At 36.4% G+C, this 245908-nt stretch overlaps 6 protein-coding genes, 1 non-coding gene and 1 pseudogene across 7 annotated transcripts; 3 read left to right on the top strand and 5 right to left on the bottom strand.

Annotated features, from left to right (window-relative positions):
* Window positions 1-14912: 14912 nt before the first annotated feature.
* On the bottom strand, window positions 14913-22609 carry LOC137407842 (uncharacterized; annotated as a pseudogene).
* Window positions 22610-51146: 28537 nt separating this feature from the next.
* On the top strand, window positions 51147-96132 carry LOC137407841 (involucrin-like). The gene is made up of 19 exons (XM_068094222.1): window positions 51147-51278; window positions 62980-63187; window positions 64956-65003; window positions 65126-65179; window positions 70527-70580; window positions 71526-71585; window positions 75815-75856; window positions 79601-79654; window positions 79937-79990; window positions 80616-80669; window positions 80946-80999; window positions 82229-82282; window positions 82367-82408; window positions 82729-82782; window positions 83041-83094; window positions 85203-85256; window positions 85492-85533; window positions 91117-91194; window positions 94821-96132. Exons 1-19 carry the CDS (start codon window positions 51147-51149, stop codon window positions 94916-94918), a joined length of 1290 nt encoding a protein of 429 aa, XP_067950323.1. The 3' UTR covers window positions 94919-96132.
* A 6576-nt stretch (window positions 96133-102708) lies between these two features.
* LOC137407840 (uncharacterized) lies at window positions 102709-121884 on the bottom strand. Its single transcript, XM_068094221.1, has 9 exons — window positions 121726-121884; window positions 113607-113784; window positions 112627-112827; window positions 112360-112514; window positions 106808-107009; window positions 106317-106568; window positions 105908-106055; window positions 103364-103571; window positions 102709-103036 (listed from the first exon to the last, which is right to left on the bottom strand). The coding sequence occupies exons 1-9, from the start codon at window positions 121882-121884 to the stop codon at window positions 102821-102823; spliced, it is 1719 nt and encodes a 572-aa protein (XP_067950322.1). The 3' UTR covers window positions 102709-102820.
* A 14976-nt stretch (window positions 121885-136860) lies between these two features.
* Window positions 136861-176497, bottom strand: LOC137408843 (ubiquitin carboxyl-terminal hydrolase 5-like). Its single transcript, XM_068095423.1, has 18 exons — window positions 176399-176497; window positions 171501-171623; window positions 169443-169497; window positions 169003-169121; window positions 168126-168232; window positions 166669-166800; window positions 160323-160426; window positions 158089-158228; window positions 157209-157357; window positions 156802-156946; window positions 156339-156461; window positions 152637-152725; window positions 148589-148840; window positions 146317-146405; window positions 143629-143813; window positions 142150-142356; window positions 138195-138315; window positions 136861-137424 (listed from the first exon to the last, which is right to left on the bottom strand). The coding sequence occupies exons 1-18, from the start codon at window positions 176495-176497 to the stop codon at window positions 137249-137251; spliced, it is 2415 nt and encodes an 804-aa protein (XP_067951524.1). The 3' UTR covers window positions 136861-137248.
* Window positions 176498-176596: 99 nt separating this feature from the next.
* On the top strand, window positions 176597-194338 carry LOC137408563 (cell division cycle-associated protein 3-like). The gene is made up of 5 exons (XM_068095140.1): window positions 176597-176754; window positions 180952-181080; window positions 184506-184658; window positions 192173-192331; window positions 193274-194338. Exons 1-5 carry the CDS (start codon window positions 176667-176669, stop codon window positions 193633-193635), a joined length of 891 nt encoding a protein of 296 aa, XP_067951241.1. The 5' UTR covers window positions 176597-176666; the 3' UTR covers window positions 193636-194338.
* Window positions 194339-198777: 4439 nt separating this feature from the next.
* Window positions 198778-198896, bottom strand: LOC137409212 (5S ribosomal RNA). The gene has a single exon (XR_010980448.1). It is a non-coding gene; the product is annotated as a 5S ribosomal RNA (ribosomal RNA).
* A 5101-nt stretch (window positions 198897-203997) lies between these two features.
* LOC137407839 (uncharacterized) lies at window positions 203998-219874 on the top strand. The gene is made up of 4 exons (XM_068094220.1): window positions 203998-204017; window positions 206343-206445; window positions 208688-209657; window positions 219786-219874. Exons 1-4 carry the CDS (start codon window positions 203998-204000, stop codon window positions 219872-219874), a joined length of 1182 nt encoding a protein of 393 aa, XP_067950321.1.
* Window positions 219875-235570: 15696 nt separating this feature from the next.
* Window positions 235571-236011, bottom strand: LOC137407838 (uncharacterized). Its single transcript, XM_068094218.1, has one exon. It carries the CDS (start codon window positions 236009-236011, stop codon window positions 235571-235573), a length of 441 nt encoding a protein of 146 aa, XP_067950319.1.
* Between the last annotated feature and the right edge of the window lie 9897 nt (window positions 236012-245908).

Genomic DNA, 245908 nt, shown 5'->3' with positions numbered 1-245908 from the left:
CTTTCCACTATAGTGGCGTTTAATTAGAGGTGGCCTTCAAATAGAGGCTGGCATAGTCTTTTCAATTGGCTTGTCAGAATTTTGGGAAGATAACTATGACCTTTATACATGTACGGGCGTAGCAAATGTCAAATATACTTTGCACTCTCCTTTGGGCGTAGCAACATCAACCCTTCTGGATTGCAAGAATTCTGCTAACTTATCTCCAACTTATCGTAGATCTCGAAACAAATATGCATTGGGAAGCCGAGAAACATCTTTACCAGTTGATAGCTATTGCTTGTAAATAACTTGCAGTGATATTATAGCCTGTGCATTCTATTGCAATTTGTTGCAGCTATCAATTTTTTTTGTCATTCTAAATTTGAAAGCATATTTTTATTTTATAACTATATTTATCGATGTTGCATAAAAGCTTATTGCACTCATTAATATGTTTGCTACAGTTTGCAGCCAAAACTGGCTTTTTCTGTGCTAAGTTAATTTATAAGTTATATAATAATCTATCAAACGCTACAAATATATATTCAAGAACCTGTCACAAACAAACTATAATTATAATATGTGGTAAAAAAATTTACTTTTTTGAAAAAAATATTTGCATTGGTTGCTTGGCCAGTTGCGTTCAAATTGTTGCTTTTGTTTGGAACGGTTTCATTTTCTTCGGGCTGTTCAACACCTTCCACAATGTCTTCTGACCTCAACTTATTTTCTGCACTGCTTTAGTCAATATTAGCATCCAAACACTTCTACACGTCGCATTTTGCACAAATAATGATAAACTTTCGCCGCATGGGCGCTAAGCACAACTTTTGGCCTAAAACTAGTTGTTCATATACCATCATAAATGTGAACCGTTTTTCACAAACGTCAAAGTATTAAAAACACATTAAACAAGGAACTACTATTAGCCTGATGCTGTTATTAATTATGTTTATGATGTGCTTTCAAAGTTTTAACGAAAAAACTGAAGAGCTTTGGAATTGAAAAATGAACAGAAACAGCGAAAGCATTCATCGTTATAGATGTAACCGATTCATTACTAGTACGATTTTTTGGACACTTTTCTACTGCTATTGTGGGTTTTTAAAGATCAAAGAATGTCAATGTGACAGTCAAGTGGAGGCAGGGTTCGATTCCTATAGTGGGGGTCAAATAGAGGCATTCAAGTAAAGGTGGCATTCAATTAGACATTTCAATCATGGCGATTAATTAGACGATCTATCATTGCAAAATAGAATGTCATGGAAGTTTTAGATTATGGAGATAACGTTATGCGTGCATCATATTTTTCTCACAAATGTGACGAAAGAGAAAGCGACATTTTCAGTTTAACTACAAGATTATCATTCAAATAATATTTAAGAACTTGCACCAACTTTACTCTTTACCTTGTGTGGAATTTTTTACGTAGTACAAAGCAAAAGTTTTATGTAAATTTGTTACATTATGTGGAGTTTATGCTATAGGAAGTATACATTATAGCAATGTCTACCGTACTGATGTGAGTCACAGGTGAAATTTGGAAATTGTTGTCACCTTCTGAGAGCTTTACATCAGCATAGGTAAAACATGTGTCACTACTAAAGGTGTTCCATATGTATTGTCCTTGTCAATTCGGAAAAAACACAAATACAATTAAAATAACAAAGCAACAATAGTATAAAAGAAGAAAAAAATTCATTTCGTTCGTTTTTGACTGGAATTCTGCCTTTTCATCAGTCACGCTATCTATTTTATTAGGGAATATAGAAAACTTCCCAGCAGTTGGCTTGGGATGCTAGAAGATCACAACAATAGAAATGATGTCGTTCGAAAATCAGACAAAAAAACCGGCAATGCGTGTTGAATATTAATCTCTGAGAGCAACAATATCCTTCTCTAGCAAAGCTTTTTCTGTTTTACCCGCAATACTAGTAACGACATTCCATGTTAACTTTGTCGAAGTCCTGTGAAGTTCTCAGATGTGAATATCTCATGCATATAGATTATTTAGGTTTGAATGAATGCGTTCAGAAAGCTAAACAGTGGGCTTCTAATCACCAACAAACATCAAATTCTGTGGATTCACCATTCTCTCTCAGCAGCCTTGATTGTCTCCATTCGCATAGACAAAATATGCTGACTGCTACCAAAGACAGTTAGTTACCCATTCGCCAACTAGCATTGTAGGATTTGATTCCTTTGGCAATATGGTCAGACTGAGCAGTATAGATAGCATCACTGAGACAGATGAAACTTGGTTTGTGATATTGACAAAAATATACCCCAGAACAAAATTGTAGTAGATACGGAGCGTGTGGTTATGAATCGTAGAGAAAATAATTATAATTATATCAATCCGCGGAAAATCAGGTGCTGAAGGTAGGCGGAACTACAAAGCTGAAGTAAGGTGGCTGAGGAGTGTGTTTATTTTAATGAAGATTCAGTTATGTCACTTCTTCGTGAGCCGGCTTTAGCTAGGCTTCATCTAATAGATTTTGCAGATAAACTAGACATGGAAGTATCTACAACTTTTTAGGGGTTGAGAGAGAGAGACAAATACAGTAACTAACTTACTCTTGAAACTTTATACAACTCCGTTTGTAGAATCTGTGCCGAAAAGGGCGACAACAGCGAAATTTGCTCCACTCCCAAAGAAACTGGAGATGATACAGGCATTTGGGATAATAGAAAAGATAATCTCCCATAAAATGGTTCACACCATGTATTAGGGTTCCGCAGAAAAGTGGAAAAATTTCTGTGAACATGATTTGACAAAATCGGTTGATTTTCTCATGTGAAAATTCTATCTTCTACCTATTACTGGAAAAACTCTGAGTTAGGGGATGCAAATGATTTTAGCAAGATGCACACTAATTCTGGATATTTCCAGATCTCACCAGATCATCCCTTTCAAAAGCTCATGACATTCATGTTACGCCGGATAGTACAGCTTGTATGTATGTAAATAGGATGGATGCTCGGTTGATAAAAAAGATTTCACACTGAAAAAGATTTTATTTAACATATACGATATTAACCGTTCTAACTTTTAACTTTCATATTGGGAGAAAATACCCAGCAGTGCACAAACAATAAAGGGTTTTTGCACAGAAAAACTATTTTTATTTAACAAATCAACATTTATCATTCTAAAATTGGAACTGTTCGTTTATTTCTGTGTGTCTGACCAATTCATAATTCACATATTTGAAAGCTCGAGGCATAGCTAAAACAGATCGTTGAAAAACATTTCTTACTTTTGTGCTACACATTCATTCAAGATATAAAACAGTTTATTAGCCGTAGCAGGGAATGTAGTTGCCATTGGTTAAGTTTCTTTACCAAATGAATTTGAGTAACTTGGTTAGTCTAAATCTATTCCATCTATATATATACATCTCAGTGTGTTTGCGGTTTTGTTTGTATGTCTGTCTGTCATATGTCCAGTTATAGCAACAAAACCAAATCGTTTTGCAATAGAATTGAACTCTGAAACACCGGTTTTTTCACATAGGCGAGCTAATCACTACTCCATAAATTACTCCATTATATACTCCATCAATTTGCCATACTATTGAATAATTATGTGCATAGCTTATACGCGTATAACACCTCAAATAATACCTTTGCGCATATTATGCGTTAAGCTTTTATTTGAATGTCATGTCGCTCTAATTTTTAAAACTTCCCCCTATTATACATGTAGTTGTGCTTTATTAGTGGTGAAATTAAAATAAAAGAAGGCGTTGCATTTTTCAAGTAGCTCATCAGAATTTCGAGAAGATAAGTTTATCCCCATCACCGGCAAAGTGAATGTTGCCTATATTTTGAACTCTCTTTTGGGTAATTGGGTGGAGCCGCATTAACCCTTTTAGATGCAAGAAATCTGCTAACTTACCTCCGACTTATCAAAGATCTCTTAAATAAATATGCATTTGAAAGCGAGAATTATCTCTACCAGTGGATATCTATTGCTTGCAATTAACATATGATGATTTTATAGCCCGAGCTGCAACTTGTTGTAGCCTTCAATTGTTATTTCTTTCTAAATTTGAATGCATATTATGTTTTACAACTATATTTACCAATTTTGCATAATAACTCATTGCACTCAATGATATGTTTGCTACAGTTTGCAGAAAAAACTAGCTTTTTATGAGCAATAGAAGAATAATGACCATTGATCGATTGCAAGCCAAGTTTAGATAACCTAATGATGCTATCAAATAATATGCTATTAATCAGCAAATTTATAAGTTTTATAATAATAACCTATTGAATGCTACAAATATATAATCAAGAAACGAGTGACATAAACTGACCATATTTATAATACATGCAGAAATCAAAAATAACATTTTTGAACGAAAATATTTGCATCGTTTGCTCGGCCATTTGCGTGAGAATTATAAACTGTATTTGGAGTTATTTCATTTTATTTCAGCTGTTTATTATCTTCCACAATGTTTTCTGACCTCAACTTTTTTCTGCACTGCTGACCTTTGCGGTATTAGCACGAAAACATTTTTTTAGTAGAGCAAAACTTTTATGCGTTGCTATTTAAGTACTTTCGCAGAAATGGTGAGAACTTTTAGCCGTATGCGCTCAGCATTTTAGCCTCCACATAGTTGTGCAGATTCCATCCTAATTGTATAATTGTACACAGTTTTCCACATACGTCAAAGTATTAAGATGGTGTTAAACAAGGAACTACTATTAGCCTGATACATTTATTAATTATTTCTATGGTGTTGCATTTCAAGTTTTAACGAATAACCGTAAAGCTTTGGATTGTGGAAACAAACTTACATACGAACAGGCACAACAAAATAATTATTTGTTAATGATGTAACAGAGCCATTATTAGAACAACTTTATGGACATTTTTCTAGTGATCACTGGCTATTATGGGTTCGCAAAGAACAAAGAATATCAAAATGGTAGTCAAGTAGAAGTAGCGTTCAGTAAAAGGGTTGCGCTTCATTTTCAACCCTTCTACAGCGGCGGTCAAATAGAGGTTTTATGGTACTTGATAGATTAATGCTCGGCGTTGCCCGCTTAATAAAAGTCTGCTCAAAAAATTTATTTTTATTTAATATATAGCAACATTTACCATTTTAACTTTCAAACTTCATATCATGAGAAAAGTGTTCAACGCTAAATCAAGTCTGTTACGCTGCGATTACAATAAAATATGATTTGGTAATGATACAATCAATACGAATTGAAAAAACAACATGAAAATCCTGAATATTTAGAATTAATAATAACAAATCATGCATAAAAGCGTGTGAGTATAACAATGTGTGTGTATAAAAAAGGATACTGTTCCACCAGCGGCTATCCATCAAAACTTTGAATACAACGATACTGGTGCCTCTCGGTACTGGTACAAATGTAAAAACGATGTATCAGAGACTGTCTTTGTCTGGTACTTTGTCTGACCAAGCGGAGAGAGAATGTAGAGGCTATTCCTAATCGAGATAATATAATAGCCCGTGCAAAAAGTATTAGCCTTTACCGGTTTAGCAATCAAACTTGACGAAAAACCGGAAATAGAAGTGTAACAGCACATTTGAAATTACAATGGCACAAAAATTAAAAATTAGGTAGTGATAGTAAAAAAATATTGTTTAAACAATTTCAAAAAATAACAAATGCAAAAAGGTACTATTATCTAACAATCAAAAGTGCACATTTAGCGTTTGCATGTGGTATACGGTATATGGTAAGAGCGATAGAATGCCATGGATTGTATAGCTCAGTGGTTGAAAGCGGGGTTTGACACTTGCGGTTGCAATCTCTGTGAGTGCAAAACGAGCATGTAGCCAGCTTTTCATTCTATAATTTTAATAGTTAAAACTGGACAAACCGAACTAGACACAGACACAAAAACTGTGAGATTTATATATATGGACATACATATGTATATACTAGCGGAATTCCTGGTGTTGCATGGGTATCAAAAAGAGATTATAAAACAGCTGCAGGTAGTGTATTTGGATTCGATGGTGAGCCGATAGACAGACTCGCAGCCGAGCCGATAAACAGACCCGATGGCGAGCCAATAGACAGGCTCAAGAGCGAGCCGATTAACAGACTCGATGGTAAACCAACAAACAAACTCGACGGTGAGCCGATAAACTGACTCGTAGGTGCCTTCTCCCAACTTTTACATTCTGGTAAGCAGATTGCAGTAATTCTTGACGTTTGCTCAAAAGCACTCATAGTGATAGTGAATGCAGCAATGATACGCTGGCTAATATCACAAGGCTAAAGTCAGAAAGAGTGACAAAACTTTATACACTATTTTCCCTTTGAAAATCAAGCAGATTTGTCATTGAAGAATGCAGTATCTTTATTGATACTATTATACTCACAGCGCAAAACAGCAACACACCCGCAATGACAAAACTGAAATGTTATATAGCAAACCAAGGGAAGAATCCAAAGTTGATTGGCTGCACAATAATTAGGTCAACTGTTGCCGCAATAAAATATTTTGAATACCAAAAACAATAATATTTGTCACTAACTAATCGGGCAATACGAGTATTAATAATTTTCTGAGTATGTATATAGTAGCCTGCAAGTCTTAGAACAATGTGGTAATAAATGGTTAACATAAAAATTTGCTAGTACAAAGCATACATATACACTACATCGGACAGGTGTTAAGCGAGCGCCTTGTAAATGACTATTCAAATTTGACCAAACAGTGATAAATCACATAAAACATAATATATAATCAAATTTGAGTAAAAGTTACTAAAATAGATAAAGCATTTTACTACTAAATAGTTTCACGCATAGTAGGTGCACTCTTCAGGTGAATTTTACCGTATTTTTCAGCGATTTGAAGCTGCCGAGCTATAGACTTAGAGAACATGCCACCAATTTTATTACACATGTTGGCAGACTATAAATACAGGTACAAACTGATTGTCATTTCATTCGCTCTACAATCATGAAATGCGCTTGCACTTTCTGCGACTTTTCTTCTAACAAGGAACGTGACCCGCAGAGGCATGCTCATGTCTACAGACATCGATGCTTCTCCTGTGACGAAGTCTTCACTACCCAGTTTCTCCTGCAAGCACACACGCAGTCAACTCAAACCGAATCTCGAGACCACGAAAATGTTCACCCCGTCGCCCATACCATTACCGAAGACAACGTTATGCAAGGCCATGACGAGATTGACGGCCGTACTAGAGGCCAGCCCCTGACGCTTTCCCTACTCCACGGCATGAAGTGAAATCCAAAATAGTTCGTCCGCCAATGTACTCTATCAGATATGACCACGACCCTCTCGGGCTACTGGACTCACCAGTAAAAATTGACTTCTGAGTGCCAGTAGTCCCATCACCTGCCTCGTTACTTTTCAAGGCCACCCTTTCCGTTTCAAGGGTTTTGCTCTGCGACGATAATGGTGGAAATTCGGTGTCATACTTATTGCCCATTTTTGTTTATTACACCGTTAGAGCAAGCTTTGATCACGTTGCGTAAGGCAAAGCGGTATTTTCACCCAGATATATTCATTCATATTACCCTGTTATATAGAAATTTCAGTAAAACAAGATATCGACAAGGAATGGAGTCAGACCACTGGATATACATACAACATGCTGTTGCTTGGAGATATCAAGACATCGACAAAAAATGGAGTGAGACTAGGAGATATATATATACAATACACACAACGGGACGTATAGATAGCGAGCCACACCAGCAACAAGACACTAGAAGGCATCTAGAGTCTAATAATTAAAAAGCAGCAACAAGCTAATTAGTAACTCCAAACTGAAAATAATCAACCACAGGAGATGAACTAATCACATATCAGAGAAACAACCATGAGAAGTTAAAACTCATTCCTCTGTCAGCTAACACCGGATATAGGCAAATTAACTTGAATATACCATTTCATTAATCTGGTGAATTACTGATGACATACCCAAATACAGTGCTCCCTCGATGACCAATTTCAGTAACGTAAAGAAAAAACCTTGAATACTTATACATCTACTCTCAGGCTAATCAAATGATTATAAAAAAGGACAATTGTAGTAGTTCATCCTCTTTGACCTTGAAGCCTTGTAGACGTGCAAGGCTGAGCTTAAGAGCAGATGGCATAAGATATATTTTATATTACTTAGCTTTTACTACTTGGGATTATCTTTGCTCTATTCTAGAATTTGCTACTCATATACTAGGTTTTGGTTTATGAGAATAAAAAATATTTCTATTACTACATTAAACATGAGAAATAGCAGTTAGACTTGCACTAAATATCTGGGTCAAGTTCTATAAATTGAACTCTCATTTCTTGACAGCCATAAGAAAACAAGGTGGCTTTCCTTTGAGTAACCAACCATAAATACTCTGCAGAGTCTGAATAAAACCAGAACACACTAGTTAAAATTGATGATGTTAGTGCGGTGTACAAGTGAGTAAATTCCTTAAATACCACACATTGAATCTATCTGAACGCCTATTGAACTATCAATCTCGGGTAGCTCAACGGTTTAGCGTGTCGTTCTGGTGAACGGAAGGATCCGAGATCAGATCCTTTGCAATTCTTGACAGACTCTTCATTCCAATACTTCAATAGCTAAAGCTGGACAAACTGAAGGACATACACACACACACACACAAACTTTGAGATTTATATATATACTAGCTGCATTACCTGTCTAAGGGAACAGATTTATGTACAGCAAGAGGTTTATTGAGAGTTGTCTTTCACATTGTAAAACAACTCCAAAAATGCAGTCTACTGAAATTGTTGCCCTGATCATACATGTAGTATGCATACACATATGCAGTCATAATGTCATGTCAATAATGTTGGGGCGAACGATAAAAATCTGCAACGTTTTACAGCTAGTCTACAATGCATCAATCTCAAACCACTCAAATTGGAGTTGTCCTATTTTTGTACAGAGAACCGATAATTAAACTGACATTGCTAGGCAAACTGAAGTTCTTCAAACTGGCTGTATGGAAAAATGTTGTATCTTCTAAGAAATTCTACAAATTATTTTGCTATCGCCAGCATTTATTGAATGGAGACTTCTACATGCTTAAAACACTAATCATGGCTCACCAGTTCTTTGCCTATAGCCTGTGTTTTGACATGCTATATACAAACAGTGCCACAGTAATGTGGTTGTGTTGATAAAATTTATATGTATCACAGCACAGACAGTATGATATCAAGGCAGATACAGCATTAGCACCTTACAATAACGCCAACATGATAGCCTTTTCATGAGATACAATGAGGAAAATGAATGCATGAAAATATATATATACTGAAAAATATGTTAGAAAATGTTGCATGTGGATAATATGTAGGTATAGCAGAACATGAAGAACATAGCATGACAAAACAATAACATAATGTTTTCACAATGTTGAATTTGTGTTTATTGTTACACTGTTCTCAGAATCTGTTTTTTTAAATCCGTTTTTTTCAACTTAAAGTAAAAGGGATGTTGATAAAATAGATGCATGTGAGTACATCTAAGTTTCATTTATTAGTTAACACTTCTGTATACTTTCTGCTAGTAATACTTTCTTTTTGTTATTATTGTAGTTCCCTATGAGCGGACCTTTGATAGAATAGAACATAAAAATGCTAACAGCTACTGAACTGTCACAATCTAATTTTCATCCAAACCAAACCTTAACCAGAAAGCATATCACAAACAATATTATTATCATTACCACCAGTATTAGTATTATCATTACCACCGCTCACCCCTTTGCATCATTTTGTTTTATTATTTTAGGTGTGTTAGGTGTGAGACTTCATCCTCGTACAGCCTGAATAGCATCTTACTGAGTATTTCCAAAAAAGGTTTTTATATATTAAAACTTATTAAAAAAATACAGTGAACATTCTGGATATAAGTGTTTTCAAACTTCATCTCACTTTTTATCCCCTAATCCACCACATCATAAAGCGGACATGATTCCTGGATGAGGCACAAACATGAGACATTTCAATGATTAACACCAGGCATTGTTAGTCAAACTCTACTAATTTATGCTGTAGCAATAGTAAGGATTACGACGCTTTTGGGATTTGTAAAAAGATATACAAACACAGCCTGGCCAGATGTCCTACTTATATCTATTGATACAGCTTGATGATAAAACTGAGCCTCTTGATGGTTTGATGCCTGCATTTGTGCCAAGAATTGTCTATATAGGTCACAGCTGATTTGATCAGGAATTATTGATTTGATATTGTTACTTACTATTACAACTGATCTGTTTCAAAAGTCACATGATGAAATGCAGAGGTGTAAGTGAGTGGTGGCATGTAAATATTCTGCACCAGTTGTATAGCAGCAGTGCTATTCATCACTGCAAATAAATCTTTATTAGATCAGCCAAGCCAAAGGTGTCTTTATAGCTTACCACCCAGAGTGAGAGTATAAGTTCACTCCATTCAATGGTACACACAAAAACTGAGTTAATTTTTGTTTTTGGCGTTGAGAAAAAAGATGATCAGATTCCAAAATTTACATAATCTGCAGCGACATTGCATTTTTCTATAAACGACTGCTCAATCATGAACTGAAGCTTGGAAGACAGAGTACCAAATATCAACAAAGCTACTTCCTTGTTTTGATCAGTTTTGATAGTTTCACAGAGTCCCGTGACTAAACAATTAACAGATGCTCCAGCTTCAGATTAAAAAAAGGTAAAAAACTAATTAGACAAGACTATAATTACATGTACTTTCTAAATATCCATATCTGTCATGAATTGACGGAAGGCAACAACAAACCTCTTTTTAAATTCATATCTTCAAAAAGAGGATCCAGTAACAGTCAAAACCTTGCACGACAACACTGGCAAACCATCTGATAATATAGCCAACACTTTTGCTGACACATTTTCCTTCATTTTTACAGTTGATAATAGTGCTTATTCCATTCTCCAAACAAATGAAACTGTAGCAAACTCCACCAAACAAAAGACCAAGGCAATAACTGTTTCTAACGATGGTGTCTTAAAACGCTTAAAAAAACTTAACCCTTCTAAGACTGCTGGCCCAGATGAACCGAGCACCTCATTGCTGAAACACCTAGCCCCTATATTGTACCCACTTTTACCAAGATAATACAATACTCTTTATACAACCATACTGTCCCAAAGGATTGGAAAACGGCTACTGTCATACCCATTTTTACAAATAAAGGTGGCAGGCTGCTGCCAACTAACTATCGTTCAATCTCTCTGACATGTGTACTGTCAAAAACCACAGAACGCATAGTCGCACACTCCATCCACAACTTTTTAGACTCCATTGATTTTTTCGATGACTGACAACATAGTTTTTGCTCGAGGAGAAGCTGTGAAAGTCAGCTAATCCTCACAACTCATGAACCCATTGAATCATTTGATACTGGAATCCAAACTGATGCAATTATCCTTGATTTTTCTCAGGCCTTTGACAAAGTGTCCCACAGCAAACTTTTATTCAAACTTACCCAAACTAATCTAGAGAGAACAATTATTGCCTGGGTCAAGGATTGGTTGAAGGATCGCACACAGATCATTTTTATAAATGAAACTTACTCTAAACAATGTCCAGTTTTTTCTGGTGTGCCCCAAGGATCTGTTTTAAGCCCCCTCATCTTTTTGAATTTTATAAATGATATGCCAGCGGCTATCAAGACCTCTAGACTCAGACTTTTTGCTGATGGTGCTCTCTTGTATTCCCAGATTGAGTCAGCCAGCAACTGTGCAAATCTTCAAGCAGATCTTGAATTGCTGATAGACTGGGCTGACAAATGGCAGATACAATTTAAAATCACAATCTGTGAGACAACTTCTTTTTTAAGTCTCATGCGAGCCCCTTTTTCACAAATATCTTATGAAAGGCCAACAACTAACTTATGTCAATCACTTTAAAGACCTCGGAGTCATTATAGACAATAAAATTAACTTTAGCCTTCACATAGAAAAGACTATAACCAAATCCTTATCAACACTATATATGATCATGAGGTCCCTCAAAAGTCGCTCACCCAAAACAAAAACCCTTTCTTTTAAAACCATCTGCCGCCCAGTTCTTGAATATTCATCAACTGTCTGGTCTCCATTTTTATCCAAGCACATAGACTCCCTCGAGTCTGTGAACAGAAAAGCTTTTAGGTGGGTGTTTAAACATAAAAAAACGAGAGGATTTCTGACCTCATGTTTGAACAGTCATGGGCCACTCTTGCAGAGCGTCGGAGTATGGCCGACCAAAATCTAAAAAAAACAAAATATAAAATGAAGAAATTGCAATACCAAGCCATTTTTTCTCAAATGCCCAACTACACGATACACGCCACAAAAGCACTAAAGGTGCAATCAACACCAATGTTTAAAAACACTCCTTTTTTGTGCGGACCCTTAACAGCTAACCCATTTTTTTCTTTTCCACGCACCCCCACCAAAAATTTCATACATTCATTGAAAGTTCTTGCCCCCATCTAATCCCTACCCTCAACCTTAATAAGAACATTGCCCCAACCAAATTTAATAATCACAATAAAAAAAGAAAGAAGGGAAAACCCAAATTAAGAGTAATATACTCATGTTACTTAATAAAGATATCGCTGTAATGCCCGTTATGGGGCGAACGCAATTAATTGATTTGACCAACGGAAGCGTATTATATGGGAGCTTGCTCATTTCTAAACAAACAGGTCGCGCCTACTATTTTTATATAAGTTATAATAGAGAGGCCGCAACATTAACCAACAAAAATTACTCCCATTGGCAGGTGCTTTAAAGTAGATTGTTGTATTGTAATGGATTTCCGGAGTTAGCGAGTCAGTGAGATTCGATTTTGTGGCTTGCTGGCTGTGAACCCACAACTACTGGTTAGCTGCCCTGTCGCCGCAGTAGTCTGCTTTTGCCCTAAGGCTAGCTTTCTGAAGAAGTCTCGCAAAAGCTAGGACGGATTTGTTGTGTTAGGATTTAGAGAGACACTCTTGAATTGGCAGAGCTAGGAAACGTTTCTGTTTTGTTTGCGTCAAGACGTATATTTATTCACTCTTTTATTATATACTGTGTTTCGGAGATTTAATTGCTTTACGATATTTTGCTTGACTTTCCTTTACGATATTTTGTAGTAACGGTAACCCTGGTAAGCTAACGTTTATATGATATCTCTATATGGTGCTTAATAATAATTTAACTTGTATTGATCTTGATCGTGGTGTTGTTCTTTGGTTATTGCTACTGAACCTTTAACGTAGGCTCGTAAGACAACCAGATTAAATAATCACTGGGAAAAGGACCCCAATTACCGAAGTGAGAATTGTCTGCTCCTAACCAGGGTGAATTCCATTTCAGTATCATACACCAGTTGTAAGAGGAGAACATTTCCTACAAGAAACTACAAATTTTTTTTGTAAAAAAATAAAGTAAATGCAAAAAAGTGAGATGTTGAGAGCGATGTAAGAATATTCCATTAGAGATCAGTACGTCGACCGGGTTTGTTGGGAAACAAGCGTTTTTGTTTCTGGTTTTTGATGCGGGGAGGGGGGCCTGTGAAGCACTGACCTCAATGAACTAAAAACCCCGGGGTTTTAAGTTCAATGACTGACCTCTTTTACCTATATAGAGGTTGTATAGGTCAGCGCTGTGAAGCTATACGGCTCGCGAGAGGAAATCAGCGCCCCAAAAACTCTCGTGAGAGAAGTCAAGAAAGCGCGATTGTGCCGCGATATATGACATTATCACAACCAAAGCCGTATAGCTTCAGAGTCCTTGCATCAAGAACCGTAAACAACAATGCTGTTTCCAAACAAACCCGATCGACATACTGATCTCTAATGGAATATTCTTACCTCGCTCTCAACATCTCACTTTTTTGCATTTACTTTATTTTTTTACAAAAAAAATTTGTAGTTTCTTGTAGGAAATGTTGTCCTCTTACAACTGGTGTATGATACAACAATCAACTTTAAAGCACCTGCCAATGGGATTAATTTTTGTTGGTTAATGTTGCTGCCTCTCCATTATAACTTATATAAAAATAGAGCTCCCATAAACGCTTCCGCTGGCCACGAAACTCTGTGAAATCATACGGCTCTGATCAAAACAAGAAGTAGCTTTGTTGATATTTGGTACTCTGTCTTCCAAGCTTCAGTTCATGATTGAGCAGTTGTTTATAGAAAAATGCATTGTCGCTGCAGATTATGTAAATTTTGGAATCTGATCATCTTTTTTCTCAACGCCAAGAACAAAAGTTAACTCAGTTTTTGTGTGTACCATTGAATGGAGTGAACTTATACTCTCACTTAGGGTGGTAAGCTATAAAAATGCCTTTGGCTTGGCTGATCTAATAAGGATTTATTTACAGTGATGAATAGCACTGCTGCTATACAACTGGTGCAGAATTTTTACATGCCACAACTCACTTACACATCCGCATTTCATCATGTGACCTTTGAAACAGATCAGTTGTAATAGTAACAATATCAAACCAATAAATCTTGATCAAACCAAGTCAGCTGTGACCTATATAGGCAATTCTTGGCGCAAATGCAGGCATCAACTCATCAAGAGGCTCAGTTTTATCATCAAGCTGTATCAATAAATATAGTAAGTAGGACAATTGGCCAGGCTGTGTCTTTATATCTTTTTACAAATCCCAAAAGCGTCGTAATCCTCACTATTGCTAAAGCATAAATTAGTAGAGTTTGACTAACAATGTCTGGTGTTAACCATTAAAAAGACTCATGTTTGTGCCTTAACCAGGAATCATGTCCGCTTTATGATGTGGCGGATTAGGGGATAAAATGTGAGATTAAGTTTGAAAACACTTACAATGTATATCCAGAATGTTCATTGTATTCTTTCAATAAGTTTTAATGTATAAAAACCTTATTTGGAAATACTCAGTAAGATGCTATTCAGACTGTACGAGGATGAAGTCTCACATCTAACACACCTAAAATAATAAAACAAAATAATGCAAAGGGGTGAGCTTCCATGTCATATATGGGAGATGCTGGAACATTTTCTGATGTAGTAATGGTATCTTCTTGAGCCACTGGGAACTGATCATCATTCAGTGTGTCATAAGATTTACTACAATAATAACAAAAGAAAGTGTTACTAACAGAAAGTATCTAAAAGTGTTAACTAACAAATGAGACTTGAGATGTACTCACATGCATCTTATCAACAATAATGAAAAGTAATTCCTAAAACTGATCAATAAAATTGATTGAATGATAAAAGATTTAAGGAGATCGGTTTTTAGATTTATAATATTTTACACCTATGTTCCATTCAAACATGTGGATCGGACAGCTGTGAATAAAAATGTATGGCCTGCTGACATTCTCACAGAGCTTTGGACGTGTAAACAAGAAACCAATATCATTCATAAGACATCATCATTTATAAATTCTGGTGAGTACAGTTAATTAAAAGCGCAAGTCACAGCCATAGACTATTCTATACCTATAAACATACCGGTATCATTTCTTGGAGTGAGTTTTGCCTAAAGAAATGGTACTTTCCACACAGAATGATAAACTATGTGGGGCAGGGTGGTTCTTTTTGGTTTCCTTCCCATAGGCATGTTCAGCAGCCTTCCTACGAGAACCTCCATGTTGGCTCGTTGTTGTGCCGAGTGGCCTTTTTCTTCTGGCCACTGCTGAAGGCTGCACTCCAATTTTAGTCCTGTAATTATTATGATACTTGTTCTTTTTCATGTGAAATATATTTTGCGTTATGTCTTACATGGTATAAATCTGATGATACCTCGATTAATCACAAAACTCTATCCAGAATATCTGATGAGTGTCTGACACCAGCCAAACTATTAGTCCCAAAACCGCTGGGGGGGGGGGGGGGGGGGTGGGCCTAATAGTTAGGCATGTATCAAACAGCTATCAATATTGAATACCATGTGAGGCATGCTTGTACATTAATGTATAACTGACTGACTTGTTACCTAAACTATGGTAATACTACACCCTGCCAATTCACCTCTTTTGCGTAAAACTGTATCCTTCTCCTAAAGACAATGGTGTGTTCAGGAGAGTGATTTTCTGACTCGCTGTACGGGCCTTCCACCGTTCGATGAAGGTCTCAAAGGCCGGACCATACATAGCCGCCTCATAGTAGTTTTCGAGTTTATCCGACATGTCCTTGTGGAATGCATCAATAGCTGCTTGCCTTAAAAAAAACTCAATAATATGTACATGATGTGCATATTATAAACAGTAATATCTCCCAGTGTTATGTAATCTTGTCTTTCAACTATTGAATCATCATTGTTCACACAGAGTATGTACTTCGGCATGAATCATAAAATGTACAATCATTGGAGAAGCAGAAATCATTACTGAATAAACTGAGCAGGAGAGTAAACACACCACTGGAGTAATGAAGCAAGAAGCAGAAGGTGGTAAGTTTGTGGAACAGAGAACATAGGGCTTCTGACGTGATTTTATCAAATCAATCACCACAGTGGCAAATAATATACATCAGGTATGTTATGCCATGATGATTGCTGACATGTCATAACAGGCATGTGTGACAAAATAGCTTATAAATGAAAAACATGTATAAATATGATGATCATATGCCTTGACTCGTGGCCTACCATTTCTGGCACTGTAGTTCAGAAACCTTTGGTATCACATCCACTTCTGAATAACTGTTCTCGCTAGAATGATAAAAACAAAACAATTGTACACAAAATGTAACATATCAAGCCACCTAATGAATTTTAGTGTTTGAGTAATCATACCCACATATGACCAAACTTTATATTGTATAACACAAGTAGGTTCTAGTTGAAAAAGATTATTTATACATCGTGCTGCAAGTGGTTCGAATGAATTCTTGGTCTCAAAAAATTCCAATCTTTAGTAATAGTAAGCTTTATGGCTGACTTTTGTTAGTCATACATGACCACTCCATTTTACAAAGGAAGCGTTGATGGTTAATACTAGGCCAGTACCTTTTAACAATCTCTTCATATTCAATATGTTCTTCTACTTCTCCTTCTGTATTAATCGTTTTGTTATCTATAAAAGTATTGTGGTGGAGCGGCTCCAACCAGCCTTTCTGTGCTTTCTGACCTGTAAAATAGTTTAGGATGTTTTATGAGAGTTCACTGTGAATATTCAAACTTTACATCTAACAAGGCTAAGCAAACTAGTTGACCTCTTATCATTTTAAACAGTAATTAGTCCTATGGTATTACCTGTTGAAAGCCAAAACAAAACCTCCCTTTAGTGCTGGAGTGGCTTATAGTGGTGTTCATTTGTTCCGCGTTCAAATGCACTCTCCATCACAGCCCACAGGTGCTTACAGAGGTTTCCTGTGTTGCCATAGGTGCAGCTACACAAACCTAGGTCAGCTTGGACGAGTCTCTTGGTCTTACCTATGACAACCTCATACTGGTCACCCACCTTCTGCAAAGACCAAGTTATATATACATAAAAACCGTAAAGTCATTATTGCAGCAGAACTTACTATACTTGAGGAACGCTTAATAGGAATATCAAGAAATCCGACACAAGACATCTCCCATGTAACTCAACTTACCCTACTCTAAAATTACGTCCAATAACAGAAATTGAACTAATCCACCTCATGTACCACTTGCTACTCACATGCTTTATTATTGCTGATGAAGTTGCAGGTCGTTTCCTTCTGTGTCTCAGCTCTGTCCTGCCATGGGCAATATCAAGAAGTCCGTTTTGTGATCAGATACTCAGTCAAATGGACACAGTTAAACGCTCTAGCTCGATGAAGAACTGTGTCCTTGAGAAGTCTGAATGCTGCCTCCACAAAATTGTTGGTGTTGTTACCTTAAAGATCGAACATAGATGTTAAGTATAAAAGAAATAATTTGGCAGCACAAGCCCACATAAAATCATACAAGAGGCAATATATAATAAAGCTATAAAGCCATACAAATGGGGCTTAAATGAGTATAAACTAGACAAATGAAAGGACAATAACATTTCATGCAATTTCTTCTCATACATAATATCAATTGCAGACTCATGCCAAGCATTGAACTTTGTGGTATACACTATATGTATGACATGCAATGCAACACCACATTCAATTGACCATAGCCCATGTATACACCTAAAAAGCTAAGAAGGTGAAGAGCAGAAGCAAGGAACAGTGAACAGTGAATTGCATGCAACAAGCTTATTTTAATAGCCACCTCTTGTGAGACCGCTCTGGCGGAAGCACAAAGCCCAAAGACTTCGCCTGCCCTGTAACACGCCAAGATAATTGGCATAATTTGGATATTTTGCCAGACACGAATGGTCACTCTCATAGCTATAAATCATTAAGGAAGTTGTTAATGGCTTCAAATCATCAAATACACATTTAAAGTATGCCAGATAAATTACAAAGAATTACACCTAGCCTAACTATTAGTCATCAACCACCCCCCTGGGGTTTGGGGAATAATAGTTAGGCTAAAATTACACCAAATAAAAACTGTAACCTCTACATAACAACACCAAGGATTGGTGTTGATATTCTGCTTTTGTTATTTTCATTATCCATTACACAGGGTAATCATTGCTGCTCCATTTAGTACTTTCGCTCCAAAACATCAGTAAGTATATGAAAATTGCTTTCTGAATAATAAAAATATCAAATACATAGCATTATAAATTATACTTACATTTCCATGTATTCAGATTCACTATCGCTGTAGAGAAGCCTACGAAACAGTTCCATGCATGTGTTACGATCTCTGAAGTAGATCTTGTTGTGGCTGTTCCACAGCCATCTCCACACCGCTTGCTGTATGTGGAATGTGCAAAGCAGCACTCGAATTTCTGGAAACAGTGTTAATGGCCGCATGTTCTGCCTTTGAGTCATCAACCGTAAACAACGTTGGTCCAACTAGGCCTAAAATTGTTGAACGATGGGTGTTGATCATACCAAACAAGAAGAAGGGCAGAGATGGGTTCCTTGTCACCAAAACACTGATTGCCAAGAGAAGTTTTTATGTGATTTGTGAAATGCATTGTTCTGGGTACTACCAAGTTCACTCATTAACCACTAAGCAGAGTGGGGACTTTTTTCACCTGTCTCTCAGCCTACATTGTTTTCTCGAGTACCAACATTCAATGAATTATAGTTTCAGATGAATTATCTTTAAAAAAATAATAATGACAAACCTCTGTTATAGAAGCCAGAACTGTCAGCAAGCTGTTCGATCTGGTCTAATCCCATGGTGATGGCATCTTCACTTTCACTTGTGGTCAGAAATGCACCTGCAATAAAATTACAATATGTTTAGTTTGGGTTTTTCGATGTTCTAGCATTTCAAAACCTTCATGGCTTTTTGCAACTATAGCATGCATTGTCTTGAACAACAACATCAAATCAGGTTGTTATTAGGGAATGAAGAATTACATTGTATTTAAACTTTATTCATACCTAAAGGGACACCTCCTCCATGGCAATGGGTTAGAAGTAGAAAGAGGCGGGTCTGGTGACCATCCATTCCACCACTGGCATCTAAAAACACTATCTCTGCAGACTCTCTGCAACAGATTATGTGCCATGCATGTTATTTTCACTGCCAGTTTGAACATAAAGGCGCATTTAAATGATAAATAACAGTAAATGACACTGAATGACAATTAATAGAGGAATATAATCAGTGGTTGGGGTCACTAAATCCTATATCCTATCTAGTAAGTGCAGGCTGTACATAGACTATACCTATGTAGAGTCACAGTAATGTTTAGAAGCTGACCTTAAATTGTGTGAGCGCGCCATCAGTGGAGTTATCAGAGAAACAACCATTTGGCCGCTCTCTGTTAGACCTGTCAAAAACTTGAGATCCTCATTCTCCAATTTTGTTTGTAGAACCTCTCTCATCTCTGCGGTTGTCTTTTGAAATTCACCATATTTGATTTTTTTCAGTTTGTTATAAAGTCTAAAAAGCCAAAACATGAGAATTGCTAGCATTTTGAATGGTTATCAAATAATTTGTGGGTCAGACAATGTACGCAGAGCGTATAAACAATGTTCAACTGGCCTTTCCTTCACACAAATTATATACCTTGAGCAGAACTTGGATGATGGGATGATTGACCTGTCCGCAAGTTTGACAACATCCTCTTCAACAGTCATTTTCATTGAATGTCCATCAACAAAAAGCTGTTCTAGTGCTCTAGTGGTTTCTTCAGAGACACGATTCTTTCCATATGAAGCAGCAGGAGCTGTTTGGTGGTTGTGGGCCAAATTGAGCTTAACCACTGCTTCACTAGATCCCCTTGAAACAAAAAATATTTATTTCTATCAATTAATCTGATGAATTCAGTCCATCAGTCGCTTAACAAGTTACAAAATTCTTTTAGAGGCATAGAATCAGGGGTAACAATGTTTTATTTAATTGTTATGTTACCGATTGATTTTGATAACCGATTTTGGTTTGAAATACAGGCATTACCTCCAAATGTATAAATCCTAAAGCAATTGATAAGAGAGACTCGCTATATTCTAACTTACATGTTTCCCTTTGGCTTTAAATTTATTGTGAGCGTGGCTGGACATCCAGTGTTTTTTATGTTGGAATATTTTCTCTTCCTCTTCTGCTTATTTTTGCAGCTATGCTTGTTTTGATACTGTGTTTGATGCTGACAAACAGCTCTAAGCTGAAAAAGGTAAGTAATATATTAGATCCACAGAGTACAAACATGACAGTGTATATTATACTTGCACCAATCTAATGCCCTTGAGGTTCTTCTTTCACAACTGTATAGTCTGTCGGACTCGGGTCTTGTGCCCGTCTTGTGTCTTTCGAGTGTGGTGAGGTTAGAAAACGATTGAATCTGTTCTTGAGTCACGACCAGCGCTTCTGGTTATACATTGTAGGCTGGTGATAAACCTGGTTTAACAACACTAGAGTATTTTCATTCCTATTATACTTGTGCTAACTTACACGAAACAGGAGTCTTTCTGTAGGCTTCCTGATTTCCTTTGTGCGCCATCTGTTGTTTGCCTGAAACGAGGCCTTCCAAGCCAAGATATCGGATTTTGATTTTAGTTCCGTCACAGAGAAGACAAAGGTCGTCTTGGAGGTTATTCGGACCATCTCGTGCTTTAGAAGGTGGTAGGCAAAACCTTCAGGTAGGATATTCTAAGAACAAAAAGTATCATCAAGTACCTTCATTGGTGAACACATCACAATCATACTCAGACCATGATTGATAGCAAAGATACACTATATAGTTACTTCATCATTACTAGTTTGACCAATGTAGTGAGTAGCTGGCGGCAAATGCCCACCAGCCTCCCCCAAAACAATGTAATGGGGCAAATGAAATGCATGAATTTTGGGGGATTTTGACAAACCAGGTGTCATATTAAAGCGAAGTACGTTCTAAAAGATGAGCTCATTTATGCAGCGCCGCATGTAATTTGGACAGAGTAGGCTTGACTTAAAAGACTGATTCATAATAGAATATGCTTGGCAGGCATATGATAATTATTCTGTGAAGCAATTGTATGAGAAAAGGTTTTCTTTGACTTGTCTTTGGTGTTGTGTCCATAGAGTTATGCTGCTCTTTATGCTTAACGACTATGCTATTCTTTTAACGGAAGTTACGTGATATCAATGATATACAGCCCCAAAGGATAGCCGACGGCGCTCATATGGGCGGGGTTTAATGATGAAGCTCTTTTGGGATTAACCCGAACACGGCACCCGAACAAACAAATATGCTGAATAAAGCACCTCGTAAATTTACGAATATTATGAACTATAGCGGTTGTTTTACTTATCTGTTGAATTCATTTTTTTGTCAAATAAATATAGTATCCCAATATTGTCACCGTTATGATCAGTCAGTTGCCATTCACAAGCATTCGTGATATTAATAGTCACAATCGTAAAATAGCTCAAATTCGGTTTTGCATTAGATTTTGAGTATGAAAACTACACTGCACAGCTTTGCCTGCTGTCCCATCTTATTGGCAAGGTAAAACAATGTGAAACCGATGAAAGACTTTGTCATTTTATATTAGGAGTGGCAAAATATTAATCAAAAACTAGAAAAAAAATGCCATTGTTCGGGTAATTATATTCAACTTTAGGCATATACTACGATCTTTACTAATTTTAAAATTACTAAAAGTAGGTAATTTGAAATGTTTTATTTTGATTAGATACATTATTTTGGTTAGGTATTACCCCTACATTGCAGAAATTCAATGTTTGCTATTGTGACCCGCGGGGTCTACTGGCTGAATAAGCTAATGAAACGATAACAGCGATTCGTGTTTTCTAAAACCTAACAAGGCAACGCGACCGCCCCGCGAGAGTTGTGTTTGCTTTGAAACCCAGGCTAGCACAATCCTAATAGAGCTCCATAATTAAACCCCGCCCATATGATAGCCGTCGGCTATCCTTTTGGGCTGTATATCATTGGTGATATATATCACTATATGTGCGAGGTTTAAGCGTCATTACTATTATCTGTTTCTTCTGTCAATAAATGCAATCGTAACCATCTGCACTTCGTGTACAGTTTAAATGCGTACCAAAACATAATATTGGCGACAAGGATGATTTAGCTTACCTTTGATTCATTTTCTGGTTATTTAACTCGTTATTATTAACCCTTTGACAGGGGAAACGACCAGAATGTCGTTTACCGGTTGCGTGGGGAAATGACATTTATGTCTATTTCGGTAGACGTTTATAAAGCTGTCGTCTAGTAACGTTAAACAAAGGATATGAACACTAGTAAGTTTTAAATATCATCAACAAGATATCAGTCGATGATTTACAATATGAAACGATTATCTGAGAGGCGTTGCTTTGTGCTAAAAGCTAAACAAATCGCGATTCCTTGGAAAAGATTAAAAGTTGGAAAAACCAGTCAACATCGGCTCGACTTTCAAAACGGTAAAATAAAAGATTATTTTATCCTGCGATCGTTAGTGATTTTTTGTCTGATCAGAATAAAATTAATTCAAATGATAAAAGTGATGTAAACTTTTTTGGACTTTTAATATACTTGGATTATGCAGAGAAAACAATCGTTATGGTGGCTCGCACGGCTACGTTATAGCGTTTGACTCTACCGAAAAAGATGCTTCCAAGCATTTCATACAGGGACAATTGCACATGGTTGTAATTTTTTTTGAATAGTAGATATGTGAATGAATGTATATGTACAAAAAATTTTGTTCATTGAACTAAATTTAAGATTTGAGCTATGCATGTTCAAAAAATATCGATTTTTTTGAATTTTCGAAAATAAATTACACGAGTCTCGGTTGTTTTTGGGGGGCTTATACCTTGTCAAAGGGTTAACTGTGATGGCTGGACTACCTATTCCCACGTTTGATGACGGCACCGAGGTTGACTCGTTTTTAGAAAGATTGGAATGCTACTTTGCTGTGTCTAGTACCGAGAATGCAAAGAAGGTACCTATCTTGTTAATGGGACTTAGTGCTGGTCAGTATCAGACTTTGAGAGACTTGGTTTTGCCTGCAGTGCCACAATCTGTTGGTTATGACGATTTAAAGCTTGGCTTACAATCACACTTTGGTGAGCCTAGAAACATGAGGCTGGAGCATACGCGGTTTCGCTCAATTACACGTCAGAGTGGTGAGTCATTTACAGATTTCCAGATTCGAGTCAGAAAAGGAGCTAGATACTGTAACTTCGGAGATAGACTTGATGAAAATTTGCTAGAGCAATTTATCTCTGGAGTTAATCATTCAGGATTATCGAAAAAACTCATTGAAGATATTAGAATCACGACGTTAGCTGGAGCTATGGAAGTTGCTGGTACAGTTCAGTTACTTGATGGCGATTCTCAAGCTATAGCTGCCACTACTCCTAATGTCGTCGCTCGTGTTGCTCATAAAGGAGGTGCAATATCTAACTATAACACTTTTTCGGCTAGTAACACTAGAAAAGGACAGAAGACTTCAAAGACCGTTACATGTTTCCGATGTTAAAGCCTCGCCATGTAGCTAGTGAGAATTCCTGTCCTGCAAGGAGTAAAATTTGTAACCAATGGAAGAAGGAGGGACATTTTGCAGGCTCGAGGTTCTGTCGTAAAGCGAAGAACAAGAAATCTACAACGGTGAACGCTATTGCTGACGATAACGCTGCTACACCTGATGGCATTACGACTATGACTGGTTCACCTTCAGCTGTAGACAATTTTAGTCATGAGTTTACGGTAGGCCATGGGCTTACGCTTGGTAAGGGTACACCTACTTGTACTGCATCAATGGCGGGTATTTCAGTAACATTTCTTGTAAATTTGGGTGCTGTAGATAATGTACTTGATAGACAGACCTATGACATTTTACGCAATAGTGTTGTATTACAACCAACTACCAAGAAATTATTTGCTTATGGACAATGTGCACCCTTGCGTATGTTAGGGCAGTTCAATTAAAATGTCTCAGTAGATAGTAAGACTGTTAATGCTACATTTTATGTCTTTGATGGTATTGCATGCAATTTGTTGAGTGCTGCCACTGCTAGTAGTCTAGGGCTATTCTGTTTGACTAATGTTAGTAGCTTGAGTACTGAAGCCAGTTTGAAAAGTGTTGTGAAAGACAAGTACCCTGGGTGTTTTGCTGGTGTGGGCAAATTGAAAAATGTACAGGTTAAGTTGCACATTAATCCAGACTGTGAGCCAGTTGCTCAGCCAGTCAGATGTCTACCTTTCAGTTATCGAGCCAAAGTTGAAAAGGCTTTACAAAAATTACTTGAAGAGGATATTATTGAGCAGGTTCATGGTATAGGTTCTACTTGGGTAAGTCCTTTGGTTGTTGTGCCTAAAGAAAGGGATGAGGTTCGTCTGTGTGTTGACATGAGACGAGCCAACACGGCAATTGTTAGGGAACGCAATCCTGTGCCAACAACGCAGGAAATGCTAGTTGAGCTCAATGGGTCTAAAGTGTTTTCCAAGTTGAATTTGAAACAGGGTTTTTTCCAGTGTGAATTGCATCCTGCATCTCGGAATATTACTACTTTTGTAACACATATCGGTCTGTTTAGAATGAAGCGGTTAGGAATGGGAGTATCTGCTGCTCCTGAGATTTTTCAGTACACCATTCAGACAGTTTTGAATGGGCTTGAGGGAGTTTTAAATTTAACTGATGATATTGTCGTTTTTGGTCAAACTAGTGCTGAGCACAAAGTCAGATTGTTAAAAGTAATGAGTCGCTTGTCCGAGTGTGGTCTTACTTTGAACCCTGCTAAATGTGCATTTGGTGTTTCTTCGATCAAGTTTTTAGGTCATGTTATTTCGAGTGATGGTGTCTCACCTGACCCTGGTAAGATTAATTCCATTTTGTCAGCTAGACCTCCCCAAAATGTAGCTGAATTAAAAGGTTTTTTGGGACTTGTGCAATTTGTTGGTCGATATGTTCCCAATCTTGCTGTTGTTGCTTCACCTTTGTGGTCACTGACCAAGAGCTGTGTTCGTTTTGAATGGTTGCAGGTACACCAGGATTCCTTTGTAGCTATCAAAGATTTGATGACTTCGTGTGAAACCTTGGCATACTATGACAGGAATGCACCCACCACTGTGGTCGCAGATGCAAGTCCTACTGGTCTCGGTGGAGTGTTATGCCAATTTCAACAGGGAGTTTCTCGCGTTGTGGCATATGGGCATCGACGTTTGACAGATGTTGAGTCACGTTATTCTCAGATTGAGCGCGAGGCGCTTGCCTTGATTTGGTGTTGTGAGCATTTTAAAATGTACTTGTTAGGGAACAGTTTCCAGTTGGTGACTGACCATAAACCTTTAGTTGCAATTTTTAATAACCCAAGTTCCAGGCCAACCCCCCGATTGGAAAGATGGAGTCTTAGGCTTCAGGCATTTGATTTCAATCTTGTCTACCGACGAGGCTCCGAGAATATTGCTGATGCCATGTCTTGTTTGAGTGTATCAAGGGATGTCTCTGGGCCTGTCACTGATGATTCATACATCAGGGCAGTTGTAGAGACTGCTATGCCTTGTGCTCTGTCTTGGAAGGAGATGTGCGAGGCGGCTTTGACTTGTGAGGAGTCTAAGACTATTAATTCAGCACTTCAAACTGGTAATTGGCAGCAGTTTTCTTCTCCGATAAAGGCTGTTCGAAATGAGCTGAGTAGTTGTGAAGGCATGATTCTCTGCGGCGACCGTATTTTTGTTCCAGTGTCATTGCGACACAGAGTTCTTTCTTTGGCTCATGAAGGGCACCAAGGGATTGTGAAGACAAAACGGCGATTGCGTCTGAAAGTCTGGTGGGCCGGTGTTGACAAGGAGGCCGAATTGTTCTGCAGACAGTGCGTTTCTTGTCAGTTAGTTAGTAATGATGGTCCTCCTGTACCAATCACTCCCACCCAAATGCCCATTGGTCTGTAAGATATCATAATATCTCAAAGAAGAAGACCGCCGGAGTTGACCTAAATATGTCAGCTGTATAGGATAACCATTATCTCGTTATCATACCATCACAGTAACATTCCAAGAATAACACTCATTTACGCAAGCTATGCAATGCTTACGGTTTTATTTATATTGACAGTCATTGCTGACACTAACTACTATGAACAATGTCTAAAGACAAATATCTCATCCTGTCTCTGCCTTCAATATTTATTCTTGATACATTTCATCATACTTAATGATATATTTTGCGGTGAACTTTGGTGGTGCCATCGGTGTCTAAAACATACAATGTATATTTTGTCTAATGTTGTGCGCCACATATACCAAGTTGTGTTTGGCAATGTTTATACTTTGATGTCAATCATGCTGTCACAGTTTTTGTATATAAGAACGGTTTTTAGCTTTATATCAGCAGTTATTTTACAAGTGATTGCTATGTACACACTGCATCTGACTCAAATATATTATCTCGCTTAATGCTTAGAGTGAACGTCTTGTTTCACGCCGAACCCATAAGTGTGAGGATAGCACCCCTTCACAGGTCCCTGGAAGTTTTGTGCCATTGATTTATTGGGTCCTTTGCCGGATGGTCGTTCTGTGCTGGTTTTAGTCGATTATTTTAGTAGAATCTTTGAATGTTCTTTTTTAAAGAATACCAAGGGGGAGAAAGTTGTCCTTTTTTTAGAGAATGTCTTTTTACTGTATGGGTACCCGGAGTTGCTTCGCTCAGATAATGGTCCTCAATTTGTGTCAGGCAAATTTCAAGGATACTTGAAGCAGTGTGGGGTGCGATGGGTATCGACCACACCTTTGTGGCCCCAAGCCAATGGGAAAGTTGAACGTATGAACCGGACTCTTTTGAAGGTTCTCAAAGTTGCAAAGGAAGAGGGCAGAGATATTGAAAGAGCTGTACAGGAATTTTCTATGGCTTACAAGTCGACACCTCATTCAGCAACAGGAATGACACCTTTTTCTTTGATGTTTGGAAGAGAGATGAGAACAAAGTTACCTATGTACAGCGATGTTGTTCGTGGTATAGACAGTGAGGCTAGGGATTGTGATGGTCAATACAAGGAGAAAATGAAAACCTATGCCGATAGGGGCACTAGAGAGACTGAGTTTGGAGTAGGAGATAAGGTGGTTATGAGACAGGAGAGCAAGGGGAAGCTAGACACTAACTATAGACGAGAAGAGCATACAGTTGTTGGGCTTCAAGGTTCCGATATGGTTTGTGCGAGGTCGGATGGTTCTTTGGTTCGGAGAAACGCATCTTTTGCAAAGCAGCTTGCATCTCCCAGTTTTTTTGACAATAGCCCACAAGTAAATGAAAGTGTCACACAGGTGCCAACTGAGCAATCTAAGTCTAGCGTTGTTATAGAGGATGGCCTTTCCAGCCGTAGGTGTAGTTCTCGGGCTCATAAACGACCTTCAAAGTTTGCCGATTTTCAAATGTATTAGACACTCACACAGCTGGGGTACTTGTCTTGTTTTTATATTTTCTTTTACTTGGCGCATTTTATGTATTTTGCTAACATTAACTTTAGACTGCTATCAAGTAGTTGTCTTGTTTTATTGTGTGTACTCGACTAACTGATTACCTTTTGTTTTGTAATGTATTTTACTATCTAAAGTCTTGGAGGGATGTTGTGTCCATAGAGTTATGCTGCTCTTTATGCTTAACGACTATGCTATTCTTTTAACGGAAGTTACGTGATATATATCACTATATGTGCGAGGTTTAAGCGCCATGTTATAGCTTCTTTTACTGCTTTTAATTACTGAGACAATGCTATAACAACACTATATCAAACCCAGCGTAGCTATTTCAATCAATCAAGATTATTGATAAATACAATCAATGTAATAATTCCAAATACCTGTTGTAGCGTTCTTGAGTTGATCTCGATCCCAGTGCGTCCACCAGGTTGGAAATCCGGACTCCAAAAGAATACCTTTCTGTCCTCCAGATCTCCCACCTCAGGTTGGTTAGTGACGCTCTGCCTGCGTGTACCAATCCTATTGGATCTTTCTTGAAACCTGGAAGTTCTAGCCTGAGACGAAACAGTAGATAAGATGATCAATAACACTGATGAAGTCGTTTGTAGAATATTGAGATTCTAGGCTGCCCTCCGCTTTCTAACTTTAGCTAGATTACACAGTTAAGATTGACGTTGTTGCTGACATAAATCACTGTTCGTGTCTGACTGCAATTGATACCGTTAAGGCACCATTGAGTACCAATATATCACTTATTCTGACGGTTCCTTTTCCTACGAATAGTGTGAGTCAGTATCAGCAACTACCCATTGTTCAATACATATATAGAATCCGTCTTACATTCAATTCCAGCTATAACAGTTCACCCGGAGTTAAGATTGTCAGTCCCTGACATTTAACTTAATCCAAGCCGGATATCATGTATTAGTACAACCGAATGTGTTCGAGGAAATCGTCGTAGGCCACCGTAGGGGAGGAGTTTTGCGATATCTTTTCGCGGCTTTACGATATCATTTGCTAATACCTGTCCGTATAATACCGTAATATTATTTCAACATGTCTAACGTCGTATTCTTCTTCGTTGTACTTCTCGCTGGTGTAGTCGCGGTTCATGAGTATGTAAGTACTTAATTTTCCAAATCCATATACCGATGATATACATATATAAATAGTCTGCACTAGAAACCCATAAACCAAAAGTAAAATGAAATGGAAAAAAGAAATATAACAGATAGATGAGTCATACGGGTTACTCTATAAAAGTATAAAACGTCTTATTCGAGTTTTAGCTCGTAAGACTTCTTATCCATTAAAATACATTATAAAGTTATGAATATGTTAAGAACGCGTGGTTGGAGCCCCATTAAGTAATTCTAATTCTATGGTTTACAATGAATATAGTCGAGATATAATAATTAGGAAACATTGCGTTAGAACAACACGTGCTAATCTCAGAAATGGGCATATATACATGTACCAGTGTATATCAGCCTATATGTATATATATATATATATATTTTTTTTTTCCATTAGTACGGTTTGGAACTTGTATATTTTTTTTTTATATATATGCATGTAATCTGGTAATAAAATGGAGTTTAATAGTTAATGAACTCAGCTAGAACGTGAGGTTAAATCATAATAAAAAGACAAAAAGTTCTCAACTGCACCATAGAATCAGAATATTATGGGCTCGGACTAGAAATAAGATTGGAGAAAGAATTTCCACGTTTTGAACTTCTCCAATCTAATTAATCTGCCGTTTTTCTATCGTGAAATTTCATTAAAATTCATATATACTACTAAAAATTTACTAACACGATTCCAAACAGGGTTGCCCCCACAACTGCAAGTGCTTCCACGAGGTGTGGGACTGTCGAACGTCGCCCCCCCACCACCTCAACTTCTCCACCTACCTCTATTTTGAATACTCACCATACCACTGCGGCATCCGAGTATCACTCCACTACAACCGACCTACCTGTCACCATTGGTGAGCCAAACCTGACCACCACTTCCATTCCTTCCCTTAATGTTACGGGTGCTGTGGAAACACTGCAATACTTTACCAAAGAAAGAGTAAATATTGGTATGTCATAGATATTATGAAAGAAGTATCTTCTTTCAGTCTCGTACTATTCTCAAACACTTTTTATTTGTAGATTGGAATATACTAGGCCCCGTCATTGCGGTGGCTGGAGTTTTGTTGGCCGTCGTATGTTGGTGCTTTTTTAGAAAGTACTCCAATCGACGGCAATCATCAATAACTTTGAATCTGCACAGACAAAGCCCTGAAGAGGCTTAACTTGAATCTTGGGCTTATTAAGTGCCTTTTGTATTTGTTATATATATATATATATTTGAATAAATAATCTATGGTTTGGGTACCCTTCTGTGATACTTGATTTCCTCAAGTGTTGATAGCAATGATTTTATTTTAGACCCGATCATTCTGGACATCCTCCTTATATGTGGGATGCTATTAAGTATTCCCGTGATATTCCTACTGATAACCTGCTACCACCGCGCAAGAGAGCAGTAGTATTGCAAAGCTTCAAATGCTATGCCAAAATGCTTAATTGCCTGAATATATCTGGTTTTTTTTAAAACAAAATAGTTGCATGTTGCTTAACTATGATAATACTACTAGCGAATTCAAAGTATAATGCAAAATATGTCCTATGAGCACATCGTAAACTAATTATGATCATGCCCCTGTGAAAAATGAATTTACTCCGTAAATTGCATAATAAGATTAAATAAAACAACTACTTAAACCCAATCTTGACTTTATTATGTCCGTATATGTTTACATATATATGGGTATATCTTGACAGCTAAATATGATACATTGAACCTGATTCTTCTGATTAGCGAGGTGAGAGTCTATGAGCTCGTATACAGAAAATCTGCATCCCGCTTCCGCTTAACTCTCCGCCGTAGAGCGTATCTACCATCTGCATCTTTCCGCGTTCGTTGTTCTGGCTCGGGTGGTGGTTGTTTTCTGTTTATCTGACTGTTGTCATCCACAGGTACTTCAGAATCATTGCCTTGGGGAGATACTGAGTCTCCGGAAACGGTTAAATGTTCCGCACTGTTTCTCTTGTTGCCGTCTGAGACTACTGAAGTGTTACCTGCTGATTTGTCATTTTCAGGTCTTCTAGTGCCATCTGACGGGTAGCTAACCTCTGGTTTCCCACCACTACGAGAAGAATTACCTTCCCTATCACTGGTATCCGACTCAGCGCCGGCGTCATCACTGGTATCTGATTCGTCATCAGGTGAGTACCCTAAATCTATATCTAGCTCATGGCTACTGCCCCTCACTGCAGGCCCATGATACTGTTTTAGTGTATTTAGGTTCACTCTGAATGGTTTCTGGTCCGGTTCGTCAAATAATTGAATGTCCGCATAGTTTTCTGTCATCTTCTTGACGATGTAGATCCCCTGCCATCTCTTTATGAGTTTAGATGTTCGATTTCGGTAACCTCGGCGGTTATAGTAGAGGACCGCATCTCCCACTTGCAATGTCGATGGGGTTGCCTTTTAGTCCAGTGCATGTGATGCTGAATTGTAAAATATCAGAAAACGGTCGGCAGAAGTTTTTTTGATTATTTTAAAATAATTAATGTAACATAAATTAACTAAAATAAAGTTCTTGGAATTTGAAAACTTGCCATTTCTAGTAAAAATGTTACAAAATACAGTTGCACTATTTCACAACGCGCAGTCATGATTTTATAATTACTACGCCATGTTAAACAATGCGCTTTACTATGAGTAATCCGGTTTGTTATTATTAAAGAAAGTAGTGCGTAAGCCGCATGCATGTTTGCAAGTTGAAATGGAGAAAAAGGCTGCTACCTCATGTGCTTTTCACTGTCTGAAATCAGAAAATGACAACTGTAACGTGATTGTTTTATCATCAAAGCGGCTCGGCACTGCTGACTCATATGCTCAGCAATATATTAACTATTATCTTGAGCCACAAAGGAGTTTATCCAGACTCTATTTGAAACGATCTTCTAAGGGACTAGGAGCATCATCATCTTCTACCACTACCAACACCTCTCAAGATATCACTATCAGCTGCCATGAGAAATGCTAAAGCCATTTCACTCACAAGAAAACATTACAATCAGCTCAAAGGAGAACTGAAGTGAGTTGAGTAATACTATCTCAAACAACAATCTCCTTTGCTTATAGCCTTTGGAAGACGTCATGAGAGTAAATAAAGTAGTGTCACTCTGGGAAAACATTCAGAAAGCAGAAGCAAAAGCACAAACAAGCTACAAACAGAATTCCCAATTTTATTTAAATACATTTTTATTTCGGATTTTTCGTTCTTTCACTATTACAAAAACGATCGTTTTTGTTTCTCAAAACGGCTTATTTTTGTTGCTAGCAGAAACCAATCTATCGTAGTTTACTATTGGTAAAAAAAATAAATAAAAAAATGACAATACGCTAACCAGAAATCAGTTTATAAAAAACGTTCGCGTGGTGACATAATAGTCGCTCTGCCAACCAGCGTCAGTATCGCAAAAGGGTTAAGGCTTATGTAGATATGATATGCAACTATTTTACGCAGAGTACACAAAAGTCTAGTGTGTATGTGTAAAATGGTCTGACTGAGTGTTATTAAGTTACCTGGTTGAGAACCCGCCACCCCAGATTAGCCTTTCATTCCATCATAATATAAACATATTCTTTGCAAAAATGAAAGTAAGCTTGCACATTTTGCGTAATATCACCACAGCCAGAGACAGGCCCAGCTGTCAATATTAATGAATCTCAATTGGAAAATGAGAGTATAGGGGAGACACCTAGGCCTGCTAAGAGAAAACGAGTGGCAAACCACCGACCAATCTTACCTCCAATATGTATTCTGTGTCAGAAGGAACGCAAGAGCAAGACTGGATGTATAACCACTACTATTGATAAACTCCGAAAAAAACCCAGTCCAAAACTGCAGGTAAGTCAGTGAAGAATGTTTAAATAACCTGTGATTGCTGATTTGATCTAGTTGGTTTGATAGCATAGTATTATTATGGCGATATCATCCGATTTTGACCTTGTAAAGGTAACCTGTGATTTATGGTATATGTTTGAGTTGTGCTATTGGTTGTGCTATTTTTCAAAAGTAAACTCCAGGACTGTGCAGAGATTCTTGGAGATGAACGTATTTTGCGGGAGTTTAGCTGGAGTGGTGCTGTCGCTCGAGAGCTGAAATACCATAAATCCTGCTATGATAAATAATATGTATATGACGCCGAGAGGTAAATTTCCTATTCTATTTCTTTTTAAGAATATTATTGTTGTTAGTGCTTTATAGTCTCTGTGTGAACAGGTATTCTATCTTTGATCTTTGTTTGTCATGTGAAACACTCAACACTGCAAAGCATGATTTTATTTAACAGATTACGCAGGAAAGATGATGTGGCATGTATAGAGTGTGTAGAATAATAGGTATAAAAGGTGTATGGTATATGTTGTGATTTGTGTGGCCTTCCGCTATAGAGATTGACAATCTATTTCAGTTGTAGTTTGAGGCAAAACAACAACCCCAAACATAGTGGCGCTGAACTAGATTATTAATAAATCTCAACTTGAGACTCTTTAATATGGTTAAGGATCATAATTTTTCGGCAGGGGGAAATAACTCAACTCAAACATAAACCTATACGTGCAATGTAATCTTAGTAGAAAAAACAGTTGATTTGTGTTATATAATTCTTCTTCAACATGGCTTCATTATTATCCTGCTAACATCTACACACCCTATGACTGCTAATAAAGAGCTTTCACAAGCTTGACTAACAATTTGATATAATGCCATTGCTGTTTATGGTATGAATTAACATCGCACATATATAGACTTTATTTCTTTTAAGCCCAACATTCCTCCACCTCAAGGTAATGGCTGGCACAGGACTAAAGAAGACACACTAGAAATAACTTGGTATCAGAAACCTGTCATACCACCACAAGTTCTGAAGACGGTACATTGCAAGTGCGACAAAAATGGCTGCCGTCAAAGATGCTCATGTAAGATGGCCAACTTACCATGCTGCGACCTTTGTGGCTGCACCAATACAGAATGCACTAACTGAGGTGTGGAAGAGGATGATGATGAGGAAGATGAAAGCTAAATTCTGTTATTAAGTTATCAATATGTATGTATTGTTATTTATCAAATCTCAATAAAAACCACAATTATTTGTTGAAGTTGTCTCCCTTGTGTCTGTAGAAAATACATTTAATAGCATAATGCATCTATTCACTTGTGTAATAGTTCAGCGACTAGGTATGAAATACATTGATATAATCACCTTATATATAAAACAAAGTTAAATAGTTGTTTAAAAGCTTTTAGGTCACCTTAGACTGCCACGCACACAGTACATGTGTAAATGGCAAATGTCGCTGCCAATAAATTTGACGCTGATTGAGTATTGGCAATGTTGGCCATTCCGACAAAATGAATTTCTAAAGACATACATTACAGCTATCTTTTGGAACAGTCAAATCCTGCTCTGCTTTTGGTTTCCTAAACTAAAAAAAATTTAACAATTCAGCATCACATGCACTGGACTATTTTTGTCATAATACTTCTTCTGATTAATTTTTCCTTTTTCCATGGCTTGTCTAGCATGTTCCCAAACCGTGGCCATACGCTCATGCAGTTCTGCTGCATATGTACCTGGGCTTACTCGTTCAGGTAACTTTGGTTGTGTCATGTCATACGGCATCCTCATCTCCCTGCAGAACAACAGCATGCTTGGTGATGCGTTGATGACTGTATGACGAGCAGAGTTGTGAGCCATTTGCACGAAGGGCAGATACGTGTCCCAATCTTTGTGATTTTCAGCCACCAAGTGTGACAGCATCTGTCCAATAGTGCGGTTTGTAACTTCTGTGAGGCCATTGGTTTGAGGGCGGTAGGGAGTAGTTTTACGATGATCCACCCGTAGCAGAGAATTAATCTCAGTGACCACCTCGCTGAGGAAGTTTTTTGCTCTGTCACTGAGTAAAACTCTACTGCAACCGAACCTGCAGAAAATTCTTTCGATGTATGACCTGGCCACTGTCATGGCTGCCTGGTCTCTACATGCTTCCAACTCTGTACTTGGTAAAGTGATCTGTCCACACCAGAATGTGCTTCATGCCAGAGTCACTCTCCACGAAGGGTCCCTGAAAGTCCACTGACAACACATCGAATGGGCTGTCTGCCATTTGATATTTCATGGGTACTCTTATAGGGGTTTTAGGGTCCTTCTTCCTTTGGCATGACTCACACTGGCTAATGTGTCTTCTTACTTCTTTGTTCATATTGGGGAACCAGTATTTGCTCCTTAACTTGAGCAAAGTTTTACTCACTCCTGGGTGAATTGACATAAGGGACTCGTGGGCTGCGAAGAGCAAGTCTTTTCTCTGGTTGGCTGGTATGGCCAGCAGACGTTGACCATCTCTTGCCTTGTATAGCACCCCATTCACCAGCTCAAATCCAGAGCTTTTTTCCATAATCACTGTACGCTCTCTTTTAGAAGCGTCTGGTGGAAATTTTCTCTTGCTCAGGTAGAGCATAATAGGAGAAAGGTAGTAGTCTCTGGACTGTGCTAATGACATGCCCTTGTCATTCTCATCTAAATCTTCATCGATCACATTCACCTCATCAGCTCGGGACAGTGCGTCAGCGACTAGATTCTCTTTGCCCGCTTTGTGCTCTATATCGAAAGAGTAATCAGCCAGTTGTACCGCCCATCTTGCCAACCTGGGTGTGAGATCGCTCTTCTTTACAATATAGGTGCATGCTACATTGTCTGTTTGTACCTTGAAACGGGTGTTCATTAGAAACGCCCTATAATGCTTCACCGCACATAAGATAGCAAACAGCTCTTGCTCGCAAGCATCCCACTTTCGCTCGGGTGCTTTTAGTGCTCGGGAGTAAAACGACACAGGATGAGATTTGCCATCTTCTCCTACTTGTGAGAGTACTGCACCTACGGCTGTGGCACTCACATCCGTCGTGAGAACGAAAGGCCTCGGAAAGTCTGGAAAAGATAATATTGGTGCTGAGGTGATTCTTTGAGCACTTCCATCGCGTGCTGGCACTCCTCGGTCCATACAAATGGTACATCTTTTGTTAGATGTATAAGAGGGGCCGCAGTGGAAGAGAATCCTTTTATATATGTTCTGTAGAAGGAGAATAGGCCTAGTAACCTTTTCACTCCCGTCTTATCCGTTGGTGCTTTGAATTTCGATATCTTTTCAGTGTTATGTGGGGCTACCGCTATTCCCTTAGCAGATATAACATGCCCCAAGTACGTGAGCTCTCTCTGACAAAAAGTACTCTTTGACAACCGGTATTTGAGTCCAGCGAACCGGAGTCTAGAAAATACTGTTCTGAGCAACTCCAAATGTTTGTCAAATGTCCTAGAGGTCATGAGCCAATCATCCAAGTAGACACAGCTACTGCCCTCAGTAATGAGATCTGCCATTATAGCCAGTGCCAACCTTTGGAAGGTACTAGGGGACCCAGATGCCCCCTGAGGCATCACATTCCAACGGTAGGTACCGAATGGTGTTATAAAGGAAGATTTTTCTTTCGAATCCTCATGAAGGGACACCTGATGGAATCCCGAACACAGGTCGATGCTACTGAAATACCTTTTACCATGCATGATCTCCATAGCATTGTCTATGTTCGTAAGGGCCATTGAATGCTTAACTGTAACTGCGTTCAATTTCCTGTAATCCACACAAAATCTCCACGTACCATCCTTCTTTTTCACCAAGACTATCGGTGAACTCCACGCTCCTGTGCTCATCGATATTAGTCCTTGTTCCATCATCTTGTCAATCTGATCTTTTACTTCGGCACGGAGGTGTACAGGTATATTGTATGGTCTACTACGTACCGGCGTAGCTCCCGGAACAGTTTCTATTACGTGTTCCACTATGGAAGTCCGACCAAGCTCTGTAATCCCTTCCGCTATCGTGTCCTGGAATTCGTTGATCAGGGCTCTCAGTTGTCGTATTTGGTTCTGGTTTAAATCCGTGTTCTCCATTTTCAACGAATCTCCTGGTCTACTATCAGATTGTACCACAGGTTTATCCCTAAGTAGATGTAGGTCCTCTTCAAGACTTTCTACACTTCCTACTATCGCGTTGACTGGCATGATCTGAAATGAGGAGCTTGTGTTCAGTATGGGGAAACGGATCATCCCTGTATTTACTCGATCTACTGATCTTCCAATCAACAGACTCCTTGAAGTCGCTAACTGATTGCCTTCAAAAAGGCACAGTCGACCTTCCTTGAAGTCGTGCTCTACACGAATGTCTATCAAAGTCTGGGAGAAAGGAGGTAGTCGCATATGGTCTACCATCCTCACAGCATGTTTATTTCCCTTGTGCATGCAAATTTTGGCATCTCGTTGGATGACTGCTCTATCTCCCATCGGTACATCCGTGTTTCCAATTTTCAGCAAACATTTGTCAAAGTTATATGCAACCTCACCTAACTTGGCCAAGAAATCTGTGCCTAAAATCACTTCATGGGAAATCTGATCCGCTATATGGAGGCAATGAGTATAAACCTCTCCTCCTAATGTGATTTTAGCTGCTGTCCTGCCTATAATTTTCAGAGTGTCATTGGTCACTCCTGTAGCAGATATCTTGTGTTGGTGAATAGGTAATTTCAGTCGGGCGGCGATATCAGCTCTAATCAAGGTGATAGTGGCTCCTGCATCAGCTAAAGCCAAACAAAGTTTTCCCGAAATTAGAACTCGTACCACTGCATGTCGACATTTTTTCCCTTTTGATGTGATTCCATTCACTCTATCCTGGCTAGTTGGTGGGTTGCTTGATTGTCAATGTTGGGTTGCATATTGCTCTTGCGGGAAGTAAGTGGGGAATGGCAAGTTGGTGTCATTGACATTAGACACTATACCTATTCTCTGGGGCGTACAATGGAGGCGCATGAAGGGCCCCTGCGAAGGCGCTTCAGATGGTGCTGAGGGCTCCATATGCATTCTCCTGCAATCGCACTGAGTCGTGGCGTCTCCTCTGGTTGCGAGGATCTCATCATTTCCGTCTTTAAACATAGGGGTGTCTTCTGCAATGGCTTCGATATCTTCATCTGTGACTCCACCTTCAACATTTGCTACTAGGGCGCTCCTGTAGCGTTGAATTCGATCTGCAAGGCATTTCGTGTATAACTTATATGCCACTGCAAATGAGGCAAGTAATGTCACCCCCAAGTTGCACAGAAATGACCACATCTCAAATCCATTAGCAACATGTCCTCCCGTTAGAAACCGGAAATAAGCGTTCCCAAGCACGCCCTCATTGGACTCCCTTATATTGTCTTCCAACGTCCGGTGTCTGGTAGCCGATACACCCATGGCATTCAGTACTTGCTTCTGACGACTTAGCGTGGCCAGTAGATTGTTGAGACTGCTATGGTCGCTAAATTGCTGCCAGTTTAGTCTGTGAGCTCGACTGTAAATGGTCTCGTGAATCTTTGGTGGGTTAGCTCCCAAATGGATATTCGGAATAGATATATTGTGTAGTAATTCGGCTTTAGTGAGTGTTCCATCTCGATGGTAAGTGTAGACGGTTCCATTTAGTTTAATAAGCGACTCGTCCCTTAAACGGCAGTCGACCTGAATGGAATCCGTATGAACCACATTAGTTGTTGAGTCTACGAACCCAACATAGGTATCACCACCGAAAGTAATGTTGATGGGCAAATACTCTGTGCAGTTGTTCTCCTCCATGCCCAGGAACTTGTAAGAGTTCGGATTAAGTTCAGTGCAGGGGAACACTTGCACAAAGTCGGGTCCTTGTCTGGCTATAATGTCGGAATTATTCAACAGGAAGCGGGCACTAGTAGTGGGATGTTGAGTTAGGAGCAGGGCTATTATTTTCAAGGTCTCTGCAATATTGTTGCAGGTATACGCATAATTGCTCCAAAATTGGGTTTTTTCTGTTTGTGCAATCTGGTAGGCTAATGGTTGTATCATTGCGTTCAGCATTGCGGTATCCTCTCCCACAGCTGTATTTTCCTTCTTTGTGTAATTGGCCAAGTCGACCATGGTGACATTATTGAGTAGGCGAACTACCAACCCTTGGTCCGTAACTGTCACGGGCCGATCGGAACAATCCTTCATGGTGTTTAAGCCATGTTTGTGGAATGTTAGCGCTAGGTTAAGGTCGGTGCTTACAAAATGACCATCAAAATATGTACCATTCACCTTGTAATCTTCCGTAAATTCGCACGTAGTATTAGCATTCTCATTCCAAATTAACACCGTGCCATCCGCTAGCAAACAACTCTTATCTTCATACTTGCAGCTCGACACATCTCCAGCTGTCGATTCAAAAATGTCTTGGCCATGTCTCTTGTAAACACTGGCTTCAATGACCGAACACTGTTCAGCCGTGAAGTCATGTTTTTTGCAGCAGTACCTGTACTCTGCATTGATGGTGTTTTTTGTAATGTAGACACCATTACCACCTTCTAGAGGTCCCGCTGAGCATCGTCTCGTGTTTACCATCGAGACACATTCTTCCCTTGTAACGGTTGTGCTCTTACTTGACGGAGTTTTCTGTTTGATATCCGATAACCAACTTATTTCGGTTGTTATTGTCTGCATAAATTTACTGCACTGGTAGGCGATGCTGGACCATTGCACTAGGTTTTTTTGATATACCATAAGTTGCATGGCCTGTGGTTTCATGGTAGAGTTGTCAACAGACTGTTTATCACACACGTAGTTGGTATTTATCCCGTAGATGTGCGGCTTATCCGCAGGTGAAGATCCGCAAATCAGTGGTCCTGTGGGGTGTACAGCGGAAGAAGGGGTAGTAAGGACGGCTAGAACAGTGCACACCAGCATTGGTGCATATGCCATCGTTTTTGTGCCCTTTACCTTGGTACCTTTTCGATGGGTTCCTGGTTTTTCTCCCTCATCTTTCGGTTGAGTGAGCAAAGCATGTGCAAACTGTTCGTCGTCCAATTTTTCAAAGTTCCTTTCGGCATTCCCCACCTGATTCACTTTGTTGCCGGATCTATCACCGTAGTTGCCGTTGCGTCTGTTGCTGTAACAATTTTCTGTCCAATGGTTTTTCTTTTTGCAAATTTTACAAAACTTCATTGGCGGGATATTTCTTGTCGAGCTGTTGGGTGTCATGTCGTGGTTAAATTGCTTCTTCCCTTGTCCATAATTATCTCCTTGAGATGTCTGAACGCGACTTTGACGAAATGGTTGTCTGTCTTTATTAATAATTGGGTTTTGCGCTGTCTGGCCTTTAGAAGTTTGAGATTTCACCAGTTCGGTCAAGGCCTTGACCTGCTTGGCTAACCCCTCTACCCTTGACCCTTCTGGTCTTTCCTTCGGTTTTTGAGATCGAATTTCATTCACGTTGTGGGAGTTAGCTGCCACAAGTCTCTGTCCTTTTCCAACAGCGTCGTTATATTCTGTAGTCTTGGCTATTTCTAATGCTCGAGCCAACGTGCAATCCCCTGCAGCTATTATCTTATCTTGGTATTTTTCCTTCAGACCATTTATGAAGGCATCCCTGATGAATTGCTCCTTGTAGTATTCGGGGATTCCCGAATACGCGGCCTTGCTCGAGGTCACCAGTTCATCATAAAAATGCCCTACAGACTTCTTCCCTTGGGTCAAAGTGAACATGGCTCTTCCTTTCATTGTCTTATGTCGTAGAAAGGTTTTGTCCAATTCGCCTTTGAGGGCTAGGTAGCTTCTAACACAAGGGTTACCACCTTTTACCAGACTTATGTAGGCCTGATACGTCGATCCCTTAAGGGACTTCGGCAGGCATTGCGCAAGTTGCTCGTCGCTTTGACCGAAGGGGAGCATGTCTACTTCCCACCTCTCCGTAAATCCTTGCCAGCTTTCCTGTGGCTCATCAGCAAAGCTGATCATAGTTTCGAAGTTTGGAAGTACTACGGGAGCGGCAGCAGACCTCAGGGCCGTGCCTGATATGGGTGTTGCCGCATATACAGGCTCTTGGAAGCGGGCAACATTACCCGCTTGGGCCTGCATTTGATACCCCGGCGGGGGGGGGCAAATCCTCCCGGTGGGGGGACGACTCCTCCCGGTGGGGGGACGACTCCTCCCGGCGGAATTTCATAGCCTGTCTGCAGCATTGGCTTTGGAACCTGTGCTATCGGTTGCCCTGAAAATGGTTGTTGTGGAGATGGTATAACGGGTTGTGGTTGTAGATTGGTTCGCTCGGCTGGTTGGCCACTAGCGAAGGGCTGTTGACCAAATGCTTGTGGTGGGCCAGTCACAGTTCGGGGTGTGCTAACTGCTGACGGCTTCCCAATTATGATTGGTTGTTGCAGAGGGGCCTGATTTGGTTGAGATGTGTTTGCATGCAATAACATCATCTGCAAATCAGTCGGTATTGATCTCCACACGGCTTCCGCTTGTCGTTCTCTACTTATGGCAGGTAATGTCCGCTGTGACTGAACCATTGGGGCAGCAAAACGCATCATGCCCGGTTGAGTCGCTGTTTGGGGAGGCTGCAGTGACCTGAATGGTGGCTGATATGCGGTGGTAGGTTGAGGATTAGGTACTGGTGGGTAACCTATTGGTTGCTGCTCCCGTGTATCAATACCTACTCGCCTATCCGTGTTGGCCTGGTAATAACTCAGCGGTAGATGGTTACCTAGCGAGGGTGGTTGCTTGAGGCTGGGTGGGTCCTCTAGACTCACTGACGCATCAGAGGCTGAACTCGCGAAAGATGTTCCGCCACTTGTGTTATTATCATCAGTTAAGGGTATCGTATTGATATCAGGGTATAGCCCTGCTTCAGCAGCTTGGGGCTGCCCATTGGAAGCAGTGCCTACCGATTGAGTAAAAGGTGTCATCTCCTCAGTGGAGACTGGTTGGTAGGGTCTATTGCTTCTCGTCCTGCCTCCAACCATGCCACGCAGCCATGATCCTGCTTGTTCCATGCTTCAACGCAAATATTTTCCTTTGTATTTGTCACTCTGTGTTGTAACAACAACAGTTTCTCCTGCGCTATGTATAAATTACTTTGTTTCAGAATTAATGCAGCTTACAGAGAATACTTAGATTGGCTATTGTTGCTATGGTTACTGTTTTATTGCTCTAGTTATAATTACACAAGTTTGACAATAACTCGGTTCAATCAACAATGAATTAAATGAACACTCAGTAAGGTATAATTGATTAAAGTATAAGCGTCTGTAATTCTTTTTAAAATTCAATTGGGTTAATTATCTGCTAATTAATTTCCAAAATTAATTAAACAAAAGGTTTTCCCTGTCGCTTATATTGCAGAATTGTCACTATTGTAGTGTATTTTCAATTGCTTGAAAGCTATGTAAGCTTACAATCAGTTTTCCTAAGGTAGCTACTCTACTAGTTATATGCAGGTGCTTGAAAACTGTAAAAATGAATCAAAATATTTTAGTTTCCCTATCTTTGGCTGCCTTACACTATTCTTACCCTGTTCTTCGGTAAATTTGTAAGCACCTGAAAACTAAGACGGTTAGTATATCAGTTTCCCTATTGTTAGCTGCACTACACTAATTCTTTACCCTATGCTTTGGTAAATCTGTAGGCGCTTGAAAACTGTGATTTATCTGCTTGCTCTGACAGAGGGGTGATTTCAATTTGTTTCTTGTGAAATTCAAGTTCCCTAAGCAGTGACGCTAATTTGTTATGGATAGTGCACTTATCCGTTTAACAGTAGCAGATTGGAATGTGTCTCAAATATGTGTGCGACGGCTAAAACTATTAATCACTTATGCAGTTACTTAAGCTCACCCGTCGTAAAAACACACTGTCCACAGTGGATTAACAACTGCAGATATACACAACACAAAATTGCAAGCAAAACTAAGAGGGGGCGATCCACCAGGACGTCCAATTGCTTGGCAGCGGGGCCGGAAAAAACCTAGCCTCCACCACAATGTTATAGCTTCTTTTACTGCTTTTAATTACTGAGACAATGCTATAACAACACTATATCAAACCCAGCGTAGCTATTTCAATCAATCAAGATTATTGATAAATGCAATCAATGTAATAATTCCAAATACCTGTTGTAGCGTTCTTGAGTTGATCTCGATCCCAGTGCGTCCACCAGGTTGGAAATCCGGACTCCAAAAGAATACCTTTCTGTCCTCCAGATCTCCCACCTCAGGTTGGTTAGTGACGCTCTGCCTGCGTGTACCAATCCTATTGGATCTTTCTTGAAACCTGGAAGTTCTAGCCTGAGACGAAACAGTAGATAAGATGATCAATAACACTGATGAAGTCGTTTGTAGAATATTGAGATTCTAGGCTGCCCTCCGCTTTCTAACTTTAGCTAGATTACACAGTTAAGATTGACGTTGTTGCTGACATAAATCACTGTTCGTGTCTGACTGCAATTGATACCGTTAAGGCACCATTGAGTACCAATATATCACTTATTCTGACGGTTCCTTTTCCTACGAATAGTGTGAGTCAGTATCAGCAACTACCCATTGTTCAATACATATATAGAATCCGTCTTACATTCAATTCCAGCTATAACAGCCATTACTATTATCTGTTTCTTCTGTCAATAAATGCAATCGTAACCATCTGCACTTCGTGTACACTTTAAATGCGTACCAAAACATAATATTTGGTATGAGCAAGCAAACTCGAGTTCAGTATTCAGTTAGATAACAAAGTGTAAGTAGAGTGAAACTATGAATCTATGAAACTCGGAGATATATATGTCATACAATAAGCTTTTTTATTTTTTGTTTTTGAGGTTGTAATTTTAGTCTATACTTTTGATTGTACAAACTTGAGGCCTGCACAATATATTCATATGAATATCTGCAGGATCTATTTATACCGATACCGATACCGTAAGTAGAGTAAGTAGTTTGTGATTGATTTTGTTACAATGTAGTTATATACAAAATTAAAAATCAAATTATTATATCTCTGCTCTACTCTTCCCCTGACTTAACTGAAGATCAAAGAACTGACAGACAGACCACACAGGACAGTTTCTTGAGTCTTGTTTTCAGTTCATGTCATGCCTTACTTTACAAATGCTGTCCCATTCTGATACTCCCACTTCTTGGTGACTGGCTGCTGGTTTTTCACAATGATATATGTGGTCAGTGCTCATGGTATGATAGGTGTCTGATTCAAGCTTGCTGAAAGAATCTTTTCTCCAAGATAGGGAAGATGCAAGTTTAGTGTACGAGTTTAGAACAGGTAGTTTAGAACACGATAACGAGCGTACTTGGCGGGTAAACCCAACAACCCATTATTCCTACCTCCCGCGCGCGTTCTCATTTGGGGTGCAAATTTCCTCTCGCATACGGCTCTGGTTTTGATGTCATATAACGCGGCACAATCGCGCTTTCTTGACTTCTCTCACAAGAGTTTTTGGGGTGCTAATTTTCCTCTCGGGAATTTGAGTTCAATGGTGAATGGTGAGCGTATAGTGTCACAACTGTGAGCGGCAGGAGCCAACTTATGTGCGCCGGAAATAGGAAGGGCCAGTTTCCTAACGAACTTGGTCCCATCTCTCGCAACGATGTCCAGTAGATAGACATGTCAGCTTACTGCTGACCTCGGTAAACACTCAGAATAAACACATCCATTAGACCGTCTGCGTAAACCCAGAAAGGTGATACAAACTCAGCCGTACGCTATCTCAAACGAACTGATACTTGTGATTCTTGATTGATTTTAGCAATGATATACAGCCCCCCATGTGGGGGCTGTATATCATTGATTTTGGTTAAGTTTTGTAACAATTTTAAAAGTGTAGTTATTGCTAGGTAGCGTTTTGTTTGTTGTATTATAATTACTCATATAATAAGAGTTCATCATCATCAATTACTATTAAGAATTGCCTTGTAAGTGGATTAATGAACAAGTAAAGTTATTGGTGCAGACGAGTGCTATTAATAATGAGTGTTCTATAGATTAGTATGGCCAAGTCTTCTATCGCTACTCCCTTTTGTTGCGTATGCAGACCTGCCAACCCAAGAGTGGGGCAATGCGTGAGATTTTGTTTTGGGGCAATTGATGTATCAATGAAAGTATATATAAAACTGTGGAAATTGGGGCAAAAATTTCACGCATTTCTCACGCATTTTCATTTTTTCTTTGGGGTGATTGCGTGAGTCTCACGCCCAATGCGTGAGAGTTGGCAGGTATGTGCGTATGTTAATACGCCCACATATTGATATAGCACTAAAAAATAAGATTTCTTGCCTGAAATACTTGAGCAGCACTAGGGTATGCAATTTACTGTCAGGCTTGGCATGAATTATTTAAAAATTTAATTAATTCCGCAGGATTCATGGTTAAACACTGAGTCACAAACTGTAAAACTATCAACGACGTCCTTTCTTTTATTTATGTTCACAAATCAGCTACAGTGTACCCAGACCTGCCAACCCAAGAGTGGGGCAATGCTTGAGATTTGGTTTTGGGGCAATTGATGTATCAATGATAGTATATATAAAATTGTGGAAATTGGGGCAAAAATCTCACGCATTTCTCACGCATTTTCATTTTTTCTTTGGGGTGATTGCGTGAGTCTCACGCCCAATGCGTGAGAGTTAGCAGGTATGAGTGTACCCTCTTAAAATCTTTGACATTTCATACTTTTATGATTCATTGCATGAACAATTTCTTTCATTCATATATCGCATTTAAGATTTCACTAACTTTTTGATTGCAAAATATATGAAATTTTGGCACCCTTTAAGCATATGTTAATACACGTTTTAACACACCATGTTAAAATGGTTGAAATCTAATCTATGTTAAAATGATGCTTGCTGTGTCAGGCCTTATTCTTGTACACTATCCTTTGAGTGTATTCTGTAAGCTTAATGGCTGCCAATCTTTATATAAAGTACAACAATTACAAAAAAGAAAGTTACAAAACAATTCTAGCAATGTATATATTGTTTAAAAACAAGGCGATTGCCACTATTTCATGAGTAGTTGCAATCGCGATTGCAACTACTCCAAAGGGTTAAAACTTTTCATACTATTATAAAATCAACAGACCAATCTTTGAAGGAATTAAACGATTTTATTGACACTTGTTTTAAGGATGATCGTCCACAAACACGGGCCAAATCCAAGGGACAACCTTTGGCTATTTCCAGTAACCGTGATAATTTTTTAAATAGTTTTATACCGAGAACCACTCGCGAACTTAGAATTTAATCAATTTTTACCAATTGATCCTGATGGTCTCCCCTTCCGCCTCGGAGTGGTCTAGAGGCTCTACTTTAACATGAACATGAGTGACATTAAGGTAGACAAACTGTTAGGCCAAGTGAGCATTATTTTAATGCTATAATTGTGTCTATTTTGTCAGCCATTTGCCTACAGTCTCTGCAATGGGTGATAAACCTTCCAAGTAAGTTAGCACTGTGTATAGCAATCTTTTCTTACAGTTAATTCTTTCAGTAAAAATAAGTTATGTTGATTTTTTGGCTTATCTATGATAAGCATAACATAAAATTTATATCTGTTCCTACTTTTCAAAAGTTTGTGGACATTTATTTTCAAATTTGTGTTTGATTATTGAAATGCTTTGTAAATTCATAATCATGGTTTTTCCTTGTTTTCTTTGTCTTTTGTCCTTATTGCAGTTTCTCTTTTCAATCCTCTCCATCACATACGCTGGCTATGTTTCTGGCCTTATTGCAGTCTCTCCTTTCAATTCTCTCCATCACATACACCACATACACTGGCTATGTTTTTGGCCTTATTGCAGTTTCTCCTTTCAATCCTCTCCATCACATACACTGGCTATGTTTCTGGCCAAGTCTGTGAGTGATTTTACTAGCCTAATTTTCCAAGTTTAATGCTTACTCAAGTATACTACTTCCACACTTTTAAATCGAGCTTGTAGTCTTTTTTAACATCTCCTAGTATAAAGCTCTCTAAGTTTTTAGACATTATGTGAGATGCGACTATGATTACGACTATGATGCGACTATGATACGGCTTATGATATTATGCGACTACCTACCTTAATTTGTTGAGTGTTGGTGGACTGCCAAATGTAGGAAAAATATATATTTTAAATAATAAAAAATGTGGAACATTAATTTGAATTTACATTTAGTAAACAATAAATTATAACCCTGCTTACAGGTGCTGTTAAAGTTCACATAGATCACACAAATGCTGCAGACCATTTGTGGCCATCGAGAACCGGCTCATATGCTTGTTTCTCAAAGGTTCTTGTATGTCAAGGCCAAACTTGCTCAAAATTTTGCTGCTCGTATCTCAATTTTTTCTTATGTTGTGGCACTCGTGTGTCCAGGCATGACTATATATATTTATATATACTGTAAAACCTCTAAATGAATGCCATGACGCTCTATTTTTCAATCTTTCATCTATAGTGGCGGTCAATTGAAGGCGGTGTTCAAATAGAGGCTGGCGGTCTATTTTTCAACTGGCTCATCAAGATTTTCGGAAGATAAATTTAGACCGATTACGGGCGAAGCAAAAGCCACCTATATTCTGCCCTCTGTTTTGCTGTCTTTTTCCGGTAGACCGATATTAAACATTTTGAATGCAATAAGTCTGCTAGCTTACCTCTAACTTGTCAAACATCTCTTAATAAATGTCCATCAAGAAACTGAGAAAAATCTCTACCAGTTGATATCTATTGCTTGCAATGGACTTGCGATGATATTATAGCCTGTGCCCTTCTTTGCAATTTGTTGACATTTTCAATTTTATTTCATTTTAAATTTGAAGACATAATTTTATAGTATATCTATATTTAACATTGTTGAATGAAAGCTCATTGCACTCACTAATATGTTTGCTACAGTTTACAGCCAAAACTATCTTTTTATGTGCAATAGAAGTGGAGTTATGAGCAGCGATCCATTGTAAGCCATGTTAAGATAGCCGCGAAGGTGCTATTAAATAACACGCTAAAAATCTGCATATTTATAAGGTATACAACCAGAATCTATTAAATGATACAAATATATATTCATGAACAAGTGACATAAACGAACCATACTTATAATACATGCAGAAACAAAAATTAATGTTTTTAAAACAAAAATATTTCCATCATTTGCTCGAATAGCTGCGTTCTGATTGTTGTTTTCGATGGAACAAACATCTTCTAGTCGTCCAATCTCTTTCGCAATATCTTCTGGCCTCAACTCTTCTTCTGCACCGCTGAACTAGTCGATATTAGCGTCCTAACATTTTTTTGGCCAAGCAAAACTTTTACATTGATCACTAGTGCAATGCGTAAAAGTGTTGCTCGCAATAAATGTAACCTTTGGTCCAAAACTTGTGAACTAGTTTTTATATGCATGGCATTCGAAGGTATTAGGACCGTGTTAAACAAAAACTACTATTAGCCTGAGACAAGTAGTTATTTCTATGGCGTTGCTTTCAAAGTTCCATCCAACATCGTAAATTTAAACCGTTTTTATACCGTTACTTCAAAGTATCAGGACCGAATTAAACAAGGAACCACTACTAGCCTGAGACAGCAATTATTTCTATAGCGTTGCTCTGAAAGTTTATCTATCATCGTAAATTTAAGCCGTTTTTTATATATGTAGGCTACTTCAGAGTAAAAAGACCACGTTAGACAGACAGCTACCACTAGCCTGAGACCGTTATTGATCATTGCTATGGCGTTGCTTTTAACGAAAAAAAGGCAAAATGCTTCGGAATTGGACGAGAGCATTAATTATTATTGATATAAACAATTCATTATCAATACGATTTTGTGGGCACTTCTATTGATCTGTTGATATTATGGGCTAGTAAAGATCAAATAATATCAAAGTGGCAGTCAAATGGAGGTGGCGTTCAACCGGAGAGTGTCGGTCTATTTTTCAATTCTTCTCTCAGGTTGGCAGTCAATCGGAGGTGGCGTTCAAATAAAGGTGGCATTCAATTAGAGGTTTTACAGTATATATATTTTTACATGAACATGTGTATAAGCTCATAAGATACAATGCTACCTGCCAGTGAACCTTATGGTTTTCCATCAGTTGTCAGGGTATTAAATCAAGACTAGTTTGCTGTCGTTTTAATAACATCAAATACAATTTTTTTCTAAGCTCACTTGTTCGATTATAGAATCGTAGCTGCACAAAAATCTACAGAAAGCCAAGTTAGCTGCTCTGCCACTTATTCTTTACCAAGTTAACTATCTGCTAGTTGCTTTTCAGCTGCATTGTTCGCTGCATGTATATGCTCTAAATAGTGTTTCATCATAGAATCCTTCTCTTCATTTAAACAGACAATGATTACAGCAACAAAACAAATCAGTATGCTCCAATTGCTGTTATTATTATCATATATATGTTATATATACACTCATGCTACAGACAGTACTGTTTCGGCTATTGAAGCCTCATCAGTGCAGCTCAGAGCAGGCAAGGGTCACAAATCCCATTACCAATGAGAGTTGACTTCCTGCCATGAAACAGCTATGTTATATGTTTATATATACCGTAAGTCCTTATGCTCAAGCCGCGCGGGCTGTCGCTGGGCGCGGCTTCTGGTTCAAGGTCATAGGCCGCGGCTAAAGCCAAGTTTTTAAAACTTATGTGGGGCTCAGGGCGGCTTCTCGATAAATGCGGTCTCTACTCAGCTCCGCACTATAACCATAGAATCGCAGTCATGATACACTTTTATGTACGGGGTTTTGGCGACCTACTCGTTTATTTTCAAGGTCATGTTTATGGAATACTTTAGTCTAAAAAAGAATTTATCGCTCATGTTTAACTCACCACATTCATAGGTAATTAACACCTTTTCATTCTTTCCGTTTCATCTTTCCATAAACGTGAAGCCCTCTAACAGTGCAATAAAAATCTAGATGAGACAAGGCAAGTAAGTCATTGATGCAAGGGTTTAGGAATTTTAATTCGAATTTGGAAGTAAAAAAAAATTCTTTTCACGTGTACTGATGTAGCCTGGTTTCTTATTCAAGAGGACGGGGGTATAGCGAAACCCGTCTTAACACTCTCGCTCCCCAAAGGGGTCAAGGACGACAAAACCTCAGTCATTAGCCGCGGTCTGTGGGCATACGCGGCTTGTTGGAGGATTATTTTTTCTTTCGTGGGTCATCTGTTTTTGAGCACAAGCCGCGTGGCTTGAGCATGAGGACTTACGGTATATATATATACCGTAAGGTTTCATGGTGTATATATATATATATATATATACCATGAAACCACTATTCGAAAAACCTCTATTTGAACTTCACCAGTATTTGAGGGCCAGCTCTTATAAAACACCACTATTGGAGGTTTGAAAAGTAGAGCACCAAATTGAACGTCACCTCCGTTTGACTGCCACTTTAACATTCTTTGATTCTTACAAACCCATAATAGAAAGTGATCAGTAGAAGTGTCCACAAATTGGTACTAATCATAACTTGGTTACATAATAGCAGTTAATTTTGTTGTTGTTGCTAGAGTTGTTGCCAGGGTTTTAGTGACGCTGTATCTGAAAAATCGATCGTCACAATCATCAGGACTACACTCTGATTTGAAGTCACTAAAGTCTAAATCCGATCTATTGCCGTCAGAATCATTCATAATGTGGTTTACAATCTGACATGGAGACTCTATAGCTTTGTGATGAACGGTGAGAATTCCCTCGAGAACACCGTACGGCATCATAGCATCCATTATTATGGCATATCACAGTTCATTTTCTAATTCCAAAGTTTTACGGTTTTCTTTAAAACTTTGAAAGCGACACCATCGAAATAATTAATAACAGTACCACGCTAATATTTTCTAATCAAAGCTGTTGGTTCCTTGTTTAACTCGGTCTGATACTTTAATGTATATGAAAAACTGTTTAGCAAAAATGCTGAGGCTGACAGTATTAATGTCAATCCGCCTGAGGGAGAGCGTAAAATATAGGCGACATTAGCATCATTTAACCCGCAAGAGAGTTAAATTTACCTCCCAGGCATTTTGACGAGCGAAGCAAAAATAGTCTCACCGTTTATTTGAACATCACCTCTAACAAACCGCCACTATATGGGAAGAGTTGAAAACTACAGCGCCATCCGTCAAAATAGAGGCTTCACGGTATATGCGTGTGCTTGCGTGAAAACATGTCTTTGACATAATGAAAACACTATGAAAACACTATGTCTGTGACATAATGAAAACACATTATGGCTGTCATTTATTGCAGTTCAATAGATTGGCAAGGTTGCCCAGGCTTCATTCCTAACCAGTTTAAAAAGGACTGGTGTTCAGAATGTAGAAGGCCAAGGGAGGAACATGATTCACCACAACAGCCTCTGGTAAAAAGTTTTTGGTTGTTTTTGTGTAGAAAGCTATTTGAAGCTAGCAACATCAGCAAAATTGTTTTGTATCGTTTTAGACCGCATAAGATGTCATTACTTTATAAAAAAAAACTTTAAATCATTGATTTATTCTAAGTTTAAATTTAGTTTAAGTTTAAAACATCTCAAAGATGAGCATTTATCTATATATATATATTTCTCAAAGTATGTCTGTAGATCTATGTGTCATTCGGGCTATAGCCATAGCGCGTGCTGATTATTTTATCAATGCGGCCATGCATTACGATGCCCATGTTAAGAAATATTTTTCATAAGGTTCCATTACTATATCTGGGGTCAAGGCCAATTCTTTTCACGTGGACAATTATACCGTCTCCGTGGGAAGAATCTCGACATTATCTCTCCATTCGGACAGACAAAGACAGTTTGATATCTCATTTTTACATTTGTACCAGTGTCGAGAGGTACCTTCTGGTGGAACAGTACTTAACCTTTTTTATACACACACTTCTATGCACGATTTGTTATTATTAATTCTACATATTCAGGATTTTAATTTGGCTTTCTCAGTTTGTATTAATTGTATCATTTCCAAATCATTTTTTATTGTAATCGTAGCAAAACCGACTCAATTTAGCTATTACTTGCTAATTATTTCACATTTACATCTAAACCTTTTTATAGTCATCTTATTATTTTAAATTTATTTGACATACACGAAACATTTTCCTCATGATATGAAGTTTAAAAGTTGTTTGACAACGTTTGAAACTTTTACAGTTGTTTTTATTTTCTTTCCTAATTTATTTCAATTGCACAGATCACTTTTCTCATTATATGGAGATTGGAAGTTAGAATGGCAAATGTTGTCATATGTTAAATACAAATCCATTTTCTTACCAAAGACTTTTTATTACCTAGGCAACGCCGGGTAGCACAGCTAATCTCGCAATAAAGGCACAAAATTACCTCACACTGGTTTAAAGCATCCTGCTGAAACCATTTTTTGTTGGTTTTTTAATATCTCATAAAAATATCCATTTTTAGATCAGATATTTAATAAACAACTAGATTTTTGTATATTACAGCCTTTTATTTTTCAGCCAAAAATGGACTACGGTAGACTTAACTACAACATAAATAATCCATTCTGAGAATGTTCACGTTCTTACTTCAATTGAACGTCACCTCTAATAGACAACCACTTTGACATTCATCATGTTCAATCTTTATGAACCCATAATAGAAAGTGATCAGTAGTTAATTTTCGACAAAAAGTTACTGAAGGGCCGAGGTACATTAATAGCAATCATATCTTTCACTGTTGTTGTTGAGATTGCCATCGTTTTATCTTTAAGTGACCGTGTTCCAGAGAAGATTGATCGTCACAATCATCATAACTACGTACATTCTGATTTGAGGTCACTATGATCTAAATTTGACCCATTGTCTTCATATTTGTTTTTAGCGTGCTTTACAACCTGATCTGAAGAACTAATATTGTTTAGATGAATGATAAGAATACTTTTCAGGAACAGTGTAAGGCATAGTGGCAGTCATTGCTACGGCATATCGAAGTCCGTCTTTTAACTCCAAAGTTATTCGGTTTTTTTAAAGCTTTGAAAGCAGCTCAATTGAAGTAAGTAGTCATTCTATCAGTCTCTGAGACATTTTACTTTAAGTAGTCTCTTGTTCGACTTTATCTTATACCAGGGTTGGCTCGGTTTGAACCAGACATGTCCAAAGTTCGGCCCGCGGGCCAAATGCGGCTAAGGGTCAATTTTTATCCAGCCTGCAACCTCTGTCATAAAATCAGTAATGTCTGGCCAGCCTGTAGAACTAACCCTTTGAACCCTAGTACCCGATTTTCCAGCATTGCGTAAGATGTGTTAAAATCCCTAACGGTTGGAATTCTGGCATTCACATGGCTTTGTTTACAAGAGCAGTTTCTAAGTAACATCATAAACCAATCAAATTAAATCTTGCATAGAATGTTTGACCAGAAATGTCTCATCCATTTGTAACAGTTTTCAAATACAGTCAAACATGGATAACTCGAACTTCACGGGACCGAGCGAAAATGTTCAAATTATCAGAGCGTTCAAGTTATCAGAGCACTGTCACAAGTCCATGTATTTACTTATTTATTAGTAGATGCATGTACATATACAAACTATAATATAAATCAAAAGCACAAATGGCTTGTTTCAAATTAAATGCTTCTAATGTAAAGTTTAAAACGTTTTTATCAAAAAGTATAGAGATTTTTCTATCACTTGAGATTGGTTTGTTGTTTGAGGTGATGTTATTGCCAGGACGTTTTTAGATTGACATTGGCAAAACTTGATCGTTGTTGAAATGCTCAAAAGAAAAGACATCTTTTCTTTTGAGCGTTTTACCCACGATCAATTTTGCCGATTTTTCTTGAAGTTTATGCAAAGATTACCTCACTTTACCTTGCTTCCGAAGGGCGATCGCTAAGCGGATGTTTGGTATAAATCAAATTTCACCAAACCTTTGGAAAAGTCGTTGACAAAAATATTTTGCCGATGGTGGTAATAACGAAGCTTATGAATTACGAAAAGTTGAGGTTTACCTCTATGGCTTGGAATAAAGTGATTTTCTAAAGCGATAACAACCATTTCGGTAGCCGTTGGGCAAAACACTGTTCGAGTTAACAGAGTTGAGTTCGAGTTATCTATAGCAATTTATCATTACGTAGGAACGGACCAAAGAAACCGTTCGAGTTAACCATGTGTTCGAGCTATCCGTGGGCGAGTTATCCATGTTTGACTGTATCTGCACTTCATTCGATTTAATAACAGATTTTATTAGAACGGCATCGCGAAAACATTGATATGACTCGTTTGTTGGTAGGACATAAAAGATTGTGATGCAAATAAAGAATTTTTATCGTACTAACTATAATTTTTTACTATATTTTGAGTCATGAAATGATGAAAAACATGTGCTTAATGAACATGATGCTACTGTAAATGTTTTTACCAGTTTTTTAAAATCATACGAACTTTTATAGTTATGGCCCCAATAATGGTGACGCACTGTTTTTTCTGTTTGATGACATTTTTTGTGGGTTGCTCGACTATTTAATGATGTTTTACCAAATATTGTATTATGAGCATGTTTAGTTATGCTTAATAAAAGTTTAAAAACTTAGGATCGTTGGACAGATTGCTTAGGGTTACTGACACCACTGACAACAACGACTAGGGTTCAAAGGGTAAATAAATTGGGCAGAAGCGCTGTTACCTGCGTGTTAAATATTTAAAAATTCAATCAACATTTATAGTTACTGTCATATCTTAAATGAGCCCTGCACTTGTTGATATGCCTATTACTTGTTCATTTTTCTGTAAATGTGTTTAAAAATTCTACTAATAATAAACTGCCATAGTGAGATATTGTTTCACGTTTCAAATATAAATTGTACCAAAGAGTACAATTACTTCTGTTCAACTGTTCCAAAAAAGTTAGTGTTAAAAAAGTGAAGTTAAGTGATTATTAAATTTCAATTATAATGTCAATGCAATTTTGATATGCATGTTTCAAACAAGCCAAGACACATGCTTAAAATAGCTGAAATTAAAATAAAAAAGCAACTATGAAACACAGAATGGCTTGGTAAAATTTACTTAAATTAATCGCGGTTGTATGTAAAAAATGTCCGCCAAGGTTGGCCCCCTAAATTTTTAACAAGCCAAATCTGGCCCCTTTTGCAAAAAAGTTTGGACACCCCTGGTTTAAATCGAGCGGCTCAAACCAGCCAAAAAACTGGTTTGTATAGGTTTTTCATTATTTTTTGTGCAAAACATGATATTTTAAGCTCCTAGTGGTTTCTGTGTGATAGAAATGCAATTCTATGTAGTTATCAGCTGTGGAAATTCATTTAGGACACAGTAGTATAATGATTGAAGAGCTCAAGTTGAAACTACATGAAATCCTAGTACAACACTGAATTAGTGAATTTCATTTTCAATCGGTTTTCATCAAGTGATATGATGATCCCTTTACTGATTAAATATAAAAACCATGTGAAATATGCTAATCCCATCATCGTCACTAATAATTAATGAAAACTTTCTCAAGTCTGTCCAGTGAAAAAGGATTATTTCTAATTAGAAATTGAAACAATAAAATCTTTTTGGGCAAAAGCTTTAGGCTTGCAAACTAATACTTTATTTATTGGGCACAAGCCAAAGTAGATTGTTAAAATTCAGTTTATCAAGTTTTTCGTGTTTTGAAAAGTTAAAGTTGTGCCTTGAATTTCCAACATGCCTCACAAACAGGATCCCGTTTGCCAGTTTTTCACTTGAACTGCAAAAGGCAAAGGTTTAAGGCAAAATGTAATAGGTTTGCTGTCAGAATACAAGTTCACGCAGATGTGCTTAAAGCTCATGTAGCAAAATGTCAAGCTGACAATACCAATTCAGACAGTGATGCTAGTATTCAGGTGATAGAAGTTGAGTCATCTGCCACTGCTCCAAACACTAGCAATGCATCTGCATTATGCTCTGCTCTTCACTACCACATGGCTAATCACCTGGATCAAAATTCCTACTTATACATCGAGCAGTATGTAATATATTCACTCTATGTGATAAGATTTCTGCTCTGTATTTCTTCAATCATGTTTGACAAAAGGTTCATGCTGAAATTTCCAAATGTTTTCTCTCTTTTTTCCCATAACAACTCTCACAGTACCATTTTTAACATATGATTCCACATATGCATGTTCAATACTCAATCATGCAGCTATAGCAAATGATGCTAATTTGACTTAAAATTGCACAAGCTTTGGTCAAATTATAAAAACCATGAAAACCAGTTTAAACCATAAAAACCAGTTTAAACCATAAAAACCGGTTTGAACCATAAAAACTGGTTTAAACAAAAAGTGGTTTATTTTTTCTCATATAAACCATGTTATTTCCAACCCTGTATAAGCAATTATTAATTTTCTAAAAAATGCATACCGGGTCACATACATTGTAATAACAACTAATATATGGCGGTAGATCGCCAGGCCCAGGAGGAGAACCAAATAGAGTACGACAGCATAACAGCCCAAGACCGACAATACCAGGGTCGAGCCTTGACTCGGCTGAAGGCTTGGCTCAGGTAGAGCCACCAAGTCGGCCATCAGGTTGACTGCAGAGTCAGTCCCTGTGATCGAGGGCTTATCACTTAGCGAAAGGTGTAAAAGAGCAGCAGAAGCGACAAAGAAGGAATGATTGACTGGCAGTCTTTTGCATACGATTTCTTCTAAGCGCACATTTATGTATATATCTTAAATATATATACTAGAAATTCCCCTGTCATACAGCCCACAACTAAAGTGATAATGGAAAAAGAAAGGGTTGGTTGAGAAATGCAATATTGGCAGTCAAATGGCACTGCAGTGCAATAGGAGAACTGCAATGGTAGCTGTAATGGTAGCTGTAAGGTACTGGGTGTTATTGTGCAACAAACAGAAATAATGAAAGGAAAAGATTATATGTTTATATATCTCCCCTGCAGTAGGAGAAATGCAATATTAGAAGTAGAATGGCAAGCTGCTGTGTAATATACACAGTTTGAAAGTTGGTTGTGTTGAATGTAAAATGGTTTTGACAGTATCTGTAACAGAAATCAAGCATTGGCATTCACTGTGTCTGGAGGTTTTTGCAAACTGGAGCAAAATAAACAAATGGGTCATGATCACAGAAACCATGGTTAAGTCGGGTGTGTGAAATTTAGAGTTATTTACACTAGCAGAAGGAGAAAATTCTCAGTTATTTTGAAAAAAATTGATTTCAGCTTAATAACAGCAGATTTTATGGTCAATAAACTGAATGCATGTTTCCCATTAGTGCGAAAACATAGTTCTGAGAAAACTGGTGTTAAAGTTTGAGAAACAAAAACCAATGCACAATTTTGTTTACATTTCAAAACCTCACAGCAACCAATATCAAGAAGTTGTGATATTTATCTAGATTTCTGTATTTATATCTAAAAAATTATGCTGAATTTGAAAATCTAAACAGATTTTAGCTGGTTGTCATAGAAATAGATGAATTTCTTAGAGGTCTATAAGAAAATGTAGGCCTATTACTTAATTTTGCAGATATTAAAAACAATGCCATAGACTGGTGAAATGTGCACGTTTTTCTCGTGAAATGCGCACGGCTTTATGGTTCGACCATCTGTCGCACGGCTTTTTGGGCGTTTTGATGGCTGGTCTTAATTTTGATTTAAAAAGGCTTGTCAAGTTTTCATGGCGATTTTAGGCTAAAGTAACCTTACTATTTATGTATAATCTGATCAGATGGGTAAGTTTTAGGATATTGTCTACAATTTTCAAATACTTATTAACATATTTAAATAGGTTTATATGTGTTTTGTATCATTATTATACTTGAACGACTCCTCACAAAAATGGTTAAATTTTTTGATGGGATTTTGGTAGTAGGGTTTGGGTACGGCTGATGATGAATAATTTTCGTGAGTTGTGGGCACATATGCATCTATCATAAATTTCCCAAACACTCGCTTCGCTCGTGTTTGATCATGGGACAATGAAACATGGATAGCTCAAACTTCACGGGACCGAGTGAAAGTGTTCGAGTTATCAGAGCCTTCAAGTTATCAGAGCAATGTTACAAGTCCATGTATTTATCAGTATAAACATGTGCATATACAAACTATATATAAATCAAAAGCATAGATGGCTTGTTGCAAATTAAAAGGCTTCTAATGTAAAGTTTTAAACAAGTTTATCAGAATGTATAGAGATTTTTCTATCATTTGAGATTGGTTTGTTGTTTTAGATGATGTGACTGCCAGGACACTTTCAGATTAAAATTGGCTAAACTTGATCGCTGTTGAAATTCTCAGAAGAAATGACATCTTTTTCTTTTGAGCGTTTTAACCAAGATAAATTTTGCTAAGTCATCACTAAGCGGATGTGTGGTAAAATTGGATTTTTGCAAACCTTTAGAAAAGTCGTTAACATAAATATTTTGCCGATGATTGTAATAACGATGCCTGATAACTACCAAAAGTTGAGGTTTTTCTCTATGGCTTGGAATAAAGTGATATTCTAAAGCGATAACAACCGTCTCGGTAGCCATTGGGCAAAAAACTGTTCGAATCAACGGAGTTAAGGTCGAGTTATCTAAAGCAATTTATCATTGCGTGAGAACGAACCAAACAAATCCGTTCGAGCTAACCATTTGTTCAAGCTATCCGAGGGCGAGTCATCCGAGTTTGACTGTATATTGCCATTGCACTAAAGTGGTTTGATTCCTGTGTAGCAGTTAAGGAACTTGGCAGTTTTCTTTACACTTGTGGGAGCTGTGGCATCACAGATCTCGACTCTACAAAAATTAGCAGACCTCTGGATGCACTAACGGAGGCTACCCTAGTGGTGATAAGGGTACAGCTTTAAGGCGTGCAGGTACCCTCGGATTAGGGAGAGGCTGTCTTGGAGGCAGTTTTACTAACAAGATTCGAGGGATCCTTTTGTGAGTGTTGGTACCGGGATTGCCACCAGCCATGCTTGCAACGGGGATAGAGGTACTGGTCGCCTGGACAAGATACTGAAAAGGATGATGGTGGCACCCCGGCTCACCCGTTACCCCAGTACTCTGGCTCGGGAGATGTAGAGTATTTTATCAGCCGGTTTCAACGAGTAACTAAGGCCAATGAATGGAATGAGGTGGCTAGCTTTCGCCACCTTTGAAAGGCCCTCAGAGAGGAGGCAGAAAATTGTGGACAAGCCAACCAGGTGGAAGCCGTCTTTGACACACCACGAGCCCGGTTTGGCCTGTCTCCTCAGCAGGTTCGGTGAGCTGAGTACCCTGAGGAGAGCCACAATGACCACCGTCTAGGAACACGCGGTCTAGGTGGAGTGATTGTCCCAGTGGTTTATGGAGACGTGTCGGCACCCTATCGAGTCAACATGGCTAAGGAACTGTTCTGCAGTACCCTGGTCTACAATAGCCTCCATCGTCATCTTTTGTCAGTGCCCATATCTACATTGATCGACGGGCCTGAGCTGGCACAGAATTCTTCCGGGTCATATCTAAAGATCGGCTGTCCAGTTCGTGGAAAAGGAACCAGCCAAATAAACTGCAGTGGTACAGGACCAAACAGTCAGTAGGCTTGTACTACTCACTCAGCAGCTGACAAAACAGGTCCAACAGCTGCAGGAAGAAAAACAAAGGCCTAAAGAGGCCCACCAAAACAAAACCATTTCAGTGCTGGCAGTATGGATGCCAACACTAGAACACAGTATGCTGGAACACTCCTTAAGGAATGCTCCAGCAGAAAGTCACCAAACCAGGAAAACGGCAAGGGCCGCAACAGTAGTGTGGACTACTATTTGCACTAAGGCTCCAAACCGTTCCAGTCTAGGCAAAAAGCACCTTGATCAGCCGGTCAGAGGCATCGAGCCAGGGTGGTTCCTGCCCGCAAGATCTCAAGTGTTGACAAAGAGGGGACATGAAGAGCTTCTATCCTGTCAACCCCGGATGAGGTGATGACAAGAGAGTCTCCAGCCAAAGCTGGAGCTTAAGTGCTTAGAAACTGACGAGTCACACTAGGCTGTGCTGCCAGGAGTGCACTCGGAACCGATTCCGCAAGACTCCGACCTGTAAAAGGTTTGAAGCCTACTTTTAAAACGACAGTGCCGGCTTACACAACACTCCCTTCCGGACTGAACCGATCCTCCATAAGATTGCCTTAGCGAATTCATGAGTATCTGATGCCAAGGATCTTGCCTCTTGAGGTACCGTACTGATTTGGATACAGGCTCTGAGTTGGACCCACTCCACGAGCTACTTCCTTGATGGAAAGCTAGAGAGGCGATTCATACAGTTCCTGATTAATATCGGGTGTGCCCCAATTTTGTTGAGTAAGCAAGTGTTCAATAAGCTCTCTCAAAGGACCTACTTGAGAAAAGCGACAGTCACGGTGGCACAGCTGGCGGGACCTGACTGCCATTTTACGAGGTGATACCATTGACAATACGACTCTGGAATGTAAAGACTGAGGCGATCTTTTTTGTGAGCCACATCAGCAAAGACGCCACCTTAGTGATGCCCTTTTTGGTGACTCACCAAGAAGGGCATCGCTACCGTCGGGATAGTTAGTTATGTAGTGACTGGCAGCTTCTTGCATACAATTCATTGTAAGCACACACACACACTAAAGTGTTTATATTTATGTATATATTTCAAATATATCTTTTTGCCATTGTACTCAATGGTTTGATTTTTGTGGAGCAGTTAAGGGACACAGCAATTTCTTTTACATGTATAAATGTCAAGGACAAAGGTTTTTTCTGGTGCTTTGTAGAGCATTTGCTGCAAGACTAGCGCTAGCGGTAGTATTTTGCTATGTCCTTTTTTTATTTTCGGTCGCATCCTTTACCTTTTAACGTTTACCCTACAAATAAAACATCCACAATTAGTAATGCCGTCTTGTCTATCAACAATCATCTATCTTTGATTGGACACTTTGTCTGTTTGTACTGAGTGTCATCGGATATGTGGTCTGTTGATTGTGCTAGTATAAGATAGGATAAGTTACAAAATAATCTCACTGCAAGGATATTTCAAGATTAAAATCGATCTCTTTGCAACTATAGGCTTCATAATCACACACTCTCTGAATCTGAAAGTTTTAATCACAATCAAGTTTTGTCAGTTTTAATCTTGAAACATCCCGGCAATCAGATCACCCCCAACATCAAAAAACTCCAACACGATATAAAAATGCCGATACATTCGGTTAACTACTTAACTACATTCAGTACTATGGTTTTGTGTAAGTTCTTCTTTAAGAAGCAAAGTAGCATAGTATTAGTTTTGCTCTGGCTTATTTTAGCAAGTGTAAAAAAGGAAAAGCAAAGCTCTACTATGAACCTTTGTAGAGAGCACTCACGAAGCATGGCGAAAACGTTACACTTCCAGTTACGGGCTGTTCCATTTTAATCAGGGCCTGTAGTTTTGGCTACCTCATGCCTGTTTGTTCCATGTGTAAACTGCAGTGCATTTTTCAGTTCTCTCCTTAAGTACTTGTTTTCTGTACACAGTTCAAGAAGTTTAAAACTTAGTGGTAATGCAGAACTCATTTATTGAATAGAAGTATGCCTTATCTTCTAGTTTTTGCAATGGTTTTCTCATTTTATTGTCCCAGAAATGGAGACTGTCAAACTGAAACTAACAACTGTCAAACTGAAAGTTATTCTAATCAGAGGCCTGTCAAAAAGCTTTAAAAAGCTGGCGTTCAAAATCCCATCCACATTTATTTTTTATTTTATGTCTGGCTTCCACTTCAAACTACTCCAACCTCTTTTCTAGGAACCACAAACAGATGGAAGGCAAAAAATTAGGCACAATAAAGGCACAAAAATACCTCACACTGGTTTAAAGCATCCTACTGAAACCATTTTTTTGTTGATTTTTTACTATCTCATAAAACTAACCATTTTTGAATCAGATATTTGATAAACAACTAGATTTTCGTATATTGCAGCTTTTTATTTTTCATCAAAAATGGACTACGGTAGACTACGGCATCGCTGAGTGCTCCCAAACGTTTCCCCGCTAGTTACTGAGGTGTTGAAGCAGGACGCTAGGCTAGCAGCTACCATTTAGAAAACTGTAATCGGACAGTCTCAAATTAACACAGACTTGGAGAAGACAAGTTTTGAGAAATCATAAGGTTGAGTTGTACAAGACATGACTTGAAACTTGGAATATTTTGACATGATGGGTGGTGCTGTCAATTGGTTTAGTTTTTGTGTGTGCTGCTCATCGGATTGGTGAGATATTTTGATGGATACTTTTGTTTTTGCTCATAACTACGTGGACCTTTTTCTTTTTTGTGTGTGTGTATACTATGGCCCGGCTTCGGCAATATCTCACTAAAGGACACCTGTGATTTATCGCTCGTGGACTCTTTTCATATGCATCACTATATACGTCACGAATTAGGCACCTGCTCGAATCTGAGCGTTTCAAAAATGATCTCATTCAAACGCTTATGAATATCTCTTGACAGAGTTAGTCTACAAAAACATAAATGACATCAAGTTCTAGCTGATGTGTCAGCCTTTCATTGGTCTTAATTTCATTTGATCGACCTTTTTGACGCAATCACATCTTTATAAAGCAACGTAACATAGTGACTATTGGTTTTGCTCTGGCTTATTTTAGCAAGTGGAAAAAGGAGAAGCAAAGCTCTACTATGAATCTTTGTAAAGAGCACTCACGGAGCATGGCGAAAATGTTACACATGCAGTTATGGGCCGTCACATTTTAATCAGGGCCTGTAGTTTTGGCTACCTCATGCCGATTTATTCCATGTGTAAACTGTAGTGCATTTTTCAGTTCTCTCCTTAAGTACTTGTTTTCTGTACACAGTTCAAGAAGTTTAAAACTTAGTTGTAATGCTGAACTCATTTATTGAATAGAAGTATGCCTTATCTTCTAGTTTTTGCAATGGTTTTCTCATTTTATTCTTCTAGAAATGGAGACTGTCAAACTGAAACTAACAACTGTCAAACTGAAAGTTAATCTAATCAGAGGCCTGTCAAAAAGCTTTAAAAATACTGGCGTTCAAAATCCCATCAACATTTAGTTTTTATTTTATGTCTGGCTTCCACTTCAAACTACTCCAACCTCTTTTCTAGGAACCACAAACAGATGGAAGAGTTCAAACAGATGGAAGAGCTCAAACAGATGGAAGAGCTCAAACAAATGAAAGAATTCAAACAGATGGAAAAGCTCAAACAGATGAAAGAGCTCAAACAGATGAAAAAACTGAAACATATCAACATCGTGGTCGGAATGCGCAAAACAGTGTTGAGAAAGAAGCAGCAAATAACAAGCCAGCCAAAGGTACGTCATCCTTACCTGAGCTTCATGGTACAAATTTCTCTCACAAAGTAATGTCTGTTATTTAAAAACATGTCTGTAATAATTCATAGTCAAATCAACTTGCAGTTGAAGAGGCCTGTGCATTCAAGCTTTCTTAATGAACATTGACACAAATATCCTGTTAAGGCTTTATAAGTCAAACCTCTACGTACAAGTACAGTCACACCTTTACTTACAAGTACAGTCAAACCTCTACTCACAAGTACACTCAAACCTCTATTTACAAGCACAGTCAAACCTCTACTTACAAGTACGGTCAAACCTCTACTCACAAGTACAGTCAAATCTCAACTTACAAGTACAGTCAAACCTCTACTCACAAGTACAGTCAAACCTCTACTCACAAGTACAGTCAAACCTCTACTCACAACTACAGTCAAACCTCTACTCACAAGTACAGTCAAACTTCTACTCACAAGTACAGTCAAACCTTTACTTACAACTACAGTCAAACCTCTACTTACAAGTACAGTCAAACCTCTACTTACAAGTACAGTCAAACCTCTACTTACAAGTACAGTCAAACATCTACTTTCAAGTACAGTCAAACCTCTACTTACAAGTACAGTCAAACCTCTACTTACAAGTACAGTCAAACCTCTACTTACAAGTACAGTCAAACCTCTGCTTACAAGTACAGTCAAACCTCTACTCACAACTACAGTCAAACCTCTACTCGCAAGTACAGTCAAACTTCTACTCACAACTACAGTCAAACTTCTACTCACAACTACAGTCAAACCTTTACTTATGAAGTACAATCAAACCTTTACTTAGGAAGTACAGTCAAATACCTATTTATGATTTACAGTCCAACTTTTACTTATGATTTACTGTCAAACTTTTACTTGATGAAGTACAGTCAAACCTTATGAAGTAGTCAAATTTTTACTTGATGAAGTACAGTCATACCTCTACTCATGAATTCTTTTCATGAAGAGGCTGTGGGGGTTTGGCAGTAGTATTATGGTAAACGGTAGACTATGTCCATCAAGGGACATAAATTCCTGACAACTAGACAAACAGCTGGTAAAAGTAGTTAAAAGGTTTTGCGAATTAGTCATATAAAGCAGATTGTAAGACGAATTAGCTAAATAGGTAGAGGTTTGAATAAACAGTGCACCATCAGAATACGATTTTGATCCATTCCAGGGTTGGCATTGTATGGTGAAAAAATCGTATGTAGGCGTATAGAAACCATAGTAATTATAAAATACAAACATCCTCTGGTAAAATGCATCAAAAATTTATACAAGTACTGTACATATTAAAAATTAGTAATAAAAATAGTATGCCTACCTTAGCACTTAACTATAGTTACCTACAGTACCTCTAGTATATTTAGTGTATTTATTGGTTATGAGACATTAGAATGTAACGTTACAATATAATATGTGCAGTACGGTTCCGGTTGGTAGTTCTTACTTTCGAGGCAGACGTATAAACCATTGAATTTAATTTTAATGAATTCTGCTTACAAAAAAAATACATAAAGCTAAGTTCTGGTATGTGTTTCTAACTATTTTAGGTGAAACAAATCATATATTAAGGTAATTTTATTTTGAGGGTGCACTGTATTTCATTGCATGCACTCTTCTAGTGTATTAAGGACGCTTTCGCATTCCAAATGCGTACAAAAAATGAAAGAAAAGTCGATGGCACCATTGTGTTCCGCTTGTATACTTGCTGGAATATGTTACCTTATGTACACCTTGACAATCTTTTACAGAGTCGACAGCAAAATTACCGGAAAGAAAGAAAGCTCCACAAGCTCATGGTAAATTGGTTTTCATTTTTATTTTTGAATTGCCTTATCAGAAGTTTTAATATCATGTAAAGTTCTGGTTCCGCCACGATATGTTGAATTTTACCTTGACAAATTTTGAAAATTATTTACAGAGCATGCATCAGAACCACAAACAAGGCTAGGGACAGCTCAACAACAACCTCAAAGTAGGCTTTTCTCCCATCTGATTCTCACCCTTTCATGTTAAATTGTTTTACTAAAAACCTCAACATCATGCAAATTTCTGGTTCCACTACTTCATACTGAATTTATGTGATCACACACGAGTCTTAGTTACAAAATCATTTCTAGCTGCAAAACTGAGTGGTATAGAGTGGCAGGGCACTAGACACATGTTGTCATCAATGCTAATTTTGGTTTGTGCCACTCGAAGTAGGTTCTTTCCAACTGCATTTTCATTAGCAAAAGCATTGTTTGTTTTAATAATAGAATAATCCAGATCAATGTTTATACATTTGTTAATTGTGTCAGCTGCTCATGGGTCAAGCATATGGCGACTAAACTGTCAACCCCCATAAAATGGGGAGGGTTATTGGGACACTCTTAAAGATCTAAAATCAACATCTGTAAAAGCACTGCGCTATTCCAAAGATACACTTTGGCAGCATCTAGAGGGGGAAGATAAACAAACCTATCCATCAGTCAGCCACTGTAACAGGATCATAGACCTATTAACTATACTTATATAGTTATAGTATAGTTAATAGGTCTATGAACAAGATGGAAATGCTAGAATGTCTCGACCTGTTCATGATTGCTAGATACCATTTTCATCCTGTCAAGTAAGTGATTCTAGTCACTCACTTGACAAGATCACCCACAGATTCACAAAGCCAGAAATCACTGGAAAATTCGCATGCACAGCTCTATGGAATAAATATCAAATGTAACATCTCTTATTCCGGCTCAAATGTTGCCCAGGTAACGAGGTTTGTGCTGGGTTGCTCCCTTCAGTACCCCATTAAAAGTATGCTAGGAAGAAATGTAAACATTCAGAAATTAATGAATCTAGATTACTGAAATGTCAGGACATTAATATATAAAGATTATTCATAAAATTTTATGCGCCAGACAGCACTCATTGTAAAGGAGCTTATTGGATACAACATAGAAATGGCCGCTCTACGTGAAACTTGCCTGTCTGAGTATGACTGTATGATAAGCAATGGATACGCTCGCTTTTAGAGTGGAAGGCAGAAGAGAATAAGAGCTGTGTCCTTATTTGTTGTTTAGAAAAGGAATGAGAGAAACGAGTTTGATGATAGGTTTGCTATCAAAGACTTCATCGCCTAATGCCTAGAACAAGGCACGGTGCCCATATCTGGTTAGATCATGACAACACGACTATCGCTCCATGGAAAATAGTACACTACCATTGTAAGCGCTAAATGTTCCCACTATCACAAACCCTGGCGAGAAAAAAGAGAAATGCTGCAGTGGCTTAAAGGATACCATTAAAGCAAGAGCTGTTACCAAAAGTTAATTACTGCTGGAGACATGAATGCTATAGTTGGAAGATTGGCCTTGTGTCTTGGGAGCACTAGATACAAGTGATCCAAAAGAGACTTAAAATCATTGTTTTGAGTCTCTTTTGGACTCTTACTGTATTCTCACTAACCAGAAAAAACTCAGTTGGTGGGAGCAATTCTCAAACTTGTCCAGCACGAGGTTCTATGGCAGAACCAGGTCAAAGTCCGGCAAGAGGACAGGGAAAACGCTCCTCTGTAAGCACCAGGCGACTGGGTCTGGCTCACGGACAATCACAGACAAAGAAGAGACCAACTCCAACTGCAGTCAAAATTTGAGTAGCATTAGTAAATTTCTAAAGCCTGGGCCAACCATACATACTTTTTAGAGAGGCAGGAACAGTCTTCCATACAGAGTGAGGAGCCTACCGCACTTGCCCAAAAAAACTGGATAAACTCTAGCTACTTTGAAACCCTAGTGTCTTCCACTAAATATCGAAAAAAAAGAACTTCCGTTAAAAGACTTGCGACAAAGTTCACATTACAGTTATTTGGTATCAAAAAATTCACCATGTCTTACTCTGCTGTGTCGTAGGTGCAAAATATGTGGAAATGTGATTACAAGCTCTTAAAAGCTCAAATACGAAAAGCTGCCATAGATTGGAATCAGTTTATTTTTCTGACGTAGTCATTACATTTGGTTATTGTTTTGTCACGTGATGTTCTCATGTAAATTGAAAGGCCAATAAAAGGCTTAATATAAAACTTCTCGTAGCACTAGTTTATGACAAACACTTCGGGTTTTACCGAAGACCTCGTATCAAATATAGATGCTCGCTACTTTACAGTTTTGCTTCGGCTTGGTCTAATCATCTAGTCGTAAACTGATCATGTGACCCATACTTCGCAAATAATTTCTGCAGTATTTTTCGATAATCACAGGTGACCAACAGGCTCGTCATGTTTATCAGACAATGATATGTACTCCTTCGAGCTAAGGTTAAAAAATTAAACGAATTTTTACGGTAAGTTATAAGATATCAGTGCTGAAAGTAACAGCATTACAATGACGATAAAACAGACGCCTAAGAACAATAGACATGGTTTTATTGAATGCGTGAAGTATATTTGTGAAAATATTTCGACGAATGAGATTGCCTGAAAGTGTAAACAGAAGCCATCTTGTACAACTACGTCCCATTTCAGCCGTTTTGGAAAGAGATTCTAATCTGAGGCGGTTAGGTGATGGCAGCGATTAACTGTTTGTTTTTGAGCTTTTAGGAGCTTGTAATTACATTTCCACATACTTTGCACCTACAACACAGCAGAGTAAGACATAGTGAATATTTTGATACCAAATAACTGCAATGTGAATTTTGTTGCAAGTCAACCTTCAACGCAGTTAGTACCCCAGTTATTCGTGCTTCCATCAGATCTGGAGAATCAGCGAGGAAAAGGCAAAGAAATAGATCAAAGGGTGACTTCTCTGGAGGAGCTGATTGAACAGGAAAAACCTCGCCTTGGACGCCCTCGTGTCAACCGATCTGGCACAATCTCATGCCAGTTCGGATCACTAGAATGTCGTATCCATATAGAAACTGGACGTGCCATACAGTCGAGGGAAATACACAGGTAGATTGGAGACAGGAGTCGGCTATGGAGTGTGAAAGACTGTACTTCGACTCAGTTCACACCAACTCTACTCAACTCAGGACAACCTGGCTCAGACCAACTCGGCACAACTCAGAACAGCTTAAGCCAGCTCAGCCCGAGTCATACACAAGGATGCAGGGCTTTCTAGCGAAGATTTGTATAAAAGGCACAGGCAAGACGAGAAGGATCGAAGCCCATTTGGGTTTGTTTGTGAACTATTGATGGTCTTATTCTATGATCCGAAGTGTAGCAAATACATGTATTAAATTCAAAGCGGTAAATGTGACAGCACAAATATTTTACACTGCAACAAAAGACCCATGTCAACGCCATCCTTCTAATAAAAAGAAAAACCAATTGCCGATTTACATCCATGAAATGAAATCTCATTGATAAACGAAAGTGTGGAAGCATTCCAACAAATTGTGAATACAATTAGCCAGAAGGCCTTTTACAGTAGACTTTACAGACCTCAGAGAAAAGGAACAGTTCAACCTCTTGTCCAGGATGAGGGCTACAGTGGTTGAAAGACAGATGAGACATTGCCGTGCTATGCCCGACACTTTGACCAGCTATTAAATGAGCCTGAAACCGTAAAGAAATGTGTGCTTGAATCACTCCCAGCGATCACTGCAGACAAAGAAAAGGATAGTATCCCAAGTATTTGAAAAACTTTGAATGGCAAAACAGTCTACGGGAGACGGCAAAGCACATGGTAGCTATGACATTTCTGCAAACATTTGAAAACATGGTGGACTATGACTGTAAGAAAAGCTACATGATATGATTATACACCTAAAAATCTGAGCTAGTACCCATAACCTGGAAAGATGCAAACATTGTTCCCTTATTCATAAAAGGCAAAAGGAAGGAATGTGGCAATTATCGAGAGATTTCTTTTTCTATAATAGAAAAAGATCTTAGTACGTACCATTTTCAATCAATTAAATAAAATATGTCATCAAGTCCTACTAGAGACTCGGAGTGGATTTCAAAGAGTCCAAAGCACCATAGATGTGGTTTTCAGTTTTCATCAAATCACGGGAAATGCACTGAACAAAACATGGAGCTCTACACAGTATTCATAGACTTTACTAAAGCCTTTGGTACTGTTTCATGCGTTGGAGAGCGCTATGAAAATTTTGGTCGCACAGTAAAAGCAACTAATCTGATCAGAGCATTACATGATGGGATGCAGTCAAGGGTGGCTCAAAGTGAATACTCTTAAATATGAATTTGCGGTGACCAATGGAGTCAGCTTTCACATTGTTTTCCATATACTTGGCTTTTATGCTTCATGTAGCCTTCAAGGTTGTACATCCGGGGGTGTACATACAGACACATTTTTTAGTGTTTCTCCCATTTCAAATCAAGATTCCATACCACCAAAAACCTGGTTCGAGAGATTCCATTTGCTGATGACAATGCATCATTGCCTCCGACATGTAGCTATTCTTGGACAACTTCCCTCTAGCTGCATCTCTGTTTAGCTTGAAGATTAATATAAAAAGACAGTATTGTACCAACCAATCAAACTCTTTCATCCTCAAAAAGCCAAAGGCATCTTCATCAACCAAGAATCAATGGTTAAAGTCACACACTTCACCTACCTTGAAAGCACTGTATCTAACTCTGCTGGGATCGAAAAAGCTTTAAGCAAGGATCGACAAAGCCAGTGCTGCCTTTGGCAAACTCCAGCAGAGAATCTAGCAAAACAAGCATGTCTTAGTCTGGCCGAAGTGTAAAGTAGATTGAGCGGTATGTTTTTCAACTTCCTTATGTGGTGCAGACACCTGGATGATTTATCAAGTTCAAGTGAAGAAACTACATTACATGCTAAAATGCTGAGACAATTGTGAGGCATCATGAGCATTAACTAACAGGACAAGACCACAAACATAGACTTTTTAAAATGGGCAGGCCTATCATCAATGGCTGGCATCCTTCTAGGAAAATAATAGTTTGAGATGATTGGTCATGTACACAGAATGGAACAAGATCGGCTTATATGTCATATATTGTACAGTACTCGCAACTATGTGATAGTAAGCGAAATCAAGGAAGGCCTAGACTCTGCTATAAAAATGTAGCTAAGAGAAATTTAACATGAAGCAAATCAACACAAACTCGTAGCAGACGACTGCTTGGAATTAAGCCTATTGAAGATTTGCTATCATTTATGAGTCACAACTATAGACAATAGTCACCTCGACCGACTGAAAGAAAGAGAGAGTTGTTTCAGCTATTTTAATGTTGGATCAGAATAAAAAGCTTAATAATGTTTGTTTACGTCTTATGATCTGGTCTGTTTTGTTGTTGAAAAGCTGAGAATTTTTAAGTTTCTTTTACTCACATGATGACAGTTTTTTTACAGAGGCACCAACAGAATTACCGAAAGCTCAAGAGAAAGTGAAACAGCTAACTCAAGGTACAATCAGATTTTTACGTATTTAGTAATTGACAGATGACCAAACAAAAATATTCACTATTATAGACTATTTAGTGTAACTCTCGATTAACTGTCATCTTGCAATCACTATTTCATTTTTGACTGGGCTTTATTTAATAGTAATCAAACAAGTTATTATTTGCTTTTGTTCTAGTGCTTTGTTAGTAGTAATAGTTTCATTTCAAACAAAAATATTTTTCAATTTATGCCATGGTATCGTAGAAAAAGCCCCTGTACACACATCGTCCCATTTAAACACCCCGACCTCTATACACATCCTGGCCTCTGCATAAGCTTTGGTTTCTGTACACACACCTTGCTTTCTGTACTCACCATGGCTTCTTTACACACCTTGACCCTTGTACACATCTTGGCCTCTGTACACACTTTGATTTTTGTACACACCTTGGCTTCTGTACACATCTTGGCCCCTGTAGGCAGAGTTACATAACATTAATTGACACAAAATGAATTTTGAACATACTAAAGTTTTTAGAATATTTCTATAACCTTATTGATGTTTTATGAAATTGTCATTCATTTTATAGCTTTCGAAAACTGACTGATTATGTAAATATTTTGGTATTTCGATGGATCGATATTCTTTATGCACCTTTCTGTTTCTCCCCTAAAGTGGCAGCTATGTATGTTATGATTGAGAACAGCAATCGTCAAAAAGATGAAGCATTGTGATGACCTTGACACACATCTGTTGCGGAAGCTAGATTAATGCTAGGACTAACCAGTAGCAGCAAAACCAATTTGGAATTTTCGCATGGGAACATAACTTCTTCGTAGTATGGAATCATGACAACATCGAATATCAACCGTGGGTTATGCTGAGAAAGTGAATTGACAATTTCTCTGCGTCTCTTTGATGAATATGTATGTTTCCTAGTCAGTAATTGTTTGGTTATATTGTAGACATGCAAACAGTCTTACGCAATCTCGCACATAAAGTTGGCCTCTCCGTTTTTGAAACTGGTGAGAGCAGAATGCGCTTCTTATAAAATCGTCTGGGGTTTGCTGATTCGCTAGATGATTCAATTTCAATTTGCTAACCTTGGTGGTCAATGGGGCAGAATGCACTCTTAACCACTATGTGATTAAATAGCTATTCAATGTACCTTGATATCTAAAAAGACATTGTATGCTCGTACTTATATTCAATGTACCTTGATATCTAAAAAGACATTGTATGCTCGTAATTGTATCCGATGTACCTTGATATCTAAAAAGACATTGTATGCTCGTACTTGTATTCAATGTACCTTGATATCTAAAAAGACATTGTATGCTCGTACTTACATTCAATGTACCTTGATATCTAAAAAGACATTGTATGCTCGTACTTATATGTAATGAGTTTGAAGAAATGTAAGTTCATAGCTTCCAGCTACTGTCTGTTTTGAGGAGGTAATCTATCCTCTCATCAGACTATATATAAAAGAATTGTTGCCTCACGCGGGGTTAATCCATTTGGGTGGTAATTTTTGCTCTAACTCGGGTCTCCTACCAGAGACCCAAGTTAGAGCTCTTACCATCTAGTAGGAGCACCTACCATTTGAGGTAGGTGCTCCTCCTTGTCCTAGTTCAACTACAGGCAGTGCAGACCTTGTTAAACCGGGCGAAGTCTGGTCAAACAAGGTCCGCACTGACACCGGCACAAAGCCAGCACTGCTTTGGTTATTGCACTCATCATAGAGGTTGTAGACAATATACAGGCAAGGGTCTTGTCTAAGGACCTGCCAGAAGGGTGCAGTTGTTGGGGTTTGAACCTAGTACCTAGTGATCACTGTCCCGATACCGTACCAACTGCACCATCTGTCCCGTGTATATATATATATATATATATATATATATATATATATATATATATATATATATATATATATATATATAGAGTGAAGTGAGAGTTGACTAAAAAAGCTTTATTACTATTAGTTTCATATACATAGTAAAATGTACAATCCTCAGATAAGAATCATTTACTAGTGACAAGCAGGTAAGATGTACCTTGAACAACCCTACTATAGGATTAAAACATGATTATATGACAGCCATGTTGTTAAGTGTATAGCTAGGTTATATTACTAGATAATAAAAATTTTCTACCGCGGCGGCATGTAGAAATGAGTTCTTGGTACAACCCCCCATATAATGCAGCTGCCAGTACCAACATAGGACAAGCTTGTTAGGACAGGACAAGAGCTATTACTTTTTTAGTGAAATAGCTCTTGCCCTGTCAATGTGTCCATAGCAGAAATCTTTTACGACTGATTCTGTATCTATTTCAACATCTTTATATATGTGTACTATTTGAAGATTATTTGGACGAGCCTGCTCCGTAGTGCTCCTCATCAATGTTTTGGTTCAGTTATGTTATGATAAGGAAAATGCAAGTTTGGGGGTCTTCTTCACACCCCCACTATAAGCAATAAAGTTCAGTTTCCAAGTCTTAACAAAGTCTCACACGATCACTCATTTGGCGAGACCATTTCGAAGACAATATAGAACCCAGTTGCTAGTAAATTAGTTGTTGGAAATTTCAAGCGAATGAGCTTAGACTACAATTCTTAGTGCTTAGCTGCCGAAAATCACCAAAAAGTTGGGGTAGCTCAGACGACCAGTCGTCCCAGGGAATACGGGCCTGCTTGTTATACTAGATATTAAGTCATAAACGTAACAATAAGATTCTTGGTGAAATGTCATCAGAGGAGACTACAACACCCCGGGTATATCCTGATTTGCCATGACCAATATGGCAAGGATGATAAAGAGCGCATAACAAGACAGAGCTTGAACTCAAAACAAGAAATTCTCAATAATATCATAAGCTATCTATGCCAATTAAAGACACCAAGCGGAAAGCTGCTAGTGGAAAATAATAGGAAAACCTTCATCATTGGTTTTGAGTCAGCAGCAAAATCTGTACATGGCATTGCTCAATATCTTTTCAGCAACTACCCTTACATCAACTACTTCCTAACCTTTAAGATCAACAGGATCACATTGAGACTCTGTTTTCCACGATACAATCTAAGGATGGCTATAACAATAACTCGGATGTGCAGTGCTTTAGATCTGCACTTCGAGCACTGCTCATAAAACCAGATATCACACCAAGTCCCAATGCTAACTGTATTGATCTGGATGTGAGCAGGGCTGAAAAAACTGGCCAACTCCTACTACATCCTCTGGCTAGAAAGAAGAAGGAAGAGGCAAAAGTCGAGGAAGGTGAAGATGAGGAGTTCACTGATGAGGAATTTTTTCTAACTCAAATGCGATGACTGTATCAAGTTCTTGACCAATGTAAAAGTAGTGGGAAATAGAAGAAGCGATGACATAACCCTAATCTCAGTTAAAAACAGAGGAGGATTGGTGACGCCAAACCCATGGAATATGTATTGCTGCATGAAAGTGCTTACGTTCACACATGGAAAGCTATGGTATCACACAGAGTGATTAAACAAGTCACAGACACTAACATATGTCTTATTACATAACCTAAATACTGGATTTACATGCACAGTGCATGCCACCAATCTGCTCAAAACTATAACAAATCGCTATATATATATTAAAATCAAAATACATTATGTCGCTTCAAAGCAGGAATCTAGTTCAACCATCCTTAGGCAAAAGCTATCTCGTCTAGTTATTTTCAGTCATGTCTAATGGGTGTTTAATACAGTGGTCCAGCTTAACAGCTAAATCTCATTTGATTTATTAGTTCGTTATTAGTTTAACTTCTAATTGGTCACTCTTTGTATTACATGTATCAATGATATAGAAGCTTCTAAATCATTAGTATTATTCATTACCATGTGTGTCATTGTCGCATCAACAGACTGCTATGATGATGATGACTGTAAAGAAAATATGGGCGAAGTTCACATGCATAAAGAGTATTAAATAAATTATGATGTTTATAAAGTGTTTAAAAATATTCATCAAACCTGTGGCTTTTATTTTGATTTTCAAAACTACACACATTTTTTTATTCAGTTTTCTTATTTGGAATAGAAATCCTGTTATGAGTATTATAAACAGGGCCTAAAATGAGTCCTCAGTGACAGTGAGAAAAGCGTCAAACTTAGAGATGTCCCCTTTGCCAGCACACCAAAGTTTGAAAAGATTTAATGCGTTTCAGTTTATCACTGGTTTCTGTGAGATGGCCCAAGGCCTAGTGCCTTTTTTCAGTTGCATCAGCACTGCCTTTTTTAATGTTCGAGTGAGAGATGTTCTTGACAAAAATGTTCTTGTTTTGACCAAGTGTTAAATTTATATTTTTTACTTTGGACAGAAACCTGTCTAAAAGAAGTTTTAAACTAGCGTGTTTTAAAGGTCATCTCCATTAGTACATCACTTAATAATGGCCTTTTGTTTACATGTTTTACACTTGTGTACATGTTGAGACATTTTAGCTTGTGTACTCATGCTCTAATATCAATTACAGTAGAATCCCGGAATGCGGTATTAATCTGTTGCCAGTTTGCGACTGTAAGTGACATCGCTGTACGGCGAGTCGCTTAACACGTACGTTTTCTGGCGCTCCTATTTTGGAGAAACAACTATGTAATGAAGCCTGTTTTGGCGACTGCTCATAATTTTCTGAAATTACCGGATATTAACACTGTCAGGAAGACCAGTTGTGAGAATGTTTTCTTGGTGTTTTTGTGCAATGAATCCAACAGTTTTTAAATCAATATATAGCTTTCCTTGTTTTTGCCGATTGCATTTGTTTACTTAATATTTCAAGCTTCGCTTAGATAGTAACTATCTTTTTGCTTCTCCTTTCACCATTACTAGCAACTTTGGGAACCATGGCTAACGAATTAAATTTGCATATAGCGCTAAAAAGCACAACGTAAGTACGATATCATAAGCACTTACATGAAACAAACAATGTAACTCTTCGCTTATTTTTTACTTAGCTACCTGTAAGCAACAGATAGCGTCTCGTATCTCTTTTAGACATTATGCTAGCATTTCGACCAACAGTGTGTTGGCATCTTAGTCATTTTCTGGCCACACCGTAAGGTGGGGAAACTACCATAACCAGAGCCGGATAAAAAACATCGCGCTCCACATCGTAACTTGTAAAAATGGTATCCTAGCGCCACTGTATCCGGTGAGCTACTGTATGCCCCTACCACCAATGAAATATTGGAACTGGTGTTTTTACTAACATGTTTTTTGACAATTTTTAGCAGAATCACAGACGAGTGAAAACACAGCTCAACAACCTCAAGGTAGGTTTTTGTCATATTTGATTTTCACCCTTTCATGTTGAATTATTTTACCAAAAGTTTTAATGTCATATAAAGTTCTGATTCCACTTTTATACATGTATGTTGAATTGATATGATCAGAAAGCCTACAAACTTATTGAAGTATGAACTCCATAATTCAATCCTTCCTACTCCATTAATTTGAATTGAACATAGACAAGCACTGGGCACATGTATGTCAAATTTTGGTTTGTGCCACTTGAATATGTTCTTTCCATCTATTTTTTTATTATCAATTATTAATTATTTTAATAATAGGTTCAATGTTTAATTTCCAGTTCCAGTTCAATATTTCTGCACTTATTAGTTGTGTCAGCTATTTTAATGTTGGATCTAGATATTAAGTATTTATTACTATACATTCATATTTTACATTGTGATCTGTTCTGTCATTCGAAAATTGATATTAAACTTTCTTTGTCAGCAACAATATGGCTTCCGGAACAAATTAATTTAGTAAGTTGAGGTTCCGTGTTATTAGTTTAATGTAGTTCCATATTAGCTCCTCAGCATCTAATCCGTGGAGATAATGCTGTTTGAAGTTTTCATATATCGTCAAATTTGGTTCAATCTATCTTGACATGGTAGACTTGGGTGAACCATTTTTTCATATAACATTCCATAGATCTATCTAGAAGATTCTCATTATCATCCTTGTAATGTCTGCGATATTACTCAAGTACGAACTACATAACCCAATCGTTCCTACACTGTTAATCCGAATTGATCACAGATGCAAAATTGCTAAAGTGAACACACTTGCTAACTTTATTTTTTGTATGTCAATATTCAACGATTAATATAAAATGTAGAGGTCAAGCAGAGGTAGAGGGTTTTTACACTTGCATACACGTACTTATACACCAAGTTGCGCGCACATAGAGGTATGTTAATGCGCTAACCTAAAGACATATTAAAGTATATTCACATAGGAAAATGTTAGGTTGTATACATCTACATATGTATTTTTTGAAGCACAGGCTTTGTGCAGTTTCCTAGGTAGGATATATGAGTAAACTTATCATTTGTGTTTGGTTGGTAAACATGTCTATATGTCTCGGAATCCACCGTCTAGTTATCTGAGTATGACATTTCAGATGTAAATTTGACAAGGACAATAATATTCAATGGTATACTTAACCCCTTCACTGCCATTTATATACAGATTTACTTTTTGGCCTACTACCAGCCATTTTACTGAAAATTGCTGATTTTGCTGTATGATATGTATACACTTGACCTCTTTTATGGCATAGTTAATGGCAGACCTTAAAATCTTTCTATACCGTACTGGTGTAATATGTGTATTGAACTCTATTTAAACCTTAATTTTCAGTAAATAAATATTTGTGTCGCGTAGTTGCTCTAATAGCAATTAAACTCCCCATGGGGTTCACTCTCTTTTATTCACCCCGAGGGCTCAACGAAAAAAACACTCTTTAATGGTGTTTTTGGTGGCCAGACACTCTAGAGTGTTTGCATAAAAAAGAGTATGCTTTTTAGCTTGGTGCAGTTGATAAGGGCTAAGCCTGTCTCATTGAGTTCGTTGCAGTGGAAGTGGGTATTCATGAGCTGTGGCAGGGCTGTATTGTCCAAAGAAAAAGTGGTCAGGAGACTGTCAATTAGTAGTTGCCGGAGGCCCGTCTCAGTTGTGTGGGGAGGGTCTGGAAGCGGAGCTGAAGCGCCCTCTCAAAGAAGGGAGGTTCGGGGGCCCTCCCCCGAGAGAATTTTGAGAATTAGGAGCAAAATTTGAGCATTTTAAAGTGTATCTCGAATTATTTAAGGTGGATATCCAGGTCCTGCCAAGATGAGTCATTTCAAGTCTTGCAAAGAGAGCTAGCTACAGAGTTACATGGTTTTGAGTTGTAACCATATATGTATATTTACATTTATGTTCGTAAATATACATACATGTACATGTGTACATAAAAGATTGATTGTTATAGCTTGACACTTGTTTTTTAAAAACAAAATTTAAGAGCACTTGTTTCAGTTACAACAATAAGTTTAAATAATATATTACATGCACCAGGGAAAGACAACAAATATATTACTTGACCTGCTTAAAACTTACTGTTTAAATTATGGCCACCTAGGAATACAATGAGCAACAAACTTGGCCTGCAAACACAAACATACATGTACATGTGTGCATAAAAGATTGATTGTTATGGCTTGACACTTGTTTTTTAAAAAGCTCTCCTTCCATCAATGTGTCCATGGCAGAAATCTTTCACAACTGATTCTGTATCTATATCAACATCTTTATATATGTGTAATATTAGAAGATTATTTAGACAGCCTGCCCTAAGGTGTTCATCATCGATGTTTGGATTCACTTCAATGCAGAAAAGTGTCTCTCGCCCACTGCATTGGTGGCAGGCAAAATCAATACTAGAATTACCCGTATTCCCTGAGGCAGCCTCTCTACTTCATCCCTAGTAGCGCTAGAGCGCAGCGTTGCGCTACAGCGCTAGGTAATTAGTTGTTGGAAATTCCAAGTGAATGAGCTTAGACGGAAATTCTTACTCATTAGCCGCTGAAGATCACTAAAAAGTTGGGGCGACTCAGCTGCCCAGCTGCCTCAGGGAATACGGGCCTGAGAATTTTAGTGTCACGTAATGACTTCCACCCTGTACACTATGCCGATTTCGCAATTTCCGGGATTTTGACAGAAGAAAAGTGCTCCGGATGGTTCCGGAGTCTCTTAATAGGACAATGCAGTACTGAGCTGGGGTGTAGTGTTTAGGGGCTGTTGAAGATAATCTTGGGGCCATACTGCCCTGAGCATTGTTAACCCTTTAGCTGGGGAACTGACCAAAATGTCGTTTATCGGTTGCGTGGGGAAACAACTTTTCGGTCGCTTTCAGTAGACGTTTATAAAGCTGTCGCTTAGTAACAATAGACGAAGGATATAAACGCTAGTAAATTTTACATATTATCAACGAGATATTAGTCGATGAATTACAATATGAAACGATTATCTGAGAGGCGCTACCTTGTGGTAAAAGCTAAAGAAATCGCGACTCTTTTAAAAAAATGTAAGTTGTAAAAACCAGTCAACATCCGGCGCGACATTCAAAACGATAAAATAAAAATTTATTTGATCCTGCGATCGTTAATGATTTTTTGTCTGATCAGTATGAAAATATTTCAGATGATAGAAGTGATGTAAACTCTGTAGGCTTTGAATATACAGAGAAAAATGATGGTTATGGTAGCTCGGCCCATGACGATGCTACTGGTGTTGGCTATGCGACAAGTATGCTCCAAGCATTTCATAAATAGACAACTGTACATATCGGTTGAATTTACTCATCAATGTTAATAAATTGGATGTGCATCTGAACTTGGAAGTGTCGATCTCATGCCAGCACTTTGACATGTATATTGTTATCCACCGGAGGCAGTAGTAAAATGGCACTTAATTAGTACTAAATTAGTACTTAGTACTTAATTAGTAAAAATCGCTGTTTTAAGTAGGAGAAATGGTTGAGTAAAAAAGGGGGCAATTAGTCTGTGGTGATGAATTGATCTGGGGTAGTTTTTATTAATGTGTAAGTCAGTGGAAAGGGTGCATTTTATAACATCTCAGACTAGCCCTTGGTTATGAATAGAAGAGATTGAACCCTTTGGGTTATACCCATACCACTATTGAAATATTGAAACTAGTGCTTTTACTAACACCTTGAGAGTTGCTTACAGAGCTTAGAACAGAGTTCCAGACAAGTCAAAGGACAGCTCAACAACAAAATCAAGGTAGGCTTTTATCTCATCTGGTATTCACTCTTTCATGTTTAATTGTTTTACCATAAACTTGACATCATGTAAAGTTCTAGTTCCACTACTGCATGTTGATATTAAATGATCACACACATCAAAGGAAAGCTCTCTGTCTTGCTGTCTGCTATTTTAATGTTGGATCAGAATGAAAGGCTTCCATTATTATGTGCTCGCGTATTTTGATTAGGGTTTGTTCTTTTATTAAAAAATTGAGACTGAAATTCCCTCATCAGCACCTCTAAAGTTTTTTTTTGACAGTGTTACAAGCAAAATTACTGGCCAGTGAAGAGAAAATGAAACAACAAGTTCAAGGTACACTTTTATGTTCATATATTTAGTAATTGATTTATGTGTCAAACAGAAGTATTCACTGTTATAGACTGATTTTGCTTACAGAGTTACAGACTGCTAAAGAGGAAATGAAACAACAAGCTCAAGGTACACTTTTATATTCATATATCTAGTAATTGATAAATGTGTCAAACAGAATTATTCACTGTTATAGATTGATTTTGCTTACAGAGTTACAGACGGCTAAAGAGGAAATTTTCATTTCCTATTGAGTAGCCTATTGAGTAGTCTGTAGAAGATGATGATCAAGAAGAATGATCTGTATGAAGAATAATGATCAATCTTAATGTATTACTTTTTCTTGTTTTTGGTATTTGCATAATGACCTTATGTCTGTTAATAATTTGTGAAGGGTTTTACACTCACGTGTACATACGCGCTGGGATATTTTACCTTGTGTACGCGTGTAGCTGTGTGAACATGCTTGTATGTAAATATATATTAACTTAATGTATTGGTCGATCTTAAATAAAATTGGACTATATGCCTGTAAGTGCTCTCAGATAAATTCTACCCATATTAGTCCGCACTTCTACTTAAATATTGAAACTAATGCTATTACTAACACCTTGAGAGTTTCTTACAGAGCTTAGAGCAGAGTTACAGACAAGTCAAAGGACGGCTCAACAACAAAATCAAGGTGGGCTTTTATCCCATCCGATATTTACTCTTTCATGTTTAATTGCTGTTACCAAATACTTGACATCGTGTGAAGTTCAGGTTCTTCTACAATATACAGAATTTACATGTAGCTGATCACAAGCAATTCATAGTTGTAAAATTATTCTTTGTTGCAGAATTGAATAATATGGAAGGCAGGACACTGGGCACCTGTTGTCATTGCTGCTAATTTTGTTATTTCTATTATCATTAGCATTGAGTCTGTCTCTTTTACCAACACATTGACTCCTTACAGAGCTACAAGCAGAGTTACAGACTACTAAAGAGAAAATGGAACAACAAGCTCAAGGTACACTCTTATATTCATGTATTTAGTAATTGATAAATGTGTCAAACAAAAATAGTCACTGTTATATACTGATTTTCCTTGCAGAGTTACAGACTACTCAAGAGAACATGAAACAACAAGCTCAAGGTACACTTTTACATTCATGTATTTACTAATTAATACATGTGCCAAACATAAATATTCACTATTATAGATTGATTTTCTTAAAGAAAACCTACATTCTTACCCTCCCATGAACTACATACGTACATGTAATTCAATCGTTCCTACGATATAAATCTGAGTTGTACATAGGCAAGCACTGGGCACATGTTATTATGATGACAAATTATGATTTGTTCCACTAAACCAAGTTCTTTCAAAATGTTTCTATTAATAATAGTATTAATCTTTACTATAATAAGAGCAGTGTCCATCTGTCTGTTTGTCTGTCCGAAGCCACCTCAAGAGCATTAAGAATAAAATTGACTCGCACGAGAATTGAATTCATGTACTTCGATTTACAGTCCAGCTAGCTGTCGATTACACCACTGAAATACCCTATTGTAACAGGACTTAAACAAAAGAAAACAATTATCTGCATGCGTTGAGCCAATAAAATACATTAACACTCCACTCTGAGCATAGTTTCGCTTTGCAAATTTTTTTATTTTTATGGCATTTTATTGTTAGCAATGAACGGTCATGCTTGCTCGAAGAATCACAGCTACAAATCTTGGCTAATTTTTTAGTCAAGAGTCTGACACGCTCACGGTCTTTTCAAAAATGGCCGAAAAAGTGTTTGTTCTGATTCTGCAACGCATTTGTGTAATTTTTATGGCATCAGCTGATGTAGCATTTTGATATGAATAATTTTGTATCAAAATCTTCTTTATAGACCATGTGGTTCAAAAGTTATGGCGATTTATATGCACCAAATATTTTGTTTTTCCGTAATTATGTCCCGGTAGAGAAGTTAATTTGAAAATGAAAGAGGTACATGTAATTATGCACATACCGTTTGCTCATGACAATCTCTCATGGTTCATCGGACTGCCAAGTGTACTAGTGATGTTAATAATAGAATAGTTCAGATCAATATTTCTACACTTGTTAGCTGTGTCAGTTATTTTAGTGTTGGATCAGAATAAAAGGTCTTCATTACCATATTTATACATTGTCATTAGGATCTGTTTTAGTGGAAAATTGAGATTAAATTTCCTTCATCACCACCTTAAATCTTTTTACAGAGTTACATGAACATTTACAGACTGGTGAAGAGAAAATGAAACAACAAGCTCAAGGTACACTCTTATATCCATGTATTTAGTAGTTGATACATATGTCAAACAGAAATATTCACTGTTATAGATTGATTTTGCTTACAGATTTACAGACTACTCAAGAGGAAATGAGACAACAAGTTCAAGGTACACTCTTGTATTCATGTATTTGGTAGTTGATACATATGTCAAACAGAAATATTCATTGTTATAGATTATCTTAGTTTAGTCTTCCATTACCTTTCATCTCAAAATCTCACTTCTGTTTGTGCTTTATCGAATGATAATCAATCATAATTTTTGTTTCTGGTTTTACACTTGTTGGTGATTGTGTAATAATTACTTGTTTTCTATTGGTAACTTGTGGCGTGTGTTTTACACTTGTATACATGTGGGGATGTTAACTTGTGTACATCATGAAATGGCCGGGGCCAATATCATTACTCACACCTTGAGGGTTTTTACAGAACTTACAGCAGAGTTTCAGACGAGTGAAATTGCAGCTCAACAACGAAATCAAGGTATGCTTTTATCCCATCTGGTTTTTTTGAATTGCTTTATTAAGAACTTGACATCGTGTGAAATTCTGATTCCACTACTATAGGCTGAATTTATATGATCACACACATTTCTTAGTTACAAAATTATTGCTAGCTACAAACTCAAATGATTTGGAAGGCAGGACACTGGGCACCTGTTGTCATTGCTGCTAATTTTGTTATTTCTATTATCATTAGCATTGAGTCTGTCTCTTTTGCCAACACATTGACTCCTTACAGAGCTACAAGCAGAGTTACAGACTACTCAAGAGGAAATGAAACAACAAGCTCAAGGTACACTCTTATACTCATATAGTTAGTAATTGGTAAATGTGTCAAACAGAAATATTCACTGTTATGGACTAATTTTACTTAAAGCAAATAAGTTACATAATTTTTTTCCATGCATTTCAATACATCAGAGTCTTGGCTTTCGAATGAGCCATTGTTTGACATGGTGAGACAGACATTGGTTCGTGTTTATAGGATTTCTTCAGAGCTCTACCCCAGAACTGTTTAAGGCTCAAAAATTGGGACATCAAAATTTTCATATTCGGTGTTGTGTGCTCTTACCGCTTATTTTATTAATTACCGCTTATATTTATCAACTACGATAATGACGCTAGGGGCAGGCGAGGGTAGGACAATTCCAGAGAACCAATGCAAATGACAAAGGAATCAGTGTCATTAGCTCTCCATGTACAGATTATTTCTATGATAAATAACTCGGATTCCAAGCACCATACTATGTTTTCCCGATGATATTATGCACTAGCCCTCTCTTTTTATTGTGATGTTGACGGGCACAACTGAGACTAATTAATTTTAAACATTGTGTGATCTCGCGAAAGTGTGATTGACATATAGTCCTAGGGCCATGCCACTGCAGGTCATAATTTAATCGATGTGATTTCATTACCTTATCAATGACAGTATATTTCTAGAAGCATAATTAATTAACCCAGAATATGTGTTTGTATTGGTTGGGTGTTAGCACATCCCCGGGCATTGTTGATTATTTAGAATGCTAGTTTATTATTAGCGCTCTCTGGGTTTAACGGCACCGATTGTCACAGAAAAGCGCAGCCTCAATGGCAGTGAAAGAGATCGACGACTTAAGGCTAAATGCTAACTATGACATCACATTGTGGAAACCGCAACCAAGTGTTTTCTTATTGCAGGACAAACTTTTGACACCCTGTTTTTCATAGTTCTATCATTCTTTGTGTATTGAATATAGGCTCATTCCAAAGCCAAGACTCTAATGTATTGAACTGTATAATAAAAAAATTATATAATTTATGTGCATTATCCACCTGATGCTCAGAAAACTCAGAGTCACCTTCGCTGGAACTGGAAGCATTGTTACGATTCTGTTATTGGCCAACAAAACGTGTCGATGCAGTTACTCAGTAAATTAAATAACGATGTCGATACGCGATCTAGTAATTGAGTAAAATCCCTAACTCCAAGATCACAGACAACGAGTTTTACATCCTTAAAGGGCCTCTATCTGCAGGCATTATGTAAGAGGCTGAAAATATTAAATATTTATGTGTGTTGATATACGATATGTACAGAGTATGTGATATGTTTAATAAAATAGAATGATTGAGTGCCCCTCATTTGTGAGATGAGTATTTGGCAGATTTCTCTTCCATAAATTGTATTTCATCAACAGTGACAAAATTCTCCATATTTTTACTAGATAAAACAAATACAACAAACACATGAAAATGAAGTCTTTGACTCGTCTCTTTTATGGTAGAGGGACAAAACCACATAATGAGCCTGAAATTATGAGGCGCGCTCAATTCACATTAATCTTAGCCCGGTGTAGCAAACCCACGACTGCGCACAACCGCGCAAGACAATGCTCATGTGGATTGCGCACGCGATTTAGTTGCGCCATCCTGCGATTTCATAGCTATTAGGTTCACATCAATTGCACCCCTGCATATGTTTGCATAGCGGGTCGCAGTACCTCTTGCCCCATCACACACTATACATATGACATTGGTCTGAACCAGGCCTGGTTCTATATTAGCTTTACATCTCACAATCATCATCTAATTTCTAGTTGTGCTTTACTTAATAATTGTATCAATTTTCATTTATTACCTTTTCTTGTTTCAGTACTTTTTTGGAATTTGTATAACGACTTTTTGCCTATTAATAATTTGTGAAAGTTGTAACACTTACATACACGCTAAGATATGTTATCTTGTGTACACATGTAACTGTGTGAACATGCTCGTATGTAAATATATATTAACTTGATGTACCAGTGTTTCCCTGTTGATCTGTAGGTGCTCTAAGATAAATTCTACCCATATTAGCCCATACTTGTAATGAAATATTGGAACTAATGCTATTACTAACACCTTGAAAGTTCTTTACAGAGCTTAGAGCAGAGTTCCAAACAAGTCAAAGGTCAGCTCAACAACAAAATCAAGGTAGGCTTTTATCCCATCCAGTATTTACTCTTTCATGTTTAATTGTTTTACCAAGAACTTGACATCGTGTGAAGTTCAGATTCCATTTTTACATGTCGACTTTATATGATCACATACATTGCAGTGTTAATTACATGTAGCATGTAACATGTGACTGTGTACGGCCTCAAAATGGCGTGTTCTAGATTGAGGCATGTGAATTGATTTTTCCTCTAATGCTTTAAGTTTGTTATAGGGCTAGCTGCAACTCAGGAAAGATTGGAGCAGCAAGTTCAAGGTAAGCTTCTGCATTATTGATAGTAAAAAGTACTAATAATTTGTGAGAACAGGGAACACTTATTCAGTTTAGCCAAAGCTTTGTTGATTGGGTATGGGAGGACAGTTGAAGTCAGAGGCAAAAATCTACTGCCACTAGCTGAAATGCCCTAGATCACCAGGCCATCCACATAGTCGATTTGACAGCAAGCAAAATTAAAACTGGCGGCCCTTCCTGCTACCACCAGTGGATTTTTTAGGCATCAGACCTGTTGTTCTTAGGTCATGCTCCCCGAGCCACGAGGAGGACCATGAGGCTATTGTTGATCTGGTAGAGGGATCTATACCAGTTCAGATGTCTTTCTTTTCACTACCAGTCTACACTTCTGGGAATCAAACTTTTACTTGTTGTTTTTGGGTCAACCGCTCATGCCCACTTATAACAAATTCCTGATCATTATTTGTTAGTGCCATAAAATACATGCTTTTTCTTTCTTGAGCTGCTTATAAGCTCATTTAACCTTTTTCTAGTTTATTTATATTGGTACAAACAAAGCATTGTCAACTAATGTAATGGCATCGAAGAAGAAAATTTTGTGTTTACTAGTATGCTTCCAAGATCCGTGACTGCGAGAGATCGTCAGGAGTAATCAGTATAGAGTGGACCCTCGCTATATAACATTAATTCGTTCCGGTGTTCTACATCGTAAGGCAAAAATGTCGCAGAGAAGTGTATAAAAACCTATAGTAATTATTTAATGCAAACACCCCTGGTGAAGACAACAATTTTATATACGTACTGTACGTAATAGTAACAAAATAGTTTATTATGCTTCGTAACTATAGTTACCGTAACTTTAGTGTATTTACTGGTTATGACCTGCTTATGATTATGATTCTTACTTCCTCCTTTAATGTCATCATCAATTTTAGCACCCATGGTTAACAAATTAATATTGTATATGGAGTTATACCAGATGAATGCCTGGCATTGCTCCAGTAATAAAAAACTCTTTGGACAGAAAATTTATTCGTATTTAACATATAATAATATTTGCCATTCTAATTTTCAAACTTCTTATCATGAGAAAGTCTATTGTGTAGTTAATAATATCTTCGAGCAATATGCATTGTATAGCCCAGTGGTAGAACGCCTAGCTTTAAAACCTGTGGTTGCATTTTTCATGAGTTCAAATCCATCAGAATGCATCATTTTAATTCCAAGACTTTTATAGCTATAGCTGGACATACACATACACACAAACTTTGAGAAATATATATATACTAGCTGTGCTACCTGGCGTTGTCCGGGTAATAAAAAATTATTTAGACAGAAAATGGATTTTTATTTAACTTATAACAACAGTTGCCATTCTAACTTTCGAACTACATATCATGAGAGAAGTATTTTGTGTAGTTGAAATAAATTAAAAGAGAAAATAAAAACAACTGTAGAGCTTTTCAAACTTTGTCAAACGACTTTAACTAAAGGTTTTGTGCAGGAGAACTAAAATATAAATAAATAAAACAACTGTAAAGGTTTTCAAACCCCTGTAAATATAAAATTTCATAACTTTCAGTGATGTATATCTTTTAATAACGTACAGTGGAACCTCAGTTCTTGAACATAATCCATTCCAGAAGGTTGTTCGAGATCCGAAACAATTTTAACCATTAGAATGACTGTAAGTAAGTTTTAATCCATTCCAACTCGAGAAAACAACTTCGGTAAAGTATTTTACGTTTCACACCATAAGCTACTGTATACTATAAATAAAAATGGGCAGATATAGATCGTGTTTAATTTTAATAAAAGATTTCCTATTTATGAGGATGGAAAAAGAAAACAAAAGTAAACAATTTGCATGTTTTGCTCTTAAAACATCAAAAGCATTAAAGGTTGACTTGCAACAAATTTCACATTACAGTTATTTGGTATCAAAATATTCACAATGTCTTACTCTGCTGTGTTGTAGGTGAAAAATATGTGGAAATGTGATTATAAGCTTTTAAAAGCTCAAAAAAGAACAGTTAATCGCAACCATCACGAAATCGTCATACACTGTAGATTAGAATCAATTTATTTCTCTGGCGTAATCAATCCATTTGGTTATCGTTTTGACACGTGATGTTCTCATGTGAATTGAAAGGCCAATAAAAGGCTCAATATAAAACTTCTCGTAGCACTAGTTTATGATAAACACTTCGGATTTTACTAAAGACTCCGTATCAAATATAGATGCTCGCTACTTTACAGTTTTGTTTCGGCTTGGTCTAATTATCAAGTCGTAATCTGATCATGTGACCCATACTTCCTGTCAAACAACGCGAACAGTTTTTGCAGCATTTTTCGACTATCTCAGGTGACCAACAGTCTTGTCATGTGTATCAGAGAATGATATGCAATCCTTTAAGCTAAGGTTACAGAATTGAATGAATTTTTACGGTAGGTTTTGAGATATCAGTGCTCAAAGTGACAGCATTACAATGATGATGAAGTAGACGCGTACGGACAATAGACATGATTTTATTGAATGCTGAAGTATATTTGTGAAAATATTTCGACGAATGAGGTTGTATGAAAGTGTAAAAAGAAGCCATCTTGTGCAGCTACGTCTCATTTGAGCCGATTTGGAAAGGGATTCTAATCTACGGCGGTTTCGTGATGGCGACGATTAACTGTTTGTTTTTTACCTTTTAAGAGCTTTTAATCACATTTCCACATATTTTGCACCTACAACACAGCAGAGTAAGACATTGTGAATCTTTTAATACCAAATAACTGTAATTCAAGTCATGTATTGGAAGTCAGAACTTGATAATGAAACAGCAAAAAAATGCAACAGATCAGTTGCATCAAAAGTTGTAGGAAAAAGAAAATATAAACAGCCATGGCACGTTTACTTCTCATTTTTAAAGAAGAATCCTCCTTCAAAACAATTTAGGGTAACTCGACTGGAGGGATTATCTCTTTAGCAAATCTCTTCGTTAAAAGGAGACATCGTCCCAGATAGTTCCTCCCTTTTTGTAAAGAATTTATGAAGCGTAAATTGCTTCTCCGTTTGTTAAAGCACATCAATTATAAAAGCACTTTTATCATATATTTCAGTACATCAGAGTTTTGGCTTTTGAATGAGTCTATAGTCAATACACTAAGAATAATAGAACTGTGAAAAATAGGGTGTCAAAAGTATGTCCTGCAATAAAAAAACACTTGGTTGCGGTGCCCACGATGTGATGTCATAATTAGCATTTAGCCTTAGGTCGTCGGTCCCTTTCGCTGCCATTGAGGCTGCGCTTTTCTGTGACAATCGGTGCTCTTAAACCCAGAGAGCACTAATAATAAACTAGTATTCTAGATAACAATGCTCGGGATCGTGCTAACGCCGACCAATACAAACACATGTTCTGGGTTAATTAATTATGCTTCAATAAATATACTGTCGTTGATAAAGGTAATGAAATCACATCGATTAAATTGTGACCTGCAGTTGCGTGGCCCTAGGGCTATACGTCAATCGCACTTTCGCGAGATCACGCAATGCTTGAAATTAGTTAGTCTCAGTCCGTGCCCCTCAACATCACAATAAAAAGAGAGAACTAGTGCATAATATCATCGGAAAAATATAGTATGGTGCTTGGAATCTGAGTTATTTATCATAGAAATAATCTGTATATGGAGAGCTAATAAAACTGATTCCTTTGTCATCTTTATTGGTTCTCTGGAGTTGTCCTACCTTCGCCTGCCACTAGCGTCATTATCGTAGTTGATAAATATAAGCGATCAGCGATAAAAATACGCGGTAAGAGCACGCAACACCAAATATGAAAATTGTGACATCACAATTTCCGAGCCTATACCATTGAACATTTTTGCGGTAGAGCTCTGAGGAAATCCTATAAACACCAACCAATGTCTGTCTCACCATGTCAAACAATGGCTCTATTGAAAGCCAAGATATTGAAGAACCTGAATAAGCTGAAACAGTGCTTATGTAATTGATGTGCTTTAACGAATGTTTCCATGCTGTTTCCGGAGCTGTCCAATTTCTATGCGCATGCTCCGGTTTGCTCCGAAGTCATGTTTGAGATCTGAGATGAACCAATCTCAAATTTTTTTTGAGAACCGAAGCGTTCAAGAGCCGAGGAGGTTCCACTGTATATAATCAGTACACAAATCGCCAAATTTTAAGTTTGAGATAAATTATTGTCGATATCGTGGAGCCGAATAAATTAGCCCTAAAGAAAAAAAAACGAAGAAGCATCGCATTGCATAAACTTAGGTCCCAAAATATTTCTGAGCAGAGGCATCGTAATTCGTGGACGCAAGGCTAAAATAATTAGCACGTGCATGGTGTATGCGGTATATGAAAACGTCTTTGATCTCTATGCCGTTCTAGTTCAGTGGTAGAGCGTCCGGATAAGTAACTTGTCGATGTGTTCGTGGTAATTGTCGCGAGTTCAAATCCATCAGAATGTGAAATTTCATAGTCAAGATTTTAATAACTATAGCTGGAGGGACACACATACACACATATCCACATACTTGGAGAAATATATAGATGTGACAGGTCGTATCATTTTCAATACAAATGAGGCATTTCATATAGCGCATACCTGGCTCATAAAGTGAAAATTGTCAATGTGGCTTCGATTTTTGTGAAGCCAAGTCATTCCCAACATTCATGAAAATGTAATTTTTGTAGCTTGCGGTTTATAGTCTGTAGTTGCTATGACATTCCTAAACGTCACCAAATAATACTGTTTAAAATCGAATCCATCATCTTTGAAGACAAATTTCTCAGTTTTTTCTGTTGACCATATTGACCACCTTCGACAAAAGCTGTAGCTCAGGTTAAGTTGCTTCAATTTCAATTCCAAAAATAGTCTTAAAAAACTGAGAACTTTTTTATTACAAGGGCTAAAAATCTATTTGTAATTTACCTCATTTGTATTGAAAATGATATGACCTGTCGCATATAGATAGCTGTTTATAGTAAATATTGTATGAAATGCTAAAATTCTCAATATATTTTGCACCTTCGCTTTTCACTCATTTTCGTTTCACTCAAGCATTTATGAACCACGAAGAATGCTGAACCTAAAGAGGGATAGAGAGAGCATCGCATTTCTTTCAGGCGTTGTTGGAGAGATTTCGGCGAATAGTATATCAGCATCTTCGATATACCGGCATATGTAGCACACTTACCGCCAAATTTGAATTTTGAGAGACATTTTCGTTGATATCGTATGGCGAAAAACTCCATAACGAGAGGATGACAAAACACGGTGTTCCGCATCATAAGGTGAAAAAAACTGTAAAACAGAAACGTCATAACCCAGTGTGTACTGTATGAAGAATGATCCCATGCAGCTGTAAGGTGCTGGAGTTGTGTATTGGTAGCACACTTGCCTTTCAATCTGATGCCCTAGATTCAGTTCTTGTGTGAGGCAATCTTTTTCCCTAACACTCTTAGCATGGCTTCAGACTGTTGGACACGGCTCTGATTATAGTAAGGATAGTATAGTCAGTGTCAGTGTGGTTTGTTTCAACAAGTGTATATATATATATATTGCTCGCTGTCCAGTGTGAAATACTTTGCAGGGCTTCAAGGTGCGCTACATACACAGCTGACAGGACTTCAAGACAATTTTGGACAACACCAAAGAAGACAGGATGCAGGTATACGCCATGTTATTAGCTATTAACCGTTCACCGTTAAATGCTATTAACTGTTGTATGTGACGGTTAACACACTTCATTTAACCAATTTTCATCAGTCCATTCATTATACCTTAAAGGTTTACTTGCAACAAAATTCGCATTACAGTTATTTGGTATCAAAAGATTCACCATGTCTTACTCTGCTGTGTTGTGGGTGCAAAATATGTGGAAATGTAATTACAAGCTCTTAAAAGCTCAAAAATGAGCAGTTAATCGCCGCCATCTCAAAACTGCCGTAGATTAGAATCCCAAAACGGCTCAAATGGGACATAATTGAACAAGATGGCTTCTGTTTACACTTCCATGCAACCTCATTCGTCAAAATATTTTCACAAATATACCTCACACATTCAATAAAACCATGTTTATTGTCCTTACGCGTCTGTTTCGTCACCATTTTAATGCTGTCATTTTGAGCATCGATATCTCAGAACCCACTAAAAATTCTTATAATTTTTTTACCTTAGCTCGAAGGAGTGCATATCATCCTCTGATAAACATGATGAGCCTGTTGGTCTCCTGTGATGGTCAAAAAATACTGCAGAAATTTTTCGCGATGTTTTGCAGGAAGTATTGGGTCACATGATCAGATTACCGCGAGACGATTAGACCAAGCCGAAACAAAATTGTAAAGTAACGAGCATCTATATATTTGATACGGGCTTTTCGGTACAACCCCGAAGTGTTTATCGTAAACTAGCGCTACGAGAAGTTTTATATGGAGCCTTTTATTGGCCTTTCAACTCACGTGAGAACATCACGTGTCAAAACAATAACCAAATGGATTGATTACGTCAGAGAAGTAAACTGATTCCGGTCTACAGCGGTTTCGTAATGGCTGCGATTAGCTGTGCGTTTTTGAGCTTTTAAGAGCTTGTAATCACATTTCCACATACTTCGCACCTGCAACACAGCAGTGTAAGACATGGTGAACCTTTTAACACCAAATAACTGTAATGTGAAATTTGTTGCAAACCAACCTTTAAAGGTTGACTAGCAGCAAAATTCACATTACAGTTATTTGGTATCAAAAGGCTCATCATTTTTATTAGAGGATGATATGCAATCGTTCAAGCTAAGTTTAAAAAATTAAACATATTTTTATGCTAAGTTTTGAGATATCAGTGCTCAAAGTTGCAGCATTACGATGCCGACAAAATAGACGCTTAAGAACAATAGACATGGTTTTTATTGCAAGCGTGAAGTATATTTGTGAAAATATTTCGACAAATAAGGATGCATGAAAGTGTAAACAGAAACCATCTCCCACACATATGTCACATTTTAGCTGTTTTGGAAAACGAATCCAAACTACGGCGGTCTCGTGTGGCTGCGATTTTCTGTTCGTTTTTGAGCTTTTAAGAGCTTGTAATCACATTTCCACATATTTGGCACCTACAACACAGCAGAGTAAGACATGGTGAATCTTTTCATATCAAATAACTGTAATGTGAATTTTGTTGCAAGTCAACCTTTAAACACTTGAAATATCAAAAATTGCAGTTTTTCACAAAATGCTTTGAACTTTGGTTTTACCGTTAGCGGTAGAGAGCTACTATTTATTCATCAACCAATCAGAAGCTTGCTACATTTTTCTATCACAAAAAGTAATCATTGGAGTTTAACACTAACCAGGGCTGTTTACTATTAATTTTATTTTGCAATCTCCTCGTTGACTTGAGTAATATTGCGGGTAGAAACTTGTGTAGGCCTTACGATAATAGCCACCGTGAAACCTCTATTTGAACGCTATGGCGCTGTATTTTTCAACCTTTGTCCTATAATAGTGGCAATCAAATTGAGACGGCACTCAAATAGAGGGTGGCGTTGTATTTTTTAAATTGCTTGTCAGAATTTCGGAAGATAAATTTAGCCCATTTACGGGTTAGCGAATGTTGCCTATATTTTGCATTAAACCTTTTGGGTTCAATAAATCTGCTAACTTACCTGAACTTGTCAAAGAAATCTTAATAAATATGCATTGAGAAACCGAGAAATATCCCTACCAGTTGATATCTATTGCTTGTAATTAACTTGTGATAATAATATAGCCTCTGTCCTGCTTTGCATTTTGTTGAAGCTTCAATTGTTTTATTCCATTCTACATTTAAAGGCATATTTTCATTTTATAACTACGTTTAGCATAGAAGCTCATTGTACTCATTAATATGCTGATGTTTGCTACAGTTTGCAGCCAAAACTGGCTTTTTTATGTGCAATAGATAGAAGATGAGTTATGAGCGTCGATCTATCATTAGCCGACTTGAGATAAATGCAATAATTCTTGAAATTTATAAGTTATATAATAACAATCATCTATAAAATGCTGCAAATATATATTCAAGAACAAATGACATGAAGAAACCATACTGATAACACATGTAGAAACAAAAATTAACAGTTTGGAAACAAAAATATTTGCATTGTTTGCTCGGCCAGTTGCGTTCTGATTGTTGTTTTCGATGGAACGACCATCTTTTGGCTGTTCAATACCTTCCACAATGTTTTTTTCTCTCATTCCTCTTCTGCATTGCTGAACTAGTCAAGATTATCATTCAAACAGTTTTTTCAGCAAAGCAAAACTTTAACGCGTTGCGTTTCGCACAAATAATGATAAACCTTAAACCAACTGGGCGCTAAGCACAACCTTTAGCCTAACACTAGTCATCCGTCTACCATCACAAATGTAATATGTTTTTACATACGCTGAAATATCAAGACCGCATTGAAACAAGAAACTACTATTAGCCTGATACAGTTATTAATTATTTCTATGGTGTTGCTTTCAAAGTTTTAATGAAAAAGCGAAAAGTTTTGGAGTTGGAAAACAGACTGTGATACGAACAGAAACAACTAAAGAATTAATTGTTATTGATGTAAACGAGTCATTATCAGGTCGAGGTTGAATAAAACTGTTATTCCATCTAACACATTATGATTACTAGCTTGTATTACTATTGCAAAGCATATGTTGATTAAGAATTCTCAAATGATTGACTGTTTTTGTTTCAGTCAACATCTCTAAAATGATGGCGTATTTCATTTTTGTGGAATAAAAAATTAATGAATATATTTTTATTGAGGCAAAAATTTTCACATTTGTAGCAAAGCACAACATTCCCTTTGAAAATATAACTATTTATATGGTACTATTTATATGATTTCAAAGTTTTAACGAAAAAAACAAAAAGCTTTGAAGTTGAAAAATTGACTTCAACATGAAAAGAAACAACAAAAGAATTAATTGTTACTCATGCAATCAAGTTATTATTAGTACCATTTTGTGAACACTTCCACTGATCTTCTTGCTGTTATGGGTTTGTAAAGATCAAAGAATCGCCTTAAAGACTTCAACTCAGGTATCGCAGAACTGAGTTTACCCAAGTTGAATATTCCTGTGCGAAGCATTTCTTTGCCAACAATTCAAGCGTGGTTCCGAACAGACAGACGGAGATGGCTTTTATCATAGCAAAGATTAATATGCTTATTACATTTAAGTTCTCAAATATGATCAATAAATATTTCGTTTTACAAAACTCTTTTAAAATTTTTGTGATTGATAGTTGGTTTTTTGTCATTCTTAGAAATGAGGCGGCTGGCTGCGAGGCAAAACGATTTCATCAAAGTCTTGCGAAAAACTACTGACACATATGAAACAGGAGATCAACCACATGAAGATTAAAGACTTACACAGAGACCTACACAGAGACCTACACAGAGACCTACACAGAGACATGGCGATTTGAGGTTTTACGCAAGCCGAATGCACGCAGTCAAATATGAGCTTTATTAAATTGTCTGTAGGTCAGAAAAAAATTGAGCTTGTCATTATGCAGATTGCATTTTGATATGTTTCTGACTATATTTAATACAAGAATATTGAAATTCTAATTGAAAATTAAATTAAAAATTGAATTTTGAGTTAGTTGTAAAAAGTTTTAACCATCTTTTTTATGCACGGAAATTGTTTGTTGTGACAAACTATTACTATTATTACTATTATTACTGTTGCTGCAAAGATGTACTACTAAGATGCCAATATGCTGGCCAAAACCTCAGTTATACTTCATCAATTTTACGAACATTCAAACACCTACAGAATTATCTGTTTATGCCATGTCACATTGTTTTAATCAAAGATTTGCTTTTGTGCTCAATTCTTCGTGGCAATAGACGGTTTTATAAGTACAACAAAATTCTCTTGCTATTCATTGATAGATAGAGTTTATTGTATTAACTGAATTTTCATATATAGTGTAATAAGATAATTTTTCCGCTTATTGGCAGTATTAGTTTTAACTTTTTTTATTTCAAACGGTTCTGTATAATAAATAGTGGCTGCTCTAGGTCACATCTGGTAAAATTGTATTATATTTCCTCTGATTTGCACAGATATTTAGCAGCAGCGTGTACGGTATAAAACTGTTAAACTTTAATATTTAATTGTTATAAAAACCTTTCGCATATTACTAAGTCTAGCTACTTGTTCAGGTGTATTTAAACTACTAAATGGGAAAACAGACAGGAAGACATAATGTCTATATGGAAAGGGATTATAGAACTAAACCAAGTGTCAATATGTAGGACAGTTAGTTGCAAGGTCTTCTGGCATCAGCTAATTATAACCATTACGTATTTCAACAAAAGCTGCAATAAAACCTTTTTGGAAATTATGTTCAGGTTGGGTTGGTATAGAAGGTGCTTACTAAAGCAATATTATTGTTTTTATTTGTTTTTACATTTTGATTTTATCATTATCTGACTTATATTTTAGTTTTTTACATTCATTTTTAATTAATGTAATTGATGCTCTACATATGTAATCCAATACTTGAACTTTTTTTTCAGTTTTTTTAGATGTTGAGTGATTTAAACGAAATACAATGAATGCATGTTTATAAAAACATAAATTTCAATGTAGGCCTACAATAGTTTTAACCTACAAAACAGCTATCATAGAAAATTAACTTCACACGTTTAGGTTTTACTGGATATACTTTAAAAAAATCTTTGGGAAAAATTCAAGTTATTTGCTGGCCACATCAAATCATTAAAACAATCAGCCAATGGCAAATCACTTATACCGGTAGAGGTAGACCCATTATTAAAATTCTTACCACTTGTCTTCATTAACAAAATACATGTACTACTGAATGCCCGGCATTGTAAGGGTAATAGAAAATGCTTTTACACAGAAAATTTATTTTTAATTAGCATACAAAATTTTCCATTCTATAACTTCTGAATAAGTTGTTGGTTTATTTCTGTGTACCTCACACTATACGGACTGCAGTGCCTCTATACTGATTGCAATAGTCTTGTTGGCCGTGTGAGTTTAGGCATTTTTCATGTATGGCACTCATTTCTCTTCTGGTATTTCGTCACCCATAATGCTAGGTGAAGTATTAAGCAAATGAAAGATTGACAGGTGTAATAAGTTTGTGCACAATTCATTCTATAGTATATCCAGTTGGACAGTTGAGTGTATTCCCACGACCAAACACGAGCGAAGCGATTGTTTGGGAGCTTTATGATAAATGCATATGCGCACACAACTCCCGAAAAATGATCCGTCAACGGCCTTTACCAAACCCTTATACCGAAATCTCATCAAAAAACTTAACCATTTTTGTGTAGGGTCATTAAAGTATAATAATAATGATACAAAACAAATATAAACCTATTTAAGTATGTTACCAAGCCTTTGAAAAGTTGACACAATCTCCTAAAACTTACCCATCTGATCGGATTATGCATAAATGGAAAGGTTAATACATAAATAAACAAATTATTTTGGCCTAAAATCGCCATTAAAACTTGACAAGCCTTTTTTAATCAAAATAATTACGACCATCCAACGAAACGCCGATAAGCCCGTGAGACAAAGAGTAGAACCATTAAGTCCTGCGCATTTCACAAGAAAATCGTGCACATTTCACCAGTCTATGGCATTGCCCAATTGCTGAAGGTTTCTGTAATTAACGTAGAAGTACTAAAAAGTAATCGTTTCTTTTTTGCCGATTCTACCGGACTCTGACATTTTGAACTCTTATGAGTACTTTCATATTCCAACTGATGTCCAAAGTAGTGAAAGTCAAGGAAATGACGATGATATTTTTCTAACAATTCTTATAAGATTATTACAATATTTAATTGTAAGAATAATTATTCGATTTTATTAGATTTTAAGATTTAGTTATAAGAATAATCATTTGAATTTACAAGATCGAAGTATATAGTGACCGATGGTGTGCAATATGTTACTGTTATTATTTTTCTGAAGATTATTTTGATGATACTGCAGCTGTGTCCAATATCGCGGTACTGCCAAGCCGTTTTTCATATCTGCAAAATTAAGTAATAGGCCTACATTTTCTTATAGATATACATCTATTTCTATGACAATTGACAACCAGCTAAAATCTGTTTAGATTTTTAAGTTCAGCATAATTTTTTAGATATAAATACAGAAATCTAGATAAATATCACAACTTCTTAATATTGGTTGCTATGACCAATGATATACAGCCCCCCAGCCTGTGTATATTACGCAGCAGCTTGCCAGTTTGCTTCTAATATTGCATTTCACCTATTGTAGGGGAGAGATATAAACATAATCTTTTCCTTTCATTATTGCTGTTTGTTGTACATAATAACACCCAGTACATTACAGCTACCATTGCAGTTCTCCTATTGCAGTTCTCCTATTGCACTGCAGTGCCATTTCACTGCTAATATTGCATTTCTCAACCGGCACTACCCTTTCTTTTTCCATTATTACTTTGGTCGTGGGCTGTATGACAGGGGAATTTCTAGTGACTAGCATACCTGTCTGCAGAACTGGATGTTCTGAGTTCAAATCCAGTTTGCAGCGAAGTTTTATTGCGAAAGATTTATCGCTGTAACTAGGGGAACACCGAAACTTATAGATTTACTGCTGAATAATGTAAAGCAGTAGCCTCCAGATGAAAGGCCTCTTAATGCAAAAGCCAAGTCTGACTCGTACCTCAAACATCCAAATAACTTCGTTTCTCAATATTGATGACGAAAACAGAACTCCTGTAACAGATGGAAGTACATGTATATTTTTTACAGACCTTGTGAAGCAAATGTATTACATTAAACTATATTATATATTATATCAAGTGTTTCAAATACAATTATATTAATTTACTAGAAATTCCACTGTCATACGGCCACGACCAAAGTGATAATGGAAAAAGAAAGGGTACTGCTGGTTGAGAAATGCAATATTAGCAGTCAAATGGCACTGCAGTGCAATAGGATAACTGCAACGGTAGCTGTAATGTACTGGGTGTGGGTGTTATTATATACAACAAACAGCAATAATGAAAGGAAAAGATTATATGTTTATACCTCTCCCCTGCAATAGGAGAAATGCAATATTGGCCAATATTAGAAGTAAAATGCACTGATATTATTAGAATAACCAATATTATTAATATAGTAATAATAGAAAACCAATGCATAATTTCATTTACATTTCAAAATGTCATAGCTAACAATATCAAGAAGTGATATTCATATAGATTTTTAGAAAATCTAAAAAAATGTTTGGTCATGACAAACAGCAATTATGAAAGGAAAAGATTATGTGTTTATATCTCTCCCCCTGCAATAGGAGAAATGCAATATTAGAAGTAAAATGCACTGATATTATTAAAATAACCAATATTATTAATATAGTAATACAGTAATAATAGAAAACCAATGCGCAATTTTGTTTACATTTAAAAACGTCAGAGCTAACAATATCAAGAAGTATCAAGAAGAATATCCAAACTTATAATTAAATATCGTAATAATCTTATAAGAATCGTTAGAAAAAAATATCATCGTCATTTCCTTTACTTACACTGCGTTGGACATCAGTTAGAATACCAAAGTACTCAAAATTGTCTAAAATGTCAGTTACTTTGAAATCGGCAAAAAATGAAACGATTTCAGTACTCCTACGTTAATTACAGAAACCTCCGGCAATTCGACAATGCTATGGACTGGTGAAAAGTGCACGTTATTTTTTCGTGAAATGCGCACGACTTAATCGTTCTATTCTCTGTCGCTCGGCGTTTCAATTCCCGGTCTTAACTTTTTTAAAAGTGAGGCTTAGCAAGTTTTAATAACGATTTTCGTCCAAATAAATCTGTCTATTTGTGTATAATCCGATCAGATGGGTAAGTTTTAAGATAATAACGACGGTTTACAAAGACTTGGTAACATTTAAATAGGCTTATGTGTGTTTTGTATCGTTATTATACTTTAACGACTCTACAAAACGATGGTGAAATTTGTTGAGGAAACTTCGAGACAAGGGTTCGTCTCATTGTTGATGAATAATTTTCGGAAGTTGTGTGCACATGTGCATTTATCATAAATCTCCCAACCAATTGCTTTGCTCGTGTTTGGTCTTGGGATTACTATTTGACATTGAAAGCCTATCCATTCTATGGTCAGTGAACTACAGGAAAGCCAGCTTGGGAAATTCCTGCAGATAGTCTGTTTCATCGTTGCCACAAAAAGGTGGCCATAAGCTATCAGACATGGTTATCGTTGCTGTTTTAATCAGCATGCCCTATTAGAGAAGGGCAATGCACTAAAGACCTCAGTGCATTCGAGCTTGATAACTAACTCAAGTCATACATTGTCCTTATTTATAGTCTAGTATTCAGCCTATCAGTGTCTAAATGTCTTTAGTGCTGAGAAGCTAAATGTGTTTTTATAGATCTGCTGTTTAATCAAATGGTATCTCCAATCTGCCTGACTACTTACCGTATTACCTTCCTGGATCTGGAACTACGAGTCTGGTTCAAAAGTTGATTTTCAAATAAATGTCAGTCGATGTTTCGATGGTGTGAATTGGTCTTCAAAATTCACACTGCATGAAAATTATTTTTGGCTGGAGAGTGTACACAGGTTTTTTGTTGCTAATCGGCTTAGTCTATTCAATGATAATTAACGCTGAAAGACACTGAATAAACATTAGGAAAAATTATAAAAAGACATTAATTTCGTCCTCTTCATAAGCTTCAAATATTCACTTAATCCTTTGAAAATCAATTTGGCTGTTTTTTTTGTAAAATAAATTGGTGAATTTATTTGTACTTTTCATGAGTTTTGCAGTTCTAATCCAACAATTTTTTTTTAATCTATAGCGATTTCTAATTTTGACAGTTTATAATTCAACAAAAAAATTGATACAGGATATGTAGTGGACATGTCTGCAAGTTATATTATATTATTGGAGCAGAGCTCGATATAAACTTGTTTCATTATTTCCCACAATCCAATTGTTGGCTTGTTCTAATACTAGAGTTCTACAAATCCAGTGACATGAAAATCCATACACGTAACAATTCTCTAAAACCATTGCACTTTTATCCTGTATAAATAAATGAGCAACTATTCATGTTTGGAAAACTAAAGTTTTGTTAGGTGAAACACAAATTAAACTTCATTATGTGTTACCACTGAAGTCAAAAACACCTTTACCCATATCATGCCCATCCAGAAAGCTTGATGAAATTAAGGGACATACTTTGATGACATCATCAACTCATTCACTAGCTGAAAATAAAATATTTTTGTATAATTAATAAATTGTAACACAAGCTTTTTTCAAATTATATGCATCTATACTCGCGCGTGTCTGTATCCATGCACATCCACATGTACATATAGTTGCAGTAAAGTTTTGCTTTGATATCTATGTAGTTGCGTTTTTAGTGCAGTAGCAAGCGTGTCACATGCATGCAGTACGATTGCTTTGTAGATTTTTACTACTGCACTGTATGCAGTATACATGCAGTACAACTATTTATGACTGTATGGTAAGCAATATTTGTGCAGTGGCGGTATTGCCTACCGCACTGTGTGCAGTGATGGATGCAGTGGGAGTGTTGTTAGTGCACGTTTCACAGTGCTAGATGCAGTAGGAACTAGTGCATTATATTGTACATTCATGCACAGCACATTTTCGTAAAGAGACTCATCACTCACGTATCGAGCTGACTTAGACCAATCCCGCAACACAATCATAAGATGTGAATGCTGCTCAAACTTGAGTACGAGTCGCTGAGTACGATAGTTGAAATGGAAATCTAATATGCATGCAATACCTAATATTAATGAGTAGTGAGAATACATCATAAAGACCTCAAGTTCATTGAACAGAGTGGTGATAACGCCCGATTCCCTTTTCCAAATAGATATGGGAGTTGAAGTGAGTTTATGAGCTTGCTAAACAGCTTCTGACAACTTTGTACAGTGCAGTACAGATGCTTGAATGCGGCAGCAGTGTCAGACCCACAGTATCATCTACATACTAAATCAGTCGCAGTGCACACACAGTTTCAAGTTTTGAAGAGTGATCAATTGCTGTATGCATAACTATTTGGGTTTCAACTAATGGTTATGGAAGCAAATTTGCAGTAGATCAGTGTGAGCAATAGGCAGTAGGAGTGCAGTTGCAGTAAATGTCTACTACGCATTAAAAAGTTGCAACGCACTATTTACTACAAAATTACTTTGCACTGAACTACAATGCCACAGTGTAGTTCTATTGCGTTTTAAGCCTGATATATAGTATATACATATACTGGATAACTGGTCAGGTCTACTGCTAACAGCACTCTACGCTCTGAAAAGTGCGGAATATTATATAACTAGTGGGTTGGAATAAATTAATTGTGCTCACCTTTCTCAGTTTGATGTTTTTCTCTTCAGAGTCACTAAATTTATTTGGTACTTCTGCCTTCTTTGGTGGCTGGTTGAAAATCACCAGTAACCCAAAGAGATGCATGTATAAACCCATTTAACATACAAAATCTATAGTTGCTTGACCATGACTTGTAATAGCTTGCACAGATAGTAATGCAGAGGCCATGCGTCTAGTTGAGAACTGATTACGTACTCTTCTACTGACAACAAACAGTAAAAGTCGAAACAGCACTTAGTTACTAGACTTGATAGTTAAAATGAATTCATAATATAGAAGTGACTCAAAATGTACAAAGCTCAGTGACTCACCAATTTTCCAGAATGATTATTTACAGTTCTAGAGAAAATAAGATTAACTAACTTTCAGCTGTCATCTTACTGGCATTGTTCACAAGCCACCGAGCTCTGTGCACAACAATACCTTCCCAAGAAAGCTAAATCTCAGATAAATAGCTAAATTTGTTGGCATTGTGCCAAGTTTTTTCCATATTGAAACTGGACTGTGCTTCGTTATGTCCTTCATATTTAGTTTTCAACTGTGGATTCATTGTTGGCCTTTGGTGTTGGGAAAATGTACAGCAGATAATGACTGGTCTCTTCCAGGCCTTTATTTCATATTGATATTTCATTATACATACTTACATTATCGCAGCAATAATTTAAACAAAATAGAATAAAACTCAATCTTTGCACCAAATCTGTTAAAAAAACAATGGTGAGAAAATTCATATTTAAAACCCTATTAACCATGACAAAAAGTTGAGCTTCAATAAATAACAACAGCCTTATCAAAGAGAACTACTGAGTGACCAACTCAAAAGCTAGTCCTAGCCAGGTTCACAGGCTATTATTCCTGAATCAATTTAAACCCTTCCTTCTCGGTCTCCCCGAGCGACGTTAGACCTTCACTGCAAACTTGACTAGTCGTTAGCTTAAGATCCTTAAGACTGCAGCTAACATTGATAGCACTAGCTAGTGCACTGCATACAGGAGTAGACAACTCTATCTGTGTCAGATCCAAATGCTTCAGTGCTCTCGTGAACTTGAGGGCCTCACACAAGACCTATTAGCAACAGAAGGAACACAGTTCTTTGATAGATTTTAAAGAAACAAAAAACTAAAATCAAGAAGATGACCATAAAAACTTGTTTTCAACAAAATGACAGTTGCCAGAGATTAAAAAGTGTTTCTTATGCAAGTTTTGTTCAAAATTACAAGTAATTATTTTATCTTGCACACCATTCTGAAAATTGGAAAACAAATTTAATTAGAAAATGCTTTAACCTGTTACAGCAAAATCATTTTGTGACATTGCTGCTAAACTCTCATAGCCTTGAACATTCACTTTGTATATATGAAATACTTTCTGGCTAATTACAAAGAGATATACCTTGAGAGCTTGAACGTTTAAGGAGGATCCTCGTAGCCTGAGGTTCACCAACGACTTGTTGCTTCTCAAGCCTTTGAACAGGTTCATTTCAGTTGCCCCATCTGCCAGCTCACACTTCTCCAAGCTAAGTACGAACAGGCCTGAGGCTCTCTCTAAATATGACGAGATATCCAGCGCTGATACAGAGTCAAACAGGCACTCTTTGATTCTGTAACAAAATTGACTTTTGCCATAAATTTTAGTATTTGAAAATAATACTAATAATATTAATAATCTTTTAATTTCATAATTAAGTTATTATTTTCTGGTTTAATCTTTTAATTAAGTTATAATTTTCTGGTTCAACAATCCACTCAACTAGATACATTTTTAACCTTGGTATGATTTTTACTCGACAAAATACAGTGAAACACGGATAACTCAAACTTCAAGGGACCGAGCAAAAGTGTTCGAGTTATTAGAGCGTTCAAGTTATCAGGACAGTCATAAGTGCATGTATTTATCAGTAGATACATGTACATATACAAACTATATATCAATCAAAAGCATAGATTGCTTGTTACAAGTTAAAGGGTCTCTCGTGTGAAGTTTTAAATATTTTTAATCAGAAAGTATAGATATTTTTCTATTACTTGAGATTTGTTTGTTGCTTTAGGTGATGTGACGGCCAGGACGTTCTCAGGTTAAAATTGGCAAAACTTGATCGCGGTTAAAACGCTCAGAAAAAATACATACGTATTTTTCTACCGAGCGTTTTAACCAACACCAATTTTGCAGTAAGTCAGTTATTACAAAACTGCTTTACTATTAAAAACCCATTATCAATTTTGCCGATATTACTTTAAAGTTATCCAAATTTTACCTCGCTTTTCTTGCTTTCGGAGGGCTTATCGCTAAGCGGATGTTTGGTAAAATTCGATTTTTGCAAACCTTTAGAAAAGTCGTTAATGAAAATATTTGCCGATGTTCGTAATAACGAGGCCTAAGAACTACTAAAAGTCGATGTTTATCTCTATGGCTTGGAATAAAGTGATATTTTAAAGCGATAGTAACAACCGTCTCGGTAGCCGTTTGGCAAAAAACTGTTCGAGTTAACGGAGTTTCGGTCGAGTTATCTAAAGCCATTTATCATTGCGTGGGAACGGACCAAGCAAATCCATTCGAGTTAACCATGTGTTCGATATATCCAAGGGCGAGTTATCCGAGTTTCACTGTATTGTCTTTCAACTTTGTCTTCAAGGTAACGCAAAGTTCTCCTCTAACTCACCACCATTTTCTTAACAACACAACTATGAGTCAGTTAAATCAGTGAATTAAATAAAAGTTTAACATAGCCTTAGATCCTGACTATAGCAGCAAGAAATCATTCCTATTTCCATTTGATAAAAAAACAACAGTTAACTTGAGTTGATTTTATTCTTTTATCAAAACTAAAATCTATTCATGTCATTAATGTTACTGAAAATAGCAAATGCACACTTGTTAAAGGATTGTATCTTAGAGTATGGCATCAGCAAAACCACACCTAAAAGTCAATGTGTCAAAAATTGGAATTGTCTGTACCATGTTGCCAGGTTGGCACATTTTCATCATTAAAATTAGCTATTGCACAGCTTCAGCATTGTATTACGTTTGTTGAATCACAGACTAGAGACTCTAATCTTCCACCTTCATTTTGCATTAACACATTTATCTGCTCATTTCTACTGAAAATTCTAAGGAAGACTTTATTGAAAAAATTATAAAAGTTAACGGTGGGTAGTAGCCAAACTGTGATTTTGAGGTGAGACCCGAAACAGCTTTTTGCCATTGTCAAACAATTTTGACTCAGAACTGACTACATCAGCTGATTTATTTAGTTTACAAATGAAAATAGCCTTGATAATGATGACTCCGCTGATTCAGTTGCAATGACAAGAGCACTCCTCAGGGTATGGTAAGACCTGACGCAATAGATACAGCAATAAGGAACTCAGGCCTATATGCTCACATAGGTAGGCTATTACTAGTTACTAGCACATAAGAGGCTTAAACCCAATTTAAAATGATACATTTTGAGAACACCTTTTTCATTAAAAAATAAATTCGGCGATTCACCAAATTTAAAAATTCGAAACCTTATAGTGAACAAGTTTAAAGAAATCTAACTAAGATGCTTACGATCTTTGCTATAATAAGAGCTGTGTCCGGAGCCATGCTTTAGGCCTTAGGTAATGCTTTAAGAAACGCATGCATCACACGATTGAGCTCAAATATTTGTCTGGGTGAACCGACACGATAACCACTGCGCCACTTACCCACTTTCCCATGTGTCGGAATAATTATGCGCACAGTTATTACATAAGATGATCTCTCATGGTACACAGGACTGCCAGCTTACTAGTCATAATAACAGAGCATAACTAGTTTTAAATGAACAGTTAGTCTATTTAACTCAGCGCATTACCCCCCCCCCGGCGCTTGCTGGATTACCCCAGCAAGCGCATTACCCCAGCAAGCGCATTACCCCAGCAAGCGCATTACCCCAGCAAGTTGGTCACTTACTCGAGTGTTGCAAGTATCGGGGGCAGGTGCCTGATAATATTACGTAGCGTAAGGGAGTTCCTGCAGCCGACAAGCGTGAACGTTGTGATGCCGGAAAGACTAGAGATGCATGACTTGAGTTGGGTGTAGGTGCTGGCTGTCAGCTTTTCTGTGACTGAAACACAAAGATATCCAATGACAAAAAAGTTGTACATTAAGGGTTTCTCTTTTCTGAATCTTAAAGCAACTAAATTTGCCAGCCAAAACTGTAGGTTGGCAAAAGTTTACATGTATAAATAGGCTATGAGATCAGAAAACTGGTCGTTTAGAGGCAAATCTGTGAACGTATTCTAACAAATTTACGCTAATACGTCTATAGAAAAACAAGGACATTCATATATCCATTACTATGGTTAATCAATCGCATTACCTGACAATGTCGCTTTGCTCTCACACACTATCGTAAGCAGGTTGGCTCGATAATCAGATGTGATGTGGGAAAGGAAGAAAGTGAGAAGTTCTGTAGATGTGTAAGAGACATAGAGGTCAGTGACGGAGGTCGAGCGGCGAATCGAGTACGCCAGCTCTTGAACAATATCCATATTAAAATGTGTTGATGAGTTGAGAGTAACGGATACGTGAGACACTCGTGAGAAGTTCTTTTCGAGTATCATATTCAGACCTGAAAAAAAAAGTTTACAGTGAACAAAATTGACTTTGAGCCTAACAGGTCTAGATAACTGGGGGGGGGGGGTGGGGGGGGTGACAGTTCACAAATCTTAATAGAATCTTTTATCATAACTACCTTGCAATAATTAAGAAAGGTCATGGCTAGACATACAGATTCCATATATTAGTATCACACGGCGTTAAGCCATAAAAATGCAGACTTTCCATAATCATAAAAGGAGAGATTTCTACCTCTGATGGTGGTAGTAGAGTGGATCTGGTCTGGCAAGACGAGCAGACGAGGCGGAAGACTTTGGGAGATAGCTCTGACAACTTCCTTCTTGTTGTCACATTCGTTGACACACTCGAGGCTGAGTGCAAAGTCACCTGCAAACCAATGATTAGCTTGAACTACTATAGTTATGATCGAATCAAACTTGGAGTGCAGAGGTGCCTGGCCAAGAGCAAGTTGCAAAGATATATTCTTCATATAATATGTTTGACATTTTCGCTTGTTGCATGAATTTCATGACTATGGAATTCGTTTTGATTTAGCAGATTACCTTCTTCCTTTGTACCCTAGGACACTTATGTATTCGCGTCATCTAACGTTCGCATTTTCGCGGAGTCATCTTCTCGCGACAATTTCTCCTGAGCGAAACTAAGCCATCATAACGAACGAAAGAAAACGCGAAATTTACTAGCTTTGTTCATTGATATCCACAATAAAATTGTCATATATAGAGAGACTTAGACGTCATTGATAGTCCAATAAACTAATGGCAGCAAGCGATCAAATTGGATTATCGATCTCGCCCATATATTTCTACCTGCGGTTTACAAATAGAAAATAGTCCCAAATTGAAAAAATTTTTCTTACTAGCAAACTGGACCCGAGGAATCTAATCTGTTTGTTACACTACATTTATTTTCACATCACTATATTTTCGGACTCATCAGAGCTGTGGAATTAAGTTGCAGCGAAACTTTACTCTGTGTGCTACTCACGAAACTAAATACTAGCGAAATAAAAGTGTCCTAGGGTAATGCTTTCTTTTGCACATACTAAACTACATCTAGTAATCAGTAAACTACAGTTGACTGTCAGTTGTGTTTCCTTACATATAGTAAGCACAACTCCAAAAATATAGAAATTGCTCGTGGATCCTATAGGAAAAGTGTAAATGTCAAATTTCAAAAGCATCAATATGCATTATAATACAATATTTACATTTAACGTTTCGGTATGATTAATATCATCACAATTTTAAATTTTTGTAATACTTAGTCTATTTTAATCTTACCTAAAGGCACAAATTCATCCTTGTTAGCCTTGTGTTTGGTCATGTTTATCTTTCCTAATTGGTTGAAAATGGCCATAAGTACAGCATTGGATGAAGGTTGAGAGGCGTGGTGTATGCAGCCAACACAGTATACAAGGGTACTTCGCAACATCGGCTCAGCTATGATTTTCTAAAACAGGATTGATAATTGGCTGAGCGCAGTGAATCAAGGGTAAACAACGAATAGCATTCCAGCATTTAGTAGCACAGCCTATCACAGACATACCACTGATAATCAACTCATGTTGAAATATAATACATAATGTTTAATATTATAATTATCTTATGTTAGCATACATTTTGATATAAGATGTACAGCTAAATATAGCAAAACTGAAACATGACTGTACAACTGTACAGGCACAGACCTACACTATTTGATACAATTACAGAGGTACAGAGTTAAATATTTGATACAATTACACAGGTAACTTCACAGCATTATAACCGTATACCCTTTCAGATTCAAAGCTTTCATACCTGCAAGTGCTTTTTGATCTGATCACCAGGTAGCTGGGAGAGTCTTAGAGCGGCCATGAACTCCTGTAAGGCCCGGCTTCTAAATGTCAGCATTTGATGGTATTTGTTATCTCTCCTCCACTCAAATGGCTCCAGCAAGTCCATCTAGTCACAAAAATCATTGTAAATATTTGATGATTTATATTGACATTGTAAGTAACGGTAAGAGGTGTAATAGTAGCCTCTTCTTGGCAACCATTAACTGGTTATTTTAAAACACAAAATTTTCCTTTGATTCAAGCAAGCGTTCAATTTGCTGTAAAGGTTCATTCAGTGCTATGAAATAGCGAAAAGGCAATGTCAGACCTTTGTTTTTGCAACTTCTATACACAAACATTTACAGTTAAAAATAACAGGCTGTCTTTCATTATTGCGCTACTAAACTTTTAATATTGAGAAAGAAACAGACGTGTGTCTCAACTAGTTACTATAAATTATTAGGCCTCAACAGATAAAACTTGCCTCCCTAGGTCAATGACTTGATAAAACTTGCCTCCCTAAGTCAATGACTTGATAAAACCGGCCTCCTAGGACAATGACTTGATAAAAACGGGCCTTCCTAAGTCAATGACTTGATAAAAATGGCCTCCCTAAGTCAATTACTTGATAAAACGGGCCTTCCTAGGTCAATGACTTGATAAAATGGGTCTCCCTAGGTCAATGACTTGATGAAAGATGATATAGAGCGTTCCATAGAGCTGCATACGAATGTTGAGGTGATTTCTGGCTCTTGCCAGACCAGATTCACTCTCGACAGGAAGGAAATAATATCAAACAAACAAGAACAGGTCATGACATGCAAGTATTTCTATCCTGTGACTGGCTGCTAGGTTTGTTTATCCTTCTAGATGCTGCCATGCTGTATCACTGGTATAGTGCAGCGCTTTCACATATGTTGTTTTTAGTTTTGTAAGAGTGCCCAGTTCACCCTCCCCATTTGTGTGTGGGTTGACAGTTTAGTCGCAGTCGACCCGGCCCATGCGCAGGTGGAACCAGACTACATGATAAAAACTAGCAAAAGGGTCAAAGCTAAGCAACATTGTTGGCAGAACAAATATATGAGTAAAGTTGTTACAGCCTAAAGGTGAGCGCATGTAAATAGACAAAGGGCTTTGCAATGCATTACATTTGGCTGGACAGATGCCTAGACACGATCATCTGCTGACTAGCTAATCAATGCCTAACAACAATGGTATTGTTTAGAGATAATTGGATTTATTGCTTGGAATGATCCAAGACAATTAATAAAACCAATAGAATCAAACTTCAGATTCCATCAGAGGCATTTTTCAATCACTTTTATGTATACACCTTGTAGCACATTCCTAGTCTGAGCATCTCATGTGAGGTGCAAAAATGCTCGAGGTAAAACTTTCGTTGGTGTATCTTATACACATACTAGTTGAATGACAGGAGTTGCACGGGTGATAAAAAATGTTTCTGCACAAAAAATTTATTTATAATCAACATATATATACAACATTTATCGTTCTAACTTCTAAATAAATGTGGTTGTTTATTTCTGTGTGTACTATAAGTTTAATTAAGTTCATGCTAAATATACATGCATGGCAAGTAGGCAGTGTGGCGTAGTGGATAGCACGTCTGTCTGCAGAACCGGGGTTTTCAAGTGCATATGCAGTGCAAAGCGGTGTTTTTATTTCTAAAACTTTATCGCTATACCTGGATGTACAGATGACAGACCAACAAATACTTAGATTTATATAAAAAAATGAAATTCCATTTGGTTGTTGGTGTATGTCTGCTCCCTGTAGATACCAACTTTCTGATCACAGAATCATCTGAACTTTTTTTGATACTCCCTAGGTTTAAGACCAAAAACCAAAAATAAGTTTGGCATCACCACCATTCATTGAACAAGAATTCCATTTGACAGCAATTAACGACACCTGAATATTTTCATGCAACACTGGATCGTACCCGATCAACACACTTTCCTTCATACAAGTAACTAGATACTACTACTTTTCAACGTAAGTTCTGTGTTAAATTTACGCAAGTAGTATTTATGCTTTTCGGCTCAAAGTGCTGCTACGAATAGTCATAAAGGGCAATTTTAGTTGTGAACTTTGAACTTCATTTAAAAAATACTACAATAACATAATTAAAATTCGAAATTGAAGTTGAATTTTACACCCGGGCAAGGTCGGGTGTCTGCTTGTTTGGAAGGGTTTGTACTTTTATGTAGGGGAGAGCGAGTGCATTCGAACAAGCACATTGTAGCTAGATGCATGAAGCTGTTTGCTTTCAAAATGATAGTCATTATAGGAAGCTATATTACTGGGTAGCCCTTTTCATTTCTAGCTTCTAGGAAAAGTCTTCAACAATTGGTGAGTTAAAACATTGTTTTCACCATTAAAAGTAAACTTGTATACTGCAATTGATATTATAATTTTGGCATGAGTGTACAATTAATACAATTAAATAGGATTTTACTCAAATATATTACGAAGTGTAAGCTGTTGATGTAGATTCTGCAATAACTCTATTTGAATACCATGGCATTCTATTTTTCAACCCTTATAGTGGCATTTAATTAGAGGTGGCCTTCAAATAAAGGATGGCATTGTATTTTTAGACTAGCTCGTCCGAATTTTTGTAAGATAAATTGAACCAATTTTCAGGCGAAGCGATGATAATGTTGTATATATTTCACTCAGCCTTAGACTGAGTTACATAAGGAACTACTATGGTTATAAAATATTAGTTTGGTGGCGTTAGTATTTCATTGCTGTCGTTTTCATAGTTTTATAGAAAAAACTGTAAGTAAAGCTTTGTAGTTGGAAAACAGACAACGTTTTTACTTTTTAAAGATGTTTTTAACATTTTAAAGTTAGAATAAGTCACAACAATGACTGCTATTACGTCGAACGGTGTTTCTGAAAAGTATTCTCATCATTCATCAACAATCTTCAGTCTTCAGATAAAATTGTAAACCACAATATGGACGAATCTGAAAACAATGGATATGATTTGTCTTAGTGACTTTCGAACATAGTGTATTTCTGATGATTGTGACAATCAATATTCTCATGTACACCATCACTAAAACCATGGCAACCACTACAGTAACAACAAACAAATTAATTGTTATCGGCATAACCGAGTCACTATTAGTACCATTTTTAGTTGACACTTTTCTATCGATCACTCTATTATGGGTTTGTGAAGATGAAAGAATGTCAAAGTGGCATTCGAATAGAGGTGGCGGTCAATTAAAGGGTAAACGCTGTATTTTTCAACCCTTCTTCTATAATGGCGTTCAATTAGAGGTGGCATTCAAATAGAGGTTTTACGGTAGGTCTTTTTTATCAGAAACGAGATCTGTTTTGAAAAAAATTATTTTATTAAAACACACTTTGGAGTACACTGGGACATGTCCCAGTGTACTCTATCAATGTTATGACAACTATTTGTATTGTGGAGATAGTCAATACATGGCTAGAAATAGGTGCTAATATTAGCTGGTGCTACTGAACAATTAGCTGAGTGCATGACTTTTGCAGTGAACTTATCTGTTTATATGTAAGTTCACTGCAATCATACATAATCGGAATTGTTTAAACACATAGGGAATCTTTTATGTGAAATCTGTTACCTAGAGTAAGTCAACAATGTTTGCTCTCACATCAAAATATTAGCCATTAAATATTTCAGAACCAGGAGTTCATATTATTTTTGACATAATTTTTTTGATGAACAAATATTTTTAAAAACAGAGTAAACCAACCAATAGGCTTGCCAATAGATAGGCCCTGTACTATAACAACACTTGCTGACCGAGTGTGGTAAGGTATGGAAAAGAGATAAAATGTACAACATAATTAAATTGAAGACTATTTTATTTGTCAAAATTCAATAGGATTTAAAAAATGAAGCATCAAGTTGATGTATAAAAAGAAAATTTAGAGCGTAACACACCTGCATGAGTAATTTGCAGCCATAATTTTGCTGAACATGTTCCAATGGAATGATGGTAGCGGGCTTTTCAAGTACTGTCTCTAAGGCTAAGGTTTGTAACTGTTTCAATGCATACATCACATCATTGGGAGGATTGTCAGGGTCATATTGCATACCTAAATGAACAAGAGGCTTTGTAACGGTTACATGTTGTATTTTTGTGGAATTCTCGGTCTGGAACAAAGAGAAATCAGAATTGCTTTTAACCATCATTAAAATTACTCATACCTCTTTGAATGCAGTAGATGAAAGGATATATGTCAAACACTGTTTTTAGTTGAAGAGTGAGTGAAGACGTCCGTTCACTGAGCTCTTCATTCTGAGCCATAAGGCTGAGGAGGTTGAGTAGCAATGGAATCTTTAGCATGTATTCATTCTCCTTAGCCAACTCATTGACCTTTTCACTCAGCTGACTGGCGTATTCTTCCGCTGTCACATGATAAAAGCAGGTTCACTGAGATGCATGTTACACTTAAAGAAGGAGAAACCAACCGTAGGTTAAATAGATAGTGAATTTAATATATAGATAATGCAACAAAATTAGAACTTTGATATTAAAAAACTATGTCTAAAAGCCAGTAGAAAATGATGAAAGGAAAACATATTACAAAGATTACCTACCATGTTTAGACAACTCTAAAACATGCATATGAATACCCTTCGACAAAAGCCAGTTTCAGTGAGTCAGTCGTACATATTTAAAATTTTATCATTCATAAAAGACAAAGTGATTCATGGCCTATATGATAACTTCTTCATAGGGCCATTGCCAGAGGTTGTTGAAGGAACAAAATTGCTCGGGCAACATAGAATACCTTCAGAAAATCATATGGTAGCATATCAATAAGCAGAATAACACAGCTGGGTCAAGTTCATTTTAAAGGCAAGGTGACATTGCTAAAGATAAATAAGTCAAACCAAATGCAAAACATTCTGTATGGAGAACATAAGCTGCAGATTTTCTGTACACATAAAGCTAGGCCTAAAGTTGAGACAATTTCAAAGGATACTAGCAGAAGCTGTTCAAGGTCAAAGACTACTAACAAAAATAAAAATGGCGGATATTATTTTAACAAAATGTTACATAGCACATTGTAAAGTTTCCAAAGCAGAATTCAAAATGAGTCCAATCAAATGACTTATGCCTTCAACCTGTCGTCATGAAATATTGTCAGAATACAAGCTGAGAATGAGCCTATCACACTGACCTTGACCTCTATTTAACATAGCATATCTTGTCATGAGCTGATCCTGCCTGGACTTGTCGAGGCCCAAGTTGATGAGACGTCGGTTGCATAAAGGAAGCAGACGTGAGACCTGCTCCGGAAGACATGTGAGAAAAATGGAGCTCTCTTCTAGAACTTTCCCTTGAAGCAACTCTAGAATCTGGATGCAAATGAATTAAATACTGTAATTACAAGCCACAGTAGAGTACAAGTGCTTATAAAACAATACCTGTATTATTACATGTATTGCTTTATATTGCTTGATATTGATACGTGAGAGATCATCATGTGTAATAACTATGTGCACAATTATTCTTAGGTGTGGAATGGTGATTTAGTGGTGCAGATGGCAGCTTGCTTAGCTGAGAATCCAAGTACCCTGGTTTGATTCCTGTGTGGTACAAACTTTTTCCTAATGCTCTTAGCTTGGCTTTAGACAGACGGACACGGCTCTTGTTATAGTAAAGACAAATTTTATCGGTTGATGCAGAGTCCTACCACTATACAGAAATGGAGATTTTTACTAATACTACAGTAACACCTTGGAACCTTTGAACTGTTTTTACAATCTTTTGCATTTTATTCTTAAATTTCATTAGCTTTCGTACAATTCCACTCACAACATGGCAATGTAGTGAGGAACCACAGACAGGTTATGTAAGAAATTATTTTAGGTGTGGAACCCAATTTTGCATCTTATATCGACAATTTCCTATGACAGGATATTCATATGTCTAAGTTTAAATGTAATTTCAGTGAAGGCAGGAGATAACTCCATTTCTGTTGGTGTACTGTTAGCATACCTGAGGAGAAATCTCTTCAAAGCCATTGTAGGTGTCAATAATAAAAAGAAGACGTCTCTGACAGAAATTCAACACAGAAATCAGGTCGTCTGGTCGTAGCATGACTTCGCCTTCAATGAAAGAGAAAATCAAGTCTACAAGTTCGGAACATAGAAAGGCAACGGCTGTTTGCTTAGCAAAACATAATATATAGGAGAGTAGGAATAATGTCTCATATACATACTGTATATATGTGATTTTGGTTACAATAGCGAGAGCCACTTTGGTTACATTAGCGAATGTCATTATGGTTACATTAGCAGACGCCATCTTTGTTATAATTGTGAGTCTTCCATTGGCCAGACGCATGGATTTAAAACACATCAAAATCACTAACGATCATTTTGTGTTCACACATTCACTAATAGTTACAATGTTTAAATAAAATTCATCTATTATTATTCGTGAAATTGAGCTGTACTATAATAAATTAATATATGATTTTATTGCTTTGAAGATAGCTAAGCTCTAGAGGCAAGTGTTCAAGCTAGGAAACACAAATTTGAGATACGCTACCATCCCACTTGGGTTCATAGAGAAAAGAGTAGGGAGATAAGGAAATAAATTTTTAGTCTATTGGGACGTTAATACATGGCGCTATTTGATTATTAATAGAAGTTACAAGGCACTATTATTGATATTAATAGAATTATTGTCACTAAATTTGAAGTCAATCAAGAGAAAATCAAAAAAGCTCACAACACTATTTTATAGAAATAATCCAACCAATTAAACGGTAGTGCACAAATATGTTGGCCAATCACAATTCATGATCAAAATAGCCAGACTAGTATACTCAGAACATAGAATTAAATATTACGAATAGAGTTACTCAAATTGAATTAATCTGTTTTACCAATTAAATAAATAAGCCAATCACAAGACAGCCTCACAGTCATTGGTACACATCAGCCAATTGCCTACCATCATAGAATTGAAGCTGGTTATAAATGGCATCCTCCAAAGTGTCCTGTATCAGATTCATGTCCAGCAACACGACGAAATCAAAAGACAACCAGCAATCACCTCTGGACCAGTCATAGGCAAGCTTGTTGCAGTAAAGGGTTTTACCACTTCCTGGTTGACCTTCTAGCAGCACACGATGTGGCCGAGATGACTCCACAAATATTTTCTCGATTTGATATCGTCGGCTAGCAAAACATTGTCCATCATGATTTCTATGCTTGCACAATGTGTGTCCAAACAGTTGAAAAATGGTATTAAAGATGTTGGTAAACAGTCCAGACACGGTAAAAGCAGACAACTTCTACACCAAGAGGAGCGTCAATTATACATTAGAGATATCCAGTCGTATATTACAGCTCACGTGAAGGTTTCAAAAGTTTCATGGTTTGCATCCTCGTTTTTTACATGACAACTACAGGTTTTCAACTGATTTCAACTTATAAGATATGGATAACTTGTATAAAACCTTTAAAATTTTCAACAATTATTAACAATGAACTAATTGATTAATTAGTTTTTAACAATTATTTTAAAAATATCATTGCTAGCTCCTGCAGCAATCTTCCACCTAGTGTTCGCTCTCTTAACAAAGAAAGGTAGTTTAAACACCATATGTCAAACCATTTATTTGATTTTATTTAGCAACTGTTATTGGCTGTTGCCCTTTTTTGTTTTCTTATTCATGTATGGCATAATTTGGACAAACATTTCTGTTGGAAATGAAATTATTGCCAAGATAGTAATATAAAAATTATTTCAAATAATTATACATATAGCAATACAGTAAGTTCATTATGTAAAATTAGGTTGACATATTTAAATTATCAGAAAAAAGTAAATTAATGAAGTGAATGGAGGTTTTTATTGTAACTTCGAATAGGTGTGCCATTGCACTGGGTCTGTGGCAGAGCATGGGATAAAATACTTGAAGTGGCTAACTTCTACGTACACAAAATATATTTAACAATTCAATTCATCTATTTTCTATTATTTTTTGCATTTAATTTATACCTAGTTTTATCACTGTGGCATGCAAACCTAAGGTTTTGAAAATTTAAAGATGACGTAAGTCACGACAAAAACACTAGCATTTACTGCTAGGGTCACCTGCAGTGTCACAATACAAATCAGAGGTCAAACAGTAATAGTATATTTTTCTCTTGACCCTCGATAAACAAAGCTACGAGTCATTAAATGAGTCATCAGTTTTTATTCATTCAGTCTCATGTGAATAAAAACTGTATTGTCAAACATCTTTACCATCATAATACCAACTGCAAAAGACACAAGTACTTTGTTGATGGTTTGTGTATAATAAAAATGTGATGACACAACGTTTAGAAAACAAGCAACGTTGATGAGGAAGCTTACCTGATTGCTATCTGCTAGCCCGAGTTCCTATCTAATGCCATACCCCTCCCAAGTCTAAATCTAGTTTGCACACTATTAGCCAAGTGTTATGAGAAACCAATAGGGTGTAAATAGCACTAACCTGCGAGGGAGATTACTCTTCAATCTGCAAAAGTAAGCAGAGTCAATATTACAAATTTTATTTTAGTTACAGTTCTTGATTCACCAGAACAGCAAAACACTGATGCTGTATATTCACTGCATTTTCATGCAGCCAACGGGTTCGGAGTTGCATCTGCTGCCGAATTCACACCTTACCGTTTCAACAATTCAGAGTTGCACTATTAATAGATCTTTCAAAGATTCATGATGTATACCTCAAAGCAATTCTTACTAAAGTAGACTAGAGTGACTGTAGACTGTAGTTTGTCAAATACATAATTAGATTTTACTGTTTCTATAATTTGGAGTAAAAACAATTCTGAACCCATTAGAAGTATGGAAACGCAGTGAATGTGTATGCTTTTAAAACTGACTGCTAATGACAGCCACATATAACCACAGAATGGCAATAACGATAATATAATGTTAATATAATGTCAAGGAAGTTTAACAAGAATAAACATAATAGAGTAAAAACAACAAAATAGCCAAGGATTAAGAGATTCAGCAACAAAATGACTGACTGATGACTCAGAGGTCAAAGGTGAAAAATAAAACAATTCAGTCTGGATGACAGAAATTAACAGAGTCTGCTGAGTTGAACTAGTGACAAAGGTAAGCTCACCCCTTAGCATCTGTAATATCCAACTGCACATAATACGACTTCAAGTCTGTCACGATTGTAGGGTCCCAAAAGTATGGTTTGATTTGTTTGAACCTTGAGTGATAGTGCCTCCTGAGGTGGTCCTTAACGTATTCCCTCACGTCTACAGAACAGAAGAGAGACACTTCAGAGCAACACAATTAGAAAGATATGGTATGATAATTTACCTTTTATTCTTCACTGAAGAATGATGTTGGTGATACAGTTAAAACACTTTTCTATAGTTCAATAAATATGTGAGAGTTATTAAAAGTCAAGTGTCACCTGTTACAACTTGTCAAACAATCTGTGTGGCATATTGCTTATTGCAATCATAATTTATTTTAGATAAGATGTTTTAAACAAAAATATCTATAATTTTAACCTTCTTCTATTATATACTAGCTAATAATTAGCTAGAAAGTGATGTGTATACAACCTCCATAACTGTAATGCGTCTGTCTGCTGGTCAATGTCGCGGCCGGTCAATGTCGCGGCCGGTCAATGTCGCGGCCGGTCAATGTCGCGGCCGGTCAATGTCGCGGCCGGTCAATGTCGCGGCCGGTCAATGTCGCGGCCGGTCAATGTCGCGGCCGGTCAATGTCGCGGCCGGTCAATGTCGCGGCCGGTCAATGTCGCGGCCGGTCAATGTCGCGGCCGGTCAATGTCGCGGCCGGTCAATGCCGCGGCCGGTCAATGTCACGGCCGGTCAATGTCACGGCCGGTCAATGTCACGGCCGTTCAATGTCACGGCTCGTCAATGTCACGGCTCGTCAATGTCACGGCTCGTCAATGTCACGGCTCGTCAATGTCACGGCTCGTCAATGTCGCGGCCGGTCAATGTCGCGGCCGGTCAATGTCGCGGCCGGTCAATGTCGCGGCCGGTCAATGTCGCGGCCGGTCAATGTCGCGGCCGGTCAATGTCGCGGCCGGTCAATGTCGCGGCCGGTCAATGTCGCGGCCGGTCAATGTCGCGGCCGGTCAATGTCGCGGCCGGTCAATGTCGCGGCCGGTCAATGTCGCGGCCGATCAATGTCGCGGCCGGTCAATGTCGCGGCCGGTCAATGTCGCGGCCGGTCAATGTCGCGGCCGGTCAATGTCGCGGCCGGTCAATGTCGCGGCCGGTCAATGTCGCGGCCGGTCAATGTCACCGCCGGTCAATGTCGCGGCTGGTCAATGTCACGGCTGGTCGATGTCATGGAATGCGAAGAAGAAATGCAATAAAAACAAAGGTTTTGCAAAGCGAAACTAAGCTCAGACTGGGCTGTAAACAAGCTTTTTATTGGCTCAACGTAAGCACATGATTAGGCTGTAAACAAACTCTTTATTGGCTCAACGTAAGCGAATGATTAGGCTGTAAACTAGCTTCTTATTGGCTCAACGTAAGCAAATGATTAGGCTGTAAACTAGCTTCTTATTGGCTCAACGTAAGCGAATGATTAGGCTGTAAACTAGCTTCTTATTGGCTCAACGTAAGCAAATAATTAGGCTGTAAACTAGCTTCTTATTGGCTCAACGTAAGCAAATAATTAGGCTGTAAACATGCTTTTTATTGGCTCAACGTAAGCAAATGATTAGGCTGTAAACATGCTTTTTATTGGCTCAACGTAAGCGAATGATTAGGCTGTAAACAAGCTTTTTTATTGGCTCAACGTAAGCACATGTTTAGGCTGAAAACCAGCTTCTTATTGGCTCCACGTAAGCAAATGATTAGGCTGTAAACATGCTTTTTATTGGCTCAACGTAAGCAAATTATTAGGCTGTAATCAAGCTTTTTTATTGGCTCAACGTAAGCAAATGATTAGGCTGTAAACATGCTTTTTATTGGCTCAATGTAGAAAAATGATTGTTTCCTTTCTTAATTGCAGACAGATAGGCTAATTAATTAATTACTCCTTAATAAGAAAGGTTTTGTGTGAAGCCTACTGAAGCCTCACCACACAGCCCTTGACCATTAGCCGCCCAATGAGCTACACATTAAGGAAACTAACCTTCAATGTCTGCATGCCTAAAAGGAAAGATCTTTTTATTAAAAACTTTGTGATATTATTTTACATAAAAAAATAATCAGTTGACATTGAGGAAACCGGAGCAAAGGGTCAGACAGATATCATTATGTCCATAGACTAAAGAGCAGCTATGAGTATTTGTCTTGTTCTCGAATAGTTGGGACAACACATTGAGTTCGCATTATTAAATGATTACTACTAGTATCTGTAACTGAAATAAGAATTCATATCTGACAAAAGGTAAGCAAATAGAACACGTTCAATTAAAAAAGATGCTCTCTTAAAATCACAAATTCAACCTTTATTTAAATTGCTAATGTATTTCATAAAGAACATTTATATTTCACCTTGGACTTTAAGGTCTAACCCTAGCAGTCTAGTATGCCGTGAGGGCTCATCAGGCAAGCTGCGGAAAATTATAATAAACAGGCATTTTCAATCTTCACATTATTTCTGTTCGCCGTTTTCGTCATAAAACATAGAGAGTAAGTATTCACACAATTATTCTATGATGCCAGAAAGCAGGCAATTTTGCATGGATGTTAGAGTGTCGGTCTACAAAGCTAAATGTCATGAGTTCGAGTCACATGCGAAGCAATCTTTTATTCTAACCTCAAACCCTGGCTTCTGACATTCTTATTATAGTAAAGATTATTATCATAATTTCTCGTTTCTAGCATAGGGTGATATTTGTACAGTTTTGAAGAAATACATGAGTGTTACGATTATAAATAGAGTGGCACCTGTAGTAAAGAGTTGCTTAGACAATCTGTTTAAGGTCATCTGAAGGGCTTGCACTAACTCTGAATATTCTTCGTGAGACTGCAGTGCAGCAATGATCACCTTGTAAGGATTCGTAGTTGTCTCCAACAGCACTTCGACTAGTTCCTGGGAGGAGAAATAGTAGAACATATTCGTATGGGGTGTATAGCCTATTCATTTTGATAGTGGGGTTCAGTTCAGTTTCAGTGAGGTCACTATCTCTATGTTTTCATGGCGCTGATGATGCAGACTTGGAGTTGTGTGCACATTGAGTTCTCGAGCGATAAGTGTTGCAATGGACACATGTTGTGTATTAACGGCTTGTAACCAACTCTACGCTAGAGATTATAACGGCGCACTCCTGTCTCGCTTAGCAACACACTTTCAAAATAGAAATAAGTGAGGTATGAAAAATGTAAAAAATGGCATAGCTTGAGCGACCTTCTCTCGCGCATCATTAGCAAGTGTTATTTCCATCTTTCGCAAGTAACAAAACTCTCTTGACTCGAGGGTTTTTACAGTTTCCATCTTGCGGGTGATGCAAACTTGTGGATTAGCCGCATCATAAAAACATAGTGATTGTATGAAGTTAGCTCGAAGTTTAAACTTGATGGTCGGTGAGCTGAATACGTTGGAATAACAAAGATCCCGATATGCTACTCGTCGAAATACCCCTCACAGCGCCTGAAAGATATTCCAATGCTCGCTCTCTTTTAGTTCATTATAAGTTATAATGAACAAAAATGAAAACAAACTGGAAGCTGGTAATAAAGATTTACACGGTGACAAAATTAAAGTTTAGCTAACTAAAATACATACTAAAACTTAGTTTTAAGTGTGTGTTTCTTAAGCTAAATTCATTTAAGTTAAATTCAAAGTTTATGTTATGGGTCTGTTTGGAAGGTAACAGCACCATACAGTATGTACACAATATTGTTACATTTTAATGCAGATCTTAACCAATAAATACACTAAATACACTAAATACACTAAATACACTAAAGATCCGGTAGGTAACTATAGTTACTAAGGTTATTATACTATTTTATCACTAATTTGCAATAAGCGCAGTACTTATTGAAAATTTTGGTTAAAAAACATCAAAATGGGAAGGGAAGTGTTTTCCTTAGATAATTACCCTGAGTTTCTATACCTCTTTATATTACATTTTCACCCAACGGGGGTCTGGCAGGGGGTCTACTGTACCAGTAGCTTTCAATCAACAATATTTTATGATGACCTTTGTAAGATGACCGTGATGATGCATTTCTATACCGGTATTTAAATCTGTTGTGAACTTTAACCTTGGATAAAATCTAAAATCAATCATTAGTGGTTGTATATCATTATAGTCAGTGAATGTATACCTTCATTCTACGTTCAGGAGGAAGTGTTGACTGGCTCAGTTTGCTTTTCTGGTCTTTAGAAATCAGGCTATGAGAGACGAGGTGGTCAATGCAATGCTCCACTTTAACCGTGTCAATTATAACATTAAAACTCATCAAGAGAACATTCCTGCCAGCCATACCTACGAAGAACATGCTGGAATAGTAATTACTTTAAAAAGTGATATATTCTGAGTAGATAGTTGTATAGTAGGCTAGTTATATGGTCTTTGGTAATAAATAATATGCTAAATTTTTGTTACATCTGTGAGCAATGTAATTCTCTTGAACATAAGAAGCTCCTCAACTCCGCGTAGTCTACAAGTTATGAGCAGGCGTGGGTGAGGGTGAAGGTGGTCTCACACAGTCTCAGCAGCTTCAACCACTAGTTCACAGTCTTCCTTTTGTTTGACTATGAGCACGATATGATCACTCAAAATCAAAATAAGTATGCAGTTTTTTACTTCTCATTTTTAAGCTTTCCCATTAGTCCTTCCTCCTGGTGGGGAGGTATAAACTACCAGCTATCAGAATGAGAGCGGAGATATCGTAAACAAGCATTACTGAAAAGAACAAGGGATAGGAGGCGGTGAAGAACCATGATCAGCCTCATCACCACAGGAGATGGTGCTTAGAGAGAGAGGGGAGAGAGAAAAGAGAGAGAGGGGAGAGAGAGAGGGGAAAAAGAGGGGAGAAAGAGAAGAGAAAGAGGTGAGAGAGAGGGGAGAAAGAAGGGAGAAAGAGGGGAGAAAGGAGGGAGAAAGAGGGGAGAAAGAGGGAAGAAAGAGGGGAGAAAGAGGGGAGAAGGAGGGGAGAAAGAAGGGAGAAAGAGGGGAGAAAGAGATAGAAGAGAGAGGGAGAGAGAGAATGATAGAGAAAGATAGATATATATAGAGAGATAGAGAGATAGAGAGAGGAGAGAGAGGGGAGAGAAAGAGGGGAGAAGGAGGGGAGAAAGAGGGGAGAAAGAGGGGAGAAAAAGGGGAGAAAGAGGGAAGAAAGAGGGGAGAAAGAGAGAGAAGAGATAGAAGAGAGAGGGAGAGAGAGAATGATAGAGAAAGATAGATATATATATAGAAAGAGATAGAGAGAGGAGAGAGAGAGAGAATGGTAGAGAAAGATAGATATATATATATAGAGAGAGATAGAGAGAGGAGAGAGAGAATGATAGAGAAAGATAGATATATATAGAGAGAGAGATAGATAGAGAGAGGAGAGAGAGAGAAAGATAGATATAGAGAGAGAGATAGAGGGGGATGTAATGTGACCACTTGCTCATGAGATTTGACGCAGGAGTGATTGTGGTTGTATAGTACTTATTACCACCCTCACTAACACCACCAGCGGTCCTTATGTGATTCGAACTAATGACCTCCTGATCATAAGCCAGCGGACCACCCACAGCTGCTCCCACATGTCAATATTGGTAAAGAAAACTGTAATTATATTGTGTAATTGCAGCTGGTGCTAAGTTAATTGAATGATGGTATAGTAAGGCTTGGACAAATTTTTAAAACACTGAGAACAGTACTGAATGGGTCAATGCATAACGTCATATAAACTCAAATTCGTATAAAAATAATGCGACTTGGGTAGAGCAAGAAGTTTATAAATACTCCCAACAGTCATGCTTCCCGGAATGATATAATATTTACCATCACTAGTGGTATCTGCCAGTCTGTCTCTCGCGCTCTCATTGCCTGAGCTAACAACAAATGTGCCTGATTTGCTGCTCATCGCTGAATGTGGATGCTTGGATACCCCCAGTGCGCTCTTCTTTGTACTGCAAAGTATTATATATAATTATGTATAATATATGAAGAGCAATACTTTATATATATATATATATATATATATATATATATATATATATATATGTATATATACATAAGATCGATATTGTCAGCTCATCATAGTTTAATGCCATTGCTGTAAACTGCATTACATCGCTGTATCATCACTTTAAAAATCAGAAAAGTTTAATTATTCTTCAATGAAAGAGGCTTGCACAGTATTTATATAAACAAAAAGCATAGACTTCTATTCTTAACTGATCTAATGACTGAAAGTAGTTTTATTATTTGGTTCTAAGGCAATATAAGCAAACATGAACTTTAATGAGATCATCCATGGACAACTAACTTAACGTGCCTTTACAGCTATATTAAACACATAGAGCATGGGCTAGTCATCTATGGAGAAGAGCAGCCAATGATGTTTACCAACCGGCTATGTAACATATATGACTAAACATGTTGCTTATAACACCTGCCAGGAGTGCAATACATGATATTAAGTAGCGGCTGCAAGTGATAAGGCAAAGCTACAAGGACGGATGCAAAAGTGGAACATCTACAAAACACTCACCTGCTGTTGTGCGATAGATCACACTTGGCTGGTCGCTCATGACTACAGAATACTCACCTGCCGTTGTGCGTCAGATCATACTTGACTGGTTGCCTATGACTACAGAATACTCACCTGCTGTTGTGTGTCAGGTCAGACTTGACTGGTTGCTCACGAGTATCCAATGCCACTTGTTCTTGGAATGTCTTGTTCAAAGCCTCTACATAAAAACTCTGTGCATCTGGTTCTAGCACTTCTCTTTGCACACGCTTGACAACGGCAGAACAGCTCGATTCCGACAAACGGACCAGAATAGCGGATAGCTGGGTCCAAAGACTGAGAAAATCTTGTTCATCGAGAGACTGCAATGTGACGAGATGTTTGCGGAACCAAGTGATCCTGGCAAGATCAGCTGAGAGACCAATATCTTTAGAGAGTGGAAGCTCCTCCCACCCGTTTGGATACGGTGGGGAAAGATGGCAGACGGATTTCAAAAGGATTAAAAGCAATGTAAAACTGAAGTTATCAGCGGACACCGTTGACTTCTTCTTAGGGTAGAGCAACTCCCAATGTTCGTCAGACAATCCACCTGTATTGTATGATGAAGCCATGTCATATATTATTTATTGCCAGAAAATCAATCATTCCTTTACTGTTTATCTCAGCTCTCAGCTGACACAATAACCAACATACTCAACAAATAACTTACTCCACAACCGTAATTATATACGGTTGCTTTTCAATAATTAGCCTCAGTTTCCCAACATCAGTTACTTTTGTTTATTTGTGTTGGTTTGTTCCCTATGCATTTATTTGAATATTTACATAGGAGAGCCACAAGCAACCACTAATTTTAATGGTATTTAGTTTATGAAGGCAGTTACATATATGCAGTCACTGTGAACAAGAGACTATATTGAAATTGATCAAACGCCTTCTATACTGACAGCATACACCACAGACGATCTTACAACACATAACGAATTAATGTAAAGTTTTTGCTTTGCATTATGTAAGAAAGTCCATATAGCGTAAAACATCACATTCGTGTAAGTTCTCCAATTAGATTTGAGTAATGAAGGTGCCATATAAATATAAAAACCTTGAAAATATTGCTTTCTCTACTGCCAAACTTGGGAGAGAAAATGACGTAGAAGGGTATCTCTATTGTATAGGTATGTATACGAGTACCCTGGCAGTTTAGTATGTTGCTAGTGATGGTCCGGTGTGTCCATAAAACGCAGATAATAAGCAGCTGCACAATTATTCAGAAATATCGAAAGGAGATCGACTGGTGCAGATGTTAGTATCAGTCTGCCTCACTTAATGCACGAATTCGAGTCTCATAAAAAACAATATTTTATCCTAAACCTCAACCCTGGCTTCGGACAGAAGAACATGGCTCTTACAATAGTAAATACCTATTTTAATTTCACTTTATTTAAGACATACAATTAGTTTCTTTTTTACCACAGACCTTGCACAGAATGGAAAAAATATATTCAAATTTATATTGAAGATGTGCGCTCTCCTTAACTTAACGACCAAATATACAAGTACTGTATATATGGTCTTTTAAAGATGAAATAAGACTAGATTGAATTCTGTTTAGCATAGTTAAAGACAATAGCAAGTTTCATAATCTGAGATCACATTCATATGCAGTCGGACATGAGCCTTTTATTTACATACAGTAGTTATAGACAATTCAATGCATCAATTTTACATTCAGTCAAAATCATCTCGAACTGTTAACTGCAGATTGTAAAAGTTGCTCAATTGATTTTATGGCTCCCCAATTTTTATTCCAAAATCTATGAAATTTTCTCATGCAATGCAAATTTAATGGCAGCATTTAAATAAATATAAGTCTACACACTAAAATAGCTCTTTGTATCCGTTAGATAGTACTCATGGTACTTGTAGCAAAGCTTGTTCAATTTACTTTGTGCGCAGCAATGAGTTGTAGCCAGCAGCCATGAAATGTTGATCAGCTCTCCTACAGATGTTTTGATTATGTTACCATCCTGGGTGAGAGTTAATTTGTTCACCTTCATGCCAACCACATATCCATAAATATTATTTTTAATGTCAGACTACTGGAGAGATCAGTGTACCTTGTGACTTCATTCGCTGGAGAGACTTGTGCAGTTGGGGCTTAGACAGGTTCTCTGAGAGAGTAAGGGGGGCATAGACTGTATTAAAGACAGTAAGTAGAGCAAGGGCTCCTCCGTCCAACAGTAATCTGCAGAGCAGGGCATGGAAGCGGTAGGCATCCGTGCCTGGTTCAAACCTCTTCTTTTTCCCAGCCTGCTCATATATGTAATATTATATATTATAATTTTATTTATTAGAATTTTATATATTATACTATATAATATTAGACTATTGTATATTACACAATATAGTATTATATATTATAATACCATATATTATAATATATAATATTACATATTATAATATTATATATTACTATTATTATTATTAATATATATATTATTAAGAGTCAATCCCTTCTGTACGTACAGTTGCTATAAGCTGATCACGCTACCAAAGCTAGTAGCCTACTATATTTCTGCTTGTCCTACCCACCACATTTTAGCTTTCACCTTCTTTCCTAGAGCATGTCTGAGCCAGAACCAAAGATTTGTAGTTCCCACCTTCTGATGATTAAATGTGCACACGTGAAACAAGTAAGCGTGTTTCCTTAAGTACATTAGACAACAAATTAGTTGCAGTTTTATTACAGTTTTCGTTGCATTTCACATTTTCACATTTTGTGTAACATGAGCAAAATGCTACATGAAGGAGCAAAACCAGTTTAATTGAATTTTACAAAAAGCTTGGAACATAAAATTCACCATAAGTCAGTGAAAAATGAATTGATATTTTGCAAAATGATTGTGTAATTGAATATGTACAAGCCTTATGAAATTTAAAGGTTTTGAAATTTTTTAAGTTTTTTCTTAAACTCTCAGGAAGAAAGTTTTACACAAATCAAGAGTTCTGCATGTCTGAAAGCTATAAGCCTCACGTTTCTAAAACTACCGCATATAAAATCAAACCTCAACTCAACATCACCTAGGCATACCAACTTTTTTGGGCTCTAGAATGAATTAATAATCTTTACTCTAACTTATGTAGGTGTTGACATACGAAGTGAAAATCAGAATTTATCAATTCCATTATGTAGAAGTTTAACTGTAGAGGTTTAACTGTGGAGGTTTAACTGTAAAGGTTTAACTGTAGAGGTTTAACTGTAGAGGTTTAACTGTAGAGGTTTAACTGTAAAGGTTTAACTGTAGAGGTTTAACTGTAGAGGTTTAACTGTAGAGGTTTAACTGTAGAGGTTTAACTGTAGAGGTTTAACTGTAGAGGTTTAACTGTAGAGGTTTAACTGTAGAGGTTTAACTGTAGATGTTTAACTGTAGAGGTTTAACTGTAGATGTTTAACTGTAGAGGTTTAACTGTAGAGGTTTAACTGTAGAGGTTTAACTGTAGAGGTTTAACTGTAGAGGTTTAACTGTAGAGGTTTAACTGTAGAGGTTTAACTGTAGAGGTTTAACTGTGGAGGTTTAACTGTAGAGGTTTAACTGTAGAGGTTTAACTGTAGAGGCTTAATTGTAAAGGTTTAACTGTAGACATTTAACTGTAGAGGTTTAACTGTAGAGGTTTAACTGTAGAGGCTTAACTGTAGAGGTTTAACTGTAGAGGTTTAACTGTAGATGTTTAACTGTAGAGGCTTAACTGTAGAGGTTTAACTGTAGAGGTTTAACTGTAGAGGTTTAACTGTAGAGGTTTAACTGTAGAGGTTTAACTGTAGAGGTTTAACTGTGGAGGTTTAACTGTAGAGGTTTAACTGTAGAGGTTTAACTGTAGAGGTTTAACTGTAGAGGTTTAACTGTAGAGGTTTAACTGTAAAGGTTTAACTGTAGAGGTTTAACTGTAGAGGTTTAACTGTAGAGGTTTAACTGTAGAGGTTTAACTGTAGAGGCTTAACTGTAGAGGTTTAACTGTAGAGGTTTAACTGTAGATGTTTAACTGTAGAGGCTTAACTGTAGAGGTTTAACTGTAGAGGTTTAACTGTAGAGGTTTAACTGTAGAGGTTTAACTGTAGAGGTTTAACTGTAGAGGCTTAATTGTAAAGGTTTAACTGTAGACATTTAACTGTAGAGGTTTAACTGTAGAGGTTTAACTGTAGAGGCTTAACTGTAGAGGTTTAACTGTAGAGGTTTAACTGTAGATGTTTAACTGTAGAGGCTTAACTGTAGAGGTTTAACTGTAAAGGTTTAACTGTAGAGGTTTAACTGTGGAGGTTTAACTGTAGAGGTTTAACTGTAGAGGTTTAACTGTAGAGGTTTAACTGTAGAGGTTTAACTGTAGAGGTTTAACTGTAGAGGTTTAACTGTAGAGGTTTAACTGTAGAGGTTTAACTGTAGAGGCTTAACTGTAGAGGTTTAACTGTAGAGGTTTAACTGTAGAGGTTTAACTGTAGAGGTTTAACTGTAGAGGTTTAACTGTAGAGGCTTAATTGTAAAGGTTTAACTGTAGACATTTAACTGTAGAGGTTTAACTGTAGAGGTTTAACTGTAGAGGCTTAACTGTAGAGGTTTAACTGTAGAGGTTTAACTGTAGATGTTTAACTGTAGAGGCTTAACTGTAGAGGTTTAACTGTAAAGGTTTAACTGTAGAGGTTTAACTGTGGAGGTTTAACTGTAGGGGTTTAACTGTAGAGGTTGAACTGTAGAAGTTTAACTGTAGAGGTTTAACTGTAGAGGTTTAACTGTAGAGGTTTAACTGTAGAGGTTTAACTGTAGAGGTTTAACTGTAGAGGTTTAACTGTAGATGTTTAACTGTAGAGGTTTAACTGTAGAGGTTTAACTGTAGAGGTTTAACTGTAGAGGTTTAACTGTAGAGGTTTAACTGTAGAGGTTTAACTGTAGAGGTTTAACTGTAGAGGTTTAACTGTAGAGGTTTAACTGTAGAGGTTTAACTGTAGAGGTTTAACTGTAGAGGTTTAACTGTAGAGGTTTAACTGTAGAGGTTTAACTGTAGAGGTTTAACTGTAGAGGTTTAACTGTGGAGATTTAACTGTAGAGGTTTAACTGTAGAGATTTAACTGTAGAGGTTTAACTGTAGAGGTTTAACTGTAGAGGTTTAACTGTAGAGGTTTAACTGTAGATGTTTAACTGTAGAGGTTTAACTGTAGAGGTTTAACTGTAGAGGTTTAACTGTAGAGGTTTAACTGTAGAGGTTTAACTGTAGAGGTTTAACTGTAGAGGTTTAACTGTAGAGGTTTAACTGTAGAGGTTTAACTGTAGAGGCTTAACTGTAGAGGTTTAACTGTAGAGGTTTAATTGTAAAGATTTAACTGTAGAGGTTTAACTGTAGAGGTTTAACTGTAGAGGTTTAACTGTAGAGGTTTAACTGTAGAGGCTTAACTGTAGAGGTGTAACTGGAAAAATTAAACTGAAGAGGTTTGACAGTAGCAGTTTGAGAATAAAGGTTTGACTGTAGCAGTTTAACAATAGAGGTTAGACTGTAGCATGATGACATATTCTACACAGCTGTACTTGCAGTAGCCTATTAGACACTAGGAACCAAGTTTGGTTTAAAACCAATGAAAAGCACTAAAGTAGCTTCAAGTCATAAAGTTTGTTCATTTAGTAAAATTATCAGAATCTGAGCAACAACTTGAGACGAAAACTTCCTGTAAGATTTCAATCAAAATATACATGTTGCAGGAGAGAGTGATTATGCAATGAAAAGGCTGAGCCTGAACAATCAAAATACTTGTACATGTAGGTGTATTATGAATCTGAAATAGCATGCCTCCTGACTGCCACGCTCACCATGGCATAATAACTCCAACAAAGCATTCAACAATTTTTGCCTTAGTGACTACATTTTTCATAGCGTATATACATAGATAAAAATTGTCTTTTTCTTTTCCTCTATCTCTACTTATTTTTATCTCCCTCTTTCTTCCTCTCATAATATTTCTCTCTCTTCCTCTCCCCCCCCTCTCTCTCTACCTCATCCTTCTACCTTATGTTAGTGTCATCTTATTTTTCAGCATCTTTAAAATGGTTATTAGTTTGGCAGGTACAAAGTTAGCAAACCTCTGTGATGGAGGCTAGGCCTGTCTGAGCCAAGTGACAAGGGGACCTAAGTGACTGAAGACATGCCGAGTTCCAGAGAGTAATTTACGGTAGGATGCTATTCGTTACCTCAGACAGCCTTTCCTAGGAATTGAACCTCAACCTGGTATTCACAAATCATGCATTCTAGACCACCAGGCCTGAACTGTGGCGACACAATGACAAGATGTTTTCGTGACGCCATTCTATCATCGTCGGCTATCTTTATAGACAACTTTTATCATTAAAACATGAAGCTTTTGCAATGAATTTGTGCAAACAATGCTTTTGTTGACTTTTTTATAGTATCAAAACAACACCAAAAATTACTATTAAATAAAAGAATAATGATCGTTTTCTACAAATATGATGGCTTTTTCATGAACGAGTGCATGCGCAAACCGATTGATGACGTAAAAAAAACGATAGATTGCTAGGATTTGGTTTAGTGCTGATATGTTTAACGGATCTTATAAACAATGCTTTATGTAAGGCAGAATCATGGAGCTGCATGAAAATGTAAAAAGACCATTTTTGTAATTAAATTGGACTTAAATGATGAATGAAACCTACAACTTTCTGGTTGCACGTCACAAATCTAGTCAAAGAGCCACCTACCTGTGAACCAGTGTGACTTCCACTCCCTGATTGAATGTCCGACTCCCTCTCCTCATCACCTTCAGCTATTTTTTCCAAGTTGCTGCTGTTGTCTGAAAATATGCTGCGAAGAGAGTTTCGCTTTGTCAATGGAGGTATCTTTTTGCGTTTCAATGTCCGTTTGAGGGCATCTTCAGGTGATAAGAGTTTACCGGAAATTTTGTTAACTATCTGTGTGGTTGGCGCTTGTGTGTAGCGTATTGGCACATTCTGTTGCTTCACCGGAACCTGTTTGCGGTTGTTAGCAGGAGAATTGAAAACTAATGGAACAGTGGGGACCGAATGCTTACTATCATCTGGTTTTTGATGGGTAGTTTGGAGTGGACCAACTTGCTGTTGAGTAGTCAAAGGCTGAGGCAGAGCGGTCGACTGTGACAACCCAGTAGCTGGGGCTGGAATTTGGTATGGATGATTTGGATCAACAAGCCATTGTTGAACATAGCTTTGTTCCATGGCGGGATTAAGTCTAGGTTGGCTGACATGCCTCCCACAACTTTTACAAGGCGCACCAGGCGCGTGCATATGGTAATTCGAAGAGGTGGAATTCTGTTGTGAAGCATATTTCTGAAGCATGCTGTTGTACTCAGCCTTCATCTGAAAGACTGGCTTGGCAGTTGTTACATGATAGTAGGACTTACTTACCGGCAAACCGCATGGCTGCACACTTTTTGAGGGATTGGAAGTAGGAACAGGTGGATTCTTCACTTGCTCTGAACCATTTAGTCCAATAGCCGGTAAAACGGGCAAACTATTTGTTGTGGCTTGATTAAGCAGGTTCTTATAAGTAGCGTTGTCGGCAGGAAATGATAGCGAAGGTTTATGGATGGTTACAGAAGACTTTCGGGAGGAAGCACTGAGTGGTTGACCATAAGTGCTGGTCTTTAAAAATGATGAATGCTCGGTAGATCTCTGTAGAACAGGAATTCGACTTTTAAACGGAATCTTTGGAACCTCATCATACTTATTCAACTTAGTCGTACCTGGAGACCGTGATTTATCAATCAGGACAACAGACGGAGAGTTCCCTCCAGACGCAGATATGTAGTACTTCTCTGCATCATCAGCAGTAGGTATCCTAATCGTATCTCCAACATTGAGTTTGTCCAAGCCACTACCTTGTTGTCGTGGCTTCAATTTTACGCTGTTCATGACTCCTCATGGAGTAAATACGTCGAATGAAGACATGCTAACATCTCCATCCAGATAAAGTTCTTTGAGAAATAATTAGTGCTGACGATTACTCGCAGAGCTAGAATTGATGACAAATGATAACGAAATTAATCTGCTTTTCCAAAGTGAGACAATGGTATCGTCATATACAGGATTGTAATGCTTCCACGTTTCTCCGGCTTACTTCCATAACAAATACGACTCAACAAGCATTCAAGGAATCGACAGAAAATCTAAACATCCGCCAGAAGTTGGCTATTGATTTTTCAAATCAATTATTTCAAATTGTCCCTAAGTGCACTTGATGCTAATAACACCCCTTGCAATATAATTGCAAGATTAATTACACCCCTGAATATTCAACTATTGATCGGCGCGTGTCGTCTTTCCAGTGAGCGAATGCGAACATTGATAAATATAACAATGACAGAACCTTTGTCCTCATTTCCCTCCAGCTAATCAATAATCATGTATCACAAATAGATCATCTTTGTTTACTAAACAGAAACTGTGACTGGAGGTTGGTTACGAATCGAAAAACTAACATTTTTGCTGTTGAAAATTCCGGGTTTGTTGTTACAGTAAGATTGCAATTGAAGACATAAAACAGTAGACAATTCTTAGCTACTTCATTAATTGTGACTGGTCATTACGAGGGAATGGCAGCTGTACAAGTGGAAGGACATTATGTGCCTCCTTATGTAATCGCACTCACATTTTTTAGATGTCTATGGTGTAAATAGAGTTATTACGAATAGGCCTATAATCTGATAACTATAGACGCGCTTTAAAGTATAAGCTCTTACTTATGTTTAGACCGGAAGTACCTTCAATGGCTCCATACAGTAACACATCTGTCATCGGAATCCTTTACTGGTCATTGAAAGTTGTGAAGGATTTTAAGCCATAAGTATTTTAATTAATGCTGTTGTCCAAAGGAAAAGGTGACCAAAAATAAAACGATTACCAAATAAACATAACAGATTAAAACTAACACAGTTATTGATGCTTAAGCACTACATGCATGTATACTACATGTAGTTGATAGAAGTACACCATATGAAAAAATTCTAGTTACCCAAATTTATGTAATTCTTGTAAATATTGTTCAATAAAACACATGTGTGTTTTAAGTTTATAATCATATAATTGCCAGAAATAAATAGCCTTAAATATTTCCAGAAGCTAAATAAAAAAAGACGCATAGTGACAACAAAAAGCAGGTGCTCAAATCAATTTGCTAAATTAATACAAACACAAGCATGAGTTGATGAAACTTGAAAAACGACTTTCTGATAGAGCACATGTTTAATGGTAATGGGGTGATGGGATGAATCTCTCCCCACTATATTTTTCCGTGTAGCAACTAGTATTCTGGGTAAAAATACTAATACAACTTTAACAATCGGGCTCAATAAATAAACAGAACATAGCAAACACTAGAGAAATATGCTGGATATAAATGAAGCCCCCAACGTCGCGAGTCTTGGTGCAATACTTTGCTGGATTGTTTTTGATTGTAAGTTCAATAATGCCATTATACAAGTGAGATATGTTCATTGTCCAGCGAAAGCAGACATGGTTTAACGTAAGTCATTGTTCATGAGGCCATTAGCTGCACCCACTATCCCTCATTCAATACTACTATTGATATCCCTTAGGCCCTTTTTATACTCTCTCTCTCATAGCAAACTTCTACATTGGGTTCCAACTATAGTATTATACTATTACAACTTGTATTATGGTAATTGACGTCTACCATAATAACCTGTCTTAATAGATGTGAGCCATTTGTGCAAGTCCCATTGTTGCATTTTCTTTTCTGCAGCTAAAATCGAAAATCTCGAACTATGCTAGTATAGCCAACTAGGTGTTGGTAGGTTTCACATAACCAAGAATTGCATATTTTGATTATGTAGGAGAATACGGATAGCGGATCACAAGAGCAAGGAGACATACGGATGGCAGACAATAAGAGTGTAGAGACACATGGATGGCAGGTAATAAGAGTGTGGAGACATATAGATGGCAGGTAATAAGAATATGGAGACATATAGATGGCAGGTAATAAGAATATGGAGACATATACAGTAGATGGCGGGTAATAAGAATGTGGAGACATATAGATGGCAGGTAATAAGAATATGGAGACATATAGATGGTAGGTAATAAGAATATGGAGACATATACAGTAGATGGCAGGTAATAAGAGTGTGGAGACATATAGATGGCAGGTAATAAGAATATGGAGACATATACAGTAGATGGCAGGTAATAAGAGTGTGGAGACATATAGATGGCAGGTAATAAGAATATGGAGACATATACAGTAGATGGCAGGTAATAAGAGTGTGGAGACATATAGATGGCAGGTAATAAGAATATGGAGACATATAGATGGCAGGTAATAAGAATATGGAGACATATACAGTAGATGGCAGGTAATAAGAATATGGAGACATATAGATGGCAGGTAATAAGAGTGTGGAGACATATACAGTAGATGGCAGGTAATAAGAATGTGGAGACATATAGATGGCAGGTAATAAGAATATGGAGACATATACAGTAGATGGCAGGTAATAAGAATATGGAGACATATAGATGGCAGGTAATAAGAGTGTGGAGACATATACAGTAGATGGCAGGTAATAAGAATGTGGAGACATATAGATGGCAGGTAATAAGAATATGGAGACATATACAGTAGATGGCAGGTAATAAGAATATGGAGACATATAGATGGCAGGTAATAAGAGTGTGGAGACATATACAGTAGATGGCAGGTAATAAGAGTGTGGAGACATATAGATGGCAGGTAATAAGAATATGGAGACATATACAGTAGATGGCAGGTAATAAGAGTGTGGAGACATATAGATGGCAGGTAATAAGAATATGGAGACATATAGATGGCAGGTAATAAGAATATGGAGACATATACAGTAGATGGCAGGTAATAAGAGTGTGGAGACATATAGATGGCAGGTAATAAGAATATGGAGACATATACAGTAGATGGCAGGTAATAAGAATATGGAGACATATAGATGGCAGGTAATAAGAGTGTGGAGACATATAGATGGCAGGTAACAAGAATGTGGAGACATATAGGTGGCAGCTAACAAGAATGTGGAGACATATGGGTGGCAGCTAACAAGAATGTGGAGACATATAGATGGCAGGTAACAAGAATGTGGAGACATATAGATGGCAGGTAACAAGAATGTGGAGACATATAGATGGCAGGTAACAAGAATGTGGAGACATATAGATGGCAGGTAACAAGAATGTGGAGACATATAGATGGCAGGTAACAAGAATGTGGAGACATATAGATGGCAGGGAAGAAGAATGTGGAGACATATGGGTGGCAGCTAACAAGAATGTGGAGGCATATAGATGGCAGGTAACAAGAATGTGGAGACATATAGATGGCAGGTAACAAGAATGTGGAGACATATAGATGGCAGGTAACAAGAATGTGGAGACATATAGATGGCAGGTAACAAGAATGTGGAGACATATAGATGGCAGGTAACAAGAATGTGGAGACATATAGATGGCAGGTAACAAGAATGTGGAGACATATGGGTGGCAGCTAACAAGAATGTGGAGACATATGGGTGGCAGCTAACAAGAATGTGGAGACATATAGATGGCAGCTAACAAGAATGTGGAGACATATAGGTGGCAGCTAACAAGAATGTGGAGACATATAGATGGCAGGTAACAAGAATGTGAAGACATATGGGTGGCAGCTAACAAGAATGTGGAGACATATGGGTGGCAGCTAACAAGAATGTGGAGACATATAGATGGCAGCTAACAAGAATGTGGAGACATATAGGTGGCAGCTAACAAGAATGTGGAGACATATAGATGGCAGGTAACAAGAATGTGGAGACATATAGATGGCAGGTAACAAGAATGTGGAGACATATAGATGGCAGGTAACAAGAATGTGGAGACATATAGATGGCAGGTAACAAGAATGTGGAGACATATAGATGGCAGGTAACAAGAATGTGGAGACATATAGATGGCAGGGAAGAAGAATGTGGAGACATATGGGTGGCAGCTAACAAGAATGTGGAGGCATATAGATGGCAGGTAACAAGAATGTGGAGACATATAGATGGCAGGTAACAAGAATGTGGAGACATATAGATGGCAGGTAACAAGAATGTGGAGACATATAGATGGCAGGTAACAAGAATGTGGAGACATATAGATGGCAGGTAACAAGAATGTGGAGACATATAGATGGCAGGTAACAAGAATGTGGAGACATATAGATGGCAGGGAAGAAGAATGTGGAGACATATGGGTGGCAGCTAACAAGAATGTGGAGGCATATAGATGGCAGGTAACAAGAATGTGGAGACATATAGATGGCAGGTAACAAGAATGTGGAGACATATAGATGGCAGGTAACAAGAATGTGGAGACATATAGATGGCAGGTAACAAGAATGTGGAGACATATAGATGGCAGGGAAGAAGAATGTGGAGACATATGGGTGGCAGCTAACAAGAATGTGGAGGCATATAGATGACAGATAGCAAAAGTAAATTATTGAGATTATTTAAAAACCATTAAAATATCTGTCAGGAATTTTAGATGCTTCGATATTGTGACCAGATGTTGATGTTAAAATTTGATGAATGTCTGCATCCAGAATACGCTTGAAAAAACTTCGATAAATTGAATTATATCTTATTTCTGTGTTTAAAAATATATATTTGTTGACAGGACTGAGGAGGGATTGTCATGTTGGTCTCCAAATCCACTCCCCGGCTATATTGTTAATACAATTGCTAGGTCAAGGACACCCTTTGAGTCTTTCAATACATTACAGATTTCATTGCATTTCAATAAATTATGCTACCTGATGTAATATGTCACAGTATTTCCAAATCAGTAAATCTGCTGTAATGAATAATATATTTGAAGGCATCTTGAAATATGTAGATATACAGTTGAATAATATATTGACAGTTATGAGAATATTAGACGGATTGACGCGTAATGTGCACAAAGACAATTTCAAGATGAATATATAGGGCTTCATAAATAGACAAAAGTACAAAGTAATAATTTCCACAATCAAGTCATCTATAGACTCCTCGGTAAGCGAATCCAACTATTTGCATGTACTTGTACAGCGGGGATGAGCAGCCTCCCCAAACTCAATCGATTCTCTCATATAAGTATACATAAGCTAAGTCTATGGGTGGTTTCTGTGACTCTGCTACTTTTTCATCGTTATATATTACCCACTGACCTTCCTTGAGGATGTGACAGACATAATGACCAGTATCTGTCGCCTGCCCCATATGACTGATGAAAGCTCTCAGTCTATATTCTGCAAAACACATCACCTTGAATTGACCTCGAAAGAAATTAGCTTTAATCGACCGTGTTTACAATGGAGAAAATGTTTGTTTATATAGAATGTGTTAGCTTCTTGAAATAAATTTGTCTATTTATAACGTTCATCTACCTACATATATTTATCTACACCCATTATAAAACTCCGATCTACCATATTATGAAACTCTGATCTTGTAATCTTGAAACCGTCGCACTGAATTAAAGTGCTTCATAAAGGGTAGCCTTGCACTGGTATAGAACACGTCATTTTCAACTTGCGGGACTAAAACTCTACAGCTTGTGCCACTCGATAGCATTCCAGAATTAAAGAATAATCCTTACTATAATAAGAGTGATGTTTCGTGATGCTAACAAACACTCAAGTGCTGGAAGAGTTAGAGAGCAGACTCACTGAGGCTTATTTAATGTGAAAAAGCAGACAACTTCTAGCAATGCCAGGCTCAATTGGGCAGTCTTAAAACTTTCATTTTTAGTTAGGATTTGCCATGACCTATCTGATTAGAAACTCAATAACCAATATTCACACCCAATAAGGATAATCGGCCTCATGACAGGTTCATAGATTTTTGTTGTTAAACAATTTGCGTTGAAAAAAAAATGCCGAGTTTAATGCTAGTTATTGATAAAAATTAGAATTTTTACACGATTGGCTTAGCTGCTGTGTATATAGAAAGAGTTCACTCGTTTCGTAAAACAATCGTTTTTAATGTAAACTGCGCACAACTTTAGGGAAACACTTACTGCCAGGTCCATCATTATAGGCAGTGGAACTCTGTGGAGTCTCCTCCGTTTCCATAGGCATTGTGTCCAACTCATCAGCATGGCTGAACACCCAATCACCAGCTCTCTCTAGATTGTTGTCCTACAGTAGAGCAGACAACGCCTCAAATGCAGTTCTCAAGTGTTACGTATTCTCAGAATTACATATTATACAGATATTTTTGTACAATAAACCAAAGGGCAGCAGAAAATTCTAGAATTTACAACTAGAAACTGCAGTTTCACCATGGTAAAGAGGATCTAACACTTCTATTTATTAACAGTCAAACCTCCAATTATGATTACCTAAAGGAATAATTTTTTCCAACAAAAGTTGAAAAATCGGAGCCAATGACTACATAAAGAGATTTTCAATAAGACTATCGAAGTTGCTCAACATAATAGTTTCAAAAGTGAGATTAAAGAGACAGACAACAATAAAAAATAGTTTAAAATATAAGTGCCGAAACTAAATGAACCTAAACCATAACTTCCACGTACAACTTTTATCGTATTCTCTAGGTAAATCAGACACGCTGATTCCGATTTTGTACTCAAAATAAAGATTGGTCCACTAACCTTCAAATTCATAAAGGCTTTTTTGAAGCGTTTCAATATCCGTCTCGAAAACAACACAATCGGCATAACAAGCTCCGCCCATAAATATGTTGACGAAACCTAGCTTTTTCAGAAACGGAAGTTAAGGATGTTTAGTCCAATTTCGAATAATAGAGATGGGTGTCTTAAAACCCATTATTATCTAAATCCAGCCTGTAAAATAATCTCAGTCTTTTATGAAAGGTATATAAACTATTTAAAATTGCTCGCAGCTTGTTACATGATGTTTAAACAGGCTGAACGCCGAGAAAAATGAGCTCAAAAAGCGCGGTTTCATCACAAGCTTGCGTAGTTATTGCGCTTTTTTGAGCTAATTTTTAAATATATGCAATGTTAAATAGCTAATCTACCTTTAAGAAAAGGCTGAGATTATTTTAAGGCTAAATTTAGATAATCATGGGTTTTAAAACACCCATCTCTATTATTCTAAATCGGTCTAACCATCCCTAACTTCTGTTCTTTAAAAGCTAGGTTACATCGCGTATTTATGGGCGGAGCTTGTTGTACCGATCATGTTGTTTTCGAGACCGACATTAAAACGCTGTAAAAAAGCCTTCATTACTCTGAAAGTTAGTGGACCAATCTTTATTTTGAGTACAAAATCGGAATCAATGTGTCTGATTTACCTAATAAATACAATAAAAGTTGTGCGCGACAGTTATGGTTTAAACTTAACCTAGCTATTGCAAGCTGCGCTGCGTATTTTTATCACATTTGTTTGTGCGTCTCTAAGATAAAATAACAATGAAAACTTCTTTTTGTAGATTATCATTTAGGTAATGTAGTATTTTACATCTATGTATATCTTTCTCAAAGTATGTGTGTATGTGGGTCTGTCTCTCATTCCAGCTATAGCGCACGCTGATTATTTTACCGATGTACCCACGCGTTACGATGCTCCTGTGAAGAAATATTGTCCGTAAGGTTCGATTACTATATCTGGGGTCAAGACCAATTCTTCTCACGTGGACAATTATATTGTCTCCATATCGTTGTATTCAAAGTTTTGATGGCTAGCTTCTGGTGGCACAGTAACCTTTTTGATACACACACACTTCTATGCACGAACTGTTATTATTAATTCTACATACTCAGGACTTTTATTTTATTTTCTCAGTTCGTATTAATTGTATCATTATCGAATCATCTCTTATTGTAATCGTAGCAAAACCGACTTGATTTAGCTATTACTTCCTAATTATTTTACATTTACATCTAAACTTTTTTATAATCATTTTATTTTTTTTAAACTTATTTGACCTGCACTAAACATTTTCCTCATGATATCAAGTTTAAAAGTTGTTTGACAAAGTTTTAAAACCTTTACAGTTGTTTTTATTTTCTCTCTTAATTTATTTCAATTACACAAACACTTTTCTCATGATATGTAGTTTGAAAGTTAGAATGGCAAATGTTGTTATACATGTATGTTAAATACAAATCAACTTTCTGACCAAAGACTTTTTTTATTCCCCGGGCAACGCCGGGTAGTACAGTTAGTCGAACAATAAATCAAAATTCTGTCTTAAGAATATTCATTTCCAAAGTCCAATGACACAAAACATTTCTGATCATAATAAGTTTGGAAGTCAAATTTAGTCTTGAGTTACTCTTTGACACACATAAAAATATGATAACACTTTGGAGAAAAAAAGAAGGGAAAGCTTTGTCTTTTGCCCCTAAAAACCATTGAAATTAGAGGAAAAGACATTCGGAAACTTAATAAAAAATTTCAAAGATATCTTCAAATTTATGTAATTATGTGTGTATAAACATGTATATTCAAATTGACATAGCTATAAGTAGATGTAACTATATATATATATATATATATATATATATATATATATACTATATACACTAAGTGTTATGAACAGATGTATTTTTATACAATGCTGAATCTCAACACTGGTTTGTATGACTTAAACTGTATCTTGTTGATAAAATACAGAGCAAAAGTTCGCTACAAAAGTTCATGAGAATATGTACACAGTCTTAGCTGAAAAAATTCATAAATTCACTAGAGCTGCACAATGATCGCATTGCGTTAATTAAACGATAAATACAAATACACGATTAACTGAGTTGAGTCAATTAATCTTCAAATAAAATACAACCAAGATGATGATCATGATGTGGTTCCTTAGTATTGTTCAATATATAACATTAACATAGCAGGTTACTACCATTTAATTTACTAACAAATAAATATTATGATAAGCAACACTTTCTTACCAATTATATACAACCACAATTATTTTGCACTCAACTATGAAAACACAAACTGAGTCGCTAACATAAAACTTGTTTATACAATGCACAAATCGGCTAGATCCTGCACAAACACCGTGCCGATCTAGCCCTAAGCGTCCATGTCGTTAGCTGTTCGAACATGTTTCTAGGTAATAGCAACAAAAGTGATTTCAGTATTAATATCTTATAGTCTATTTTTTGTTTATTTTTAAAAACTTTCTTAGGTAAATTATACATGTATTTTCATTCTTCAAAAAATCACAATCATATTTCATCTTTAGAATAATAGTAATATCAGATTGACACTTTATTGGTACATAAAAGCAGAAAACTGTCTTCTATACTAGGTAGCGCATTTCCCTATGTTGTTGGAAGCGTAAAAAAGAAAGCTAAGTGCAATATATGCCAGAAAGAACTTGCCTACCACCACAGCACATCATCATTAAGATATAATTTAACTAATTCTCATCCTACCGTGCAGAAATCATCACCAGCTGTTGCAGACAATATCTACTACTACTGTCCCCTGTGAGTGGCTATTCTCTAAAGCTGGCAATATTGTATGTAGGAAGAGGGCATCTCTTTATTCGAATAATGCGAATAAACTGTGCTGCCTCAACTCTTGACTGACTTAATTATAGACTTTCATAGACTGTTTTCACTCATAATAATTATTCCATTGTAACTTATGTACTTGTATATAACATGTACGCCTGCTAACAATTGTCTCAAATATAATTAATTTGTAAGTAGCTGTATTATTTGTTTTTGAATATGCAGGTTTTTGCTAGATTAATTCTAAGATTAATCGAAGATTAACTGGTTCAGACCAGTTATTAATCGCGATTAATTTTTTTATAATTGTTGTGCAGCTCTAAAATTTACAAAGAACCACAGCGTGGCAGTTTAAAATGAACGCTTGAAGGTGGCATCTCAATTAGCAATTCAAATACTTCGAGCTACAGGAATTTCAAAAATCCAAGATAACAAAACGAAAGCGTGATGAGAATGGATCCCCAACGAGTCTTGCTAAAATTTGAAGATGATGAGAAAAAATGTTTCCTACCGTGGCTTTGAGTGCTTTGATGCTCTGATCCCTTGTGAATCCCATGGCTGTTAGAAGAGAAATTCCTTCCTCATTAGGAGTAAATGATGAGCGAGAGTTAGCCGCTCCTGGAGGCACAAATGGACTGTCAAAGTCTGCATCACCCATGTGCTCCATCACCCAGTTCATGGCAGGCTCAACTCCAGTGTTGTTCGTGTGAAAAACGGCCTGCAATAAGATGAAACAGATAGAACACTTGTCAGCGAGTTTGATAACAAACTCGCTGATGTATGGCAGCACGTAAAAAGAACTGCAGACGGTATAGCTCGACTAACACAGTTCAGCAGCCAGTATTTCCAATGCTATCCAATCAAACAATGTCCGCCAATGAATTGAAACTGATTGGTGTTAATCATTTAATACGAACAAGTTTTGATATAACCCACAACGTAAATAATTCGTTCCAGGAACGTTTACTAAATACCGTTATAGGGAATTTATGTCATAAGAACAGTAAAATACATGTAAATTGCCTAATCCATTCCAGGAGCTTTTCAAACTCCCCCATTTGGCCATGCAAAAACGAAAAACTTGACTTAGCTCTAATTTCTAATTCTAATTTATTTAATTTTACTAATCTCTAACTTCTAATTTATGGGCTGTACCATAACTGCACCGTAACATTATTAGGTTGCATCGACAACTTCTTTCCTTTTTTTGATCAATCTTACGGGTTGCGGTAACTTTCACAATAAGTTGACGAGGAGCGCACATTTTCAACGTTCATTCACAACGATTTGCTTATTTTTTTAAACAGCAAAGTATATTCTGCAAAGTAAAACTAAAATTTTTTTTAAATATCTACAGTAAAGCAAAACAACAAAATATTTTTTTATAACAAAGCGGTACTACCTGTCCATCGTCTATCAGTATCCAAGAGTCAAAGTCAGGATAAAAGAGAACGTTCGACGATGCTCCAACTGTCACATTCATAATGTTATACCGATGCTGTAACACCTACACTAATCGATCACCTTTGTATTTATGAGCAGTCCCACAGCAGCTGTTTTCTGTTTTGTCGACACATATGACGATCTATCACAACGAACTAGAATGTCGCGAAAGTTGTATATATAGTAGATATAGCTTTATACAAGCATTGTTTTTTCTCTCGCAAGTGTAGTGAGATTGAGTAATATTCAATAAGAATTTGAGAACTCGCCTGACTTGACAATTTACGTTGTTTGGAGTTTTTTTCCGTAGTACGAAGCAAAAACTTCACATTAACTTTTTACATTATCTGGAATTTACGTTATAGGAGCGTCTATTGCATCTTCAATTAATTTGCTATAATTTAAGGCAAAAGTAAGTTTGTATTTTTTTTCTAGATAAGAGCGATGATCACCACACTTCTATTAAGTAAAGGAGGTTACATGTACACTGACTTATCATCGAAGTCACCTGCCCGTCCTGGAACAATTAGGATGACTTTACACAGACCTTTTTACAGCCCTCCACAGCGAATCCCATATCCACGAGCTGAGCAACAACTCCCTCGTCTATTTCAACAGTTGGCGCTGCTTCAGACGCTCTGTCATCAGCTGGAAACTCTTCCTCTCCGGGCTGGCGACCATGACCACGAAAAGAAGTAAGGTCAAGCACCTCTGGAGCATCTAGCGAGATGTCTATGTTAAGAGATAAGAAAAGCATCTCCAGATTATCTTGAATAGAAAAACAGTCTTGAGAAAGAGTGGGAGTTGTCTTCTACTGGAAGGCTACAGCACAAAAACTATTTAACTAACCAAGATACCGAAGCTGTTCAATGCAGAAATACCATCAAATGCTATACTATCATACATGTATTATACAGCTACAACATTGTGACTACTGAGCAGTAAATGAGTGTCTACAAATTAAAAATAATATATAAAAAGCAGGTATATTTTAATGGAATAAATGCCTCGAGCCTATTTATTAACACCATTGACCATTGACAGGTTTAATGGGGTTAGGTTAGTGATTAGCCTAATAAACCAAAATCAGCTAGCAAGTCTTGACACTCAGTTATAAGTGATGGCATGCAGTCGCAGGTGGTGACATGCAGTTACAAGTGTTGACACACCGTTACCAATATTGATGCAGCAGTTACAAGTGTTTACATACAATTATAGGTGTTGACAAGGGGTGACAAGTGTTGACAAGGGGTGACAAGTGTTGACACGCAGTTATAACAATTGGAAAGCGGTAATCTTATATAGTGTATAACAAAAATTATGTCAATTATACATATTGATTCTTATAATGCTTTAATATGAATATTAGACTTGTTCTAATGAAACTGACATATATACCCACCTAAAGAGTGAAAAATTCCAAATACTGAACTTTCTGCTTAGAAAGGTTTATTAGCAACAAAATTCACATTGCAGTTATTTGGTATCAAAAGGTTCACCATGTCTTACTCTGCGGTGTTGTAGGTGCCAAATATGTGGAAATGTGATTACAAGCTAAAAAACGAACAGTTAATCGCAGCCATCACGAAAACGCCGCAGTTTGGAATCTATATATTTCGATGACGTACTCAAACATCATAGTTATTGTTTAGACACGTGATGTTATCATGTGTAATTAAAGGCCAATAAAAGGCTCAATATAAAATGTCTCATAGCACAAGTTTATGACAAACACGTCGGGTTCTACCAGATAGCCCTTATTAAATATAGAATCTGGCTACTTCACAGTTTCGCATCAGTTTGGTCTAATCATCTAGTCGTAATCTGATCATGTGACCCATACTTCCTGCCTAACGGCGTGAACAATTTTTGCAGCATTTTTTGACTATCTCATGTGACCAACAGGCTCGTCATGTTTATCAGAGGATGATATGTACTCCTGCGAACTATGGTTAAAATATTAAACTAATGTTTATGGTAGGTTTTGAGATATCAGTGCACAAAGTGACAGCATTACAATGATGATGAAACAGACGCGTAAAGACAATAGACATGGTTTTATTGAATGTGTGAAGCATATTTGTGAAAATATTTTGATGAATGAGGTTGCATGAAAGTGTAAACAAAAGCCCTTGTGTTTAACTACGTCCCATTTAAACGGTTTTGGAAAGGGATTTCAATCTACGGTGGTCTCGTGATGTCTGCGATTAACTGTTCATTTTTGAGCTTTTAAGAGCTTGTAATCACATTTCCACATATTTTGCCCCTACAACACAGCAGAGTAAGACATGGTGAACCTTTTGATACCAAATAACTGTAACGTGAACTGTTGCAAGTCAACTTTTAGGGAAATTTTGTAATCTGCATATAATTCCACGCGTGAGACCAGTTTTTGATTTACCATATACCTTAACACATATGTCAACCATAAAACAACGACCCTAACACTTTGAATTTATAAAAATTCACGCATAAGCCGACCCTACAACCCACAACACGCCGTTCGCACCTGTAAGCCAAAAGCTTGAAGAGAAAATGAAAACGATAACCATTATTGTTCTGTTTTAAAATGTATATAACATATATATTAAATATATATATTTTAAATATATATATTTATATATAAATATATTTATACATAATATAAATATATATATGTATTTATATATATTATATATATATATAAATAACAATAAAATTCTTCAACTGTTCTAGAAACCGTTAATGCAAATAAACAGTATGTAGAGTTGTATGTGACGACCGTAATGTTTGGCTAACCAATCACAGACTGTTATTGCTGTCATGGTGTACCATTACCAACTAACGCTGTTTGCATGTGTGTGTGGCACGGGCACACACGCACGCACGCACGCACGCACACACACACACACACACATGTTCTCATAATAAGAGAACACACACACACACATGTTCTCATACTAAGAGAACACACACACATGTTCTCATACTAAGAGAACACACACACATGTTCTCATAATAAGAGACGGAATTAAGCTAGAATAATCTTATTTCGTTCGAGTGCGATTAGAGTTTTGCGCGTATACACCGGCACCTTAGTTTGGTAACTTTATTTTTGAGTTTTAAACTCAGCTTATCTGCAAAAATTTAAGATAAGCGTACTCTATGAACCAAAATCCTGTTTGAGGTTCTCTGGACACCCAGAGTGTTGGCAACCCACGATCTTACCAAAAGCTAAAATAAAGGAAAGTCTCACCTAGCTTCTTCGGTGTCCAGTTTTGTGTGACAGTAAACTTGCGTATATGGATAAAGAGGTATGGAGGAAATGTCTTGAGATTACTGCACCTGCAAGAAGTAGACAGCCCAAATCATAACAAACTTATCAAAACCTTACAAGGAGAAGGTAGAGGGAGAGGGCAAGTAGTTGTATAAAGAACTGTAAATAGCGCATTAACATTCTCACTATTCTTACTGATTAGGATAGTTTAATAAAGAGAGGACAACACCAGTCTAGGTATCTTTCAAAACTCATTATGGAACAGAAAACTTCCCTTTGATTCAGAGTTATTTCCTCATGAAACAATATATAGAAGTTGCCATGCCTGCACATTATAGTAACGAGGACCCCAGCAGTTTAGTGTACAAGGGAAGATCATCAGGTATAATAACTACGCGTACAATTATTACAGAATGCCAGTGGACTGCTAACTGGCGCAGGTGTTAAATGTTGGTCTACCATCCTGTCATCAAAAGTGCGAATCCTGTACAATGCATTTTTTTCCAAACCTCCAAACGTGGTTTCACAGACAGACAGACTGATGACACAGCTATTACTATAGTAAAGATATAACCAATTACATGCTCAGCTAACTACAATAACTTAATCCTATGAGTAAGGAGATATCATTATACTCCTTGTTTGTGTCTGAGAAATTTCCTATTTGTATAATCTTGTTTTACAAATAAAACAAATTTTATTACCAAATTAGTTATGACTGCATTGTTCTTATCCCTAACCTTTTGAGATTGTACCACTAGGGACTTGAAACCTTTTGCATGCCACTGCCAATCAACACGAGCCATATTGCTAAGGTAATAGCTCGTAAGGCAACAATTTTTGGTTTTATTTAAATTTTACTTTGTATTAAAACTTGCTTAAACTTGAAAACTAAAACTTGAGAAAAACAGAGTGTGAGAAATCTCACAACATTTTTAATAGATAAAGAAATATTTATACAGCCTATTCTCTCAACTTCTACCAGCTTACTCTGAGGGCAAATTCAAATTTTCAACACAGCCTAAAAAATAACTATCATGGACTAGGGTGCACGACAAACACTTATTTAGTCCTATGCATATCCATAGATTTGGAGTTATCTTATCTTATCTATACCACCTCCAGCAGTGTGTGACTATCGGGCAATTATTCTGTCGCAAATCCGTGAATGGATCTAGCATGCAAGGTTGTGGGACAAAATCTTTATATTTTTATGGGTCCACGTTTGGTGTATGCTAAATGTAGCATACACCAAACACATTTGTTATAAGGCAATATTGTTTAGTTATCATAGTTTACAAGTCCTACAAGAACTTATAAAGATCTAAGACAGAAGCGTTTGGCTCTACTTGTACTTATTCATTGTCAGCTAAACCTACCGCACTCGGTTATCTTCTACCATCATGTACTCCAAACAAGGCAAAAACTGTAGATCACAATTAAAACTGTAGCGATAATAAAAACCTTTTTATTTCTATTTAAAATTTTATTTCAGTTTCTTATATTTCAGATACAATCAACTTGTTTCGCTACCGTGCTTTATTAACTAAAATATAGTTGATGTAGGTTTAGGTCACTTAGGAATAAAACAAATGGCATTCTTGCATGCAAAGTAGTTCCCGGAACGACTTTAATTTTTGTGTAGAGGCCTTGATCGACGAACTCCTTACCTTTAATTGATAGATTTCTGACAGTAAAATTAACATACCTCGAGACGCTATGCCTCTCTTCAACAAAATTTTTAGGCAACTACCACAACAACAAAAGCATGTAATTCATGTATCTCAAAAAAGATAAGTCCCAAATTATGAAGCAACTCGGGTTTCTTGTCTCCATCTCACAACCACCTCAACAACCACACCTTGTCATACTAAAAAACATTCTAAAATTAATTCTAACTACATATGCTCTGTAGCTAACGTCAGCTCGCTAAAATATTAGGTTTCCAAACACCCACCTGCTGACTATTTGATTGAGAATAAAAGAAAACCCAGGCATCAGCAGGCTAAATGCTAGTCTCTGAAACAGTAGTCAATAGAATCAGTTACCGTAACAAGCTGCAACGATTAGACTCAATTCCAACTACAGCTTGGTTGGATGGACATACACAACTATGAAGATGTAAACACATTACTGCTGATTATAGAAAACACGGAGAAGGCAATTACTGCACAACTCTATTCAAGTACATGTTTAAAACTACGATAATTTAGACTAAAATAATAGTGGCAAATAGTAATAAACATCTTACTTGGACACTGTTACGGCCTTCTTCACCGCAGTGCTGTAAAAGTCGTCAATCATCTCAACAGCCACAAAGTTTCTCAGACACGAGTTTAGCGATATTCTCGGTCTAACCACCTCCTTCGGATCGGTCACAGACTTTCCAGCCGCCTCCAACTCTTTTTTGTGCTGCTCATATGCAGCCACTTCTGAGACATTTTGGGCGCTCGACATGGAAACGGGGAGAGAAAGGATGTAGTTGTTGTCCACATCGCCGTAGCTGTAAACAACGCAAGGTTTAAAAATTTTTAGAATTACCATAAACCCTCTACCTGAACACCACCCTTTAATTGAATGCCACCTCTATTTGCCCACCACTTTGACATTTTTTATCTTTAGGAACTCATAATAGCAAGTGATCAGTAAAAAGTGTCTACAAAATAGTACCATTAATGACTTGATTACGTCATGCTTTTTTTTCAAAAAACAATTGCTTTTTTTTCCGTTGCTGCTGTAGAGGTTGTCATGATTTTAGTGAGGATGTAGTTTTGAATCAGAGCTACACTATGATTCAAAATTCCTATCAAAGGTCATATCTAGTGTTTTAAGATTTGTCCATGATGTGAAGACTGAAATGTTTTGATGAACGATAAGAATATTTCTAAGGAGCATTGCATGACATAAGAACAACCATTGTTATGGGGTATTCCAACTTTAAAATGTTAAAATGTCTTTAAAAATTAAAAACAGTATGTGCACTTTATAACTTCAATAATTTTTTTCTTTAAAACTTTGAAATCAACACCATCAAAATAGTTGATAACAGCACCATGCCAATCTTTTACAATTAAAGATGTGGTTGTGTCAAATTTGAGTTGATCTTAAAAGAAAGCATTTGTTTTTCTCTATCAGTTGATATGTTGTTTGTTGTGTTAGGCGATCTCATTGCCAAGATATTTGAAGATTAAAATCAAAAAAATCTGATCGCGGTAAAAACGCTCAGGCCAAAAAAGCGTGCCCAGACTTGCCCAAAATGATGTCACGCGTGATTTATCTGTCAATATATCTCGTATTCACATCGGCTATTTGCGATATAAGTCTAGTCCTACACGGCTCTATTGGCATATATTTTACTTTGTATTTGCTCATGTTGGTTAGAATAAAATTTTAAACCCTGCTACAAATACATTATTATGAATGTTTCCAAGGCCTCAAATAACGAAAATTGAAAATTTGTCTTACTCACTTTCTCCAAATGCTGTGTAAACATTTGAGTACCGACTACCACTTCTACCGGTCTACGGTAATTCTGTCAAGCAAACTATGTAGAATAAGGTCTCAGCGCAGTTCCGCCGCTACCCACACTAACGATATACAGCCTCCCAAAAGCCCGCCTACATTATGTCCGTCGCCTATACTTGGGGCGGGGTTGTATATCATTGCCCACACAGAAAACTAGTTTCTTACTACCGTAAGTAAAATAAGCGAGCTGCTTCTTTGAAAAGAATAAACATAGGGATAGAGTTTTAAGGATGAGAAGTCTGCTGCAAAATGGATTTGAACTCACATTCTCCAGTTCTGTGGACATCCATATACCGTATCCAATTCACTATAATATTCTGCAAATCATGTTTTGCATTATCTTCAACAATATTATTTTATTATATAATTTTTACAAGCAAAAAGATTTTCATCTCAGCATAAAGCTTTTATTAAAAATATTCATCAAGTCGTGGCCACTCACATAGTTTTAGCTGATACAATAAGACAAATTCATCTACTGCAACAAACTCAAACAAAACATCATGGTTTATGCAGCACACATTCAAGTCTCTCTTTCCCCTTTATGGCAGTTTCCACACTGACAAAGCTGCTTCGGCTGGTGGGACGACATAAACATCCTGTAATCAGTAAAACAAATGCAATAAATATATTTCATTCATAGATATGTCATTCTAAAGCGTATCTACTGAAAGCTTTCAAATGGGGAGTTTGATAGATTGCGAGTGTAATTTTAAAAACGAATAAATGTTTCACTAAGGCACAATACGCCAAGCCAATGATTCGAAGCTTTGGTTCTGGAAGTTAAAGATTTGCATTGATCAATCGATTTTCTTCACTTTCTACAAGTGAAAAGTGAACATCTAAAGTCAAATCATAAATCTAATTTACTAGATAAAACTGCCACAGAAAATTTGAAGCAAATGTAGTTAGGTGAACCAATAAAAAAACATAAAACGATGATTAGTGATAGCAAAAAGTTATAACTTTATTCATTAGTACATGTATTAATGAGTACTAAAATATTACCTTAAGTATATTCATCAATCTAAGCCATTGTATTGCTAGATGCTAAAGATTAAAAAGAAGCCGTCAAGAACTCACTGTACATACGTATCTCGCACACGCAGGAAATTACATTTTAGCCTCAAACAGGGAAATATAATCTGAATGTAAACTCAACAGGAAACTCTATAGGAGACTCAAAGTAAAAGATAAATTTACCTCCATTCTCCGATCTTCCTCCGTAGAACTTTAACTACCTGATGCCAAGAAAATTCGAGTCACCTTCGCAGTAACTTTACAGCAATTTTTACAATTATGTTGTTCGCCAATAAAACGTGTCGATCGAGTAATTCATTAAAGTAACGATGTTAATTAATTTAGTAAATATCGATGTCCATGCGATTTAATAATAGAGTAAAATCCCTAAATTTGAGATCACAGACAACGCGTTTTACGAGTGATAACATTTATTACGGCCTATATAAAAATTTCGCGCTGATGATTGGCTAAGGAAGCGACCTCATATTTATCGCTCGTGGTTTCTTTTCAGATATATTGCTTGTGACATCACGAAAGAAGCACCCGCTGGAACGTGAGCTTTTTAAAAGAGGGCCTCATTCAAACGCATATATCTCTGGACAGGGTTGGTCTACAAAGACAAAAATGGCATCAAATTGTAGCTGATGTTTCAGCCTTTTATGGGTCTTAATTTCATTAAATCGAATTTTTTGACGCAACCACATCTTTAAAGTAGCTCCTGTTTTAACTTGGTTTAATACTTTGACATATACGAAAAATGGTTTACAAGAAATGCTGAGGCTGACGTCATTAATGTCAACTCGCCCAAAGTAGAGAGTAAAATTTAGGCGACATGAGCATCATTTCGCCTGTAAAAGGGTTAAATTTGTCGTCCTAAAAATCTGATGAGCTAGTCGAAAAATACAGCGCCGCTATTTATTTGAACTCCAACACTAATCAAATGCCACTATAGAGGAAGGATGTAAAATAGAATGCTATGGCATTCATCTAAACTATAAAGAGTTTACGGTACGTTGAATGACAGCAATAGATGTCAGTAACTGTACTGCTGGTCTCAGAATATGGAGGTACAATATAGCTATCACCAGCTAACCAAAGAGGTAAAGAGCACTCCAATGTAATTATTATGTAGTATGAAGTCCACATTTGACAAAGATAATACATGTATATAACCTATAGTTTAACAATCTAGCAGTTTGGAAAAATGATATTAGTAAGTCGCACGTTTACGAAAATGTTTAATGATAGGCTCCTGTGAAAGATTCATTTGAGAAAAGATTCTGATCTGCTGAAATATGATTGGCAGATTCTAATACACTGAAAGACGATTGGCAGATTCTAATTTACTGAAATATGATTGGCAGATTCTGATTTACTGAAACATGATTGGCAGATTCTGATATACTGAAATATGATTGGCAGATTATGATATGCAAAATTATGATTGACAGGCTGTTATGCTGAATTATGATTGACAGATTTTGATATGCTGAAATATGATTGACAGATTCTGATATGCTGAATTATGATTGGCAGATTCTGATCTGCTGAACTATCATTAATAGATATTCTCAATAAATTGTTCTTGAGAGCAATCGGTTTGTAAACAAGTGGAGATAATATATATCTACACGACAAAGATCAATAACTACCATTGTAACAGTGTGAATGAATAAACCAACAATGCAATATAAATTTACTCCATTTCACACTCATTATTCTAATATTAAAACAATAATGATAATATTCACCTGACACACTTAGACTCAGTACATTGACGCCTCTCCTCGATCTTGAACCTCAGGCTATCCAAGGGGTTATCACTGCCTCTGCTGTTGCGCTAGGTGTAAGACAAATAATTCATTAGCTAGTGAAAACAACACAATTTAGAAGTTCCAATGTAGACACTTCATTTTGGTAACTGATCTAATGCTCGAACTCTGAAAACATATCATATCCTGTCACACTCGGAACATTGCAAATTGCTCTGCCCTTTATGATCATTGTCGGAGAAAAGATGACCAGAAAGGCTACAAAGAGAGCTACTCTCTAGCTTTGAGTTTTCACTTCAAATATTAAGAGTCTATACATAACCAAAGCAACGATTTGTTTGGATATATCATGCAAGTTTGACAGCAAGAAATTTTGTCAGATAATATTTTGGAGGATGACTTATATAATTTACCAGACAGTCACCAAAAAAGCATGCGTGGATATTTGATAGTCAACTTAACTCACTGAAAATGCTTATAAACACACATAACATTACATCATACGCTATGGTGAGATACTTGAATACAAACTGTATGATATTGTTTCGTTACTGTTACTCCGTCGGCTAATTCTAGGTTCACTCAAGAATTAAAAGCAAGTAACTTACAAAATTTAGGAGCACTAGCGACTGGCCGATCAGCCCAACACTAGCATGACCAATACTCAGCCAATGAGAATATAGTTGTTACTTGGGGTAAAATCAATCTTTACTATAATAAGAGCCGTGTTCGTCTGTCTGAAGCTTCGTTAAGAGCATTAGGAAAAAATTGTACTGTACGAGAATCAAACCTGAATTTTAAGATTCTCATACAAGGGCGCTACCATCTGTGCCATCTATCGCCATCCAAAATAAATGCTTTACAGGATGAAAATATTCGTTGATCACAAAAATTCGCGGTTTCGCGAACGGTCAATCCCGCGAATTATTAAATTCAGTGAATAATTAGTTCTATTTTTAATCACAAGAGAGAATAACTACTGCATCAAATTGAAAACTAGTCGCTAGCCTAGTTTTTAATGTAAATACTAAACGTAATTGAGTTCCAAAACATTTTTAAAATCATTGCCTGAGCTTTGAGCTAACACCATTGGCAATGCATCACATTTATTTACAAAATTATTCGAGGTTGTCACAAGATATGCAGAATGGCGTCATCGCGAAAATAGCCGCGAGGCAGAAGTACTAAACGTAGCCGAGTTCCAAAACTTCATCGCCAGGCTTCGAGCTTTATTGCCGCTGCGTCAAACTTTACAAAATTATTCAAGGTTTTTACAAGTTATTCGGCATGGCTTCAGCATAGCAAAAAGGCTCTCCTAGTCTTTTTACATTAGAATCAACTCCATCAATCTCTAATACCGAAGTCAAGGACGATCATGATTCTGACCTGGACATTATGGTATGTATTTGATTTGCAGTGCAGATACGTTTTTCCATAATCAACTGTATTAGTTAATTCTTTTGTTTAAAACTGATCGCTCTCATCAAATACTTCAGCTATTGTTTTTGTACTTCCTCAACACTCGTTAATATTTTTTCTTTCTTGTGTTTACTGCAGATTGAGAATGAAACAACCTACTCCGATTACGAAAACTAGAGACAAGTAGTAATATTCATCAAGGCAGGAATATTGGCAGAGAGGCAACCAGTCAACCTAGACCCCTTCATCGACAACAACTCCTTGATATAGCTGTAGCAAACATGATTAAATTATCTATTTTATTTCATGTATAGATATATTATAATTTATTACAAACTTGAGTGTACAAATAAAATATTTCAAATACAAATAAAATTTTAAAAACGATGAATGGAGTAAATATAAACAGCTTAGTTCATATGGCGGTTGTCTAGCAATAAAATTAAACTGGTACTCTTGATATGTGAATACTAGCGTGTAATGGTGCTTTCTGACTAGTTATTTTACTAATAGCAGATCTGTCACTGTCTTGGGTAGGTGTTGAAGGCGATTCTCTCGCTACTACATGGCTGGTAAGGAAGTTATCATCAGAACTCTCCTGGTGGCTTACTATTGTAAAGTTCTGCCGGTTGGCCAAAGATTTGTGCTCGTAAAGGCGTTTTTGTTTCTTTTTTAAAAACAGATATATTCTTCTCGTAAGTAGCTGCAGTCACTTCAACCTCAATTTCCAGATCTCCCTGAATGATTGGTGATCTTCTACGAATGACATCTACCACCCTTGCAATCATTGTTCTTCGGTGTATGATGAAAAATCTCTCTCACACTAAAACAAATAATGAAGCAGTAGGGATGCAAAAAAATACGGTAGTATTGCGTTTTACCGAAGAACCAAAGTAAAAATCAACTAATTTAGTAAATGTAAAAACTCATTACTTACCACAAGTTGTTGGCTTATCAAAGGCCTCCAAAGCGATGAATATTCGTGAAAACCTCTGGACGCAGCAAAAATTGTTTACCGTAGAATAGCATGATCGCCTCGCAGTCGTAAGCTAAATATAAACCGGAACACGCGGTGTGCGCATGCGTAGTAATAACTATTACTAGCCGCAATAGAGTTAACTTTTCCTAGAGAGCGGCAGTTTTCAGCCGCGAATAAATTCATCCGCGAATATGCGTGAAAAGACAATTTTCGCGAAATATAACTCCGCGAATAAATTCATCCTGTAGGGTAGTTACTACACATAAGTCTCTCACGGCATACGAGTAGTAATAAAATGCTCTTACATTCCTATGAAAATCAATGTGTCTGGATTACACGTCCCTAGGAGTTGCCTAGCAGAGTCTTATTACTAGTTAATATAGCAGTGACTAGTTGTGAAATAGCATAGCATGTTCGGTGAGTGCGCATAGCGTACTGTTGAGAAGTTGTTAAGTCAGCAAACGCATCTCTGTTAATAGCCCTCCTTTGTCATTGTGTGTGTAACACAGACTCGTCACACATTTACGCAGACTGTCAGTCTGCGTATATGCTATACATTTCTGGCACCCAGTCGATTTCATCAAAACTTGACACGTTTATGCTCCGTGCCTTATTAAAAATTATCAAAACCAGAAAGGAACTATATAGACACGAGCTCCAGTTTAGTGAATGTATAAGTACTAGCTGTAGTATTGCCAAGTAGTTTACTGTCATTGTGTAATCTATATTAATAAATCCTACTTTGTTATTGTGTGTGTGGTATGTGGGTGCTATGTGTGTGGTATGTGCATGATGTGTGTGTGTGTGTGATATGTGCGTGGTATGTGTTTGTGGTATGTCTGTGGTGTGTGTTAGTCTGCAAAACAACGCAATGCATTTCAACATTTTTGGTCGATTTTATCCAAACTTTTCACATATATGCTTTGTAGCTAATGCCAGCTCGCTAAAATATTTGGTTTCAAAATACCCACCTGCTGACTATCTGATTGACAATGAAAGGGGACCCAGGCATCACCAGGTTCACTACTGGTCTATGTATATAATCAGTAGTCAAAAGAATCAGTTACCATAACAAGCTCCAACAATTAGACTCAATTCCAGCCACAGCTTGGTTGGATGGACATACACAACTATAGATGTGTGAAAACATCACTGCTCATTATAGAAAACATAGAGAAGGCAATTACTGCACAACTCTATTCAATTACACGTTTAAAACTACAATAATTTTGACTAAAAAATAATAACCAGTGGTTAGGAAACATGCGATATTAAATAATCACCTCAACTAGATTGAAAAGATGAAGAAGGTATTCGTGGACGTCTTGTTGTTTTTTACTAGCAAACTCGTGATGTCCCTTCCCGACAAGTAGCTTGAACACATTCGGAGAGATTCCATTTCTTACCTACAACAGCGTATATTCATGACTAAGGGCCCTTTACTTCAGTGTCTGCTACATTTATAATGGTCTTCACAGATACCAATAAACATTTATTAAAATCAAGGAGCATGAGAAAAATATTAAACAAATACTTAAATAATAATATTGTTGTAAGGCCATATAGTAGTTCTCATAGACAGCAATAAACATTTACACAGAAAGTAAATAATAATATTGTTGTAAGGCCATATAGTAGTTCTCATAGACAGCAATAAACATTTACACAGAAAGATAATCAATTATCTAACTTATTCTTGCAGTCATTAATTAGTACAAACATGATAACTTACATAATATAACTTACATAATATTCGGAGTTGTCATCTACTGGGATAGAATAATCCCCACTTAACAGGCCATAACCTAGTTTTGCCATCTGAGTATTGAAGCTCGCCGTCACTGCGTCTAAATCCACATCCTTGAAATATTTCTCACGCATCTCTGGATACCTGCAACGTAAAAATTTCCAAAGTCCCATTGTTAGCCGTAAAAATAACGTTTTCTCTCATGCCACAACTGAGTGAGAAAACGGCGCACAAAGGTATCTCTAGTGTATATACAGTAGATTCTCTACTTACGAAAATAATTCGTTCTATAGGCCGTCTCATAAGTGGAAAATTTTGTAAGTAGGGTTTCTAAGTCTCTGTAACTAAGTCTCTTATAACATGATAAACAAAGTGAACTATCGAAGGGGATGATACCAATACTAACTTTCGTTGGAAGTGAGGGATATTGAAGAGGACTTGCATGCAGCTGTTCATATAGCAGCTGTTACCAAGGTTACGCATACCAGTGTACCCAGGACCATAGACAGGTTTTAACTCTTTTCCTGATTCCTGTATAAGGTCCCACTCTCCTAGCTGCAAAATGTAGACCTTATAGATTCTAAAAGGAACATAAACACGAGGAAGAGAACGGACAGCGTAAGAAGCGCTTACTGACAGCTTTTACCTCTATATGTTGACCATGACACTGTGATGGAGAGAGAAGTTCATAAAGAAAGTGTTGAAAAGGAGCTCTATCGCGACTCGACTAAATCCTTCAAATTTGTGTTCTTTCAATACAAAATTCACCAGTCACTCTATGATACTTGATTATGGAACAATGGGAGGAATAGTTAGCTTATACTAAACAATTCAATGATCTATGCCCTCTTATTGATTAATGCAAGACTAATACAGTCATTGAAAAACTAAACTGAGTCAAAATGTTACAAGGTTAATTTTCACTAGCAAAATTATTCAAAGAGTGAAGTAATTATGACAGCTCACCTAAGATGATATAACAATGGAGATAGGGGAGATCATGGCGGACTAACCATGTTACAACGCTAGAAGTCACAGAGATCATTACAAACCAGTCACTTATGTATTTTCAGATAACACAACTGACTGATCTTGCCACAGTATTAATGAATGCTGATAACTGATTGCCGATTGATTTATCGCCAAGTTTTCTTCAGCATTTACAATTTTCAAGACAATGGGCAAGACCTATTTGGGAACAGACTTTTATGTTACCATATCATTTAGTTGTGGAACTAAACAGACTTTTATGTTACCATATCACTTAGTTATGGAACTGAACAGACCTTTGTGTTGGCATCAAGTTCGAGCTCCAACATGGTCTGTTCAGTCTTTTTCATGGCCATTATGTCAATGCCAAAATGAGCGAGATGAAGAGCGAGACCCGGATCCTGGACCATGTCATCTTCATCATAACTGAACACATCTGCAAATAAAATAGTAAGTGCACACGTATGCTTTTACCCAATGAAGCCACTTCGACCTCTACAACAGGTGAGATGAAACGATAGGCAAATGATAGTTTGAATGGGAATATGGCATTCACAAGAGATTCACATGTTTTAAAAATGGAGTTGTCTAAAATGAAAATAGAGTAAATCTGGGAGCAATTCATAAATGTTGGTCATTATATTATTATAACAACATGAATAAATAGTGACGTAATAATTTGATAGTAACTTTATGAGTTTTATGTTAAATCAACGGCGTGTATCATTTCTGGATTTGTTGCACGCGCTATAACTCACTGCAGTTACTGAATTATTCAACACCAAAAATGTGAGATATTATCAGAATATTACATATTACTAGTAGTAAGCATATAAAAAATATCAACTTTATAAAAACTATAAAATTATTCGGTAGAATTATTTCAATTAACTTTCTAGCTTCATAAGTGCACGATAAAATGTAAAACTTAGCTATTATGTTAAAAATTACACATATTTGTTTGATTGTAGAGCTTCACGAGTCAATAAGAAATTATTTTATGGTAATTTGTAAAAAGACCAACACAAAATCGAGGTAAAAAGCTTGCATGTTTGGAGACGTCCTCTGGAAATACATCTCATATTCAAGAGCTCAATCACATGTGAATTTTCTCGTGTTTGTGACATTCCCTTTTGGACTACCTTTTAAAAATAGCATATAGCAATATTATACTAATTACACCGATTATACTAGCTGAGTGTCTAGCGTTACACGGGTAATAAAAAAGCCTTTGCATAAAAACATTCATTTTTATTTAATACAACATTTACCATTCTAACTTTCCAACTTCAGATAATGAGAAAAGTGTTTTGGGCAGTTTGAATAAATTGAGAAAAAAAATAAAACAACTGTGAAGGTGTTTAAATGTGAAATAATTAGCAAGTAATGGCTAAATATTCTGTTTTGCTACAATGATAACAACGAAAAACTATTTGATACTAATACAATACTACCTGAGAAAATCAAATAAAAATCATGAATATGTTGAATTAATAATATCAATGATTATATATATAAAACTGTATGTATGAAAAAAGGTTACTGTTGTAACCAAATCTATCTATCCAACCTTTGAATACAATGATACTGGGACTTCTCGATACAAACGTAAAAATAAGACATCATCATATCGGACTGTCTTTATCTGATACTTTGTCTGACCAAACAGAGAGAGAATGCAGAGGCAATTCCTACTCAAGATAATACAATTGATAATATAATTGTCGACATAAAAAGTATTTAGTCTTTACATATTTACCGATCAAACCTTAGGTAAAACCAGATATAGGTGTGTAACGACACATTTGAAATTAAAACAAGCAAATTCGAAAATCACAAATTAAAAAAATAATGGTAAAAAAATTAGCATTAAAAATAACAAACACAAAAGGTAATATTAATTAATAATAAGACGTGCACATTTAAAGTGTGCAATCATAAAAATAATATACAGTATACGGTAAGAGCGATAAGAACGGCATAGCCTTGTGCTTAAAAGCGCTTTTTAGTAGGCTTGTGATTGGAATGTCGCAGGTTCAAGTCCAGCACAAAGGTAATTTTTCGTTGCTATAACATTATTGCTATAACTGGACAGATGACAAACTTTGAAATTTATGTAGATTAAATGTCAACGAACCCTGCCAAATATAGAAGACAAATGTTTCAAACATATAGCGAATCCTTCAATTTATAACAGTTTACCAAATATCTCTATCAATCCCCAAACAAGCGCATAAGCTCCTTTGTGGGAGAACTAAAATTCTCATTTACATCATTGTTACTCATTGGGAAATCAGTCAATAGTCATAAATTGTATATTAAACTAGTTTTCATTTTGTCCTGATTTCATATGTAAACCAAACAGTTGTAAAAGGATGTTTTTGAATGATTATGTGGACCAAATTCTGAACATTTCTTTTTTAACGATTGAAGACAACCTGTACAGATATGATCACATCACATACAATTTATTTGTTTATTTCAAGTCATATGCATATGACTAGTTCTATGAACAGTAGAGGCTACTAACCACCACCATCTGGAGTGATGGTGCCTAGCTTCACAGCTAGAGGATATTTGTGTTCAGCGTAGTGTTCGAGTGCATGGTTATTACCACCAGAGCCATCATGGTATCTGAAAGGAAATCAGGGTCTATTAAGGCTTCTTAATAAAAAACAATAATGAGAAAATGTTAAATACAATCAATTATGAGTCAGCACATTTCAGCAATGAAGTATTTCCCTTACAACTCCTGTAGTACACGCCATATTTGAATGCGGATCAAAAGATGTTCTCAATAACCATGAATCAATGTTTAAATATTCAGAACATAAAAGCTAATTGACCAATTCTCTGTGAAATTAGCTTTTGTGGAACATTGGTCATTCAGCATCAACAGCATCAACCAGAGTGAAGATGTGTGCCTCAAATAGGCTATCAGCTAACTCGTAACACTAACACAGCCGTGGAAAGACAACTCCCTATAAATAAAGTCTTACTGTAAATAGAATTTAGATGTCAATAGTAGGAATGATATTGAATGTTAGCTAGGTGTTTTTGTGTTAGGAGTTATCAGTCATTCTTTTTCTTTCTACCCAGCATGCTTTGCTTTATTCTCTTTGTTTCTCCATGTTGCATTTTGATAATCAAATTAAATGAAGCCAAATAAAGCGATAATTTATTTAGTAAAACCCCCAAGTGATTTGACCTCTGATAGATTGCTTCATACAACCAGATTACATACTCTTATTGTACTTTCATTGTATGCTATGCATTATCAAATGTATATACCTGTCGTTCCCTCAACTTGTCCTGTCCTACAGTCAAAAACCTTTTTAAATTATCAGGTTTCGTGAGAGGGACCTGGTCATCCAGGCGATACAAGTCAGGCATAAAAAGTTTAAAATGTTTTCAGAATTAGTTTAAGATCAAAACTTGGTAACATCCCCAATGACAACCAGCGAAAAAACAATAATAATAATTCTGAAACTCAATACAGTTTCTGTGTATTTTACATAGATATATATACCTAGATTGGCCAATAGGGAAAAAGCCTGTCAGACATAAATAGCACGACGTAACGTCACTGTATTGTACCTCACGCTTGACTGCACTGCTGTTTACAATGAATCTAATGGGAAGAAGGTAACAAAATTACATTTATTTTCACATAAAAACCTTCTTGTATACATAATCCAGAAAACTAAAGCAATTCTGTGATAATATCTGATAACCACCATAGATTAAAACTATAAAAGCTATGAATTGTTGCACACAAATCATGAGCCATCAGGGCTTTATTTGCAACCTCTCTTATCCCCATTATCTCTTTTCCGCTTCTCTAAAGAATAAGTTAGAAGGGGAAAAGAGAGAAGGGGAATGGAGAGGGGAGGGGAAATAGCCCACCCACTCAAAGAGCCAGACCATGGCTAGGTAAATAGACTAATATGCTGAACTAAACATGACTAAATATGATGAGTATGCAAGTATGTCTGAAGTCAAAAATGAGACAGAATGATTATTTTACGACTGGCTATGTAGCTGGCTAGGTCACCAAAGCTGAAGTGTAATGATTGTATCGCTAGCATCGTGGATGTTACCAACGTTGATGTAAACCAAGCAACGAATTCCCTAATCACAGTTAAGAATCAGGGTGGCTTGACTTTGTCTTCGCCTGTGGTGATTGAGGTTTGCAACCACAGCGAGAAAGCGACAAGAGTGTTGCTTAATAGTGCTGGATTGGTGAAAAACTTTGCCAGGCTAGCACTAATTGCCACCACTAAGAAGCCAGTCACGAAAGGACAATACCAAGTTATTTGTACAATATGCAAAAGCAAGTTAAAGGTTGACTTGCAACAAAATTCACATTGCAGTTATTTGGTATCATAAGATTCACCATGCCTTACTGTGTTGTGTTGTAGGTGTGAAATATATGAGAAGGTGATAACAAGCTCTTAAAAGCTAAAAACTTATACAGTCATACTTCAACTTACAGCTTAATGCGTTCCGAGACTGAGCTCGTATGTTAATATACTCGCATGTTGGTGCAATTTATTTATATATCGAACAATTAAATATATATTGCTTTGTTTCCATACTCTAAAAATGCAAAGAAAACACTCAAAACAAGACATTGTAACAGAAAGAATATGTTGGTTATTGTCATAATTTACCACATGCCTTCAAAAAGCAACAATTAAAAAATAATACAAAAAATGTGATTAATTAAAATGTAAAATTAAATACATACAATAGCAGCTAATGCTAGCATTTGCGAGGGAGGGAGATATAGGTTATCCTTCATTACAGCAGTTGTCTTTGATAAATTTGAATTTTATCAATGTCTTAAAAGACAAACTCAGAAGCAAACCTAAAAGCAAACTTTCATTTTTAACTTGACGTAATTAAAATTTCTTCGGCGTTCGTAGTTTAAAGTTTCACGCTGGTTAGCTAATTTTTCCTTTGTTTCGCTTTCACGACTAGCCGGCCGTCTTAAAATAAATCTGTCTAAATACGTTTGCCTTTGTCACCCTTTCAACATGTTGCGATTAGGACGAACGCAGGTGTCGTCACAAAGGATTAAAGCACAACCACTAGCCAACTTGTCCGAATGTCTATTTTTATAGTTTTGATAGATAGCACCGGCCTTTTCACGTAGCATCGTTTCAGTTACGCTGACACCGGACAATTGTTTATCTTTTATCCAATTAAATGCCTGAGCAGTCTCTCCATCAGCGGTCGTAAAGATCGCTGCGCCGTTTAGAAACTATGATTAGTCCTTTTGCGAACTAAATGCCCTGAATATAATCCTTCTGTTTGATAATTGTGGATGTATTTCTTTCATATTGCTTAGCTAGCTCAATCACGCATACACATTTCGCATATTTTTCAATAATTTTCTGTTTAATATCAACTGTTATCATTTGCTTTTTCTTTGCATCATCTTTCATTTTACTGGCAAACTTTCAGTCAACGCAGAGTACTTTTAATTCACATACAGTGTAATTCTGCACTGAAAATCGCGCACAAAAATGCAGTACCAAAGTATAAATCTGAGTAGTTGAAAAATACAGTGATGCTGTTCTCATAAAACACCTTCGGCATACTTGGCAACTGACTCACGTGCTCGTATCTCAAACATGACTCGTATGTTAGTACTGAAACTTGCTTAAAAGCTGGCTCGTATCTCAAGTTTCTCGCACGTTGGAGCACTCGTAAGTTGAAGTATTACTGTACTTAGTAATGTTTAGTTCAACATGATATTAGTCTTTTACCTAGCCAGTGTCTGGCTCTTTGGGTGGGTTGGCTATTTGCCCCACCCTCACCTTTCCCCCATCTCTCTTTTTCCTTTCTCACTTCTTCTTTAGAGAAGGGGAAAAGAGAGAATGGGGATAGGAGAGGGTTGCAAATAAAGCCATGATGGCTCATGATTTGTGTGCAACAATCCATAGCTTTTATAGTTTTAATCTATGGTGGTTATCAGATATTATCACAGAATTGCTTTAGTTTACTTGATTATGTATACAAGAAGGTTTTTATGTGAAAATAAATGTAATTTTGTTACCTTCTTCCCATTAGATTCATTGTAAACAGCAGTGCAGTCAAGCGTGAGGTACAATACAGTGACGTTACGTCGTGCTATTTATGTCTGACAAGGCAACCGATGGGAATAGCTATTATTGGCCAATCTAGGTATATATATATCTATGGTATTTTATATCTCACAAGCAAGTAATCAGCTGATATTGTGTTCGACCAGGAGAAAATGAGAGTGCCTAGTATTTAAACTATTCCTCAGCATGTTCATATTACAGCGATGTTTATTATTATTGTTTATAATTAAAACTATGTTTGTTATAAACAACACAACTATTAACCAAATACTCTTGGTTTTAATTAAATTAGTGATTATCATTAGCAAAAATGATGAGTTACAGATAGACAGACGTCACTAGTGCACTAGTAATCCTTCTGTATGGAAGAAATTATGGCAGCATCTCTAATGAGTCAATTCAAATGGGGAGGTTTACTAACATAGAGTAACTAACACTGAGTTACTAACATAGAGTTACTAACATAGAGTTACTAACATAGTGTCACTAACATAGAGTTACTAACATAGAGTTACTAACATATGAGGTCTGATCCAAAAGTTCCCGGAATGGAGTTGTATACTCGTGCATATTCACAAAATGGAAACACCCATTGCAGGGTTGGCTGGGAAACACCTCTGGAGTGTTGTCACAAAATTTCAGGTTGCTATGACAATGTGTTCTCATGTGAGCTAACGATATGTCAAGGTCTGTCCGGTGCTTTCGTCTTTTTTTTAACAAATTTATCGTCATGTCTAATCAATCGGAACAGCGTATTTGCATTAAATTTTGTGCGAAATTAGGGAAAACAAGTACTCAGACAGTTGAAATGTTAACTATTGCTTTTGAACATGCTGGTCTAAAGAAAACACAAATTTTTGAGTGGTACAAACGTTTTTGTGAAGGTAGAGACAGCACTGAAAATGACGCGAGGTCTGGCAGACCAGCGTCGGCAAGAACCTGCACGTAAATTGACAGTGTGAGGTCACTAGTCATGCCAGATCGACGTTTAACCATGACCGATATCTTGAGAGACTGGACTTAGTTTTGGAACTGTTCAAAAAGTTTTAACTGACAATTTAAACCATTTTTTAACAAATTAAACGAGTCGCAGCAAAGTTCGTGCCAAGCTTGCTAACTGATGACCAAAACGAGCTCAGGATGCACGTTTGCAATGATTTTAAGGAAGCTTTCAGGACTGATCAAAACTTTATTTTAAAGGTCGTAATATCTTTGTTTTTCTTAATTTCACACAAAATTTAATGCAAATACGCTGTTCTGGATTATTAGACATGACGATAAACTTTTAAAAAAAGGCGGAAGCACCGGACAGACCTTGACATATCGTTAGCTCACATGAGAACGCATCGTCATAGCAACCTGGAATTTAGTGGCAACACTCCAGAGATGTTTCCCAGCCAACCCTGCAATGGGTTTTTCCATCGTGTGAATATGCACGAGTATACAACTCCATTCCGAGAACTTTTGGATCAGACCTCGTTGAGTTATTAACATAGAGTTACTACCACAGAGTTGCTAACATAAAGGCTGTATCAATACAGTATGTTGAAGTTTTATTATTTATGTGAAGAGCCGACTAAATAAAACCTGTATAGGAATGTATAAACCTGTATAGGAACGTACAAATCTGTATAGGAACGTACAAATCTGTATAGGAACGTACAAACCTGTATAGGAATGTACAAACCTGTATAGGAACGTACAAATCTGTATAGGAACGTACAAACCTGTATAGGAATGTACAAACCTGTATAGGAACGTACAAACCTGTATAGGAACATACAAACCTGTATAGGAACGTACAAACCTGTATAGGAACGTACAAACCTGTATAGGAACGTACAAATCTATAGGAACGTACAAATCTATATAGGAACGTACAAACCTGTATAGGAACGTACAAACCTGTATAGGAACGTACAAACCTGTATAGGAACATACAAACCTGTATAGGAATGTACAAATCTATAGGAACGTACAAATCTGTATAGGAACATACAAATCTGTATAGGAACATACAAACCTGTATAGGAACGTACAAACCTGTATAGGAACGTACAAACCTGTATAGGAACGTACAAATCTGTATAGGAACATACAAACCTGTATAGGAACGTACAAACCTGTATAGGAACGTACAAACCTGTATAGGAACGTACAAATCTGTATAAGAACATACAAACCTGTATAGGAATGTACAAACCTGTATAGGAACGTACAAATCTGTATAGGAACATACAAACCTGTATAGGAACGTACAAACCTGTATAGGAATGTACAAACCTGTATAGGAATGTACAAACCTATATAGGAATGTACAAACCTGTATAGGAACGTACAAACCTGTATAGGAACGTACAAACCTGTATAGGAACGTACAAACCTGTATAGGAATGTACAAACCTGTATAGGAAGGTGCAAACCTGTATAGGAACGTACAAATCTGTATAGGAACATACAAACCTGTATAGGAACACACAAACCTGTATAGGAACGTACAAACCTGTATAGGAACGTACAAACCTGTATAGGAACGTACAAACCTGCATAGGAACATACAAACCTGTATAGGAATGTATAAACCTGTATAGGAACGTACAAACCGGTATAGGAACGTACAAACCTGTATAGGAACATACAAACCTGTATAGGAATGTACAAACCTGCATAGGAACATACAAACCTGTATAGGAATGTACAAACCTGTATAGGAACATACAAACCTGTATAGGAACATACAAACCTGTATAGGAACATACAAACCTTCGACCACATAAAATGGCTCCATCTGTCAAATTCAACCAGAGGTTGTTCGTCAGGTCACATCTGGCACATTTCCAACCACTGGGTGGCACTTTTACACCATTGTCAAATTGTAGCAGCTCATCAGCGTGTCTACAAATTCAACGAGCCTCATAAAACTAGACACTCGATTGGCCGAAGTTAATCTAATAAAACACATCTTAGTCGCAGCGATTAAAAGCGGGTCAACGATTCACAAAAGAAACACGCAGCTAGCATTTTTGCCAAACATTTTTTTTATCGACTGGAACTTACAAATACAGAGTACAAACTTGTAAGTTATATTTCAGTTACTTGACAATATACTGTTATACAATATACAGTTGCTGAAATATAACTTACAAGTTACTTGACAAAGTTACTGAAATATAACTTACAAGTTATTTGACAAAGTTACTTGACAAAATTCACATTACAGTTATTTGATACCAAATAGCTGTAATGTGAATTTTGTTGCAAGTCAACCTCGAAGCTAACAGATCATAAAAATGAATGCTAAATGGTATTTAACTTTCGACGCACAACTTTAAAACAAGTGTGTTGTCACCTCCAACTCATTCATACAATGAACAGAGTCACAAACAACTGGTAGGGTTCACAGATAAAAGACCAATGAAGAGCACTAAATAACTGACAATGAGAGCAAACAGAAACAGAGATTAAATCAAAAAGCCATTAAATCATTTTGCATATTTTATAAAAAGGATAACTAAATTAGAGTAACACGAGTAGGCAACTCCAAAGTGAGACGCAAATAACCACATAAAAAGATATAATAGCAGTACGTCTGTTGTGTTTTGCTACATGAGCTGCTCACCTTATTACTATCACTAAGTAATGAGTACGTATACTACTCTAACTACTGAACTCATACTGAGTAATGAGTGCGTATACTACTGTAACTACTGAACTCATACTAAGTAATGAGTGTGTATACTACTCCAACTACTGAACTCATACTGAGTAATGAGTGCGTATACTACTGTAACTACTGAACTCATACTAAGTAATGAGTGTGTATACTACTCCAACTATTGAACTCATACTGAGTAATGAGTGCGTATACTACTGTAACTACTGAACTCATACTAAGTAATGAGTGTGTATACTACTCCAACTACTGAACTCATACTAAGTAATGAGTGTGTATACTACTCCAACTACTGAACTCATACTGAGTAATGAGTGCGTATACTACTGTAACTATTGAACTCATACTGAGTAATGAGTGCATATACTACTGTAACTATTGAACTCATACTGAGTAATGAGTGCGTATACTACTGTAACTATTGAACTCATACTGAGCAATGAGTGTGTATACTACTCCAACTACTGAACCCATACTGAGTAATGAGTGTGTATACTACTGTAACTACTGAACTCATACTAAAAAAATTGAGGATGTAAGTACATACTTGCTGACTTTTCTGATATCTCCTTCCCAAGTGTTGCTCAAAACTGCAAGCTCGGCACTTTTTGTTGCTGACTCAGCAGCAATGATAGCGGCGATGGTCAACTGTGTCTGTAATATGGATATCGTCATTTAACTGTTTTTATAAGCTGGCATGCATGACATGAGTTATCCGCTTGGCAAAAACACAGCGCCAGCCCTAGTGATAGCCTTCCGACAGTCCCCATAGTGCTTTGCTTTAAAAGATTACACAGAGTTTAAGCTGCTGGTAAAGTTCATGCTAATGTCAAATTTTTGATTACTTACACCTATTACTATGTTTCCACACAGCAATAGCGTAGCGACACACCACCATATGGCGCTGCGATGACATCATAGAAACAGCTGTGTTACTCTCATTATGTTGTGATTCAGTGTTGCTGTTTGGAATCAAAACACCCGTGTAATGCGCCATCTTTGCAAAATGGAAACGAAATGACCAATGGCGTCGCACTTGGGAGTGTGCATAGGTCTTGCTTTCCTGTTGCTGCATGTGCACAAATTTGAAGATACAAACTTGGCATAAGGCGAGGCACAACCATGGCTCTACTATTGCGGCTTATAGAAACTTCATCTGATTGTCGGCCCAGCGTAGCGATTCGGCTCTGGCGTCCAAGGCGTCGGTCGCTACACTATCATTGTACGAAAGTCAGTATATATATCTAGCATCAGAGAGTTCAATCTGATACTCGTACTTCATCATTGAGTTGACTAAGCAGTGAAGTTTTCAAACTACCTCCCAAACTGATAAGCTATATAAAGGGTAAGCTGCTACAGGAGGAACTGTAGAAATATAAAACTGATGGTTCAAAGACTTTTAGGAGGCAAGTTTCGCAACATACCATTCCAGGAAGAGTTTCATCAGGCAAGGTAAAAGACTTCCACTCAGGTAAAACTATCACTGAATTTTCTTCAACGATATCATACTTGGTTTGGCTTGAGTCAAATCCTCCATCCACATCTACAATATCATCCTATCAGCACCTCATATGAACACAGACAATCAGATATTATAGACTGGCTGACAGTAAAATAAAATGAAAAAAATCATAAAAAGAAAATGGAATAAAGTGTAGTCACCAATGCTAGAAAAGAGTGCGGGAATAACAAAACATGAATTCAAACTGCTGATTGAATCAAGGATGTGATCTAAGTTGGCACATACTCAGCTATCTCTTATGTAAAAATATAGAATAAAAAAAGGTGAAAGGTTAGGTTGATTGTATTGCTTTATCAATGATCACAGGTGTTTAAACCTATTGCTGACACCAATGCTTCTCACCAATTGCTAATCTTGTGGGTTTCTTTTTATCAGGCTCATCGTTCTGAGGCAGTATCTAAAACAAGAGTAAAAGTCAGATGAAAAATCTATATAAATACTTAAATATATAAAACTTATATATTTAATCGAAGCCGCTTGCGCCGAAAAGTGAGAGAATACTAAATGATTTCCAATCTAATTGTTGGTAGCCTACACAGGAGCAAACACTGCAACTTTCATAGGAAGCTTCCTTTCGGTGGCCGATTTGCAATATACATATACAGTCAAACATGGATAACTCGCTCTCGGATAGCTCGAACACATGGTTAACTCGAACGGTTTCTTTGGTCCGTTCCCACATAATGATAAATTGCTTTAGATAACTCGACCTCAACTCTGTTAACTCGAACAGTGTTTTGCCCAACGGCTACCGAAGCGGTTGTTATCTTTAGAAAATCACTTTATTCCAAGCCATAGAGTTAAACCTCAACTTTTCGTAATTCATAGGCTTCGTTATTACCACCATCGGCAAAATATTTTTGTCAACGACTTTTCTAAAGGTTTGGTGAAATTTGATTTTTAACAAACATCCGCTTAGCGATGGCCCTTCGGAAGCAAGGAAAAGTGAGGTAACCTTCGCATAAACTTTAAAAAAATCGGCAAAATTGTTCTTGGTTAAAACGCTCAAAAGAAAAAGATGTCTTTTCTTCTGAGAATTTCAACAATGATCAAGTTTTGCCAATTTTAATCTAAAAACGCTCTGGCAATAACATCACCTCAAACAACAAACCAATCTCAAGTGATAGAAAAATCTCTATACTTTGTGATAAAAAAAGTTTTTAACTGTACATTAGAAGCATTTAATTTGAAACAAGCCATTTATGCTTTTGATTTATATTATAGTTTGTATATGTATCTATACTAGAGGTATAGATATAGTATAGATATATCTATTACTAGAGGTTTCTGTACCTCTCTATATGACACTTTCGCCTTACGATGCCAACACCAGAACAAATTAATATCATTTGGAAGGGTGCACTCTAATCCCTAACTTCAACTTGTGATCAACAAACAAAAATGACTGGGGCTTGATAAAAATGACTTGGTATGCTGTAAAACCTCCATTCAAATGCCACCTTTATTTGAACGCCTCCTCTAATAGAACACCAATATAAAAGAAAATTCAAAAAATACAGCGCCACCCTTTAATTGAACACCGCCTCTATTTGACTGCCGCTTTGACATGTTTTGATCTTTACGAGCCCATAATAGAAAGTGATCAGTAGAAAAGTGCCCACAAAATAGTACTAATAATGACCAAAATACATCAATAACGATCAATACTTTCGAAGTTGCTCTAGAGATTGCTATGATTTTAGTGAGAGTGTACCTGAGAAAATAGATCACAATTATCAGAATTACGATCTGATTCAAAGTCACCAAGGTCTAAATCCTATCAAATACTTTTAGATTCATCCATAATGTGGTTTACAATCTTACCTGAAGCATTCTGATGAATGATGAGAATAATTTTCAAGAAACACAGTACAACGTAATAGCAGTCATTGTTGTGGTGTATTCTAACTCGGTCTGATACTCATACGTACATTAAAAACAGTTTGAGAAAAATGCTGAGACCAACAGTATTAATGTTTATCCATCCGAAGGTGAGTGCAAAATATAGTTAACATTAGCATTGCTTCGCCCATAAAAAGTTATCTTAGGAAAGGTAAAAGTATTTATCTTCCCAAAATTCTGATGAGCTAACTGAAAAATACAGCGCCACTCTCTATTTGAACATAGCCTCCAATAAAATGTCACTGGAGGGGGAGTTTTTAAAAATGCCCGGGTCCAAGAGTGCCCGGGTCCAATGACCAAATATAGGTTTTACTATTTGAGATGCAAGTAAAATATGCAGTAGCATATTTAGTAGCATACTAATACTGCATGATTAATGCAGTATTAGTATGCTAATAGTCATATTCACAAAACACATGTGCATAAAAATAGACAGTCTGTAAAATATATATAGTTTGTGTATACATGGAAAAATCTGTTGACTAATACAAGATCTACCTTGCGTTTCCTTTTCATATGTAGAAACACTCGACATCCTGAATTTCTGTGATATTCCTCTACATACCGCTTGCCGAAGCCATAGTGCTGGGTCATGCAAACATAGAGACCCGTTTCACTATCCTGCAAACAGTAAATTGCTGATGTATTATGCGAGTGCAACATTTTTAAACACTCAAAGCACCATAAAATCATGAGTCTTGAATATAGGCAACGCTCCAACCAGGGCTAACAAGACAGCTATGATGTATCAATCTTTAAATTGAGCTTAAATTCTATACAAACGCTATGCCTAAACGCTATCACCAAATCCACTTCATTTTCTTCTTTTTCCCCTTCTTTTGGAGTGCAAAGCAAGCAGTGTTCCGATAATGACCCATAGCGAGCTTATAAATTAATAATGCCTCATTACAACTAATTTGCATGTGCTATGTACGTAGGTTATGGTTGACCATTATGATCCTAGTTTCAATCGAGTTCACATCACACACTGTATCTTAGGAAACAAAATCGTTGTGATAGACAGACTAATTAGCATACACTCATACATTTAGGCATTTACTTAGGTTTACATTCACAAACAAATTTTTCAACATATAATATGAAAGTAGTTTTAACACGCAACATTTGAAAATACTAAAAACACCAGTTTCTATATTACATCGGAGACACCAAAAGGGAAAATTTACATCTTGTCAAAAACAATAGGCTATCATCTATATTTCTCAAAAGATGTCTGTGGATCTGTCATTCCAGCTATATCTTTAGCGCACGCTGATTATTTTATCGATGCGGCCACGCATTACGATGCCCCTGTTAAGAAATATTTTCGTAAGGTTCGATTACTATATCTGGGGTTAAGGCCAATTCTTCTCACGAAGACCTGAGTGGAACATAGAAGAGTTTAGACAATCGTGTGAACATCGTTTTATATAAAGCTTCACTTCCGGTGGCGGCAAGCGTACAAAAAGTTTACATTACTTGCATTGAGCTGAATTTCTTTTTACACTTTGTGAAACTTGAAACCAGTGCAAAAAAGAAAAATATTGACTGGAGGACTTTAATATCAGTCTATGCTAGCAAATAAGTCTAAATTCTATTTATAATTAAAATATTAATTATTATTAAAAAAAACTGACTTTACCAGTTGATTGATATATAATTTTGGAGTTATCTTTTTAAACATATATGGAAGGAAAACTTCCAATATATGGAAGTCACCAACAAAGTAAAGAATGGAGAAGTGGAATTGTTGTGGTTAAGTAACCCTCGCTACTTTTTGAAGTGGGTTTTTGGAGGGTGAAAGTTAGTGTCTCAGGAATATCTTACCAATTGGAGGCGTGACATTTCCACCGCCACGACTAACTAGCTATGATGTCATCGTCTAAACTCGTAATCATAAACTCAGGAGCGGACAATCATATTGTCTCCGTATCGTCGTATTCAAAGTTTTGATGGATAGCTTCTGGCGGAACAGTAACCTTTTTTATACACACACACTTCTATGCAAGAATTGTTATTAATAATTCTACATATTCAGGATGTTTGTTTTGTTTTCTCAGTTAGTATTAATTTTATCATTACCGAATCATCTTTTATTGTAATCGTATCAAAACCGACTTAATTTAGCTATTACCTGCTAATTATTTCAGATTTACATCAAAACCTTTTCAAAAAAGTTTTATTTTTTTAAATTTATTTGACCTGCACAAAACATTTTCCTCATGATATGAAGTTTAAAAATTGTTTGACAAAGTTGTTTGACAAAGTTTGAAAACCTTTACAGGTGTTTTTGATTCCTCTCTTAATTTATTTCAATTATACACAACACTTTTCTCATGATATGTAGTTTGAAAGTTAGAATGGCAAATGTTGCTATATGTCAAATACAAATCAATTTTCTGTCCAAAAACTTTTTTATTACCCGGGCAACAGCGGGTAGCCAGCTAGTTATATATAAACTGAATCAGTGTACACCTAGCTTTGATTAAAGGTTGACTTGCAACTAAATTCACATTACAGTTATTTGGTATCAAAAGATTCACCATGTCTTACTCTGCTGTGTAGTAGGTGCAAAACATGTGGAAATGTGATTGTAAGCTCTTAAAAGCTTAAAAGCTTAAAAACGTACAAATAATCGCAAACATTACAAAAATGTAGGTTGGAATCCTTTTCCAAAATGGCTCAAGTGAGATGTAGTTGAACGCGATAGCTTCTGTTTACACTTTCATGCAACCTCCTTCGTCGAAATATTTTCACAAACATACTTACGCATTCAATAAACCCATGTCTATTGTCCTTACGTGTCTATTTCATCAACATTATCAGAAAATAGTATTTTAGCCTGTTACACGATCGTCAGCTGCCAGTTCCTTACTCTTACCTAATGAATTCCGGGCCTGCCACACTATTTATTTCATGTCTATAGCCTGATCAACATAGCTGAGGAACTTTTTTGCTTTAGTTAGGACGTGATCACAAAGTGTGGTATTTCCTAATTACAGTGATGGGATTTATTGCAGCCAATAACAAACAAGATACCAAAGAAAGGAACTGAGAATGCAGTGTAATATTTCTATTTACTAGCATTAGGAAAGAAATTTAAGCAGGCGATGCATAAAGTTATCTATCTCTCTCTTTATCCTGACGATACATAGCTTGTTTGTTGGGTTGTTCTCGTTTGGTTTGGTTGTGAATGCAATTTGTTTCTCTCTTTTATTATATTTATTTACACATCAACTTTTGAAGTTTGTCTAAATAATTATGGTCCTATAGATCATTTGAGCTATTTCTGTGAGTAATCTATTGCTGGTCTTACTATTAATAAAAAAAAGCTGTTCTTGCACAGGTGCTGCTGACGTTGTTGTTTTTGTTGACAATAATAAATAAATACAAACGAATGAATACATTAATACATTAAAAAATAATACATGTATTATATATAATACATTAAATACATTAATAAATACTTTATTTTTTTGTAATAAAATAACCAACTATCTATGCAACACAAAAAATCTGAATCGGAATATTTTTAAAAAGAATCAGTATATCGGATCAATATCTGAATCGGCTGGTGAATTTAGAATCAGGGCATCTCTAGTCTAAAGTAGCGAGCATCTATATTTAATAAGGGATTTCCGGTAAAACCCGAAGTGTTTGTCATAAACTAGTGCTACGAAACATTTTATATTGAGCTTTTTATTGGTCTTTCATTTCACGTGATTTGACTATTGAAAAATTTGACTACATTGTGGGGGCCATTATGTGATACCGCTCTAATAATCTATATTAATTATATGTTCATCATAAGCTGACACTAACTGTTCGAAATTGTCTTTATGTTTTATTACCTACTTGAGAGAACATCTGCTGAAAAAGGTTTTAAAATGCAATTTTCCATGTCCTGGTGCCATGCTAATTTTTTTTATGTTCAGATACAAATAAAATAAATAAAATGCATTTAAAGAAAACCTAAAATGTTGTAATGGGCAAAGTTTCAGACACTTCTTTGTTTCCCTGACCAAGATAAGACCTACTCTACTTGTGAATGGAAAATTTGAATTTGGATTGAATGAACTTCATGCTACTTTGTTACCTTAAAATCTTGAGATAATTTAGAAGATTCTAAATTGCTGTCTTGCTCATTACAAAATCATTAAAATACATAAAGCCTAAATCCCATAAAGCTTCTCTGCTTGTTTTCAAATATTTAAGCCAAATAAATAAACACAAAACAGCAGTACACAAAAGAAGTGTTGAAAGTAGTAAGAAAGGTACTCTGATGATACAGAAGAACACGCCAGTATCTATGACGCGTGTCAGCAGAAAATAACTAGTTCGATTCCTCAAATTTCAATAGGATGTGTTCGTTATAGTGGGTATCTTGTTGTTTAATGCACATGACTGCTTTGTTGATATCTTTAGGGTCTAGTCAAAAGTAAGAAGAGCCATTTGTCTTTTCAACTATTACCTTACAACAAATCACTATTTATCCAAAGTGCTTGACATTGCCTTCTATCTATTTTATCATAAATTTCAGTTAAGATTGGATGCCATGTAGATTATTTTTCACGCTGCAAAAATGACATGGTTGGCAATTGAGAAAATGTAGAGTTATTTTATTAAATGGCCAATGCATTGAAAAGTGATTGGAAACTTGTTTATGGTATTATTGCATCAACTGTACCGACTCTTTTTATCTTGTCGAAACTTGAAGGCCAACAATAGAAAATGAATAACTATCAACAACTTCAAAAATAATACTTCCTGGTCTTCTTGTTACTGTGCAGTGTCCGACTAGTCTTGCCACTGTTAAACTGGAAAACCCTTCAAATCCTTTCAAATTTGATAATGGTCATAAGACGGTATTGTGACATGATGCTTTGAGAGAACTAAAAACAAATTAAACTCACAATAGTTTAAGATATTTGGAGTATTTGATAACTCTGGATTACGAATCAAAATTAAACCGTGCTCACTCAACATATTTGCAAAAGACATTTTAATGGCAAAAACAATTTTGTTCCATTCTTTATATATAAGAGTTTTATTAGCACAATATCTTTAAAAAAAAATCGTCGATAAATTCTGGCATGCTTGCGGAAATGAAGAGGCATCTTGTTATTTTTTCATCACGGTCTCATCTCCTTTTTGTCGGTTCGTTTAAACGGATATCTAAAAAACTCGATTTACCCAATAAGTTCCCTTAGTAAAAAGATATATTCCGGTACAAAAATCAAATGCCACAGTCTTACAACTACAAAAGTCAAACTAGGAAACGAAGAGAGTAGAGCATGAATCATGAAAAATGAAATAGCTAATAATAACTAACAGCTAGAACGTGTCTTCATTTTTACCACATTACAAATATACGTCACAGCCTTGAATACACTCACCGGTGTATCAAAAGAAAACATACACTCTTCTTTATACACTTTTTCATTGTTTATTGGAGCTTTTACAGAAGAAAGTACGTTTTCTAAGGAGGCATCCATATTGAAGAGTAATTAGCCAATGGTGCGTCAGATAACATAAGCACATCGTGCTATATGATTGGTCAGCAAAGTAATTAAATCGCGTTCTGGGAAAATTAAATTATAAGGCGTCCTTGTTATTATTTGTAGAGCTGGAGTTTTAAACGTGTTTTTGGAGTCTAGTACTAAAATGGGCGCTCATTTGGTCAAAGTTCTAAATGAAATAACTGCTGACAATAATAATCCTAATGAGAAAAGCGTTGTTGTCGAGCAACCAGGTAATATCAATACAATCATAACCGGTCATCCAGTAATTTTTCTTTATTGGTTATCAACGATAACAAATTCAAAAAATATATTTAAGGTTGTTACGATAGCGTAGTAAATGTTTACTGGTTTATGGGAAGTGATGATTTGATAAAGAAGCAAGTTTATGAAACTGATAAAACTTCTTGAACGATCCATTTTTGTTTGAAATCAAACCACGTAGGCCTAGAAGCTATTTAGTATGTATCAAACCATCTGCTTGTGTCAAATGATACCTAACAAATCCAATCGCTTTTTTGATAAAAAGAAATTTTAATCTTAATCACTAAATAATTATTAGGAAGTATTTAATGAAGTATTGTCTACAGAAACATCGAAGAAGCAAAACAAAGGTTCAACAAGATATGTTAGTTTCCTTTTTTATTCATCACTTGATTGAATAATGATGTTGTATTGTACTGCATGCAAATAATAGTGAAAAGTAAATGACCAAAGAGACATTTCTTTCCTTGCATTGTAGACCAAATTGTAGCAAATGTTACTCCTCTACACAAAAAGGGCATAATGGACATACCAAATAACTATAGACACTTTTCACTAACAAGCATCCCATGCAAAATTCTAGAATATGTGGTTTTGAGAACACTTAATTATAAACTAGACTCTATACTCCATTGCCGCCAGCATGGATTTAGCAGAGGACTTTCTAGCGAAACCCAGCTTTGTGGAACTCTACATTACATATTATACTCAGCTGAGACATTAAACAACATACATGCGGTTGTACTTGATTTGATAAAAGCATTTGACAACGTACCTCATGAGCTTCTAATGCAAAAGCTTTCTATTTTACAAGATATTGACGGTTATTTGGTAACATGGATACATGACTTCTTGTCTAAGCGAAATCAATGTGTTGTGCTCAATGGAGTTAAGTCTACTGTTCTGTCTGTGACCTCAGGAGTACTACAAGGATCTGTATTAGGGCCTACTCTCTTCTTAGTGTAAATCAATGACCTCCCAGATTGCATAGACTGTTTTGTAAGTCTGTTTGCAGATTACACTCTGATTTACCAATGACACAACTGATGAAAATTGTTTTCCAAAAAACATTGATTCACTACAACAATGGGCAGATAAATGAAAAATCAACTTCAATGCAACTAAGTGTCACGTTATCAGCTTTAGCAACAGTAGAGTAATACCAAAATACGCTCTTGGTGATCATGTTCTAGACCATGTGGAAGACCCACGTTATCTTAGTGTCCAGTTACAATCTAACCTAACATTTGACTTGAGCATATTTCTGAAAAAACAGTAGTTGCAAAGCCACAACTAGGCTTGATAAAAAGAGCCTCATACTGAGCTCCACAATCTGCTCGATTGTTGGCATACAAGTCGCTTTGTCGTCCACATCTTGAATATGCTGCAGCAATATGGGATTCGTTTCTAAAAAACAGTAAATATAGAAGCTGTTCAAAATCAAGCTGTACCTTTTATAAGCCACCTTAAAGGACGAGAAAGTGTTAGTGAGGCGAAAGAAAAGCTTGGTCTTGAGCTACTACAAAAGTGACGTCGTGACATCAGACTACGACTTTTAATGAGGCTACTTAGTGAAGAACATAAGCATTCAGCACTGAACAGTTCATACGACCAATTTATTAACCAATTCGAGCCTCGCATTCAAACTTGAGCAAACAGTAAAGGACTACCATCATCCGTACATGCCACTAAATGTAAATACTTTAACAGTTTTTTACCTAGAACCAAAAGAGACATTAAAAATCCTACAAATAACCACCAAATAGCCAGCTAAAGCACTAAAACTTATATAGCAAGTTTAGCTTGCACTACTGACTAGCATTAAACTCAATTACTCGAAAATTGAAAACTACTGACAATATGAATTAAATCATATTGGGTGGTCTAGTGTGAAGACAACTACGAGATAATACGAGACCAATACATTAACTTGTTGAAAATATTTCATAGATTTTGATGCAAGAACAACAGTAAACAAAACATAGAATACCAAAAATAATCAAAAAGATTGCCATTAACAAGGATAAAGTATTTCAAACTCTCTTGCTTCTGTGTTCAACCAGAAACGAAAGTTTTGAAAACATTGATCGAGATAGTGAACTTAATATTGTACGCGTTATAAATTCAAATACAACAGTTTTTTCAATTTGAGCAGTAAGCAATTTGTGGGAATAAGCAACACCCTAAGAGCAAGCTTACATGACATGAGGAGTTATATCACATATAATGAATGTGGTTCTATCATTCTAGATTATTAACCCTAAAAATCATAATAATAAGTCACAGGCCTTCATTATATTACATTTACATATGTTCTGAGAATACTTCTATTATCATTATTAAATCAAGTAGATTTAAATCGAAGATTAATCAAAGTTTTTATATAAAAAAATTAAATATCCAAGTTAGCGAAAAATCGAACCTCGATTATATAATTAATAAATAGGATAAAAATTCATTAAATTAAAAGATGTAACCTTTTTACTTTTAATGTATGTAATTTTGTGATTGATTTTTCTCTACAATGTGTCTGCTGCTTGAAAAGATCATTGGCAAAGCATTAGACTAACTAGCATTAGACTCGGTATTTTAATATCAGCGAGTTACTCGAACGGCCTTCAGTGGTAATTATAATTGGTAATGGTAACCAGAGCTAAGCTTCTTGAAATAACATATAGACCTACTTTTGTTTTATAACCGATAAATTTTCCACCATTGAAAAATTATTTGATTTGCTGATCAAATCTAAATTCTAACCGACTTTATTTTTTCAAACCACATCACAAATCTTTTTTGCACTTTCTCAAATAAAAACTGGGTTGAATCACTACAAGAGTATATGTTTTAAATATTTGTGTATTCGAACCCCCACTGATTTGGGCACAACTTGGGAACAATCACTGTGATGGTGAAATAAATATGTTGAATATGCGGATAAAATATAAAACTCAGATATTGTTCGACGGCAATCTAGTAAAAACATTTGCGAGGAGTTTGTGCAGACTGATGATGTGTGTTTGTTACCATACCAAACATGTTCCCATGTTTGGTATGGTTGATCTTACTGTGGTTTTAATATGCAGGAGGTCTCTATTAAAGCCCTTGGAAGTGTCATGTTATTTGTGTTATGTTCAATTTATGCAAACATTGTATTTCAGGGTTAAACAGAGCATTCTATGTTTTAATATTCAATAGAATAAAGCACTTTTGTGTCATGAATGTATTCACTGTGCCTCCACCTCAAAACTTCACAGTCATACACTAATGCGAGGTGCCATTTCTTTTTTAGATAGTCAGCATTGGTAGATGACAAACGTCGAGTTGAATTTTTTTTGTCAATTGCTAACCAGTAGATGTTAGTTTAGTTTTTTTGCCCTCCCAGCTTATTGAATTAGCAAACGTTGAATGCATATTCGTTTAAGATTAGCTGTGAAAGCAATATCAAGGTATACCGTAGTTAGCGAGCGGAAAAGTATAAAAATATTTCACTTTGTTGCGCAGTCAAATACTGTTGTTTTTTTTCACATTTGACGTGGCAACTGTGGCTTGCTCAAGCAAAATAACGTTTTACACTCTGGCTACCATGTTGCTCAAAAAGCAGGAGTTCCAAAGAAGATCTGGATATAAAACATTGGGTCTCACTCTCTTAGCACAGTAACCATTTGAGTACTATGAATGTACTAACCATGACAAGTGAACAAAATTTCTAAAGAAATTTTTTGATTGACATTACTGTCATACACTAAATTTGTTCTGTTTATCTCTGTTCATCAGATTGAGCAACAGTTGAAAGAGTGGGGGACAATGTGAATTGCATTAAAGCTTCAATTCCATCCTTATTCGTCAATAGAGAATCAGTTTACCCAATGTAGCAATGACGTTCACTCTGTTTTGCTTTATTAATATTTTGGCAATACATACTACATACATGTAGATGTCACAGGGAAGCTAAACAAAAAGACTATGATATGGTTCATGCTTGCTAACTTATGAATCAATTCAGTCAGTTTAATAATCTCCAACAAGCTAATTTGGTATTTTGAAATTTATTTGCTCACAAATAATATTGTGGAATGCGTATTTATAATAGACAGACGAATATAGGCTTGAGTACTTTTGCAATCATAGAGTTTACATCGATTTTTCATAATTGCATAATTTTGCAGACACTCCCGGTAGAGGGATTACAGAAGACCCAAGATCGCCAGCTACCACTGGTGTCGAGAGGACACCCTTGCCATCATCTGTCGCTTTAGAAAATCAAGTTTCCTGGGATCCTCGGTCGCCTACATCAGGTTAGCACATCGAAGGCTGGACTCGAGATACCTCAGAAATAGGATTTCCATCAGATCCTACTCCTAGTAAACTTGAATACGTAGTTTTGCTTTGTTTTTGCGTACTTTTAAGTTTACGGCAGATTACAGTTATTTGGTGTTTTGTGTCGTATAGGGTTTTAAAATAACTCCAAAGTTTCAAGTCGATAGGTCAATCGGTTTATTAATATAGCAAAATTAATGAAAATTATTTTGAGCCAGAAATGAAAAATGGCTGCTGATAGAACACTAGTTATCCGTACACTTTTGGTTCACCATTAAGAACGAAGTTTTGATCGATTTGTTTGGTATGTTTTTAGCATATTTTAAAGTTGTCAGTTGATTGGATTAGTATTTCTTGAGATGTTGCCAAAAAAGGCGCTTCTAACAGACCGAGAAATGGCTGCCGATAGAGGACTAGTTTTTTGCATTTGAGGTTTACTTGGAATTATGAAATTTTGATCATTTTTTTGGTATAATTATGTTTTTAGGATATTTTAAAAGTTTTAAGTTGGTTAAACTATAAGGTCTGGAGATATTTCCAAAATATGGAAGGTACTTCCAACTAACCAAGAAATGAAATATGGCCGCTTTCAGAGCATTAGTTTCTATTGACATACTGGTTGAAATTCTTTGTAATGGAGATAAAAACTGGGCAAGCTAACTAAAAATCAAACAAAAGCTTTTTTTTCTTCAACAATAGCTTTAAACTAAACTATCTGTTTTTTGTTTTTAAAAATATACACACTTTATCAGACTTTACCAACCACTGTTTCTTCAGCTACCTCCAAAACATAACATCGTTGAAAGAGTGTGAAAAAAATTATTCGCTATATTTAATTTGTTTTTTCATTGATTTCTGCAAGCTTGGGACTTCATTATGGTAGTCAGCTGAAAAGGATTTGTGCTCAAAGTACTTTGACAGTTGATTGAAAGTTGTTAGTATGGTCTAGAATCGAGGGGTGTTTGCTTGTGTATACATGGGTAGCCTTTAAGGTGTTTGTAATGAGTGACTAGATCTTTAGCTGACATGTTTAATATGGTCTAGAATCGAGGGGTGTTTGCTTGTGTATACATGGGTAGCCTTTAAGGTGTTTGTAATGAGTGACTAGATCTTTAGCTGACATGTTTAATATGGTCTAGAATCGGGTGGCGTTTGCTTGTGTATACATGGGTAGCCTTTAAGGTGTTTGTAATGAGTGACTAGATCTTTAGCTGACATGTTTAATATGGTCTAGAATCGAGTGGTGTTTGCTTGTGTATACATGGGTAGCCTTTAAGGTGTTTGTAATGAGTGACTAGATCTTTAGCTGACATGTTTAATATGGTCTAGAATCGGGTGGCGTTTGCTTGTGTATACATGGGTAGCCTTTAAGGTGTTTGTAATGAGTGACTAGATCTTTAGCTGACATGTTTAATATGGTCTAGAATCGAGTGGTGTTTGCTTGTGTATACATGGGTAGCCTTTAAGGTGTTTGTAATGAGTGACTAGATCTTTAGCTGACATGTTTAATATGGTCTAGAATCGAGTGGTGTTTGCTTGTGTATACATGGGTAGCCTTTAAGGTGTTTGTAATGAGTGACTAGATCTTTAGCTGACATGTTTAATATGGTCTAGAATCGAGTGGTGTTTGCTTGTGTATACATGGGTAGCCTTTAAGGTGTTTGTAATGAGTGACTAGATCTTTAGCTGACATGTTTAATATGGTCTAGAATCGAGTGGTGTTTGCTTGTGTATACATGGGTAGCCTTTAAGGTGTTTGTAATGAGTGACTAGATCTTTAGCTGACATGTTTAATATGGTCTAGAATCGAGTGGTGTTTGCTTGTGTATACATGGGTAGCCTTTAAGGTGTTTGTAATGAGTGACTAGATCTTTAGCTGACATGTTTAATATGGTCTAGAATCGAGTGGTGTTTGCTTGTGTATACATGGGTAGCCTTTAAGGTGTTTGTAATGAGTGACTAGATCTTTAGCTGACATGTTTTGTAGCCAATCGTGCAGGACATCGCTACATTGTAAGTCAAGTGTCCTGGACAATTTGCCATGTTGACTGGAGCATTCAAACTATGCATTATGTATGATAGATAATGTTATAATAATGCTCATTTGGCCACAAATTATCATGCTGGTTAGCTTCATCTATACCTTTACACAATCAATTGTTAATATATCGAGATTCAAATTTTCTGAGTGACAAAGTAATAACACCAGGCAAGCTATCCAAGAAATTTTCAGCCATTTTGTCGTGACCTGTGGTGAAACTTTATGAAGTGCAGTCGAGTCGTCGACTGTAACGATGATAGCCATCGCAAACACATGGCTATCATTGTTACGGTCGAGTCGTCGACTGTAACGATGATAGCCATCGCAAACACATGGCTATCATTGTTACGGTCGAGTCGTCGACTGTAACGATGATAGCCATCGCAAACACATGGCTATCATTGTTACGGTCGAGTCGTCGACTGTAACGATGATAGCCATCGCAAACACATGGCTATCATTGTTACGGTCGAGTCGTCGACTGTAACGATGATAGCCATCGCAAACACATGGCTATCATTGTTACGGTCGAGTCGTCGACTGTAACGATGATAGCCATCGCAAACACATGGCTATCATTGTTACGGTCGAGTCGTCGACTGTAACGATGATAGCCATCGCAAACACATGGCTATCATTGTTACGGTCGAGTCGTCGACTGTAACGATGATAGCCATCGCAAACCCATGGCTATCATTGTTACGGTCGAGTCGTCGACTGTAACGATGATAGCCATCGCAAACACATGGCTATCATTGTTACGGTCGAGTCGTCGACTGTAACGATGATAGCCATCGCAAACACATGGCTATCATTGTTACGGTCGAGTCGTCGACTGTAACGATGATAGCCATCGCAAACACATGGCTATCATTGTTACGGTCGAGTCGTCGACTGTAACGATGATAGCCATCGCAAACACATGGCTATCATTGTTACGGTAGAGTCGTCGACTGTAACGATGATAGCCATCGCAAACACATGGCTATCATTGTTACGGTCGAGCCGTCGACTGTAACGATGATAGCCATCGCAAACACATGGCTATCATTGTTACGGTCGAGTCGTCAACTGTAACAATGATAGCCATCGCAAACACATGGCTATCATTGTTACGGTCGAGTCGTCAACTGTAACAATGATAGCCATCGCAAACACATGGCTATTTCATACTTCATAGCAAGCCCCAAACTAATTCCATCATTTAGGCTACTTCACAGTATAATGCAGTTGGTTATAATAAGTTTGATAAACAGTTTGATATAGCCTGTGATTAGTCCAACATCGTCGATAAACACAAAAGGCTTGACGGTAAGTTATCTACAATGACCGATTTTAATAGTTTTTATTTTTTATGAACAGGAATTATAAGGACTCCTCTGCAAACACCATTATTTGACACTCCGCCAACTAGCCCTGAGTCTGCGGTGGTGGCAAGGGAAGCCACCGTCCAGCCTTCGATCCAGTCAGTCGAGTGTGAGGTACACAGGACATGGAACTCGGAGAGTGCTTCTGGTAAACCTCTTATTGGTGGTGATCTAACAATCACCCTCCTGTGCATAATATGTTAACACTAGCTGTGCTACCCGGGGTATTACAAAAGTCTTTGGTCAAAAAATTAATTTGTACTTAACATGTATAACAACATTTGCCATTGTAACTTTTATACTACATATCATTAGAAAAGTTTGTTGTGTAATTAAGAAAAATAAAAACTGAAATAAATGTGAAATAATAAGCAATAGCTAAATTAAGTCTGTTTCGCTACGATCACAATAGAAGATCATTCTGTAATGATACAATTAATACGAACTGAGAAAACAAAATAAAAATCCTGAATATGTAGAATTAATAATAACAATTCTTGCATAGAAGTGCTATGTATATACAAAGGTTACTGTTTCACTAGAAGCTATCCATCAAAGCTTTGAATACGACGGATACTGGTACCCCTTGATAGCGGTACAAATGTAAAAATGAGATATGGTACTGTCTTTGTCTGACTGGGAGGTGAGACCATGTCGAGGCTTTCTCACGGAGACAATATAATTGTCCACGTGAGAAGAATTGGCCTTGACCCCAAATATAGTGATTGAACCCAACGAAAAAGATTTTTTAACATACGGTATGCATCGTAACGCGCGGCCGCATCCTTAAAATGATCAGTCTGCGCTATAGCCGGAAAGACAGGCAGATTCACATACACACATACTTTGAGATATATATATATATATATATATATATATATATATATATATTGAGATTAGACAGTTTGATGTCTGCTGTAACATAGGTACTCGAATTACAGGCAAACCTCGACTTACCACTATCGTTACATACGTCATAAAATTTGATCAAATATTCATTTCGATGTACAAAGTAATTACCAACATTGCATATTCAAAATATGTCAAATTGATACAACTTTGAAGGACTAAATGAACAAGAATTGGAAAAAGAAATGAATACAATAATCTATATATATAAATCTCAGTTTGTCAGTCGGTCGTTCCCTGTTTGTCCAGCTATTTTAATAACGAATCTAGGAATGAAAGATCCGCTTCGTGCTGGATTTGAACTCACTAAGATTGCATCCGTTGGTTTGTAAACACACGAATCACACCGCAAGGCTGCGCAGTTTTTATCATTCTATTGCTCTTACCGTGTATTGTATACCCTTTGTGATTTCACACACTAAATTACATATTAATTGATACGGTGCGCCCATGGGTTACGATGCCTCTGTAATAGGATTTTTCCGCCTTAGTTTATGAAACACGATGCTTTTTCATCCTCACCGTACTAGGGCGAATTTGTTTTCCGCCATATCAACAACAAAAAATTCTCAAAATTAAAATTTTGCTGTTGGTGTACTGATTACAACGAAACAACAAAAATGTTAATATGCTATTTGTGTAAATACCTTCTACAACGATGGAAAGAGATATACGCTGCTCGCTATCTCAGCTCGGCATTAATCCTTATAGTAAAAATTAATTGCAAACAGATAAGGGATAAAACAGGGATAATGTTATACTATCTTGGGCTCGCAGATCATAACCACAAAATTCACTAAAGTTATTGTAGGTACCTATAGTTACTAAGGTTATTGTAGGTACCTATAGTTACTAAAGTTATTGTAGGTACCTATAGTTACTAAGGTTATTGTAGGTACCTATAGTTACTAAGGTTAACATTGTCTTGTTACTAATTTTTACTAATTGTACAGTGCTCATATAAAACTTTGATGATCTTACCAGAAGGTGTTCGCATTGGATAATTACTATTTGTTTCTATACCACTCTATACGATATTTTCATCTTATGATGCCGACACTGAAACGAATTAAAATCATATAATCGTATACCAAATAATTTTTCATTGTAGTTGTAGCAAAACAGACTTTATTTAGCCGTTACTTGCTAATTATTTCACATTTACATTTGAACACCTTTACAGTTTTATTTTTCCTAATTTATTTCAACAAAACGTTTATTTCATGATATGAAATTTAAAAGTTACTGTTGTTTGAAAACCTTTACAACTGTTTATTTGTTTTCTTAATTCATTTGAACTGCACAAAAACATGAAGTTTAAAAGTTAGAATGGTATATCTTGTTATATGTTAATTAAAACTAAATTTCTGCTCCAAAACCTTTTGCTACCCAGGCATTCAGGTATTTAAAGTATATACAGTCAAACATGGATAACTCAAACTTCACGAGACCGAGTGAAAGTGTTCGAGTTATCAGAGCGTTCAAGTTATCAGAGCACTGTCACAAGTCCATGTATTTATCAGTAGATATATGTACATATACAAACTATAATATAAATCAAAAGCATAAATGGCTTGTTTCAAATTAAATTCTTCTAATGCAAAGTATGAAAAGATTTTATCAACAAAGTATAGAGATTTTTCTATCACTTGAGATTGGTTTGTTGTTTTATATGATGTGACTGCCAGGATGTTTTCAGATTTAAAATTGGCAAAACTTGATCGCTGTTGAAATGCTCAAAAGAAAAAACATCTTTTTTTGAGCGTTTTCACCAAGATCAAGTTTGCCGATTTTTTTTTAAGTTTATGCGAAGGTTACCCCGCTTTTCTTTGCCTTCGAAGGACCATCACTAAGCGAATGTTTGGTAAAAATCAAATTTCATCAAACCTTTAGAAAAGACGTTGACAAAAATATTTTGCAGATGATGGTAATAATGGCGTCTATGAATTACTAAAAATTGAGGTTTATCTCTATGGCTTGGAATAAAGCGATATTCTAAAGCGATAACAACTGTCTCCGGTAGCCATTGGGCAAAGAACTGTTCGAGTTAACGAAGTTGAGGTCGAGTTATCTGAAGCAATTTATCATTGCGTGGGAACAGACCAAACAAAACCGTTCGAGTTACCCATGTGTTCGAGCTATCCGAGGGCGAGTTATCCATGTTTGACTGTATATATATATGTATATTGTATGGGGATTAAAATTATTTATACTATGAGTTCAGAAAGGTTTTTGCTCATCTTTCACTCCACTACTGAACACACTGCCAAACCTACACCATTCAAATGTCTCAAACATGTAATTACAATAGACACCCATTTTACAAATTTCCTTAATTTAGTTTTCATGCATATAAAGTTTACAGATAATTTATATTCTGATACCGATCTGAGTGAATGTAAGCCACCTTTTTGGGGCTGACCTCTGAGCAGCGGGTTGGAAAAATCCATGGTTTTTATGAAAAACCAGGTTTTTTGGTTTAAACCACTTTTATGGTTTTTATAATTTGACCAAGGTTTTGGCAATTTTAAGTCCAATTAACATCACTTATTATAGCTGCTTGATTGAGTATTTAACATACATGTGTGAAATCATCTGTTAAAAATGGTACTGTTGGAGTTGTTATCGGAAGAAAAAGAAAAACATGGAAATTCCAGAATGAATTTTTAGTCAAACATGATTGAAGAAATACAGAGCAGAAATCTTATCACATCAAGTGAATATTTTACATACAGTTCGATGTATAAGTAGGAGTTTTAATCCAAGGATTAGTCATGGGGTAGTGGAGAGCAGAGAGTAATGCAGATGCATTGCTAGTGTTTGGAGCAGTGGCAGATGACTAAACTTCTATCACCAGAATACTAGCATCACTGTCTGAATTAGTGTTGTCACCTTGACATTTTGTTACGTGAGCTTTAAACCTATCTGCTTGAACTTGCGTTATGACAGCACACCCATTACATTTTGCCTTGAATCCTTTGCCTTTTGCAGTTTTGCCTTTTCCAACTACTTTGGCTTGTGCCCAATAAATATCTAGAATATTAGTTTGCAAACCAATGCAGTTTATCAAGTTTTTTCGTTATTTTTTCACCAAAAAAATAATGAAAAAACCGGTTTTTCTTGGCTGGTTCAAACCGCTTGTTTCAAACCGTTAGTTTAATCCGAGCCAACCCCGCTGAGCAGATCTATAAACTGGACTGTCGCATAGAATCAACTCCTAGCATCTTTAATGGTTCTTTCCTAGTTTTACATAATGCATACATCCTATTTATTTTTGACAACTTTACAATGAATCGAACAACATGCAACGTGTTTCATAGAATGTTTGTTTCAACTTTTACCAATTTCGACACACAAAAGCAGAAATCGAAAGCTGGTTCACTTTGTATGACAAGGTTGGGCTGTACTCATAAATAGCATGTAGTCACAAGATACGCTCTACAAAAACTCTTGTTACGTTCCCTTAAAAATTGTTTCATTTCTAGTGTTTGTAGATGAGCCATTATAGGGCAAGGCTATTTTTGGCATGATTGTGACGCGCGAGACATTTGAATGCTTCCTCGCATACTTCGCAGCCCAGGTGTAAAATCTGGTGTCAATTATGCTGTTTTAGGCAGCACTTGACACCAACTATCACTGTATGAGATTTCATCCTTGTCATGCAATGCATTGAAGAATTATTAAATATTGAAGTTGGTGTGACGCATGGGACCATAATTTGATATGGAAAACTACTCTGTGATCAATTGCGAAAATCTTCTGAAGTTTTTGACTCATGACATTATTGTTCGACAAGCTCATATCTCTACTACCCTTCTCCTAGAAATATGTACTGTTGTGTTTTCAGGCCCAAGTTTAACGATTCTGTGAGGTTTTGAAAGAAGGCAACCACTTGTGACACGCCGGACAAAAACAACATTATGAAAAATCCAGCATTGTTCTATGTTTTGCCGTTGTTAGACAACAAATTGTCATGATTTGGAGTTACAAAATCGATGTAAATGTGGTAAACCAACTAATAATTTAAAATTAGTATGTGGGTCTATCCATAATCACCATTGTTACAATTAGAGCAGAAATTTATTTATAAAATATTGGTATTGCATTTAAAATAATTTTAAATCAGATATTCTTATAGAGCTCAACAAGCTCTTTTGAATGATGTATAATATGTCACACTAAAGTTAACTCTTACTGAGAAATCTTTTAGTTAGTGTGTCACTCGTGTTACATCAGAGAAATATGCATTTTGAAGAGCTAGTTGCTTATCCTTAAAACTCTCTGATTTGGTGGGAAGCACAATTATAAAAACTTATTTGTCTTATTTTAAAGAAACTTGCTGACATATGCACTAAAATTTATTTAGATATTAGATGGTAGTTGTGAACTACATGCTTGTAAACATGTCACCGCTGTTACATTCAATTGTCACCATCGTTACGCTTCTTATATTCTGTAAACTTTAAAGTATTTAATTTCACTGCAATGAGATCAATAATGGTATTAAAGCTAATGATTACAATATATATAAACAAGCCTTAACTTGAAATGTTTTTTATTGGTTTCAAAGCATAAAATGTAATAATACAATAGTAATAATGCATGACAAACATGGTTAAGCTTAAATAACGTAAGATGAAAAAATGAATATTGATCATGTAATTGGGAGAATGTACTAACAAAATGTTTTAGATCATTCTGCCTGCTCTAAATCTTCTGTAAAACAGTACTGATCTCTTTTAGAGAGAGTAGGACAAGACAGTGACTTGGCTATGTGATGAAATTCTACCCATGCTATATTTTTGTATTAACAACAAAAGTGTTTTTTGGCTTCACTCTTCTAAAAAAAAACCTGCACTTCGGCTTCGAGGGCATCTACACTTTTTACCACTCGTACATAATGCCTAGAAGTTTTTTTCAGGTAGCAATGTTAGCACAAAATCACCTTCTTTCAATGTGCTTGCTAGTTGTTTGATGGGTTCGGAATTGCACTTTCTTCTGGATCACTAATTGCATGGTCATCATGATCAAAAGTAAAAAGTTGAAACTTTTCAATGGAATACTTTTACTTTTCTATTTCTTTGTTTTGTTTTATCTTTTCTCATCTCTAATGCCAACTTTCGACAATGATAGTCCAACTATCATTTCCAGTTTATAGACAGTCTGGGGACCTTTGCTTGAGCTGTTTAGAAGTGCTCGATCAATCTTTTTACAGCTTTATCTTCAGATTGTGGGTTGCCAAATCTGGAAGTGGTTGCTACAAAAAATGTATTAAACTTTAATAATTTTTTTTACAAAATACTTGAAACATTAACTTGAAACATTCATAATGTACGCAGATGTAGTAAAGGATTAAGTTTTTTGAAGAAAAAAAATGAATGTACATACCTGGTAATTTTACTTTCAAAAGTTTTTCCAGATCTCTGTATTGCTAAACTCTAATTTTTGCTTTTTCTTGTGTTTCTTCCAATTTATCTTCTGTAAGTTGAGCTCTTCTTTTTGTTCTACTCTTTTGATTCTGACTAGCTTGGGCAGTCAAATATTGAGTCCATTGTTTTGAACATTGACTTATTTTGTTACGATATTTACGCATCTGATCTGCTGATGTTGTCTTACCCATGTTGAAAGCAAAAATGACCAGCAGACTTTCCACCTAACAATTTCTGTTTCAAGCACTTGTTACAAGTTACTCCCATGAGTAGATTTGAATAAATTTTGAACCATTTTCAGTATCGGAGTCGCAAGTCTTAGTAATACATTTGTAAGGTAGCAACCGTTTGCTAACTCGCTAGAAGAAGCTTGTCAAGTTCCCACAATGGCTTAAATTTACAATATAATGAGTAACTCATACATGAGAACATCAACAACTCCACAAATTACTGTTAAATGTGAAATTCACTCAAATTAATCCTACAATTATATGAGTTGAGGGGTGTAACAATGGTGACAGTGTAACAGCGGTGACGCAAATTTCGGAAATATGTGCAACTTTGAGCAAAACTGAAATTAGTTAAAGGTACAGCAAATAAAGTTAGCATTGAAAACAAATTACTACTAATTTTGAACTAATAATACAAGTGTAGCAGAAACTTATTGATGTTTCCTGTCACCATTGTTACTCAAAACAGGCCAACTGATAAAAGAGCTCCACCCCAATAGATCAGCACACAATATTAATTTATGCATTAACGGGCAGCAAAGCCATTGTGAAATCCATTACAATTAGATATTTGTGTTCAGAGTAATATGTATACCATGTACAAGCATCCTATCTTGCCATTATGGCTATGAAGTATTTTGTGCATATATACACTAACTTTAGCAAACTATTAAAACACGATAGAGGAGCACTACCGCCAAAATTATTTTTTATTTTAGAGTTTGGTATGTATACTTCATATGTGAAGCATTATTTTAATGAAATTACTGTTTTGAAATTTTGCCAAAAAATCCATTTATTTATGGATAGACCCATATATAATACTGAAATATAAAACACATGATTCAGAGATTGTCAGAGTTTCATGCAGTAAACCATTCTTTTCTAAAAATCGTCGTATTCTGCCATTATTATTTCCTGTAGACGAGCCATCATAGGCTTGAGTAGCTAAACCGTTCATAACCTATCAGTTTCTTGTTTTCATGGCTCTCCGATAGTTTCCTATGATCATGTTATTCTTATATATATATAATTATATATACATGTGTATTGAAGTACCTACATGTATAGCCATTGACCTTTGTGGTTTGTAGTTTTGGATGAGTGGGACTCTCTTTATCCCAACCCTGATAGTCGCACTGATAGGTCAGATTGCGGCTCTCTAGAAAATTTGTACCTCGAAAACACCACATCAGTAACTAGCATAGACTCAGCACTCTGTTCTGGTTCAGAGGACCTCCTGAGCAGTCCCGGTATGTGTGTGGAATTTAGTAGCTATGCCAAGATTACATTGAATAAAGCTCAGATAAAGTTAGAGACATGAAAACGATCGGCTATTCACTACAACTTTTAGTCCATAGTAACGCTCCTAGTTGAACATTCATATGGTATCTAGTTTATTATTCATATGGCATCACTCTTGGGTCAACTGTTAGCCCGCTCGAATCTGAATCAGAACATCCAAAATATTTTTCTTAAAATTATTCCACGTACATTTCGGACCTTGTGGTGTATGCTCTACGCTAAGGGCATGGCCATAGCTGCTGAATTGCGCATATTTCAACCATAGCAAATTAAATTTGCAAGACTCGTGGCCTCATCAGTCCAAATTGAACTTGAGTTGAGTTGCCAACCTCTACCGTTAGGTTACTTCTTCTGCTTGTTCTGACCGAAGCTTCTGCTGGTGAAAACTTTGCTTTGGCTTTTGGTAGCCATTGTGCCACGACTGTATAGCAGTATTAGTTTTTGCCAGCTACCAGTGAAAGGTAGGATTTTTTAACCCTTCATTTCACTAAAAAAATAAAGTTGCAGTGATCCTAGACTATTTGGTAATTCATCTTTCACCCCTTAATACATTGCAGAGTTTTTAATAGTCACGTTTCTATCATGTTGGCGAGCAGAGAACGGGTGGGGTTCAATTTAAATATGATCGGTTTAAACTGCTAAACAAGCAAGCTAAAGATTGCAAGCCCTTTAGACTAGAAGCTAGATTATAGAAAGAAATATTACAGGACAATTCTGTTCATTATTGACATTCTGTCTAAGCATTCCTTGCTACTTCCGAAACTGACATTCATAAGCAGGTTTCATTAGGTGAAACTACTGAATACATGGCAGAAATTCTGTCTTCTCAAAGTATCTATCATTTTATGTGCTTATTCTACCTTTCTGCATGTCTTATCGAATGTTTTTAGAGTTTACTGAGGATCCTGATATAAGCCCTATTGGCACTCCTCTTAAAAAGGTTACTAACAGCGTCGGTGAAGAGTTAGAAGAGAAGACAACTCTACTCTCTAGTACTCCGCTCAAACAAGCCGCTTCATCTACTGATTCATCAACATCGTCCGATAACAAATTGGCCCCCAGAGGCCTAAGCGCGCGAGACCCAAACTCTCCAACGGTTTGCAAGAACAAACCTGGGAAAGGACTCGCTGTCAAGAGTACCAACTCTCCTTTGGCTCTTTTACGTCATAAGCAGGTAGCCAATGCTAACAGTCACCTTCAGAACATGTCTAACGATTATGGCACACAGAATAAGGAGAATATGCTACAGTAAGAGCATATCACTTTTCAAGGGGTTTTTAGTTAGCTTTTAAACACACAAAAATCAACTATAAGGTATCTTTTTTATGAAGTCAACCGGAGTTCAGATTAGATATCCAAGATGGCCTTCCTAATATCCCATGTGATAACATTGATGATTTTAGCCTTGATTCCTTTCTGTCTCATGAGTTTATTAGTGTTTTCATATTATATTTTGTTGTCATTATGGTAGTTTGGACAAGCTTCCAGTTCAGGCATGGCAGTCACCGCTGCAACTTGAAAAGGTTTGCCCGTTGTTCTTGGTTTATCGTCTAAACTCACCATTACTTGATAAAATAACATCGTGGGTGGTCTCTATTCAACTGAACTCACCATTACTAGATAAAATAACACCGTGTGTGGTCTCTGTTCAAACCTTTTTGTAGTCTAACATTACAATGAAATGTTGTAACTACATCTGTAAGGTTTTGACACGTGTTCTTGTATTGTATGATAATGTGAACTTATTATGGATGTGAACTGGATGGCACCCCTTACTAGTCATAATCAATCACTATTTTATTTATCTCCATCGCTTTTCCTTTGACTCAACATTGTGTAGTTATGATTTTAGTATAACTTTATGCTTTGTCTTACAATGTGTTTTAAACTACACACATTGACTTCAATACTGAGTAGAATTTTATAATATATTCATCTCTTCTTTGAAAAGTCAATTCAGCATCTTTCATTGCAATCACTTGAAGGTTATTCGGGTTGTTGAAAGAAGGACGAAACTGCTGGACCTGTATGATGTTCTTTTTTAGAAGTGTTGATTTCAAGTGAATAATATGCTTTGCTAGTTAGAAGGATTTAACGAGTATGTATTACTTCTGATTGGCAATGGTAATCATAAAAAGTAATAATGTTTTTCGTTACTTACCAAAATATAGAAAAACATTAAATAACCGAAATCAGGAATTATTGAGTGAGTTGAAGACAAGTGTTTAAAAGTTGGTAATCTAATAGTATTGGGGAGTCAGGATTGTGAATTTTAGGTTGTAGTAACAGAAAGTTCATAAACTAAAACATATGATGGTGGATGTAGTATGTTCGTGTCACGGAATACAAAATGATGTTTGTTTTATATGTGGAAGGATAAATACAAATATTTTGGTCATAAGTTACATAGGATTGCGAACCCTGCTACACAAATGTAGAATAAGGCAATATGTTGAATGATATTGCTAGAAAATGGTTAGAAGTACGGTGAGCTGGAATGTGTGATCCGTAGTACACAAGTCTCACTTGAGATTACTGTAAAAAGAATATCATTTCTGCTGTCGATATGGTGAGACGTGTGGTATGTATCAATGCCATAAATTCATATTAATGTATTAATGAGTCAAGTTTTTTGAGTGCATCCATTTTTTAAGTAAGTAGATAAGAAATATTGTCTATAGCACTAGTAATAGCCATCTGCTAGCATTTGTTTTTATTGCTTGAAGTCACCTCTGGTTGAAGTAAGCCTCTTTGATGGTAAATGACTAAGACAAATGTTGGGTGTCTGCTGCTAGTAACCCAACTCAGAAACAGAAACCAGAAACATCATTATTCTGTTTGTGAAATATTTGACATGCGCTGAAAACAGATGAACTCTACTTGTGACTCCTGGGTTTGTTCTGTTTATCTACGATATATTATACATATTACTAGACATGTATAATACATGTCTAGTAATATGTACACATGTAAGCACTGCCGTGCGAGTAGCTATAACTCCTAACGAAACAATCGTGTATACTACATAAATTAGGATTCGTTTTCTTTCTCAATATCTGAAAGAGCGGTTAATCGTGCTGCAACGAAACATTCATGCATACCATGTAAATTAGGATTCGATTGCTCTCTCAATATTTGAAAGAGTGGTTACTCGCGCTACCGGATATTTGACCAGCTCGCTCATTTGCTATGACAAGCTACCGAGTCACTTCAAACGCAAAGCCTAAAACTGTCATTTGCATTGATATTGTGCAAGTTAGGAGTTGTTTGTCCTCTCATACTTCAAAAGCATGGTTATTCGCGCTCAGTAATATTCAACCCGTTCACTCATTGGCTACGTTTAAGATCGTACCAATTCATACGAAGTTTGTCGGCTTGTTATTGCCGCTTCACACGCGTTAGAGTATTTGGTCAACTTTTTAAAACTAAATATTTCCTTTTTAAATGTTTATTTGCAACACAATTTGCATTACAGTTATTTGGTATCACTAGAAATTCCCCTGTCATACAGCCAACGACCAAAGTGATATTGGAAATAAGAAAGGGTACTGATAGCTGAGAAATGCAATATTAGCCAATGGCAGTGCAGTGCAATAGAATAAATACAATGGTAGCTGTAATGTACTGGGTGTTATTATGTACAACAAACAGCAATAATGAAAGGAAAAGATTATATATTTATATCTCTCCCCCGTAATAGGAGAATAATATTAGAATAATATTCTAATGCAATATTAGAAGTAAAATGCACTGATATTATTGAATAACCAATATTATTAATATAGTAATACAGTAATAATAGAAAACCAATGCACAATTTTGTTTACATTTCAAAACGTCATAGCTAACAATATCAAGAAGTTGTGATACTTATATAGATTTTTTAAAAATCTATTTAACTAAACTATTTAGAAAAAATAATAACAGTAACATATTGCCTAATATCGGTCACTATATACTTCGATCTTGTAAATTCAAATGCTTATTCTTATAATTAAATCTTATAAAATCGAATAATTATTCTTATAATTAAATATTGTAGTAATCTCATAAGAACCGCTAAAAAAAATATCATCGTTATTTCCTTTACTTTCGCTGCTTTGGACATCAGTTGGAATACCAAAGTAGGCTACTCATAAGTGTCCAAAATGTCAGTTACTTTAAAATTGGCAAAAAAGAAATGATTACTTTTCAATACTTCTACGTTAATTACAGAAACCTTTGGCAATTGGACAATGCCATAGACTGGTGAAATATGCACGTTTTTTTGTGAAATGCGCACGACTTAATAGTTCTATTCTCTGTCGCTCGGCTTTTCATTGGCCGGTCTTAATTTTGATAAAAATAAGGCTTGTCAAGTTCTAATAAAGATTTTAAGCCGAATTAATCTGTCTATTTATGTATAATCCGATCAGATGGGTAAGGTTTAGGAAATTTTCTACAAATAATAAAAACTTGGTAACATATTTAAATAAGTTTGTATGTGTTTTGTATCGTTATTATACTTAAACGACTCCATTGAAAATGGTTAAATTTGTTGATGAGATTTCGGTACAATGGTTTGCGACGGTCGTTGATGAATAATTTTCGTGAGTTGTGTGCACATATGCATTTATCATAAATCTCCCAAACAATCGCTTCGCTTATGTTTGGTCGTGGGAAAAGATTCACCATGTCTTACTCTGCTGTGCTGTAGGTGCAAAATATGTGGAAATGTGACTACAAGCTTCTAAAAGCTCAAAAACAAACAGTTAATCGCAGCCATGACGAAACCGCTGTAGATTGGAATCAATTTATTTCTCTGACGTATTTTGACGTATGTCGAACAATTTGGTTATTGTTTTGGCACATGATGTTCTCACGTGATTGAAAGGCTAATAAAATGTCGTAGCACTGGTTTATGACAAACACTTCGGGTTTTACCGAAGAGCCCTTACCAAATATAGATGCTCGGTACTTTACAGTTTTGTTGCGGCTTTGTCTAATCATCTAGTCCTAATCTGATCATGTGACCCATACTTCCTGTCAAACAACGCGAACAATTTTGCAGCATTTTTCAACTATTACAAGTGACGTACAGGCTCGTCATGTTTGTCAGAGGCTGATATGCACTCCTCCGAGCTAAGGTTAAACAATTAAACAAATTTTTGCGGTAGGTTTTGAGATATCAGTGCTCAAAGTGACAACATTACAATGACGATGAAATAAATGCGTAAGGACATTAGACATGGTTTTATTGAATGCGTGAAGTATAATTGTGAAAAAATTTCGACGAATGAGGTTGCATGAAAGTGTTAACAGAAGCCATCTTGTTCAGCTACGTCCCATTTGAGCTGTTTTGGAAAGGGATTCCAATCGCCGGCAGTTTCATGATGGCGGCGATTATTTGTTCGTTTTTGAGCTTTTAGAAGCTTTTAGAACATTTCCACATATTTTGCACCTACAACACAGCAGATTAAGACATCATGAATCTTTTGATACCAAATAACTGTAATGTGAATTTTACTGCAAGTCAACCTTTAAACAATAGCATGATGTTGAACCTCAGCAACTTTTGATACCTGTAGTGTGAATTTTGCTACAAGTCAACTTTTAAATAATTATAATTGCATAGAAATAACCTTACAAGAAAGTGGGCTTTTTGCTAGAGATATTTCTGTTCAGATAAAAACAGATGGAGCAAAACTAATTTTTCCTGCCGTATCCATCTTTTCGCGATCTTACAAACATTAAACAATGATCTAAAATGTTCTCCTGTCGAACGACCATAGAGTTTGTATTAAAGTTGCTGAAGACCTGTCCGCCGTCCATTACCTCGGATGAAATGAGACAAACCGTAGCTACAGGCTGGCCGACGCTCATTATCAAAGTTAGTTTCTGTTATAATGTAGATTCAACATTCCGATTTGCAAATCGTTTCGAAACTGTATGATACAATTTAACTTTTAGATTTTTACGCATCGGCGAGTACAGTTTTATTTCATCACGATCGAAGACGATCGCTCGAGTTTACTTTATGAGAATGCGTTTTTTTGGGGCAAAAGGTCCAGTCGAACTTTGTTTAATTATTTATTTTAGCTTTTAGGTAAACTCGTAACGCCGACATACGAGTTCCGCAATAAAAAGGAAATCTTAACGCGAGGTTCCTGAGCTATTACACCGTGCCAAATGAAAACGAATCGAAATTATGTTCTCTTTAAAATACACGGGTAGCAGCGGCGCATGGCTAGTGAAGATGAAGAGATTGAAGCTAGCCGGATAACCTCGAGTAATAAAATTCATATTATCCAGTTTCGGCTAGAATTTGTAAATAAAAATGATATTTTTTTATAGTAAGAGATAAATTAAAAATGCTTTAGGAATATAAATTAGCATAATTTTAATAAAAACTAAAAGTCTACAGCACCCGGTATTCCCAGGCGGTCACCCATCCAAGTACTAACCAGGCTCGACGTTGCTTAGCTTCAGTGATCGGACGAGAACTGGCCTTTTCAACGTGATATGGTCATTGACACTGATGCGCTTTTCGATACGGAGCATCACACCTCTGTTTCTGAAGGTAATGTAAGAATGGTTCTTTTATGTCACTTGCTCATTAATATATATTTGTATCATTTGATATATTATTATTGTGTAGCTTATAAATATGCAGATTTATAGCAGGTTGTTTAAAAGCATCCTTGCGGCTATCTTAACACAACTTATGATAGATCGATGCTCATAAACCCACTTCTATTGCAGATAAAAAGCTAGTTTTGGCTGAAAACTGTAACAAACACATCAGAGAGTGCAATGAGCTTTTAATCATCAATGTTAAATATAGATATGCAATAAAGATAAGTCTTTAAATTTAAAATGAAATAAAATTTGAAAATTCCAACAAATTGCAAAGAAAGACACGGATTGTATACGCATAAAGTCTATTATGTATATGCTTAGCAAATTAGTTAAATCAAGTTACTAATTCCAATGTATTTAACCAAGTATCAATATGTAGAGCAGTTGTCGGTTTGACTTCTCACAAATGACCCACTCATAAAAGCCTTTGTGAGTTGCTATAAAGAGTAACTTTGTAACTAAATAGTATTCAAACTTGTCCTGTTTATAATTAGCTTAAGTCGTAGGACTTTGCTGGTCTTTGTCCTATAAATTGACACTTGGTTTAACTAAACACATAGCTTTAGTTTTATAATCATATTTCTATTGATGTTACACCCTACTTGTTGTTTTCTTATTCAGTGGTTCACAGGCACCTAAACAAATTGCTAGACATGCTGATATGCTCAAGGCTTTTATAATAATTAAATATTATCCTTTAAGTTCATTTGTTTTTAACATCTTTGTCTTTCCCAGCATGGTCTTTCTTCAAACCTGTACATCATATGGATACATGAATAGTTATTTTAATGCCTTGAATGCTATTTTCCATCAACGCATAGTTGTTCAATTGTACATGAATGTAGGCATTAAACATTTATGGTGTAAAATGTTTATACACTTGATAAAATTTCTAAACTAATAACAATTTACTATGCATGCAATTTGAAGCTGTTGGGCTTCTGTCAGTGGCCTTTGTTAAACTCCGCTAAACCTATTATTGAGTTTAGAGCTGTTGGTTCAAAGCTTGTTATTTGATATTAATTGTTCTCATCAAGACTATAAACGAATTCTATCATTTCATAGTTTTTAAATAGTTTCATAGTTATTCATTTGTCGTCTACTTTTATTTATTTTGAGACTTGGTACTGATGACTAATAACATTTATTATATTATTAGTCATCATTTAATAGCGTTTACTAATAATATCTGGATGTAGATTATAATTTTGCGCATTCCGGAGAAAGACAACTCCTTACGGTCATTAGCAACACAATAGATTTTAGCTTGTTTTCATGACTGTCCGTTAAACAACGGTAATTTTTGTGTTTTAGGTACCAAGAGGGACCTGGCTTATCGGCAAAATTCGCTGCTCTTCGAGACAATATATATTAGTAAGCAAGCAAATGGCATACTAGAAATGACAATATATTAGATACAAACAATAAATGTCTCAGAGATTTTCACAAAAGGAAACATACTGTATCACGTTATGCTGGACAATGTACACAAATAAGAAATAAAGATGGCAGCCGGTTTGAAGCACAATTTTTTTCCAAATACACTGTTCATGGACAATGAGAGGCAACTACTCTAAATACTGGACAGACTGGTTTTAAAAATAAAGATGGTTTCTGTAGTATATGACAATGTTTCAACTTGGCTGACATTACCTAAAAGTGATGGCACTATGGGTTTTAGTTTTCCACCGGCGGGTCGAGAAAATGTGATCATTTTACATGACAATGCTATCTATGAGAATACTCCTCTTTGCAAAGAAAAAATGTCGTATTTGAGTGCAATACCCATGGCAAATTGCTTGTTGATATTACAGTTCATTCATTGATGATGAGCCGTGGCTATGTGCATATCCCTCGACTCAATAACAGTCACATAGCAATAAAATCACTCAAAGGTAGCCTTAGCTATAACGAGGATTAAAGTTTGAACAATCTGTTAAGTGATGTCGTCTAGGTTGAACCATGGATATTCAGATTATTTGAAGCATCAGTTTTCTTGTAAATAGCTATAATGTACGTTCATATTTGGCCATGGTTCGAAAACAATCACACTCTTGACCAGTCGTCAAGCGTAATCTCAAAGCAAATCAAATGTTTTCACTTCCGCCACGCAATATGTATGTGATTGTAGCCACGAAATAATATCTTTTTATCTGTTTTCTAGTAAAGTGTTCGGCATTGGAATAAGGACAGTTGGAACACACGTAGCGCCTCACTATTAGTTGGTAGTCAAACAAGAACCAAAAGCCATGCATTTGAGCCCAGCAACTACACAGGCCAGTATAGACCAGGTTGAACAAGGTCGCCTGTAGGTAAGACAGGTTTAAAAAGATTTTTGAGCAGTCGATTTTTTACCTATACACCAAATTTATCAGAAAAATTTATTTTTGAGTAGCAAATATTTTTTTCTATACACTCCATTTTTGGTAACATTAGAACATTTAGGGTTTTGTCAGAATGAGTGATTTTTGTAAAACAAATGCAAGGTTTAAATGTCTTATCTCATTCCCATCGGTTCCCCAACATTATTGAGACATTGACTTTCCTCACACTGTCTATCAGTGTTTTACCAACTCAATCGTTCCAGCCCGTAACAGCTTCAAGTAGTGCACATTTAATATGGCTTAAATATATATACTTTTGCTTTCATTGCTAAAGTTCATAGAATCTGATACTGATGATGCAAACTAGAGTATCTGTCGTATTATATCAACAAACACCTGCTCTGTCTGTCAGTTTTTTACTGCGATGTTTGTCCTCTTACAGGATCTGACAACTTCTGTTACCTCAAACCTTAACGTTTCATTAAGATATTGAAATTCAAAGAGTACAAAATTTTTTTGATAAGTATTGTTTATGATGGTCCTTCATAAGAGGTTGGTAACATAATATCATTCGAATTAACAGTAAAAATATAGAAATTAATTAAGTTTGTTGCTTCATTATTGCTTCAAAAATGTTTAACATTGTTGGAATGTATTCAGAAATGTTTAACATTGTTGCAATGTATTCAGAATTGTTTAACATTGTTGCATTGTATTCAGAAATGTTTAACATTGTTGCAATGTATTCAGAAATGTTTAACATTGTTGCAATGTATTCAGAAATGTTTAACATTGTTGCAATGTATTCAGAAATGTTTAACATTATTGCAATGTATTCAGAAATGTTTAACATTGTTGGAATGTATTCAGAAATGTTTAACATTGATGCAATGTATTAAGAAATGTTTAACATTGTTGCAATGTATTCAGAAATGTTTAACATTGTTGGAATGTATTCAGAAATGTTTAACATTGATGCAATGTATTAAGAAATGTTTAACATTGTTGCAATGTATTCAGAAATTTTAACTATTATAAACTACAACTCACTGCAGTCACCAACTGCATCTTTACTTGTAGATGAAACCATTTTACATTTTGCTTTTGACAAAAATGGCTGCCATCTTGATGGGAAACTTTATGACTCACGAAGCCAAATATAGTGTGCATCATATTGTAAACCAGATAATGACTGTCTAGCTTTAAGCTACATAGCCTCTAAATGCACAGGAGCTATTCTACTTGAGGGAGGTAGCGCCGATTTCTACATAAAGCCGGTTTGAGGAACAGTCATTTATTGTCTCTATTAACTATACTAAAATTAACTATAAGTATAGTTACTAGGTCTATGGTTTGTCTTCGTTTTAAACAATTGCTTTACATTTATTTGTCTGAATAGTAACCTTTTAGGTTGTAAACGAGTTTCTCTATTATAAGAAATTCTACTTTGTTGTTGTGTCTGCCTGTTAGTCTGTGTAAATGCAATGTGCTTCTGTTTCTTCTGTCAATTTTGTTCACCATCACACGTATATGCTTAGTGCTTTCCGCCAGATGTGCAAAAGTTGTTGGTATCAAAACACTGTCTGTTTCTTGCAAACTAGCCTCCTAAACATTTAATTAATTAGAAACACAAAAATTGACCTTTGTTTGCATAAGGACAATTGTTTCTAACCAGCAATTTGTATATTGTCGCCATGAAAGCATTGTAGTTGTTTCAGTGAAAACCTTCATGGCCCTGCAGGCTATCCGATTGATATTGAAAACAACCCCAACCCAAGCTTTTGCCATACTTATCTGCATAGCCAATACTTAGAGGTAATCTAATGAACCATAATGATGGAGAAGTTGCTATTACACTGTCAAATGGAAAATACCGATTTTATGTTGAAAAGTAAACAGACATTTGGACAGCACACATAGTCAATAACAAACACTTGGAGAAGTAATGAAATGATAGCCTGAGCACCTCTTTCCAATATTGAAAGTAGAGTTGTGTAAGTGGTTGCTGAAAAACTTTAGAAACTTTAGATAACATATTAAAGGGCTATGCAAGAAAATCTCAACCAAGTCAGACTACAGCCATAAATTGTCGAAAAAATAGTGTTAAGTACATATTTATTTTAGTCGGGGTGAAATACCTATAGAGGCGTTCAGTTGATAACCCTGCAATATATTTGATACCATTGATTGAATACAGGTTAATACTGGCATGATAAGTTAACAAAAGCAGGAATTAAGTTTTTGTTGTATGTCCTTTAATCATATTGTGATGCATAACTTTAAAAGTGTGAAAAAGGGTCAGTCCATGGCAGTTGTGGGATATTAAAACTGTAATCGGACAAACTGAGGCCGAGCAAACAGTAAGCTTATGAATGATTAAAGTGAGCTGAGAATATGACCTTTAGATGGCTAATTACTCTCAGCATAACAAATAAAAGAGTGATATAGCACCGCAATAATAATGACTAGGTAAGAAAAAAGATAAACGTTATAGACTATCATGGACCCCATTTTCTGTTGGCACAATCAGAGGGAGGTTTCATACGAACTGATAAGGGTTACTGTGAAATACAGCATCCAGTGAACCAGGCTATGCGGCGGAAGGAACACGCAGTCCTACTCAAGTTCTTGCTAGTAAAGAAAGCATTTAGTTTGCAGGCAGTTACTTCAGCATGGCAGAGAAACCTTCCAAGTATGTTAGCAATATATATTCACATAGCAGCGGTATTTTAGTTTTAGAGTTTTAGCATCATGAAGAGATCGGCAATGAATATTAGATACATATATCAAACATTAAAACATAGTACCTTACTATTACTAGATGTGCTCTAGCTTGCATTGAATTATTCAGCATGAACCATTATTAAGTCTTAGGTGAAAGACATAGAACTATCTTATAGGAATTGCTAGCCTTGGCTAGTCTATATGCCTTACTTTGTGGTCTAATGCAAGATTGTGGCTCATTGAGGCTTCAAAAATAGATATTTTTAATTCAATCAAAGATTTTCCATTGCTGTCAATAAATTGGTACCTTTTGAAACCAGAAAGATTAAGTCATGAACTTTCTTGCTCTGGTTTAACAAAAAAGTACAGCGAGACATAAAGTTGAGCGAAAAGTTGATACCCTTAAAGTGATGAGTTGATAACAAAAACAGCGCAATTTTGGAACGAGTATTATTTAAAGAAAGAAATACAACAATGGCAATGAACGCTTTTTACATCGTCCCAAAAATGTGGTATATCGAGGCTTTGGTGCATTGTACGTTTGGTCAAATGAAAGTATGATATTTTTAAACATATCTTCTGCTACATTTTTTATAAACTTTAGCAACTGGCCGAACCTATTGAATACAGGAGTTGGAAGTCAACGAGTAGCTCTGTACAATGTAATATACTCGCTTTGTTTTCAGGGTTTTGTACAATCTTTGGATTTAGGCATTGTATTGGTGCCATTTCTCTAAACACATTACTGTAATTTAAATGTTAAACTAACCTCAGCGAGAAATTTACCTTTCGTAGCATAATTTAACAATCTGAAACTTTTATTTAGCATTGGTTAGCAGTTGGAAATCAATAGTTAGTACTTTTTAATGTTCTACTATCTCTTTATGTCAACTAGTACACTAGCAGTGCTGTGTAGGCGTGTACCGTGAGGGCATCAAGTGAAATAAGTATCCGCGCCATTATTCTACAATGTTGCGAAGTTGGCAAAGAGTGCGGATGGTAGTCCGCCTAACTAAGAAAACAAATATTCGGGTTCAATTACCTTGCAGTGCAATTTTTTCTTAAAGCTCCTAGCGTTGCTTCGTACAGGCGGACACGGCTCCTATTATAGTAAAAGTGTTAAGTTATATTTTTTTTATCTTGACCTGAAGTAACCATAAGTAAAAGTTATCATTGCATGTTCATTATGCCCTTCTAATCAACACAACTGGGTAACGACTTGTGCTACATGAATTTATATAAAGAAGAACACATAACAGCATACAGGATCCTATGCAATGATTCAAACTTTTAAAAATATTTTTGCATTAATGTTATTATTTATTTGTAAATTTAGTAACAACTTGTAAGCAATGTGCAATGTTTGTCTTATTTTGCAGCCTTTTATTTGAAGTAAGCAGTTTTTATGTGCAGAGACATTTTTCCTATGCTTCAAAACTATATGCCTAAACATGCTATATAATTTGTGTATATAATTTAATTTGTGTAAAATTAAATACCTCACCATGTCATATGTGTTCTACAGTTAAACTAAATACCTCACCATGGCATGCGAGTTCTACAGCCAAACTAAATACCTTCACCATGTCATATGTGTTCCACATGTATAGCTAAAATAAATACCTCACCATGTCATATGCGTTCTATATGTATAGCTAAAATAAATACCTCACCATGTCATATGTGTTCTACAGCTAAACTGAATACCTCATCATGTCATATGCGTTCTACAGCTAAACTAAGTACTTCACCATTTCATATGTGCTCTAAACTAAACCATATCATATGTGTTCTACAGCTAAACTAAGTACCTCACCATTTCATATGTGTTCTAAACTAAACTAAATACCTCATCATGTCATATGTGTTTTAAACTAAACCATGTCATGCTCACTCAATAACTATATTAAAGCTTTTTTCAAAACTTTTTCAGAGCATCCCAAATTCCCACTTACTTTTTTTCTTTATTGTTTCCACATTATTTTCAGTATTTTGGTTTTTGTCATGTTCTCATATTTCTGTTTGTTCTGAAAAGGTATTTTCAAATTGAATGCTCGCTGCAATACAACTATCACAAAAAATTAAAATTTTTTATCACTTCTCATAAAATGTTCTGAACCATTTCATTCATTACCTTCTCGTAACATTAAATTAGTATTCATTAGCTCTGCATATGCAGTAAATGTTCACATATTTAACATTGTTAAAAAGTGCTTTCATAAAATATTCTTGATCAAAGCTTCAATATTTTAGGGTTTATTTTTGTATTCTGAAGAATACTTTTGTCTTTTAGCTTTGTGGATTGGGAGACATGCTCAAATTTCACTTCTAATGAGTTCAAAGCTAACCTTTGTCGGAACTGTCAGAAGCCTCGTGAGGAACATTCTTTTGAACAGGTAACAACTGAATATTTACCCTGAAAAAATAGCTTTACAATGTGTCATCTCATATCACAGCAAATCAATATGTTGTTTATAATAATTTATTGTGTAGAGTTGTCCTCTCACTAAAAAGCAGATGATAACTACCTACCTTAACAATGTAACAACTGCAAAGTGTGATAACAATTTCACACTAAAACTATATACCGAAGTAACTTTCTGTGATAACGATTTACCACACGAACTTCTATTGTCATCTGTATTCATTTGCATACTAAACCTATTTTTAATCGTTTTGCATGTTTACATGTGAGCTACTCTACAGATCAATGACAAGTGTTCTTTCTTTGCTGTTGTATAAATGGGTTTTCTCATAAATATTTAAAATATATTTAATATACAATGAAACCTCTAATTGCGCGCCACCTGTATTTGAACGCCACCTCCAATTGACCACCACCCTGAAAGAAGGGTTGAAAAATAGACAACCACCCTGCAATTGAACGCTACTTCCATTTGACCACCACTTTGACATTATTGGATCTTTTCGAGCCCATATTATCAACTGATCTGTAGAAAAGTGTCCGTAAAATCGTATTAATAATGAATCGATTATACCAATAACAGTTAATTCTCTCATTATCCAATTCCAAAGCTTTTCGTTTTTTTCGTTAAAATTTTGAAAGCAACATCGTAGCAATAATTAACAGCTGTCTCAAGCTAGTAGCAGTTCTTTGTTTAACGCGGTCCTAACACTTCGAAGGGCATGCATATAAAAACCGGTTCTCAAGTTTTGGACGAAAGGTTATACATTTAGCAAGCAAACCTTTAGCACTGCAGTAGTGGTAAATGCGGTATGTGAAAGTTTTGCTCGGCCGAAAAATTGTTTGAACGCTAATATCGACTGGTTCAGCAGTACAGAGGAAGAATTGAAACCAGAAGATATTGTGGAAGGTATTGGACAACTAGAAGATGTCCGTTCCATCGAAAGCAACAATCAGAACGCAGCTATCCAAGCGTACGATGGAAATATTTTCTTGTTTTCAAAACGTTAATTTTTGTTTTTGCGTGTAATATAAGTGTGGTTCGTTATGAATATATATTTGTATCATTTGATAGATTATTGTTGTATCACTTATAAATATGCAGATTTATAGCATGTTATTTAATAGCATTTAACAGCCATCTTAACACGGTTTACAATGGATCGATGCTCATAACTTCACTTCTATTGCACATACAAAGCTAGTTTTGGCTGCAAACTGTAGCAAACCTATCAGTGAGTGCAATGAGCTTTTATACAAGACTGTTAAATATAGATATAAAATAAAAAGATGTCTTCAACTTTAAAAGAAAATAAAAATTGAAAAGGCTAACAAATTGCAAAGAAGGACACAGGCGATAATATTGTATCATCGCAGGTCAATTGCAAGCAATAGATATCAACTGGTAGAGATAATTCTGGGTTTCTTGATGCATATTTATTAAGAGATCTTTGACACGTTAGAAATAAGTTAGCATATTTATTGCATTCAAAGGGTCTAATATCGACCCACCTGAAAAAGAGGGCAAAATATAGGCGACATTCGCTCCGCTCGCAATAGGGCTAAATTTATCTTCCGAATTTTCTGACGAGCTATTTGAAAAATGGACCACCAGCCACTGTTTGAACCCCCCTTCAATTGACCGTCACCTTAGAGAAAGGGTTGAAAAATAGAGCGCCATGGTGTTCAATTAAAGGTTTTATGGTAGATGATGCATTTGTAGTTTTGGTTCTTTAGCAGTGTGCAAATGTGGTTGATGGGCCACACTTGTATGTTTTGTGCATAAGGTTGCTAGCTACAAATAATTATGTGTCAGTAGAACATCCTCTTCAGTACAGTAGCTGTTAGCTTGCGTTTATGTAACTAGTTGAATTTAATCCCAAGTTAGTCCAACTATCGATCTACAAAGTGGTATTTGGTACTTGTATTGTACTTTTGCATTATTATATCCAGTGGTCGGGCTGTAGTAGTTACAATTACTACCGAAAAATCTTTCTAATTAAACATACATAATAATTATTTCAATAACAAAAGATTGGCTAAAGTAACTTAGAAATTTGTGACTGGTTAAACAGCTTTTTATTCTATACCGGTAATAGTTTGTTCTTACGTTACAATGCAGGAATAATCTAAATTAAATATTTGTCAGTTTACAGAGAGTGAGATATTAGTTAATACTAGTTTGGCTACTAAAATTGTTAATTAAATTATAGAAGTCTCCAGATTCTGTTAAAAGAGTTCTAGCTTCAGAGAGTACAGTTGATAGTTCCATTGATCTCTCCTCAGAAGATTCGAATGCCAAGTCACAGTCCTCACTTGAATATGTTTCTTTAGAAACTTCTGTCGATTCGGTCCAAAGTGATAAGCAAATCATAAGAAATCAATCGCTACAGCAACAAGAGCCTTTTGCTGAACTACAAAGAGAAAGCGCTGCCCTACCACAGGTAGCACCTAAATACGTTTCTCCAGAAACTTCTGTTGATTCTGCCAGAAGTTTCCCACAAGTCACTAGAAATAAATCATCACAGCAGCAGTACCTTTTAGCTGAGGTTAAAGATGATAGCGCTGCCTCAACACAATTAGCATCTAGACATGTTTCTACAGAAACTTCTGACGGGAGTGCCAGAAATTTTCCACAATCACCCCAGCAGCAGTACCTCTCCGCTGAGGTTAAAAGTGATAGCGCTGTCTCAACACAATTAGCATCTGGACATGTTTCTTCAGAAACCTCAGGCAATTCTGCTAGAAGTCTCCCACAATCACCACAGCAGCAAAACCTGTCAGCTGAGGTTAAAAGTGATAGCACTGCCTCAACACAATTAGCGTCTGGTCATGTTTCTTCAGAAACCTCAGGCAATTCTGCTAGAAGTCTCCCACAATCACCACAGCAGCAAAACCTCTCAGCTGAGGTTAAAAGTGATAGCACTGCCTCAACACAATTAGCGTCTGGACATGTTTCTTCAGAAACCTCAGGCAATTCTGCTAGAAGTCTCCCACAATCACCACAGCAGCAAAACCTCTCAGCTGAGGTTAAAAGTGATAGCACTGCCTCAACACAATTAGCGTCTGGTCATGTTTCTTCAGAAACCTCAGGCAATTCTGCTAGAAGTCTCCAGCAAGTCACAGACAATCAATCACAGCAGCATCAAAATCCGTTAGCCGAACGAAAAGTAGACAGTGGTTGTAAGTATCAGCATAAATATTTTATCATCCGTCATGGAAAGGTACAATTTGTCGATCCTCAGAGCAGTCTATCTATATGATAAATTATCACAGGTCAGGGTCAGCTATTGAGGTCTTATAATACACAGTTTGCGCAGCTCATTTCTGTCCCTTAAACAATAATAGCATCAATGTTTAAGAGAACTAGCTGTTTTATCTCGAATGTGCTCATTGTTATCTTGGTTTAATTAAATAGTGGCCTTTTTGTTTCACAAGCCTCTTTCAAAACAAGATTATATCTGCTGAATACATGCTGACAAGTGGTCTACACAAATACCATTATGAATTATCAGCCAATGCCCAAAACCTTAAACTCTTCCAAACCTGTTAGGAGATAATTAAAAATTGGATTAAAAACTGGGTTCACTAACATCACTTTAATGTTATTTGGTCTGCTTGCATGAAAAACTATATTATCTTCTACATATGCCTCAACATGATACTACAAACGCGACAAAGCTTTTATAGGTTGTAATTGAAAATGGGGGGGGAGGGGGGAGGGGTTTCAAAGGCACGCTTTCTGTACCATGTGTAATCATCAGGTTTTTCCAGGCGCTTATATTTAGAAGAGTAATATTCCTGGCGTATAGAAATTAGCAAGCGAATTGCAAAATTCCCATCAATATATTATAATTATGCATTGACTGAGGTCTGTTAGATAACTGGCTTAATCTCTACGTGTCATGGTTGCCCTAAAATGTCAGCATATTTTCACTGATAAAAGATGGCAAAATTACTGCATGTTAAAACCATCCTCTTGCGTTATTTGTGTCAAAGAACAGACAGCTTAACAGCAAGTTTTTTAAACTGAAATCTATATTTTGTCGATTGCTGGTTTATTTTCCATTGTTTTGTTGAGTCATAATTGCATTATCAAGGCTACAACCTAACATTGCCTAATAAAGCTTATTTCATAGTAGATAGGACTTGTTAGTCACAAGAGGCTTACTCTAGTCTATCTATATCAATCATGTGTAGTTGTGGGCCCTGTGATTGGACTATAACAACCTATTTTGTAAAGTAGCGTGATCAACTTGTCTTTGATTATAGCCCTGCGAATTAACCATTTGACTGGTACATCACTCGTTGCATTGAGTGTCTCAGTGCCACATTTTTCTCACTAAAAACACAGCCTTTTATTTTGACTTTTGTACTGTTATTAATTGTTCTAGCTAACCCAAACAACATATTATTAGAACCCTTTTAAAAACATATTATTAGAACCCTTTTAAAAACATATTATTAGAACCCTTTTAAAAACATATTATTAGAACCCTTTTAAAAACATATTATTAGAACCCTTTTAAAAACATATTATTAGAACCCTTTTAAAACATATTATTAGAACCCTTTTAAAAACATATTATTAGAACCCTCTTAAAAACAGAGTATGACTAATAATACTTGGCTCAAGGTCACTAAACCAGTTTATGTCGAGTACCAAAATCGTGTTTTCTGACATGGAATTACAACTGCCTCGGCTACAGTTCATATTGTATAAATACTCGCCATTTTATTTTATTGTTAGAAGTGTTAACATAACATAAAACTGATTAAAACAGTTAGGAAAAAAACTTAATAATAAACTAGAATTTCCACTGTCATACAGCCCACGACCAAAGAGATATTGGAAAAAAAGAAAGGGTACTGATGGTTGAGAAATGCAATATTAGCAGTCAAATGGCACTTCAGTGCAATAGGATAACTGCAATGGTAGCTGTAATGTAGTGGGTGTTATTATATACAACAAATAGCAATAACGAAAGGAAAAGATTATATGTTTATATCTCTCCCCCTGCAATAGGAGAAATACTATATTGGCCAATATTAGAAGTAAAATGCACTGATATTATTAGAATAACCAATATTATTAATATAGCAATAATATAAAACCAATGCACAATTTTGATTACATTTCAAAACGTCATAGCTAGCAATATCAAGAAGTTGTGATATTTATATAGATTTTTAAAAAATCTGTACTACGTAGTAATTGTGCTGTAGTCATCCAAACTTATAATTAAATATTGTAATAACCTCATAAGGATCGTTGGAAAAAAAATCATCGTCATTTCCTTTACTTATACTGCGTTGGACATCGGTTAGAATACCAAAGCACTCAAGATTGTCTAAAATGTCAGTTACTTTGAAATCGGCAAAAATGAAACTTTCATGATATGAAATGATTTCAGTACTCCTACGTTAATTACAGAAACCTTCGGCAATTCGACAATGCTATAGACTGGTGAAATGTGCACGTTATTTTTCCGGGAAATGCGCACGACTTAATCGTTCTATTCGTTGTCGCTCGGCGTTTCAATTTCCGGTCTTAACTTTTATTAAACCAAGCTTGTCAAGTTTTTTGTGAAGAATTTCATCCAAATTAATTTGTCTATTTGTGTATAATCCGATCAAATGGGTAAGTTTTATGATAATGCCGACGGTATACAAAGACTTGGTAATATATTTAAATAGGCTTATATGTGTTTTGTATCGTTATTATACTTTAATGACTCTACAAAACGATGGTTAAATTTGTTGATGAGATTTCGAGACAAGGGTTCGTCTCATTGTGGATGAATAATTTTCGTAAGTTGTGTGCACATGCATTTATTATAAAAACTCTCAAACATGCATCCGCTCGTTTGGTCGTGGGATGATGATGATTTTTACCAAGAAGTGATTGCATTAGGCTACTGACTAGTAAAGACTATGGATTTTTATACCACTCTATGTACATCTATAGCCTATGATATTAACAAACATGCCAATTTTTGCATGCCAACACATAAACAAACTGAAATCATATAATTGTATACCAAATCATTTTTATTCTAATCATAGCGAAATAAACTATATTTAGCCTTTACTTGCTAATGATTTCACATTTACATTTAAACACATTTACATTTTTATATTTCCTTCTAATTTATTTTAATAATTTATTTTTTCTGCTAATTTATTTCAACAAAACACTTCTTTCAAGTTATGAAATTTTAAATCTACAGTTGTTTGAAAACCTTTACAGTTGTTTTATTTATTTTTAACTTAGTTGTCCTGCACAAAACTTTTTCCTCATGATATGAAGTTTTAAAGGTACAGTTGTTTGACTTAATATGTCTATGCTAATAACCTATGTCTATGCTAATAACCTATGTCTATGCTAATAACCTATGTCTATGCTAATAACCTATGTCTATGCTAATAACCTATGTCTATGCTAATAACCTATGTCTATGCTAATAACCTATGTCTATGCTAATAACCTATGTCTATGCTAATAACCTATGTCTATGCTAATAACCTATGTCTATGCTAATAACCTATGTCTATGCTAATAACCTATGTCTATGCTAATAACCTATGTCTATGCTAATAACCTATGTCTATGCTAATAACCTATGTCTATGCTAATAACCTATGTCTATATACTTAATAACCTATGTCTATGCTAATAACCTATGTCTATATACTTAATAACCTATGTCTATGCTAATAACCTATGTCTATATACTTAATAACCTATGTCTATGCTAATAACCTATGTCTATATACTTAATAACCTATGTCTATGCTAATAACCTATGTCTATATACTTAATAACCTATGTCTATGCTAATAACCTATGTCTATATACTTAATAACCTATGTCTATGTTGTCTATGCTTAATAACCTTCACAGTTGTTTTTATTTTCTCTCTTAATTTATTTGAACTACACAAAAGGCCACAAAACACCTCTTTCATGATATGGGTTTGAAAGCTAGAATGGCAAATGCTGTTATATGTTAAATACAAATAGATTTTATGTCCAAATACTTTAAATCACCCGGGCAACGCCGGGTTGTACAGCTAAGGATATATGAATATACAACAAACTCGGAAGTGAAGCTTTGGAAAAACTGTAAGATCGAATAGCAAATAAATTTTGATCATAAAAATATAATTGTTGATAGCAGAACATAACCACCTAACATAAATTACCAGGAGTCCAACAAGAAAGTTCTTTGAATTAAAACTAAAAATATTATAACACTGTTGTAGAAACACGAACAGAGTAGGTTTGTGAATCAATCAGTAGCGGGCTGCACCAAAATTAATTACATATTTCTGTTTTAAATATTATCTACAATGTAAGTCTGTGACAATAGTAAAGGAGACTTCATCTACATTTTATTGGTCTATAATTAGATGGTACATTTTCTTTTCTGGGATCTTTGAGTATTAGCCCCGTTTTTTTCAGTTGTCATCCACTCTATTCAATATTTTTTGAAGCAGTGGCGGTTCGGTGAAGCGCCCGGCACCATGTTCCTACTAATGAACTCCTGTTAAGGCTTATCTACCATTGGCGTTTTAAACTATTATTATTATTATAATTGGTTTTTGTTTATTAAGAGATAAACAAAAACCGCCTTAAAGAAAACTTACAGAAAGTTTTGTATTCAGTTTAGTACTTTAGCAGAGGCACCCACTTCGTGATTCACAAAAATTTTTTTTATCCATGTGATTGGATGCCTGACTGTTTAAGTATTTGTAGATATTGATGAAATTGTTCCACAATTGAAACGTGAAAGTGAAGACACTAGTGTTCCTTCACTACAGCAACCGCCAGTTCGGACAGGTAAAATTATCTATAGAAACCTTTATCAGTCTTTACGCATACACGTTCATGTATCTGTCGGTAAATGGCTTTGCTACTATAAACCTCTAGGCAGACTGTTTTATAAGAAGCTCATTACATATTGGGCATGCTGGCTGTGAGATATGTTACAAGATAGAATATTTGCTCTAACATATGACAATTTTAACATAACAAACATACATGGAGTGAATTAATTTGGTATTTAGAAGCTTGGTTGTAGCCTAGTTTCTGTACTTTGAAAAGATCGGTGAGGTGTTGGTGACCCACCATTATTTACAGATAGCTCACCAAGTTACTAAGTTAGACAGTATGTGGTTGTTTTAGATACTCGATCAACCAGGAATATTATATTAGATCCAAATGAGAAAGTACAACAGAGGTTAGAAGAAATGGAAAGAAAAATTCAACAACTAACAAAGGAAAGTGTTAAAATATCTCAAAGTAAGATTTTAATTGCGTAAATACAACCATCCGCATGCACTGACCTAATAACTAATAGAGTATAGTGAAGGTTAGTAGCTAGTTCTCTAGCTATTTCTTTTGTTTTGAAAAAAACTTTTCACTTTTTTCTTAACCCTTTGACAGCAGCATTATTCATAGCACTAAGTGCCATGGCCTCACATGTTTTTCCCCCTTGAAAAAATTAGTAAGGTGTTGGTGAGCTACCATTGTTCACAGATAACTCTTTAGGCTATTTTGTTAAATAATTTGTTGTTATTTTACTGTAGATACTCAATCAACCAGCAATATTATATCAGATCCAGATGGGAAAGTACAACAAAGGTTGGCAGAACTAGAAGAAAGAAGAAAAAGTCCTACAACTAATAAGGGAAAATTTAGAAATGTCTAAAAGTAAGAATTCAATAAAATAAATACAACGTCACTCAGCTGCCTGACAAATAACAAATTATAATAGATTATAGCATAAGTTAGTCAGGTTTTTAGTACTTTGTTTCGAAAAATTTTTTAAGAAGAAAAGTATTTTCAGTCTATAGTACGTTAGAACCTAAACAAGTTATCCTAAAGAAAAAATGACGCTTAGCCTTCCAAGCATCGTAAGCTGCCTTCAGATCAGTGAAAATCTTCTGACACAAATCCCCCATTTTGCCACTGATACAATCACTCACATTGGATCTACAGGCATAGACATCTATATGTCTACGGATATGTCTACATCTACATGCATATGTGTCTGCGGCTATTGTTAATGTACATGTAACTGCACAGTCATCATCATATATATATATATATATATATATATATATATATATATATATATATATATATATATATATATATATATATATATATATATATATATATATATATAAATATATATCTATATATATGTATATATATATATCTATATATATACAGTGAAACTCGGCTAACTCGACCTTCGCGGGACCGAGGGAAAGTGTTCGAGTTATCAGAGCGTTCAAGTTATGAGAACACTGTTACAAGTTCATGTTTTATTGTGTTTATCAGTACATATACAAACTATATATAAATCAAAAGCATTAATTGCTTGTTGCAAGTTAAGAGACCTCTCATGTAATGTTTTAACAATTTTTATCAAAAAGTATAAATATTTTCCTTTTATTACTTGAGATTCGTTTGTTTGTTTTAGGTGATGTGACTGCCAGGACGGTTTCAGATTAAAATTTCAGGCAAAACCTGATCGCGGTTGAAACGTTTTGAGCGTTTTAACAAAAACCAGTTTTGCTGATTTTTCTTAAAGTTTATCTGCAGGTTACCTGGGTTCTTCATGCTGGCGGAGGGCTATCTCCAAGCGGATGTTTGGTAAAATTTGATTTTTTGCAAACCTTTAGAAAAGTCATTAACGAAAATAATTTTCCGTTAGTGGTAATAATGACGCCTAAGAACTACTAAAAGTTGTTGTTTATCTCTATGGCTTGGAATAAAGCGATATTCTAAAATGATAACAACCGTCTCGGTAGCCGTTGGGCAAAAAAACTGTTCGAGTTAATGAAGTTGAGGTCGAGTTATTTAAAGCACTTTATCATTGCGTGAGAACGAACCAAACAAATCCGTTCAATTAACCATGTGTTCGAAATATCTGAGGGCGAGTTATCTGAGTTTCACTGTATATATATATATATGTCTAAAAAAAAGTGTTTCCTCACCCCGAATACACCGTATGGGTGGTAAAGTCTGCTCTAACTCGGGTCTCCTACCAGAGACCTGGGAGTTTGAGCACTCGCCTCAAGATCTTAGCTGTTCCCAATAGCGCACTTTTCTGCAACTCACCTGAGTTGATTGCTGTCGGTATCTGGGCAAGCCGCATTATATGCGCCGGTTTTATTGCGCCCAGTGCCCCAATGACTACTAGAATTACAGTTGTTCTTACATCCCAGCATTTTTCAATCTCTTCTCCAAGAGGGAGATATTTCTCTACCTTATCTTTTTCTTTGCTTGCTATATTGTAGTCGTTGGGTACTGCTATATCTATTATAGTAGCCCTCTTGTTCTCCTTGTCCACCACCGCTATATCTGGTTGGTTTGCTAGGACATGCTTGTCAGTTCGGATGTAGAAGTCTCAAAGGATCTTAGCGCGGTCATTTTCATTGACCTTACCAGGAGCTTCCCACCAGTGTTGTGGTTTATTAAGGCCATACTCATCACATAGACTTCTATACACAACACCTGCGACATGATTATGCCGCTCAGTGTATGCGTTTCCTGCTAGCTGCTTGCATCCACTGATGATGTGTTGGATGGTCTGAGGTGCATCTTTGTACAGTCTGCATCTAGAATCGTCTCTAGTGTGATAGATTTTTGTTTGGAGTTGCCTTGTTGGGAGCACTTGCTCCTGGGCTGCCACGATTAGCGACTCTGTATTGGCCATTAGGTTTCCTTTGTTCAGCCACATGCATGTCTGTTGAAGATCGCCAACCTTAGATATTTGTCGGTGGTAAGCACCATGAAGAGGTTTTGTGTGCCAGTCAATTTCCTCATCATCAGGGTGTAGGTCCGTTGTAAGAGCAGCCGATTGAAATTCAGCTAGCAACTTATCTGAAGTGGCCATAGAGGCTGCATAGGCTTTGATGCTTTGCTCCTCCTCTTTCACTGTCTGCTGCACACTTTTGAGTCCCCTACCATCATCTTTCCTATCGAGATACAATCTAGTAGTATCAGATTTTGGGTGGAGTGCTCCATGCATGGTCAGCAGTTTACGAGTTGCTATATCTGTCTCTTTGATGGCTTCCTCAGTCCACTTTATTATGCCTGCTGGATATCTTATTGCTGGCAGTGTGTAGATATTTATTGCCATGACTTGGTTTTTGGCATTGAGCTGGCTCCGTAAGACCTGCCAAAGGCGTTTCTTGTATTCGGTAATGGCTTTGTGACGTACCTCGGCTTCGTGGTTGATGTTGCTTTGCATAATCCCCAAGTACTTGTACCCTTCTTCTATATCTTTGATGGTACCATTTGGCATTCTTGGGCCATCTGTGAGCATAGAATGGCCTTTCTTAAGAATTAGCCTTCCACATTTCTCAATACCGAAGGTCATTCTGATGTCCTTGCTGTATACCTGAGTGAGGTGTATTAGCGAATCAATGTCCCTTTCTTTGTTAGCGTACAGCTTGATGTCATCCATGTAGAAGAGGTGGTTTATCTTGGTGCCACTCTTAAACTGGTACCCATATTGAGTCTCCTCCAGCATATTGCTTTGAGGGTTTAGGCATATGCAGAAGAGCAGCGGTGATAAGGAGTCACCTTGATAGATGCCTCGCTTGATTTTTACACTCGCCAGCTTTTTGCCATTAGCCTCCAGTTCCGTTTTCCATTTGGTCATTGACATCTTGATGAATGCCACAAGAGCAGGGTGAACATTGTACATACTGAGGCACTCAAATATCCAACTATGGGGAATTGAGTCATAGGCCTTTTTGTAGTCAATCCAAGCCATGGCAAGATTGGTTTGCCTTCTCCTGCTGTCTTGACAGACCGTCCAATCCACCAGTAACTGATGTTTGGCTCCTCGGGTGTTGCGCCCAATTCCTTTCTGAGCACTGGTCATATAGTGACTCATGTGCTCTTCCAGTTTGTCTGCAACTATTCCTGAGAGCAGTTTCCAGGTGGTGGGCAAGCACGTTATTGGTCGATAGCTCTTGGGAATCGGCCCCTGCTTTGGATCTTTTATCAGAAGTACAGTTCGTCCTTTGGTCAGCCATTCTGGATGGTCACCTTGTTCTATTAGGCATTCCATCTGCTTAGCCATTCTAGTGTGAAGTGATGTCAATTTCTTTAACCAGAAGGCTTGAATCATGTCATGGTCAGGTGCTGCCCAGTTCTTCATACGCTGCACTCTGCACTTGATGTTCTCTTCGCTGATGGTGAGTCCTTGCTGAGCCACAGTGTGTTGATGGCTCTCTTTAAGCCTCTTCAGCCAATTTGCAGTGGTGTTATGAGTAGTCTCTTTCTCCCAGATGTTCTTCCAGAACTTTGAAGTGCTAGATCGGGGAGGCTCAGACATTGGCCTCCCGACATACATATATATATATATATATATATATATATATATATATATATATATATATATATATATATATATATATATATATATATATATATATATATATATATATATATATATATATATATATAGATATCTATATATATACTTTGGATTTAAACTCACAATTTCTAAGTGTGCAGACAGGCGAGTCTATTCGCCTGGACAAGCGGCTACCCAACATAATATATTGAAATAATTGTGCACATAATAAAATATATAATTGCAAAAATATTATTGGTTTCAATTATCTTACTAAAAATTAAGATTGCATGATAGATCATTAGGTGTAATATAACGTAACAAGCTTCAGATGGAGCACATGGCTCTTATTGTACTAGTTACTAGCTTAAGTTAGTCAGATCCAATGGGTAATTAATTTATTATTTATTATTTATTGAGCACCAGGATTTCAGCTAGCAGCAACATAATTTCTATATTAGGAATAATGTTGTAACGTGATTAGGCTGCATGGCAATCGAAATGGAAGATTTACGAAATTATCTGTATTATCATTTTTAGTGCAAAACGCCGGTGCAAATAATTGCTACTCAGTCAAATTTTCATCCAATACCCCAGATTCCGAAAATTCCAGTCATTAATTAAAATATTTTTGTGGTAGACCTTAGAAAAGTCTGAGATAGACTTACAAGTGGGAAAGTTTTAACATGACTCAAGAAAATTATTTTTTATTAGTATAAAATTATTTATTGAGCCAGCACAGAAAATAGCCGATAAGCTGAAATTGCGCAAGTTTTCGACATGAAGAATAAAGCGATTTAAAAGCAGCAAATAACCCCTTGGAGTTGTCTTACCACTGATCTTTAAGGGTCAACTAGTTATTGCTCTAGTTATTTTATTTTCAATAACTTTTCCAGTTTTTACTACAACTAATGCTCTTTTTGCAGATTTTAAAGAGATTACACAGAACTGGAAGTCTCCAGAAGGAAAGAGCTGGCAACAAGTAACAGGTGCTCGTATTAATGTCTCTACTTGACAGATTTTAAAAGAATTTCTGTTAGCCACATTGTTTTAGGTATCCATATTCTAATTTTAATATGGAAACTTTGGTAGCCACACATTTTATATTCATAGAAAAACTACATTAACAAATTAATATCTACTCTCCTCAGCATACTGATCTTCTTACAGCAGGCATAAAACTTGAGTAAGCAAATTTTGCATTTAGATATATACTTTGAATAAATTCATAGTAGCGGTATGATTAGTACTTCCAAGCTAGGAATGCTTACACAACAGCGCTGCTGCTGACAATATTAAAACATATAAGAACTGGAAAGCCAATAGTGTTTTTACTGATTGAATCACCCTCGTAATCAACATAATTTGACCTGGCAGTGCTCTGGTAAAATTAAACGTTTTTCATACTTTGTTTTTTGTATATGGAAACAAAAAGAAAAGCCAAAGTGGTAATAGTGATGACAAAAAATGTAATTCTTTTCTTTGAATTAAAACAATGGAGCAACTTGAGGAAACTTTTTTGATCACTTATTGCAGTACTTTAAATTACTTCCCACCTCAGTTCAATGCTGATTATCAGCCCACAGTTGCTAGGCCTTCCCTTATTGTCGGTCAAATATTAACCAAATGGTCGGTCAGCATTTCAGTATTAGGGTGAGGAAAAACGCGGAGGTATCCAGCTCTGACAGCAAACTCAATGGAGTCATCTGTTTGGCTTTAGCTTCTTGTGGCTTGGGCTTTGGAGGCTGTTTTGGCTCCTTGCTTGATGGTGCTGACGAGTCCTTCCAAGGTCGCTTCTTTGCCCTTTTCTCCATGTTCCCCTACTTGATTTTCCGAACTGGCCGCACTGGCTGATCCTTTCAGATTTGGTGGGCCGTGGTCAGGGCAGAAGTACACAGCTGCATAAAAATACCTCAGGGTCAACAACGCACCTACAGGAATTGGAACCATTCAGGGCGGTCCCTGTAGTATATCACGTCTTTGCGTCGGCTATCTCTGTGCACCAGCCATACATTACCTTGTTTCTTGAAAGATGCTGTCATGTACAGAAACACAGAATGATGGCAAAATGCTGGAACATGTAGTGTTGGCCCTGTCGGCTGCTAGTCTCGTAGATGCAAAGGCCACACTAGTTTTGCCGGTCTTTTAAAGTAGCGGCTACAATGTCCCATGTAACCTAAACAACAAATGGATCCATTTTTACCGTGGCCTCCTTGGCACAGAGTTCATCAATCTGAGTAAGCCATAACCATTATGACTTAGTGGTAGCTAGCAGTTTGGTAGAAGTCAGCTTCTCCAGCATGATCTCAACACTGACCTAGGAGACTAAAGCTGGGGTAGAGTGTTTAGCCTTCTCTACCTCCTCCAGTCAGTAATGGTTCTCGTAAATCCTAATTGAAGGCATGACCTTTTGTAGAGCACAAGGGTTTCAGTATCCCAATTTCTGTGGGTTTGAGTGTCAATCATATATGACTCAATGTGAGCATCCTTTGCTTTAAAAACAAAAGCAGAATGTTTCTGGAGTCAGCAATAGTCAATGCACTACCCAGGCCCAATTTTCTCCTTAGCTAAGGACACTACCGCTTTGTCTGAGTTTGCCATGACTGAGATCTGACGTACGACCAGAGGCTCTTTGCCTGAATCTGTAAAGCCTCTCAAGCGCCCTTTCTTTTTTGCTTCTAAGGACCCCAGCTGACTCAGCATCTTTTCCAAAGAACAATTAAGTTTACCTTGCTAGAATTTCCTATCAGCAGGGTAAGAAATCTACAAAAGGCTTGACTAGTGATGGATATCATAAAAGGCTTGGTGTGTGACTTGCTCTGTAGTGCTCTGTAATGAAAATAAATTTTCTAAAGATGGTTGTCGAGCTTAGCACTTTTCATTTGCTTTGATATCACTCCGCTGAATTCGTACAAGATTGGCTCGTGCAACTTTAAAGCACAACTTCTCGCCAGATCAAACTGACTTTCTGGTTGTCTGGTTTTAGAAGCCAGCTAAGGATTGCGCCAAGTGAATAATGGAGCCAGTTCTTCTGAGCCTTTGGGCTGAACTGGTTGTCCTGAAGTGTCATTTTTTGCCTGCTTTTGTCAAAGAACTTTCATTCTAGGTGCAGGTTCCTGTGGTCTCTGAGCATCCAGTTTTGGAATGGGCAACACTAATTCCGGTAGCCATACTTATGGTTCCCTTGTTATTGTCCTAGCCCTTTTATGTCGGGGCCTCTTCTAGGCTCTATGGTAGCTGGTTCCTGTGCTGGCTCCTAAGGAGAGCTGTGATAATTGTTCATAGCTCATTCATTTTGGATTTAAAACTGACTATACCCACCACCAGATATGTTGGTTTGGGCTAGTTTTTTATAACCTGGTATAGCCTCACAAATCGTGCTTGCAGTTTATAGTTGTCTCCTCTCCTTCACCATTTATTTATCATTCAGTCTCAGTATCTAGAAATGTAGAAAAGTGGCTTTTTTTAGTCCTCCTGGTTCTATATCTATTCTTGGCAAAGAATATTGTGAGACTCCTTCAGTCTCTTGTGTAGCTTCACCGTGTACTCGTGTCAGCTAAGACTTTGTAGGTATAGGAGGTTGGTACTCCAGCTGATTCAAAAGGCTTAGCTTTCATCTGAGTGTGAGCATGTTTGCCGTCTCTTCCGCAGCGGATATTGGCATACTACAGTATGCTCTCATCGGTTTGGTAAGCAACGCATCCCATTCCTCCAGGCATCGGTTTAGCAGCAATGCCATGAGCAAGTCACTCATATGCTGATTGTTGCGCTCTACTACTCCATTTGTATGGTGGCACTATTGAGCAGTGTGTAGCTTTTCCATGCTGCAGAGTTGACACAGATCTGTCATCAGTTGACTCTCGAACTGTGTTCCTTGATTTGTGTGGATCTGTTCTGGCAAACCCATGTAGCAGAACCTTGCTTGTCAAGGGTTCTAGCTACCGCTGGCACCATGGTCTCTGAAAGAGTCGAAATATTCTGTCAATGGGTGGAGTGGTCGGTTAATACTTGTATATACTTGTTTATATATATATATACTTGTATACTATATATATATATACTATATATATATATATACTATATATATACTTGTATATACTTGACTTTACCAAGTTTGCTACTACATTTTGCCAGGGGCATTTAGGGTGCAACCTTCACCTTCATTCAGCTGTTTTCGTTCAACCGTGTTTTGAGACATGAAGTACCTCACGACTCCTGACCAGTCTCATCAGTCTGTTTTTGGTCCAAGCCAGTACCAGATCAAATAGAGACAATTGGTCATCTTGCCCACCTTCAGAAAGGCCAACGTATGCGCTTGCTACAAAGGCACAAAGTAATCTCTCTAACAAATGGCCGGCAGACTGCACACCATCTGAACTGGTCATAGGGTAAATGCTGGGCTTATAATACCTTATTCAAGCATATACTCCAAAATTGCCTGATCTTGTCTAATCACCAGAGCTCCTGACTTCAGCTCCAGTTTATCCCTGGTCAGCACTTTTCTTATGAAATTGCTCAGTACATAGTGGCCACGGGTCCTTAGCCAATGGCCTGCATCTGTGCCAGTGCTTTGCTAATGCCACTTCGAGTCTCTATCTGAGTCATATCACACGGTTTCACAAATACCACCTTAAAGGCAGCAAGCCGACTCAAATATCTGGCCAATTTGCACGCTGTGCTGACAACGTGTGACATGACTGTTAGGCTTCTCTTGAGTCTATTCAACAAAGGCTGGTTTTTCATGACAGGTTCCTTTTAGGTTGGTCTTTTGTCTTTTAAATCAATGAGCACACACTGCACAAGGTGCACACTATCCCATGACGATTGCAAGAGAATAATGTTTTTTCAAATCATCAAATGCAGCCTGTTTCTTCTTTCCTTATGCCGAACTGTCTTTTTTTCTATCAGCTTTTGAAAGGGCCATGCCATGGTGGTAAAGGTCGAGATGTACTGATGACAGTATTTGACAAAAGCCTTGCAGTTTCTTAAGCTGCTAAGAGTCAGCCATTCTCAGATTGCCCATATTTTCTCAGTGTCAGTAGCTACACCTTCTTTACTTACCATGCGACCTAAGTATGGCACTTGTGTCTGTAAAAGTTTGCATTTGGCTCGCTTGAGTTTGAGTCGTGCTTCTCTTAATCAGTGAACATCTCTAGACTGTGCAAGTTTGTGTCAAAATCTTGTGCAATGACTATGAATGTCTCTCAGGTAGAGTAGCAGCTTTTGCCAATGAAGGCCATGCAAATCCTGCTTCATCAGCTTTTGGAAAGTGGCTGGAGAAGAACTGAGCCCAAATAAAAAGGTCTTTCACCTTCATAAGCCAAAACGAGTTGCAAATACCAACTTTTCTTGCTTATCAGGCTTTAAAAGCCCTTGCCAATAGCCTTCGAACAGATCTGGTGTGATGAGGAGCTTGGAGAGGTCATCAAGAACATCATTGATTCAGAGAAAGGGTTAGATATTTTACTCTGTGACTGCATTTAGCCCGCGGTAGTCAACACAGAGCTGCAATTTCCTGTGTTTCTCACAAACCAACACCATGGAGGAACTTCAAGCACCTCAAGCAATATCAATGAGTCTCTTGTTAAGCAAATCCTGTACCTAGCACTCTGCCTCAACATCTCCTGTTTCAAGCCAATTGTGAGAGGTTAACGGATAGACCATGTCTCTTCCTTTAGTAAAATTGAATGTTTCATTTTGAAGGTTCAGCCCACGTCCCCCATCATGCTGACTGCGGTCTAATGGCGCGTTAGTAGCCTGGCCATACATTCAGTTTGTCCCGGCTCTTTGCAGTTTTTTCCCTGTCTGGAACAAACTTTCCAGGTAGCTTGGCTCCCCTTTCTCTTGTACTTCTGCATCTCGGGCTGTGAAGCCCAAGCGAGAGAGTGGCGGTTCTTCATCCACTTAGTGATCTTCTACCACCATATACAGGCTGACTATAGTGGCAGCTCAGAGCATTAAAGGTTGGTCGATGAGGTTTTAGACATCGAATGACTATGCTTTTCTTTGGCCTTTGCCAGTTCAGGCTTGTAGGGAGCAAATGAGTTCTCTCGAGCAGTTCTCTAGCAACTTGAATTATGCAGTAGTTCTTGATGGTAATCTGACATGGAATAGGCATCTTGATTCAGGCCAATACTCAGTATTCTGTAGCTCGACATGTGAGTCACCCTATGGAAAGTAGGCTTTTAATCGAACAAATCTAAAGTGGTTACGGAGTTGTTTCACTTTCATGATCTTTTACAATAGTGGTACCATAGGCAATACACCAGTAACATGGCTGTTGATTCACAGTATTCTACTGATATGGGTATAGCGTTTCACAGTGTTTTTTAATATTATAGAACTAAAATTACAATTGCAAGAAGAGAGGCAAAAAAGCGAACAGCAAAAAACAGGTTAGTTTATTGCTACTTGCGAATTTCTAAAAGCTGATTCGATGTATTAAATTGATCTAGCTTCTAAATTACTGACTACTTTAAACCATAACTGTCACGTACAACTTTTATTGTATTTACTAGATATATCAGACACACTGATTCCAATTTTGTACTCAAAATAAAGATTGGTTCACTAAATTTCAGAGTAATGAGGTCTTTTTCACTGCGTTTTAATATCGGTCTCGAAAACAATAAGATCGACACAACAAGCTCTGCCCATAAATACGTGACGTAACCTAGCTTTTTAGGAATGAAAGTTATGGGTGTTTAGTCTGATTTAGAATAATAGAGATGGGTGTCTTAAAAGCCAGTATTATCTAAATTCAGCCTTCGAAATAATCTCAGTATTTTCTGAAAGGTAGGTTAGCTATTTAACATTGCATATTAAAAATGAGCTCAAAAAAGCGCGATAATAATGCTAGCTTGTGATAAAATCGCGCTTTCTTGAGCTAACTTCTTTCGACGTTTAGCCTATTAAACATCATGTAATAAGCTATGAGCAATTTTAAATAGTTTATCTACCTTACATGAAAGACTGAGATTATTTTACAGGCTGAATTTAAATAATAATGGGTTTCAGGATACCCATCTCTATTATTCTAAATCGGACTAGACCTCCCCAACCTTTGTTCCTAAAAAGCTAGGCTACGTCACATATTTATGGGCGGAGCTTATTATGTCGATTGTGTTGTTTTCAAGACAGATATTGAAACGTTTTAAAAAAAGCCTTTATGACTTTGAAGGTTAGTGGACCAATCTTTATTTTTAGTACAACATTGGAGTCAGCGTGTCTGACTTACCTAGAAAATACGATAAAAGTTTTATGTGACAGCTATGGTTTAAAGCTTAACTCATAAGACAAAATACTATCATATTAACAGTGATTTAATGCATTAACATTAACAATAGGAGATAGCATTACATAATAGGGTTTGAATAATCTTTAGCGTACTTCTGACAAAATACCAGGCTTTATCAACATTTTCAAGTCATAAAAATCAGCAGAAAAATTTAGGGTAGTTGTAAGTCATCTACCAGAAACAGAACTGATGCCACAGATATATAACCTTTATATAACTTGTCTTTGTTTGGATATTTGCTGGTTTGTCCTCCAGGCATTCTAAGCAAACTTCACAAGCCCATTGTGCTTTCGAACTTTTTAAAATGTAACAGGAAAACTGCAAACCAAGATGGCTGCTACCACAATGATCTTCTAAAACGGATCACACTGAACCAGAGCATGAGAAAAGTTGACAGACTTGATGTATTTTACTTCTTTTTATTTTATTAGTTTTTTCAATTTTTATTGCTTAGTTTTCACCCTAAAAAGTTCTGAAGCAGTAAAAGATGAGTGGTGAAATAGCAAGGAATTACTTTAGTCAAGACAACTAGACAAAAGCAACATAAAATTTCAAAGCACTAAAGAACAGCTACAAAATCATAGCTCTACTGAACAGCATATTTATAATTTAATAAAAATTCCAATTCAAGTCAAGAATATTGTTTTCTAGAATTTTTGAAATGTCATTGAGTACTAGTTTTAGGTTGTTCTAATTTAATTAGGATTTTTATAGAGCAAGTCTAAAACAGCTTAGGAGTTGTCTCATCTTTATAGCCATATATGGTAACAGTCATGTGCAATTAAGGAGTAAGATGGCTGCTGGTATGTAGTATCCTACTAATATAGATATAGAGTTTTACTGTTTCTGTATTATTGTAGAGATGACACAACAGATTCAGGAAGAAAGGAGAAGAAATGAACGGCAAAGCGCAGGTTATTAAATTGCTATTTGCTGATTTCCATAAGCTGTCACTTGCCAATTGTCATTTGTCACCTGCCACTTGTCATTTGTCACCTGTCACTTGCCAACTGACACCTGTCACTTGTCACCTGTCACTTGCCACTTGTCACCTGTCACTTGTCGGTGCATACTACATTGTTTTAGCTTTTAAATTACAAACTAGTTTGAAGTTCAACCGACAGAACCAAGTATTATTGCATTAACAGAAGCACATGCCATTACCATTTGAAATTTGAATAAGATTTTGTGTAGTTTCAGCCAAATGCTAGGTTTTATTAACATTTTAAAGCTACGAAAACGAATGAAAAATTTGCAATTATAGTAACATACCTACCATAAACAGCTGTGATGCAATATTAAAAATTGTGTGTATATAAATACGGTAATTATACAAGTTTTCAACGATATTAAAACTACTAAAATCACGATAGCTGTATAAAATGATGTTGACTTTATAGAGGCTCTACTAATTTCAAGTAAGTATAACATTTGTATGCTTGATCGTTATATAGCTGAGGTTACTAAAACGCAAATAATCTATTGAGAAAATATTTCTGTTAAAGAGATTTTACATTGAAAAAAATAGTAAAATGCCTGTACATTGCCTAATCCGTTTCAAGATCGTCTCAAACTCATTCCTTTTGTCCTTCAAACAAAAAAACTAAACCCAATTATTTTTATTTAATTACTTCGCGTTAACTATGATAACTATTAACTATAGTCGTCATTGCTTTGCATCGACGACTTTTCTCTGTTTCTTATTACTTGTACTTGGTTTAGAGTTAATGATTAAGGTAATTTCACACTAAGGTAAAAGAAAGGCACATCTTCAACATCAATTGAAATTGATTGTTTTAGTTTTCAGACGGCAAGCTCTATAGAAGAACAAAAAACATTGTATATATCCGAAAAAATTAAAACAAAAATATGTATTTAGTGTTATTTATTATAGTAAGAGCAATGTTTGTCTGTGTGTCCATCTATTTTTCAAAACCAGGGTTAGATAATAGAATCAAAGTTTGACTTCAAGGAGACTTTAATTTGTTGTACTCAGATAGGTAGACAACACTCTGACCCCTTCACCACTCGACAACCTTTACGTATTTCTGAATAAGTGTACCTCATGTGTGTGAATAATACCTTATTTTTTGTCCAGGTTTAGGGAGAAGGTAAATTAAGATTTTTAAAGCTAGCTACATGTATACTTAAATTGAATTTTCGAACACGCACCAATTTGACGATTTATGGTTATATGGAATTTTTTACACTTAGGCAAAAAACTTAGATTTAATAAGGTAAGTGCATATATATATATATATATAAACCTAGATTGGCCAATAGGGAAAAAGCCTGTCAGACTTAAATAGCATGACGTTACGTCATTGTATTGTACCTAATGCTTGGCTGCACTGTTGTTTACAATGGAGCTAATGAGGGGAAGGTGACAAAATCACATTATTTTCACATAAAAACCTTCTTGGATACATAATCCAGTGAACCAAAGCGATTCTGTGGTAATATCTGGTAACCACCATAGATTAAAACTATAATAGTTATGAAATGTTGCACACAAATCATGAGCCATCAGGGCTTTATTTGCCACCCTCTTTCCTATCCCCCTTCTCTCTTTTCCCCTTCCCCTTCTCCTAAGAAGGGGAAGGGGAAAAGAGAAAAGGAATCAGTGGTTTGCTTAGCTAGAGCTGGAATGAGACCAAGAAATGCAGGGTCAAGCCAGACTCAGAGTCAGTAATGAGGGCCAAGATCGAGTCAGACTAGGTCAGCATATGGACGATTTTTTTAATTCATTTGAGGTTAAGAGATATTTCTATTACAGCCTAATGTTGTGACGTCAATAACCTAAGGTAAAAGAACTCACTATCACACCAATCTTTATATTTTGTGGCTTGGTTTGTAGATGCAATCTACAATTTATGGCTAGACATTGGTAGATCAATGCTATTCAATGGGTGATAGATTAATGGCATGATTTGGCTCGTGTTTTTATTACAGATTTTATTTTCAACTGCTATTATAATTAACAAGAAGAGATTAGTTAAGAAATACTTTGCAAATATAGAAATGGATAACCCAGCATAGTGGAAAGCAAAAATCCATCACTTCCCTAAAACTTCTGGTAATAGTGAAAGAAACTAAAAACAAAATAAATTTGCTGGATTGAAGGTTCTTAGACGCGCTTTCAAGTTCCTCAGGATGCCGTCTTTGTAAATGCCTCAATAGTATTGAGGATGACCCTTCTTTATAACTTAACTTGCTTTCGCATATTGTACAAATAACTTGGTATTTCCCTTTCTTGACCGGCTTCTTCATAAACTTCAAGACCACCGACATGTTGATTATTTCATGCCGAAAAACATTGTGAAACCTATAGTCTAAAGACTATTGTTGCAGACGTAAAAGTATAGTCTGAACTCACCTTGTTTTATTTCGCCTGGTCCTTCTGCGCTAAGACTATACGCGACTCTATTTCAATCGCACTTAAAAAGTGATATACAATTGCTCTCATTTAGCCATAAACCTACCCGTGTCTTTGTATAAGAAAACCCGAGGGCCGGGTGGCCCAACTAGGGCACCTCTGACCCGGTGGGTCAAGACCAGACGAGCTACCCATGCCAGCTTTATTTTTAGCTTCATAATGTCCCCTAATCAAAATATATCTCTTTGCTATCTCACGAGCTAGGCTACTAGCATGAAGATTACACTTAAGCAATAGCGTGATGTTGAACCTCAGCAACCTCTCCATGGTGAAAATTAGTGCTAGCCTGTGAAAGTTTGTCACCAACCCAGCACTACTAAGCAACACTCTCATCACTTTCTCACTGTGGTTGCAAACCTCAACCACCAGAGGCGAAGACAAAGTCAAGCCACCACGATTCTTAACTGTGATTAGAGAATTCGTTGCTTGGTTGACATCATAGTTAGTAGCATCTACGATGCTAGTGATACAATCATTACACTTCAGCTTTAGTGACCGAGATACATAGCCCGTTGTAAAATAATCATTCTGTCTCATTTTTGACTTAAGACATACCTGCATACTCATCATATTTAGTCATGTTTAGTTCAGCATGATATTAGTCTATTTACCTAGCCAGGGTCTGGCTCTTCGGGTGAGTGGGCTATTTGCCCCCCCCCCTTTCCTTTCCCTCTTCTCTCTTTTGCCCTTTCAATTTCTTCTTGGGAAAAGAGTGAAGGCAAAAAAGAGAAGGGGGATAGAAGAGGAGATGGCAAATAAAGCCCTGATGGCTCATGATTTGTGTGCAACATTTCATAACTTTCATAGTTTTAATCTATGGTGGTTATCAGATATTATCACATAATTGCTTTGGCTTACTGGGTTATGTATCCAAGGTTTTTATGTGAAAATAAATGTGATTTTGTCACCTTCTCCTCATTAGCTCCATTGTAAACAACAGTGCAGCCAAGCATTAGGTACAATACAATGATGTAACGTCATGCTATTCAAGTCTGACAAGGCAACCAATGGGAATGGCTATTATTGGCCAATCTAGGTTTATTAATATTAATATGTCTATGGGTAAGTGGAATTTATGTTACAGAAAGTTCACATAATAAGAGCATCTATTGCATACCATCTAGTTATATATTCACCAAATATTAACCAAAAATTTAAGGTACAGTCAAAACAATCAGGCAAAAGCAGAATAAAAATCCAAAACAAATAAAAGCAGCTAAAAATTTGAGATTCTAGTAACCAGCATACATAAATTTTATCTAAAATTTGTGATTAGGTCAAAAACCTGTTCTTTATTCTCAGCACGAGTTTGTTGAGCTAGTTGGTACCCGTGTAGGGTAAGCCATAACTTAATAAAGTACGATTTATCGGTTGCTGTCATGAATTTTAGTTAGAGTAAAATCGGAAGTTAGATGCAATAACGGGCAAGCACGGAAGAACAAAAAAAACCAATTAGATAATAGTTAATCAGCCCAGATGACCAATAATAGCTTATTGAAATACAGTATCCTACAGATATGTATAGGCCTTTATAGAGTTTAACTATGTTTTTGTTATTGTAGAGACAAATTTACAGTTGCAAGAAGAGAGGCGAAGAAATGAACAGCTGGCAAGAGGTTAGTACACCGACATTTGCTGAATTTTAAGAGTTGTTGGTACAAAATAAGTTGTTTTTGCTTCTATATTACAAACTAGATTAAAGGTTAATTAATGACACAAAATATTATTGCATAAACAGTAGCAGGCAAAATTTCAGATTGATGTTTGACTAAAGTTTTGCGTAATTTTAATCAAATCCTAGTTTTAATTAACATTTTAAAGTTATGAGAGTGAACAGAAAGATTTGCAGTCTGTTGACCCATAAACAGCAGTAATGCCATGTAGTTATATTAAAGTAACATTATATCTTTCTGATTTGCATACAATGTTTTATGGGGTATTTTCATATCGCAGAGCTGAGATTACAGTTGCAAGAGGATAGACAAAGAAGAGAACAGTCAGAAACAGGTACGCTTCTATTCTTTGATATCTATAAGTTTATAGTGTTTATTAAATTGTTCTAGCTTTCACTTTACAAACTACATGTAGTTTAAAGGCCTACAAACCACATAAAATATTTGTGTATTAATAGTAACTGCTAACATTACAGATTGAGGTCTGATTAAATTTTGAGTGACATTGTGACGAAATAGTAAGTTTTATATTATTGTGTAAGAGTTCTTGAGATTTTTTATAGCATTGATTTTTTATAGCATATAGATTTTTTATTTTATTGAAGACAACATTGCTTGACTTTATCTATTAATCTACGCACTTACACAAGTCCATTTATTGAAGCTATAACAATTACATATAGATATATATATAATAATATATAAAATATACAATATATATGTTATATTCCCACGACTAAACACGAGCGAAGCGATTGGTTGGGAGATTTATGATAAATGCACATGTGCACACAACTCACAAAAATTATTCATTAATGACAGTTGCAAACTCTTGTACCGAAATCTCATCAACAAATTTAACCAATTTCGTGTAGAGTCGTTTAAGTATAATAATGATACAAAACACTTATAAACCTATTTAAATATGTTAACAAGTCTTTGAAAGGTTACCGCAACGCAAAATCCTAAAACTAACCTATCTGATCGGATTATACATAAATAGACAGATTAATTTGGCAAAAAATTGCGATAAAAACTTGACAAGCTTTTTTTAATCAAAATTAAGACCGGCCAACGAAACGAATAAGGCTGTCCGACAAATAGTAGAACTATTAAGTCATGCGCATTTTACAAGAAAAATGTGCACATTTCACCAGTCTATAGCATTGTCTAATTGCCGAAGGTTTCTGTAATTAACGTAAAAGTACTGAGAAGTTATCGTTTCTTTTTTGCCGATTTTATTATTCGAATTAATTATTTGATTTTATAAATAAATTATTATAATATTTTATTATAAGAACACTCATTAGAATTTACAACATCGAAGTATATAATGATTGCATTGTCTAATTGCCGAAGGTTTCTTTAATTAACGTAGACCGTTTGAGGCGTAGACCGATTTACAGGTACGAAAATGTGGTACACAGTTTATCAGCCTGTGTTTTTTGTCCAATCACCGAAGGTTTCATTAAATTATCTAGAACATTAACCAGATTTCTTTACATCTTGTCTACAAGCTAGGGCCGAACTACAATGCCCCTTTGTGACAAGAATATTTCTTTATTTTACTTCAGTTTGCAGAAAATTTCCAGACGCGTTAATGCTAATGGTTGCTTTCTGTTACATATCGCTGTCAAAACCATTCTACATTCAACACAACCAACTTTCAACTTTTCAACATAACTTTCAAACTATGTATATTACACGGCAGCTTGCCATTTTACTTTTAATATTGCATTTCAGAGATATAATAAACATATTTCATTATCGATGTTGTTAGTTAAATTACGTACAGTAGCATACTTGCCAACTCTCACGCATTGGGTGTGAGACTCACGCAATCACCCCAAAAAAAATGAAAATGCGTGAGATTTTTGCCCCAATTTCCACGATTTTATATATACTATCATTGATACATCAATTGAGTTGTTGGCACAAAGTAAATTGTTTTTGCTTCTACATTACAAACTAGATTAAAGGCTAACTAATGACACAAAATATTATTGCATAAACAGTAGCAGGCAACATTTCAGATTGATGTTTGAATAAACTTCAGGGCAATTCTAACCAGATCCTAGTTGGCGTGATTCCGTAACCACCACTCAAAAGTTAATGCGGGCATATAAATACATCAGTGATGATAATTGTGGGACAACATAGTAATTGCTTCATCTTCATTATAATTTATGACATGAACTCACTTCCTCTATTATGTCAGCCCATATGTACTATACATAATAAAGAAGCAAGTTATGTAGGCATTCTGTCTGCAACCAAAAGTATTCTAAAAAATACATGTACAATCTATTTATTAGCCACCCAGTTTACCCTGTGGTTGACAATAAGTGCTGACCAACTAAATATTAAGATGCTACTAACACTCTAAAGGCCGCTAATTTGCTTTGATATAGTTATGAACCTACGCTAGGCCTACCATTTTTAAGGGATGATGAGGAATACGGAGCTTTTTTTGCCCTTCGTAGAATGTTTCAAGAAGGCGGCCATTAGAAATGTTTTTGATTAGTCCTCACACATTGACTAATCGTGGGTTTTCCATCTGAACAACCAATCATATCATAGCTTGAAGCTTGCATCGCATATGTTGTTTGTATTCACACCTTATTTTTATTCCTCTAGCATCAAAATTATTGCTAAAATAGAATATCACAATTATAGTACTATAATAAATACTTGTATTTTTTATAATGTTTTAAGTTAATTCATAATGATATAGCCGATCTCTGATTCAGTTTTAGGTCAAGGAATGATTGTTGCAAATAGGAGTAAATACCTCATGCGGCTGAAATTTTTTGGCTGGTGCCATATTTTGAGGTGTTCTTTTGGTTAAGATTTGATTCAAGCTAACAAAAGTTTACAATCAAAAATCCCACAGTTTCTAGCTTTTCTCCCACAAGCTATTTTCACATTTATTCAATAAAAAGTGTTATATTTTCTTAGATAAAACTAAATTACGTTTATAATTAAAGTAAACAGCTGCTCTCCACACTCTTTTTAATTAGACCCTCTGACTACAAAACGCAGCATACTTTTCTGTTTTGTTGTAGAAATGAGGATGTTTTATGAGAAGCTTCTAAAGTTGGAAACAGCTATAAATAAGTAAACAGACGATGATGAAAATGACGAGTAATCTTCCTAATAAATAGAAACATCTAGAACAATTAGATTACTATTATTATTGTAAAAGTTTTTCTTCACAGTCGTGTGGTGGTAGGTGACTGGTTTTAGTCCGTGTTGAGTCTGGGTCTTAACAAAAGGCCAAAGGATCCAACATCTTCCTCAACTCCACTAAGAGAGGACCTTCCACAAAATGTGAGCTGTTCCTAAGATGGCTGTCTTCTGTATAGCCTCAAAAGACATGTTCCCTCCCACCTCGGCCAAGTATGCTATATGCCTTATTGATATTGTTCCGAGTGCACCAATTACTATTGGTATCACTTTGGTCTTCACCTTCCACAGTCTGTTTATCTCAAACCCAAGCTCTTTGTATTTAGCAATCTTCTCATCTTCCTTCTGTACTACCCTTGTGTCTCCAGGTATTGCTATGTCTATGACCTGACACTGTTTGGTTTCTTTGTTTATTAGTATCAGGTCTGGTCTTCTAGCTTCAATAACCTTGTCTGTCTGCACGTTGAAGTCCTATAGCAGCTTCACTTTCTCATTCTCCAATACAGCTTCTGCACGGTGGTCGTACCATTTTTCTGTGTGGGGCAACTCATGTTTTATGCATATGTTCCAGTGCACTGCACTTGCAACTTTGTCATGCCGTCCTTTATATTCTGTCTGTCTATTCTTACTGCATTCGCTGACTATGTGGGACACTGTTTCATCTTTCCGCTTGCACAATCTGCATTTCGGATCATTTGTTGACTTTTCTATTGGCCTTCCTATAGTTGGTTCTTAATGCTTGGTCATGGGCAGCAATGATCAGGCTCTCAGTCTCTCGTTTGAGACAGCCCCTCTTCATGCATTGTCATGTCTCCTTTGCTGCTTGATTCTCTGTCTGTTTTAGATGTTGTCCGTTCATTGGCTTATCATGCCAGTTTTGTTTTTGTTCAGTTTTCTGATGGTTTCTATACTCTTGTCTTCCATCTTCACTGTTGGTATTTATGATCTTACCCGCTGTTCTTATAAATTTGACTAGGCTGCCTTCTGTGTACTTTTGCAGACTATGACTTTCGTAATTCACAGTTTCCTCAACACTCACTAATCCTCTTCCTCCTTGGTCTCTTTCAACATATACTATATCTACATCAGATTTTGGATGAAAACCTTTCTGTATTGTCATCAGTTTCCCATCCTTCTGTCGAGTTGCTGTAACTCAACCTTCGTCCACTGAATAATACCTGCTCCGTATCTGTACAAGGACACAGCCCATGTATTGATAGCGGTAATAAGATTTCCTGCAGTCAGCTTTAATTTCAGCGCTTTCATGAGCCTGTGAATGTATTCCTTCTTGATCTTAGCTTTCATTTCAGATTGTTTTATGTCATCTGCCTCCATAGCTCCTAAATATTTGTAGCTTTCATTATCTTCTAGTTCATGGATTTCTGTTTCATTTGGTAGCATGATACTTCCTCTGCCAGTTAGTTTTCCTTTTATCATGGTGATGGTAGCACACTTATCTAATCCAAGCTCCATACCGATATCATCACTGAAGATTCTCATCGTGTGTATCAGTGTCTCTATCTCATTCTTGTTCTTCCCATACAGTTTCAGGTCGTCCATATACAGTAGATGGTTAACTGCACATTTGTTTTTGAGATGGTACGCTAGTTTAACTTTGTGCAGTACAGTTGTGAGGGGTGTCATTGACATCACAAACATCAAAGGAGAAGGAATGTCCCCCTGAAAGATACCTCGGCTAATCGATACTTTTCCTAGTTATTATTATTATTATTATAGTTCTATAGGTAAATGTTTTGCACTAACTTTTATCCTCAACTGTCACAATAGGAGTTGTAGGAATTATGGGATGTTCACAATTCCGGGTGCTCAGACCCACCAACCTAATATGATAACTTATCTAACTTCCAAGTCTATTTTGTTGGCATTCAACCAAATTTTTCAGCGAGTAACTTTTTATTAGACATCTAAATTTACTTACTTACAAAATATGATGCATCATAATATCAGTCAAGCTTTGATGTGAAATGTCTTTCAGCAAGTGCAGTTTTTGTGGAGACATAGATCTACCTTATAATTGTTGCACTTGATTCTAGACCTTGAACAGCCTTCAATGTTCTACCTTTGAGGTTCTCTATCAATTTTCACTAGTCAGGTTGCCACTCTGTCATATCATATGTCTCCAACTGTTCTCACAGCTGCAGCTCACTTATTTTGAGGAGGCATTTAAATATTTATGGTGTCTGCTGATAGACATAGTCTTCTAACTAGTCTGGGAGTTGCAAGTTTAGACTGTACAGGTGTTCCACCAATGTTGGTTTAAAATCACTTGCTAGTGCAACACTTTGGCCTTTTGTGTACTATTGTCTAATTCAAAAATTAAGCGTTCCGCAAAGTCAGAATCAAGAATCACTGAAGTCAATGAATCATTCAAACTGGTTTTTTGCTTTTGCTGTGTATTATTTTATTAGGAAGTCAAACTTGTCTAAAGCCCCCATGTATTTATTATATACCTTCACAGCATGTGGATGATCAATATTGGTATGTGCTTTGATGGATTCACTTCAGTGTTTCACCTGGTCTATTGTATCAATGCTAGAAAAATGTATATGCTAATGAAACAACTCCATTATCCAACCAGTGTACACACAGGTATGCCTCTCGACTTCATGAAATGCACCTCTTTTTTCAGCTGTCCTAACATGAAGAATACCCTTTAAGTTCAACTCTCTGAAAACAAGCAAACCAGCAATTAATGATCAAATACAGTTGTAGTTTAAATTTTTAGGAAATGTTTGCAAGTTTTTTTTATCATAATGCCTCCAAGGCATTCGTGTCCTTCAAATATACCAGTACTGGCATTTTGGCACAATGCGAAGTCCAGCGCTTGTCCAGATTTACCACAAATAACCTTCTGTTTGATACCAACTAGATTAGGCTTTGCCTCCAAACCTACTGAGCTGACATTCATCCAGTGAATGAGATAAGTTTTTCATCAACAGCTGAGAACCCTCTTTTTAGAATCTTTTCTGGTTGCTGTCAGAAACAGCGGACAAATTTTGCCTCGCTTTAAAAAACCTCCTCAATGGCTCTGTATTGGCAATCATATTGATGCACACTTCTGCATTCCAGAACATAATTGTTTTTAAACCTTAAATTTTCTACATGAATATTCATCACAAAAAATGCTAACCTTAAATAAATTTGTTTTGATTGATGATTTAGTTGCCAGCACATTATAAAGGTTTGTTTCATTTTTCAGGGTCTCAAATAACTTTTTGTTGAAATACTTCATTACCATCTGAATAGGAGATTGACTTACATCACCGTTCCATCTGGTGTGTCTAGCATTAAACCGATCTTCAAAATAATCAATAGTCATTTTTGTGTTCTTTTTATCATTTTTTTTTATTTCATTGATGGCACACCATATATTTCTTAAAAACTTTGTATGGATTTTTCCTCTTCAACGATGTCATTTTCAGGCTCACTTTTGGATACAGGTTCTTGCTCAGGATTTTTTTCTTTACCATTATCATCATCATCATTGTCTGAAATACTCAGATCAAAATCATCTAATGTTGTAAAGTTTAGATGATTTTGATCTTAATGAAGCACATTTACTGAAAGCTGTTTCTTTCTAAATTGCTACGCTAAAGAAGACAAGTTGTGGAATAGGTTTTTGACCAAAAAAATGTGAAAATGTGTTTTAACTTACTCATTATTATTTAAAAGATTGTTATTTCACAAAATTATGGAAAAAATTCAATCATGCTAAAATATTGGTTTTGATTTAATTTGCAATGAGTGAGTCTGTTGGTCAAGCTGCACGCAATTATAGAACAATAATTAAAAAAAGTTCTCAGCTTACAATAACATCACATACGACAATCTACTCAGCAGGTTGACAGCACTATTTGCTAGGCTGTGCTATAAAAGACTACTCCTAAGATATGATACAAGTTTTTCCAAGATTAGCTGTTTTATTTTATATCACAACTAAAGGAGATGTTTATGTGAGGATGCAAAGATGTATAGGGTTATACGTCTTGCATCAGCATCTCTGTATATGTCATTATGACATCACATGTAGTACTGCAGATACACACTTATTAATGTATATTTATGAGCTAATATTAATATATATATATATCTATATTATTTCTGTTTTATTTGAAGGAGTTTGTGTAAATTGCTCAACAATTTTGCTATATAGACATGGCACCTGGCAGAAGTATAACAGGTCAGCAATACTTGAAAGTGCTGTGTTTAGATAGAGTCTGTGTCATAGCATGCCCATAAAAATGAGGGTACTCGCTCCTTGAGACTACACTGCAGCAGTACCACTAAAAAGCAGCCATGATAGCGAGCACACAAAGGAAGATGATAGAGAATCACAAAGAGGAAAGGCCGACAAAGAGCCTCCTTGTTTCTACATAAAAACTGAGTAATGAATTGTTTTTGCTGCCTCTTTATGGCGACTACAGTGCACCTACAGGATACGATGTTGATTCGCTAAAGGGTTGGCATCGCATGATAAAACATGAAACTGTGTGTAAGGATATAGTAGTTATTGTAATTATACAATGTAAGCATCACCTGATAAAAATCATCAAAATTTTATAAAATTGTTGCCCATATTGAAAATTAATAATAAAATAGTGTGATAACTTTAGTTAGCTGCAGTAACTGTATTGTATTTAGAGGTTATAATTTGCAATAAAATGCAACATTATAATGCGTGTGCCAAACACAGTACGTTCGAAAGGAGTTTTTACCTTCAAAACATACATTTGTATACATAAATTTTGAATTCGCTTCAAATAAGTTTAGATTATTAAACGCACACTTGAAGCTAAGCTTTTTTTAAGTTAAGCTATTTTTAAATATTTTACTGAATTTCAACTTTTTATCACACATATTTTTTAGCACTTGTCAGTTTCTGTCTTCGCTTTTGCTACAGCCTTTAGTGTCAATTAGGTTAAAATCTTTTTAACCTAATTCAACAAGAAAGACTAAGCAATGAAGTTTGCAAAAGCGGCCCCTCACCTGACCATTTAATGGCCATAAAAAATGAAATTTTATTTTGGCCATGGCTAAAAAAAAGATTTTGTTACGTACATACCTTTGGAGTAATGTGACTTGAGCTTATACATGCAGCGAGTAGAGCAGAGAGGAGGCAAAAATGTATCAATGCAAATTATGTTACTGTATACTCAATAATAAATTTAATATGTAATGAAATGAAATTTTTTGAAAAGGTTAAAAAAGGTTGGTTTGTCTGGTCAAAGAGATCGCAACTCCAATTTTTCTACCGGTTTGAAAAGATAAAGTTTACCACTTTTGGGTTTTGAAAAGCAGAAAGACACAGTTTTTCTTGCCAATGCAGAGAGTGCTCAAAGAAAACAAGCTAACTTGGTGCATTGCAGAAGATAGCCTACTTGATCACATATTAAAGATGGTGCTTGCTGGTGCAGTGTAAACCCTGATGCAATGCAGACAATCGCTAGCTAGCGAGAACACTTATAAACACATCCTGAGAATGTTGTAGGTTGTTTTGTATGAAATGGGCACAAGAATTAATGTAACTATACATACAGAAGTTTGTACATATTTATACTTTAGAGGGTAGGGCTTTGGCAAGTTCTAAAAGGTAATGTCGATGCGTCAACTATCTTGAGTAGCTAATTACTCAGTCATCAAGGTATATCTAAAACCAAACAGCAACTCAGGAGTAAAGCATGGTGGCCAGGTATTGATAAGTAGGCTGAGAACTATAATTGTCATCAGCGTTTAGATTGCATGACTGTTTCACAACCTGATCCACCACAAAGAGTTTCTATGACAAAGTTCCTAGACAAGCAATAGTTTGATCTCAGTGCAGATGTCTTGAAACCTCTGCAAACTGGTCAAACTGACACGCTGAGAATAGACGATGGACCACAATTTATCTCGCATGAGTTTCAAAAGTAGCTCATAGGGTGCATGAAATCGGTCTTCAGGCTGGAGTTAAAAATGAAGTTACACAAACTTTTGTAGATTTCATTAAAATGTATCGGTATTTATCTATCATTTGCGATTGTTTATGATGTTTGAGAAAATTTGATTGCCAGAATGTTCCCTAGATAAGAGGAACAAACTTTTAGAACTATTTAAACAAGTTCATTTAAACTAAAAAAACAACTGACACGCAAAATGAAATCATTAGTTGTTATCATTGCTCTAGTCGATATCGGCTATTGCATCCAAGTTGATACGCCTCTCCATTTTGTCAGTCATTTTGCAATTACAGACATTATAATTGTCTTTTGGATTAATCTGAATTTTTATCATGCTCAAATTCTACCTTTTGCAATTTTGAAACATCCTGGCAAACAAATCACCTCAAACATCAAAAATAAATGCAAATATTGCAAAATACTGTACTACAGATATTAGAAATACCATTATTTTTTTAACGACATCAAACCATTTGCACACGCGCTCGTTCACGAAAAAGCCACCATTTCTGTAGAAAACAATTGTAATTCTCTTATTTAATAGCATTTTTTGGTGTTGTTCTGATACTATAATAAAAAAATTGCAAACAAAAGCAGCGCTTTCAAAAATTCATTGCAGAAGCTTCGTGTTTTTAACGATAAAAGTTGTCTACAAAAATGGTCGACAACGATAGAATGACGTCACAAAAAAAATGAAGGATGCTTTTTGATCAAATCTACAAAAACTTGTGTAAGTTCATCTTCAACTGCAATTGTTAAACTGCTTTTGCAATAACAAATCTTCTTAATGCAACTGCAAGTGCATTCTTTAGTTTCTAATCAGTTAGATAATTGCTAATTTTTATGGAACACAAAAGTTCTAAAATTGCCAATTGACCATAGCATTGTTCGAAGTGGGCTTGCATTGTTATCTACCGTAAAACACCTAATTGAACGCCATGGTGTTCTATTTTTTAACCTTTTTTCTATAGGGGCGGTCAATTTGAGGCGGCATTCAAATAGAGGCCAGCGGTCTATTTTTCAAATGGCTCGTCAGAATTTTCGAAAGATAAATTTAGCCCTTTTACGGGCGAAGCGAATGTCGCTTATATTTTGCCCTCTTTTTCTGGTGTAGTAATTTTAAAGCTCTTAGATGCCACAAATCTGCTAACTTACCTCAACTTACCTCAAACTTACCTCAACTTACCTCAACTTACCTCAACTTACCTCAACTTACCTCAACTTACCTCAAACTTGTCAAAGTTCTTTTAACAAATATGCATTGAGAAAATGAGAAATACCTCTACCAGTTGATATCTATTGCTTGCAATTTACTTGTGATGATATTATAGCATGTGTCCTTCTTTGCAATTTGTTGGCATTTTCAATTTTTATTATATTCTAAATTTGAAGACTTATTTTATTTTATATCTATATCTAACAATGTTGCACAATATCTCCTTGCACTCATTAATATGTTTGCTACAGTTTGCAGCCAAAACTATCTTTTTATGTACAATAGACGTGGATTTATGAGCATCGATCCATTGTAAGCCATGTTAAGATAGCCGCAAGGATGCTATTAAATAATACGCTAAAAATCTGCATATTTAAAAGTTATATAGCAATAATCTATCAAATGATACAAATATATATTCATGAACAAGTGACATAAATGAATCATACTTATATTACACTAGAAATTCCCCTGTCATACAGCCCACGTCCAAAGTGATAGTGGAAAAAAGAATGTTGGTTGTTGAAAAAGTAGTTCTCAGCAGGAATTGACAGAGTATAGTGTAAATGAGACTTGTTTGAGATATAAAATAAATTTGAGGTAGCACGACTCTAAAAAGGTGCAACTAACAATTTATTTTGGAGGTAAAGTTGGGTTGAAACCAGGTATAAGAGTAATTGGTTAATTATTGATATTACAATATCTGTTATAAGTATACAGTATCTGTTAAAAGTCGCGCAGTCTAGTCTCCTTTCTTTTACGTTGTAGGATTTGGTTATTGATAGCTAATCGAGTGATGCGCTCCCTAGCGAAGTTGTTAACAAGTAAGTCATTGATGTTTCGAACTCGAGAGAGAGAGAGGAAGAGAGAGAGAGAGCAACAAACGATATTCCAGCGGTCATTCCGTGGTGGCCTATATCAATGATAGCTTCAGCCGTGGTAAGACCTTGACTCTTGTGTATTGTCAAACTCCATGCTAGATCGAGAGGAATGCCTGTACGGCTAAGAGTGGCATGGCTGTACAACCTAACCTACTGTACGTAATTTAACTAACAACAACAATAAAGAAATATGTTTATTATATCTCTGAAATGCAATATAAAAAGTAAAACGGCAAGCTGCCGTGTAATATACAGTTTGAAAGTTGGTTGTGTTGTGAATGTAGAATAGTTTTGACAGCGATATATAACAGAAAGCAAGCGTTGGCATTCACGCGTCTAAAAGTTTTATAAAAACTGGAGTGAAATAAAGAAATATTCTTGTCATAAAGGGGCATTGTAGTTCCGCCCTAGCTTGTAGATAAGATGTAAAGAAATCTGGTTAATGTTCTAATAATTTAAAAAACCTTCGGTAATTGGACAAAAACGTAGGCTGATAAACTGTGTACCACATTTTCGTACCTGTAAATCGGTCTACACCTCAAACAGTCTATGTTAATTACACAAACCTTCGGCAATTAAACAATGCCATAGACTGGTGAAATGAGCACGTTTTTCTCGTGAAATGCGCACTGCTAAATAGTTCTATTATCTGTCGCACGGCTTTATTGGCGTATCGTAGGCCGGTCTTAACTATTATTAAACCAAGCTTTTCAAGCGTTTTGTGACGAATTTTGGCCGAATTAATCTGTCTATTTATATATAATCCGATTAGATGGGTTAGTTTTAAGATATTGCGGTAACCTTTCAAAGACTTGGTAACATAGTTAAATAGGTTTATATGTGTTTTGTATCGTTATTATACTTTAAAGACTCTGCCAAAAAATGGTTAAATTTGTTGATGAGATTTCGATACAAGGGTTTCCGACGTTGTTGATGAATAATTTTCGTAAGTTGTGTGCACATGCATTTATCATAAAAACTCTCAAACTTCGCTTCGCTCGTTTGGTCGTGGGATGAAGAAACAAAAATTAACGTTATCAAGACAAAAATATTTCCATCATATTCTCGGATAGCTGCGTTCTGATTGCTGCTTTCAAACATCTTCTAGTTGTCTAATGCTTTCCACAATATCTTTTGGCCTCAACTCTTCTTCTGCACTGCAGAACTAGTCGATATTAGCATTCAAACAATTTTTGGCAAAGCAAAACTTTTACGCGTTGCATTTAACTTTGCAATGCTCTGGTTGAACATTGTGTACAACAGTAGCACGCCTAGGCCTCTCTTTAATCAAAGTAGAATATCTCTGCTAAACTACAATGTAATCAAATTTCAAAAGCACTAATGTGGCAATACCCTATGTAATGAGTGAAAGTAGGAAAGGGACAATATAAGCCTAGGCATAAATGTCGACAATCTTAGTAACTGGTTAGTTACTAACAGAAGCTAGTACCTGCTACTGGCTGTTAAAACATGTATCTACTATTAGCTGTTAGTATCCATTATTAGCTTTCAGTACCTACTACTAGCTGTTAGTGTCGACTACTAAATGTTAGTATCTACTACTAACTGTTAGTACCTACTGCTAGCTGTTAGTATCGACTACTAGATGTTAGTATCTACTACTAGCTGTTAGTATCTAGTACTAGTTGCTAGTATTTAGTACTAGCTGTTAGTATCGACTACTGCATGTTAGTATCTAGTACTAGTTGCTAGAATCTAGTACTAGCTGTTAGTATCTACTACTAGCTGTTAGTATCGACTACTAGCTGCTAGTATCTAAAACTAGATATTAGTACCTACTACTAGCTGTTAATATCCACTACTAGCAGTTAGTATAGACTGCTAGATGTTAGTATCCACTACCAGCTGTTAGTATCTACTACTAGCTGTTTGTATTTATTACTAGCTGTTAGTATCTACTACTAGCTGTTAGTATCTGCTACTAGCTGTTAGTATAGATCTACTACTAGATGATAGTATCTACTACTAGGTGCAGTGCGTACAGAACAGTTGGAGTGCAATTGTTTGATAGGCTAATTCAGACCAAATTTGATATCTCAACATACCGTGAAACCTCTAACTGAACACCATGGCGCTCTATTTTCCAACCTATCCTCTATAGTGGCAGTCAATTGGAGGCAGTCTTCAAATCGAGGCTGGCGGTGTATTTTTCAAATGGCTCATCAGAATTTTCGGAAGATAAATTTAGCCCTATTATGAGCAAAACGAATGTCGCCTGTATTTTGCTCTCTTTTTCTGGTGGAGCGATATTAAACCTTTTTATGTCAATCTCCAACTTGTCAAAGATCATTTAATTAATATGCATCAAGAGTCCGAAAAATATCTCTACTAGTTGATATTCATTGCTTGCAATTAACCTGTGATGATATTATAGCCTGTGTCCTTCAATTTGCTAGAATTTTGAATTTTTATTTCATTCTGAATTTGAAAACATTTTTATTTTATAACCATATTTAACAATGTTGCATAAAAACTCATTTCACTCATTGATATGTTTGCTAAAGCTTGCAGGCAAAACTAGCTTTTTATGTGCAATAGAAGTGGATTTATGAGCATCGATCCATTGTAAACCTTGTTAAGATAGCCGCAAGGATGCTATTAAATAACATGCTATAAATCTGCATATTTATAAGTTATATAATGATAATTTGTCAAATTATACAAATATATTTCCCAACAAGTGACATGAACGAACCAAACTTATGTTACATGCAGAAACAAAAACTAACGTTTTTAAAACAAAACTATTTCCATCCTTTACTCGGATAGCTGCGTTCTGATTGTTGCTTTTGATAGAACAAACATCTGATTGTCTAATACCTTCCACAAAGTTTTTTGGCCTCAACTCTTCTTTTGCATTGCTGAACTAGTTGATATTAACATCAAACAATTTTTGGCAGAGCAAAACCTTCAAGCGCTGCATTTAACACAAATGCAACACGTAAAAGCTTGTTTGCTAGACGCAACCTTTGCCCCAAAATTTGCAAACCATTCTTTAAATGCATGTTCTTCGAAGTAGAAAGACCACGGTAAACAAGAAACTACTATTAGCTTGAGACCTTTATTAATTATTTCTAGGGTGTTGCTTTCAAAGTTTTAACTAAAAAAGGCGACAAGCTTTTGAGATGTACAACGAGAGAATTGATTGTTATAAATGTAAACAATTCATTATTAATATTATTTTGTGGACACTTTTCTACTGATCACTTGATATTATGGGTTCACTAGCTGTGCTACCCAGCATGGCTCAGGTAATAAAAAAGTCTTTGAACAGAAATTTGATTTGCATTTTACATATACCAACATTTGTGATTTTAACTTTCAAACTACATATCATGAGACAAATGTTTTGTGTAGTTAAAATAAATTAAGAGAGAAAATA

This window comes from Watersipora subatra, chromosome 11, assembly GCF_963576615.1.
Source record: "Watersipora subatra chromosome 11, tzWatSuba1.1, whole genome shotgun sequence".
In the NCBI taxonomy this organism is placed as follows: Eukaryota; Metazoa; Bryozoa; class Gymnolaemata; order Cheilostomatida; family Watersiporidae; genus Watersipora; species Watersipora subatra.
The sequence above is the reverse complement of the archived record's forward strand: the minus strand, read 5'-3'. Positions and strand labels throughout refer to the sequence as shown.

What these genes read in the sequence shown, in the direction of transcription:
- LOC137407841 (XM_068094222.1), top strand. Translation starts at nt 51,147, where the DNA reads ATGGCTGTCATTTATTGCAGTTCAATAGATTGGCAAGGTTGCCCAGGC. An exon ending in AGTGAAACAGCTAACTCAAG is followed by an intron (nt 70,581 to 71,525) that starts GTACAATCAGAT and finishes GTTATATTGTAG; the next exon opens with ACATGCAAACAGTCTTACGC. An exon ending in AATGAGACAACAAGTTCAAG is followed by an intron (nt 82,409 to 82,728) that starts GTACACTCTTGT and finishes GGGTTTTTACAG; the next exon opens with AACTTACAGCAGAGTTTCAG.
- LOC137407840 (XM_068094221.1), bottom strand. Translation starts at nt 121,884, where the DNA reads ATGGCTGGCAGGAATGTTCTCTTGATGAGTTTTAATGTTATAATTGAC. An exon ending in GCTGCAAATTACTCATGCAG is followed by an intron (nt 107,010 to 112,359) that starts GTGTGTTACGCT and finishes GCTCTTGGCCAG; the next exon opens with GCACCTCTGCACTCCAAGTT. An exon ending in CTCTACTACCACCATCAGAG is followed by an intron (nt 106,569 to 106,807) that starts GTAGAAATCTCT and finishes TTTTTTTTTCAG; the next exon opens with GTCTGAATATGATACTCGAA.
- LOC137408843 (XM_068095423.1), bottom strand. Translation starts at nt 176,497, where the DNA reads ATGGATGCCTCCTTAGAAAACGTACTTTCTTCTGTAAAAGCTCCAATA. An exon ending in ACCCACAAGATTAGCAATTG is followed by an intron (nt 169,122 to 169,442) that starts GTGAGAAGCATT and finishes ATGATATTGTAG; the next exon opens with ATGTGGATGGAGGATTTGAC. An exon ending in CTGGACACCGAAGAAGCTAG is followed by an intron (nt 143,814 to 146,316) that starts GTGAGACTTTCC and finishes CTCTTAACATAG; the next exon opens with ACATCTCGCTAGATGCTCCA.
- LOC137408563 (XM_068095140.1), top strand. Translation starts at nt 176,667, where the DNA reads ATGGGCGCTCATTTGGTCAAAGTTCTAAATGAAATAACTGCTGACAAT. An exon ending in GAACTCGGAGAGTGCTTCTG is followed by an intron (nt 184,659 to 192,172) that starts GTAAACCTCTTA and finishes TGTGGTTTGTAG; the next exon opens with TTTTGGATGAGTGGGACTCT. An exon ending in GGACCTCCTGAGCAGTCCCG is followed by an intron (nt 192,332 to 193,273) that starts GTATGTGTGTGG and finishes GAATGTTTTTAG; the next exon opens with AGTTTACTGAGGATCCTGAT.
- LOC137407839 (XM_068094220.1), top strand. Translation starts at nt 203,998, where the DNA reads ATGGCAGAGAAACCTTCCAA. An exon ending in AGGAACATTCTTTTGAACAG is followed by an intron (nt 206,446 to 208,687) that starts GTAACAACTGAA and finishes ATTAAATTATAG; the next exon opens with AAGTCTCCAGATTCTGTTAA. An exon ending in ACGAAAAGTAGACAGTGGTT is followed by an intron (nt 209,658 to 219,785) that starts GTAAGTATCAGC and finishes CTCTTTTTGCAG; the next exon opens with ATTTTAAAGAGATTACACAG.
- LOC137407838 (XM_068094218.1), bottom strand. Translation starts at nt 236,011, where the DNA reads ATGGACGACCTGAAACTGTATGGGAAGAACAAGAATGAGATAGAGACA.